This window comes from Equus caballus, chromosome 27 (assembly GCF_041296265.1).
Source record: "Equus caballus isolate H_3958 breed thoroughbred chromosome 27, TB-T2T, whole genome shotgun sequence".
NCBI lineage: Eukaryota > Metazoa > Chordata > Mammalia > Perissodactyla > Equidae > Equus > Equus caballus.
Genome location: NC_091710.1, coordinates 38,639,301 through 38,927,658, shown reverse-complemented (window position 1 = coordinate 38,927,658; position 288,358 = coordinate 38,639,301). Strand labels below are relative to the sequence as shown.

Genomic DNA, 288,358 nt, shown 5'->3' with positions numbered 1-288,358 from the left:
TTTGCATCTATGTTCATCAGTGATATCGGCCTGTAGTTCTCCTTCTTTGTGTTGTCCTTGTCAGGTTTGGGGATCAGAGTGATGTTGGCTTCATAGAATGTGTTAGGGAGTTCTCCATCTTTCTCAATTTTCTGGAACAGTTTGAGGAGAATAGGTATTAAGTCTTCTTTGAATGTTTGGTAGAATTCTCCAGAGAAGCCGTCTGGTCCTGGACTCTTATTTTTGGGGAGGTTTTTGATTACCGTTTCTATTTCCTTACTTGTGATTGGTCTATTCAGATTCTCCATTTCTTCCTGATTCAGTTTGGGGAGATTGTAGGAGTCTAGGAATTTGTCCATTTCTTCCAGGTTGTTCAATTTGTTGGCATATAGTTTTTCATAGTATTCTCTTATGATCTCTTGTATTTCATTGGTATCTGTTGTGATTTCTCCTCTGTCATTCCTGATTTTATTAATTTGCGATTTCTCTCTTCTTTTCTTGGTGAGTCTGGCTAGGGGTTTGTCAATTTTGTTAATTCTTTCGAAGAACCAACTCTTTGTTTCATTGATCCTTTCTATTGTCTTTTTTGTTTCAATATCGTTTATTTCTGCTCTTATTTTTATTATTTCCCTCCTTCTACTGACTCTGGGCCTTGTTTGTTCTTCTTTTTCTAGTTCTGTTAGGTGTCGTTTGAGGTTGCTTACGTGAGCTTTTTCTTGTTTAGTGAGGTGAGCCTGTATTGCGATGAATTTCCCTCTTAGGACTGCTTTTGCTGCATCCCAAATGATTTGGTATGTCGTGTTCTCATTTTCATTTGTCTCCAGATAATATTTGATTTCTTCTTTAATTTCTTCAATGATCCATTGTTTGTTGAGAAGCGTGTTGTTTAGTCTCCACATTTTTGCACCTTTCTCTGCTTTTTTCTTGTAGTTGATTTCTAGTTTAATAGCGTTATGATCAGAAAAGATGCTTGATATTATTTCAACTCTCTTGTATTTATTGATGTTTGCTTTGGTTCCCAAAATATGGTCAATCCTTGAGAATGTTCCATGTGCACTTGAGAAGAATGTGTAACCTGCTGTTTTTGGATGAAGTGTTCTATATATATCTATTAAGTCCATCTGGTCTAATTTTTCATTTAATTCTATTATTTCCTTGTTGATTTTCTGTCTGGATGTTCTGTCCATTGGTGTTAATGGTGTGTTGAGGTCCCCTACTATTATTGTATTGTTGTTGATGTCTTCTTTTAGTTCTATTAAGAGTTGCTTTACAAATTTTGGTGCTCCTGTGTTGGGTGCGTATATATTTATAAGTGTTATGTCTTCTTGGTGGAGAGTCCCTTTTATCATTATATACTGTCCCTCTTTGTCTTTCTTTATCTGTTTTGCTTTGAAATCTACCTTGTCTGATATTAGTATAGCGACACCTGCTTTCTTTTGTTCATTATTAGCTTGGAGTATTGTTCTCCATCCCTTCACTCTGAGTCTGTGTTTGTCTTTGGGGCTGAGGTGTGTTTCCTGGAGGCAGCATATTGTTGGATCTTGTTCTTTGATCCATCCTGCCACTCTGTGTCTTTTGATTGGGGAGTTCAATCCATTTACATTTAGAGTGATTATTGAGACGTGGGGGCCTACCACTACCATTTTGTGTCTTGTTTTCCGGTTTTCTTCAGTTTCCTTTGTTTCTCGTCCCATGGTTTAATCTGTTCTGATGTAGAGCTGCTACTCTCTGTTGTTGTCCTTCTACTTATCTCCTCTGCTCTTGGTTTTGTAGCCCCTTTCCTTTTTTGGATTTTTCAGGAATGAGGGTTTTCCTGAGGATTTCCTGAAGAGGAGGTTTTGTGGCAATGAACTCCCTTAATTTTTGTTTATCTGGGAAAGTTTTTATTTCTCCATCGTATTTGAAGGATATTTTCGCTGGGTAGAGAATTCTCGGCTGTAGGTTTTTGTCCTTCAGATTTTTGAATATATCATTCCACTCTCTTCTAGCCTGTAAAGTTTCTGCTGAGAAATCTGCTGATAGCCTGATGGGGGTTCCTTTGTAGGTTAGTTTCTTTTGCCTGGCTGTCCTTAATATTTTCTCCTTGTCGTTGACTTTTGCTAGCTTCACTACTATATGCCGTGGAGTTGGTCTTCTTGCATTGATAAAGTTTGGATATCTATTGGCTTCTGTCACCTGAAGATCCATCTCCCTCACCAGATTTGGGAAGTTCTCAGCCATTATTTCTTTGAATAGGTTTTCTGCCCCTTTCTCCTTCTCTTCTCCCTCTGGTATACCTATAATCCTTACGTTGCATCTCCTAATTGTGTCTGATAATTCTCGGAGAGTTTCTTCATTTCTTTTAAGTCTTGCTTCTCTCTCCTCCTCTGCCTGCAACAATTCTATATTGCCATCTTCCAAATTGCTAATTCTTTCCTCCATATTATCGGCCCTACTGTTCAGAGCATCTAGATTTTTCTTAATCTCCTCTATTGTGTTCTTCATTTCCAATATTTCTGTTTGGTTCTTCTTTATCGTATCAAACTCTTTTGTGACATAGCTCCTGAACTCGTTGAGTTGTCGGTCAGAATTCTCTCTTAACTCAGTGAGTATTTTAATGATGGCTGTTTTGAAGTCATCATCATTTAGGTTATATATCTCATTTTCTTTGGGATTGTTTTCTGTGTATTTGTTACTTTCTTTCTGTTCTGGAGATTTAATGTATTTTTTCATATTGCTTGATGATGTTGATTTGTGCCTCCGCATGGAGATAGAGTTTAGTTGCTCCTTTCACTTGTTTCAGCTGCTGCGGTGGGGGGAGCAGCTGTTTATACTTCACCAACCAGGAACCCTGTCCGTAGTTGCTAACTGGGCCTGGGCCCCTCTTCGTAGCCACAGTGGCCCTTTGGATTCCCTCCTCTGCCGTGGGGGCCGTCACGGGGGGCTTCAGGCTGCAGGGGCCTACTGTTGTTGCCCACCTAGATGCGCTCTCTCCTTGGGGTCTGCAACGGTGTTATGGGCTTTTCCAGCGGCCAGGGGTGGGATCACTTATATTTGTCGCTCCGTTGCTGTCGGCACCCACCAAATCTCACTTGTCCTCTATGGGTCGCAGGAGAGCTATTGGCATCTTCTACAGTCTGTGGTTAGTACACCTAGCTATGCTGCTTTTGCCCTGGGGTCTTCCAGCCTTGTGGCTGGCGGCTGGGTGCCTTCTACTGGTGCTGTGCAGAGGCTTTCCCTAAGGCTTCTGTGAGCCTGTAGGGTTTCCCCCTAGGCTACTAAGCTGGGTCTCTGGAACTCTCTCCAGCCCCAGTCCTCTCCGAGATCTCCGGCAATCCCTAGCCTCACCGGGTGGGCAACGGCAGCTGGGGGTCGCCCCGTCCTCTGGGCTTCTCTCCGGGCCTCTGCCGGGAGCTCTGAATGCTCAGCGTGGCCCCTCTGCTACCGGCAGACAGAGAGTTTTGTCTGCTGCCTGGCGGAGCTCCGGCGCTTCCCCTCCGGGTCACCGGACCCGCCTTTGAAAGTTCCCCCGCCCCGGTCCTCTCCGAGATCTCCGGCAATCCCTAGTCCCACGGGGCGGGCAACAGCAGCTGGGGGACGCCCCGCCCTCTGGGCTTCTGTCCGAGCCTCTGCCGGGAGCCCTGAATGCTGGGCGTGGCCCCTCTGCTAATGGCAGACAGAGAGTTTTGTCTGCTGCCTGGGGGAGCTCCGGCGCTTCCCCTCCGGGTCGCCGGACCCGCCTTTGAAAGTTCCCCCGCCCCGGTCCTCTCCGAGATCTCCGGCAATCCCTAGTCCCCCGGGGCGGGCGTCTCTCTGGGACCCTCCGGGCGCCCCGAGCACCAGGCTGGGTCTCCCCGCCAATGGCGGGGAGAGACTCTCCCCGCGGGCTCAGGTGTGCAACTCCAAAGTTTCCCTCTGCGTTTAGGAGTAATTGCAGGGGGTTTAAGTAGGGTTCTGGTCACCTGTTTCCACCGTCGCTCCTCTGTTGTGTTCTCGCTCCTGCCCTAGATGTGTGTGGATCCTCTGGGGGCGTCCGTTGGAAGAAAGCCGCTTGCGGGTACTAGGCTGCCCGTCGGGGTCGGAGAGTTTTCACCTATTTCCACATCCTCCCGGAGGAAAGTCCGTCCGCCTTCCGATGTATAGTCGCGTGGGTGTCTCAGACGTCCTGAGATGCTGTCTGGATATCCTTTGTCAAGCGATAAGTGTCCAAATAATTGTAGACTCGAAGGGCGAGAGACAAAGAGGACTACTCACGGCGCCATCTTGGAATCCTCGCTCTTTATGCTTTTCTTTATTTTCCCAATTTTCTAGAGTGTTAAAAGTTGTTATTAAAATTGTACCAAACTTTTCAAAGTGTATACACTTAATAATGTGAAACATTTGTAATTATGTGGCACATTCCAGAAAGATAAAGGCCTCAGTTGACACCATGTTTCTAGTCTATAAATCAGAACCACTCACTGGATGCCCAGCACACAGCAAATGCTCTGAGACCTCCTCAGGCAGCAGTTAAGTAATTTAGAGGTTTAATTCACTAATTACATAGAAAAACTGAATTATAGACTAAGTGATATGCCCTTGGTCACTCCTGGGAAAAGACCATCCTTGGCTCCCAGCATTTTGACCACTGCACATTTTGCTCCCAGACTTTCTGCATTACCCTTAGAGAGGGCACGGTATGGAATGGCCAGAAAAAGACTTAACTTCCCCACTGGTTTTCCTTTCTTTTTCTTCTTAATAAATTGAAGTTTCCCTTCAACATAATTGTGCAACCACTTTAAATACTTTTTTAAAACTATGTTACAAAAACAGTCACCGCCTTTCTTCCTCAGGACACCAAATAATGAGTCTGACTAATATTTTCATTGAATTGACAGTTGGCTTGACTTGTTTCCAGATTGCCTTTTTTTGTTCTTTGGCGTTACACAGAAACAATCTTAATCTAAAAGTCGTTAACAACTAAACGTAAGATTATTGATTTAGCTGCACAGGAAACCCTAAACTTGACACCCTGATGGAAAAGCTTCATACATTTTTATAAGAATAGGTAACATTTAGTGAGTATTTACTGTGTGTCAAGTCGTATTCTAAGTAATTTACATGTATTAACTCACTTAATCCCTGTAACACCCCTAGAAGTAGGCAATGTTACTATCCTCATTTTAAAGAGAAAGAAACTGAGACGCAGAGCAATTAAATGCTAGCTAATAAGGAAAGAAGCAAAGAATTGACCTGAGGCAGTCTTGGTCTGGGATCTGCACTCTTAACCCCTGAGCTAGAACTGTGTCATCGCTCTGCAAATGGTGGTCTGGCTTATCAATGTTGTTGGGCTACCTAATGTAGTGAGCAAGAACATGGGCTTTGGTGTCACACAGACACAGCTGTTCATGCCCAGTGCGCCACTCACTAGCTGAGTATCCTTAGGCAACTTACTTTATTAAGTAAATCTCTTTGCCTGAGTTTTCTTAATCAAGTACCTAATTTACATGATTGTCATAATGGTTAAATAGATAATGTTTGCAAAGTGTTTCACCAGTGCAACCACATATTATCTCCACATATTAAGGTGTAGCCACTTATTACTGGTACTTATTAGGATAATATCTACTTTCTAAGATAAATTTTGTCCTCAAAAATAGTAGAATGCATTTAGAATGTTTACAGTCAAGTGAGAAATTGACAGAGGAAGGCAGACTCCCTTGTTTCAGCGCTGAAGAAGAGTCAAAAGCCCAGATCTAGCTGTAGTTGGAAAGTTTTGCAGATCTCAAGTGAGTAGCACTTTCATCTAGTTGTTCTTTTATTTCAGAGCATAGAAAATACCCTTAATGGGGGGTTTTTGAACTCTTTTTTGCTGCCAAACGGCAGAAAAACAATGCACTGCTTGTAATCCTTGCTTTAAGAGATCTGTGAACAAAATGAAGAAACAAAGAGCTGGCAGGAACGACTGTGCTGGACCAGTTCAATGCTACACTGCTTTTTGGAGTGGGGGAAAAAAAGAGTAATTTCTTCCATGAGAATAGCCAATGCACATTATTCTAGTGAAAGGGCTTAAACACACAGAATAGAGACAGAACATAAAAAACAGCAAATTGCTTTAAGAAAAGAATGAAGTCCTATGGGAAAAAGATGCTCTCGTTTCCTTTTATACCAGGAGAGCAGAGATTAATGCTGAGAGGGATTGTCTAGCACGGGGTCTGGCGTGTAATGGGTAAGGAGATCAATGAACATTTACTGGAGGAGCAATAGAAAAACACCTAAAAAATTTTCTACACAGCAACCGAAAACTTCTTTCAGGAAAGACAACTATTTGTCTTGATTCTCTCATGAATGTATGTATCATCCAACTATGATAACAAAGAGAGGAAGTTTGAATATAGAAAACTATTGCTAACATTTTTAACTATTTGCTATATCAATATATATTTAAAAGCTTAAGAGGGATGGCCCTGTGGCTGTGTGGTTAAAGTTCCTAGCTCTCCACTTTGGCGGCCCAGGTTTATGGGTTGAGATCCTGGGCGCAGACCTGCTCCACTCATCAGTCATGCTGTGGAGGCATCCCACATATAAAATAGAGGAAGAATGGCACAGATGTTAACTCAGGGCTAATCTTCCTCAAGCGAAAAAAAAAAGGAAGATTGGCAATGGATGTTAGCTCAGGGCAAATCTTCCTCTCCAAAAAAGAGGGAAAAACGCTTAAAATTTCATGGAGAAAAAAATAATTTTGGCTTTTGGAATGAGTAAACTTTGCTGTTCTTTGCTGGATAATCTTAAGACTGCTGAGTCTGTGGAGCTGAGAGGCCAGCAGGCACAATGGTTCCAAAGTAAATCAGGTAGTTTTTGCTCCCTAAAAAACCATCCTAAACCTGGTGGTTGTGATGTTAATTTACTGTGTTAACTTGGCTAAGCCATGGACCTAGATATTAGGTCAAACACCAGTCTAAAGCTGTGAAGATAATTTTTAGATGAGATTAGCATTAACATTAATTAAATCAGTAGCCATTGAGTAAAGCAGATTACCCTCCATAAAGTGGGTATGCATAACCCAATCAGTTGTAAGCCTTCAGAGAAAAAAAACTGAAGTCTGAGGAAGAAGGAATTCTGCCTCCAGACTACCTTCAGACTCGAGCTGCAATGTCATCTCTTTCCTGGGTCTCCTGCCTGCCAACCTGCTCTACAGTTTTCAGACTTGCAGCCCCATAATCAATAAGCGAGTTCCTTAAAATAAATCTCTCTCTCTCATATATATAAGTCTTATATATGTCTTATATACACATCCATACACACATATTATGTATATATATATGTAAATACACACATATTTATAAATATAAATATGCACATTCTATTGCTTCTGTTTCTTTGAAGAACCCAAACTATTACAGTGGCTTATTCAACAACCTTTATCTAGCTCACAGTTTGTGGGTTGACATTTTGATCTGCCTTTGTCAGGATTGCTCTGATAATCTGGGCCAGACATAGCTGATCTGGGCTGACCACTCATATATCCGCAGTCTGCTCCTTGGTTGGCTGGGGCTGGCTGGTTTAAAATGGCCTAACTGGGATGACTCACCCCAGTTCCACGTGGCCTCGAGTCCTCCAGAAGTCTGGACAGGGCTTATTCCCATGGGGACTGGGCAGGTTTCCGAGACAATGAGCAGAAGCATGCAAGGCCTCTGAAGGCCCAGGCTCAGAATTGGCACTAGATCACTTTTGCTGCATTCTGTTGCCCAGAACAAGTACAAGGTCAAACCAGATCAGAGGGGAAGCAAAATATTCGCTACCTCCTGATGACAGGGATTGGGAAGAGACTGTGGCAATTTGCAATCTACCACATAGCTGAATCGAAGCTCACAGAGTGTTAGCAGGTGAGAGCCTATGGCTGCAGTAGTTGTGGCTATATATTATAAACAGTGAGTAAGATATTATGCTTGACCTGAAAGAGCTTATAGTAAGTGTGGCTGAGGGAGGGATAAGGATAGCAGTAATTACAGCAAACATTGATACATGCAATAATTGAAACTGTGAAAGCCCTAAAATGGGAAATTTAAATCAGGTCAAGTAGACAACAAGACTTCCCGGAAGAGGTACGACTTGAATGATTATAGTTAGAAAAGTCCACAATAAGCTAAAATGTATGCCTGGAAGAATACCAAATTTGCATTTAGGTAATTAAGACAGAGAACATATTATTAGTAATTTTAGGTGGTGATTAGTAGTATGGGTCTTTGAGTTAAAAAAACTGAACTGGACACTCAGCTTCACTACTTAACAGGTATCTGAACTTTGGGCAGATCATTTAACCCCGTTACTACTTAAATCCCTTATTAGAGGATGGAAACAAAATAGTGCCTACCGATCAAGGTTGCCCTATTAAGTGAAGCGTACATAAAGCTTGACAACAGTGTCTGAAGCATAGTAAGCACTCAATAAATTATGCTATTATTGCTACACTTTTTCTTTTAATAATATTCATTTTTGCATATTTTGGTTTTTAAACTCCAACAGAGACCATTTTCAAAAATTCTTTTTAGTATTAGAGTCACAAAAGTTAAATCAAATAGTCGAATCCTTGTTTCTCTTAAGCTTCAGAAAAGCCCTTTCTTGGGAGGGATGGACAATCTATGGCTGCTCTCCAAGACAGCAGAGCTCAGTGTGGGGTCCACTGCCCCGTGGAGGTCCCCAAAACCCTTTCAAGGGTAAGCAAGTTCACAACTATTTTCATAATAGTGCTAAGACATATTTGCCTTTTCCGCTGTGTTGCTGTTTACACTGATGATGCAATAACGATGGCAGGTAAACTGCTGGGTATCAGCACACATCAAGGCAGAGGCAGAAACTCTGCTAGCAGTCTTTGTGTTCTTCACCTCCAGTCACTCACAATAGGGAAACATGTCCATTAGCCTTAGGGATCGCCTTAAAGAAGCAACGTACATTACCTATGAGAGTCAACCCTTGGATACAGGCGATTTTAATATTCTATGTGATGAAATGAGAAGTAGACAAAAAGCACTTCTGCTACCTGTTGAATTAAGATTGTTGCCTTGAAGGAAATCACTTGTGTGATTATTCGAGTTGTGAGCTGAACTAGCCAGTTTTTCCAAGCAAACATCATTCTTTAGCTGAAAGAATGACGGATAAACTATGGTTGTTCAGACTTGGGTGTTTGGCAGACATTTTCACAAAAATTGAATGGACTGAGTCTGTCACTTCAAGGAAAGTGTTTATTGCCAATGATAAATTTTCAGCTTGCAAGCTTCTGATACCTCAAGGCATTTCTAATGAGATTGGTGATGATAGAAATGAATGTGATTTTGGAGTATTATATTTAAAAATGGGCCCATATTTGGAAGATCTGCATAAGTCATGAACCAATATTTTCAAAATGACCAGTGCACAATTTTACAAAATCATGCATGTATAGCAGACCCACTCAAAGTTTAATATAGAACAGTGGATTTTAGAGGCCGGCCCGGTGGCGCAGCGGTTAAGTGCGCACGTTCCGGCCCGGGGTTCACCAGTTCAGATCCCGGGTGCGGACATGGTACTGCTTGGCAAGCCACACTGTGGCAGGTGTCCCATATATAAAGCAGAGGAAGATGGGCATGGATGTTAGCTCAGGGTCAGTCTTCCTCAGCAAAAAGAGGAGGATTGGCAGCAGATTGGCAGCTCAGGGCTAATCTTCCTCAAAAAGAAAAAAAAGAAAAGAATGGTGCCATCATACAATAAAATATCATGCAGCCATTAGAAAGAATGTCATTAAGAATATTTAAGGCCATGAGAAAACATTCACCAAATATTAAAAAGTCACGGAAGAATTAGAAAGTGTACAGACAGTAACATATTAACTTTATTGAGAAATAATAATAATGCCAAAATGCTAACAATGATTACCTCTGCCTACTGAGCTTATAGTTATTTTTGTTTTCTTCTCTATGCTTTCTGTGTTTTCTACAAGCATGTAAATAAAATTTTGAACCATCCACATACACCACAATCTTCTGAGTATATTTTGTCCCATGGTGTGGTGTAATAATAATGTTTATAATAATAACACAAGGTCATTTTATAAATATTAAATTGTGCTCAATATCCTCTATTTATAAAGAAAGGAAATATGTGTGATGGAAACATGGATTTGATTAGTCTTTATACTTTTCTGTGCTTTTATTTCTAATTCTAAATTTCAGGAGGTGGGCAATGTACTTTTTAATGCTTTCCATCCAAACAAGTTAAAATTTTAAAAAGTTAAAGTTCTTTAAGAGGTAACCTTCAATTACCTGAAAAAGTAATTTATGTGAAGTACCTTGTTCCCTTATTGCTGGTTAAATGAAACATTATTGCACATATTACAGAGGAAAAGGTATTTATTTGACTTTTGGTAGGTTCAAACCCAGTGCAATTTAATACTATATTTTCCATACTGCTCAAGTTGATCTTATAATTTAAATGGCAGAATTATGAAAATCTATCCTATATTAGTATCAATGTATTATATCAATTAGAATCAACATATTATACACAATACCCAAAGGTTTAGGAATATTTTTAATAGTCTTACAATGTTTCCAAAATACAGTATCAGAGAAATAGAGGCACAGGGAGTTTGCAAGGCTGGTTCAGGTTTACATAAGAGAACATGCCAACGTTGACACATCCAACAGGAGAATTACAGAGATGGGAATTGAGTCAATGCTTCCTCCAAAACCATTATGGCAGGCTCAGAGCAATTTGTCTACATGCCGAATTATGTTTTTCCTCATCAATACACTCCATTAACTAGACTTTTTTTTAACTTAGTGAAAAGTAATCAAATTTAATCCTACCACTTATAGGAATAGAAACAATTTCTTCCCATTGATCTTTAGTTGTCATTAAGGAAAGTGAACTTCAGGACCCCCATCTTGATTTCAGCATGGCTCTCATCATACAGATCTACCTGTGGGGGTTTTCTTGAGCTGCAGAGCCCAACTATGTGCTCAGAATTCAGCCAGAAGCTGATCTTATAAATGGCACTAAATCCCAATGCATATTATTGGTTTGATATGACTGTTATATTCAGATTTTGACCATCTGGCTCTCTTATTTCACCCATCCGTGTGTGCTTGGGTTATTATTCTATAAGAAAGTCCTTAAATTGAAGAAATACCAGGCTCACAATAAATAATCCCAATGAAGTTTGTCTTGATGCTTACAGTTGGCTGTGTCTGCTGAGCCTTGATTAAAAGCCCTTTGGCCCTGTTGATTCATCATCTTAGCCCATTTATTTAAATGTATTCCCCCCTCCTCCTCTCACCTCCAGGAGTCATCTTCTTCACTATCTCCATATGCATGCTTTTATTCTTTCTAACGGGGTAATTACAGAGAACTAGTCCTAACTCCTATTTCTGCATGGGTGATTATAGCTATGCTAGATAGGCACACAGGAAACAAGGGGAAATAGTAGATACCATATTTTTAAATCTTTTAAAAAATGCATTGATGAGCTGGCAAGAAAGTAAGAAATACTAAGAATTATAAGTCTAAGTCAAACCAGAAACCTGGAATAGTAAGCAGAGCACTAAAACCAAGTTGTGACCATTGGGCATTTTCCAAACTCAATGAACTCTAGCTACAACTTTTATGGCCTGGTGGGTGGGTGGGAAGAGAGAGAGAGAGGGACAAAGGCCAAGGCCAGCCCAAAAGCTCACCCAGCTCTTCAAAGAGTGGGAATCTTGAAGTTCAGAGAAAACATTTAATTAAAATAAAATAAAGTAAAAAACAGTTCCCCACATTTTCTATTTGGAACACTTCCCATTATAGAAGCCGAAGAGAGAGCAGACATCTGACCTAGAAGCTAACGCAGTGGCACACGACCTCAGCTTGTCCAATCAGAGCTTTTACTCAAGTCTGGGATCTTGAGAAAATAATGCAAAGCTCTGAGGATGGTAGAGATTCTATAAAGCCGTTGCAACAGTGGAGTCAAGAGCACAGCAGCATCAGGGCAGAAGCTTCCATTGGTAGCAGTGCGAATGGCCATTCTCAGCTGCCTGGTTTCATGTGGTTCCTGCATATTTCCCGAGTATCGTTCTCCAGACTTGTGATTGATTCTTTTAAATATACTTCTAATGAATATTACGTCTAATAAATTTCTATTTAAATTAGCCAGAACTTATTTCCGATGTTTGCAACTGAGCACTTCGTTGATATAATCTTCCGCCAAACTCAGAAATCTTCAATGCCCAAGCCAGAGAATTCTTTCTTGGGGGATCGTCACCCAGGAAAGCCTAAATCTAAGTAAAAGATGCTAATCTGGAAGAAAGTTTTCTCGCAGTTACAGTTGCTTTAGCTCAGGGATCTATCCAGGGTCCTGACCCCCACTGTTACTCTCTGAGCTCAAAAGCCTTGGTTGTGCTCCTAATCTTCCTGCTTTATGTCTTCCTAAACTCTCATCCACAGGACTATGACTCATGACCATTCCAATAACCTGTCTTGAATCTTCATGGTCCAATCACACTTTGACTAATTCACATCAAGAAGAATTATGATGCTCATTTTCCAAATCATAAAACTGAAATTAGTTTAGTAGCTTGATGGAGTTATCAGTGAGGAGCAAAAAGCCTGTATCCTAGTCTTTCACAACTAATGTTGGCTTGTGGTACTGATAATTTGTTTCACTTTGTTTTCAGAGAGATGTTCTCATTCATTTTTTAATAAATACATACTGAACCCCTGCAATGATCCCAGCCCTTTGCTAGGTGTTCTAATCGATATAAGGAAATTGTCTTCCATCAGGTGGGCCTGTAGTAAGAATATCTCAATTTGAATGCTGGTTTATCCAGTTACACTGCATGAACTCACATAAATTTCTTAACTTTTAGCCTCAGTTTCCTTATCTAGTGAAGGTGATACTCATCTGCCCTCTATCTGTCTAAGAGAATTGTTGTGAAGGTCAAATAATAATTGTTGCCAGTAAAATAATAAAATGTTCTTCCAGGCACTTGGAAACAAAAAATTAAAGTCACTCTCCAAGAGCATCATATCACTTACATGTGAACTCTAACAAAGTCAAACTCATAAAAACATAGGTTGCCAGGGGCTGGAACGTGGCGAAATTGGGGAGATGTTGTTTAACAAACCAGCAACCAGTAGATAAATAAGTACTGGAGATCTAATGCACAGCATAGTGATTATAGACAACAATACTGTATTATAAATTTCAGAGTTGCTAAGAGACTAGATCTTCATTGTTCTCAACACAAAAAAGAGATGATAATTATGTGATGCAACAGAGGTGTTAGCTGACGCTACAGTGATAATCAAATTGCAATGCATAAATGTATCAAACCAACACATTGTACACCTTAAACTTACACAATACTGTATTCCAATTTTACCTCAATAAAAACAAATTTAATTAAATTCAGAATTAAATTATGAAATCAAGACAACAAAGAATCAGAACCAAGCTAGTTGACATCACCTTAAGGAGACAGAATGAATTGCAGGTCAGAAAATGTGAACAATAATCTGATGAATCACATTAAAAGACTTAACCATTGAATGAAACAATAGTAAAATGGACTGTCGAAAACATCAAAAGAAAAGTCAGAGATGCAAACATTGGGAACACACCAGAGAACCTTAGCTGAAGAACTTTAGTATAATGGTTGCATTAACAAAACATCTACATGGCAGAGATGGAAACACCAGATAAAAAGTTAGCTTTCTTAGCTTCATCTTTGCCAAGTGATCTTCTAGAAATGTTTAGATTTATATGGTAGGTCTGTCTACAGGGTGATGTTCAAATGAGCATTCTTGTCAATGTCACCATTGTAGTTCCACTTTGGGAAAATTTGCAATTTTTTTTAAAGATTTTATTTTTCCTTTTTCTCCCCAAAGCCCCCCAGTACATAGTTGTATATTGTTAGTTGTGGGTCCTTCTAGTTGTGGCAAAAATTTACAATTTTAAAATTAGTCTTGTGACCTTGGCTTCTGTGAGCCCACGTCTGAGGATGACTTGTTGACAAAATCTTATTTCTGAGCCTACAAGCCTGAGAACCAAACCCTAAATTCACCATTGATGCTATCTTGGGAAAGCTCAGGAAAGGCAGCCAACACTCTGAGTCAGAAATCTCAGGGTCTACTGATTCCTTATGGGACACCTCTTTCCATAACTTCACCTGAACTTGACATTTAAAGAGTAGTTAATATTTGGGTAAGAGGAGAACCATGACAAGAACAAAGGTATATCATGGGCAAATAAATGGAGATGAGAATGAGCTCACTAAGTTCAAGATTCAGAGGTTAGATGAGCTTGGCTTTTGCATAGGAGTCAAAGAGATGGAACTAGAAAGGCAAGATGAGACCAAATTCTAGAGGATCTTAAATGCCAAGAGAAAGTGCTTGGAGTTTATTTTGTAGGTAATAAAGGTAACTGAGAGTCAGACAAAGAGTCTTATGACTTAATGGATTTGGACAGATTATTAATCTGGTGATGATGGGAACAACTAAACAGCAAAAGATCAGTGAATCTAGTTGCAAATTTATTCAGGACTTGACTAAGTTTGTTTGTTTTTTCTGCCCAGTGCCTCTCTTTTCTTCTGGGAAGAATGCATCCCTTCATGTGGAGAATTATTTCTCCTTCTTCCTAATCTGTACCTCTAGCAGAAGTTTATTTAAGAGTATTCTATCCCTGGCTTCTGAACATTGGTCAAGCATTGGGCATATGAACCCAAACAAGGCAATCAAAGTGTTTCAGCTGTACTTTTCAATCAATTCCTACCCAAAAATGAAGCCAATCATCTTCTAGTCATATTTGAATTGAGCAGCTTAATCATATGGGAAATTTTTCTCAATAGTATTGCTAATTTCTAATCATCCATTGTTTGTGCTGGTTTTGCTCCATTTGTTGCACATACAACTCCAATGCAAGGAATCCCAATTATTTCCAATTTTCAACTAGCAGGTCAAAACCTGCTCATCCATGCTCATTTGAGACACTATAGTTCAAAATATTCTTTTTCAATTTTAATTATCTGATGCAAATTAATACTTCATTCTAAAATCTTTTCAGCAGCTAAATATTCTAGTTATTACACCAAAGGAAACGGATGAATAAGCCTGTTTTTGACACCCTCAAATTCCTCCCTTTTAATTCTCATATTTCTTGTTTACTCCCTACTACATCTCCAGCCACAAACATCTTTCTTAATATTTGCTCTACTCAATGAGAGAAAGCTAATTTTTTTGCCCCAACCACATTTGGAGAAGTACATGCATAGAGATATTCCCAGGGCTTCAGTATTCCAAGTGCCAGCATTCCAGACAGGAAATTTTCGAACATATGACAAACTATATTGAGGAAGAGTCAATTCATCACCTTGAACAGAGGCTCCCAGACATTTTGGCCTCAGAACTCCACTACACTCAAAAATTATGAAGTACCTCAAAGAGCTTTTGCTTATTTGATTTATACTTATTGATATTTACTATATTAAAATTAAAACTAATAATTTAAAAATATTTATTAATTCAGTTTATAACAATAAATCCATTACATATTAACATAAATAACAGATTTTATGAAAAACATCTATTTTCCAAAACAAAAAGAATGTAGTGAAAGAAGTCCGTTATTTTCACATTTTTCACATTCCTTAATATAGTAGGAAACATCTGGATCCTTCTAGGTGCCTCCCTGTCCAGTCTGCTACAGTATCACTCCACTGTATACTTGGAAAAGAATGAGGGTGAAAAAGGCAAATGAAGTTTAGATATTACTGTGAAAATAGTTTTGACTTCTTGGATCGACAGAAAGGGTCTCAGGAACTTCCAACACTTCCCAGGTCCTCTCCAGACCACACTTTGGGAACAGCTAACCTATAATATGTGTGGACAATTCATACCCAAACCCTAAAATAGATAAGGTTTGCCTTCAGCTTACTTCTAAGTCCTAACCATTGGTACTTCAAATACTTGGTACCCAGGGTCCTCATGCTGTCTTCTGGTTGCCCAGAAATCCTTATCCCACTGTCACACTGTTCTTTCTGTTATACCATATGTTCTCAATTAGCCAATTTCTTTAAATCAAAATATATTTATTCTCGGATTATTCTCTGAGGGTCCAAATAGCTAATATGCTAGTTTAATGAACTAAGCTGTTAATTGGTGATAATCATTCGATGGCTTAGCCATCCTTCATACAGTATCACATTTAAATTCAAGTCTTCAATGCCTTCACCCAAATAAACTACTTATATGTGAGCTCATCCAATGGGAGGGCTTTCATGTCGCTTTCCTCCGATTACATCACCTCTTCTCTCTTTGCCTAGTACTGACCTTGTGCACAAGTGTGCAGTGAATATTGTCAGGTATATATATGAGATATTTGAATAAATGCTTAGATTATTTTGCATTCCTTAGTAAGTGCCACTTTCAATCATAAAAAATAGACAAATGCTAGACAAAAAGCAAAACCTACCAGCAGAAAAAGCAGAACTACAACAAAAATACAAACTCAGATGTAGGAAGAAATGCTGCACCTCTGACAGAGACAAAAACCATAGCATCAGTTCCTTAAACACTTAGCAATTTTCAACTTAACTGTTTTTCAAGAATAAAAATCAATAGCACTTTAAAAATTATTTACAATAGGAGAGCTCTTAACATTATAAGCAAGATACAAGTGTTGGTTGTCAGAATGTATAATTTTGACGCTCGCCCATTCAAAAAGAGGAGAAAATGGATCTGGGCTAGTTTCACTGAGTCATTTGAAATCTACAAAAAGATAAAATTGAGCTATTGAGTTATGGTGTTAACGAGCATCAATTCACACATTGCCTCAAGATAACGAGGCCACATTCTCATGGCGTTAGATGAGTAATTAATGCTTCCAATTATCCTGAATTTTCAGAGGAAACAACGGTTAGGAACTGCCACAAGCTATGCTTTACAGATTGGAGCAGCCAAGAGAGAAAACCTCTCAGGAAAAGAGAAAATGTTATGTCACTTTCTGTGCTGGAAGACACAAACCAAGCTATTTAGAAAAATATTTTTATTACATGGGAAACAAAAACATTTTTTCTAGGGTACCAAACTTACAGCATCCACTCAAATGTAACAAAAGGTTTCACAAACTCTCTAGTCTCACGCGGTGGGTCTGTTCTCCAGTGACTTGATCCACTTGTAACTCCAGGCTCTTTCCATGGATTGGCTTCTAATTTCGTAAAATCCAAACGTATAACCATAGGAAAATTCAGAACAGGCCCACAAGTTTTGCACTTTGGTTACTGAAATGGATGTTGCCTTGTTAATCTCAAAGGATTGGCAGAGCAATTTTATCACATTTTCTGAAAAAAAATCTATACAGATTTAAGGTCGCGTTCTGGATTTAATTGAAGTAACCTTTTGCACAATCTAGCTTTAATGAAGTGCAATGAAGTTAAACTCCGTGGGGGCCATTAATCTGAAACACTCCCTTTAAAAACTACAAGGGGAGTTTTTAATAAACAGTGTGAACTAATGCCCATGTGGAAAGGTAATCGAGAGGGAACTGGTGGTGTCTGGGCCGGATTGTTATTAAACCCTTATCACAGGTAAAGCTGAAACCCCCAATGGCAAGCTGCTCTGTGATTTATATTGCCCTTCTCATCCTAACTTTAAAGGAAAGGCTACGTTTAATAATGAAAAAATCCTGTGACTAAGCTATAAAATAACTGAGCAATTACTTAGAATAATTTATACAGTGCAATACACTGACCTTGCTTTAAGCATAAAATCTACAAAATAACTTTGGCAATAAAACTGTGAACTACTAAAAGGACTAAAGGTTTTAACCATTTTTATTGTGTGGCGCCTGGGGGGACCATAAATACGTATTACACTCTAATCACAGGGTTTAAGAAAATTCATAATTTTTTTCCTCTGAAAATGGCTTTTCAGAGAAAAGTTTGCTCAATGTGGCCAATTGAAAATCAAGAATTCCAATGCCCTTGCTGTAAAAGGATTACATGTGATTTCTAGAATGGATTTTTTCTCTACCTTTGAGTTCTGCCTGACTCTCTCTTTTAATTCCCAGCTATGGCCTACGGAGGAAAACGGGCAATAACTTTTCTTATTACCTATTTAAATATTTACTCTTTCAAAATTAAAAAAAGAAGGCAACAGGGCTCTATTGCAACAGTAAGGATTGATGCTATTTCCCCAACCCACTGGGGCAAGGATGCTTCTATTTCTGGATCAGTAAATAATACGCTGCCACTCAGCAATCCCCAATCAATGTTTCCACTTTCCACGGAGGCTTTCAACAACAAAGTTCAGCTTTTACTCCGAACTGACATCGGGGCAGCACATAACCAAGCGTGACATATCACTCTAGCTGCCTTCCATTTCTCCATCGCCGTAGCTGAGCAAACACTTTTTCTCTGAATGCTTTGAATTCAAGAAATGATTCCAACAGATTGTCTTTCAATTGACTTCAAATTCCATGAAATCCAGTCGATTTCTGCAAGATTGGAATATCGGTACATTGAAACCCTGGGGAAACAAATTTTCAAGACAACAGCTTCTCTTTTGGCCATAAAAACTCTGTACTCCTAAGGTTTACCTTGATGCATCCCCAATAAAGTTAGCTACTTGAGCTCCCAAATGAGAACAAAGTCACAAAGATATTGCCCCTGGGGTGGCTTTATATAAACAGACTCTAGGGGAAAACCTCTCAGTCAAAAATACTGCCTGAATATTCCACCTTCTTCACTCCTTGAGCTGCAGGTAGAAGAGAGTTACTGCTTGAAAGCAAAAACGTTTTAAGGTATAAAGCGTTAAGCTATTATTAGTCTCAGCAAAGTAGCTAACCCATCATCTGGAGGGGCAGTAAAGGAATGGAAAATATCACAGGAGCATAGGAAAAGTTCAGGGACATCTAGCCACGGAGAGGGCCTTCAGAAAATGAGCTCTGGCCCCCTCAGGGAGACGTGCAGTGAACTCGGGCCATCTGAGATAAGGGAACGACTGGGGTTGCATGTGGTCACAGAAATGGAGGGTGGAACATTGAAAAAAGAGAAGACAGTGCCAAGGTTCAGGGCAAGGGGGCCCTGTTGTTGAGTCCTTTGTCTTGTCTCCAGAAGGTAGACTGAGTCTCAGAGAGCAATACCGCCATGAATAAAAGCCCAATTCTTCACTGGCCCACAGGCTGCCAAATCCCCAGATGAACCCCACATCCTCCAGGAGAGAAAGCAGCCTTTCTGAGCGGGGGAGGAAGAAGCCGCCTCCTCTAAGGACCGAGACACTGCCTTAGGAGGGAGACCAAGCATTCCACACATCTAATTTCACTCCCTCATTAAATTCCACTAACGTATCAGGAAAGGAACTTTTTAGGGCCTAGACCTACAAGGATGGGGAGAATGGAAGAAGAAACCAGAGCTGGAAAGCAGAAAATCATGTAGCAATTGACTAGTGAACCAAAGAAAGACAACTCCTCAGCCAGTAGCAAGGAAAGCCAATAATCAATTTGACTGAAACCACAAGATCCCCAAAGGTTCAGAGAACCATATGCCTCTGAGTGTGGGGCAAAGGTGGAGGAACATTTAGAAGCCAATTTAAAAGCAGATAGATGTCCAGATCCCCAATCAAGCAGGAAAATGAAGAAGAGCAAATGCAGATTTTCAGGATGCCATCTGGAGGGTAGTGTAAGGGAAGAAAAATAATTTTCTCTCTACCATTCTGAGTTTTTGGCTGAGACACCTGTAATAAAAAACAGATTAAGAAAAGAAAAACAAATAGAAGTTTATTAACACGTATACCGCATGTATACATGAAAGATACCCAGGGGAAAATGAGTACTCCCTGAGGTGGTTTAGAATTTAGGCCTAAATACCATCTTAATATAAAAAGGAGAGAGGAGATAGAGGTCTCTTAAGGAAGAGTAAATGACTTTTAGGAAAGATGAACGGGCCCTTAGCAGAATTGATGAGAGGTGTGATCGTTTGTGACAAAGTGTGTCAGGGGTGATGTGGACTTCTAGTCTCTTCTCCTGTGTCAAGAGTTAATCTTCCCTGGTTGGTGACACTCCTCGGGAGGGGATCAATGACAAGTGAGTTCCTTTTGGAGGATCTGTCTTTAGGCACAAAAGGGGAGGACAGAGAAATCCACTCCCTGCATTTGCTGTTTTTCAACTGCCTTCAGCTCAAAATAATCAGTGTATCAAAGCAGCATATTTGGAGCATCATGTCCTGAACTCCTTCAGTGTCTAAAAGATACAGTATAAAGAAGAGAAGGTTATCCAGTCCAGATGACCATTGTTTTCCTAATAGGAGCTGCATTAAGAGGAAAAAGAGACAATCTCTCCAGGGTCAATGTGGGCTGACTGCATCCCACAGATGTCTTTCCTGTCTCCAGGTCCCAGTGGCTGCTTCCTCCCCTGCCCCTGCAGACCTACCTGGGGAAAAGGGGCCTTGCTCTTACTGCCCCAGGCTCCTGCAGCCGCCCACTCCTTTGTAAACAATCCCTTTATGAAACACTCCTTGAAGTTTCCAATTTCAGTTTGCCTTCTGAATCCTGACTGAAACATCTCTGAGCATCCTTTATCCCTAAGCTCCTGGAGGACTGGAGTGAAATAAGAGGAAGACTGAGATACAAGAAACAGAGAAACGAAGTGGCACAGGGAATCCCCACAATGATAGTAAGCAGAGATCTCAGGATAATACAGCTGAGCCTGGTGTGTAAAAGCAGAGCCTGGATTGGATCAGGTCTGAAGCTTCTGGATATGATTTCTCCAGAAGATGGAAGTCTCAGAGTACCTAACGGATGGGAACTTTTGAGAGGAGATTTGGACAACTGGCAGGGAGTCTCGGGTTGAATTAGTGATAAAAACATGGAGAAGTAAACAAATGAAAAAACAGTTATTAATCTAGAAAAGACAAAAAGTCATGTAGGAAAATAAAAGCAATTATAATTTGCCACGCATTCAGCAGTGAATGGCAGTTACACGGTCACAATCATGAAACAATAAATATTGATCTAACAAAAAATATAGTCAAATGGGAAGGATGCTTGTGAGGGGGTAGGGAGGGGAGGAGGGAAGAAAGAAAAATCCTTAACCCTCATAAATAATGCCTAAAATTGAAAATTTGAGAAGTTGTGTAACCACAGGATGGGTTCAAACTGGTCCTATACTATGAATAAAAAATGGCTAAGTTATCTTGCAGGGGCAATGAGCCAAAACTGCAAGTCATGTCGCTGAACACGTGCAGAGGAGGAAATTTTGACCTGAAGTAACACCAGAACCAAAGATTCTCCCCCACCCGCAGAACCAAAGAACTGGGACACAACCGGAACCCCAAGGCTGGAACTTTTTCAGAAGTGAGGATTCGGTTGGCCAGGAAGTCCAGTATTAAAGACCTTTTTCATCCTTTACCATAAATGGCCTTGTTTAAAGACCTTTCAATCAAAATCTGTCCTGCTAGCATTTCTGCAGACAGCCTGCCCTCCCTAATCCCTTAAATTTTATCCCAAACCATGGATTGGAGAGACAGAGTTGAGCCCTGCATCCTGTCTCCTTGCTGCTCTGACCTGCAATAAAGCCTTTTCTTTTCTCAAAAGCCAATGTCACAGTATTGGCTTCTATTTCTGTTGGGCAGCAAGCCCTTGCTCAGTAATAGTCACAAGAAAAGCATGCTATTTTTCAATATGGTGGCAGATCCAAAAACAAAAAAGCGGCAGTAAAAGTTGGAAGCAGTTGCCTTTGGGAAAGAGGCAATAGGAGAAGGGGCAGATCAGATTATTTTTCCTACCAGACTGTACGGAATTATTTGATTCTTCAAGCTACATGTAATTTTAACAAATAAATAAACAAAAAATAAAAACTAGAGGAAGGCAGGAAGAGAGGGAGTAAGGAAGAGAAGAAAGGGAGAGAAGGAAAGAAAAAGGAAAGGAGGGAGATTTGGTTAAAAAAAAGAAATCAAATTGGCTCAAATGGAAAAGGCAGAGCACAGAGCAGAAATCTGGGTCGGAGCTACCTCAGCCCCTGGCGTACAGAGCCTGCCTTCACTGCTTGCCCTGACCGTTCCTTCTGCTGGCGGGCCTCACCCTGCCGAAACCCTCCTGCTAACTGAATAAGCCTATAGCCACAGTTTTTCAAAAATATGTCCAGCCCTCTGTCTGTCCAAATCCCACAGCTAAACTAGGTCCAGGCAACTCCCCACTCAGCCCCAGTGTGTGTGACTAAAATTCTTGGGCACCTAATCCTCCCCCTCACTTGTAAATCCTCATTCACCCTCCAACAAGGAGACCCCCCAGCACCTTTGATTTGTGGAGATGCACCTGGAATTTCACACCACAGTTCTCTACCTTCAACCCCTCCCTCCTCTGGAATGAGCAGTTAGCTTTTAACATTTTGGGAGGCCTAATTTCTTGCAAGCACTTCTGCTGAGCCTAGATTTTGAGGATTCAAGGATATGTACTGATTGCCTAAGTGGTACACTTGAACTACTCCAAGCTACCACTGACATACACTGTGGAGAAAGGACCCTCCTCAGAGGCAGCAAGGATCGTCTCACCCAAGCCCACACAGCTGAGCCCACCTTGTTCCATTACCCCACAGCTGGAGTTGCCTTCCAAATTTCATCTAGTCTTTTCATCCTCAGCCAGATTTTCAACTGTGGGCATCAATTCATTTAACCCTTCTGGTAGAACCTTTTCCCCACCTCTCAAGATCTAAAAGTTGACATCTCATCAAAATAGGAAGACAAAAATATGGGCCTGACCTAAATACTCCCTCCTTTACTGAACTATGAATTCATTCAATTCACTGTATGTGGCAACTCCAAAATATTAGACAGCACGCAAGGCGTGGTATCAGAAGAACAACTGGACCTTAATCTTCTCATTATTGAAGTGACTTATTACATAACACTGAGGTCCTATCGCATAATTACTTATCAATACCATTATTGATAGTCAGATCTCCATCTTGTTGTCAACTTGAGAAAAATATCTTGGGTGAGATGCTGGAAAATCCTTAAACATACCTTACAAGGGCTAATAAAGTCCTCAAAGCCCAAGCTGATAAATGAAGAATTTTATGAAAGTACTTGTAGGTATAGAACCAAATGAGACTATACAATTAATAGCTGTGCTCTTCCAGCCTTGGAAAACCAGACAAGATTGCCTCTTCCTTTAGCCTTCTCTAGACTTAAAATGATCATCTGTGAAACTGTAAAGTCGAGGCTCAGCTGTAGAAAGCACAAACCACAACCAATCAGCAGAAATGGGTATGGTATAGGAAATTGGGTGCTAACAACATTGGAAGGAGGAGTGAGCTCTGGGCTGATTCTCCAGGGAGGACTCCCAGAACACCTGCAGAGTTGGCCATCCAATGAGAGTGGCCCAATCAGGAAGGTGGGGAATGAGGAAGCAACTGCCATTTGATATCCATCATAGCTAATGACCAGACTCCCAAACACTGCTAACGAAAATGCTCCCTCTCCATCACTGGGCTTTCCAGCAGAGTGACAACCTCCTTCTCATTTCTGCCTTCCAAACCTTATATGAAAGAATCTAATTGGGGAGGCCAATTTGCATCTCAAACCCCAGGCATAAAGATGTCTGAGAAATATAGTTTTGGGCTTTGCAGTACAAGAGATGCAGTAGAAATCTATATACCCAATATATTTTGCTCAACCTTAATTTGCCACAGATTAGGTCATTAATCTAATCTACCTAATTTACCACACAGACCTAAAAGCATTACTCCCCCAACACCCTCTCAGCGTAGTCTTACTCCGCACAGACTTCCTCCTCTGTGCCAACCTGCACACAGAACTACACTCGCAGCTATAGACACAACAAATATAGCAGCCAATACTAAAAATACTGTTATTATCCCCATTTTAAAGTTGAGGAAACTAAGAAGAGAGGTAAAATAACATGTCCAAGGTCACACAGTCAGGAGGCGGTGGAGCAATCTGACTCCCTAATCTGTGATCTTAATCTCCATACTATATAAATAGCAACCACAGAAAAACTTGCAGTCTAGACTGTCCAGACTGGAAGGTGTACGAGGCCGACCTAGGATGTTTACCCACAACCCTGTGTCATCTAAGTTAGATGTGCCCATAACTCACTAAGCCCAGTATCTTATCTTCTGCCAAGAGGGAACCTAGAGAAGGGAGTGAAGAGCTTCCTGCCGCTTCGTCTCTCTTGGTTCCCAGAAAGTGTTGGACCATAGAAGAAAATGGATTGCTAAAAGAGAACATCAAGACCTGGATGATCAGGATGGATGGATTGCTAAAAGAGAACGTGAGGACCAGGAGCACCAGTTTCCTAAGAGGTATGGCTATCTACCACAGACAATATGTGATCCACTGTAAATAAGGACTCCAACACTTTCACTGGTGTTCAAGTCCTGCCTTTACAAGCCTGGCCCTGCAGGAGGCTCCACCTTGGAGAATGAGAGGTGGAGGAAGACATGAGATGCCCATGTTAATGGGGCAGCAAGAGCTCCTGTATGCCAGCAGAGAAAGAAGCCTCACCCTCAGCTGACCTAGGACCTCAGCACCAGAGCCTGCCTCACAGCTACACCAGCCTTGATCTCTGCTCATTGGTCACAAAGGTTCCACATCCTTGGGCCATGCTTTAAGCTTCCCTCAATCCAACAATCTCTCCTTTCCAGATTCTTCTCAACTAAGTCCTGCCTTTGCCAGACCCCACCTTGACTACAGTCTACTTAATGTAATCTGTGCTCAAACTCTTTCGCTCCCAAACCTGCCACTGCCCGTCAAGGACAGGATACACATACTATAGAGTTTTCTCTTGTTTTGCCATTTTCAGAGGATTCATTTAATGCAGCTTCCATAACTGCAAAGATAGGCATGCACACCTTTTTGCCAGCAAAGAAATTCCCCCCCCCCCTCCCAAAATTTGGTCTGCAAGTGTTTGAGTTAGTTTTACTCAAAAAATGTTACATTACCATTTCAGAAAAAACTTTAAGACTTTTCAAAGGCTCATTGGACATCAAATAGTCCTTATAAAACTGGCTGTAGTGTAAATTAATCAAAATTACATATCTTTAATGTCCCTTAAAAATCTAGAATTTTATATTTTTTATGGGCCCATTGAACCTTCAGGGCTATCAGAATCAGGAGAAGGAGAAATAAGAAGGCAAAAGATGAAGGGGATAACGATTTGCGAAGGAGTGAAGAGGGCATTAGAAAAAGGGCAATTTATTAGGAAGGAAGAACACAGGCAGAGAATGGAAGAATTGAACAGGAAAGATAAGAGGGAAATGGCAGACGAGAGTGTGAAGAGAGTACAGATGGTGGCAGAGGGCATTAAGGAGGGAATAAGCAACAAAAGGCACTTGCTCACCTCCAGAACACACACACATGCTCACACTCATACAATCTCACATTTCTCCTTTCCAAACTCATTTATGCATTTCAGCCAGTGAGTCCCCATTGGGCAAACCAATATGGTAGAAAAGACTTGAGCAGCAATTCAGAAAACCCAAATTCTAGTCCCTGTTCTGTGAATGACCAGTTGTATGTGACTTTCAGCAAGTTCCCTAATCTTTACTTAATTTTTATATAATAAGGGTGGTAAACTTAAAGACTTCCAGGCATGAGAGTACTAAGTTTCTATGGATAAAGAGGGTAAGAAGACACCAACAGAGAAAAAATGAGAACCAAAGTACAAGCAATGAAGAATGAAGTTCATCTAATTCATTCAAAACCCTGGCCTTGCGAGCACCTCACAGGGAGCCCAATGGCTAGGCCACTAGAGATGGAGTTAACATTTCTGTTTCCATTGGGAACAGTCAGGCTGATGCCCCAGGGAGAGCAGTCTGAGAAGACCACTTGCTACTGTCCTCCAAAAGCAACTTAGAAAAAAAATATATATATATATATATATATATGTGATATGACTGAGGAGAGTCCTGGACGCCCTTCTTTTCCCTAAAGTCTTCTGAATAGCTTTCCCCAATGCCCCTGCAGACTTTTCTTCTGGCCTTCCATCGGGGTTCTAGCTGTTGCTAGCAATTCCCTGCTATTGTAGAGGTGGTATTAGTGATGACTAATGATTATAATTATGATGGTGATGGTGACAATAACAATGATGGCAATTTTAACCAATAACTATAATAAGTAGGAGAGAAAAAGAAAAAGAAGGAATGAGAAGAAAAGGAAGAGGAGGAAAATAAGGACGATCGAGAAAGGGAGAAGAGCTGCTGTGTTCCAGCACTGTGCTAATGGCGTTCTTCCTTTGAAAGATGTTGTTTATTTCTTTCAATAAATATCCATGGCATACCTACCATCTACTACCTTGTTTACAGTGCTATCAAGGCAAACATGATTCCTCTCCTTCAGAGAGTTTACAGGATAGGGAGAATTATAAACAAACACATGTCCTAATATAGGGTGATAAGAAAACACAAGGTTAGACAGATGCACACAGCCCCAATATGGATGGTCTCGAAGTCTTCACATTTGTGCATTATAAATATGAATTTATTAGAGGCAGACATGATTATGGAGGCAAGATAACCATTAACAGATTATTATGGAGAACAAGGCAAGAAATGTTGACTGTATGGGCTGGGGTCATGGAAGTGGATAAGGAGAGAAGTGGATGGATTGACAAGGCTTAGTGGTCGATTAGGTATGGAGGGCAAAGAGGAGGAAGAAATCAAGAACAAATTCCAAGTCCATCGATTGGCCTACTGAGTGGATGGTGATTACATTTACTGAGATAGGGGACACAAGAAGCAGAATATGTTTAGGACAATGAGTTCAATTTTAGACACACGAGTTTTACATGCATATATGTCACCTAACTGTAAATAACCAGTAGGTAAGTGAATATATATGTAAGACTGTTGTAGTGAATGGAAAAGAGATGCTACTAAGGAAACAAAGGATTTCAGGGCAACACCGAGGGCTCAGATACACTTGAAGATCATAATAGTGGCCCAATCTTGGCAGCGGCACACGTTCTCTCTTCTAATCCTTTTCCAACCCTGTGTGGTATGTATCATTATCCTCATTTTTCAGAGGAGAAAAACAAGGCTCAGAATTGTTAAGTACTTTGCCTAAGTTCTCAGCTCTTATCCAGACGAACATTCAAACATAAATCTGTCTGAGCCCAAAGCTTACACTCCAGCCACCACACCATGCTGTCCTCAATAAGTGTTACCTCCTACCCTTCCGAGGATAATTGTTCTGAAGATACAAAAGTAATGACAATGAAATATAGATCTCCCTCTCAAGAAAGTCAGAGTCTAGTCAGAGGAGAGAGACATATATATAGCCATTAAAATGTGCTGCAAATACAATGTGATCAGTATAAACAAGATTGGTATAAAATCTACAATAACACAGAGGAGGGGCAGTCAAAGGAGAAGAGAGAAAACTACAGCTGGGATGGAATATCTGAATAAACAGCCCACAGATGTGCTTTGGATGACAATTTTCTCCCATATTTACAAATGAGGTGAAAAGGCTAAACCAATAAACCCTTGCCAACCAAACACATGTCTTTCCACTAAAGTCCCCAACTGTTGACTGCAGGTACAGCCCAGCTGGAGGCGTGTTTCACCCCCGACCCCATAGTCGTGGCTGCTTTGCTCATTTTGAGCAAGAGCATGTGCACATGTCGCAAGTCAAACATTAATTTGCTGTGTCATTGTCTGACACTTCCTGTTTACAACACATCCCTCTGTAAAAACACTGTTCTCCAGGCAGTAGGAGCTGTGCCTAGTAAGACCATTTTTATGTCAAAGGGACTTTTCTCCTGAACTTTCAACATCACCCAGTTAGAATGACCATCTCTTGTTCCAAACTGAAGTTCTCCTATAATCCACATAGGTCTATTCATTACTTGTTAATGGCTGTCATTTGTTACTCCCTCATTTATTACTGAATTTGGCAATAGCAAAGTAGTAAGAATCTATTTGTAACATGCTAAAGAAATAAGTTCCACATTGTTTCAAGATACCGCTTCTGGTTTTATTGTGTTTCTTAGGGATAATTTTTTCTTCCCTTTTATAGAAAAAGAAGTCACGGGGCTGGTCCGGTGGCACAGCGGTTAAGTTCGCACGTTCCACTTCTCGGCGGCCCAGGGTTCGCCTGTTCAGATCCCGGGTGTGGACACAGCACCAGTTGGCAAAAGCCATGCTGTGGTAGGCGTCCCATATATAAAGTAGAGGAATATGGACATGGATGTTAGCTCAGGGCCAGTCTTCCTCAGCAAAAGGAGGAGGATTGGCAGTAGTTAGCTCAGGGCTAATCTCCCTCAAAAAGAAAAAGAACGAAAAAGAGAAGAAAAAGAATTCATCTCTGTGAAACTATAGTGACCCATAACTTATTCATGTGTGGGCATCATTTCAGGTTAGAGAAAAAGAATGGCTGATTTAGAAGCCTTTGTATTGTCAAGTTCTATTCCTTCACAGTTTTGCTGATAGTCTGTGCGTCACAGCCAGATTACTTTCCTATGACGCTAATTTTACATCACTTTCCTGCTTCTGTGGTTCCCTATTGCGACCACATCTCGTTGAAATTGCTCCTTGATTACTTTGATAATAATATGCATCAACTGCCTCAAACTTGTTTATACTACTCTCAACACAAACTCTCTGCTCCAACCAGTGGTATTTCCTTCCTGACCCCATCTTCTTCTCTTCACTCTATGCCTACACACATAGGCCATGCTCATTTCCAGCTCTCAGCCTCCACTCCTTTATTCAACCAATATTTGTTAACTTTCTACTATAGGCCAGGCAAAGAGGAGGACTCTCAGATATTTGAGACAGAGTCCCTGCCCCTCAGTAGCTTCCACCTCTAATAAGGAAGATGGGACGTCCGGGTAAATAATTGCCAGAGGATGACGGGTGCTCTATCAAGGGTGTAGGCAAACCCCATTTCAGGCTCCAAGGAGAGTTAGCATCTTGAATGCCCTTGGCCTTCTCTGCCCTATGGCATTCCATTTTCAATATCTGACTCAAGTCCCACCTCATCCAGGAAGTTCCCCTAAACCACATCTGTCTCCAGCGGTCTTTCTCTTGTCCTAATGTTTGTTATATTCATAATTTGCAATAAAGAAATCTAACTCTGAATGATAGACTATCTTAGACGATTCTTTATACTTTCATGTGTGTTGGTCTCATCTCCCCAAATATAGTGTACACTTCAAGGGCAAGGATATCTCTTCCAGTTTCTTTGCTTACCCCACTATACCTAGCATAGAGGGTAATTGTCACAGACATTTATGTTTTTTCTAAGCTTATGGTATAATGTACTCATGTCATAAAGATTAGGTTTCAATCATTTCTAAAAGAGTAATGCAAACATTTAATAAAAGGACTAAATAAAATTTTTAATAGGAAAAATTTTTAGTTTGTAATGGAAAAATATAAATCACATATGTCTAGTAAAAAGAATCTTCAATGATTAGGCCCTGATTTTTTTTTTTTCAATAATAATCCACTTCATTCATTCATCCAACAGTTGTATGCTAAAGACCTACTATAAGCTAAGTGCTGGTATTTCTTTCATGAGATGAGCCTGCTTTGAAGAGCTTCTGTTCTGGGAACTCTCCAAGAGGGACAAAATCCTGGGCCTTTCCTGATGTCACAGAAACACAGGATCACTGAGTTGGAGCCATAATCTACAACAGGTCATTTTAAGACTTTCTAAGCTAAAAATATATATTTTGTCCTTTGCAGTTGTTTCTCCTTTTGTTTACTGGGTCTTTGATATGATATGTGATGTGACTACCCACTGGTCAGCTCCAGTATGGACCACAAACAGTAGGGTGGTTGCAGAGAGCACAAATAAAAACGTAGTTTATCATGCTCTGTTATTATTGCCCAACATTTTTCATGATTTTCTCCAAAGAATCATAGGAATTAGTGGTTCTTAGCTACTTATGCCCATAGCATTTTGTTCCAATTTGACCATTTAGATAGCTCACTGTGGTCCTGCACTAGGCAGCAGCATCTTTGCTAAGTAACATATAGCATTTCCACCCACCTTGATCCAGGAGCGTCCACCGAAACACCAAGGGAACTCACCAAAGACTCCGACCATGGTTCTCTATTTTCCGTTCTGCCCTTTGAAGATTCATTTCTCTCAGAAAAAAGAAAATGATCTCTTTTCCACTTAAGCCAAACTGTCAGGCAACTCCCAAGAAAAATATGGAGGGAAGAAGGGTATTGGAGGGCTGGAGAGGAAGAACATAAGCATCCTTCTATCTTATAGAATCCAAACACTGCTGCTCAAGAGAGTGTGGAAGCTCAAATGCAACTGGACAAAAGATGAAAATGACATAGTTCACTTAGGGGCAGCCAGGTAAAGTCACACTCAAATATAGCCACAGAGAATGCTGTTGTTACTTAAACACAATAAAGCAAAAATGTTTGTCCAGTGAAATTTCAGTGTATGCCTGAGTGCTGGGCATATCTTCCAGGTCTGCACTGTCATGTTAAGGGGTCAGATCTGCAGAGAAGTCTTGACAAAGAATTTCATTGACCTCACAATACATTTTATGTTTCTCCTCAGAAATGTTTAATGTCTGCAATTACGTGTCAGCCACCCTAGAGCTTCAGAACGCTAAAGAACTGCAGTCTTCTGAGAGGAAACCAGTCAGAACAGAAAACTGGGATGTTACTGTCCTCTGCTGGATTCCCAGGCTAAGGACTATTTCTGCTTTCTCTTTAGAGGATTTTTGAGAAGGACCATGTGGCTGGGGGCATTCTACTTAAAACGAGCAATCTTGAGTACAGAATGCTTAATCCATGCCATGTATACATGACCCTTGTGACACACTAAATAGTACAGTGCACATTCAGCTACGTCTTTTTCTTTTTTTTTCCTGCTTTTTCTCCCCAAATTCCCCCAGTACATAGTTGTATATTTTAGTTGTGGGTCCTTCTAGTTGTGGTATGTGGGACGCTGCCTCAACACTGCCTAATGAGCGGTGCCATGTCCACGCCCAGGATCCGAATCACGGAAACCCTGGGCCACCGAAGCAGAGTGCGCAAACTTAACCACTCAGCCACGGGGCTGGCCCCATCAGCTACATCTAACTGAATTATTATTAAAATCCAGGAGCGATTTTTTAAATATTTTAATTGCTCCTTTTAAGTAATTCATATATATTTAAGAGAAAATTTTTCTTAATGTGAAAGATGCGTATTAAAATTTACAGTCATGCATTGCTAAACGTCCGGGATATATTCTGAGAAAGGGGTCATTAGGAGATTTCGTCATTGTGCGAACATCACAGAATGTATTTAATGTATTTAAGGTACAGCCTACTACACACCTAGGCTACATGGTAGTTATCTTACAGGGCCACCGTCGTATATGCAGTCTGACATTGGCCAAAACGTCATTGTGCAGTTCATGACTGAGTTTATAATACTACATAATTACCATTACCATATGTCAAAAAAGATGGAGACACCAGCATCGACATGAGAAGAGCTAACACTTCTATTTCACAGGTCAGTAGCATTATATATGATTAAGGACACTTATATATGTTTGTTGTTGACAGATTTTGGTATTGGTTTTGTTTTTGAAATTAATACTTTCTTCAAATGTTGTCTCTATGCATAAATTTCAATGGGATTGAATTATTTTGACAATCATTTTATATCTGTGATCATGCCTGTACAATGGCAGCAGCCTGGACACCCAAAATGCAGTTGTGTGAAGGCTTTCTGTATTCAAAAAACCTGAAAAAATCACTGTATCCAATGTCTGGTCACAATAATGTCACTATAAAGACAAGCCCCTGATGTCTTCTTTCACCTAAACCCAGTACATCTGGAGATGAAGGAAACCACATTTACTGAGCCCCTTCTCTGCCCCCAGCATTATCCCGTGTAACCTCACAATGACACTGTGAGGTGCACATTGTCATGTACATCCTACAGCTGAAAGAACAATCTCAAAACACACATACAGAGGGGCTGCTAGCATTCACCCCGCACAGCCCAGGCTCCAGAGACACGATCTCCCCTCTGCCTTAGACTCTCTCCCAAGACAGCTCTTCTACACCAGATGAAGAAAGGAAAGTGGAGGAGAAAACATCTAGAGCTCTACCACGTTGCTGCCACTGACATACCCATGATCTGGGATAAATCATAACTTTTCTAAGCCTCAGTGTCAGCGTCTGTACAAGGGGAAGACCTTCCTCCCTTCATAGGCATTCAAATGAATGGTTTTTACCAGCAGATTCTTGGTACTGAGAAAACCTTATTTGAATTAGTCTCTTTTTTAAAGGGGCTGTTTAAGAGCAAAGAGCTCTGACTCCAGAAGTGGACAGAGCTGTGTGCAAACCCCAGCTCTGCCTCCTGCCGGCTAAACAACCCTACACAACTCTGAGCTCAAACTCCCCAGCTGCCAAATAGAACAGTAACAACCCTCTTCCAGTGTTGTTCTGAGGATCACATTAGCCTTTCCCATGGTAAATGCTCAACAAACGTTCTTTCATTTCTATCTCCCTAGTTACCATCAAACGTGCTCCGTTCTTCATCTATCTGAAGAATTGCAGTCCAAGTGGGAAAAGGGACTATATTCTTCTCAGGGTCCCTCCCAGTCCTGTACAGTAGTCCCTCTTTATCCAAGCTTTCACCTTCCATGATTTTGGTCAACTGTGGTCCAAAAATAATAAATGGAAAATTCCAGAAATAAACAATTCATAAGTTTTAAATTCCATGCCGTTCCGAGTAGCATGATGAAACCTCCCACACCCACTCCATCTCTCCTGGTATGTGAATCATCCCTTTGTCCAGCAGATCTACGCTGTACACGCTACCTACCCATAGTCACTTAGTAGCCATCTGGGTTATCAGATCGACTGTTATGGTATCTCAGTGCTTATGTCCGAGTAACCCTTATTTTAGTTCATAATGGCCCCAAAGCACAGTGATGCTGGCTATTCAGATAGGCTAAAGAGAAGCCGTAAAGTGCTTTCCGTAGGTGAAAAAGGGAAAGGTCTCCACTTACTAAGGAAAGAAAAAGAATCGTATACTGAGGTTGCTAAGATCTATGGTAACTTTTATTACAGTATATTATTATAAATTTTCTATTTCATTATTAGTTATTGTCGTTTATCTCTTTCTGTGCCTAATTTATAAATTAAACATAGTATATATATGGTTTGATACTATCCATGGTTTCAGGCATCCACTGGGGGTCTTGGAATATATCCCCAGAGGATAAAGGGGGACTACTGTACTTTTTAAACCATTATTATGCAAACTTTTTTATGTGCTTAGGAAATAGCGGGAAATAAGCAAGAGGCCACTTCTATGATCCCAGCATGATTATAGGAGCCGGAAGAAGCCTAAATAACACCTAGTTGCGTTCCCTTACTTTAGATATTCACAAACCTTGACCCTAACAAAGAGTCGACTCGCCCTAACAAAGAGCCAAGACGAGAACTCCAGCCCACTGGGCTCCAAAAGACATAGTGATGCTGCTTTGACCCAAATCTAGCTGGAAGCTTCCTAAAGCACACACTGCTGGACAAGCTGAGTTATAACGTGGGGTCGGTAGGTTCAGCCACACCTCAAATCCCAAAAGGCAGGTTGAAAATCAGAGGCACCAGCTGTGAGGGAACTCCTGCAAACAAGTTTCATCAGAGGGGTTCTTTTTCTGGGCAGAAATAAGCCTACAGTCTTAAGTACATTTTTAAAAATCTGCAGGATTTATGTTTTGTGTTGAGAACGTGAATACATTACCCAAAGCTGCTGCTAAGCACATTAGTGTAAACTAACTAAATAAATTAAACCGCAAGGTCTGAAGGAGGGAGAAGAATTGCCTTTGGCACGACTGTGAAAGAAGTGAAGTTTAACCACAGAAATGCCCCATCTCTTGGCATCTCCCTGGCTCTGCATCCCCCGTCTTTGGAAGGTTGAAGTATTGTTCATTCAGTCACATCGTAAGTTGCCTTCTACCTCATTTTATTCTTTCGTGAATTCATTATGGTATTAAAAAGCTCTGCCTAAGATCTATAATGTAATATAACCATAATTTAGTCTCTGCCAACATGCAGCATCTTCAGCATCCTGTCTCCCAGAATATATTACAAAGATATTTCACTATAAACTTCGTTGTCGTTCAGAAATGAATACAAATAGCACCTTGTTTGATCCAATTAGGCTGGAATGGAGCTTTGATCTGTCTCTCAGGTTTAGTAATGCGTGACCTACCATGTGTCAATTCGGCTTCCTTCTCTGCTTCCCAGCAAGCACACCCCACATCCCCAAAACGTCACAGGTTTCCTCATGATTCTTTGTGGTGTGTTGTTCTCTTGGGTGATTAGTTCAGAAGAATCCCTGCCTGGAGAATGACTTTGGGTTTGCTAGTGCTGATTTATTTACTTGCCAATGCCACTGCAACAGCACTAGGCATTTGCATTAGAAAACAGAAATTATTAACAGTACGTCTTTGGTGTCATCCATGCACACACATATAATTATGAATGAAGATAAATTGCTTTTCAAACACTGACAATATTTTTTGTAGCATCTTGTGTCCATGTGCTTTCTGAGCAAATGGTAGTATAATGTATGACTTTTTTTAGGAGTATCGACTGATCAGTATAGCGCTGTACAAACCCAGCATTTTCAAATACTAAGCAAACATATGTTAAAAAAGCAATATTCCACCATAGAGCATAACACATAAACACAAATCTAAACTTTCCTTTTATCTACCTGAGTTAACATATATATTGGGCATATCTCTCCGTAAATTGTAAAACCAGAAGTCAGTCCTGCCGGAGAAGGTCATAAACAGCCGGGCAACACTCCCACATGGCTTATCACTTAATGGCACCCACATTCGTATATTTGCCTGCATTAGACAAAGACTTGTTTTCAAGCTGCTGTTAATCCCTAGAAATAGGAAAGTATAGGTGTGCCTAACCAGAATTTTTATAAAAAGAGATTCACAGTGCCGCGCTGTCCTCGAAATTCATTCAAAGGACCACCTCAGAGAGGAGGCCCTTTTAATAAAATAGTCACTCAGCTCCTTGGAATAGATCCCAGGGAAGATCTTTCAAACATCAAATTTCACTGTGCAGCAAATTTGCAACACTGGCATACACTTGTTTCTTGTCTCCTCTCGGCAAAATAGAAAGGCAGGGAAATGAACTGTTGACTACCCTTGGGTAGGAAAGAAAGCCATCCTTTTTCCCTTCACTTATTTTTAAACCCACTAAACTTTCATTTGTAATAGAAATATGGAAACAGTCTGGGAAATAAATTCTAAGGAGCAGAACTGCCTGAATGATGTTGAAATATTTTTCTGAAATTGTGAATTTTCCCTCCCAAAAATTAGGTTGAATAACGAGACACGCTCTGTGGGCTGGTAAGACTCTCCTCTGCGTGTCCCTACAATTCAGAGGGCTAGCACCAAGTGGGTCATTGTGCCTTGGGTTATACAGCGAAAGCGCCCAGATCTTCACCTCATGGGGGAGAGAGAGAAAAATCTCAGAGATGAGCCGAAGCGTGAGAACCAGACATTTCCCTGAGGTTTTTCTATAAAAAACAAATTCTTTGTTTGAAATAGCAGGATATATCATAGTGATGAGCTGCTCACTGCTTAGAACTTTACATTATAATAAGCTATAATATGAAAGATTTTTGTAAATTTAGTTTGAGATAGATATGTATAGTTATTGGTCTCTACTTTTTGTAAAACCTAGCTTTGTCTATCAGACGTTTCATAGAAATCTTTGGTATACTTAGTCATAACAAGCTATGTTTTCCCATGATAGCAAATTAACCCCCCAAATCTCAGGGGCTTAGTTAAAGAAAATGCATTTCTCACTCACATTCAGCATAGGTCAGTGGGGGCTCTGCTCTGCCTACTTACTCAAGAACCCAAGCAATGGACACTGTCACCTCTCCGCATGAGGCCCCATTGCCAAGGCAGGGAAGAGCAAACCTGGAGAATGCAGATGATGCTTCAGCGAAGAACTCACACAAATGGCTTGTACATGCAACCTCAGCCAGTACAAGTGACATGGCTCCAAACCAACCAGAAGGGAAGCTGGGATGTGGGAGGGAGCCCATGGATATTCAAAGGCACCCCTGGAATCCATTTTCTGAAGGTCAGAAACTCGCACATGATGCTCACTCAAAACCAGGCTTGGTGTCCTCCAGCTTTAGAGAGACACCTACCGTGAAAACTTTTTCTCCTTCTACCTGCTTCCTAGCTTTAGAATTGAAAGCCATTAATCAGATTGATTCCTGTTTTTCAAATAAAAATAGAAAGTAGCATTTGATTTCTCATTAAAGAGGCACTGATGAGAACAGAAAGAGCTCTTGCCTAGAATAAACAAAATGATCTGAACCTAGCTGGAGCCTTTGTTACCTAAGACATTTAACTACTCTGTGCTTCAGACACTTCAGCTTGACATGGCGATTGTCCTAACTAAATTATAAGTTCCTTGAAAGGAGGGTCCATGTCCTAACCCATCTGTACACCTCCCACAGCACCTAGCCCAGCACCTGGCCCAGGAGTTCAGCAGATTTACAGCCACATCAGGACTCCTTTTTCATGCTAGGTATATCAGGTGTTCATTCTCCCCAGGGAGAAGAGACAGCATCTGCCTAGCACTGACTTCCATATAAAACTGCAAGTTGTAACCATATTTTTGACATTTTGAGTTTCAGCATTTCTGAGTCTGTCAAGTGAGCTTCTGGCTCAGGCAAACTCTCACTTAGATTAAGGCATGAGGCTTTGATTAACATGTTGATCTGAAAGCTCTCCCACATGAGGATAACTCTGACTGGTGTATTTGATCTTCTTCTTAAAAAGGAGATCAAATCTTCCATTCATTGCACTTCGCACATCATCTCTAAAAACCTAAACCAATCTTTATTTTCTTACCTTTTCACGTCTACCTTTCTGTACTTGGCTTTTAGACCTTAATTAATCTGACCTTTCTCAATTTCTCCAGCCTCATGTGGACCAAGGCTTGCAAAGACTCGTATTAAGGGATAACGCGTTTTGGACTCAATATGCCTGTCCTCCCAAAGAAATAAGTTCAGGAAGTTGTGAAAGTTTTAAAACATTGCCCACATTGCTCTGCTCCCTGCCCAACCTTGAGTCTGGACAGGCTTACGACTGCTTAAATATGCTGAGCCACCGTATAAGAAGGAGAACCATCCTGGCCAACCCCGTGGCTGAGCGGTTAAGTTCGTGCACTCTACTTCGGTGGCCCGGGGTTCACCCATTTGGATCCTGGGCGCAGACCTACACACCACTCATCAAGCCATGCTGTGGCAGCATCCCACATAGAAGAACTAGAATGACTTACAACTGGGATATACAACTATGTACTAAGGCTTTGGGGAGAAAAAAATTAAAAAGAGGATGATTGGCAACAGATGTTTGCTCAGGACCGATCTTCCTCACCAAAAAAAGCATACTTTAAAAAAAAAAGAAGACCAACTATCCTAAAGCCATCAAAGGATACCAAACCACATGGAAAGGTCACCTGTAGGTGCTCCAGTCAGTAGCTTGAGTCTTTGCACTGTCCCAGACCAGGCACCGGACATGTAAATGAATGAATCTTCAGATGATTCCACCCACCTGTCTTTTTAGTCTTTCCAGCTGAAGACTTAGATATCATGGAGTACAGACAAGCTATACTCACTGTCCAGTCTGAATGCTTGACCTAAAGAATCAATGAACATAAGAAAATTGTTATTTTAAAACCTCAAAGTTTTGGGGTAATTTGTTATACAATGATAGTAACTGAGAGACGTCTATGCCTATAGGCCCTATATTAGTTTTCTAGGACTGACGTAACAAAGTACCACCAACTGGGTGTTTTAACAACAGAAACGTATTGCCTCACAGTTCTGGAGGCTTAGAAATCCAAGATCAAGGTGGCAGCAGGGTTGGTTCCCTCTGAGTGTTGTGAAGGAAGGCTCTTCCAGGCCTCTCACTTTGGTTTATAGATGGCTCTCTTTTCCTGTGGCTTCGCATTATTTTCCCTCTGTACCTGTCTGTGCCCAAATTTTCCCTTTACATAAGGACACTAGCCATAACGGATCAGGGCACACCCTAATGACCACATTTTAACTTGATTGCCTCAGAATGTGAGATACTGAAGGTTAAGACTTTAACATATAAATTATTAGGGGACACAATTCAACCAGTGACAGGTCCCAAGGCAATTTACAAATAGGAAGAAAGGCCTGGCCACCAACTTCCAAAAAATTAGCCATGAAAACCATGTGAATAGCAGCAGAGCATGGATCAAACAAGATGCTATTTGTATTCATTTCTGAATGACAACTAAGCTTATAGTGAAATATCTCTGTAATATATTCTGGGAGACAGGATGCTGAGGATGATGCATGTTGGCAAGGACTAAATTGTGGTAATATTACATTATAGATCTTAGGTAGGGCTTTCCAACACTATAATGAATTCAGGAAAGAATAAAATGAGGTAGAAGACAACTTATGATGTGACTGGATGAACAGTACTTCAACATTCCAAAGACAGGGGATGCAGAGCCAAGGAGATGCCAAGAGATGGGGCATTTCTTTGGTTAAATGTCATCTCTTTCACAATTGTGCCAAAGGCAATCCTTCTTTCCCCTTTAGACCCCATGCAGGATTCTGCTCTACTGTAGACAGGGTCACTAGGAGTCAGAATCAACTTGATGGCACTAACAACAGTTGTATATAAATGCATTTACATATGGTATCTCTGGGATAGTGAAAGAAATTGTTTAAAATGATTGTGGGGTCAAGTCTCAACTTTTGAGTGTATACAAATATGTACATGCATATATGACATATGTGTTATATACATGTGTGTGTGTTGCAAAACCTGGATGGACCTTGAGGACATTTTCCTAAGTGAAGTAAGTCAGACAGAGAAAGACAAAAACCGTATAACACCACTTATATGTGGAATCTAGAAAAATCAAACTCATAGAAATAGAGAATAGAATGGTGGTTACCAGGGACTGAAGGATGGAGGATATGGGGAGATGTTGGTCAAAGGGCACCAACTTCCAGTTATAAGATAAATAAGTTCTGGGGATCTAATGCACAGCATGGTGACTATAGTTAACAATAGTGTATTATACACTTCAAAGTTGCTAAGAGAGTCAATCTTAAATGTTCTGTCTACACCCACACACACACAAAGGTAATTATGAGGGATAATGGAGGTGTTAACTAACTCTACTGTGGTAATTATTTCACAATATATACATGTGCCAAATCATCACATTGTACACCTTAAACATACACGATGTTTTAGATCAATTAGATCTCAGTAAAGCTGGTGGGGGGGAGTAATCAAGCTCAAATCCTAGAAATGAAAAACACAGTAATAAAGATGAAGAATATGTTCTACAGCCTCATCAATAGACTCAACAAAACCTAGGAAAGAATCCGTAATCTTCAAGACAGGTCAGTAGAAATCACCTAGGCCAAAACACAAAGAAAAAAAGAATGAAGGGGGAAAAGAACAGAGCATCTAGGAACTGTGAGAGAATGTCAAATGGTCTAATATACATATAATTGGAATCCCAGAAGGAGAAGAGAAGAGAAAAAAGGACAGAAAAATTATTTGAAGAAATAATAGCCAAGTGTGTTACAAAATCAATGACAGACCCCAAAACCTCAGATCCAAGTAGCTCAGAGAACACTAAGCAGTAATAAATAACAAAACACACACACGCATGTGCATGAACACGTGCACACCTAGGCACCTCAGGTTCAAACTGCTGAAAATAAAACACAAATAGGAAATTCTGAAGACAGCCAGAAAAAAAAAAAAAGAGAGACACATTTCTGTTGGGGGACAACTTTCCATGGTTCTCTCATATTGTTCTCTCATATTCCTGAACATCTAGCAAAGTGAGGCACTGATTGTCCATTATCGCAGACTCTCTCTATAAGGATGTTTGTATAAAACAGCCTTACAAGATAGAAATAGTGTCTCTTTCCAGAGCAGAGAGTAGGTTTGCTTACAGTCTTAGAAGATAACAGTGTTTCTCTCCAGAACAAAGGGCAGACATGCTTACTGATCCTTATAAAAGATTTGGTTCTCCTCAACTCAGGGTTTCTCGCCTATAACGCAATCCACCAGGGACCATTAGCTTCGCCCTTGTAGGACTTGGGGCCTCATGCTGCTTTCTGTGCCATGGCTAATAAAGTTCTTTCTTCTCTCAGGAGACTCTTGTCTTCCATCAGCTTCTATGAACCTGCAGCAGGCTAAAATTTTAGCTTGCAAGCAGAGTAAAATCCCGGACTCTTTACAGTTTTTTGCAGTAAGATTACAGTAGACTTCTTATCAAAAAACACGCAACACAGAATATAAAGGGGTGATATCTTGAAATACTGAAAGAAAAAACTGTCAACCCAGGACTCTATTCCTTGTAGAGCTATCTTTCAAAAAATGAAGGAGAAATACTTTCTCAGACAAACAAAAACTGCGAGGATTCATTGCCAGCAGATCTACACTATAAGAAATATTAGAAGGAGTTCTCTGGAAAGAAGGAATATGATACCGGACAAAAGCTTTGATTTACACAAAGCCATGAAGAGTGTTAGAAATGGAATAAAGGAATATTGGATCAATGGGTAGTAATACCTGCTCCAATCATCCCTAAAGGTGTCATTTCCTTTTGGACATTAAGTAGCCGGTCACCCTAAGGAGTGTAGGGAGAAAGGATTCGTCCTACAACCAGATTGGGGAACACAGAAAATGTGCGCTAATGGTATTGAAGCCAATCGCATTATACACCACCAAATGCCTTTACAATAGCGCATGGAAGCTTCGGAGTTGAAGGCTATACTTCCCAGACCCCAGCAGTTACACGGGGTCACATGAAAACTTCTTGTCAATGAAATGGGAGCAGAAGTGATATGTGTCACTTTCAGGCTGAAGCCATGGAAAGCCTCTACACAACCCTTTAGATTTTCTTTCTTTTCTTCCGAGATCATGGAGGTCTGGTATGGAGTTGGTAGAGAAACAAGAGTAAAGCAATATGAATTGCTGAGTCATCACATGGACAACAGCTGTGCTGGAAAGTTGCCCGCTCCCACAGAAGATTCGTATAAATTTTTTGTGAGTCAAGTCACTGGAAAAAAAAAACCAACCCAGGAAATTAACAACTTTCTAAAGTTTTCTTTTAGCTAAAACTCCCTCTATATCTTCAGAACAGCTTCTTAGATACAAAGGGAAAAAAATTAGGAGGCAAGGATCCAAAATAAAACCTTAAGAGGGGAAATATTTTTAAGTTCTTGTTCGGTTTTTGACTTCAAATATGTCAGCAAGCATGAGGCATCTTTGGTTCTGATACAACCAGCATTGATCATCTTCATGAATACCAGGGCCAACCTGTGTATTCTCACTTGTTTTCCTGTGTCAGAAGAACACAATCCTGAAAAGCAAAGTCCCTAATGTGATGAAAATCTCTCCAATTCACAATCAGTTGAAAATGTTGTGGGCCCACTGCCAGATAGCGTTCTGATGCTGGATCTTTTTCTCAGCACCCTAAATTAACCAGCTGGAATTCCCTTTTAAGTGCCACCCTGTTCAGCCTTTCAAAATGCACAGTTTTTCTTTTAGTAAGAGATCTGCCTCTCATCACAGAGCTGGAACAATGGATTCTTGACTTCTCCCGAAAAGCAGACTTTTTTGATACAATAAACTCAGAGAAAGATAAAGACAGATCCCAGAGCACTTGTTTGAGGCAAGATATATGGACGCTGTACATAGATCAAGTCAGACTCCTGGAGCATTGACTGTCACCTGATGAAACCCTCAGCAGTAATAGCTATGCCTGCTGCATAAGTAACTCTTCAGGGCGAAATAAGTCAAAATAGAAAGAGCTGTTGTAAATGAATAATTGGGCTAATTAAGTCTATTGATAAAGAAGAGCTCCATGGTCCAGGAGCAAAAGATTTGGCACAATGTTTCAAAAATGAAGAAATGCATATTCTTCTGGTATATCTCAAATTCTTGTTTGGGAAAATATAATGCACTACTCAAAGATCATCTTAATTCTGAACACCCAAAATTAAAAAGCAAGACAGAAGTATAATACTATAAAACACTCATTTCAAAAAGACTAAGTGATGTGAGAGAGGTTTTCATTTATTTCTTCAAAAAACATTTATTGTACCTATTATACGCCAGGCTTTTGATTGACCTACTTTATGGGGTGGATAGTAGTTTGAGATATCAAGATTTTGTCTTCCCTCTGTTTTTCCCTTTCCCCAGTATAGCAGAGTGGGTATTTTATTGGACCTGGGCTCTGGAGTCAGACTGCCGTGGTTCATTCCACAGCTGCACCTTCACCAGCTCTGTGAATTTAACAAGTTACTTAAGCTCTTTGTGCTTGAATTTACTCATCAGTAAAATGAGTGATGATGAAATAGTTCATACATGTAAAATATTTAGAACAACGTCTGTAAGACAGTAGGGGCTCTGTTCTACCCATTAAGATTGGCTGTTATTATTCCTTTACCCCAAATTCAAAGTGGTGGCTGTTCCTTGTCTCAGAAATACATGGCAGAGAAGAAAGCCAAAGTGTTCACAAACTTCACTCTGGGGCCCCAAGGGGATCAGCATCTCAGCACCCCAGTGGGGAGGCTCCAGAGCTTAGTTTGCGGGGGGATCGAACCCCTCCCAGGAGCAGCTTCCTCCCATGGCTCTATCCTCAACCAGTACAGCCGCTCTGCATACCTCTAGGGCAACACTGCCTGCTCCAGATTTTTGTCAACCTCCTCTCAGGGAACCCACCCTCAAGGGCATAGCTTGTCATTCATGCCATCTCATCTCTAGGCAACCAGAACAAAGACTCTGTCCTACTCCTCCCTGGATCAGGTCCCCCTGTGCCCTCAGTTGCTTGATGGCCTCAGCCACTTCTGGTACAGAGTAGGTCTTTGATTTGTTCATTAAAAAACCACAGTTTTGACCCATTTCCTGTAATACCATGGCAATGGACTAAATGTTTGTGTCCCCTCAAAATTCATATGTTGCAAACCTAAACCCCGACGTGATGGCATTAGGAGGTGGGACGTTTGGGAGATGATTAGTGCATGAGGGTGGAGCCCTGATGAATGGGATTAATGTCCTTATAGAGATCCCAAAGAGATCCCTCACCCCTTCTGCCCTGTGAGGACGCAGGAAGATGACAGCCCTCTATGAACCAGGAAGCAGGCCCTCACCAGACCCTGGATCTGCTGGCGCCTTGATCTTGGACTTCCCAGCCTCCATGACTGTGAGAAAGAAATGTTGTTTAAGCCACTCGGTCCATAGTATTTTGTTATAGCAGCCCAAACAGAATAAGACACTCACTCTAGCTTCTTTCCCTTAGAGGAAGCCTCTTACCTTCCGGCAGTGTCCTGGAGCTGGCTTGCACCACCTGGGGAGAGCAGACTGTGCTAATCTTTTCCAAACTCTGTTCAGTAAGGCGTTGTTAGTAGCTTGAAAGTGGCCATAGCGGGTGTATTTATTGACACCTCAGAAACGCAGCAAATCAGAACTTTTTATTTTTCTGGAGAGCTAGTTTACCAGCATACCACTGTCTTTGTCTCAGACCTAAAGGCACAGAATTCCCCCATCTTTCCTGTCTCTGGAAAGACCTTAGTATAGACCATACCTGAGCTTCTAACTTAGTTTGGAAGATAGATTAGACAATGTCCTCTTAATTGGTCTCTCACGTAATTTCAGTTTCTTTTCCACACTGCTGCTACAGTCACCATTCTGAAACACAAATCTCATCTAATATGCAAAGTTTAAACTTTAACATGACATTCAAAATCCTTCTACTCTGGCCCCAATTTTCCTTTTGCCTGCCTTTATCTTAATATATATTCATGGTCTTATTTCCTTCCATGTTCTTCCCACATATCTTAGACCACTTATTATTCCCAAATATTTCATGCACTTTCAGGCTCCCATGCCTCTATCTATACAGTTCTCTTAGTCTAGAATGTTCTCAACTACCTTGAATGTGACCTCTTCCCTGAAGCTTTCCTCATGACTGTGGGCAGAAAGACCCTGTCATGTCTCTTCTCTATTCCTCTATTAGAACACCAACACCATTAATTTCAGATGGTTGTACCACATTTTAGCTTCCCTGCTAGATTTTGTGCTCCCAAAGCAGATAACTGTATGACTCATCTTTGCGTCTACTAGACTAAGATAGTACCCAGCCAAATACTGTTGCTTAAAAAAACCTTTTGAATGAATTAATGAAAATCTGGAAGAAGGATTGGAGGACAACTTTGAGAAGAAAATTTCATCTTCCTCTCCCCTTCCTGAACAATTCAGTCCAAAAGTCATTAGATGGAGCTGGGCAAGAAAGAAGTCTATGCCACTGACAAAGAGGATGAGGATGGAGCTGAAGTGGCCCAGAGCAGGGTACCCAAGCCTGAGCAAGCAAAGGAGGGTATCCAAGAGGTGGGGCAGAAGGAAAACCTGATGCAGGTGTCAGATCCCATGTTGGGTGAGAAGGGCATCCACGCAGAGATGTGTTAAAAGACAAAAAGCCAACTTAAAGGATTTCCCTCTAGCAAAAGCTATAAAAAATGGAACACCAAATAAATGATAGCAACAAATTATAATTGATTGAATAAAATAGAAAACCATAAATCCATACTGATATAAATACGTAAATTAATTAAAGTTTGATTAGGAATGTGATCTTTTCCTAGTCTCAAAATACCTTCCCACAAAGTACTTCTTAATTACAAAGGAAAACTGAGTAACTTAGGGGGAGAAGATTGGAAGATACTATCTTAATCAAGTGATCAAATTAAACGTTACAACAATGGGACAAATTGAAATTGTACATCACCCAATATGATGCAATGAGAAGAACAGTGTCACTTGTGTGATATTTCATCCAAAGATGCATATCTTGAATATAATCATAGGGAAATATCGGGCAAATCCAAACTGATGGACATTCTACAAGATAACTGGCCTGTAATCTTCGAAAGTGTTAAGATGATGAAGGTCAAGGAAAGAATTAGAAACTTTCCAGATTGAAAGAAACAGAAAAGATATGACAACTAAATACAACGCAAGATCCTGAACTGGGTCCTTTTGCTATAAAAAACAATACTATTGAGACAATTAGCAAACTTGAACGGTGTCTGCAAATTATAGTACTAATGTATCAATGTTAATTTTCTGATTCTGATGGTTATATTGAGGACATATAAAAAAAACCCTTGTTTATAGGAAATATGCCATGGAATATTCAAATGTGACAGGGCATCATATCAGTAATTTGCTCTCAAAAGGATTAGGAAAAAGGATCTTTGCATTGTGCTTGTAACTTTTCTGTAAGTTTTAGAATAAAAACAGCAAGAATTGTGTTTATATATAAATTCTTCCTTGATGCTGACAATGAATCATTACTAGAGAACCAGCCAGCCACATTTGGTTCTATGTGCATGCTATTTGTACTAAGTATTAGAAATAAGACCTTTTTATTTTCTGTCTTTTTCTTTTGGTATATTTGAAGTATATCATTGGCTGCAAAAAAAATAAAATATACTTTTTTTCCTAAAGATTTTATTTTTCCTTTTTCTCCCAAAGCCCCCTGGTACATAGTTGTGTATTTTTAGTTGTGGGTTCTTCTAGTTGTGGCATGTGGGATACCGCTTCAGCGTGGCTTGATGAGCAGTGGCATGTCTGCACCCAGGATTGCACCTGGCGAAACCCTGGGCCGCCAAAGCGGAGTGCATGAACTTAACCACACGGCCACAGGGCCAGCCCCCTAAAATATACTTTTAATTTAATAAACACTGTAGTTTTTTTAAACTTCTGAGCGTGAGTGTTGAATTTTTCTACTACGAAAAAGAATTGTGTTTTGGTTTTGTTTCAGTGTTGTTTTTTTTTAAAAAAATATTGATGGTAGCAGAAAATAATAATTTCTTTAAAAACCTGACTCTCTTCCTAGATCCACATTTGGGTCTGTGTTCTTGTGAACAACTGACAAAATTAATTTAGTCGCTCTTAGCTTGTGGTGTTTTGAAATTGAAATGAAATATATCGAAGCCATCAATGACAAACATATACACCCACATCCTCAGAGGGACCAAATGTAGCTCAAAGGTTATCAGACATCATGCAGGACAGTCTCGGCTTCCCTGCTCCTTTGCCCAGCCAGTCATCTTCCGGGGAAGCAACAGGGCCACCTCTGCACCTCTGTTTTAATTGCTTTATTTCCTTCATTGTAAGATCATATTTTTCATATTTTAACATTTCTGAAATAAAGATTGATTTTTCAATCTATGTCAAAAGAAATTTGCCATCTGCAGGTTATTGTTTTAACTAGTGTTACAATTTGTTATTGCCTATACACTTGTGAATCTATAAATGTAGCCAAATCTCTTGGAATAGATGACAGAATTTTTAGAGCCAGGAAAGTTTATTGTGAATCCATGAAGGATCAACTCTCAGGTTCCAAACATCTGCCTATCAGAAGCATCATATTGTTTACAACTCAGAGATTCATGAATCAAATAAAGAAAAGATGAAACAGCAAATTAAGACATAGTATTCTTCAGTGTGTCTCAAAGGTGTAGTAGCCAGTAACTCTCCTAGGGCAAAGGAAGTCCAGATCAGGAATGTGGGTTACAGGAAGCTGTGTGTCGTCATGATATTATGCATGTGTCATCATGATATTATGCATGACTGTAGATAGGACTCTAAATGTGACACAGGTTTAGAATGAAACTTCAGGATACAAATTAAGTTTGCATAAATAAACATGCTGTTGTCTGTTTTAAGAACTATCTACATTTAATGCATTTTTTAATCTATAAAAGCTATATGTCTTATAAATGTTGGTGTCACAGAATTTTAAAAAATAGAAACACTAGTTCCATAGACAATTTCCACTGACACAATGACTACAACTCTTAATAGTTCTTTGCTTTCAAAAGCTAAGAGTAACATAGGCAAGGACTGAGAAATATAGGATCCAAATCTCTAATTTCTTTATAATTCTTGAATTAGGGATTTACGTCTCCCTGACTAAAACCTAGCTGAAAAATATTCTGGAAGGCAGTGGGCCTGAGAATGTGGTACTGTGCAAAGAGCTTAATGCAATCATCTGATGCATTTCTGTTTTAGTTCACAATTACTCCTTCACTTGCTAACTATTCTTTTCCACTTGTTGCAATAAAAAACTAGGTAAGGTACAAGACCTAATAATGTTCTTGACACATAGTCGGCACTCAATAAATATTGACTGATTATATGAATAAACAAATTAATTGAGTTCAATCAGTTCCTCCACATAGAAAAGAATGTATATTAGTGCCTAGGAAAGTTAATATTAACTCTGCCCCACACTGCTTCTAACTTGAAAGATTTCCCAAGCCCTATTTTCATTCTATTTCTGTGACCTTTAAGTGCCTTTCTATGGAACTGCTTGAAGCTCTGCTTAAAAATGACAGCTTACAGATCATATTCAACTACCAAAGAAGCTTGTCAGTTAGAGAATTTTATTCTTAAAATAACAAAGCACCTGTCTGTTTTGAAAGCTAACCTATGAACCTATTCCTTTTTAGATTATATTTCATTATGCTGTTTTGATTAGAACTCTGTTTTACTGCACCCTAGGGTGCCAGCATGAAGAGTTAGGTTGAAATAAAATTCTGATTCATGGACTAATGAAAGTCTTGAAACTCCACTTCCAACATGACCTTTATCTTCACACTGATGCTCTCATTCAAGGAGTTAAAGAACCTACCTGGCCCAGGCAGTCTATATTCTCTATTCCACTCTCTAGATGCCACTGTTTATAAAGGGACAGCAGATGGATATAAATAAATACGAATTAGACACAAAAGGGGTCATTTTTGGCCTCTCCAACTTGGCCCACTCTCTTCCACAACAGCAAGGGTGTCCAATAGCAGCACACACTCGCCACTTGCCAGTCACAGGCTTCTCTGGTTCTAGTCACCCTCCCTGATAAGTGTGACAGGCAACCGAACCCAATAAGAGAGGTTTTGACCTTTATTCTCTCCTGCTGATAAAATTTGTACGAACCCAAAAAAATATGGTTTTGGTCATGTGGACATGGTACACAAATGCGGACTTCTTTTCTGAGAAAATAAGACTCTATCTGACCCAAGCCCACAGGGCAGTTTGAATGCAATCCTTGGATTAAAGAAATCTAAGACCTACATAGGACTCTGAGGTTTTTACTTCATAGTAAAATCAATAAGCATTAAGAAACAATGGACCATCTAAATACTATATTAAATTAAGAGGTGAATGGAGCGCATGATTTAGAATCAGCAGTTCTGTTCTTGAATTTCGGTACTGATTATTTGGCAAATATTTGGGAATTCCAAGAAGATAATGTTTGTGCAGTAATTTGTAAATGAAAAGTACTCTATCAATGTTACTCCTATCACGGTGACACAAAATAATAAACAAGAAGTCATTATGTTTGCCAACCCCACAAATATACTCTTTCTTCCAAGAATTCCATATATCAGGAAACTTTCCACGATACAATCCCCAGCGTCCATATTGCAGGATTATATTGCAGGGAATGCATATGGTCCAAGAAGACATTCTTCTTAATAGAAAATTCATCATTCCAGGAGGTAAAGGCACAGCTAGAGTCCAACACAGTCATGTGTAACGCCATAATTAGGTAACTTGAAACTGACCTACATCTAATGCCATTATTTTGCTGAGTTCTTTTAGGATTGTCTCTAGTTCCTTGTAAATTTTAAAATATGGGATGGGGATAATATGCACCACACACAGCTTATGGGAAATGTAAACCAACAATATGGTACATTGGCTACGAAGTCTGTTTGGATCAACTCCTAGGACCCAAAGGTGGACACGCACACACAAACCTGATCTACATAAATGAAGACTAAGTTTGAGGATGATCTGGTGAAATTGTGAACTCCTAGTCCCTGGAAGTGTTCAGGCAGAAACTCAATAACCCTCTGGAAGAAATAATACAGGAAAGGCCCCATTTTCATAGAAGATTGGCCTACATAATCTAAGGCATCTTTAAGTCAGTCTCTGTGACTCAGTGACTTAGCTGGTTTGATCAGTTTGTATAACTATACATTGCAACTACCAAAGGGAATAACACTCATGTAAATTTGACTGAAAAATATTTCAAGACTCATTCTTTTAGACCATGTCTACTGACATTTCCATAATATGAACACAATTCAGTTTCTGCTTAAATACTCCCAAAAAACAGTAATTTTAAAATTTGATATCCAACAATTAAAAATATACAAGATGCAATTATTCTCACCCATTGCTAATTGAAATATAGTGGAGGGAAATTAGGAGCCTTAAAAAATAATCACCCCTTTCAGCTCAGTAACTCCAGTAATTCTTCTAGGAATTTATCCTAGAAATGATCAAAGACGTACACAGAGGTTTATATATAAAGATACTTAATCAGAAGCTATTTACACTAGTTAAAATTTTTAAACAAACTTAATGTACAATTTATGCATAGTCATATGATACAATATTCTGCGGTCCACTAAAAATCATATTTTATAAAACTTCATTAACCAAGGGCAATGTTTGTGATACATGAAATTTTAAGAACAAGTTTAAAATCAGTATAGACAGTGTGATCTCAACTTTGTTTTATATAAATATATATAACAATATTCTTTTTTGCTTTGTATATTGCACACTCACATACAAAGGCCAAAAGAAATATGTCAAAATATTAATGGTGTTAGCTATCTCTGGATAACAGAATTATGCATGATTTTTATTTTCTTCCTCACGTGTCCTAGAATTTTAAAATTATTCTACAACAAATGAATAATACTCTGTAATCAGGAAAATCATAAATGATATTTTTCTTTTAAAGCTCTCCAAAGAAGCCCTTCCCACGGCCACCATTCAATTCAATAAACATGTTTTGAAGGTTAAGTTGGGCTAGAGTTTGAAAGTGTTCTTTTACTGTCTTAATCATTACCATCAAAATAAGGTATGACTGATGGAGATTTAAAACAAACTTTTATTATATAGTTTAATGAGCTACTTAATTAAATGTAATTAGTGCTAATGACTGAGTTGCTCTGTTTAATTTATGTACACTATTTAAAGATTTATAATACATGACACGAAATAAGACACTTGATGTCTTGTTTCCCACTGTATTTTATGTCTCGCACATAGCAGATACTCAATATTGAGGAAAGAATGAAGAATGAGAAGGAGGAAGAAAGGATTAAATGTGTTGTTTCTTATTAAAATGGGCATAAATCCCTCTTTCACTATTTCTATGAAAAACTTAGATTTGACTTCTAAGCATTTCAGCTTACGTCATGTTTTTCCAGAATATAACCCATAGGACCAGATAGAAGCAGAAACTGAAGTGGCTTCCCAAAGTCTCAGAGTGAAGCAGTGAGAAACGGAATTCATAGATATTATCTCAAACACACCTTGGCTCCCCTTGGCCTCCATGACGAATTCTCTGTTAGATTTGGAAACAGAGGCTGTTTGTGACATCCTGACTTTTCTCAGAACGACCTTGAGAAAAGGCAAGAACATCAGCAAGGAGGTGGTTGAGCTGTTAGTTCTGAGGTCTCGTGTCAGGGTGGCCCAATTCCATCCGACAGCCCGGCTTCCTGCCCTTCTCCCTTGGCGTCCCTTGTCTCCTTGTGCCAGCTGGCTTACAGCTGCTGCTTATTGGTTACACAAGACTGGCAGTGTGTTCTGAAGAAACAACATACCAAATTACACAGATTTAGCAAATATGTGCAGGAAACAAAAAAAAGTAGGGCAGAGTATGGTTTAAGAGGCCCTTTGTTAAATAAACAGTTAAATTTGTTTCAGAAAATCATGTACAAAGTTGGCAGGTGTGGGGAAGTGAATTTGTCTTTTAAAAGTCTCAGTATGTTTGTAAACTTTGCTGAAAAAAATTAACAAATTAGGTGGGGTTTTTTTAAATAATGATAGAATGTCCGTAAAAGCTCCATGACATTTCTGAAGAAATGCTCTGTATCGAGTCTCACTGTTGGGGCCCAAATTAAAAGCCATCAGCCAACTTCAATGGAGATAAAAGACTGGTTTGAGTGACGTTTGGGGGGAAAGTACACACCAGCGGCCAACATATTCTGTCTCAGTATGGTTTGCCTAAGTGATCTGAATACCTTCTTTAGGCGGCAAGATGCAACTTAGTATGTGGTTCATTTTTTTAAGAAGGGATGGTTTTTCTCAGAGCTGATAGTAGCTAACGGGATGAAGATAGCACAGAAAATAGGAAAGCTGTCCTTCTGAATGGACCATTAAAAGTGGAAAGCCCCAGTGCTATATACAATCGGTTTTGAAATCCTCGTGACTGGCAGTCAGACATGTTAGAAGTTAATATACCATTCAGGGATAAAGTGCTGATGTTCAGAGAGGATGCTCTGAAGGTGAAACCAAACCCTATAAACAAACAAAAAAGCTACATCAGCTCTATTAGAAATCTTATCCACATAAATTCTTCGTTGCTTAAAATGACAGACTGAAGCAAAGCCACATGTTGCTCGCTTCATTGCCCGTTGTGGCAGCTTTTAAATCCCTGCTTGCCTAGGAAGTGACCTCATCAGAAAATCTTATAACACTGTCATGTGGGGAAATCCTCATAACATTCGGGTTAATGTGCTTACACTGTAGGAAAAGTCTCCAGGAACATTTAATAATCAGAAAGTCCTAAGGGGACTTGATGTTAGCTGGGTCACGGAAGGATTTCTCTCAGCACACATCTGGGACGTTTTGTGGCATATTCTGTAGCAGGCCACGTGGCTTAATAGTTAAAATATAGGGCTGAAAGTTACCAGAGTTTAGGGATCGGATAGCAAGTGAGCTATTGACCGATGAGCTGACCCAAGACAAGTCATGACCTTGTGGTACTTCAGTCAGTTTAGCTGTAAAATTGGGCACAAAGGCCAGACTTTACCAAAACCAGATGTTGTTCTCCAGCTCTGTTCTTCAACTAATATCCTTTTTTGACATGCCTGTCAAGTCTCAATTTTCTTCATATATGGAAAGGCAGTGGCATACTACTGCCTACTCTCCCAGTGATACTTGGGCAAGACAAGTAAGGTCCAAAAATGGTAGCCTGACCCAGTCCACACCCTCGTGCTCTCCTATCTGGCCAAGCTTATGTCTGTCAGAGAAGTTGCAGCAGCTGGTGCACACTCAGGGCCTGCAGTTGTGAGTAAGTGATAACTAGAATCATTTGTCTGTATCCCTAAGAAAGATCCTTGATGGGGCATAAGTCACAGAAGGACCACAGGTCACAGCATATAGATTCACACTGCCCGTCCTTAGTTGGCACTTTTCTAAATTGTGGGTCCATCACAGAGATAGGTGATAGATACCAGCTTCCTCCTCTTAAATACAACAGAACGTGTTTTAATTGACTGTCCTTTAACCCAGCTCCCTTGACTAACCAATGCTCTCCATTTCCTCTGCACAACGTACTGAGCAATGCCACGTCTGGCCACAGGACACTCCAGTAGGCCTGCTCCCTTCTCCTCCCGTCCCAGGTGCTGCTTGGTTACCAGGAGTCAGTTGAGTTTATACCCAAACCCTCTATGCTAGTTGCAACTATAACAGCCTAAATTAAGAAACTGTTACTGAAATTGAAAAATAAGTGCAAAAAGAGAATTATTGTTTCTCTTAAAAACAGAGGTGATTGTTTTGGAATAGCTCAACAGGGATGAGCCACCTTTTTAAAATAGTTACCAAATTAGGTAAAACTCCATTAGGATCTGCCTTCAGGTTGCTCTGCAAGTATTGGTAAGTTCTCATTCCATTTTAAAGAAATGGAAAATGCACTATAGAAGTGCTTTCTGGAAGAAAGACAATCAGGATTCCAATCAGCCAGACAACCACTAAAGAAAAGGCCTTAGACCTACATCAAATGACTAGCAAACAAATATATGTGTATTTTCTTAAGTTCAAATAAGATGTGTGCATAACACGTACTTATATGCATAAATATATGTATATAGATAACAGATATACACACACACACAACCACATATATTTTACATATCAGATGACTTTGTCTTGATTAATCAACAAATGACCAATCCTAACTTTGTCAGATGAGATAACTTCTGAAACATTTTATTATTCTCCTAATTAGCATTTTCCAAAGTGGTGGAGGAGCAGATCTGCGTTTTCTGACTTCCCTTCCATTTAAGCATCACAAACTGTCAATGGCCCACACAGATCTCATCTGGGCTGCGGACTGAGGGTTTCAGCAGCAGAAGCACTCCCCTCTTCAGCCCTCACTGGAGGCAGATGGCAGGAGACTGTCCGTGGAGCCCTGAGCCAGGCAGGAGGCGGTCTTGCCATGGTGCGAAGCTTCGTTTAATACAATAGCTCCCCTCTGCTCAATACTCACACTGCCCTGGCAAGTGAAAGCCGAGGCCCACACATGCCAGACTCCTGCTGCAGGGAAGGAAGCCACAGCCCATTCCAACTGGACCAAACCCCCATCATCTCCCCTTCATTGACTCAAAGCAATCAAGGGCAGACTGTGACACTCAAAACTGGGTGGTTGACTCTCCCATTCCTGGCAAATAAAACCACATATTTCATTAGAAAATACAGTTGACTCCAAAATCCAAGAATTATCCATCTGTCCTCTCAACCAGAAATATAAATAAACAAAGGAATCACACGTTTTACTAATCTCTTTGAGAACGGTTGATTCTTTGCTGCTGGTGGGTAAATGTTCATTTTTGTCAATAGTGGCAAAAAAATGATGAACAATATTTTTGTGCTGCAAACCACAGCCTGAACCATTGTTAGAAAGAAAAGGATTACCTCCCAATTCTGGTGATTCTGTTGAAACTTCGAGGGCAGAAGTCAACATCCACTCCTCGTAGATGACTCAAGAGGAAGGAATATTCTGGACAGCCACAAAAAAGGAGGCACTTATGGGGCAAAACTACACTGTTCACAGGCTTTGGCCACTGCTTTTTGAAGAAGCCCTATAGAAATACAGAACAATAACCGCAGGAGAGCTCCCATCAGACACCATTATGCCAGCTCCCAGGTGGCATTAACGCACAGCACAAAATTTGGAACTAAAGCGAAAAACGTTTATTTGAAAAACACTGACATTTACAGGTAGTTACATTTTTAGCAGCTCTTTGAACGTCTGATCATAAGGCAGCTGCCTCAAGCAGTTGGCTGCTCCATGGGAAAATCTAGACTGAGAGAGCCCCAGATATTGTGACATAAGCCACGATGACATTATCACTGAGAGGAGCAGCAACATGGGGTGGTAGGAATAATCGTGCCTGGAAAACTCAAAATCCTCTTGAAAACGTCTCATTTATTTTTCTTTAGACATGGTCTTTGACTCACTCTTTCTGGCTTGTCTCAGGGTACGTCTTGAGCCCAGGTATTTCTTGTGACGTCAGATCGTTTGACCAGAACCTGGAGCATTCGCCCAGCAGACGCTGTCTCCCAGTATGAAGCAATAAAATGGACTTCAGTGGTGTTCTTTACAAGGAAGAATTGGATTTGATAAATTTTGTTCTGCTCTGTATGAAACCAAGTACCCCTTTTAAACTGTCTGGGAGTTTGATCTATTACCAATACGAGCGGGTTAAACTCTTTTGGCTCACAGTTTAAAAAACTAAAGCTCTCCAGGCCTGGGATCTAAATGGTGGAAATGTAAGGACACTGCATAAATTCTATAGAAAGTCTGAGACCTCTGTGTATCAAGTCTCAACAAAAATAGTTGCCCTGTTCACTGTCTGCCAGGCTGAGATTCTGAGTGCTCTGAAGTGGCTCATTCTAACACGAATTGCCAATATGGTAGGTTAGTCAATATACCTTAACAATTCACCTTATCCAATTCTATGTGGATCTCATTTGTACATGTGAAAACCTCAGGGTTTGCTGGATAATAATGTGTCGTTATATGCTGCATCTACCAGCTGTGTGTAGTTGGGACATTTGATAAACTTCTCAACCTTGGTTTTCTCTCTATAACCAAAGAGCTTTGGACTGTCGGAGAGTCTCGAACTTTAGAATGAATAAGAATCACCTGGAGAGTTTGATATGCATGCAGATACAGTTGGTCTAGAAGGAAACCGAGTTCTCCTGTGTTTCACAAATCCTCCAGGCAATTCTGATGCTGATGGGCTGTAAACCACACCTGTTGAAATAGAGATGCAGGTTCCTGGGAACACCTGGGTTCTAAGCGTCCAACATACTAGTCTCTAGCAGATGGAGCAACTAGCCATTAAGCTCAGGAAATATCTCCTTGCAGCAGAGTAAACCAAATCAAGGTGACAAATTTCCTGGAAAATCCTTATTATCAGTGGTATCAATATGATTACGATATTTATAGAGCAGCCTAGGCATATTCGCAGATGCAGACTATGAAGGTCACATGGCACTAAATCCAGGGAAATGTAAGATATTTGCAGTCATTTATTTTAGAGTCAAATTTTGTGAAAACAATTTATGGTACCTGCGTCACCCTGTATGTTTTATAAAATCCTCTCTATAGAAAAGATTAGTATGGACCAACCTACCACAGCATTGCCTATTGCCAGTTTCTGCATTCTGCGCTATGTTAAGCTGCCCTGGTTGGAGTTCTGTTGACTGCCTGGTGCTATATCCAGTAACAAATTATATGTAGATTATAGGACGTTCAGATGGAGGTGAGCCCAGAAGACACCTGGATGAAGCTTTTCAAAAGAACAGTAATAAGTTTTACTAGATGTGACAAACCTTATAAAAGTTAAATAATGTCACACTTTATAAGCATTTCATTTAATACAATGGAACACATGGAGGGCATTGAGGATGATATTTAATTTTTTCCATATGTGGATTTAATACCATACAAAAGTTTCAGTCCCAGATTGCTAATTTTCCACCATGTGGTAGTCATTTAGTTGAATTTTTTAAAACACTTACCAAATTACAGAGTCGAGTTTCAGAGGCAGCGGCTATGAGTAGGTTTAGGGCGCATGGTGTCCCTCTGGCTTAGTCCTGTGTCTCATGAAGCAGCAGTAAATCTTGATAGCATTTTTATGACAGCACTCACTGGTTTTTATAGGAATGAAATGCAAGTTTGCAAAACCACATGCTAATGTACTTCTAAAAATAGATTTGATTACTGTGACTCCTTCTAATTCTGACCACTTTTAGCCACCTATAGAAACACAGGCCGGCATCTAAGATTCAGCCCTTTTAGAACATCCGTGGATTACAAGTCTTTCAAAGAAATCCTTACCAACAATTCGAAATAGTGATCTGAACCCAGAGTCTTAATCACTTGTTCTTGAAAAGTGACCTCAGATATGTCATTTAACCCCTTTTATCCTTGTATATATTTATATCTTTAATCAGGACAATAATATTTGCTTTTATTTTCATGTCACAGAAAAGAACAGAGTTAGATGGTCAAATTAGAGGAACAATGCCTCCCAATACCGCCTAAAGCTTATCTTCTATAACCACAAATAGGGAACCCGGATCTTCCAGAGCAGGAAGGGCCAAGTGTCTCTATTCGTTTTGGCCATATTTTAAAACAGCTTTGAGCAACTGAATCAACTTTATGAAGAAATTCTTAGAAAGAGACAAAACCCCATGGCAGGGTGTAAGGGTCAGTAAGTGAAGACACAAATCACTCACTACCAGTGGCCCCACCTAATGTGATAAATGCGCGCGAAGGTACTGTGAAAACTTTCAAGCTCCAGCCAAATGTTAGTAATTATTATTAACCCGGTGAGACTGACCAGAAACCTGGAACCACTAGCCAGAGCCTACATCTGGATTCTACGGTCAGAAACAAAGATACCGCACTGTACACCTATTTGATGATTCATGTCTATGGCTCAGAAGAAAAACTACCCTTTCAAAATCATCAACTCCTAGGGAAACATATTTTATCTCCCAGAACCAAGTACAATTAATTCTCCTGAGTTCAAATGGTTTGGGACCAAATCTATTTCACACATAACTGACTACTCTGGACAACTTACCCAGGAAAACTCAAAATATATACATGGGGCTCTCTACGGAGCCTCATAACACAGCGTGAGCAACAGGCATAGCAGTCCAATTTTCAGGCTTGTGAAATTAGTGGGAGCAGTCATAAGAGCAGGGCAGAGGGGGGTTGTCCAGTGAGAAAGACTACCTGCCAGGATTCTGGAATGATCTCTGCTGTCCCTCTGCCAAAGTGTATATAATGGAATCAAAAGTCATATGCACGTCTACTCAAGCAAAGAAAATGTAGCATCCTCATTTTCTATGACTAATTGAATCTTTCTCTCAAACCTCCATCATACTAGGTTACCAAGGGGGAGTTGGAGAGAAACTCTTTCAACCTGCCATTTAATGGCGTCTCAATCTCTTACAGTTCAAATAGCAACTCTTAGCAACTGATTGTCTTTTTGAGGTAAACGTTCAGTCTTTCAAGTATCCACAGTGGTGGCCTGTGGAGAGGGGCACATGCAGTGTAAGAAAGGGGCTTTGAGTCTGCACGGGTCCTTTGGGTCTTTGCTGACTTCTGCTAAGAGCCACCAGTCTGCCATGTTCCCTGGTCCCTTGACATGATTTCTGCTAAGGTAAGCCTGGAGAGGTTGTGATGTATTCTATTTTCTTGGTTAGTGCCTGGCGGGGCTGCTGACTCTTCCTCTACTCCCTCAGCCTCATTCATGGCCACCATCTGTCTCCTGAAGGACCGTTTGCTCCATGGCCTTTGCAGTACGACCACCCACACTTACCATGGTGACCCCTGAAAGCAAGGCTCTGGCTATCACAGAGCTACTGATCATCTACTTTCCCCATACAGCAAACAGGGACCCAGAGTGCTCCCTCTGCCAATCATGCCTCTCTGACTCTGTGATCGCAGCCTCACGTTATTAAGGGGTTGCCCTACACTTCAGTGTCCCCACCAAAGTTCAAAACAGTAAGCAAGGGAGAAGTCCTTCTGCCTTTGGCTTTCCCCTCAACCTAGCTAATGACTCTCCTGGGAGATTTCGTCCCAAGAGTTGGGAAGCCATGAGGCTCATGCCTCATCCCCTGTTTACCCTGCCTCCCTCTCCCTTCACCTGCTGGGATTCCCAGGCCATGAGGTACAGGCTCTCCACATTTTCTAGAACAGGGACTTCTCTGACATCGTATTCTGATTCTCTCCGGCCCATGGCTTACGAGAAAACTTTGTGATCAAATCAGATCACAGGTACATTAATGGAAACTGAAGAAATTTAGAAAACTCATTTCTATCTCTTCAAACCCCTGGTTTTTTAGCTTGTGGTAGACTCAGAAATCCTATTCTGGATATCAAAAACAGAACATTGCTTCTAAAACAATCTTAATGTTTGCTGAGGCAAATGAATTCCTCCGAATGAAAAAGAAAAGTTTAGTGATAGATTTCAAAATATTATCCCCATTACAGGTAGGAAGTCAAAGATTCCAAAAGAAAACATGGCAATTGACTCATCCCCACACACAAACACAGCGAACCCTGGCAAAGTCCTGCCCTCTATTACAACAATCCCACATACACAGATACACACCTACACACGCTCGCACACACACACACACTCACCCAGCTGCTCTCAGCCACTTTGTGTAGCTGCTGTTCAGGAAAGGGAGAATGTGTTATGTATTCCATCCAACATCACTGTATCACTGATGGCTAAGTTGTGGCATGGTGTCCCTAATGACCGATTTCATGACACATCCCCGAGGCATAGGCGCAATCCTGACTCAATTCTAATTCTAAATTCTTACGGTCCTAAATTTTTTGCGTTCTAACGCTGAACTGTTACATTGCCATTAGTGTTGGAACTCAAGGTTTTCTTCTCTTTCTTTTTTCACAATATACCAAATGCTCTGATTCTCAGAATTTTCTGAACAAACAGCATGAGCACAAGCAAATAATTTTGACATGAAGTAAAATTGCAGGAGTTTATAGCCAAACCCCTCAGTATTCCTAAAATGCTAAGAAAGAATACCATCAAAATCTTACCTATACTCAGTAATATAATTTGTATTCTTAGGATATAGCAAATTTGTTAATTATATTACATTTTTCACTACAAATATTAATAACAAAAGACTGTAAAAAAATTGAAATTTTATCCTCAAGAGCAGATTTGGGGGTTAATTATCTAGATGATATCCCCAAATATGTACCACATTCTGATACAGACACGTAAATTTATGAATAATCTTGGTGTAAAGCAGTTGTTTGTAAAAGTAGGTAGACATCATTTTGGCTGTAGCTCTTAAATAAAATTTGAGTAAAAGGCATTCTAAATCCAGTTTAACCTCACCAAAAATTATTCTCCTAGCATATTTAGTGTCCAGACTTTTGTGTCTAATTCCATGCCCCCTGAAAAGGGCTCCTTAAAGAAATGGCTGATTTCAGGACTGGGGTAGAGTGGATGCAAGATGAGCCTGGAACATCTTGTTATGCCAGAAAGTAAGAAACTCTTAAAAAAAAATGATGGGGCATCACAAGGACACAGAAAGCACCTGGAAAATGCTTCCATGGGTCTAATCTGGGATCATTTAAACACTAAAACAATTAAGGACAGTAATGAATTATAGACCATTGGAAACATAGAGTTAATGAGTCCTAAGAAATAATAGATCAATAAACAAATCAGTGGGGAGGAAAAGAGGGCTCTTGCTTAGGGTAGAATGCTGAGTGTTAATTGGTAAATGTGAGAGGAGTGGTGAATGTAGAAAATAATCATTTTGCAGCCATCATATCAAACTTTCGTTCAGGCATGAGTCCCCAATAGATGCCAAATCTCGGAGGAATTCTCATGACCAGCAGACTATTTGCATGGTCTTCCCAGATAAGGGGGTAGTGGGAGGCAGTATAGAAATAAATTAAAGAACACCTTGACCAGGTGATCAAAACTAATATGAATAGTGAGGGGCAGATGGACTCTGGTTCCTCTAGAGAAGGACCCACATCACTTGTGGCCTGGAATGAGTAACCTGAATGGAACCATGAGGAGCCACTGGACAAACCCAAAATGAGAAACATTCCTTTTTAAAAAGGCAACTGTATTCTTCAAAACGTCAATGTCATAAAAGGCAAAAAATAGGCTGTGGAAATGTTCCAGGTTAAAGGAAACTAAAGAGATATGACAATCTGTTCCTAAACAGGATCATGTCCTGCAGGGGAAAACAGGGCTACGAAGGACATTATCAGGTCAACAGGCAAAATTGAAATATGGATGGGAGATTAGATAAGATTATTGTAGCAATATTAAGTATAGCAAGGTTGATAACTGTACTTTATATAAGAGAATATCCTTATTCTTTTGAAATGTCCTTTGAACATATTGGGGCCATGATGAATGCAGGTTACTCTCAAATAGTATAAGACAAAAAAAGGAAAAAACGATTTAAAATACATACACACACACACACACACATAGAGAAGGGGAAAAAGAGAGAGAAAACCAATGATAAAGTAAATGGAACAAAATGTTAACAATAGGTTACTCCGGATGAAGGATGTACAGATGTTGTATGCACTATTCTTATTCTTGTAACGTTTCTGTAAGTTTGAAACTATTCTCAAATCATTCCTAAAACTTCTTTTCTTCCCTTACATGTATTGTACATTTTGGTGGCTTTATCGTGACCTACACTTTCTGAAAAAAGTCAGACTGCTCCATAAATGAATAAGATAAATTTTGCGATGCTTTTAAATCATCTTTAACAAGAAACCAAAAAAAACATTGAAGTTAAGGGGGAAATTAAACATTTGAAAAACAAACCACAGATTCATATATAAAAGCATGAGCTTTGATTTGATCAGGAAAAAAAAGCTAAAACATAACGTAAACATGTAAAACAGAAAACTAATAAAAAGCGTAAATGTGTACATAGCTCTTGGCCAAAGCTTGCGTCTCTCTGCCATATGGATTAGAACATGAAAGCAATATATCCCTGCTTAAATGATCAAGGTTCCTTTAGAAGTCTGTGACAGAATCTCATGAGACTTTCTCAAATAAAAGTCAGCGTTCACCCATTGTCACTTTCACAACCAAAGTCAAACTCCGAGAACCGTGGAAGTGCCTGTCTCCAAGCGATGACTTTCTAACCTTGCAACCTCACTCTCAAGAGCCTTCCTGGCACTGTATCTCCCATGGATTGTCATCAGCCCAGCACAATCCAATCATCCATTTAAAACGCAAAAATCTACTTTACTACATGTGAAGACTATGGAGGCAGAAGCCCTCTGTAGGCAGATAAATTGCTGAAATACGGAATCCTCATCTGGTGCCACAGCTTCTAACTTGATCCTCTCTGACTCTTAAGGCTATGCCCAACCTATAAGGGCCTTTCTGGGAACAGAAGAAGGTGCCCTTTGGAGTAGAAGCAATCCTGCAGCCCCTTTTATAAGTCTGTAGCTTGTGGGTTCAGCTGGGTAGTTTTTCCGTTCTGTCTGATAGCAGCTGGGACCACAATCATCTGGGACTCAGGGCTGGAATACCCAAAACAGATCACGCATATGGGTGGCACCGGTGATGGCTGTGAGCTCATCTGGGGCATCTGCCAGAGCATTTCGATTCTCTTCCACATGGCCTCTCCATGTGGCTTGGGCTTCTCACAACATGGTGACTGGTTTCTAAGAGTGAGAGTTTCAAGAGCAAGCATTCTAAGAGGAAGAAAGTGGAAGCCTCCTAAGGCCTGGGCTTAGAAGTCCCAGAATGCCGTTTTTACCAAATTCTATAGGTCAAAGCTGTCGCGAGGCCAGCTTTGATTCAAGCGGAGGGGATCTATGTTCTGCCTTTTGATGTGAAAAGCAGCAGGCACATGCAAAGAAATGAGGAATGTTGTGGACCATCTTAGGAGATTAGCCATCACATTGTACAACCAATACCTGGCAGCCCTGCTAATACCCATTTCTTGGGATATTCTGTCCATTCTTGCTGGGTGCACAAGGGAAGCAGGTTTGGTCCAAACTCGCCCAAATCACCTGATGCTTCACCTCCCTTTTCTGTCAGTTCTGGCATTTTGCATCCATAAGCCCTAAAGAAGTGTCATAGTCTACTTACTCACGTTTAAATACGTGTTGTAAAAATAGTCCTTTCCTGAAAACCGATCTTTGAATCGATTACCCTTATACCAGTCTTATCTTTCCCCTAAGGTCCTCTCATCTGCCAGTCACTATAAATTAGCATGTCAAAAACTCACATTTATATGGCACAACATCACATCCACGACATAATGCGAGCCTTCAGTGAAAGAGTTACACTACGAAGGCAGACATCATTAGTAAATGGTGGAATTCCATTACATGGCTAAAAGTAGTTTTTGCCAGTAAAAACAAAACATTCACTAGTAATACTTCAGAGCTGATCTTAACTTTTTATAAAATACAAAAGATAAGGTGGAAAAGATGTTTCTAATCTGTGTTAAATCTATGCCCACTGTGAGTGAATCACTTTTCTTTAGATTTGCAAGAGTTTTCTTATAAATGCCTTGCACTGCCTTTGAGTAATTGCTGCCTAATAAACAGCTCTAACTTTCTCCATTTTTTATTAGTGAGGGAAAAACCCTCAGCAAATAGACTCATTTGTAGATTACAGTTGTTCTCAGCATGAGTCTATGAGGACATGGCTTGGTGCAAGGTCAGAACTGAAATAGTGTGGCAGGGACTTTGCAGGCCAGCCCTAGTCTAGCTCCAGAGGATGCTCCAAGGAAAAATGAAACCCTCTTATGAAGTAACCTTCTCTTCCAGTGAAGGGGATTATCCCCCAGTATGGTCACACTGGTCACCTAGAGTGCTCATGTACTTGGAGAAATATTTGAGTCACCTTCAACTTTAAGCAATGTCTGTTTGTGACCACCAGACACAATAAGCTGTAAAAGGTCAAAATTCTAGAGTTAAGAGAGCGATAGCAACTATAGGAAGGATTTTCCTATATAGAGACTAAGTGTAAAAAGAGCTACAGAGGAGAAAAAAAAAAAAAAAAAAAAATATATATATATATATATATATATGTAACTTAGAAGTTATATATGCTTGAAGTTAGAAGACATCAGTAAGAGTATGATTAATGTAGTCTTATAATTTTCAACAATATGACAGACATTATGTATGGTGCCAATACTCTGTCTTGTTTAATCCTTGTATGTCTCACTCTCTTTAAAATAAGTCTGATTTGTGTACTAATTTTATTTTTAAATCATCGTAGGAGAGCAGAATTTGCCACCCCAAAATGTGACTCTTCGGTTTGATTATTTTTAAGAACAAAAGACTCAGGAAGAAACTGTGGCCTTCTCCCTAACTGCCTAAAAGAATTTAAGATAGAAAGCCTGTTGCAGGAAGCAGGTATCACCATAGATAACTACAGTTTAATATGAACTAGGTGTGGTAGACAGGGAGGAACCTAGCAAGATCCATTTGATCAAAGTCCTCTCCATGTCCCACTGTCTTCGCAAGGCATGGTCAACATTTGTTTACCAAACATTTACTTTTCCATCTCCATGTGAATTGCCTTCCTCCCCTTTGAAGTCCCAAAACGACTACCTGCGACAATTTCCTTTGTCTTTAGATGGTATTTAAGGTGGTGGCTTCAGTCATTTTGGTGAGTTACTCAATTTTCTTGGGTTTCTCCCATGTCCACATGTTATTAAACTTGTTTGATTTTCTTGTGTTATTCTGTCTCATGTTAGTTTAATTCTTAAAGAACCTAGAGGATTAGAGGAATATTTCTTCCTTCCATACAACATTTTTACATTTTTCTCATTCAGCCCTAAGAAGATAACAGGGCAGGGATTATTATTTTCTTAGAATAAGGCCTCTAAAATGAGTTTCTGTTGGAAGACACCCTTAAAGGTCCATGTCTAAGCAATTTCAGCAAGAAAGTGAATTTACACACACTGAATTTTCTCTTTCACTATGTTTTATTATACTCTTAAAACAGAGCACAAAAAGACATCTTGGAACAAATTAAAATATATGTGCCTCATGTGAACATTGGAATTAGACCTCCTCCCATGTTGAAAGAAAATTTTTTCATTTATGAAGAAAATAGTGTCTTTTAAAATGAATATAATAATCATTGAAAAGTACCAGTTGTCATCATTACCATTAAAATCCTTTTGTGAGATAAAATGTCCTAACAGGCATCAAGAAAGAATTCATTGCCCACTTCTCAGTGAACAAGCCAACAATTGCATTTGGTGATAAGATTAAGTGAGGTAACTTAATCACTCATTTTATTAAAAATGCTGGCATCACAATCTGGGTAATGTATTTCTAGAGGTGGAGAATGCAATTCTAATTTCTAAATTAATCTTTACAAAGAACTCAGAGCTCCCTGTGGTGTGAAACTTGGGTTCGTGCTAATGATCTAAAGGAAAGCTACCGCCCAACTGTGGGGGGTCAGAATTGGCCACCCCAAACTGTGTCTCTTTGCCTTGGTTTGATTATTTTTAACAACAAAAGACTCTGAAAGAAACTTTGGCTTTCCCCCTAACTGCCTAAAAGAATTTAAGATAAAAGTCCTGTTGCCAGGACAGGCCATCACCATAGATACATCTGGGTATCTGTAGACTGTGAGGGTCCTTGCTAAGCCCATTCTTATCAAAGTTCTGTCTACCAAACATTTGCTTTTCCATCTCCATGTGAATTGCCCTCCTCCCCTTGAAGCCTCAAACCATTACTCCCAACGCCCTCCTTTGTCTTTAGCTGAAGATGATGTTTAAGCTGACAGTTTGGCCATTTTGTTGAGTTGCTCAGTTTTTCTGAGTTTCTCCCATGTATACATGTTATAAAGCATTGTTTGATTTTCTCCTGTTATTCTGTCTCATGTCAATTTAATTCGTAGCCCAGACAGAAGGACCCAGAGGGTAGAGGAAATGTTCTTTCTCCCCTAAACAGCCAAATGAATGCAGCACACAGAAGGAAAGGAGTCCCTGGTATGATGCATCCACACGGTGCCAAAATTGATTGATTTTGCTTGACTCGAAGCAATCTGAATATACCAGCAGGATCCAAAACTGCTTTAAAATATGATCTCGCTGAAATGATCTAGTTTTGCCAGCAAGGTGGAAATGAATTCATCAAGTTTGTGTTGCTGCCACCACGGCGTGAAAACAGAGCCAACACTTCTCGTCTTAACCTACATCATTTCATGGACTTAACTTTTGTGATTTCAAGGCCAACTTCTATATCCTCTATATAGGCATTTTACATTTTACTTGTCACTCCCTATTCTCAAAAAGCAGGGAAGCAACTTTGCGAGAAGTAGTAAAATTATGAGAAAAAACTGGAAGAAATGTTTTGGATAAAATGCTGGTAACATTTAAAGCAAATTGCTCTGGTATAAATTCAGCCCTGTACTAGCACCATCTCATAGATCACAGAGTAGATGGTCGGTGAAGTTGATGGGATATTGATTCCAGCAGGAAAATAAGAGGCTATAAAACAAAAGATGATTAACATGAAATCGTTGAGTGAGGCAAAGTCTTAATAGACTGGGAGTTGTTAAATAAAACAGACAGTGGGTAAAAGAACTGAGCTCTCAGATCACTTACAATGGAATTTCTTTTCACTATACATTAAAATTCTCCTGTGTGTTTTTACTTTCCTGTACATTATCAATCCATATTCACCCAGTGAAAAACATCTGAAATTAACATGTGGGGAAAAGTAACCAAATCTAGGACACATCATCAATCAGAGAGAAGGCAACAGAAAGCAATGGCAATCAGGGTCTTAAAAACCTATAAATACTGTCAGAAAATAAAGCTTTTTTTTTACTTCTTTCATTTCACAAAGTCCTGCTAATGTTTCAATACTATAACATGCAACTTTTTTTTTTATAAACGTCACTGCAATGCAGTTTTACAGGTTGATTTGTTGCTTAAAATATGCAGTACTCAACGAACAGATATATTTCTACAATATTCTTCAAGTAAATTTCCAGAGCCTAGTAGTTTTTTTGGTCAAAGTCACTCTACAAAGGAAATACCTTCCCCATTTCCTCCACCCCTCCAGACACACACACATGCACACGCCACCACCACCATGATTCTTGCTAAGATATTGTCACCAAAGAAGCTTCCTTTGCCCAGAAAACCAGGCATCCCTGAAGCGTTGATGGTTTCATTCCATAAAAAAAAGAGGAAGCTTTTCAGAATCAGAGTCAAAGCGATTAGGGCGTTAACTGAAGAGGGTACTGTGTCTGGTCAACCACCAGGACAACCTCAGCTCTCTGTGTACCAGCTTTCAGAAGCAGAAATGCTGATCTCACTTGAACGGGTTCATGTTCCTGCTGACGGAAGGACTTTTTTTTTTTCCAGAAGACCTCACGGCCCTCCAGAAATTCAGACAAAAAGTAAAAACATGAAAATATTAAAACAAGGTTTGCCTTGAGGATCTTGCCTCGGTAGAGCGTCAACTGAACTATTGATAAAGGTAACAGAACTCTTGTAAAGCTTCTAGCCATTTTGATACTACAAACAATATCCATGATTGAAAACATTGTTTGATATGAGCAAGATGTGATGAAAAGACTAATTATAGGAGGCGAGTAGATGTAAGCACTCAGTCTAAGTTGCCCCGAGGTTTCTCTTTCACCCATTTCATTTGAGTTTTCCCTGGCTGCTGAGGAAGTGGTGTGAAACCGCAAACTCAAGGCTCATTTTTGGAAACGAGCCTCTCTGATTTAATTTATGGCTTCCAGATAAAGCAAATAAAAATACAGAATGCCTAGGGGCCAGTCTGGTGGTGCAGCAGTTAAGTTCTCACGTTCCGCTTTGGCCACCTGGGGTTCCCCGGTTCCCATCCTGGGTGCAGACATATACACTGCTTGTCAAGCCATGCTATGGCAGGTGTCCCACATATAAAATAGAGGAAGATAGGCACAGGTGTTAGCTCGAGCCCAATCTTCCTCAGCAAAAAGAGGAGGATTTGTGGCAGATGTTAGCTCAGGGTTAATCTTCCTTAAAAACGAAAAAAAAAGAAAATACAGGATGCCTAGATAAATCTGAATTTCAAAACACAAGGAATAATATTTTAGTATAAGTATACCCCATACAATATTTGGTACATACTTATAATTTTAAAAGTTATTTGTTATTTATTTGAAATTTAAATTTAGCTGAGTGCCCTGTATTTTATCTGGCAACCTTACTCTGCTTATACTCCCTGACAATTATACTCCCTGCATTGCATTTTAGAACTTACTCCATTATTAAAGAAAATAGGAAAGTTGTCATGGATAGAAAAGCTGGAAAAGTCCCAATGTGTGAATGAGAAAATGTCCATGAAAGCCCTTTATAACCTTATAAAGTGAAATACCGGTAGTTCTCAATGGGTCATGGCAAGGAAGAGGGAAGGAAGAATTAGAACCACTGAGGAAGGTTTCCCCTCAGATTGAAACCACTCCACTGTACGAATATTATGTAGTACTTTCCCATTTTTATTTTTATCTTAAAGGCTGTGATCATAAGTACAAGCTCTGGATTAGACTGACCTTAATTTGAACCATGGCTCTGCCACTTGCTAGCTGGTTGATCCCAGACCAGATACTTAACGTCCCTAATCCTCCCCTTTTTCATATTTAAAATGGAAGTGGTGATACCCACCTCATATGGCAAGAGTAAGCACTAAAAGAGGTATGTCCTGTTTTTAAAGCACTTAGAACGTTCCTGACGCACAGTCAGCCCTTGCTGATTGAGTGTTATTATTCTTATCACATTGTGCAAATTGTTTTTACCATACCCATTGCCCAATGTTAAAGCTCCCTGGCAATAATAGTCACAAAAGATCTTCCACCCTGGGTTATATCTCTGAACCCAGTTTGCCTGGGTGCAAGAGAGAAGAGCCAGCAGTCACACGTAGTCTCCAGAATATCCGGTTCTGCATGAGCACTGAATCTGAAAAAGTCCGGAGGCCAGGGAAAGTCAAGTTCCTCTCAGAGCCATTTCTCCTTCCTTATACTGACTCTTTTCAGAAGCTCTCTGGGCTCAGTCCTTTCCCCACTCCAATGGACAGAGCAATGAGTCCATCCAGCTTCCAGGTATAGAGCTCCTTCTATAATTCCATTCTAGAATTTGCTGTGTGTTGTCAGAAATGAGTATTTCAGGATGACATTCCTGCAGATTCTAAAATGGTTCCCTGCAGTCTGGTCCTGCTCTTGGAAGGCAACATTCCCCACACTCCTGAGCATAAATATAAGAACAGCATTGGCCAAAGCCCCCTCTCTGCCACAGTGAAGGAGCTGGGTGATTGGGGGGTGGGGGGTTGTTGCATTGCTCCAAGGCATTCAGTCGTGGTGAGCAAGCCTCTCTAATCATACACCCTGAAGGCTTACATTGCATTTTCAGGCTTATTACCTTATTAGAGGAAGTAGGACAGCTGCTTCCCTAAGAAATGACGGGAAAGCCCAATTTGTGAAATGTGTTTCATTTCAAAGTCTGTGGCTTACAGGCAACAAGGAGTTAGCAGAAGCAACTTACAATGCAATTTCAAATACCCTAAATCTGGAGTTTCTTTCTACCTTTCTAGCTTGCTTGAGAAAGTGAAGGACTCCTTGTAAAAGCCTTTGCCGCCTACAGAGACGGCAGATGCCGACACTGTTAGAATAGATACAGGCTGTGATGCTTTGCTCTCTGGTGCCCTGACAACCCCTGGATATTTTGCACCTGATTACTTTTAAACCTTTAATAGACACCTAGAATTATACCTTGACTAGCAGGTAGATAAGTGTACAGCCTCTCAAGTTTTCTTGCAGAAAGAGAAAATGATTTCCCAGGTCTCAGGATCCTGTTTTTTCAAAAGCGCTCCCATCTGCCAAACCAATTAGCAGAGAATACCCCCATGTGGACCAGATACACATCCTTTGTTTGTGTTACATTCCTAAGATGTTCTTTCAGACAACACATTTTCCCCTGATGCTTAGGTAGAGAAGGAGATAAATAACTAGATGGTAGATAAGTTACATGGGCAACTAATTGATACGTGTCCTGTCATCCTACACATTCCCCTTGAAAATGCCCTCCCTCTCCCTAGGCCTTCCACTAGCCCCATATTCAACAGAGAAAAGGGAACAAAATCTACATAGGCTAAAACTAAGGCTTCACCCTAGTATATAAAGCTGTTGTACATCCATTTTTTCCCTTTAAGATGCCTTATGGCTATAGTGATATTAATATACCTCTCAGTTAAGCAATGTTTAAGTTTGAAAAAAAAATTGTATAAGATTAATACAGAAATTTCATCATGTCTGATTAATTGCCCTATGAAAATAAGGGGTGTTTAAAGACCCAGTATGACTATATAATGAGAAATCTAGGGTAAGGCTGATCAACCTGAAATTTTAGGAATAGAAATTTAGGTAGGATTTTGAAAGTAAAATGTCACTTGGTTTCAAGTTGGTGACAGTGTTTGAACCACCATAAAAAAAAATTTCAATGGTAATAGCAATTCTTATCTTCTCAGTTCTATCCTCTTGCCTTTCCTCAATGCATCCAGCAGCCCTGCTCTTAATGTCTTGGGAAACAATCCATCACTTTTTCAAGTACACACAGTGGGGAAGTGGATAATAATAAACATATCAGTTTTTTCATTACCAATTTTTAATTTTTATCTTCAAAAATCTAGATCAAAGTTTTTTAATACAAAAATGATTTCAGAATGCTGAGAAGTCAGTCAACAAATGCTGAGTTCCTAGTATTTGCCAGGCACGATGCTAGGCAGTAGGTGCGAGCTGTAAGTACATGGTCAGAGTCCCTGCTCACATGGAGCATATAGTCTAAATGTCTGAATTCCAAGACTGTCCAGATGTGTAAACAAATTAAACCAATACAGGTTCTTTGATTTTTATGTAATTGAGATTCAAAAATGACTAATATTTGAGAACATTTTCTTGTTACTTCCTTATATTTAGTGTATCGTGCATTTTAGATGAATACCTGAAATTTAGAAAACTTTAACCAGAGATGAGTGGTGAGGCATCCTAAATACTCTACCATTTATATATTATTTCACTAAATATTCTAGGGATAGACAATCACTGAAATCAGCTTGAAAATAAGCAGAGGTGACATGAGCAACAGTCCTTAACCTCTCTGATCAGAAATACAGGTCTGGTAAAAAGAAGTGAAAGATGGTAAAATCTCCAGAAAGAAGGCATGCTTCTAGGACTGCCCTGTTGAAATACAGACTTAAGAGCGCTGTGATGGACTTGCTGAGGCCAGCCTCATGAGAGAAATTTTAGGCATGGCACAGGCATCTCACATGGCTAACTACAACCTCATGGCTGCCAGTTCTTTGGGTTCTACATTTGACGGTAAGAAAGAAAACAAAAAGTGCTCTTCCAAGGAGGATATTGTCTAGAAGGTAGATCCTTCAGACCCTCCTCCTAGCGGACTCCGCTTCAAAGCAAATTGGTCCATGCAGTTTCCCAGCCTTTAGCTCTGATAGCCAACTCAAAGCAAGGAGCCTTCATTTGAGACTATCAGTAATGAGCACCCGGCACCAGGATGTCAAACTGCAGGGAGCCTGGTCACCATATTTAGCCAAGAAGGGAAAATGTGGAAGCTGGGACCTAAAAGACTGACTGACTTTTATCCCACATTAACAACATTCAATCATTTATACAGAAAATGTTTAAGCCCCAAGCATGTGCCAGGCACCGTGCTGGGCACTGAGAATGAAACACCCAACACAAACCAAGTGCTCAAGGTCACTGACCCGCTCTGTGCACTGGCAGTTATGGTAAGGGCTGGGACAGAGAAGTATGACAAACTGTCACTGGATAGACACAGTCCATCAGTCAGAAAAACAGCTGTTCAATATTGAGGCTGCCTTCAGCCAGCACAGTGGCAGCTGCTGGCTCCATCCAGTCATTGCCCGCACATTCCTGAGTGCCTTCTAGGGGCCACGTCCTAGGTGGTACAAGCTGAGGGGCAGCAAGAACGCCTCCCCAGGAAGCCTGAAACCAGTTAGCTTGCAAATCCCATGCCCAACCCCAGCTGCACGAAAATGTCTCACTGTATTTCCCAACATTTGGCCTCCATTAGCTACCTCCAGCCACACACCCGCCAGCACTCATATACCCAGCCACCTGCAAATCAGAAAAATCTTGTTCTCACTCAGTCCCCCTAAACCAATTTAAAACCTTATGCACTGGTTTCCAGCATCGGCCACAATCAAATTGCTAAATAGGCCACGTGGATTACACTTCCTTATGTTTTCCTTTGTCCGCCAGCCTGGCCAGGTCCTGCCCCACTTTGCTCCTCCCAAGCTGGCTGCCAGGGCCTGCGTGTCTGCAGCCCAGACTCTCACTTTTTTTTTTAAAGAACCTCTCTCCCTCACTCATTTCCTTTCTTCCTTTCATTCCCTCAGAAACCTGCCCAAGGTAAAGCTAGTTAATTTAGATGAGATTAAGGAATTATGCTTGACTTCTTCAGCTCACGTATTTGTATTCTCAGCGAGCAAACCTTATACAGTGTTCCATAGGTGGCGCCCATTTTAGCGCTCCACAGGCCGTGAGAATTTCATATGAGGACTAGAGGAGAACGTAAGGGGAGCGGAGGTGGTGGGGTTAGCGGGTAGGAGCACCAGCTTTAGAAGCAGGCGATCTGGGCTGGAATCTCTGCTCCACCGTTTACTAGTTTTGCCTGTTTAACCTCTCTGTGCTCAGTCCCTCCCCTGTGAAGTGGTACCGTAACACCTAATTCAGAGGGTTGTTAGAAATATTACATGAGCTGACTTACATCAGAAATTGAAAACAATGCCTGGTGCATAGTAAGAATGCAATAACTGTCAGCGATTATGTTACTATCAGCAAGACCGGCTACATGATTCATGGGATCCAGCGCAAAATGAAAATGCAGGACACCTTGTTCAAAACTTATTAGGAATTTCAAGACCTCAACAGCACACCTTTAAATTGAGGGCAGGGCCCTTCTAAGCGTAGGGTCCTGTGCAAGTGTGCAAGTCACATGCCCCCTAAGTTGGCCCTGACTGTCATATCTAGGGCAAAACCACATTCCTGACCCTTCGCTCTAGGAATGTTTTTGGGTGATCACCGAGAAAAAGCTCTGGAAACCCATCTTTTGTTTGCCTCTGGGAGAGAGGACTCTGGCAAGAAAAATAGCTAGCACTTATCAAAAATACAAATAAAATATATTAATACGAAAAACATTCCCAAGTAGGTTTTGCAAGTGGCAATCAGTTGAACAACTTTGCGATGGTAGATCTGGGGCAAAAATAACATCTTCCAATATTTCAGTAATGCTGTTCTTCAGTGGCAAAAATCTTACAACAAATCCATGTTGGTCATTCACTATAAACTCCCACAAACAAAAGTTTTGCTAAATAAAAGGAACACTGGAACAACAAAGAATGTTATAAGTTTGGGTTTCTTCTGAGATTTTAAAAAAAATTGTGGCTCTTTAAATTCACTTATTTTTAAAGCCATAACCTTTACTGTTCAATTTTGTGGTTTAAATTGCCTGTCAAACCATAAGAAAATAGAGCACGGATCCAGTGCTGAATAAACCAGTTTCACTTTCTCATGCAATTACAGTTTTTTAATCTGTTTTCACTAGTTCATTTTCAACATCTTTTTATTTTATCCCATGTAATCAATTCTCGGCAATTTACTATATAAATGTTATCAAATGCCTCCCATTTATTTTAAAGATCTAAATTCTGATGAAATAAGACCATGCAATCAATGCAAATAGCATCCTTTATCCACTCCCTGATCTCCGGCTGTAAATCAGGATGTGACGGTATCTACCTGGAGAACGAACCACCATTGCTAGTCCACCTTGTTTAGTACCAGATCACAAAATCTTCATAAATCATATTCCCTTTCCCTTTTTCTTCCACTTCACATCTCAGTGAAAACACATTCATTTTCCAAACTCATCGTTTCCAGCAGTGTTCATTTTCAACCTTAATTTCCTGGCCAATCTATTCATTCTGATGCCTTTTTGGGGGGGTGGTAGTTGTCTGAATATACTGCATTAGAGACAGAAATATTTTTAGAGCTCTTCTCATCTGCTATATAACCTCTGAGAAAAGGTTAATATAGCCTTGTATATTCTTAAGTTCCAAATCTCTTCTTATTCCACGAGCTTAAAATCAGATCAAGGTAATTTCAGATCACTTGAACTGTAGCTCCATGTCATGTCCCTTAGCTCTCTCCTATTTTGGTTGAGAATGATAGTGTTATATTAATTTTGGGGCCCCAGAACTAAATGTGGCATACTTCAAATTTTTTTAATATATCTTTTACTGTTTCCAAAAACTACTCTTTAAAAAACTTACTTCTGGGAGAAAATTGCTTAAAATTTTGATTTTGAAACAAACTTTGAGTACAATTAGTTCAGAAATTTAATGCCCCAGGGTCTCAGAACATCCTCTTAGCAAGATATTTTATTAATAGACTATTTTGACTAATCATAGGAGCAACACACGCATATTTAACTTCTTGGACACTATTCTCTTGAATGGTAGGAGATGGTTTTTAAATCTTACCGGGTACACTGCAATTTTCTTGATATTTCTACCTAACTTTGATTGGTGGTGACAGAGACAGGACTCTGGGGTCCATTCGGAGAACTGAGATCTGCCCTGTATTCATACATAACTCCTAGACACACCTCTTTCATGCACCGGCATCACAAGGGTTGCGAGAGGATTTATATCTTTGAATTCCAGGCCACAACCAACAACAAAGTGAACGGTGGCCCATGGCTATGCTGTAGGGAAGACATGACTTGGAGAAATGGTGGCCAAGTAAGTAACTGAGGAAGGGTGCCCCACAAATCTCCTCATTTTCCCAAACTCACAACGGGGACCCTTAAGAAGAAGAGCAAAGAGGGGTCAGCCCCATGGCCTAGTGGTTAAGTTCAGTGTGCTCTGCTTTGGCAGCCCAGGTTCACAGGTTTGGATCCCAGGCACTGACCTACACCACCCATCAGCCATGCTGTAGCAGCATCCCACATATAAAATAGAGGAAGATTGGCACAGTTGTTAGCTCAGGGCTAATCTGCCTCAGCAAAAAAAAAAAAAAAAAAGAAGAAGAAGAGAAAACATAGTTTAGGGATTCGAGTTGTTGTGTGCACATCCCTCACCACACTCTAGACTCACTGAGAACAAGGGCCACGTCTTACTCACCCTTAGCTCCTCCCAGTGCTGGGTGCACAGCTGCATCCCATAACTTAAGGCATAGTTCATCAACCCATCTTGTTGAAATGGGAGCCAGCTGAGAGCAATGCCAGGTGAAATAAAGTCTTGAAGAGGAAGGTTTTGTTGGCAGGGAAAGATGTAGAAGAAGGCCTCGGTGGAATGACAGCGGGAGATTGCTGCTATCTGAGAGATTGGTACTGATGACATGGGGAAAAGAGTAAATAAGCAAGTACTGATGACATGGGAAAAAGAGTAAATAAGCAAGGTTATTGGAAAGTCAACAAAGACTGATTCCTCCTACTTTTCAGTTTTTACCAGCTTTTACTGCTCTCCCTAGGCAGACCCAAAGTACCCAAGTTGGAAAAAGAGTCCTGGTTGCTTCCAGCATTACCAGTGGCCATGAAATGGTGGGAACATTAAAAGTTCAGACAGTGGCAGCTATGGGAGCATTCAATCATCGTATATGGGAAGTGCTGGAACATTTTCTGGTGTGGAATCCTTTTTGAGTTCAGAATTGCCTGTGACCTCTGAACTTCTCACTCCAATCGACAACCAATAGAGCTGCAGCATTCTTGGTCAGAGACCGTTTAGCGAGGAGAACAAGCAGAGAGCCTTGCTCAAGGTATTTTCCAGATAAAATGGTCAACCGGTATTTGGTGTGATACAGTCAATGAAATCACCCTACTTAGAAAATATTTGATAAAATATGCTATATTTTATGCTGAGCAAAAGAAGCCAGACACAAATGAATCCATATTGTATGATTCCATTTATATAAAGTTCAAGAACAAGCAAAGCTAATCTACATTAATAGAAAGCAAATCAGTGGTTGCCTGGGCTAGGAGATGCGGGAGGGAAGGTTAACTGGCAAGGGGCAAGAGAGAACTTTCTGGAGTGAAATAAATGTTATACATCTTGGTTATGGGGCAAGAGAGAACTTTCTGGAGTGACACAAATGTTGTACATCTTGGTTATGTTGCATGCATTTATCAAGAAACATCAAATTCCACCTCTAAAACGTGTGCCTTTTATTCTATATAAATTATATCTCCATTAAGTTGATAAAAGAAGCTGTCTTTATTTGAATATAAACTTTCAGAGCTTTCAGAAAACCGTAAAATCTCTACAATTGGTATTCAATGCTGGGATACACGTAAGCAACCAATCCTATATAGCTCAACACAGGACAGACAGAAGGTCATCCTGTAAAACTTCATCTGGATGACAGACTCTCTTTGCCTGTTCTGGCTCTTAATTTCATGAATTCCAAAGAAAGAGGGATTCAAAGTTAATAGCACATCCATAATGTAAAGTATGTTTAGTTGGTTTATTATGAATTTATGTTTATGTTTCCTGTATGAAAAAATGTGAATGTTGTTCTCTTTATATATTTTAGTTTCATTCATTCTGTCTCAACTAATCTTTCTACTGCTTTTTAAAATCTGGAAGAAGAACTCATATTAATGGACGTCTAGACGAGATGAACTCAATTGACAGTGGCAGTAATGCTCTGGCAGGCAGGCCGGGTATATCTGACCAGCAGTGCCCCTTAAAGACTGACTTCTCAAGAGGTCTTGATCCTGTTGGAGGTTGATGTGCTTGACTTCCAGGACAAGCCCAAAGTACTAACAGGACCCACCTGTCTCTAGGTAGAAAAAAGCTTTTGTTTGTGTTTGTGTTTTTCCTTTAAATGGGTCAATTTTTTCCAAGCTACGGGCCGTTCTTCACTGAGCATGGGGTACAAGGCATCTTTCAGATGTAGCTTACTTCAGTGCAAAAGCATTGAGCTGACTGGTCATCAGGAGACTGATCATCATAGGTTCTAATGCTGACTCACCCATAACTAGAGGCATTGCTTCAGACAAATCAAGAAGCTTCTTTAGACCTCATCTACTAGGTGAGGGGAAAGCGATGGACAAAATATAAGGAAAGATCCCTTCTAGCTCTAAAAGCCTATGATTCTGTATGTGGAAGTCACCCGAGGATCCCAGACATCATCTGGCCTCCTAAAGTTCCTATAGATGCAGAAGGGATCCAGGCCTGTTCAGGTCACATATGGACTTACAACAATGGAGTCCATCTTCCTGGATCTCGATTGACCCCTGCATCAAGCAGGACATTGCTAAAGAAAAAGACACAACTCAAATCACACCTACCTATCAGGAAGGAGTTCTTCTGAATGGGTACTTCCTGCTACCATATACACGGAGACCACCTCCATTAGTAACCTTTTGACATAAACCAGCTAAAGGTAGATCTACACCTCTACGGTCTTTCAATAACACATTTTCTTGGTACAACCCAAACCACTATCATAATTTCTATATTAAAAGCAGTTATCAATTTTGCTCAATGCAAGGTTAGGCCTTAATAACATTTCCAGAATTTGGACCACATGTAACGCAGTTAGACCTATATGGCCCCAGGTTTAGGGGCCATCCACAGTATTCCTTAAGGAATGGATCAAAGGATCATTTAGCAAAGTGGCATTTTCGTATGTGGTGCTTCTACGTGTTTGCTTACTTTCTTCAACACTGTCACAAGGTTTACTAGGGTGGGTTGTTCTTTAATAGAGTGCCAGGGACTAAACATTGTGGTTGTTCCTTCAGTTGTATTCTTTCAGAATTCCTTGGGCCCAAGGTCCTTATTTGTGACCATTTTGATTTATAGAATTGTGCCCGCCATAATTTAATGGTCTCAGGGCATAAGCACAGAGAAAACACTCAGGAAACATAGATCATTTAAAAGGTGAGATCACAGCCTGCTCTTAGGGTCAGTAAGCTGGCCTTCTGCCAATCCAAGGCAGGTGGAGAATTCCCTGATGTGGGCCTCACAGGAGCCACATTCTAGAAAGAATTTGAGAATTGTTATTTAGAAAATCCTAGACATCTTAAATATTACCTGTAATTAAACAAAAAATGACAAGTTTCTATTAATGTTTTAAAGAAAGTACGTGTTTTATAATATCTTCAGTGAGTGTTTCTGCTATCTTGGTATAAACAGAGGACTGAGTTTGAGCATTGAACCAACTTGTTTTAAATATCTAAATAGTACCTATCATAAGCAACTGGTGAAAAATACTAGTTGTTCCAATATATGGCATTTCAAATATATTTCAAAACGTAACTCTGAGTGAATCAAGAGTAGTTGCTCTTTTAATATGATGACATTTATAATTAATCTGTCAGAACAGCTACATACGTAAAAATGATTGAAACAATTCACCTAATACCACGGCCCTAACAAAAACAGTTTGAAAAATTGATATTTTTCTCTTTGTGTCCATCCATCTAATTACAAGCCTTAAAATGTGCTTTCATTCACTTAAAAATATTTATTGCACACCCATCACTGTGCTGGTAGCTAGGGAAATAGAGAAGAGTAAAACAGACATTGTCACTGCCCAACAGAGCGTGCAGTCTAGTGGGTAAGACAGACATTAAAAAAATAATCATACAAATAACATACATATTCTAGTCACAATCCATAATAAATGCTAGGAAGAGGTAAAAAGAGCATGAGAAAGTATAACAAAGGGATCTAACTCAGATGGCTGATAAGGGTGAAATGTTATGGAAAGGGTCTTCGAGGAGCGACATTTTACCAGACATGAAGGATGAGTAGCAGTTATCCAAGCAAAACACGGGCAAAAGAGTTTCCCAGGTAGAGAGATGATCGTATACAAAAGCTGTGAGTCAAACACAAGCTCAGCTTGTTCAAGGAACCATAACATGGCCAGTGAAAGCAACAGAAGCAACGTGAAGCTAGAAACGTAAAGTGGGAGAGATCAAAAAGGCCTAACAGCCTGTACTAAGGATCTTTTATTTTATACCAATTATAAGAGGAAGAGTGTTCATTCTGCAGTGTCAATCGGCTTGTTTCCAGGCCCAGCCTCTGAAAACACTTGTTTTCAGTTTTCTCTGGTCTGCTGTACTAGTTTTCACTGGTCCATCTGTTTCCCAGTGTACTCATGTCCTAGGGTGACCATGACAAATGCTTGAACTTGGTGGCTTAAAGCAACAGAAATTCCTTCTCTCCCGGTTGGGAAAGCCAGAAGTCTGAAATCAAGTTGATAGCCTGGTTGGTTCCTGCTGCACAGCTCAGAGGCAGGAAGTAGCCCTTCAGATTACGAAGGCACCAACCCATCGTTAGGGCCCACCCCAATCCAGTATGGTCTCATTTTACCTTAATTACCTCTGCAAAGACCCTATTTCCAAACAAGGTCACAATCATAGATACGAGGAAGGATACAATTCAACACACAACTGGGAAGCTATTGAAGGATTTTTACCAGGGAAGTGACATGATCACATTTGCATTTATCATCATATTGCCTATTGGGAGGAGAGTGGATTGGAAAGAGACTAAAGTGAAAGGGGAGACCAATTAAGAGGGTATTGTGTGTTCCAATTTTTATAAATAGTAGAATAAGTCTTCTGAAAAATTCTTGTCATATAAAATGTATAGAAATACTAAAGAAATAGAAATAAATATTTGAAATATATAACTGAGCTAGAAATGATAATATAGTTAGCTTTAAAAGGCGTAGGATGGGCCAGCCCCATGGTTGAGGGGTTGGGTTCACACGCTCCGCTTCAGAGGCCCGGGGTTTCACCAGTTCAGATCCTGGGTACGGACCTGGCACCACTCATTGAGCCGTGCTGAGGCGGCATCCCACATAGCAGAACCAGAAGGACCTATAACTAGAATATACAGCTATATACTGGGAGGCTGTCGGGGGAAGAAGAAGAAGAAGAAAGAAAAGAATATTGGCAACAGACGTTAGCTCAGGACCAATCTTTAAAAAAATAAAAGGCAGGGTAGCAATTTTCAGGGGCCAAAAAATGGAATGAGTACTTAAATCCAGAGTGGTAAGCTATCCCTGCAGCAGTGTGATCAGGCATTTGTGCCACACCGTGGGCCTGAAGGCTTGAGGTTTATGTGCTGTACAGTGGACAGTAGTAGGCAAGGCATGACGTCAACCTGAGGAAGGAGTTAAAATTAAGATCACAAATAGAGCCAGGGTCTACAAAGTTAATTTAAAAAACTGTCTATCTACTGACAAAAAGAGACGACAAAGAAAAATGTCATTCTTGGCCTGGACTCAGGGCAAAAAAAATAAATACAAGTTTTTCATGACACTAACACAGGGTTTATATACTCCAAAGTTTGAGTTTAAAATGATACAACCTGGTAGGTCCAAGAAAACTCAAACAAGAAACTATTTTAAGTAACCCTGGGTTGGTTATACCTTGGAATGCCCAAGAAACACAAATACAAATTCTCTGCAGAAGGATGCATCTTCAACAAAAACTTTGCAAGATTCTTACACATAAAGCCCAGGTATTTACACATGAGCTGAATCCAAAATATAAAAAAATTATATTTAAGAGTTAGCAGAAACAGTCAACAGCAGAATTAAACCACCCAAGAACTTCAGATATTAGAAACACGACATATAAAATAAGTATTTTTAATTATTAAAAAAATTGAAATCAAGAACTAGGAACAAAGTGTTATTTGTTAAAATCAAGATAATTTGAAAAAGAACCAAATAAAACCTCTCAAATAAAAAGAGTAATCACTAAAGTTAAAAATTCAGTAGATCAGATAAATAAACAATTATATAGAGCTGAGGAAATGATGACTTATAAAGAAATTATCCAGAATGAAACTCAGAGACATAGTGAAATGCAAAATATGAGAGAGAGGTTAAGTCACACAGAGAGCAACGTGCTAAAGTTTAACGAATGTCTGCTGTAGGATCCAGAAGGGGAGAATGGAGAAAATTAGGGCAGCCAAACATTGCCAAGCACAATAGATTTTTTTAAAAAACGAAAATCCACATAGAGGCATATAGTGAAATTGCAGAACACCGAAGAAAAAGAAAGATCTTAAAAATAGCCACAGAAAAAAGTTTACCTACAATGGAATGCTAGTTATACGGAAAACAGATTTTTTTCAAGAGCAACCATGGATCCAGAACACAATGGAACATTATCCTCAAATTGCAGAACAAAAATAACGTCTATCTCAAGTTGTTTACTAAGCCAAACCATCATTTACTAGTCAGGGTAAAATAAATGCATTTTGGGCAAACAAAAATCTGTTTAATATAATCAGACCCTCACTGAAGGAATTGCTAAAGGAAATACGTCAGTAAGAAGTAAAATAATTCCAGAGAAAAGGTCTGGGAAGAAAGAAGGGATGGTAAACAAAGAAACTGGTAAATATAAACAAACACTGAGTATAGAAAATAATAATGATGTAAATATATGAGAAAAAAGATGGAATCTAAATAACATGCAAAAACATGTAAGATCCATCAGAATTAGAATACTGCATCTCTAGGGAGGAGAACAAAGATTAATTTTGGATTTTATGATTAACAGCAACAATGCAAGGAACAGAAAAAGAGTTTATAACTTCCAAACCAATATAGGGGGAAAGAGGAATTGTTTTAATCAAACTTTAGTCAAAAAGAAAGAAAGAAGAGGGAAAAAAGGAAAACATAGTAAAAGTAGGAAAACTACAAAGCACAAAAATCAGAAGATGAAAATACAACTATAAAAGAAATCATACAAAATATAAATGGATTAAAATCACCAATTTAAAAACAAAATTTTAAGTCTGATTTTTAATTCAGCTATAAATTATTTCCAAGACATGTTTGAAACATACAATTCCCCTCCCCCTATAAAACGCTAAATTAGATGATAAAAGGTAGGAAAGGGCATAAGCCTTTGTCAAGTACCTACTGTAATACAGATTCTCAAGTAAATTATGTCAAGGGAGATTTTATTATTTCCATATTACAGAGTGGGGAACTAGGGTGCAATGAGATGAAGTGAGACTCCGAGTCGCATTTGATATAACTTCCAGCAAAAGAACTTTCAAACCCTTTTGCTCTATTAGCAAAGACTCTGCTCTAGCTAACATCAGCACACTGCCATAATGCGTTTCTGGCTTTCAAGTAAGGGAGGTGGTACTGGGCAAGTCCCACCAATTCAAGTAACAAGTTAAAAGAAAAGAGAGCAGACATCTACCGATTGTCTCATTAACTGGTTCATAACATACCTGGTTCGTTTTATGTGGGACTATAAACCCACAGGCCAATGAATCCAGAAATCTTTAAACTGCAAATTCCTGTTTTCTCTCCACTTATTTTGTTTGGTCCTTATAATTTGAAGAGTCTCTGATTTTATTCTTTTTTTGTCCAATTTTTTTTTTTTCCAGAAAGATTTTCCTAAGGAGTTCAATGTGTTTGGTAAGAAACGGTCTAGCCCACTGGCTGGAGACTGAATATGCAAATTGTCCGGGAAAATTGAAAAGAAAGTAGCTGACGTGTTTCTCTGTAGAACTCATCACCAAGATGGAAAGGACACTTTCCATGACCTCCTCCCCAATAAGCCATATTGTCTGCAAAGCCTGAGTACGTTAGCTGTGTTTCTTCTCAAAGTCATACACATGATGGGTGGTAGGGACTAAGGGGAGTGAGAAGAACTGGAACTTAGCTTGACGCCGCATGGCTCCAAATCCACAATGAAAAAGCTACTGTTATGTGATGTTTCTGTTTCAGTAGTCGACACCTTGCATTTTTAACTAGGCTTAATCTGAGGAATACAAATTATTAAAGTGATATAAATTTTAATACTTTATTTTTTAAAAAGTATAGTTTAATCTTGAATTTATAAAATTTTATTTTTTGCCTAACTGGTTGGCTAGCTGTCCTATGTCTTCTGTGTGTGTGAGTGTGTGTGTGTGAGTATGTATGCGGAGAGAGAGAAACTTGGCACAATGTTGATCTAATTTGATGATGATTATTTCGACGCAGTAGGATTTTAGGTGATATTTGTTCTCATCTTAACCTTTCTGTATTGCTTCCAATTTTTAAAATGAAAATGAACCTTAATAAAATCTTTTAAAAGTAATTCAGGCTTATTGTAGAACATTTGGAAAATATTAAAAAATATAAAAGAGAAAAATAAGTAGCACTTCTAATTCTATCACTGTTAACATTTTGGTGTATTTCCATCATGATTGATTTGAATATTCAATTTGGACTTCTGCTTTTTTGCATAAAGTGTTTCCCTGTGTCATTAACTATTCTGGGGCGCTGGGGAAAGGATTCTATTTCAACAGTTCGGATAATAAAGAGATGACGGTGATCTGGACTGGGCTGATAGGAGTTGGAATGAAAATAGATGAAATATTAGACTTATTTAGATATAAAATTGACAAAAACAAAGTGATGGATTTGATGCGCACTTTGAAATAACTTTCAGGTTACATGTTTTATTTCCACAAAGGTAAAAGTCTCACATAATTTTATGATAAATCAAAGAAGGAACACAAGTATAATAATGCCTTCATGGGAGGTATATGAAAATTTCATACAAAGTCATAATTTGAAATTTTGAGCTCATGTGCCAGCGTATTTACCTAAAGAGTCAAAAGAGTAGGTTTATGGGGATTATATTTTCTAATAATTTTACCCAACAGTATGGATGCATATGTTCCATTCTGAGCATCAGATAGAAACAATAGGATCTAAAATAATACGAGAGGAAAAGTCTTGGCTGTTAACCAGAGGCTTCGATGGCATATTTCTGTCCTCACTACGTAACAGCAAAGTCTCTTAAAAATCTAAAACTGAAGCAAACCCAGTTCCTCATGCTGCTTTAATAATTGTGTTTTGAGGCCCTTCACTACATGCTTGAAATGTACTATATTTTCAAAGCTAACTGACTGATTTATGAAGAAACCCACATGTGTTTTTTGCTTCACAAAAGCAACCAAAAGCACATTTGGATATTATTAAACTGAAAAGATAAAATATTGCAGGGGTCTGAAGAATTAATTTTAAAATGTTTCTTTCAGATAAACAGTGTATCAACTATATCTTAAATGTCATCACTTTGAATGACCAACTAAGCAGATTTACAGACAACTGCATGGCTAAAAACGAATTATTTTGGTCTATCTGTCAAAAGCTATTATGTCTGAAGACGTGGGCATCATCTCCATCCACCCAGTAAGCAATGGAACCCCCACTGATAACAAGGGAGATATACTCCATATCATGCATAATTCTTCGAAGTATTTTCTCATCTTAAGGTTGGCTCAAAAATGACCTGATATAGGGGGAAATAAAATCCTAGCAATCACAGGTAAGAGAGAAGGAACTGTCAGCATTTTATTCTTCAGACTGTAATTCAGAGTTCTTAAACAAGACACATGCTGGTCTTATCAGAAATCTGCTTTCTTAGCTTTTCTTTACACATTCCAACCTATCTTCACATACTTTGAGTTTTTTGTGATGAAACAAGAACTCTAAAATATATTCATTGGTTGCTGTTTTATACTTTATTAATCAGGTCTATGGCATTCAAAAATTAAATTATGTAGGCATGCATTTGAGAAGTAACCCACACCCGGCCAGCACCCAGCCCAGTCAGACATGTGGCCCTGGGAATGGCCCCTCTGCTGATTGATATTGCTCCGTAGGGTTAATGTAGCCACTCCAAGGCCTTCCAAATTCTCAACTATTGCCCCTTGAAGAATTGCAGGGTTTGGCAACCTGGGCCACAGAGTTCTGCTCCCTCAGGTACTGTGCCTGGAAGAAGGTGAGGCAAGCTCTTAGGATAAAGGAATAGAAGGGTATCAGTGAAACTCACAGATAACTTTTTCTCCCCGTGTGCAGGTCATTGAAGATCAAGCTCCAATAAACCCACATCCTACAGTTTTTCTTGAGGACTCGTCCACTCATTCCACAAATATTGACTGAGAGTCTGCTGTGTACCAAGCACTAGTCTAGGTGTAAGGATAGAACAGCAAACAAAAGAGGCAAAAATCTCTTTCCCCACTGAGGCTGCATTTCACATTTTGTAAGGCCTCTACTGCCAAAAGGAATTCATTCCTTCTTCTGCAGCATCCGAAGAGATACTGTTGCACCCTTTACAATAGGTAGACCCAGGAGAGAAACTTCTAGCTCCTGGTTTTAAATAATCACTAATAACAAAGGCGAGAGCAGCTGAAATGTTACATTCCTTCTGCGAAGCTGAGTTTCTTTAGTCTTGTTAAACATATAGCAGTAATTTGCTTAGAAAAACAAAAAGTATATCAGAGATGAAGAATTTGAACCGCCTAGAGCTGAGCATAAACAATCTGGTACTTATCTTATGCTTAACTATTCTGTTTCTTAAGAGGAGTTACCTGTGTTCATTACCTTGGAGGAAAAAGAAAACTTTGTCACAGATGTTGGGAAAGTAAGTATTGTATTAGTAATAGAAAACCACAGTAATGTAAGGAATCATTCTCAGAAAGACTTTAAATCCTCTCTCACCTTCCAGCACATGGGAGGCCTAGGAATCTTTAAAACTATCTGGGAGAAGGATGGATAATATCTCTTAGCACCTTGACTCTCCCAGGAACTCAAGATGAAAGCCTGATGCTGGGGCTCCATCTTTCAACAGTTTCCACTCATTTGTAAGAAAACAATGCTTTCTTTATTACGTAAAGAATAAGCCCTGTATCCACTATCTCTGAATTAATCTTGACATCTGATGAGGGATGGAGGCTACAGAGGCAAATTTGAAAGAAAGAATATTTTATTTTATTAGGTTTATTTGAATATAAGCCTTATATTCATGCTGACTGAATCCAAGGATAAGGTTATTCAACCAAAACATAGCAAGGGAGGACCAGTTTTGAGTTTTCTCCTAATTACAAGGCCCACCTGGAGAATAACTATGGGGAAAATTTTGTCATGAAACTGGATCCCACAAAACCTGGAGATAAAGAAACACGAAAACTAAGATTTATAATTTTTTTCCAATTATCCTTTTTTCTGATTCCTCTTTATTTTTTAATGCATCTAACTGTCTATATAGTACTCTCTTTCTCTAAAAGTGAGCCTTCCTTATGTGATAACTGTAGCCCAAATATTTCTGTTAGCAAATGTTTTTTTGACACACGCAATGTTTTGTGTTGATGTAATGTTTATTTTTGTAGTCTGTGGACCCCAATAGGTCATTCAATTAAATTTTTAGATCACTCACTTGAGATAGCAAAGAAGTCATTCTTCAACACATAGGCAAGAAGATTAAAATCACTTTGCAACCTTGATCAAAGATATCAACATTCAGAAACAAGGCGGATTGGAGAAGCAACACGGATGTTCAGTAACTTGATCATGACCCATAATTTGCAGGCCCAGAGTGGAGCCTTTGAGTAATTCACAAGCCCCTACATAACTAAGGTCTAATTCCTGCTTACCCAGAGGATGCTACAAGTTCATTCTCAAGTACAATACATAACACCTTGGAGAATTCCCTGATTCTTGACCTTGGCATAGAACTGCAACTGAGCTATGAGGAAGCCCAGTATTTGCTTGGGTGCCCTCAGAGGAGAAATAGGAGAGTGTAACCTTCCTATGGCAAAGGACTCAAGAAGCACTTCTCAACCTTTCCTGTAAACAAGGAAATCTCTCCAGACTGCCCAGAGCAGAAGTTCTCCCAAAATCTTTATCAGCTCATCTTACGAGTTCTCTGGATGCCTTCTGCTCAGTGTCATCAGGGCTTCCTCACACTCAGCAGCTCTGGCCCACAAGGATCCAGCTCCACAGACACACTGCTGGGCACTCATTCTGGATGCAGAGTCCAGGATGCAGCAATCACCAATCCCTCAATAAAATGGGTCAAAAGTAGCAGGTCTGTCCATCACTAATTAAGTACAGTGAGTAAATAAAACAGACAGAATGTAACTGTCTCATCGGGTTGACAGGTCCAGTACTCCTTTTTTATTCCTTCATCATTTGGCATATAGCAGGTATTCAACAAGTATGTCTTGATTGATTCATTGATACCCAGGGTATCAAATCACATTATGCATAAGATTTGCCCACAGAGTCATAAAACTGGCTTTATGACAAACATAACCAAGTAGATGAGCGTCACGTATGCTTACCCCTTTGAGCTCTAAACATTTCTTACTTTTCTCAGAACCAATCAATAAGAAAAGTACATGTATTGCTTTGCAGTAACCCCTTGCTCTTGACGCAATAGAATATGATTCAGTCTCATGTACCATTTTATTTACCAGACTTAACTTGATAGATTTTGACCATTTCACCCTCCTTAAAAAACAAACACTCCCTTCCCATGATGATACCCAAACTAATGTGTTATAGAGTCCAAAGGCATTTTCAGAAGGAAAATGCTTTGAACTAATGAACCATATTTGGAATAAGTATGTGGCCTCCCAATGTCACACACACACATGCACACACGCACATTCATGGCAAACAATGGCCTAGAATGGTAAGTTTGGTGTTTTTATTACTTGACTTGTTACCCGATTTTATGTGTTTAGGTTACATTTTCGATATGTAGGGAAAGAACTCATCTTTTATACATTTTAAAACATAATGAATACAGATCCTGCTCTGTAAATAATCATGTAATTATATGATAGTGCCTACTATTTAACAGTTTTCATTTAACGTCTCACATATGAAAATGCATGTCACATCATTTAGAAATTTCCTGAAAGTGCATCTTTATGCATTATTTCCAAATTGCTTATATTACTCTGACCCTTTTAAACTAAACCTCCTTCCAAGAAACTGTTAGATTAAGATATCATTCTCCTCGATAAGCAAATTAGTTAGCTTAAATTTCCACAGATAATTTCCTTTGCAACTAGATTCTTATATCCTAATTTTTAAAGTAATTTGCTCTAATTTATTTTTTTCAGAAGCAAGAGTCATCATGACATAATACTGATACCAGAGATTTCACTGCAAGTCTTTTTTTAATTGAAATTTTATTGACATAATTATAGATTCGCATGCAGTTATAAGAAATAGTACAGAGAGATCCTTGGTATACTTTTCCCTGTTTGTTCCAATGCTAACATTTTGCAAAACTACAATACAATATCACAACCAGGAAACTGACATTATACAATTCAGTAATCTTATTCAGATTTCCCCAGTTATACTTGTACTCAATTGTGTATGTGTGTGTGTTTATTAAATTTGATACAATTTTATCACCAGAGTAGGTTTATGTATCCACCACCACAGTCAAGATACTGAATAGTTCCATCACCATAAGAATCCCCCATAATTTATTATTTTCCATTTGGCAGGCAGCTACACTGTAGTAGTTGGAAGACACCAAAGTGTTACCTGGTTTTCATGTATCGAGTTATCACCCAAATGCGATTTTTCACAATAGGTCTCTATTTTTCAATTCCATTTTTCATATCTGCCATCTCGGAAGGATTCCGATTACAACTGCAATTTTTTAAATCAAGTCTTATTTTCAGCAGACCATACACGCTGCACATGATTGTCAGAACAGAGAGAACAGGCACATTTTTAAGATGGCAAAAACCATCAAAGTCCCAAGGCAGACAGACCTTAGAGTCTCCAGCAAAGCGGATAAGCACAGTCCATATATTCCTTTGCTTTTGGCTCTGCTGCTCCCTCCCTCTCTCTACTTCTATAATCTGTGTTATTCTATCCTTATCGTTATCCTTCCTTATTTTTTAGGGAGATATTGACAAGTAAAAGAAGTCAAAATTTTCTATTTTGAACTCCTAATATCAGAATAAATGGAAGCGAAGATCAGCAACTGATTGAGGATAGAAGATACTTCAAAAAGAACGGAAGAAAAGGAGCAAGGTGAGAGGGGAACGTTATCAATGACCATCCAAGGAATTCCACCATCACAAAGCAAGGAAGATTCTGGCACAGCAGCAACTTTTAAAATAGAGAACATGGGGGAAACAAGTCAGAATTGAACATGTATGTAAAACACAACTTAAGAACGTAGACAAAGATGTGCATGTGCTGGAGTTGAGCAATGAGTCTCCATCTAAGACTCTCAAGCTAACACATCGCAGATGTCTCCAATGTCGTGGGCAAAGCTGGGTTGAGAGAGGGGGCTGCACTGCCTCTGCACCAAGGGCATTTCTACAAATTTCAAGGCCAGGTCAGGACAGTTGCACCACCCAGTTTATCTCAGTCGATGCCTTTCCTAGGAGGCAAAGCAGTCTTTGAGTATTTCAGAATTGCATAATAGACCGTATTCCTGAGATTTATCAAAAACACAAACCTAAACGGTACTTCTTGAAGTTCGCGGGAGAGACATACCTATTTCCCTGTACCAGAAGGGAATAGATGGTCCTGCCACTGATTCTCTGACTCAGACCTCCCACCGGATGCAATCCTGAGATAGCTCCCCTCTCCCAGTCATTAGAAATAACCTAAATGAAGTTTGCCCAAATGTATTGCATAATTGCAATTTCAACTAATTATATGCCTCTGCATCTCCTTGAGTCTATTCACCAATTAGATGAATGCCTACTACATACCACAATTGTGCTGTGAAAGGTAATCAGTGAATAATAGTCAATAGTATTCTTTCTACAGCTTCATGTTGCATTGCATTTGTACATGTTCTTATCACATTTTTATGAGAATTATATAGCGTACCAGATGTGTTTTCAACAGCAATGCTAAAGATTTCCCTTGTCTCTTCCTCCTTTCCCTTACAAAATTGTTTGATGCTAACTAATACAACTAAATTATTAGTCTATGCTAACTAACCATAGTCTTATTTGCTCAACTTCTTTAGTCCACACCAGTTCTGTTGGAACTGTTAACAGTTCCAAGCACAAGATGTGTCCATTATCAGTTAGTTCCAAAGATGGTAGGTGCTCACCCAGTGGGCTCCTACAGCATCTTGAACTTCCTGGGTACAGCGTTCATCATCCTGCACTGAAATTGTCTTTGCACTTGTCAGCTAACCCCAGTGTTCCATGTCTGCAGAGCAGAGAATGCGTCTATCTTATTCATCATTGCCATCCCAGCACCTGGGGAGGTAGTCAATTGTTAAATGAATGACCGTAGGCCCTGTTTGCTCTTTCTGCGTGTCGTCTGGCTCAGACTGCTGACACCAGTATAACCTGAACAGAAAATCATTCCCCACCAATCTGCTGCAAAGGAGCTCAACCATGTCTTAACACACTTTGACCCTTTTCAATATCCTTTTCCAGCTGCTGTTTTCTACTCCTTGAAAGCATAACAACTCAAAGGACTTCTCTTTTTCAGTAAATTCTGAAAAATAATCCCCTTACAAATCATGCCAGGTGAATCTCATTAAGCTTTTTCGATGCAGTTCATACTAATTCATAAAAGAAAATGTCCTAAATCCTGACTTTAACAATGATGAAAGATCAGGGACTCATCTAATTCAACTCACAAAATTGGGCTACATTTTTCTTGCCATGAGCATAGTGAAAGGGATTCAACTGAATGAAGGAAAACACAAGGAAAGGTTAAGTGATGGGATATTAAATTTGTTTGGGGGTGGGGGAGAATTTCTAATGCTATAACACAGAGATTACTTTTGAACTGGATTTCCCATCTTTATTAATGACTTTGGGGAGGAGAAGCAAATAGCATCTTAATAACCTCTGCAGGCAAATCACAACATCCATCTGGGCAGCATGGTTAACATTCAGAGCTGAGAAATGAAACCAAGTAATACAGTCAGATTAGAAGTGGAGGCAAGCAATAAAAATAAGATCCAGCCTAGTAAGCTAATATCTCTGTGGGGAATGTTATAAAACACCTCTCTGTGATGGAAGGAAGGTCCTTGTAAAGTATAATAGTGGAAGAGACACAGAACTGTTAGAAGAAACTAAAACGGGATTTACTAGGAGTGATGACAGGCAAAAAAAAAAAAAAAACAGTGACTGAGGTGTGGGTGGTATAAACACAGGCATCTAGTTCCACTTAGAAGTGATATGGCCATCTCAAAAAGGACCTAGTAAATCAGTGTCACAGTGTTATGCTTATTTCTCAGGACTCTTGGGGAGAAAAAAATGCAGAAAAATAAAGTGAATTCAGGAGGCAGAAAATGATAAGAATTAAAGAACTTGAGGAATAATTCACATGGAAAGATTTGAAAGATCAGATCTGTGTGGTTTGCCTAAATAATGATTTTGGAGAGACAGGACTATCTACAGCTGTCAATAGAGTACATATACTTTTAAAAACAAAAAAATTACTTAGAATTCTACAGAAAATATATGAAAATAGAGAGAGAGAAAGAAATTGAGGGAAAAAAATTATAATGTTTTTATTTGGATTTGATAATAGTCTTTCAACAGACATCAAGCAAACTCCACCATGGACTAAATCTAAAGTCTTGGCGTTGTGTGTGAGTTTGGGGTATTTTATGGTACAAAAGAAAATTATGGATTCTTCCTTTTTCATAAATAACTAAAGGCATATTTCTCCACCCTTTCTTCTTGTACTAAACACCTGTGTTACCCAACCTGTGTTGAAAATGTGTGGAAAATATTTACACTTCCATTCACACTCTTAAAATGGAATATTCAACACTGCCGCCCAAATATTTGTCAGTTGGGACCTATTCGAGTGTTGATACCAAGGTTGGCATTGATGTTATTGAATTCAATTTCCAACAAGTCAGGGAGTAACTCAGTCAGATACAGAATTTCCGTATAGAACAAAGAAAACTCAGACTAGAGAAGTGATGGGTATAGGTACTCTTTTCTAGATTTCTTCTTTAAATTCTGTTTTACCCTAAATTTTTGACCCAAAGTCACGCAATGTGCAATGTAGCCCTAATCTTTAATCACTTTTATGCACTGGAGATATAACTAAAATAGATTGTAATGAACCAGGTTTAATTTGTATGTTAAAATATCATTTTTGTACTTACCACAAGTATAAGACCCAGTCCCTGCTCTCAAGAAATTTGGGGCCTTCTTAGAAAGAGTAGACATGTTCATAAAAAATAGCAAATATAAGATACAACACAGTCATCAAATAATGGGACAGAAACACAGTGAGTCACTAAGAGTCAAGAAACCAAGAGACTTGGGGTTACAAGCTAGCCCAAAGATTGAGGGAAAGCTTTCAGAAAGGATTTAGGCTCCCTATTGTTTGTTTGTTTTTCTTTTTTAGAAATGAATCTTCAGCACCTAGCCTACTGAAACAACCTTTAAAATAACTTCACTGTACCTCTTGAATCTACCCATTCATCATGCAATACTTACCTGCATGCCTACTATATGACAAGCACTATTTTTAAAACTGGAGATACAGCAATAAACAAAATTAAGCCCCTGATCTCATGGAGCTTACATACAGGAGAGGGAAAGCAACAAGGAAAGAAATTTTTAAATGTGTGTATAAAATATGCCAGGTAGTAAGAGGTGCTATGAAGAAAAACAAAGTAAAATAAGGGGATAGAGAATGACGGGGATGCCATTTTGAATGAAATGATCAGAAAAGACTCCCCTAATGATAGGGTAATAAAAGCAGACATTTGGACAAAGAGAGGAAGTGAGACATGGTGCTATCTGGTGGAAGAGCATTGCAGGCAAAGGGAACCACAAGTACAAAGACCCTGAGGCAGAAGCATATCTGTCTGACATCTTTGAGGACTGCAGTGGGAGAAGGTAGCATGACTGGACTTGAGATCAGGGAGGTGTCAAGGTATGAGATGAGTTAAGGCCTTGTTAGCTGTGGCAAGATATTACTTTGGTCTGGAAAACCATTGGAAGGTTTTAAGCAGATGAAAAACATTATTTCTCTTATGCTTAAAAAGGTTACTCTGGTTGCTCAGTGAAGAATAAAATGCAGGGGGCAAGAGTGAATGAATGAGAAATGAGTTAGGAGACAATTTCAATAATCCAGGAAAATAATGATGTGAAGTGAAGCAGAGTGAACTCAATGGATGCAGTGAGAAGAGGTAAGATTCTGAATATAGTTCAACAGCGTTTGTTGACTGCAGTGTAAGAAACAAGGAGAAGTCAGGGTTAGTTTTCTGACCTAGCAACTGGTACACCTGAGCCACCATTTACTGAGATGGGTAAGATTGAGGGCAGAGCAGGTGTAGGGCTTGGGGTTGGGAGTAGGGGATCAAGAATTCTCTTGTGGACGTGCGATGTACGAGTTGTCTAACAGACTTCCACGTGGTAATAATTAGCGGGCAGTTGTAGATATGAGTCTGGAAAGGGAACAGTCAGAGCTGGAGATATATATCTGTGAACCATCAGTATATAGATGACATTTAATGCCATCGGGCTTCCTCAGCAATGGGGGTGGATAGTAAGAGGCCTGAGGCCTGAGACCTGCAGTACTCCCATTAAAAGATGAAAGAGTTTTGAATCTATAGAAATGATGACATGATAGTCAAACACTGAAACTCTGCTCATTCATAGTAAAACAAAGTTCCTATTTTATCAGCTCACTGAATGACATTTAAACTCCAGAATTTTAGCAGGGACCACAAATATCCCAAGAAAGGTTGAAGCCTAAGCTCAGATTGGTGGCCAAGACTCTGCCTTCCCTCCCATTAGAAAATAACAATAACAATAAAAATAATAAAGAAAAGGGGCTGGCCCCGTGGCAGAGTGGTTAAGTTCGCACGCTCCACTGCAGGCGGCCCAGTGTTTCGTTGGTTCGAATCCTGGGCGCGGACATGGCACTGCTCATCAAACCACGCTGAGGCAGCGTCCCGCATGCCACAACTAGAAGGACCCACAACGAAGAATATACAACTATGTACCGGGGGGCTTTGGGGAGAAAAAGGAAAAAAATAAAATCTTTAAAAAATAATAATAATAAAGAAAATATTTATGGATCTCTAAGTAATGTTGCAATATGCTCAAAAGTGGATCCATTTTGTCTACTGTACCGTTGTCATGGACCTATTGCAATAAAATAGTTTGATTAGAAATACACTGTCACTCTCGAGCCAACAGCAGTTTATAGATACAGGGCAAGGAGCCTGGTCTTGGGAGGCTTAAAAACAATAGAGAGAACAAGTAGATATGGAATTTACAAGTAACACCGTCACCCAGAATCAGGCAGATAAGCTAGAGGCACAAGTGGCAGATCAAGCCAGAAGACAGACAAAAACCAGGAGTGTATGAATACCAGAAATCATGAAAGGTGGGAGGTCCACAGCTCAATGAAACAGTCAGACCCCAGTCAATTTCAAAGGTTAAACAAGGGGGAGGAAAAAGCATGGAAGTCTCCAACAGGAGACAGGAGGGGGCAAGATATTTGATTAGTTTGGAGAGCGAGGTGCTTTTCTGAGACTGAGAAAAAAATTGGGAGCCAGACCATGGAGGACCCTCTAGATTATATTAAAGAGTTAGCACTTGATTTTGTAAGTCTTGGGGACCCATGCAAGGTTTCTTAGCAAGGGACTGATGACATCACATCACATTTTAGAAAGAATATAAACTGGGGAGGAGCGGGCAGACAGACCAGGAGGAATCTCTTACAATAAATGATAAGGGTCTAAACTACGCAGTGGCCATGAAAATGAAAATAAAGTAGACTTAAGAGATTTTTAGAGGGCAGAATAAACAGAAACTAGACGGGGGAACATGGCAGGGGGTTGGGGAGGGTGGGAGACTCACCGTTTTCTGAGCTGAACATCAAGGTAGAAATAATAGGGACTGCAGGAATAAAAGAAACAAGGGTAGGAGGATGAACTGGGTTCCATTTTGGACAGGAGGAGGAGAAAATTCAGATAATTAATTTTGATTGTTTAAGCAAAAAGAAAATTGAAACTGAAGATCATAGAAGTGCCAAGAATGTTTTATCAGGTCGAGGTATAAAAAGCAAAACATTTGTTTCTCTTCTGGTTCAAAAAGAAGAGGGATTTTTCTGTTAAAGTTTGTGATAACCTATTGTTTCAATTAATCAAAGGTAGGCAGGATGAATTTGGATTTAAAAGCACAAAAAAATTACTTGCCTCTTTGGAAAAGGTGAGTCAGTACTTCCTAAGGTTTTAAATCATCCTCCAAAATGATGAACTATGAGACAAATGCAATCCTATTTATTTATCCAGCCTCTTCCTTGATAGATTAAAAATTTATACAAAATCTTACTACATCGCAAAGACTATAATACACTCAACTGCTAATTGCTAATATACTAAGAGTATAAATCAAGAGAATTTAAAAACCAGCCATGGAGTTCTAAAGGGAAAGGTTATTAAAAAATTCTTCTGCATGCTTTAGAATAATTGTACAATTAAAATCCCTGTACTTTCTGAAATCATCATCCAATACTTAATAAAATATATCTATAATAATGACAATACTTGAATTTCACAGCGTATAAAACATTTTCATTGCCTAACCACATTTAAGAGAAATCTACAACTGGCTCAGTACATTCATGCATGTTAGAAAACAATGGTTTTGGAAGACTGCCTTTGTTGGTGCAAATCACAAAGTTTAAAACTATTTCTGACCCCTGTTACAGGTTTAAGCCTGAGAATTGTTATTCCTTATTATCTGGTCTGTAAATAAATCACAGAAGGCAGGTCATCGCCCCTGGAGCTTTGGGATAGCATAGGGCTCCAACGCTGGAGGTGAAAGGTTGTAATTTGGTTCAATGACCATGCATTTGTTATAAGAACTCTGACAAGCTTCAGCTCTACAAGTAAGCTTGGCAACACCAAGAAATTCTGTGAAAAATACTGCAGAGAAAGAATCACTCCTCCCTTCTTATCCTGAGATAGAAAATGTGAGTTTCCCAAGAACTGATCTCTGAAGAGCGAATGAAATAGAAATTCCCAACAAATGCTTATGAAGGACATGTAACTAACAAAATGCCCCTCATATCTGCCTTACAAAATCCTACCCATTCTTCAGGACTAATTTAAATAGCGCCTCCTCCATGACATCTTCCCTAGTCCTCCCACCAGATGCACTTGCTGACCACATCCTCTCTCCTAGAACACGTGGTACTTTCCGCAAGATATTGACACTTAGACAGTAACTGAGTGCCTATTGTCAGGGACTTTCCAGTTTATTTTGTGACTCCCACTATAGTTGTCCTCCGCCAGGCACACAGCAGACACTAATAAACGTCGGTTGAACAGTTTGAAACCTGAGAATGCTACATAATCTTTCCAACATGGCTAATCATTCTTTAATGCATTTTGGAAGTTTTTTTGGAACGGATTTTTTTAGATTTTTTTAATATTTCCAGAGATAGTAGGTCTTGCCCTTTCAGGTTTGATCTTATTTTATTTCACAAACTGTCAAACGTCATAAAAATCAAGTCTGTATCTCTATACATTCCCTCTTCTTTCCCCCTTGGTGCTGAAGAATAGTTTCTCCTTCCCAGGGCAGCCACTCCACAAATAAATGTGTTGAATGAATGAACAAGTGAAGAAGTGAAGTAAATAGAAATCAAACTGTATAAGGATATATTTTTTCAAAAATAAGAGTTACGATCTTCAAACTGCTATGAGCAGGCTCTGTCCTGACTTAGGCAACATACAGCTTTGACAATGAAGAGGAAAGAGGACCGAGTCCCTATCTGCCCCAGGTGCACTAAGACTTTCCCATTTGCCAGAAGAAGATGCCCTTGAAGATGAGACGGGATGGTGCAGAGACCTGGTCAGAAATGTAGGAAGAACTTTAACTGCCCATGAATTTGACAGGGATAGAAGGGAGTAAACTGAGCTTAACAGGAAACAGAAGTTGCTGGACTCTTGACAGGGCAATAACTGCCATCCATCTCTTATGTCTGCCACTGCCTCAGGCTCCAAATAACTCAGCACTAACAATGCCATGACCAGGACCCCAGTGACGGCCTAAGTGCCCTTCAAGAGCATCACTTGCTACTCTCCTGACCTGCCTCACTTTCCTCCCAGGCCTTACAGGGGCCTCCAGCATCATGGATACCCCCCGCCCCCCACCCAGTTCCCTAATACCAAGTCTAGCTCCTCAACTTCCAGCAAGCATCATGCTTGATTGTGTGTCTAACCTCTTAGAAGTCATACCTCAGAGTAAGCTCTGATAGGGAATCAGCAACAGGGGAGAGAGAAGGAGGGAAAGAAGACATTGTACTGGATTTATACCCATGACTGCATTTAATCCACACAATAACCCTACACAGTATGTCTTGTATCCAGAAAACTGAGGCTTACAGAGCTTAAATAACTTGTCTGAAATCTCACATCTCTATTGACAGCAGATCCTGGATTCCAAACAGTCATGGGACTCTGAAGTCCATGTTCTACTATATGTGACCCTAAAATGCAGCTTAAACCAGTAGGACCAACATCATCAAGGGGTTGTCTCCAGCTCTGAAGACCAATACAACAGAAGAATCTTCAAAATACTTTATGAGCAATGGTAGTGTCATGCGAATAAGTTGATAGATTTCCAGGGTTACAACTTGAGACTCATTTGAGTTTCTTTTTTGGACATGGAGTCAGAGTAAGGAAAAAGGATCTGAAGAGGATAGGAGGGGAGGCACAAAGAGGCCCAAGCTTTACACGTGTGAACCAGAACAGATAATGTTGGGATTTTCCTTCCTTTTTTCCAGACAAATTCAATGAAGATGTCTGTATCTGTTATTTAAAACCAATTTAAAAGGTTTGGCCCCTCCCACCTTAAGTGTCTTTGTATAGAGCACATAATTCAACTTCAGTTCTTATAGCAAAGTTATTTCTTTCAACGTTTTTAGAATATCATCCAAAGCAAGTTTTTTATTTTATCCTTGGCAAACATAAGCAGAATGTCAACAATGCTCAACATATTAGCTATATTAGAGAGAAAACGCCATGAAACTCTAAAGACCTTGATTATTGGGGCAATGAAAAATTCATGTCCTGCTCTGGTGGAGCAAAGCTTTGGCAGGGTTAGCGAGACGCCTTTAAAGTATACTAATGAAGTTTCCAACCTGCTGTTTCAGATAAATGGTTTTCATTTCACTGTTTGGTTGTGCTTGATAAGGTTACTGGATGGATTCAAGTTGTTCACAATGCCTTGAAGGCAAAGGATATTATAGCATCCAGTGTCTTCAAAGCTCACTCTTGCTTTTCTAAGGAAAGTTCTTCTTGTAATATCCAAGATAGCAACAGAATATTCTACTTCATATCATATATTAGTTTTGCTCTGGAATAAGTAAATACAACTTCCAGAAAGGCCCGACGAGGATTTCATGTTGATGTTTATGTGTGTTCTCTAACCTGTAGGTAGACTACAGGAAGACCTCTTTTAATCCATGATCCCAAGTCTCAAGCCACAGCAGGACAAGTATCAAAATATCTGTTCTCAACTTGGAGCTGAGAATCCTAGTAAGAATTCTATTTCTCCATAATCATAAAACAGTATTTTTATGGTCTGAATGTTTGCGTCCTCCCAAAATTCATATGTTCAAAACTGAATCCCTAATGTGATGGTACCTTGAGGCAGGGCTTTTGGGAGGTGATTAGGTCATGAAGATGGAGCCCTCATGAATGGAATCAGTGCCCTTATAAAGAGACCCCAGACAGATCTCTCATTGCTTCTACCATGTGGGGTTACAGTGACAAGATGGCCATCTCTGAAGCAGCAGGCCCACACCAGACACTAAATCTGCTGGCACCATGATGTCGGACCTCTTAGCCTCCAGAACTGTGAGAAGTAAGTGTTTGTTGTTTATAAGCCACCCGGTTTATGGTATTTTTGTTATAGCAGCTCAAATGGATTAAGTAAGTATCAAGAATAATCTCTTGACATCTTAAAATACAAATCATTGGAAAATAGATCCTTCTACCCTTCACCTAAACAAATTGAAATCTTTGAGGTAAAATTTATCTCTTGTGCCATCACCTTACCTTTATCTAGAGTTAACAGAAAAGTTGTAGCAGTGCATGAAGCTTTACAGCTTTGAGGAGTTTAGATATAGATATCTTAATCTGTTGTTTCACACTAATCAGAGAACCAGCCATAGCAGTCTCACATGCAAAGACCATTTCTGAGGGTATCTGGTCTTCCTCTAGATTGCAAATTCCGACTTTCTTATCCCTGTGCCCAAACTAGGAAAGCTACACCTCCCTCACAAAGAAGTTTTCTTCTAAGAGTAAAGGCCTCACTGTTCCCCTCCCAGAAACAAAAAACCCACAGAAGATTGAGAGCAGTGGTCCCTTTCTCTCTTTGGACTGACTTCTAAGAAATGAAAGGTAAGAAATCAGAAGGGTAAATACTTGGCACCTACATGTTCAATATCTACCACTATGCGAACAGCGTGGAAGAGTCACAGAATTAGGAGGGGGGAAATGGATTCTTTGCTTCAGGGGTTTATAATCTAGAGTCAGAAACTAACATAAAAATTTCAAGTATATTCCAAAGAAAGAGCACAAACACACATGAGAGAAAAGATGAGAAACCCGAACTTGGACAAATATTTCAATGTGGACAAAATAGTTCTGCCTTGGGAGATCTCTGGAGCTTTCCAGCTTCCTCTAGAAGCTCTACCACATGGCCTTTTCCCATCACTGGAGAACCCTCCATATCATGTCACTTTCTTCTCCCAAACTCTTCCACCTAATTCATTCAAATAATTATATATGCATATATATTTAATGCTTACTATGAGCTAGGCATTGTTATAAGCAATGAAAATGCAGCAATGATATAAAATAAAAATACTTACCCTCGTTCAGATTACATTCTAGTTGGTGAAGACAGACTATCAACAAAATAAATATGTAAAATATATAATATTCTAGAAGGTAATGAAGGGTACAGAGAAAAATTAAGCAGGGAAGAGGGCTAAGGAATGCTGAGAGTGAGTAGGTACAAAGTCAAATAGGATGGTCAGGGAAGGTGTAGCAGGTAGAATAATGGCCCCTCAAACATGTCTGTGTCCTTAAATGACAAAAGGGGCTTTGCAGATGTGATTAAGTGAAGGATCACGAGATAGAGAGATGATTGTGAATTATCCAGGTGGGCCAAATGTAAGCACAAGTGTCCTTACAAGGAAAAGAGGCAAGAAGGAGAGTAAGAGGCAGGAGGTGTGAGGACAGAGGTTGGAGGGGTATGTTTCTGGTTGGAAAGAGGCCACGGAATGTGAGCATCCTCTAGAAGATGGAAAAGGTAAGGAAAAGGATTCTTGCTGAGAGAGAATGTGTGTTCTTTTAAGCCACTGAATTTGTGCTAATTGGTTACAGCAGTAATAAGAAACTAATATAGATGATCTCACTAAGCAGATGACATTTGAGCAAAGACTTGAAGCAGTTGAGGGAACCAGCACTACAGATGTGTGGGGGAAGGGTGCTCCTTTTTAAGGCAAACAGCCCAGCGGACGCCCTCAGCAGAAGCTTGCTAGTCATGTGCGTGAAGCAGAGAGAAACTGGGAGTGGGGCCAATGGGAGGCGTCAGGTCACACAGTGGGGTGGGTCAGCTCATTTAGGGCCTTATGGCCATTGTAAGCACTTTGGCTTATTCTGAGTGAGATTGAGTATAGGAGAAGCTATGAATATTTATGGGAATTCTGAACATTTACAAGAAGAATAAAAGTGGTATGCTGACAACCAACCAATTGTTGGGGGTTGAGGGGGCTGTATTTGTAGCATTTGCTGATTTCCATGCTGTCAATACCCCCACCATGGTTGATTTCAAACTACCAAGAGTTTACCAACCAACTCACAAAATTCCTCAATATTTAATTATCAGTCCCAGCAGGGCATTGCACATATGATCCCTATTTGCCAATTCCACACTGTATTCCATTCAGGCCAAGCAGTTTAGAAGCCAACTAGTGGCAAAATATATAAGAAAGGCCTCAATAAAAATCAATGAGAAGATACCTGATTTTGACAGATGCAAGATTATGGAAACTAATTTCTCTTTACCTGCTCTGCCTGGTGATTAAATGACGATTTAAAAAGAGGCACTTTGACTGCCTTGGGAGAGTGTTCCAACCAAATAAATATAGAAGACATACTTTAACAATATTCCATCTTGTCTATTTTTCATCGTTCTCAACAGAAACATTATCAGAAACCAGCTTCATGAAAGGAGATAGTGGGTAAAAAAAAACCTAAATATATATTGGGTCAATCAGAGGGAAAAAAGTAGATGGATAGGAAAGAAGGCCGGCTTAGCGAAGCCAATGAAATAAGCTAGACTTAGAAGGCACCAGGAGAAAAAGGAACTCTGTCCTAGAAGTATACAATCTCAGAGTTCAAGAGAGCTGAGAGATTGTTTAGTCCAACACTACATTTTACACAAAAGGAAGGTGAAATGTATGTTCAGATACAGTGATGGCTTGAGTAGACGTCATATATAGATTATGTCCTAGGAAAACACAATCAAGACAGCACATAGTGACATTTCTGTTACGGTGGAAGGCATCCACATTCTTTCTCTGGCATGGGAAGCCAGATGGAACTAATCATGTTTCCTGAATTAATGTAGCCTAATGCAGCTCAGCACCCTCACTTAAACTATGCTCTTTCATTCAAGGGGTTGGAAAGTAGATGATTAGAACTGAGGATGACTCAGGACCCAGGACCTCCTGCAGGGGAAGCTGCAGGGGGCAAAGGAGAAAAACAGAGTAGTAGAGATGGAGAAAGAATGTGAAGCCATCAATTTCCCTCTCTGCTCCTGGCCCCTGGAGTTGTGAGCCAAGAGGTCTTCTATCAGGTGTCTGAGTAGCTTCTGGCTCTGTTCATTTCTCTTTCCCCATCCCTCGCTTTATCACAGATAAAGAAACTTTTAACATACAAATACCTGCCTGGGTGGTAGGACTTTAGGGATCCTTCAGTTCCACTCTCTAGGGAGTTAAAGGGTTAATAACCAGTAATCTTTGAGATTCTTTGTAAATTTTAGTCATCTTGATTTTCTCCTAACATCCAGCTGAGGTTGAGGGTAGAGAGTTGAAGTGAGAAGAGGAAGAAGCAGGGCTGGCTTGCTGCATGGAGCTCTTTAGAAGCAATCAGGCCAAAGCTGGAAATCAAGAGAGATTTTGCAACAGCTCTGAAAAGGACAGTGTTAAAGGAGAGGGTGCCTGAGGGACACTGAGGCCCAGGCCCTAGCCCCAACCAATCATGTCAACATGTCTGATAGTGGAGCCCAAGCAACATATCTTATTTTATTGTGGTAAAGACACATAGCATAAAATTTACCATTTTAAGCATTTGTAAGTGCACAATTCAGCGGCATTAAGTACATTCACAATGTTGTGCAACCATCACCACCATCCATCTCCAGAACGTTTTCATCATTACGAACAGATACTCTGTACTCATTAAACAATTAACTCCCCTTTCCCACCTCCCCCAAGTCCTCAGAAATCTTTATTTTACTTTCTGTCTCTGAATTTGCCTATTCTAGGCACTTCACATAAGTGGACTCAAATAATATTTGTCTTTTTTGTGTCTGTCTTACTTAGCGTAGTGTTTTCAAGGTTCATCCACATTGTAGCAAGTATCATAATTTCATTCCTTATTATGGCTGAATAATATTCTATTGTAGGTATGTCCCATCTTTTGTTTATTAATTTATCTGTCAATGGACTTTCGTGTTATTTCCACCTTTTGGCTATTGTGAATAATGCTGCTTTGAACATTGGCATAGAAGTATCTGTTTGAGTCCCTGCTTTCACTTTTTGGAATGTAGACCTATGAGTGGGATCGCTGGATTGCATGGTAATTCTATGTATTTTTTGAGGAACTGCCCCTGTTTTCCCCACTGGCTGCACCATTTATATTCGCACTAGCCACACATGAGGATTCCAATTTCTCCACATCCTTGCCAACACATTGTTTTCCATTTTTTTAACAATAGCCATCCTAATGAATGTACAGTGTGTTTTTTTAATGGCACTCCTGTGATTCTAATGTGTAATCAGGAAAAAAAACATGAGTCTGAGGCTCAATCTCTCATCTGGGTAAAATGGAACAAATAAAACCTATCTTGAAGGGTCAGTATGATGATTAAATGAGTGGCCCAGAGAGGGACATCAATGAATGTTGGTCCCTCTCTCATTCCCTTAAATTTCTACTGAACTTCCCCCTTCAACGTCCAGAAAAATCCAGTGAAGTTTTAAACCATGTAGATTCGACATAGGGCTGATTTTAACTTCCATTTTGCTTTACCTATAGCTCTTGCAACAGCTGTCCAACGTGTCCTCCATTGTGTGTAAATAGCACTACACCTGCACCCAACTTTCCTCTCGAACTAAGTCCTCATCAGCTCTATTATGAAACAAACAAGAAGCAGCTATAATGCTCAAGAAACCAGGGGGATTATACTTGAAAATTACGGCTCTGCCAACACTTTTAGTCTGTTGAATAACTCAAACAAGTTGACCAGTTAAATGAATGGAATACTTTGGTACCATAAAATCCTGAAATACTTGGCAATAGAGGCAACAAAATATTTCGCAAGTAAAGCATACATGCATGACATCTTAGAAATGTTTCTAGAGTTCAGTAACGAAGGTGTTTATTTTTCACTAGTGTATTTTATTTCATCTCACGGTCACAAATCACGGTTTAGTTCATTGGTTGGACACTCATTGCATGTCCTTTGTAAAATGCTGGAGATCTGCAATAATGTTATTATCGGGCTTCGGGCAGAATCCACAGAAGGCCCCAGGAACCACAAACCAATCAGTCAACTTTGCAGTGTCTAAAGTGTTTGCAATAAAACACTGAACAATTGACTTGCAACAAAGCTGGAATCAAACTACGTTAAAGAATAGGTATTTTAGCTAGACTTTCTACGATGCGCTCTACAACCACGGATCAATGAAATATTGGAAAACCCAAACCGATTGTGGCTCACTGCTGTGCATTTACCCTGAGGTGTCATAATGTGGCAAATCAAAACAAAACTATATTAAGTGGTTTTCAGAGTGAACTCAGAAATTTGTTAAAGCAAACTTCTTGCAATTTTCAATTTGTTCAAATCAAACTATTCACAGATTTCGTGCTCCTCTATGTAATCCAAAACTTTTGAAAGTGTCAGCCTTGGGTAAAATTCTAAAGTCAATAGCTGCTACTTGGCAGGCTTCAGCTCTCTGCCTTCCTCCTTTGTGTTTTACTTCCTGTCCTTTCTTTGTGTCACAGATACTGTGAGTGAATCCATCAAGTGACCTAATGTGCCAGTTGGGGAACGTCTGTCTAAAGAATTAAGACCGGGGCTGAGGTCTAGAGCAGAGCATCTCAAACTTTAATGTGCACATGAATTACCTGGGGACTTCGTTAAAGCGCAGATTCTGATTCATTAGGTCTAGGGTGGGGCCTGAATCCTAAGAAGGATGCCCATCCCCAGGAAGCCCATGATGCTGGCCTGGGACACCACTGAGAGTGGCACGGATAGGTGAATGCTGGCCAACAAAGGGAGAGTGAGTGCATCATGGCCCAGGCAGCCCAGACTAGGCCAGCTCATGGATCTGAGAAAAGAGAAATATGACTGAGACAGATAAGTACTGGCGTGAGAGGTGAGGCTGAAAAGGTAGACAAGACCTAGGTCAATGTTAAGTGTCTACTGGGTACAAGGCACTGGGACAGGCTCTGGATAAACAGAAATAAATAAGGCAAACCTAGTGCCTCCATCCTTAGAGCTTATAGTTCTGCAGAATTACCTTGTGGGTGGGAACCCACTAAAGATTTTTTAAACAGAGAAGAGACACGATCTAAATGAAATCTTTAAAGAAATCTGTGAATACTCTGTCGAGAATGTAGAATGTAGAGATTTCTCTGTAGAGAATTGGAGGGGCACAAAGTTGGAAAGAGGAGTTTATGTTTGCAGACCAGGTGGGAGATGTCAATGGGGATGGCAGGAGACATTATTTTAGGACATGTTTTTGGGGTGGAATAACAGGACTTGATTGTTAGAGGGCTGGAGAGAAGAAAGAAGCATCAAGGATTACTCCTCCTTTCTGACAGAACCAAGTAGGTAAATGGAGGTGATTTCCGTGAAGAATGAGAAAGTTAGAAAAGAAATGAACTACCAGGAAAGAAAAGATGTAGGAAGAGACATAAATTTGGGACAGAACTCAAGAGTTCTAAGTTCTGGTTTTAGGGATGCCTGTGAAAATCCAAAGAGAAATTTCGAGAAAGCCATTAGGCATAAAAAAAGAGAGTTTCAAGCTAGAAGAAGACGTTCTACTCTACTGAATGTGCCTGAGATCCCATTTACCTTAAAAATAGTCTACCGGTGACTATTACGAGCTCAGTGGGGTTCCCCAAGATTCGTATGTTGAAGTCCTAACCCTAGTATCTCAGAACGTGACTGTATTTGGAGACAGGACCTTTAAAGAGACCACTGAGGTTAAAAGAGGTCATGTAGGTAGACCCTAATCTATATGACTGCTATCCTTATAATAAGAGGAGGTTAGGACACTGACAGAGGGATGACCCTGTGAGGACACAGTGAGAAGGTGTCCATGTGTGCCAAGGACAGAGGCCTCAGGAGAAACCAAGCCTGCAGACACCTTGATCTCGGACTTCCAGCCTCTAGAACTGTTAGGAAATAAATTTCTGTTTTTAGGCCACCCAGTCTATGGTATTTTGTTATGGCAGCCCCAGCAAACTAATACAGTGACCTCAGCAAAAGTAGTTTAATGGACCTGCTAGACTTAGAAGGCACCAGGAGCCAGAAAGCCAAGGTGGCCTGGATGAAGAATGAAAGGAAAATGAGGAAGAGGAGATAGTAAATGTGGAATATTCTAGAGGAAAATTTGGCCATGAAGGGAGAGCATAGATGGCTTGCTAGCTAGAAAGACATGCAGAGTCAAGGGAAAGGTCTCTCCAAGATGGAAGATAATATTTTTTAAATGAAAGATTTATATTTTTTTATTTTTTTAATTGCAGTAACATTGTATTATAACAATACATAGCTTTCAGATGTACATCGTAATATATTTCAAATTCTGTGTAGATTACATCATATTCACCACCCAAAAATTAATTATAGTCCATCCACTCACACGTGAGCCCAATCACCCCTTTTGCCCTCCCCCCCCCCATGGTAACAACCAATCCAATCTCCAACGCTATGTGTTTGTTTGTCATTGTTTTTATCTTCTACTTATGAGTGAGATCATACAGTATTTCACATTCTCCCTCTGACTTATTTCACTCAGCATAATACTCTCAAGGACTATCCATGTTGTCACAAATGGCCGAATTTCATCATTTCTTATGGCTGAGTAGTATTCCACTGTGTATCGAAAGATTTATATTTAAATGCTGACAGGAAACATCAAGAAGGAGACGGATTGAAGATGCAGAGAAGAAATGGAAAAGTGATGAAACAGAATCCCTGAAAAGCCAGGAAAAGGAGGGATCCAGCGATCCTATAGACATCCTGCAAAGGGATCTTTTGCCAGACGCAGGATACTTCCATGGCCTCAGGATTGCAAAAGCTTATAAAAGACAGGAAATCTTGTACCTAACTGCAGAGCTTATGCTTTTCAATAAGATAGATTGTACATGATCTAATACAGTCACCCTGCAAATTAAGTGAGGCAGACAAGGCTATCTACATTTTACATATGAAGAAAGAAGGGGCAGAGAGACCAAGCGTTTGCTTGAGGTCACACAGAGGGTTAGTCACACTCTCAGCATTAGATCACAGAGTTCCTGACATTATTTCACACCAGAAATGCAGTGTGAATTAGACACACTGTCAGTTATTATACTTTTAAATCTGGAAAATTAGAAAATTCTTAGTAAGATTTGTATTCCTTAACAAAGTACAGATCAGGGGGTCAGCACCTCAAAATTTGTTGTTACACAAATCACCAGACACAAGGAGAGGTTCCCTTTTCTGCTTATTTGCAAGAGTTAAATAACCCTGGGTCAAATATAGAAAACTCAAATACTAGAGGAAGGTCATCTTGAAGCAATGGAATGAAAGCTAGGACAACAAGTGAATGAAGTTCTAATTAAGTGAAAGAGGATGAAGTTCAAAGTGAAAGGACGCCACTTTTAGGAATCTGACATTTGATGGGGGGAGATGGGAAACACAAATGACACAAAATCAAAAGCCCTGGGCAGGGTGGGGAACATATGAGAAACAACAATTAGAAATCTCTTTGAATTCAAATGGACTATTAAAACTATGGAGTCTCTGGGACTAAACTCCAATTGGGAAAAACTCTGAAGGAAATGATCTCCCACTCTCGTGAGACAGCAATCATGATTTAGGTAAAAAGCTTTCACTTTTATGGCTGGGGAGGTGCCAATAAAGAAAATGAGCTTCCTGCCAGTGATTCTCTTTAAAGCCTAGCCAACTCCTGTGTCTGGGGAAACTATAATGTCCAGCCTCGTGTTAAAAGAACTGCTGCGGATCTCCAGCTTACCTGTGTTCGCGCATCGGAACATCCGTAAGCCTGTTCCTAGCCCAGCCTGGAACTGCGAGGGCCAGGAGACCCTTCGCTGTTCTCAGCTTCAGCTGCACTATCTATGTGTCCGCATAACCAGGGCCATGGGCAGCAGGTGCTAGAGAGATACGGACTGCTCAAGAAAACAGCTGATGGAAAGCAGAATCCTTTCTCTTTGGCTGCAATAACCATACCAGGAAGCGCATCTCTTGGAGCTGTCCAAACCACTTCAAAAGCAAGTTTTCTGGTGTGGATCAAGAAAGCTGGGCAAATTGCCCCCAAGCGCATAGCCACCAGCCAAGATATTGATGAGGGAAGGCAGCCCGGGACCCAAGCTTCGGCTGCCGGGCCGGCCTACCCAGAGTTCCGTTTAACTCTAGCAGGTGTGGGCAACATTTGAAGAAAGGAAAGCTAATTATTGTGATCTTCAACCTAACCAAAGGTGGCCGGTTCCCTAGACTCCAGGCACCACCCTCCCCCAGCCCCTGCCCCCTTCATGGTGGCCTGCGCAGGCTCACTGTCCCCAGACTTGTCTTTTGTCCCTGTCGAAACCAAGCAGTCCTGTCTCTGTTTCCTTTGGGCTATGCAAATTAACTAATTCGGTAAATCTGTTAAGTGAACTTCCACTCATAGTTTAGTAAACATTGCCCACTGATGGATTTGCTAAAGATTACCAAACTCGATTCTGCCCTCCTCAAATGGAACCAAGACCTGTTTAGGTTGAGCAAAACTCTGAGACTGACGAATGAGATCTGAGTTGGTTTTTATACCTCTCTCAGTCCTTTTTTGTTTAAACTTTTCATAGAAATTTTCCTTAATTTAACCCAAAAGAGAGATTCACATGACATTTGAACCAACATGGAAAAGCCAGTTAGAGAATTTGGGGACAGTCTTTCAGAATCCCATGAGGGGATGGCCCTGTGGCCGAGTGGTTTAGTTCGCGTGCTCCGCTGCAGGCGCCCCAGTGTTTCGTTGGTTGGAATCCTGGGCGGGGACATGGCACTGCTCATCGAGCCACGCTGAGGCAGCGTCCCACATGCCACAACTAGAAGGGCCCACTATGAAGAATGTACAACTGTGTACCGGGGTCTTTGGGGAGAAAAAAGGAAAAAAATAAAATCTTTAAAAAAAGAATCCCACGAATTACATAAAGTTTATCAACAAAACCCTCCTCGGGCCTCTCTCCAAGCCCCAAATCTCCATTTTCAGCCCCAAAGCTTCAAGTGGCAGCACCTCCCAGTGAAACCTACAGTCGAAGATTGATTCCTGAAGACTAATGACTTTGAAGACTCAAAGAAAGAACTCCCTAGTGAGGAGACGGCATAAGTGTAGCAGTCCAGAGTTCAACAGAACTGCTGCAAATCCCAGCATCATCTCTTCCTAGCTGTGCGATTCTTAGTCTCTCTGACCCTCAGTTTTACCATCTCTAAAATGGGACTAATAACATGTATATCAGAGTATCTTTGTGAGGGCTGAATGTGAAGATATTGGGAATTATTTAATATGTTCAGTACTTAACATACTACTGAACACAAAGCAGGTACTCAACAAATATTAACAGCTTTCCCAGCTCACATCTCCAAATACGAGGATTTCTGAGATGAGAGATGGTTCCCAGGAGTCCTATAGGTGGTGGTCTGATTTACTGCTAAGCAATCAGGAAGTTTGCCTCAGACCAAAACGCCACTTTTATGCAAGGCTAGAACTTGGTGAAGAACAAGAGGGAAAAGAATCAATGTCCCTAAGAAGATGCTAAAGGATTTACCTCATAAAGTCATTCTCTCACTATGCTTGTTTCCTGAGTCTCCATTTGGAATTCAATTCCACCAGGGAAATAAAATTTGTTATAATGGAAGTGACTAGGGTGGTATTTGGCCAGGAAACAAACGTCCCCACGGTGTCCCTAAGAAAGATATATACATACAGAACACAAAGCATGGTAAAATAATCCTTTATTATTACCTGGAGAGTCTCCCCAAACACAGAGAGAGGTCTACTGAGCTGAGCCTAAAGCTGGAAGGACTCTGTTACTAACTGGGTCTCATGCCAAAGCAAGCCAGAGATCCCACCTACTTCTCCCCAAGTTCAAACTGAAGTCGTAGATCTGGCCACTCCAGGACGAGAAAGGGCCGGAACACCCGTCGGAGAGGAGGACACGGAAGGCAGCCAGAGAGCGGCGTCAGTGAGCTTGCCTAGGCTTTGGCTTTTCTTCCTTCCTTGTTTTTGGTTGTATGTTTTGTGGAAGGACTGGATATCCTCTGCTGCCAAAGGACAGAATGCAAACGTGTCTGACCCAGCATATGGGGGACAAAGGGGATTTCAAAAAAGAGAAGTGATTAGACTTTCTCCCAAAAGGAGTAGTGCCAGGCTGCCTTAACTCTCCAGCTTGCCCATAAATCTTCACCTTGACTTAAGAAATTTCCACCTCTAGCTGTGGCTCATAAAAGATCCTTAAGTTTGACCCGCCATAGCAGTCATCTCCTTGGAGATGAAGTGAAAAGAGAGACATAGATGGAAGCTGTGGGCTTTCTGTCCTCTACAGGCCAACGGATACGTCTCCTACTTATAGAGCTGGTGCACAGAGAGCCTTCAAATGATGCTTACCCGCTGGCAATGCCACAGAGCTGTTCCTCATCTCACCAGGAGCATTAAAGATTTCAAAGTGTTTCTTGTCTGCATTATGGTGCCCCAGTACAGACTAATAAAGCTGCTACCTAGAAAGAAGTGAGGTTTCAAACAAGAGGATGTTAGCATTCTCAGGGACTTAAAAAGTGTTGTAGGTGGATCATAAATAGGTCCCGGAATCTGATAGACTCGGGTTCCACTCCCAGCTATGTCACTTATTAACTGTGCGACCTTGGGCAAGTCTCTCACATTTAGTTCCTCTGCAAAACTGGAATAGTAAGAGTAGCCAACGATAGGGTTTCATGTGGTTTAAATTAAATCATGTGTATCAAGCGCTTAGCATTAACACTTGTTCATAAATTCTACTGTATGATTTCAAAGCACTTGCTTTTACCTACAATGTTATAAAGCCTCCTATAATAGATTAAGCTGTGAGAAGCCTTGTGTATGGAATTCTGTAAAAATTCTGTAAATACAATAGAGTAAGAATAAACAGATCTTTAGAGGAAATAGTCAAGTATGCTTTGCTTTCAACAAATTTGAACAGTTTGGGCAAGAATCAAGTATCTTAAGTCTTTTTACAGGGGCTAGATTTTTATTCAAGGGACAACCGGTTGTCATTAGATAAGGTGCTATGTACTGCATGTTTGTAGCCTCCCAAAATCCTTATGTTGAAGTGCTAACCTACAATGGGATGGTGGTAGGGGGGCAGGTTTTTTGGTAATTAGGTTTGGATGAGGTCATGCGAGTGGGGAGCTCATAATGGGATTAGTGATCCCATAAGAAGAGAGAGAGACCAAAGCTCTCCCAGCCGTGTGAGGCTAAGAGAAGACAGCCGTCTGCAAACCAGGAAGTGAGTCCTTACCAGTCACTGGATCTGCCTTGATCTTGGACTTCCCAGCCTCCAGAACTATGAGAAATAAACATTTATTGCTTAAGCCGCCCAGTCTGTGGTTATGTGTTATAGCAGCTGAAGCAGACTAAGACATAAGAATTCTCGTTTTTTAGAAATCCAGTTATCTGCAGTCACCTCGCATTCTGAGATGCTACATCCTCCCTCTCCCTTAGGTATCAGCTCTGGGGCTAGTGCTCCATCCAGCCAAACCTCTAGCCCACATCTGAAGAGTTTGTCTGCTCCTGTGGGGGGCTTCTGTCTAACTCAGACAATCAAAGAATATGCGCTAAATGGAATTAAATGTCTCCATGCCGTCTGCCAGCAACATCTGCAGAGCACCCCTCTGTGGATTCTGTTGGACACTGAGACTCCTCAGTCCTGCCCATCAGACCGAGGTCTCAAATTCAGCCAGAAAGCCCAGATTCTGGTGTCAGCTTTGCCCTCAGGATGCGCATTAAAGCCTTGCTTAGCATTGAGCACTAAACACTGAACATTTGGCCATCACTTCTGGCCAAAGACCTCTCTCCCTGTTCCAGTGCCAGTCAGCCTTGGCCTTCACTGAGTGCCAGGCCTGCTGTGGCCACCAATGACTCAGTCGAAGTCACAACACAATCTGCCAGCTCCCAATCCAGGATTTCCCCTTAACTCCATGACTCTATATATTAAACAACTAGGCTTGCTTTATCTTCATTTTCTCTTTTTGCCTCTTAGAATTCTCCATGTTGAGAATGCTGACCTCTCAACATTCCATAACCCTCTTGAAAGTGACACAGCAAATATGCTGCATGCACAGTGCAAACAGAAGCTGATTTCATTTTTCCATCATCTAAAAGGCACATACGGTAATTTCTAAGCCAGCAGTAAAATCTATTTATAAAGAATGCTGATTTGTTTTCTGCACTTTCCAGCACAGAGGTTCAATTTATTTCTTTACCATAAAAAGAACCATTACTTTTTTTAAACAATCATAGTTAGTGCGTTTTAGAAATGTTTTAATTTCAAAAAAAAAAAAAAACTTGCAAATTAGAGTGTAAATAGCTTTCTTAAAATGGCCCCATTTTAGATCCAGTTTGCTGATTGACGATCTCGCTGTGCTGCAAGGCAGATGATTTCACAGTCATTGGGTGGATAATATAACGATGTTTTTATAAAGCCGTTAGTATCACTAAAACCATGATTATTATAAATGAAAGTATAAGGGGAAAAGGGAAATCTTCACTCTGACAATGCCAAATTTTGAGCCAACTCATTGCTAAAAATTGTGTTTCTGCAAGAAAAATCCTACACATTCCTTCTCTGGCCAAACCTAATAGCACTCTGAAAACATAATAATAATGGAACAGGAATTACGATGATTTTTTCGAGTACCCTGTGTTCTTGGGAATCGCTGCCTTTGTTATTAGAAGGGAAACAGCAGCACCTTGTGGACAAATAAGAAAGCAAATGGACACGTTTTGCTCAAGGAGAATCCAGTTGTTTTAAAAGTACCTTTTTTCAGGTTTGTGTAGCCCTTTCTACAACAGAAGTAGTGTCACATTTGCATTTAAAGGACAGCATAGCACTGCTTATAGAGATTTATAAGGGATCCCAACATGTATTCATGGAGGCGCATCATAGGAACATAGCTAGATGGACACTTCCTAAATGCCAAATTTGGGGAGGGGGGAAAATGAGACTGAAGACTTCTTTGAATGTACCAAAACTTAGAAGACAGACCAAAAAAATCTCTTTTTTTTTGACTGCAAGGTCAAAACTCTTTTTGCAATAATCCTTAGGTGTTATTGACCTTTTCCACTCCCATTCTCTCAGGAGCATATGCTGGAGCTTCCCAGAAGCTACCTGGCATGTGCTATCACAAGAAGCCGAATGTTGAAGCAGACAGGAGAACCAAGCTCTCTTCTAGTATGCCAGACATTAAAGATAGATGCAAAAATATAAAACAATGCCACTCCTCTCATCAATTTTGCTGTTTTCAAAAATAATTTTCTTTTCTTTTGGTGAGGAAGATTGGCCCTGAGCTAACATCTGTTGCCAATCTTCCTCTTTCTGCTTGAGGAAGATTGTCGCTGAGCTAACATCTGCGCCAATCTTCTTCTGTTTTATGTGGGATGCCACCGCAGCATGGCTTGACTAGCTGAGCTAGCTCTGCGCCCAGGATCTGAGCCTGCAAATCTCGGGCCACCAAAGAGGAGTGCATGAACTTAACTACTACACCACCAGGTCAGCCCTGAAAATAACTATTTTTAAAAATATTTTATTTATGTTAACACATAGTAGGTCTAATTTCTAACATATATTTTTAATTTCTCAGTTTTACTTTTTTTTTTTTTTTGAGGAAGATTAGCCCTGAGCTAACATCCACCTCCAATTCTCCTCTTTTTGCTGAGGTAGATTGGCCCTGAGCTAACATCTGTGCCCATCTTCCTCTATTTTACACATGGGATGCCTGCCACAGCATGGCTTGACAAGTGGTGCATAGGTCCGTGCCCAGGATCCAAACTGGCAAACCTCAGGCTGCTGAAGTGGAGCTCGTAAACTTAACCACTGCACCATGAGGCCAGACCCTCAGTTTTACTGTTTAAATGATAAATATAGATAGATGTAATCCACATAAACAAAAGCTCTTTGGGCTCTTCAATAATTTTTAAGAGTATAAAGTAGTCCTGAAACCAAAAAGTTTGAGAGTTAATGCTCTGAGGCACATACTCTCTGAGGTAGCTTCCACCCACTCCATTTCTTAAAGGCAATATTTGATCAACCATCTCCCGTTCCCCTCACCCAACCCTTTTTGCAAAATCCAGAAACAATTTCCCTCCTTCTGGCCTCCTTCATACGGAGAAATTCTCATACTGTGGGCATTATTTAATGACATCTTTTATAAAGAGCTTCCTTAATATCATTAGCCAATTTGGAACGACTTTCTACCCTCCCTCTTTCTCTAAGACATACTTCGTAAATGCTCTTTCTCAGGGCACAATAGGGCCATGCTTAGAAATGCGTGAATGGAAAAAAAGGAAGCAGAAGACCCTTTGAGCCTTCTGATAAGTGAGAAAATAACGATAGACTGTGGTACAATGTCATCTATCTCAACTCAAGTCCTGTCATCTTGCTCCTCTATGTGATATATCTTCTGTGTACATTAGTCAGTGTTAGATATTGAAGTAGTAAATCCATAAAGAGTACAGTCTGGAATGTCCCCACTTGTGTCCTTAGAAGATGTGCTCGTTATGGCCTTCTTAACAATCCTGAAACTTAGGTATTTCTATTGAAAATGATTGCAAATGGTTTCTGAGATAAAAGCTACACAAGCTAGTCTTCTTTTCTGTTGGTTTCGCCTGCACACCGCCCACGGTCCCCTCCTTCTGGTATTAGCCATTATCTGAGTTACCAGATGAAGTCACTCTACGTCCTTGAGGTTTGGAGGACAAGGCTGACCCCACCCCCAGCTTCAGGAGTAAGCAGGGGGCATCAACAAAGGAACCTAGCTGAGGGGACAAGTGAGGGCTGAAATCCAGCCTACAACTCTGCTCTCCAGGCCACGTGGCCCAATACAGAGCTGCATCTACCTAGAGGAAGGGCAGCCATTTGTTAATTCTTACAAAGGCACTGTGTGAGGAGCAGAAACCCTGGATGGGCACATGACATGGGCCTGGCCAATGAATATACTCTAACCACAGGTCAGATCAGAGATGGACATGAAATCCCAGCCAGATGTCCCAGAGTCAATCTTCTGTCTCTTATTGAAACTATTAGGAAAAGCTTTCCTTGTGGGATTGTGGAGCTTAAGCCTGGAGATGAGTGAGGGTGGCCACATTGGACCACAAAGGGGAAACCTACCTGAGAATAAAGTTAACACAGGAGAAAACAAAGCTGAGGAGCTGACTGAGCCCCTACATGCAGCCATCCTGAAGCTACACCCTGGCTTTTTCTGTTATATGAACCATAATTTCACCATTTTTTGAAATAAGCCAGTTTGAGTTTGAATTCTTTTACTTATAACCAAAGGAGTCCTACGATATTATTCTAACTGAATTTCCAAAAACAAGGTATAGGTAGATCAGTAAATGTTCTAAATGTTTTAAGTCTGATCCAAACAGTGAGGGGAAAAAAAAAGAAAAGAAGGAAAGAAAATGGTGGATTAGCATCTACAGTAGTCAAGGAGGGGTCTCGATGCTACGGAGCATCAAGCAAAAAGCAGCAGAAGTTAGCTTTGTATTCAAACACACAAATTCTGCCTTGAAGCCCTCAGCCTTGTGGTTATGGAGGAAGCTATATTTCTTGGAACTGCTAAAAAGATAGAAAAGGAATCACCACTTAACCCTGGGGACCCCATCAGGGGAGCAGACTACATGGGAACGTGTCGAGTTGGTTTGAGGTATATACGTCTAGTTTCAAAGCTACAGTAATTCCAGAAACAAGAACGAAAATAATTATTTCACCTTAATGATACAATGCCTAGCCATGTTAAAAGCAAAGAGAACTTGAATAAATAGCTTTCATGGTGATGAAAGCAGACTGTTTACAAGAGAAGGGACTAGAGATACTGTTTTTCTGAAAGCATTATCTTAAGGGGAAAAATTACCTGAAAATATAAAACTATTCTATCCAATCCCATGGTAAATTAAAATGACATACAAAGTCACTTAATAAATTTATGGAGATAATTGATTGGAAACACTTTTCACAAGAGGATTTTTTTTCAGGACACTACAAGGAAAGAAAACTACAAGCCAATATGCCTGATGAATACAGATGCAAAAATTCTCAACAAAATATTATCAAACTGAATTCAACTACACATTGAAAGGATCATATAACATGATATAGTGGGATTAATCCCTGGGATGCAAGGATGCTTCAACATACTCAAATCAATAAATGTGATACACTACATTAATAGAAGGAAAGAGAAAAATTAGATAATTGTCTCAATAGAAGCAGAAAAATAATTTTACTAAATATAACATCTTTCATGATAAAATATCTCAACAAACTGGATATAGAAGGAATATACCTCACCATAATAAAGGACATATATGACAAGCCCACAGCTAATATCATATTCAATGGTCAAAGGTTGAAAACTTTTCCTCTAAGATCAGGAACAAGACAAGGGTGCCCACTCTTACCACTCCTATTAAACACAGTACTAGAAGTCCTAGCCAGAGCAATTAGGCAAGAAAAAGAAATAAAAAGCATCCAAATCAGAAAAGAAGAAGCAAAATTGTCTTTGTCTGTAGATGACATGATCTTATTCATAGGAAATCATAAAGACTCCACCAAAAACTGTTAGAACTAGTCAATTAATTCAGTAAAGCTGCAACATACTGAAATCAGTTGTACTTCTATACACTAACAACAAAATATACAAAAAAGAAAGAAAACAATACCATTCACTACAGCATCAAAAACAATAAAATACTTAGAAATAAATTTAACCAAGCAGGTGAAAGATCTATACATTGAAAACTATAAGACTTTGATCAAAGAAACTGAAGGCACAAACAAATGGAAAGATACGTTGTGTTCATGGATCAAAAGAATTAATATTGCAAAAATGGCCACACTATCCCAAAGCCATCGATAGATTCAATGCAATCTCTACCAAAATTCAAATCGCATTTTTCACAGAAATAGAACAAACAATCCCAAAATTTGTATGGAACCACAAAAGACCCCAAATAGCCAAAGAAATCCTGAGAAAGAAGAACAAAGCTAGAGACATCACACTTCCTGATTTCAAACTACATTACAAAGCTACGGTAATCAAAATAGTGTTGTACTGGCATAAACACAGACACTTAGATCAATGGTACAGAATCGAGAGCCTAGAAATAAACCCTCATATATTTGAGTTGAAAATGAAATTAATGAAGGGGTAAAGCAGCTGTTTAACTTCAAAACTGAGGAAGGCAATAGAAGGAAGAGTCATGAACTTATCTTGATTCCAGTACAATGCACTGTCTTGGGTTCTACAAACTGGTCTGATTTTTATTTTTTGTAACTTTTTGTTGTAACTCTGTGTATACATAGTGGCTGCGCAAGAAGAAACGAAATCCAGAAACATGGAATGTACCATCCCTTATCTACATTGCTATGCAAGCAAACCGTCAATAACAAACTGCTCTTGCTTTTTCTCCAACTACTCCCTACGTCAAGCCGACCTCCTCTCTGCTGCTCTACTAAAAAAGCTTCCTCAAAGGTAACCCAATTGTTCACTCAATGGCCTTCCTTCCATCCTGTTTTTCTGCATCTTCAGTATTAAATAACTTCATTCTTCCTGGAGTTTCCCTTTAGTCTTGATTTCTATAAATTTACTCTAACCTTGTTCTTTCATTCTTTCTCATCCTCCTCTCTTCACTTTTTCTTTCTACCCCTTTGCTATAGACATGTTGAAGGGTTTTGTTCTTGGTCTACTGGTCTCTCTACGCTCATTCTCTCAGAACATGCATCCATTCCCTTGCTTTCAGCATCCTGTCTGTGGAGTGATGACCACCTAATAATGAGGAGGCTGGTGATAATCACAACTAACATCTACTGAGCACTGACCCTGTGGATCATAACCCCTCTACATGAAGTACACCACTAAATCCTCACAATCCTAACAGCTACTATTGTTAACCTCATTCTAAGAGATGAGGAAATGGAGGTTTTCCAAATGTCCCTAAAAAAGCCAACGTGAGCCAATGTTACGCTATAGGAAAAAGGGCAGTATTGCAAAAATATTGGAAAAGATGTTATCATAGTAGGCAAGAATACTAATCTACCAAATTATTTGTGTTGATTTTCTTTCCTGAGTCAGGTTTGAGATGGGCTCATCCTAATTCTATGGTGCCACCAGGGATCATGAGTTTAATAATATTTCCTAAGGCTCTTAAAGCCAAACTGGTCTGCATGTTTTCTACGTTACGTAAAGAGCCATGGCTCGAGTGGGTGGGTCCAGGTATCACTTGCACAATCCTCATCCCCACTGCTACACAATCATCATCCTGGAGTACCACTGTGTTCATCTCACCTCCTGCTATGAAATCCCTCTGAGCTGCTTACTGATTTCATGCAAATGCTTCAGCTACAAAATGACCCCACCTTGCCTTTCCAGTCCTAGTTCTCACCACTCTACATGCCCTGTGCTCCAACCAACAGGGCCATTCATTGCTCCTTACACAAGCCCTGTACTCTTCTGTCTCCATGCTTTTTTCCATACTGTGGCCACCACCAGACATGCCTCTCCTCCCCCATATCCATCTGTCAAAATCCTGCCCACTGTTCAATACCCTTCTCAGATGCCACTTTGACTATTAAGCTGCTCCTGATCCCTAGAACAAGACAGGAGCATCTAATTCCTGCAACATGTCACCATCATATCCTGCTCCAACATTTTGTTTGCACCTTTCTCAGGGCACTTTAATATCTACTAATAATAGCTAACATTTATGATGCACTTACTATTAGGAACTTTAGAAAGTGTTTTCCTATATTAACTTTCTTAATCTTCATCATAACCCGAGGAGGTATCATCCTATTTTATAGCTGAAGAAGCATAGACATATAGAGGTTAAATAATTTGCCCAAAGTCACCTAGCTTATAAAGAGAGTAAGGTTTGTCCACCCAGCAGTCTGTCCCCAGAAGCCACACTCTTAACTACATGCTATACTGCCTCTCACTGCACATTGTTTACTTAGATGGAGACCCTTAAGGTCAGGCCCTGAGTCAAAGCATATTTGTACCCTCCTATCACCAAGCACGGTGTCTTTGCAGAGACGGCTGATAAATAAATAAGGCACTGACTTCCAATGGCCTCCATGTTATTCCTTACCCATCCGATTTTTCTCCTCCTTTTTTTTTTACCACAACCCCCTCCTATAAAGTCACGCTCTAACCACTCACCCTCTTCATTATCCCACAGCTTAACTTCAGGCCTTAGAATCTTAACACTTTAACAGACACTCACTCAGGGTCTATTCTGAAGCAGGCATCGGGCAGGGTATAGGTGAGACAAGGATGAATAAGCCACAGTTTCTGCCCTAAAAAAGGACACAATTAAGCTATAGAATGAGAAATGCAGGATATTCAGGGCAATACAGGAAGTCATTCAAAGATGGGCTTTTGGAGGAAATGATGCCTGAATTTGTCTTAAAGGGAAAAAAAGGGGCCAAGTGAAGAGGGAAAGAGGGAGGAGAAGCATTCCAGGCAGCAGCAGCAAGCACAGAGCACTCGAACATTTCCAGTAATTTCGTGTGACTGGAACTAAGGGGACATGGGTGCCCTGGTGGGAGAAGAGGCCAGAGCATCAACAGCGTATTAAGTGATGCTACGATTTTCCCTCCAGAAAGCAATAGGCTTCCTTTAACAGATTTTAGGTAGGAGAACAACGATCAGCTCTTTCTTTAGAAAGATCCCTCAGGTAGCACCATAGAAGATGGTTTGGAATGGGGAGAAAATGGAATCAGGGAGGTGAATTATAAAACTGTCGAAGACACTGGAGCAGGCACGAGAAACATTCAAGTGACTGGGGCTGTGAAAACCTCTCCCAAGACCCACCCTAGCCAGAAAGACTGCGATCACGTGCGTTTTCAGTGTCAACCTCCACCCGAATTCCTACAGCACTTGTGAAACCTGCGGCCCAAATTTTGGCATTTAATTATCCTTCATTTTATTCCCTAATTGTTTCCGGTACATGACTGTAGTCTCCCTAGTTAAAACAGGACTATAAACTTTTATGGCATTGAAATGGCTTGTAAAGTCGTCCGAGGCCCGATAAGAACGCTCCTGGCTTCCCAGCCGCCGCCGGCCCAGACTCGGCCGCGCCGGGAGGTCCTGCCCGGTCTGCTGCTTGCAGCACGGCACCGGCAGGGCTGATGGCGTCACTTCATCCTCTGGCTGATCAAACGGTCGCCCCCTCCCGAGACCCGGCAGAAAGCTCTCTCAAGAGCGGCTCGAGACGCCAACCGCGGCTGTAAGCCCCGCCGCGTCCACCAGAGGGCGCGTCACCCCGCCTTTCCTCCGTGAGGGACGCCCTCACAGTCAAGACCGCGCAAACGATTGCTGATGTATTTCGGCCCTCTGCGGTGGCCGTAGTCCCGCACAGTAAACAGGAAGTAGGCTTCTTTATTTGGGCCTCCGCATTCGGGTGAAGAAGACCAGGGATTCCGTGGCGTGGGCTTTCAGGGAGTCCGGATTCGATCTCCCTTTTTGTGACTTCCTCGCCTTCCCTGCTCCCGTCGAGGTATTTGGTCCTGCGCCAGCTCCCGCCTCTTGCACAGAAGTGTCCCCGGAACCATGGCCGAGTACTCGTATGTGAAGTCCACTAAGCTCGTGCTCAAGGGAACCAAGGCTAAGAGGTGAGGCCGGGAGCCCGTGCGCAGACCCTTCCCTCCTTCCTGATAGGCCGCCGCCTCCCGGGAGCCGTGCGGAGCCGGCGCTGCGGCTCCCACCCTGGGCCCGGCCTCTGCCCCGGCCCCCGGCGCCTCTGCAGAGCTGGGCAGCCAGGCCGCAGGGGCGTGTCCGAGCTGTCGCGCCCTGGAAAGGGAGGAGACAGGAGAGCGAGCCCGGGAGCGCAAGTTTGGGTGCCCCGATGAGGCCTCCCTCCAGACCTCCATGGTGGGTCTGCTTTAGTTTGATGACCCGGATCATAACAATAACTTCCTTTATTGGGGATAAGTATTTTCACCATTGTCTCCCCCCCAAAAAATTCTTAATTTTTTAATGCCATATGCAGATGTGCATTTTGATAGGGATATAAACTCGAAATCCGGACTCCACCAGTTAGTAATTTGTGGCATGTTCGTTAATACCTTTGAGCTCATATTGTCTCATTTATTAGGAGGAAGTAGTGCTACTCTGAAAGGATTGTTATGAGGATTAAGTGAGATAACTTGCACGGTCAATAAGTAGAGCCAAGTGCAAGGAGGAGGTCTTGGTGATTTATGATCATTAGATTTTTAGGACAAGGTGTCTGTCCATTCATATCTCCACCCTTTTTTAACTGGTAGATTTGCTCGGAGTTGATTTTTCATACAAAGGTAGAGCATTTCCTCCCGGTCTCAGTGGTAAACAGAGTTTGGAGGACTTTGAGGTGAATTGGAAAGAGTGAAGGAGCAAAATGAAGTCACTGCTCTTAAGAGCGGGGTAGGGCCCTGGCGTCATGAGGAATTTATCCTGAATAAATCTGAACCTTTGACTGTCTGAACTTACTGGGGGGAGAGGAAGAGTTAGCTTCTGAAAACATACTTTATGAAGAAAATGCAAACAAGTGTCTTCTTATAACTATCGTAACTGTGGATCATAATTAACACACATATAGCTCTTTCTATGTACCAAGAACTGTTCGAAGCACTTGACATATTAACTTTTTTTAATCACCTTTGGAGTTTTTTTAATTACTGAGATATAATTCATATACCATAAAATTCACCCTTTTAAAGTACAATTCAGTGGTTTTTAGTAGATTCGCAAGGTTTACCACTATCTAGTTGCTGAACATTTTCCTCACCTCAAAAGGAAACCCCTTCCCCATTAAGCAGCCACTCTCCATTCCCCCCTGCCCCAGTCCCTGGCAACCACTAATCTACTTTGTGTCTATGAATTTGCCTATTCCGAGTATTTCCTGTAAATGGAACAGGCAGTCTTTTGTATCTGGCTGCTTTTACTTAGCATGACATTCTCAAGGTTCAGCCGTGTTGTAGCATGTATCAGTTCTCATTCCTTTTATGGCTGAATAATATTCCATTGTATGGATATAACACATTTTGTTTATCCCTTCATTACTTGATGGACATTGGGGTTTCCACCTTTTCACTATCATACATAATGCTGCTATGTATATTAATTTGCAAGTTTTTGTATAGACGTATGTTTTCAGTTCTCTTGAGTATATACCTAGGAGTAGAATTGTTAGGTCATAGGGTAACTTTGTTTTAACTTTTTGAGGAACCCCAACTATTTTCCAAAGCAGCTGCACCATTTTACATTCTCACCAGCAATGCATGAAGGTCCATGTTAACTCTTAATCCTCACGATAACCTTAAGAGTTGAGTGTCAGTTATGATCCTTACTTTGTAGGTAGGGAAGCTGACTCAGAGAGAGAAGTAACTTTTCCAAAAATCACAGAGCGAAGAAGTGACAGAATCAGGCTTTAAAATCAGACAGTCTGGCTCCAGTGTCTATGCTTTTAACTATAACACAGGACATACAGGATTAGAAGCAACTTCTCGATATTAGAAGTAAGAGGTACATCAATGAAGTCATTGTAAATCAATAATTTATCAATGAACGTACAGCTTAAAAGATTCCTTGTGAGACTCCATCTTGTGATATTTAACATGCAAATCAATATATCTAAACTCATCTATACAAATTACCTCCTGTAGCAAGAAGAAAAAGAACAAAGAGAAGAGAAAAAGAGAAGATGATGAAGAAACTGAACTTGATATTGTTGGTGGGTCAGTTTTCTATACTTTATTCTGAGAAAAGTTAACCTTTAAAAATATTTTCCTAGTTAGAGATAAGTGGTAAAAAGACAGTAGAAGGAGTTTATGACCTATTTGTATTTGTCTTAAAATGCTCAAGTATTGGTGACAATAGTAGATTGCTTTTATTCTCTAGCACGGTAGATGTCACTGATGCCTTTTCTTCCTTGTCAGAACAAAGCACAGGAGAGGGTAAACAGAGCTCCATGCCTTAATAGGCACCGTTAGAATACTTAATAGCCCAGAGATGCTGATGCATGATTTTAAAGGCCTGATGTAAATAAATATTATGTAACCAAATATATTTTACAAATTATTTTCTTTGAACATTTTAATTGTAGAAGCCAGTGATTTGTATATCCCTAAAAGAAATATATGCAAAAATATATTTTTGAATATATTCACAGTACAGAATAATTTTGTGTACTGTGAAATGAGTGAAAATCTTAACTAAACAGAACAGTACAACCAGAGGCACTCGCAACTAGAATATACAGCTATGTACTGGGGGGGCTTTGGGGAGAAGAAGAAGAGGAAAAAAAAGAGGATTGGCAACAGATGTTAGCTCAGGTGCCAGTCTTTAGGGAAATAAATAAATAAACACAAGAGAATGTCAAGGTAGCCTGTAAGTGGTACTAGAAATAAACTTACCCAAACACCCTTACCCAGCCTGTTTTCCATTTAGTCCTTCTGTCCTTTCCACACCTGTACTTTAAAGCAATTTAGTTCTCTTTTAAAACTTGGTAGGTTGCATTTTGAAACCATAAATTATGGCTCCTTTACATTTTATGTGAAATGGTATAAAGCTAATATTCTAGATGATCTCGCATTTTTTTGAACTAGCAAATCAACAATTCTAAAATTAGGGTAAATATCTTGGGGCGATATCTCGGTGTGGAATTGCTGTGTCAGAGGATAGGTGAATATTTAACTATATTAAAAAAACTGCCAGAAATTTTCTAAAATATTTGCATCATTTTACACGCCCACCAAGAAAGTATTAAAAGTCTGTAATCAGTCTTTTCTCTCAGTCTGTGGTTTGACTTTTCATTTTCTTAATGGTGTTTTTTTGATAAGCAGATGTTTTTAATTTTTATAAAGCCCAATTAACTTTTTTTTCTGTTATGGCTATCACCTTATTTCTCCAATCTAAGAAATCTTTGCTTACCCCAAGGTCGCAAAGATATTCTTCTACATTTTCTTTTAGAGGCTTCGTAGTTTTGTGGGTTGTTTTTTTTTTTTTTTTCCTTGAGGCAGATTAGCCCTGAGCCAACTGCTGACAGTCCTCCTCTTTTTGCTGAGGAAGCCTGGCCCTGAGCTAACATCCGTGCCCATCTTCCTCTACTTTATATGTGGGACAGCTGCTACAGCATGGCTTGCCAAGCGGTGCCATGTCTACACCCAGGATCCAAACCGGTTTTTACACTACTGTAAATAGAATTTTAAAATTTTATTTTCCAGTTGTTTGTTGTTAGTAGATAGACGGTTGATTTCTGTATATTGACCTTGTAGCCTGTGGCATTATTAAATTCATGGGTTGTAATCTTGGTGTCCTGGTTTTGATATTGTACTGTCAGTATCAAAGTTATGCAAGATGTTACCTTTGGGAGAAAGTGAGTAAACGCTATATGAGACCTCTCTGTATTACTTCTTACAACTGCAAAATAAAAAGTTTTTAGTAAGTTACAACAACAACAACACATAAAGACCGTGTGTCAAATCTAAAATATGAATTACTGATTTTATTTTTTAGGAATCTGGTGGACAGTAACAAACTTTGGTGAAATTTCAGGAACCATAGCAATTGAAATGGATAAAGGAACTTACATACATGCACTTGACAATGGACTTTTTACACTGGGAGCTCCACATAAAGAAGGTTTGTGTCTGGTAGAAGCAAAAGAAGGGAAAAGGCCACTGACAGTATACATTTTGTATACTTGTTCACTTCGGCCAGGTTCTAACTAATCACAAGTGTATTCCAAAAGAATGAATCCATTGCATTTGACTCTTCCACTTTTTCCCTTCCACAATATTTACCACTTATTGGCAGCTCCCTCTTTCCAGTACAGCGTTTGAAAACATTCTGTATAGTTCTAGAAGAGTATTATTGGAAATCAAAAATAACATGAATAATTGAAATAATAAGTGGAAAGGAAAAACCTGGTTGAGTCCAAGGTTTGAATTCCTTTATTCTTCAGACCATTTGCCAAAACTAACCTGGAGCATCGTTAACTGTGTGAAGTTTTCTCATTCCCTTTTAGCCCATCAGAGGAAGCACTAATGGGATGAAGTAATTAGAAGATAAAAAGTAGTATCTTGTGACCTGAAGGCCTTCCCTTGAATAAATTACGGCATATTTAGTTTTTTAAATATTAAGTGTTTATCTGTCTATGTACTACATTTTAAAACACAGAGAAAATATCTTGGAAGTGACTAAATAAGCATTAAGCTGACCTTTGTTATTAAGTATGGAAAACAAACGCTCTAGTTATAGGAAGATACAGTAGATCTTGATACTTTGAATGCTGTCTTACAATCATATCATAATATCGTAATGTTCTTACATTTAATTTTAAAAGAAGCTACTTTTTTAAAGCTAAGGAATATCTTTACGTGTCTATTTTTAACAGATGTCAAATTTATTTCAAAATGTTTTTTCTCCTGTAGTTGATGAGGGCCCTAGTCCTCCAGAGCAATTTACAGCTGTCAAATTGTCTGATTCCAGGTAAGCTTGAGTTGACCTACAATTAGTAATCTTTTGTTTTTTTAATTTAATTTCATTCATTAAAAAATTCTAATATCTAGCTAACTTCAGCCAACAGAATAATTTTGATTTAAAAACCAAAGCAATTTTTGAGAAGGAGATTTTTTGACATTTTTAAAATATACCATTATTTATATAACCAGCAGATATTTAGGTATTATTCAGTTACATTTGCAATAACTGTCTTTAAAAGAGAATTAAAGCTCCAGATAGAAGCATACATTATGATTTCTCGCGATATATAATACAATGCTGGAAAAAATGAAGATTAATAATGTCACAGACCAAACAAGATGTAGATTAGAAAGATTACATGAAAAACAAACATAAGATAAAACCTGGTCTGATGTTGCCATGATATATAAACACTCTGATCAGAAGTCAAGAGACCAATAGGAGGATAGAAGAAAGGAATATTGTTGAAACCAGCAGAGAATGTTAATAGTCATAAAGACCAAAAGAGTATTTTACTTATTATTTTTACAATCATTTTATAAGCTGACTGTTTTTATTCTCACAATGCAGAAGTACAGAATGATACTTTGGGTAATAGACATGGAACTTGAATTTCAGTATTATAGTAATTAGCTCCATCAATATGATAATGGTTTGTATTATATTGTCATTAACCAATAAATGAGTATAAAGTTAGTCCCCTGGCATCATGGGGATTGATAAGCTAAAATATTAGAAATCATATTTTTTTAATCACATTAAGATGATTATTTCTATACTTTCTTTGAACAGCCAATAAGTATGATGAAAGACTTTCAAAGAATAAAAGGAGAAGAAAAATCAATAAACACAAACTTCTTTACAATTGAAAATTTAAAACCTTATGAGCAAAATAAGTAGGCAAATGAGGAAAATATTTGCAAGAGCCTTAATAGGCACTGAGTTTTTACTCTTCACGTGTATGTGCAGGATTCATAACACTAAGAAAAACAGTAAAACCCTAATAGAAAAACAGACAAAGAGATAATTTAAAAACTAAAAAGGAAAAGTACAAATATCATTCTCAATAATAAAGTGCAAATTAAATAGGATGCTACTTTTCCCGTATCAGATTTTCTAATTTTTTTCATAAAAAAGGCATAATGTTAACAGATTTGTGGTAAAAAGAGATTCTCCTAATTTGAGGTGACAATGTAAGTTGATATAAATGTTTTCTGGAAAGTGGTTTGACAGTATGTAATAGGAGCTTTAAAGTTGATACCCTCTGGTCCAATAATTTCCTTTCTAGGAACATCGTCTAAGGATAGATCAGCAATTTTATGACAGAAAAGATAATAGCAGCACTATTTATAATAGCAGAAAAAATAAATTCTAATACGTCTGTAATAGAATATTGTATATCCATTAAAAGTGGTGTATTTGAAGAATAAGTAATTTGGAAAATGTTTGCTACATATAATATATAATGCTTGTATTAAAAAGCAGAATGTAAATTGTATATATAAAACTATACTGTCCAATATCATAGCCACTAGTCACACATGGCTTTTGAACCTTTGGACTATGACTAGTTTGAATTTTTACATATACACACATACACATTATTTTTATGTTCCATATTTAATTTTCTTTCAGTTTTTAACATTTATCTATTTTATTAATCTGAAGAATTGCCCTGAAATCTGGCTATGGAAAATACCTTGGTATAAATTCAGATGGACTTGTTGTTGGGCGTTCAGATGCAATTGGACCAAGAGAACAATGGGAACCAGTCTTTCAAGATGTAAGTGCTGTTACTGTTTATAAAAGCTTCCTGTCAATGTAAGAGAAAGTCTTTAACAGTCAATGAGAGTATATATTCTAAAAAAAACAAAGTATAAAGTGTAACAGTATAATGCATTAAATTGGGAAAAAACAATATGGACCCATCACCTTAAAAAGATCTCAAAAAACAGTCCAACAGAAACAGCAGTAGTGCTTCTGCTGCCCTTGGTGCTTAGATTTAGGTCTCTCTTATTTTCCATTAAAGAACCAGGACTCCTCCAAGGGTAACAAATTTTATTTCTTGGGGCAGGAAAACAGTTCAGGATTATCTTTTTCTTAGCAGAAATTATGGATGCTTTCAAAAACATTAAAGACGATGGTAAGAGGACAATGGAGCAAGCTTAAGGGGCTGGCCACTGGCCAGGTTGTGACAATTTGTACATAAAGTAATAAGTAATGATAATAATGGTTCATTGAAATCAATTTAGTCTATAAATGTCTTTGTGTTCATAATGAAACTCAAAGAGAACAGCAAATAGTGTACAAAAAGAGTTTTATTACAAAAGAAGGAGGAAGATAATATATTGATTTTTATTAATTTTAGTAAGTAGGCAATTTGCAGTATATGGGCATTTCTTTTGTTAGGTCTATGTCTGTTTATTCAGAATACATAAGTCCTTTTTCTATTTGTGTAAGCAATAAGATTGAACAAAAATATACGAGAGCTAAACAATCTCCTGAAAGTTGATGCTATTATCAAAGAAGGACCATAGGCACCAGTGGAAGCGGAGTCCAGTAGTTGCATAGCATCACGTCAGTGGTCATATACAATAACGAATTCAAAATAGGATCCAACAGTGTTTTCCAAGATGATAAATTAGCCAAGCATCGCCCCAAAAAGAGGAATTACTTACACTCATTCCTTCATCCCCTAGGATAAAAATCTCTGGGTCAATAACTTTCAAACTTTTTTGACCCCAGTCCAGTGAGAATGACATTTTTACATTGCAGCCCAGTACACACATATGTGTAACCAAAGCAAGAGCTGTACTTAACAATACTGATCTGTGTGTTGTGCACTCTGGTATTTTCTATTCTATTTTACCTCTTTTCTGTCTTTTTTTCCCAGTACTGGTGAGTACCCACTAATTGATTTTATGAACCTCTAATGGGTTGTAATCCCTTCTAGATGACCCTACCAATATGATGAGATAGTTAGAATAAAAATTCTATCAACAGAAAAAGCCAGTATATCATAAGACCAGGATGATGAGTCAGATACCACTACTCACACAACTTCAGGAAGTTCATTTCACTTTATTTTGGGGGGAAAAACACTACGTTTTAAAAATTTAAATTTAGGGCCAGCCCAGTGGCACAGCAGTTAAGTTCACATGTTCCACTTTGGTGGCCCAGGGTTCGCTGGTTCAGATCCCTAGTGCAGACCCACGCACTGCTTGTCAAGCCATGCTGTGGCATGTGTACCACATAAAATAGAGGAAGATGGGCACGACGTTACCTCAGGGCCAGTCTTCCTCAGCAAAAAGAGGAGGATCGGTGGCAGATGTTAGCTCAGGGCTAATCTTCCTCAAAAAAAAAAAAAAGAAAAAAATTTAAATTTAAATGAAAGAGAGGCTTAAAAGCCCCTGATGTAACAAGTAAAACTTTATTGCAAAAAGGGACTCAGCCGTGGATCAGCAGCACAGGTTAAATCACCCTGGACTGTACACCGTATCCGGCTCACCGAGAGCTGTCCAGGTGACAGAAAACCCAGCCCGTGTCACCTCGAAGTAGAAATTCAATCAAATCCATGTGATTAGCACCTTTGTAACTGGATATGATAGAAGGTTGTGAATACGTCTTGTAATGATTGTGAATATTTTGTCTGATGTTTAAGGTATTCAGAATTTTCCAGAAGAATCAACCATGTACAAGTTATAATTAAACCTTATATTTGTTAAGAGAATTTAATCAAGTCTATAATCTTTATTTAGATACACAAGAAAATTAGTTTTCAAAGGTTTATTAGAATCAGTATAATACACTGAGCATTAAACAACTAAAAAGAGTATGACTGTTTCTTTCCACATACAGAAGTCCCTCAGACATTGATTCTTAGAGTTCTGAGCAGTAAATTCAAAAGTACCTAAAGCTAACTTATATCTGATATATTTTTAAATTTTCTAATTATGGAGAAAAATTTTACTTAAAACACTACTGGGTAATTATTTCACATTGTAATTTTTTATTGTCTTTAAAGCTAATTATTTTTCACACTGAACTAAATCATTTATATCTTCAATAGAACTTTAAGGCCAAAGGAAACAATTCTATTTCATCTAGTTAGAATTTAGTCCTACTAAATAGAATATACTAAAAATATTTATTGGGATTACCTTTGAGTAGTAAGATTATAGGTGATTTTGGTTTTCTTTTCTATAGTTTTTTTATTTTTCAGGTTTTCTCCAGATTCTTTTTCCTGATGACTTAGACGCAGGAGGAAAATTAATTTAGTCTGAAGACTTAAGAATTCTTTTGCAGCCAGTCTCATAACTGTTTTTGTTGCTATTATTTTATTTAGGGGAAAATGGCTTTATTGGCCTCAAATAGCTGCTTTATTAGATGCAATGAAGCCGGTGATATAGAAGCAAAAAGTAAAACGGCAGGAGAAGAAGAAATGATAAAGGTAATCATGGCATTTTTTCTATAGACTAATACATGACACACATATGATGTGCCTACATCTCGTTAAAATGTTGAATTTTACTATCACTTTAAAGATTTAGTTCAAAACTTTTCATACTATGCTTCAAGTAAGCTTTATTTTTAATTATAAATCCCATAACTGAGGGCTTGTTTGCACCATGTGGTAGAGAAATTACTGCATTTAAGAGCTACTTTGCTATTATCTCCATGTATTAGTATCTTTTTCTGAGTAGTTTTATATGCTTTTTAAGCTGAAGTTTTCTTTTTTTCTTGCCTGCATTTTAAAATTTAATTTTTTAAATAGATGATATGTTCACATGGTTCAGAATTTTTAAAAAATAAGCATATAAATGTAAGAATGTCTCCCGTCTTTCTATTGCCTTCTAGAGTTTCTTTATGCAAATGTGAATGTTTGTAATTTTCTAGCCCTTTACACTAAGGTTAACCTCCTGTACACTCTCCTTTAGACCTCAGTTATTTTCCTTACATTGCATCTTGAAGATTTTCCCTTATCGTTGTGTAAAAAGGTTTCTCTCTCTTTTTTTTAACAGCTACATAATATTGCATTTTAGAGATGTGCCACAATTTATTTAATCAGTTCCTTATAATGGAAGTTTAGGTTATTTCCAGTCTTTTGCTTTCACATACAGTGCTGCAGCACAGAACTTTCAATCTGCGTCGTTTTGTAGGTATGCAAGCACACCTGAGGGTAAATCCCCAGAAGGAGAATTACAGGGTCAAAGGGTGTGCGCGTTTTTCATGCCCTGAGATACTGCCGGATTGCCCTCCGCAGGGGTTGTGCTCACTTACACTCCCACCAGCGTGTGTGAGAAAGTTACTAGGTTGTTTTGAGTTTGTTTAATATTTGAGCATCTGTGTCACTAGTCACTATATAAAGTATATAAAAGTAATAGCAGAACTTTCAGAGCTTTAGCCCTCAAATTCTGGATCTTTTGATGAATAAGTAAAAGTCTTCTTTACGTGAGGAAAAACATGAAGCACATAAAACAAATGTTTTTTAATTTGATATCAGTCATTAAGCTGGAAATAAAAATTCCTTATTCCAAGGTAAATTCCCTATTCTTATTCTTTGTTTCACTTTGTTGTGAAAGTTGTAGAGACATCTCTATATCAAGGTGAAATTCTAATTAAAATTTCCAAGTAGATAAATCAGGTAGTATCTTAACTGGAATTTGATGAGGCCTTAAGGCTTAATTTTTTAGGCTTGCAGAAGTCACTTGATCTTTAATGAAAACATACGCTAAGATGAGTCTACAGAATAACTGCCATCTTCTTGATGCATAATTTTTCTTTTTCTTGGCATCCATCCCAGTACGGACCATTCTACTAACCTCACCTAATTTCTCTGTTGGAGAGTCAGAGGTGCTGGCTGGTCTGATCCAGATTCGCTGTGTGTAATGCATTAGGGAGGGCTAGAGTGGAGGGCTCAAAGAAATGGGGGAGAAATGCCTTTTCTAAAGGGGCCTTAATCCTTAAAAATAAAGCATAAAAATCTGTTACATTTTTCTCTGCTACCAGCATAATTTAACAGCATCTATCAAGTATCTGTACATGCCTTGTGTTAAATTCCATGCCATGTGTTTGATTTTATTTTTAAAATGTTCTCAATTTTCATAATACTCAGTTTTTACACTCTTAGTATTCTTTTTTACCTTGAAAAATATTGCTGGTCTTTTTAAATGATATACCAGTAACTCTTTATTTCGTCATTTGGAAATAGCAAATGACTGATGGAGAAAGAAATAGTACTGTAGACAACACAGGAATTAGAAATTTCAATATGTCTTCCATAGATTTCTCAAAAGGCCAGGCTCAAATAATTTCAGTCTAAAACTTAGATATTCTTTTGTTTCATTTTGAAAAGCATTAGTCATAATAGTTTTCAATTATGTAAACTAAAGCAAGTTGCTGCAGGCGCTGTACTGAACGCAGCACATGCATCATCATCTTTTTTCTTTTCCTTCTTTTTTTTTTGCTGAGGAGGATTCACCCTAAGCAAACATCTGTGCCAGTCTTCCTCTATTTTGTATGCCCGGGAACCGAACCCGGGCCACCAAAGTAGAGCATGCCAAACTTAACCACTAGGCCACGGGGCCAGCCCCCACATCGCTGTCTTTATTCTTCATGATGTTGCTGTCAGAAAGCTGTTGTTAGCTTAACTTTACAGACAGGAAACAGCCTTCACCCTCCTCACATCCTCACTGTTTTGATCAGTCACTTCTTGAAAGTCACACAGCTAGATATGGTAGAGACAGGATGTGTCCCCAGGCTGACGTGACTCTGGAAACTACTCTTGCATTCCACTCCACGCTGCTTCTCAGGAAACAGATCATGAGAAAAATGCTGATGGATTTCTGACTTGCCTATTTTAAATTGTATTTATTTATATTTAATTTTATTGTATCATGTTTTAATTATTTCTCATCTGGATTACATTACAAAAGCATGATTATTGAAGACAAACCATGCAAATGCAGTACTTTGCACTTCTACAGAAAAAAAGCCACTGTGCTTATTTATCATTAATTACAACCATTTTTATGTGCAGTAACTGGCACGTTTCCCTCGGTCTGTTGTGTTAGTCAGGCACCTGGAAGTTCTGAGCAGTGATGGTCCGGCACTCTTTCCACTTAGCCTCTTGCATCTCAGGCTCTGCCAGTCCATGTCAGGCATCCGCCATTCTGGCCTGGCTTCATCTACTAGAACACCTTCCCTCCTGCCACAAATAGTATTGTGTACTGTCACAGGCCCTGGCCAGGAATTTCCCCAGGTCTTCTAGAACTCCTCTAACCAGAATGGTTGCACACATATCACTTGGCGCTCTGGTTGTTGGTCACCACTTTCTAAGCTCTTGGAGCTACAGAGACCACTTTGGAGACATGGGTCCTTTGGGTTGCAGGTTGCCAGTTCCACGGGCCTGAATTTTTTCCCCCTTCTTTGCCCCACTCACCTGATCCTAATTGCTGTATCTCTCTCAATTAATTTATGGCGTGTGATAGTAAATATCTGTCAAAACTTAAAGAGGATATAAGGAGTATTTGAAAGGGGTGGATTCCAATTAGGTAAAAACAAATTCTGTTATGTTAAAAGTTTGAATGTATTTGGTAGTAGCCCATGCAGAGTAAAATAGCGGCTATCTTAAACTTTCAATGTTATAAAATAAACACTGCCAGGGGTAATTTGATCCCACTGTATTTACTCTGAGGACAAAGTTAAATTATTGCCTAATTGCTCAGCAGGATCTGATCTGTAAAATGTTTTTCAAATAATTTTCTCTTTAGTGTTTCTGATGCACCGGCTCTAGAGAAACATATAATGGCAGTTATTTACATAAATTATATGTATATAAATGAAAACATATCTAGAACCTGTCTTTTTCTGAATCCCATTGCTATGTTAATTGTTTTCCTCTTTTGCATAAGAAATCAGCTAGAATGTTCTTGTGTACTAAGTGGGAAAGGGGGAAGATAAACGTGTAACCTGTTGGATTCACATCTCCACTGCCCAGATTAGATCCTGTGCTGAAAGAGAAACTAAGAAAAAAGATGATATTCCAGAAGAAGACAAAGGAAATGTTAAACAGTGTGAAATCAATTACGTGTACGTATTCTTTTCCTTATAGATCTGCAGATTTGTCAGTGAAGCGCTCCTCAAGGCACCTAAAATAAAAAACCTGAGCGACAAGGAGAGGCAACATAATGGAGACTCTAGGGCAGAGCGCTGAGCTGAATGCTGTTCTTTTTTAGGGCTTCAGTTTTCCAATTTTCCTGCTAGCTTTCAAAGCTGAAGTCACTCGGGTTAGTTCTCCCTCTTCACTAATAGAATGGCTGTAACCTGTCAGTACATTGATGCCAACCAAATGCTGTTCCATAGCCAGGACACGGGCTCCAGCCAGCGTTCCGGGGAGAAGTGGGGCTCAAAGAAATACAATTAGATTTTTTTTAAGTAAATGAAAACCTTTTAAAATATTTGTAAGTTCATCAGTAAACATGTATAACCAAAGCTTGAGATATTTTTTAAGAAAGACATTTTCTTAACAGAAAGAAATTTCAGAGCTTCCAAGACCACAAACTTAAAATAAGTAAAGAAGACAGTAAAATTCTTAAAAAGGCCCGGAAAGATGGATTTCTGCACGAAACGCTTCTGGACAGGTAGGGATATTTTTACTTATTTCTAACTATTTTCAGTAGCCAATAGAAATGGCATAGATAAAACCAGTGTTCTTTTTAAATTACTATAGTTTTCTCAAATTTTTCTCTTTCTTTCTAATTTGTGAACATAGTAGTAATATTACCTGAAAAAGACATCGTAAGTCTGGGAAAAGATCACCAGAAAGGAATGTCTAAAAATTGCCAGATTCTAAGTACTTATATATTTTGTTGTAAGAAATTCAGGTTTGACTGAACCTACTTCATAACTTTACTTACCATCATCTTTTTGTAACTATTAGAACGAGGGCTGGAAAGTAGTAGTTTGACTAATTTCAAAATTCTGTGGATTCCATTGTAGTAGTACAGGTTCCTAAAAATGAGATTAAAAATAGACCAGTTTAAAAAAACTGAAATATAAAAGTTAAATGAAATTGAAGCACTTGTATTAAGCTAGATTCAGAAGTGTGCAAGATATTTAACATAGCACATTATTAATATTTATTTATTACTATTCCTATTTAGGTAAGTAATTTCCTAGATTTACAACAGAAAAAAATGGTTAGAGAGGTTTAGCTATGAGTTTACAGCTGTACATCAAATAAGTGCCAGATTGAAAGAGAATTTGGTGAACTCTTGTCACTCATTCAAGTCCTGTGTTGCAAAATTAATCTTAAAACCTGTCTTCACATTGCTTGAGAAAGACAATGCTTAATCATTTATTTCTTGTTAATTAGGATTTTCCCGTTGATCAAGTTGTTACCTAAAGTCAGTAAATGATGTAAGAATTTTTTATAGCTGAGCAAATTAGCGTGTATCTAGCGCTAAGAAATAAAGAATGCTATATAAAAAATAATCAGGATATAGACTCAAAAGAAATAGAATAAAGTCTATGCCCTGTAACTTTTATCACCTACAAAAATATATCGCCGCTCGATTAAATAGAAGTTTAGGGCATGCTTAAATTCAGAGGTAATTAAAATTGCTATTGTGAATTGAAAAAGCCCTTAGGCAACATTTGTTAAAGATTAGGAAAAGATTTTCATAAGAATAGAACTCATTTACTGTGAAACATAGAATTAAACAGTAAAATTTTAATTATTTTAATATAAGTGGTGTGGTAATATAATAACCAAAATTGAGAACACAATTTTTAAGCATGAGTTTATATTTAGTAGCAGTTGACTATATGGCGTGTTTTCATAGATTAATTTTTATTATTTGTCTTTGTTTAAACAGGAGAGCCAAATTGAAAGCTGATAGATACTGCAAATGACCAGGCCTTCTGTTTCTGTCTTCCTCTTGTTTTTTTCTGAATAAAATAATCAGTGGCAGTGTTTTTCCAGAGTTCTTGGGCTGTTATGGAATTATTGCTGAACTAGTAGCTGGTTTAACCAAAATTAATCAAGTTGAACCAAGATTCTCCATGGATGTACTTTTTAGTTAATGAAACTTAGAGTGCACACTCAAAGTTTCACAGCATTTTGTTTCTTTTCTGGATTTCCTGTCGTAAAGCATGAGGTGCTCCTCTACGAAACTGGTGTTGGTTGTGCACCTTGTGGAGTCCATCCTGTTGCTTTACAGCCTTACTTTGCATTATGAATACAGCAGATGCTACTCAGTCCCTTTAAAAGGAACTTCGAAACTCCCAATGAGGTCAGTCACCAAGGCTTTGACTCTCTTAAATATTGCCTGAGTCACACAAGCCAAACAGAGAAGAGAACAAGGGGGCTGGGCAGAGAGAAAACTATCAGGTGTTAGGCAGTGGAATGGGAACAGGAAACATTACAAAAGAGCAAACAGGCTCAGAACAGAGGAGACAGTCCTTAGGACAGTTTAGCAACAATGGATGTGTGGAATGCTTTCATCCTCACTTGTGGGATGGGATGGGGCCTGTTAAAGAGGGTCAGATGCCAGGCGATGCGGAGGCAGTTTTACTCCTAGCCCGTCTCTCTCTGAGATCCTGAACACAGTATTCCAGATGTCATCGAACCCCATGAGTGTTCCAGATCCAAGTTGTGTATCAGATGCCTGGACTTCACCAAACTTCAGAAGGACTGAGATTGGCTGAGGCATCTGGATGTTTTTACAGTTCCACATTGATTCTGATGCACACCCTGGATTGAGACCTGGCCTAAGCTGCCAGGGCTTGTTAGATCTTAGCCTTTATTCCATCTGTCACCACTCTAGAGTTATATGGCCCCTCTGTAGCAAGGCAGCTAAGCTGCCAATATCAACCTTATAAAGGAGCTCCTGGGGGCCGGCCCAGTGGCGTAGCGGTTAGGTTCACGTAATCCACTTCGGTGGCCCAGATTTTGCAGGTTTGGATCCCAACTGTGGACCTACACACTGCTCATCAAGCCACGCTGTGGCAGCATCCCACATACAAGGTGGAGGAAGATTGGCATGGATGTTAGCTCAGGGACAATCTTCCTCAAGCAAAAAGAGGAAGATTGGCAACAGATGTTAGCTCAGGGCCAAGCTTCCTCACCAAAAAAAATAAAGGAGCTCCTGCTGTAGATCTTGCCCTGACTTAGCACCCCAGTTCCAATAGCTGGGCATTCCCCCATCTCCTGTTCTCCTTCTTCTGATCCTTCGATTAGGAGCACACTTCCTACTGTGAGCCTCCAAAGCTGTGGTTCTCAACCAGGGGCTATTTTGCCTCCCAGGGGACATTTTGCAATGTCAAGACACTTTTGGTTGTCACATCTGGGAGGGGGGTGCTACTGGCATCTAGAAGGTTAGAGACTAGGGATGCTGCTAGACACCCTACAATGCACAGGACAGCAGCCCCCCCACAACAAAGAATTATCCAGCCCCGAATGCCAATAGTGCCAAGGTTGGGAAACCTGCTCTGTGACTTCGTCTGTTCCTTCTACCAGCTCCCCAAGCCTTAAAAATAAACAGTAGTTCAAATTTATATACATAAGAATCACCTAGGATACCTGTAGGTTTCCAAGACCAGTCCTCAGAGGTGCAGGCTTAGCAAGTCTAGAATTGGACCCCCGAACTGACATTTTAACAAGCACTCCAGGTAATTCTGACACAAGTGACCTGAACCATGTTGAGAAACACTACCCTCAAGAGATTGATCTCTTGCCTCCAACACTGCTTGGTACCTGAGACCATCTGCCAGATAACTGATTGCCGTGGAGCAAACATTCTGCCTGCCTGAATTTCTGAACATGGAGTGTTCCTGCATTTCCTGTCACCATGCTCACCCTCCTGTTCCCCCAGTTCGTGCCCCCATTCCAAAGAGCAGAACTAATCACAGGTCCTGGCAATTAGGAACCTACAGACTAAAAATATGCGTTGCCTGCCCTCATAGAGTGTATATGCTAGTCAAGGAGGACAACGATTCCCCTGATTTTCCGAGTCTAGTAATCTTAGCAAAAAGGTTATATACAGTAAAAGCACTAACCAAAGAAAAAGCTCCCCCACACAACTCATTTTTCAGATTAGATAATTTCCATTTTTCTATCTTCAAGTTCACTGACTCTTTTACCATCTCTGACCAGCTGCTAAACTCATCTGGTGATTTTTTAATTTCAGACACTTTCACTTCCAGAATCCATTTGATCCTATTATTGTTGTCATAGCTTCTTTTTCTCTGCTGAAATTTCCTATCCATTCATTACAAGGTTTTTGGGGGGGGGGGGGGGGGCAGGCGTTGTTTTTGTTTTGGGGCAGAGTTATAACAGCTACTTTGAGAATCCTTGTCTACTAACTCCAATCTCTGGGTCACCTTGGGGTTGCTCTCCACTGATTGCCTTTGCTTTGGAGTATGTTTCTTCATATGTCTGATACTAGATTGTATCCTAACCATTGTGAATAACACATTATAGAAACTGGATTTTATTTTGGTCCTCTGAAGAATTTTTAATTTTTTGTTTAGCAGGCAGTTAACTTGGTTGATCTCAAGCTCCAAATTCTGGATCCCTGGCACTGGGCCCCCACAGCTGAAATCTGTTTTAGCTGGCTGCTTGAAGTCTGCCTAAGGGGCTGCCATTCAGAGATCAGTGAGAGATGTGGGCCCTGCGGCTGCCCTCTGTGGCTCTCTCCTTTCAGGATTTCCCCCTCGCTTTCTAGATTCTTTGGTCACTCTGAACTCTGCTTCCTCAATTAGTGAGACTTAAGGATTTTTTATGAATTTTAATTACTCTTAGTGGCGCTGCCTGGGCCTGCCCTAAATCAAGAAGATGTTAGAAATACAATTCCCTTCTTTCTGGAGTTAACTCCCTTCTGGTGTCTGTGCTTTTGGTCACACTCCATTGCCTTTAGATAGCTCTTAATATTTTGTTCAAAGTTTAGTTTTCAGTGTGTGAGAGGATTAATCTAGTACACCTACTCCACCATGACCTGTTCAAACTCTGATTGGTCCCTTGCCCTTTCCCCCTCAAATTAAGAACCTGCCTAGGCTTTCTTAGATACAGACACAAAACTGCACATCCTACGGGAAGAAGTTAATAAAGAAATCGTTAAAATAAGTACATTCATACATCTCAAAATAGGACTGAATTCCTAAAATGGGCTCATCGAATCAGATGACCTAGCACCCTCCTGAATACTATGGAGTTCCTGGGTCAGCCCTAGTGTGGACGCTGATCCGTCCATGGCGTCAACTCACTATTGCAGGGATTATATTTACTCAGTTATTCTAAACTCTTAGGACACAGAAGAACATATTATAATATGCTGGCTAAATAGCATATTTTATTAACCAAGTTATTATGATGATAGCTTTCATGAGTGGAACGGGAAAACATGGAAAATGTCCTCTTCATCATACTGTTCTTTTACAGTATTATCATGATAATATTAGCCTGAGGGCCTTACTGCAGGTAAGCTCCTTAGTATTTTCAGGCTCACACATGTTGAAATCCATTTCATTTCATGAAAAGAGTAGAAACAAAATGAGAAAAAGAATAATTTCATACCTTTATTTCCCCTTTCCTCACTGACCTATTTACCAATTTTTTAATAAGTGCACGTTTCATTAAGGGAACTTGATGGTGTTAAGGCAGGTTTTGCTTTTGGACATTTCTTGTGTATTATACCCCAGGAAAATCCCTGGCACTATTTGGTGTTTTCTGGTTAATTTTATGCCACTAGGAGACTCCTCTTAATATGATTGAAGCTTATTTTCTATGATGGAGAAACAACATGCGTTCTTTCCATTTAGCCTTGTGTTTCAACACTGCCTTTGTATTTCATAAAGAATAGATTTCCTTTTCAGGGTGCATAGCGAGGACTTTTAAATTAAAATCTGTGGGTGTTTATTTTTCTTAGTGTTTTGCAGATCTAATGAGGTTTGGCAATCCTGTTCCGAGTGCTGCTAGTAGAGAAAAAAGGGTGTAGCACTACTCCTGAGTACTTATTTTTTCATCAAGCAGTTTCCTAATTCCGGTCCTTAGATACAAAGTGGAATTGCAAGGAAGAGAGCCAAGAAAACAAAGCACCTATTCCTTTAGAAAGGTGGAAACTTAAATATAAGTAAACTCTAAGGTAAGAATCAAGTCATGACTTCCAAGCTTGGTTCCCTGACTGCCACCTGACAGACACGTAGAACATGGATGGCTGCAGTCATCCACACAGAAAGAATGAAAAGAGACAACACTTTCAGTGTCGAATGTCTCATTCATTCTTTTTATTATCTCTTAAGTTTGTATTACTAAGCAGTGTTCCCTATTTTCTTATTCTCCCGCTAAATATATTCCCCCAAGGCATTTTTTTTTTCCTGATACCAGGAAAAACTCAGGAATATATCCAGGTTCAGGAAAACTTAAAGTTAAGATACTAGTTTAGCCAACCACCAGCACTCCTTCAGTCTGATGCCACCTGCGTATGCAAAAGGCTTTCTAAAGTGTGGTGACTTGTTTGGAAATGACCAGTGGCCCGTAGATCCTAGCTGACATCAGCTTAAAGCACAGTAGCCCCAATTGTTTGAATGTATCCCTTCCTATTGTTTAGGCAAATAATTTCCCCAATTGCCTACAGAAACAACTCTCTTGCATGTTCCCTTGTTCTTCATTTTTAGCCCAAAAGTCCTCCCTAGAAGGCTTTCTATGTATCCCATCACTGCCTCTTCAGTCTCTTCCACCTCTCCACCCATCATCACCAACTTTTCTTTATCCATGTCCCTTTTACTTCCATAGCCTCCTTCCACACCCGTGTGCTCCCTCCACAATGCAGAAACACAGGCAAAGACTTAAGCATTTAGCAGAATGCTAAAAATTTCCTCTCAACTCTCCCATGAAAATGCACCTTCTGTTTTTTTCAAGCTGAATTCAGCTCTCGTTCCATGCACTCAGAGTTAGAGAATCCTATACCATGGCCCCAAGAACCAGTTTTGAAACTCCCCATTCTCCCCACCCATCCACTCAGTCAGGCCTTGAAGTACATACCATCCACACCCGTTGCCATTGCAGTTCTGCATTGCTCTCCACTGCAGTGTCCTTGACCCGCCCAAAACCTGGCTCATCCGTCTTTCTCTTCACTGAGTCTGCCGTCCTTGGTTTCACTGACTTCAGCATCCACACTATTGTGGTCTTACATTCAAATGCCTTAAAAATTCTGTCACCTCAGCTCAGCTCATCGTTCAGTCCAGTTTAAATAAACTGCAGACCAGCTAGCTTAGACATTTTGCCTTTGCTCCACCTTCTTCCTAGCTTGGAAACCCTCATCTCGAACTCCGAAAGACCCCCTTGGAGCATGACTTCCTCCCTTTACCTGGTGTGCTTTCCTTTTAAAAAGCTTTGAAACGTACTTCCTCGGTTCCGAGCCCTCTCAATTACTATTACATTTCATTTTCTTGCAGTTAGTGTGTTATTTCTAAGCCTAATAAATTATTTTATTTTTAATACATTATATTATGTTATAGTTATCGAGTTCATAGAATACAGTGTCATTTTTTAATCCAATACTAATATTTTCTTATATCACAAATATATTACCTCTAAGAAATTCCACATCTTGCCCTGTTCCAACTGTAATCAGGATCCTCAGTTTTCTCTTTAATATTACAAAACTACTGATCAATTTGCCATATGGTGTAAATAAGAAAAGAGGGATGAAAAGTCATCTTACACATCTGAGAAGACATTTCCTATTCTTCCTTCTGCTCCCCCCCCCCCTTTCTTGCAACTCACATGCAGGACTTGGCGGTGTTGATAAACCTACCATTTAACTACAGAGAGTCACAAACTAGTAAGTACTAAATGCACGGACTTCTGTCTTTCTTCTTTCCCGGGATTTCTCATCTCACTCATATCAAACCCAGGAGAAGTGGGGCAGTTTTACCTTGATTGTACAAACCCAGGGCTTCCAGGTATGGCAGATTAGATACCATGAATGGCATGCCTTATTAAAACAATTAATACACTGGATCAAATATGGTTAAATAACTTTAAATACCACTCATCTACACACAAAAGAAAGGAACCTATAGATACCAAACAAAGGGAAAGCAGGACTCCTCAGGGGCAAATGAGTAGCAAAGCTGGCTGAAAGTTTCTGCTGAATCCTGCAGACTTTGAGCTTTTGTTTTGACAAGTTCCCAGTGTGGGAGGGAAGAGCCTGGACTCAGCCAGGGGGGAAACTATGACCACAAAGGGCTATACCTTCATGGGAACAGTGAAGGAGAAATAAATCTTATTGCACAGAAGGGGATAACGAAGAAATGTTTTGTCTTCTTCTTGGCACTGAGTGGAGGGGAAGGGAAAAAAGTCTTCCCTGGGATGTAACCACAAGCTACCTTCAAGTGGGTTTGTGACCCAAAATCACATTACCTCTGATTTAAAAAGATAAAAAAAAACTCAAGGAGAGAATTCAATTTAAAATTGTCTCAATTGGTTCTGCTTTTCTGACCTTAAAATAAATCCTACCAAAAAAATTTTAAAGGTAATAAGCAGCTCATAATCAAAACTAAAAATACACACAGAAACAAGGCACCACTAGTGAGAACCAGGAGAAATAAAAAATAAAACATGTTAAATGTGGAATATTAAAATTACTTCATATGTTTAAAGAAATAAAACTTAAGCTGGGATATAGACAGGAAATATGAGATTATAAAAAGACTAGGCAGATTTTAATGAAAAAATAAGAACTTCAAAAAATAACAATTAAAAATTCAATGGATGGATTAAACATAAGATTAAACACAGCCAAAGAAAGAATTAATGACCTAGAAGATATCTGAATTAATGATCCCAAACACAGCTCACAGAGACAAGGAGATGGAATATACGATGAAATAAAGGTCAAGAGACACAGAGAACATGATGAGAATGTCTAATATATGCCCAACTGAAGTAGAAAAAGGAGATAATAAAACAGTGGGAAAGAGGTAATAATGGTAACAACCGAGAGTTATTCAGACATCAGATCTTGGAATCCCAGCGAATCCCAAGTATGATAAGCAAAAATATACACAAACACCTTATGGTGAAACTGCAGAGCTACATAGAAAAAGTTTCATCTTAAAAGCATCCAGAAAGAGTGATTACACGCAAAAATACAGCAATTCAGCTGATTGCTGGCTTCTCACCAGCAGCTATGAAGCCAAAAGAGTATCTTCCATGAGCTGAGAGAAAACAATTGTCAACCTAGAATGCTACATAGTCATGTGCTGCGTAATGACATTTCAGTCAACAACAGACCACCTATATGATGGTGGTCCCATAAAATTAGTACCATATAGCCTAGGTGTGTAGTAGGCTATACCATCCAAGTGTGTTAAGTATACTCTATGATGTTTGCACAATTACAAAATTGCCTGATGACGCATTTCTCATAATGTATCCCCACTGTTAAGTGACTCATGACTGCACTCTGTGGAACTATCTTTCAAGAGTAAGACAAAAGGGGGCCAGCCCAGTGGCGTAGTGCTTAAGTTCACACACTCCACTTCAGTGGCCCGGGGTTTGCAGGTTCAGATCCTGGGCGTGGACCTGCACACCACTCATCAAGCCATGCTGTGGCAGCACCCCACGTATAAAATAGAGGAAGATTGCTACAGATGTTAGCCCAGTGACAATCTTCCTCAAGCAAAAAGAGGAAGATTGGCAACAGATGTTAGCCCAGGGCCAATCTTCCTCACCAAAAAAAAAAAGACAGAAAGCACTAAGGCAAAATAAACACCTAACCCTAACCCTAACCCTAACCCTAACCCTAACCCTAACCCTAACCCTAACCTAACAGATAAAACTTGAGAGAGTTTATCACCAATAGATCATCATTAAAAGAAATTATAAAAGATAAAGTCTCAGCAGAGGAAAAATGATCCCAGAGAGAAGGTCAGAGATGCAAGAAGAAATGTTAAGCAAAGATATTGAAAATAATAGGCAAAGCTAGGCAAAACTGACTGTATACAAAAGAATAATAATAATGCTTAATTTGTACAAGGGATGTTAAAACAAAAATAACATAATTGGTAGATGTTGAGGGGGGGGTGGGTGTTGAACTTAAACCATTACAAGGTCTTCAATTTGTTCAAGGAGAGAAAAAAATGTTGGTTAACTTTAGACTCTGTTAAGTAGGCAAATTAAAATATTTAGGGTACCCACTTAAAGAAGAGACAAAGAGCATACATCATCCAACGAGCAGAGGGAAAAATATTAACCCAAAGACAGCAAAACAGAAGAAAAAATAGGGGGGAATCACATAATATAATGACAGAAAGAAATGTAAAATATTAGTCATCATAATGAATGTAAATAAGCCAAGTGCCCCCAAATTTTTTAATTGGATTTTTAAGTATTGAGCAAAAAGTGTTTAAAGAGACATAAGAATTAAGAAAATCAATGAATGGAAAAAAGATATTTTTTTAAAAAGTGTTATAGCTACGTTAGTTACAAGTTCAAAACAAAAGGAATTATTGGAAATAAATCGAGTTACCATATAATGATAAAAGAGTCATTTCACTATGAAGATAAAACAATTCTAAACTTCTATGCATCTAATAACCACCTCAAAATATATAAGCAAAAATTGAGAACAACAAGGAGAAACTGGCAAATCTACCATCATGGGATATTTGTAACATACCTCTATCAACAATTAATAAATCAGACAAAACTCAGAGAACTGAATAGCATAATCATAAAGTGTGACCTCAAGGATATGTAAAGAACATTTCACATAAGAGGATTCACATTCTTTTCAGGCACATGGAACATATACAAAACTTGGCTCTATGCTTAGTGATAAAGTTAGCCTCCAAAAATAAAAAAGGAACAACAAAGACCATATATTCTGCAAAATGCAATGAGTTATTTACAAACCATGACAAAAGATAACTTAAAAAGTTAACTGATACTTTGTGAGTAATGCCTCTTATCCACATAGAGTTGCCTCCTTTGAAGTTTATGAAAGAGATCTAATTTCCTTACCATTCTCTGATATACTTACCATAGAAGAACTATAAAGCATGTAGCGAAAATCATCAAAAATGCAAAAACTTGGAATTTATATTAGAGAAATTAATACAGAGCGAAGGAAGATAGAAAGTTCAAGCATACATGAAGTGTTTTTAAGAGAAAAATTTTAAGTTCTACACATTTGGAAAATTGTTTAAACATACATTTTTAAAAGTATAAGTCAAAGAAAAAATAAAATGAAATCTATAATACAAATTATTGTAATGAAAATTCTACATATAAAACATTAGGGAAGTAGCAAAAACAGTAGTTATAAATTTAATTGACTTAGTTACGTTCACATGCTCTGCTTAACTTAGTTAAGCTAATTAAGTGCAGAGCCCTTATGCTTAGAGTAGAAAAAAAAATCTTCCAAATTAATGAGCTAAACATCCAACTTACAAAGTTGGGGAAAAATCGAAATAAATCCAAAGGAAGTAAAAGAAGAAAAAAAATAGTAGAAAATATTTAAATAAGAAACAAATTTTTTACAGGATAAACAAAGCCAAAATTTGGTTCTTTGAGGAGACCTGTAAAGTAGACAAATCTCTGGGGAGAACAATCAAGAAATAAAGAGAGGGCATAAACAATTTTGGGGGATGAAAAGTTGGCCATAACTGCAAATGCCGTGGAGATTAATAACAAGGAATTTCCTGAAAAACGATGTGATCTTCGAAAACGGAGATGAAACTATAATTTCTAAAAAAAAAAAATACATTTTATCAAAACTCAATCAAGAAGAAATTAAAATCCTGGATGGTCTTGTAACCATTCCAGTAAATTAAACCAATAAATTAAACATTTCCAGAAAAAAACCACAAGAGAAGCGAGTTCTACCAGTATTCAAGGAATAGATAAACCCAAACTTACACAAACTCTTTCGAAGAACAGAACAAAAAAGAAACACTCCTCAATTCATTGTATGTTGGCATAACCCTGAAACCAAAGTAAGAGATAAAATATAAAATGTCTAGACAGGAGAATCACAGGCCAGTCTCACTCATGAACATAAACACAAAATTCCTAAACAGGGGCCCGCCCCGTGGCCGAGTGGTTAAGCTCATGTGTTCCGCTTCGGCGGCCCAGGGTTTTGCCAGTTCAGATCCTGGGCTCAGACATGGCACCCCTCATCAGGCCATGCTGAGGCGGCATCCCACATGCCACAACTAGAAGGACCCACAACTAAAATATACAACTACGTACTGGGGGCATTTGGGAGAAAAAGCAGAAAAGAAAAAGAAAGATTGGGAACAGTTGTCAGCTCAGGTGCCAATCTTTAATAAAAAAAAAAAATTCCTAAACAAAATATTAGCAAACCAAATCCCACAAAGTATAAAAAATATAATAAGCCCTGACCTATTCAGGTTACACCAACAGTACAAGTTTCATTTATATTATTTTAATATTAATTGATTTATATCATCATATTAACACTTTAAAAGAACCAAACCATATGATCACCTCCATAGAAAAGGAAAAATTCCTTAATTAAATTCAACATCCACTAACGATTTTTTTTCTTTTAAGATTTTATTTTTCCTTTTTCTCCCCAAAGCCCCCCAGGAACACAGTTGTGTATTTTTAGTTGTGGGTCCTTCTAGTTGTGGCATGTGGGATGCCGCCTCAGCATGGCTGATGAGCCGTCCGTGCCCAGGATCTGAACAGGCCAAACCCTGGGCTGCCGAAGCAGAGTGTGCGAACTTAAGCACCTTGCCACAGGGCCTGCCCCTCCACTAATGATTTTTTTAAAAAACAAAACAAAACCTAGAACTAACAGTGTAATTAATTATGAGAAACTGAAAGTCCTTTTAACAGCAAGAACAAAACATGGATGCCCTAACATCCTTCTATTCATCATTTTACTGCGATTCTGAAAAATACAAAAAGGTAATATGAAATATAAAGTATAAGATTTGAAAAGGAAGAAGCAAAGATATTGTTTACAGATAATATGACTGTCTATGTAGAAACCATGAAAGAATCTACAGATAATTTTTTAAAAATTAATCAGAAAATTTACCAAGGCTACTAGATACAAAATAAATATACAAACATTAACTGCATTGCTATATATACCAGCAAAATTTTAACATTTTTAAAAATATTTTTTTTAACATTTTTATGTTTCAAAAGATATAATTTACAATAGCATCAAAAATATGAAGGATTTCAAAATAAATATTTGGTAGCAAAGATATGCAAACTCTTTATGTAGAAAATTATAAAACTTTTTTGAAAGACTTTATAGAAGACCTTAATAACTGGAGAGATACACTGTGTTCTTAGATGGGAAGACTCAACATTGTTAAAGATATCAATTCTTAGATCTATAAGCATTACCTAAATTTATATGGAAGAGCAAATACCCAAGAGTAACCTATACATTCCTGATGAAGAACAAGGGAGGTTCTTTCTTCTCTACTAGATATTATGACATAATAAGCCAGAGTAATTAAGATAATGTGGTATTGACACAGAAATAGACCAGTGCAACAGAAAAAACATCCAGAAATAGACCCGCCTATACATAGGAACTTGATTTTTTTTTTTTTTCAAGGAAGATCAGCCCTGAGCTAACATCTGCTGCCAATCCTCCTCTTTTTGCTGAGGAAGACTGGCCCTGAGCTAACATCCATGCCATCTTCCTCTACTTTATATGTGGGACACCTGCCACAGCATGGCTTGCCGACTGATGCCATGTCCCCACCCAGGATCTGAACTGGTGAACCCCAGGCTGCGGAAGCAGAATGTGCAAACTTAACCGCTGTGCCACCCAGCCGGCCTGGAATTTGATTTTTGGTGGAGCACACACTGCAGATCAGAGGAGGGGGTGAGGGAGAGAGGAAGGATTATTAAAAAACGGTACTGGAGCAACTGACTATTTTCACAGAAAAAACATTAATTCTGAGCAGATCAAAAACTTAAAGACAAAACTACAACAATTTTAGTAGTCAAAATAGAAAAAAAATATTACTTGGATTAATTTAAGAAGACAAAATAAGTGATAAATTCACCTGTATTAAAATGAAGAATATCTAGTCATCAAAACACACAATGAGAGAATTAAAACATAAGCTGCATTCTGGAAGAAGATATTTGTTTAACTAATCCTGATTAAGGGTTAGTATTTATGATATATAAAGAACAACTGTGAATGAATTAAAAAGAAAAAAAGCCCAATTTTTAAAAAATAGGCAAAAGACACAAACAGGTGATAAAAGAAAGAGAAAAGAACCAGGCCAGAGTCGATGTGACAGTTACAATGACTACCTGAAGGCTGAGCTACGGACAGAAGTAAATTACATTTTAACCTTGACTGTCACCAGATGGCCAGAGAACAATGCAGTAGTTTTTCCCGGTAGTTAGGACATCTAGAAAGCCCAGGAGCGGGGCTCATCTATCAACTAGCAGGTTGAGGTGTACTTCCGCAGTTTGCCAACCTGTTTATAAAGCCTCGCTTTTCTCTCTCTTTTTTTTTTTTAAGATTGGCACCTGAGCTACAACTGTTGCCAATCTTTTTTTTTCTTCCTGCTTTTTCTCCCCAAATCCCCCCAGTACATAGTTGTATATTTTAGTTGTGGGTCCTTCTAGTTGTGGCGTGCGGGATGCCTCCTCAGCATGGCCTGATGAGTGGCGCTAGGTCCGTGCCCAGGATCCAAACCAGGGAAACCCTGGGCCCCGAAGCAGAGTGCGCGAACTTAACCACTCGGCCACGGGGCGGCCCCCTCTCTTTTTTTTTCTTTTTCTTCTTTTCTTCTTTTTTTCATCCTCCATTTTCCTTAAAACTTTATTTTTGCCTTGTAAAGCTGCTCATGTCAGTTAACACAAGTATGACATAGCCTGAATGTTCGTGTCCCCCCAAAATTCATACATCAAAACCTAATTCCCAGTATTAGGAGGTGAGGCTTTGGGGAGGCGCTTAGGTCATGAGGGCTCCACTATGAGGATTAGCATCTGGGTAAGGGGGACCCCAGAGAGAACCCTCACCCTTTCCACCATGTGAGATTACAGCGAAAAGACAGTGGTCTATGAACCAGGAAGCAGGCTCGGAGCAGATGGCAGATGTGCGGGCACTTTGAGCTTAGACTTCCCAGCCTCGAGAACTGTGGGAAATACATTTCTGTCTATGGGAGTTTGTTACATTAGCCCAAGCCAACTAAGATAAGGAAACACAAAAGCTCCTAAATACATGAGAAAATAGCCGTATCAGCAGTGGGATACTGGTAATCTTTGATAACGGGCTCTCCAGCAGGGAAAGCCCAGATGTGTAGTGTTTTCTGATTTCCATGGGGCAAACATCACACGGTGATTCAAACTACCAATGTGATGTCACTGAACGCAGTCACAGTGTGATGTCACTGGCTTGTGGGCACCAACTCTAGCACACCACTGCATTAGCAATCAGGGAGCTGCAAGATAAATCTACCGTGAGACAGCGTTCTCAGCCGCCAGACTGGTAAACATGTCAGTCAGGTAATACCAGAGTTGTCAAGAATACAAAACAGTAGGAATTCTCATGTACTGCTGGTGGCAGTAAATCAGAATAATCACCTTGGCTGAAATTATGCAAATCCTACAACTCACAGATTCCACTCCTTCAGACCTTTGTATTTAAGACACAGACTCAATACTAGTGGCCGAGAGTAGATTTGGTCTTTTTCTACATAATCCTGATAAAATAAAGTATAAGATTGTGGTTGGGGGTTGGCCCGGTGGTGCAGCGGTTAAGTTTGCATGCTCCGTTTCGGCAGCCCCGGGTTTGCCAGTTTGGATCCTGGGTGCGGACATGGCACTGCTTGGCAAGCCATGCTGTGGTAGGCGTCCCACATATAAAGTAGAGGAAGATGGGCATGGATGTTAGCTCAGGGCCAGTCTTCCTCAGCAAAAAGAGGAGGCTTGGCAGCAGATGTTAGCTCAGGGCTGATCTTCATCAAAAGAAAAAAAAAAAGATTGTGGTTGGTTTGATTGTGCTTCCTGTATCTTTGCTAGAACCAAAAAAAAAACCCCTAAAACTTCAGAGTCTGGAGAATCTCTATTCTTATCTGAGAGATACTCAGATAAAAGCCTGACCCCAAGATGTCTCACCCTAGGTCCTTGACCCAGTCCTCCTTCAAGTTCACACTCCTTCCAACACCAGTCACAAATTGGAGACTTTCTACAGAAGGCTGGAGACTGTGGATAATATTTCTGTGTGTATGAAGGGAGCAAGAGAGAGAGAAAATGAAAGAAGTGTGGTTGAGAAAAGAGGAGAAAAGAAGGATGGGTTTGTAGAACCCCTGCTAGAACTCGATGCATTTTCCCTCAGAGCACTGTTACTTAGGTTAGGATCCTGGACTCTACAGGTAATCAATCAACTAATCATATACTTATTACAGACCAACACTATGTTAGGCATCGTGCTAGATATTGCAGATAATAGTGATAAACAATATAGACCCCTGTCTTGATAAAGTTTGCAAATTATTAAGGAAGGCAGACTTTAAACAAATAATAAGTAATTAATCAAATAATTTTTTTTTAAAGATTTTATTTTTTTCCTTTTTCTCCCCAAAGCCCCCCAGTACATAGTTGTATATTCTTCGTTGTGGGTCCTTCTAGTTGTGGCATGTGGGACGCTGCCTCAGCGTGGTTTGATGAGCAGTGCCATGTCCGCGCCCAGGATTCGAACCAACGAAACACTGGGCCTCCTGCAGCGGAGCGGGCGAACTTAACCACTCGGCCACGGGGCCAGCCCCTTAATCAAATAATTTTAAGTGCAAAGTACTGATAAGGAAAAGTCTAGGATATGTGAGAACTGATTAATAGGGTGACCAAACTCTGTTTGGAAGGACGTAGGTCACGGAGGGCTTCTCTAAGGAGGACATAAGTTAAGCTGACCTCTGAAGGATGAGTAAGAGTTTTATGTGTGAAAGCGTGCCTGGAAGAGAATATTTCATGCACAGGAACCCAGTGAGCAGAAACATTGAGGCAGGAGAGAGGATGGAAGAATTGCTTTGGCTGAAAGGGGATGACTGAGGGAGAGTGATGAGCAACAAAGCCAGAGAGGCAGTTAGTAGCAATCCAGCCTCAGAGCAGAGCATTCTGAGCCATGTTAAGAATTCTGGACTTGACTGTGAGGGTGATGGGAAGTCATTGAAAGATATTAAGCAGGGAAGTGAGATTATTAAATTTGCATTTTTTTTGAGATTTGAGAATTGTTTAAAACATAATTAACTATCTTAATTAAGAGTACGTGCAGGAGATAGGGAAAAAGAGGAGTCAAGAGCAACTCCTAAGTTTTCGGCTTGAGCGCGAGTGTGGGTGGGGAAGCCAATTACTGAGATGGGGGGGAAAGGGCAGATTTGGAGGAAGAACTAACGAGCTCCAGTTCTGACTTGTCATGAGGTGTTGATGAAACACCATGGGGAGATATCAGATATCGGATGGGAGGGAATGAGATCACCTTGGGAGATGGTGTAGAGTAAGACAAGTAGACAGAATAGACCTAGGATTTCCAACACAAGAGTAGGTTAGTACAGAAGGAGCCGACAAAAGACAGGAGAGGAAATCAAGGAAGGATTCGGAAAGCCAGTAGAATGTAGTATAACGGAAGCCGTAAAACGGGAACTTTTTAAGGAAGAGGGAGTGGTCAGTGTTATCTAATATACTGAAAGATGTAGTGAAATGAAATTGTCTTTTGCATTCCAGAGTTCATTGAGCACCTCAGTAAGAGCATTCTTGGTAGACTGGTTGGGTCGATATCCAGACTAGGAAGTGTTGGTGGGTGAGTGAGCAGTGAGGAGATAGATATAACAAACTGGGTTCCACACTTTTTAATTTAAAGGAACTGATAAATGCAAAAGATTTTTATATTATGTAGACAGCATCAGCAAGTTTTTGTTTTGCCAAACAAAAATACTTTTAAAATTCTACCAACTAGTACCATAATTTTATAAAAGAGCATTAAATTTCCAAAAAAAGTAGGAAGGATATAATATCAAAATAAAGTACAGTCCTCAGGAGAAGACCCTTGGCACCCTCCATCTGACGTATACATCTCTAACTTGCTAAACGGGCAGACACGGCCAACATTAACTGTTTCTTCTTTTACCACAGATGCATCAAAATCTCCTGATGATCGGAAACTGGTCCGTGGATGAGTGCTGGGGAACTTCAAGAGCAGAACTCTTTTGAGGACTTTGGCTCCCAACAGAGGAGAGGGAAGTTAGCAAGAGGAACCAAGGGAGACTTTTTTTTCTTTACATGGAAGAGACTTGAGTATGCTTAAATGCTAATGTCAAGAAGAAGCCAATAGAGAAGAAGAGGTTGAAGATGCAGCAGAGAGAAGGCATAATTTATGGCATAGTATTCCTGAAAGGGAGTAGAGGCGAGAGCCCAGAAGACACATGGAAAGACTGGATTTAAACAGGAGGGACAACATCACCATTGTAACAGGAGAGGAGTAGAATGGATGGGGATAGGTGTAGATCCGTATGTAGATTTGGTGGCAGAGAACTGAGGCAATTCCCTTCTGAAATTTATAGTTTCTCCATGAAGATGTAGACAAGATAATCTAAGAGTAATTGAAGAAATAGTAAATGATCAAAGTTTCGAGAAGAGGATTTGAAAGAATTGTTAAGGGAGAGAGAAAAAGCATGAGAATCACAGATTTGCTACATAGTATTGAGGGCCCAGCAGATTTTTTGGTTGTGAATTTATAATAATATCTAATCTACTGAGCAGAACTCAGCAGCCCAGGTGCAAGTATGTAGAAGATATAGGTAGTTGTATTCATCCAGGGTTGGAGTTTTACAGGATGAGTAATGAAATGACAAAAATCGAGAATGTTCACATATTGGCAAGTGAATGGTTGAAATGATGGTCCATGGAGTCTAGATGGAGAGAAGAGGATAGCAAGAAAACAGGGAGGCTGATGGAGAGGTAGAAGGCAGATACGCTCATGCAAGCAGAAAGACCCAACAAGGAACAGGTGTAATTGAGCGAACAATCTAGAAAGCTAGGAGGTCTATCTAGACTAGAAAAGCTGTTTGTGTATAAGATAGGTATCTTCCATTGTAGGCCTCGCTTTTAATAGAATACTTTACATCAGAATTATATGACTTACATAAGGTCTTGTGATCTGGCCTGGGAATTTAGCATGGTGATTAAGGACATGCCTTGGAATCAGAAAACCTAAGCATAGTTACATCATCTAAGTCTCATATTTCTCACCCAAAAGACAGGGACAACAATAGCACTTACTTCATATTTGTATGGAAAATGCATGTTGATTTCCAAACATCCAACTTAAAAACTTCTTGAAAACAATCCATTTGTAACTTGGTGATTCTTTATATTATTTTAGACACTATTTGGTATATGATGGTAATACAGTTCCTTTATTTAATTTATTCAATAAATATTTGTTATTGAGCACTATTACATACCAGACACTGATCTAGGTGTTGAGAATAAGCAGTAAACAAAACAAAATCCCTGTCCTTATGGAGCTTGCATTCTGATCAGGAGACAGATGTTAAAAAAGAAAATACATATTATGTCAGGTGGTGATGATGTTCCGAATCAGGTCAAGTGGGGAAAGGCAGATAAGGAGTACCTGTGGAGTCCTACATTATATACAATGCTGTAGGAAAGCCTCTCTAATAAGGAGCTATTTGAGCATTTGAGTGAGCCACAGAGATATCTGAGAAAGAAGATTCCAGACAGAGGAAGCAGTAAGTACGAAGTTCCTCAGGTAGGGCATCCTTGGCATGTTTGAAGTCCATAAAGAAGACCAATGTGGCCGAAGCATCCTGAGAAAAGGCGAAGCTGGTAGCATATGAGATCAGAGAAGTAGCAGGAGGCCAGCCAGATCATGAGTGGCCTTGTAGGCCATGATAAGAACGTTGGTTTCATTCTGAGTGAGGTGGGAAGTCACTGGAGGGTTTGGGGAGAGGAGTGAGACGTGATTCAATTTATGTGGAGATTAGACAGGTGATGGGAAAACGCAAGGATAAGAATTACAAGGCTATTGCAATAATCCAGATGAGAGGAAGCTGTACGTGGTAAGCAGAAGTGGTAAGAAGTAATTAGATTCTGCATATATTTTGAAGACAGAGCCAATAGGATTTGCTGGTACACTGAGTGTATGGTAAGAAAGAGAAAAGTCAAAGGTAACTATAAGATCTTTGGCCTAAATAAACTAGAAAATGGAATTGCCATTTTCTGAGATGGGTAAGATTGAGGAAGGGACAGTGTATATTGGGACAGACAAAATAAAGAGTTCATTTTTCGACATGATAAGTTTAAGACGCCTATTAGATCTCCAAAGTAGAGGATGTTGAGAAGACAGTTATAAATGTCTGAGTTTGGGGGACAGGTCTGAGCTAGTGACATAAATTTGAGTCATCTATAGAGAAGGCATTAATGTCATGAGATTGGGTGAGATCACATAAGGGCCGAGATACAGATAGAAGAAAAAGACATCTGAAGACTGAGCTCTGGGTCACCCCTACATATAGAGGTCAGTTGGTGAGGAGAAACCAACAGAGGATATTCAAGACGTGGGCAGCAAGGAAGAGAAGAATCAAAAGAGAGTGGCATCCACAGGCAAAATGAAGGAAATGTTTCAATGTCTAAGATATGACCCTGGAATTGGGTATTTGCTGTAAAATAGAGGCCAAGAGCATTGCAAGAGGTCAAGAAACCAGAATATTGGAAGGATTTGTCTTCGCGGCTATTGCAATCACCAAGAATGTTGACAGGAATCATATTAGGAAGAGTGACAGTGAGCCAGATATGAAAAATCTTCAAGGAGGAGGGGAAGCAGGAGCCACCAGGGGTCTAAAGACACCTACAGTGTGATGGCACCAGTTTCCAAGTCAAATAACTGTGAATGTTTTGGGTGTTGGTAACATTAGTTTGGCTCTATGAAAGTGTTGATATTCAACTGCTTTTTTCACCTACAAAAATGAAAATTTCATATGGTTGTACCTATTATAACTGAACATATATAAAACATGTTTCACTTGTAGCTGGCTTCATAAGTTGATATATATTTATGTTAGTGCTGTTTTTTTTTTCAGTTGTAAAGTCCCAGAGATCAGCAATTCGTATTTTACTGTGTGTGCCCTTCATAGCACCTAGTGATCTGCTTGGAAGTACCAACTAATTGGTCATTTAGTGCTTTTTAGACATATATTACTATAATTGCTGTCGCTGACTTCTGTCATCATTTCAGGGCGATAATCGTTCTCACCTTTCTGAGTTGGGAAACAATTGAGAAATACATACAGGCATCAGCTGGAGATCAGTATCAGCTTTATTGCTGAATAAGCTGCAACAGAGAAGACAGCTTGGACCTGAGGCCAAGGTGGGATCCCAACACCTCCTCTGGAAAGAATTGATGCACTCAGTCACCTCACAAATGCACACTGCTTCCCTGGTACACAGCCAGTCTCTAAGGTGAGGGGGAGTAAACTGAGGGCAGGGTGAGGCTGGGCTGGGGGGCAGCCGACGCAAGTATTTACAAAAGGCTCCATTCCTTGTTTACCTTCTCTCCCCATCTCCCAGAGCCAGCCTTTCAAGATGCTTTCTTCAAGTCTTCCCAGCCACCAGGTTAACATAGTGTTTGAAAGATTTGTTGGAGAGGTGCCAACTCTGGAAGATGTGGTCGAAGGCAGCAACTACGACCCCTTCCACGCTTGTTGTCCAGGGCTTGCTGTAGTGAGCTTACCACCGCAGGCAGGCAGGTCTGAATGAGAGCGCCAGAGAGGCCAGGCCACACATGCGCAATGACCCTTCCAGCCATTTACCAATTAGGTAAGGCACTCCTCCCCTAGGGAGACATGAATTGAGGGGATCGGAGAGAAAGCTGGACGTTTTCTCCCAAAAACGTCTGATGGTAGATCCAGTTTTTGTGAGGCCTGAAGCTTCTACAGTTTGGATGGTCCTCTTTAATGAAAAGAATACAAAATTACAAGTATAAAATTAGGTAGAAGGCTTGGAAGAGGCCTGAGCAAGCGAAGGTCCTGAGACTTAAGCGTTCCAGCTTTACAATACAACCTCCTCCACTCTTGAGAAGGCAGAAATACCTATCTTAATGGGTACATCAGTTAGGATACTCTCAGATGCAATAATTCACTTTGCAGGCAAACCAACCTGAATTGGCTTAAATAATAAAGAAGAGCAGCGGCTCACATTAATGAAGAGTCCAGTTCTTGGACAGGCTCCATGGTTAGTTCACCTAGCTTAACAAGGCCCTAACAACCTGGTTTCCTTTAATCTCTCCTCTGTGCTGTCCACTGTATCTATTCATCCTCAGGCAGCACTCTTCAAGGTTAAAGCATGAATGCCAGCAGCAACGGGAACTACTAACTTATTCTTCCCTGTTAGAAGAGAAAGGACCATTGCCTTGAGCTTCAAACCATGGCCCGGTGGACTCAAGAGTCTGAGTGACTAAGGCTTTCAGGAGCCAAGCACTGTGGCATGAGGAGTAGGGTAACCTTGAATGTCAGGTCGACCAAGGCCCACCTCCAGAGATAAGGCTAAGGACAAGGATATGGCTCATCCAGATCACGTGGCGGGTCCATAATGGAGGAGTGGAATTGAGGTTGGTGAATCACCCACAACATTAAACCAGAGGTCGTTAGAGAATAAAATAATGAGCCGGATATAGTGAAAGTTTTCAAGATGTTCATTCAATTTACATTTTCCCCTCCATCTTCATTTTTCTCTACCATAGGCTGAAAGCCCCAGGTGGGCAGGTATCATGTGTTCACTAGTTGCCCAGCACCTAGAGGAAGTGCTCAAAACTGACTGAGAGGGGCCGGCCAAGTGGCGCAGCAATTGAGTGCTCACGTTCTGCTTCTGCGGCCCGGGGTTCACCTGTTCAAGTCCCGGGTGCGGACACAGCACCGTTTGGCAAGCCATGCTGTGGGAGGTGTCCCACATATAAAGTAGAGGAAGATGGGCACGGATGTTAGCTCAGGGCCAGTCTTCCTCAGCAAAAAGAGGATTGGCAGCAGATGTGAGCTCAGGGCTAATCTTCCTCAAAAAAAAAAAAAAAAAAAAACAGAATGCATGAATTTACTAGAAACCTATGAGAAACAGCTGGTTGGAGCATTAAATAGGTAACTGCAATGGCTGATGTAAAATGGAACTATGCAGGAATATGAAGTCAGAACAACAAAAAGACTTCGACTGGGCTGGCCCCATGGCCAAGTGGTTAAGTTCGCGCGCTCTGCTTCAGCAGCCCAGGGTTTCGCTGGTTCGGATCCTGGGTGCGGACATGGCACCGCTGGTCAGGCCATATTGAGGTGGCGTCCCACATGCCACAACTAGATGGACCTGCAACTAAAATGTACAACTACGTACTGGGGAGATGTGGGGAGAAAAAGCAGACAAAAAAAAAAAGACAGAGATTACTGGATTCGAGCTGAACTGACAATTTTCAGGTCAGACCATGTCTTACCAAAGAAAGTGGGAACAGGACAAAATGGTTTTCCTTTTAAGTAGCTCTTCAAACTCTAACATGGCTGAGGTGTCACAGATTCAATAAGACATAAAAACTGCTTCACAAAGAAACAGTAAGATACATGAAAAGCGAAGGATAATTAAGATAACTATTTTATTTTGCCATTATATGGGGGGGCAATTAGGTTAAATGAGAGCACTAAACTTATTGTTGCCTAATGGAATACGTTGAGCCAAAGGTAAGGATTTAACATATTTTTCTATGTAAAAGTAAAATAGAAAGCAAGTCATCATTCTTAGTGTGATAAAGCTACTGGAGAAAAAGAATCACATAATTTTGCATGACTTCTGATTTTCCATTTGTTTCAACTTTTATTTTCTACATTCCTTCCTGAAAAGAAAGACAAAAATCTAAATTTTGAAACTCAGATCACATTTTAAATATACTTAAACTTTTTTTTAATTAAACAACTCATTGGTAAATCCTTCTAGTAAAATGTTTATTTTTCAAACAGACATTATCTCCATGTTTCTTGATCTTCTAATACAAATTTTTGAATATCTAGCTTTATTAAATCAAATCACACTTGTTCACACCTGTGATGTGGTGTGATGTGCGGTAGATTACATTTAGGGTGGGGTGGTTAGGTTGCAATGATTTTAAATCATGGGCTCCATCTCAGGAATCCAGCAATGTTAGGTAAGAGATTAGAAAAGGTCCATAGCTTGCCAAGAACTTCAGCTATTCTGATAAACAATTTGATTACCGATGCTGACTCTTGCACACTGTACTAAACAGGTTACCCAGGTCTTAAACTTGATGCTGGCTGTGAAGATAGTATGTGCACCACCCTTCCCACAGACAGTAATTCATTTGTACATTTCAATACCATTTTCTGTGTGTAAGGAAAAAACAGGCATAAAATGGTACAACTTTAGGGAAGTCGATTTAAATTTCTAATTTGTCTGAAAATAGAATCAATAATATATATATATAATAGATATTTGAAAGTTAAACACAAAATTACATGAAAATTGTGCCTAAGAATATTATGCCAATTGACGGAAGTTTTATGCTTAAAGGATCTGATTTGGCCAGACCACCTAGCCACCAATGAATATCCCCTCACAGGGAAAAAATGTGTTTGGTGATATGCTTAAAGTGCCCTCAATAGTATTTAAGGTGAATGATCTTCAAACCAAATAGCTATTTATATACTAAAAGATAGGAATCCTCTACTTCTGACAGACTCATTCTGAGGGGCAAGTGAATTCAGCATATTTACAGATTACTCAGTTGCCCAGAGTGAAGCCGAGGCGTTTACAACGGCTGGTAAAGCTCCAGAAGATCTGCCCTACCCCCCACCTCTCGGAATCCATCTATTTTTACTCCCTCTTCCTACTGCTCTACCCACAATGACTTTTTCACTGTAGGCAAACAGGACAGGCACATTCTCACCTTTAAGTCTTTGTGCCAGCTGCTCCCTCTGCCTAGAAAACTCTTCCCCAGGCATCCACAGAGCTAACTCCCTCACTTCCTTCAAATCGCCACTCAAACTTCACTTTCTCAATAACGCCTATCCTGCCATCTTATTTAACACCGTGACTCTCCCTACTCTTGATCCCCGTCACTCTGCTTTTTCTCTATATTTTTCACCTTCTAACCGCCTATATAAATTTTCCTATGTGTGATGTCTATTGTCCATTTCTCATCTAGAATGTAAACCTCACGAGGGAGGAACTTCCTGTCATTTTTGTTCCCCGCCTATCCCCAGTGTCTGGAGAAATGCTTGGCACTTTGAGGGTCGACAGTAAATATTTTTTGAATTATTATTATTTTTTTTAATTCAATTTATTGATGAGAAATATATTCAACCAAATGTTTTATTTTTATTTATTTATTTTTTTGAGGAAGATTAGCCCTGAGCTAACTACTGCCAATCTTCCTCTTTTTGCTGAGGAAGACTGGCCCTGAGCTAACATCCACGCCCATCTTCCTCTACTTTATATGTGGGATGCCTACCACAGCATGGCTTTTGCCAAGCAGTGCCATGTCCGCACCCAGCATCCAGGCCAGCGAACCCCTGGCCACTGAGAAGCAGAACGGGCGTACTTAATCCCTGCGCCACCAGGCCGGCCCCAGAATTACTGAACATTTCTATGACCTGCTTGCTCACTGTTGAATCAGCAATCAATTTAATCATGTGATATGTTTCAAAAGTCAAACTTCCTCCTCAAAGAGAGGAACATGGTCCTCTACCAAAAAAAAAAAAAAAAAAAAAGAAACTAGAAAATCCCCAAAACATCAAATTCTTATTTCCCAACCTCCAACAAAAAGAATGCTCGATTTTGCTAAGAAGTATACATGGGTAAAATTGCAATTGCACAGACACACACACAAGAAAAAAGAAATGTATGAAGATTTTAGTGATAGCATTCTGAATTTTACTGCAGCATTAAAAAAATGCTCGTTGGGATGTCAAAGAGACTCAACCAGAAAGCGGAACCCAGAGGGTAGGATTTCCTGCTGGACTTTTAAGTAACTCATCCTTCCGGGGCGCCTGCGTCCACTGAAGACACGAATGCCAAGGGAAAGACATCTGTAAATCTATTTTTCAGGTGCAGGCTAAGTAGACACGGAATACTACCCTCCTCCCAGGTTTCGCTCAGCTCTGTAACCTAAAGCCTTTCACGAGTTAGGGGAAAACACACAGCCGCTGGACGGCTGACCCATCAGTGAGGGCAGGTTCGCAGTTCTACCTGGTCCTTCCACCTGTGTCTCAGTGCAGGTGACTGAAACCTAAGTTCTGGGACTTGTCAGCTCTGCGGCCAGAGGCTAAGTGGGTAATTCCCAGCCTGGGGTATCCAGGGGGTCAGATCATCCTCCCTCCCGGGCCCTGACACCTGGGCTTGCCCAGCGTCCCCACGGTCAGGATAAGAACCTCACTCACTTCGGGCCTGCTCTCCTCAGGGGGCAAAGATGGGTCGGGGTCGAATGTCACGCCGCGTTATCAGAATCTCGAGAGTCGGGTCCGTTTCATGGGCACTTGGCATCAGGTGGCCCGAGTGCCGACCTCGCCCTGGGCGGTTTGGGGACGGTGCACAGGTGCCACCAGGCCCTGAGGGGAAGCAGGACGTCCAGCCTCCACGCCGCCCGCGGCCGTGACCGGAAGGCCCCCTCCCCGCCCTTCCCCCGGCGTGGAGGTGGGCGCAGACCTCGGTGGGCCAGGCCAGGGAAAGGACTCCTCAGCCCCACCCTCCGGGGCGGGGCTCTGGCTCGGCCCAACCACTGCCCTCAGAGAGGGGGTCCGACCCACGCCACGGTCCTAAGGCGAGGGCTGACTCCCAGCCCCCGGGTCCCTCCTCCATCTGGGAAGGCTCCTTCTTCCTGCCGCCCTCTCCACGACACCGAAAAGCCCCGGCCCCTCCTTCTTGCCCCGCGTCCTCCGCGCTCCCCCCCTCCTCGAGTGGTACGATCCCGGGCCCGGGCACGCAGCGGCAGGGGCGCGGCCTGCTCTAAGCCCAGGTGGATCCTCTGCAGCGACCTCTGGTTTCCCTTTGAGTGGCGCTGGTGGCTGGAAAGATGCTGGGCCGGAGTCGCCTTCCCTTCGTCGTCCTGGCCGTGGCCGTCACCTGCGCCGTGGCGCAGCACGCGCCGCCGGTGGGTTGAACTTGATTGCGGGCGCGGAGAAGGCCGTGCAGGTGCAGGTGTGGCAGGGAGGGGCGCGAGGAACACCTGGTCCTGGGCAGCATCTGCACCCGGGTCTGTGGTTTCTTGCGCAGCAGTGTGGTGCAGAGCCGGCTGGGGAACCTCTCCCCGGATTGATTCGGTACAAGCTGGAACGAGAAAACCTTCTAGTGAAATCTGCTCTCTGCAGAATGGTGGTTGTGGTTTGCATAACCCCAATTTGAGTGATTGCACTTGTTCTGCCAGTTCCAGCCTCGCGCGTCCTGACCTACTAAGAGAAAAAGTTCCGGTCGACTTATGTCTCTAACTCGGTTAAGCGACAGACTGCTGATAACCGGCATTCTCTGCCAGGTGACGAGGTGCTGGAAGAAAAGTTGGAGCTGAGGATCCTGAGGGCCTTGGCAAAGGCCGAGGCGTTCCCCCTGAGAGCGATGGGAGCAGCCTGGGCGGGCCCCGGTGTGGCTGCTGTGGCCTTTACCCCCCGGTCATGTGAACCTCTGTCCCGTGGCTCTTTCCTCGCAAGGAAGTCACAGGGTCACAGACTTGATAACTGCAACAGACAGTAAGGGACGATCCTGACTCTCTTAATTTACCGCGGAGGAAGTAGACTCGGACTGAGAAAATGTCTAGCCAGAGGTCACACTGATGTTTAGCGTGTCTACACTCAAGTCTCTTACCGCCCGATCGGGTGCTCTTTCGTAATTCTCTTTAAAAGCGATGAGACTGCATTTTTCTTGCCAATAGATGAGATAAATAGGAACTTGGGTGCATCTGACCTGAGGCTAGATGAGGATGATCTTGAATAGCTTGGGTAGGATTTTGACAATGGGAGCAAGATGTGCATTCTCCTTTCTTATTCTTTTATTTCTCTAACGACAAATGCTTTAAGAAGGAAATCATGGTGCGGTACTATTCAGGCATTAAAAGTCGATATAATGTTAAGCAAATAAAAGCAGAATACAAAATGGTATGTACAGTAGTTTCAGTAATAGAAAAATACACAGTATATACATGTGGACAAGAATTGGAAGGGCATAAGGAAAAATAAAAGTTTGCTGTAATGTGGGTAGGGAATTAATTCACTTTAAAGTGGTTGGGATTATGGGAATTTTTAAAGAATTTAATATTTTGATACTGTCAATGCCCTTCAGCCAAAGACCACCAGGAAACACACCTGTAGTTAAACAAATTGGGTTTATTACTCCCTGCAGTGAGGGAGAATGCATACCATGGGCAACTGTGGGGCACTCAGTAAAAGGGCATTAGAAAAACCTATTTCATAATGTGGACTTTGAGGGGTAGGTCTAAGAAATCAGGGGTGGCTCTAGATTGAATGCTTTTAGAAAGTGGGGCAATTCTATGATTGGGTAAAGAAAAAAGTCATTCATTTGGTAAGAGAAGGGGCGGTTTGGTATTTTGTGGGTTGCACAGTCCACTTGTTTTTGTTTGTGCTTAGACAGAATCATGAAATGGCCTTGCTTTATCATGTCTCAGGGTAACCTTAATTGAGGTAGGTATTCTGTGAGATTGCTTATGTCCAACAGGAGAACAGAAATGGCCTGGTGTGAGTGTCAGAGCAGCTTAGGATAATACTACAAAGTCTAGTTGAGAACCTCAGAGCAGTTTGGGATGTCAAGGGCTCCTTTTTAATTTTCTTTCTCAATACTTTATTTTTTCAAGCGAAAGTATTTTAAAAGCTATTTTTAAAACAAGAAGAGTCAATGGCCCCTCCATGAATTTAATAGTTCTTGCCTAGAACATTGGTTGTCAAAATCTGGTTCAGCCACTGGTGTCAGTTTGGGAAGCTGCTTTCAGGAGTCTTTAATGAAATGAGAAAAATGAGGGCATAAAACTAAAATTATTAATTTAGAATGTTAGCTTTTATTCTGATTTTATGGGCTTCCAATTTTTGTTGTTCTTTAAAATACTCTTTTCTTGATGTGTGTGGGTGTTGTTTTGTTTGTTTTAACATCTCCACTTGAGGAGAGTAAAAATTTGGACTCCCCTGTGCTGGGCCCCTGTTAATTTTTTTACTGATCTGGAAAATTCTGGGAGCCACAGTGTCTGAAAGGTCCTTTGGAACTTCACAGAAGTCTAGTGACTTGATTCTCTGACAAGAAAAAGCAGCTTTTCACTCTGAATCATTATGTGATAAACTGTTTGTAGCCACATAGTAACAAAAGATATTTTGAAGCTACTTTTGATAAATATGAATAGTGAAGACTGGCTTTAAATTACACAAAAATCATTTGATTTGGATTGTGTGTGGGTTTTGTTTTGTTTTTGAGGCTTTTCAGAATATGGCGTATTTTAAGGTCTTGAGTCATTCTTTTTTTTTTTAGGAAGATTGGCCCTGAGCTAACGTCTATTACCAATCTTCCTCTTTTTTTTTTTTTCCTCCCCAAAGCCCCAGTACATAGGTATATCCTAGTTATGAGTCCTTTTAGTTCTTCTGTGTAGGACGCTGCCACAGAATGGCCTAATGAGTGGTGTGTAAGTCCGTGCCCAGGATCTGAACTGGCAAACCCTGGGCCACAGAAGCAGAGCACGCAAACTTAACCACTGGGCCATGGGGCTGGCCCCAAGAGTCATTCTTTATTATTGATTCTATTGAGAGGTCTATTCAGAGATGCTGGTGACAGGAGTGGTCCAAGAAAAGTCCAGAGAGAGAGATGGAGATCTCGTTAAGGACGTTGAAATTTATGCTAAAAACAATGGGAAGCCACTAGATAGTTTTCAACATGATATGACAAGATCAATGTTTCACTTTAAAAGATGATTTTGGATTGGAAGGGAGCATGGGTGGATGTGAGGAGAAAACAGGGTGACTTACAGGAGGGTGGTGCCTGCGGAGCAGGAAAGAGGTGGATGGTTCTAGAGAAAGTTTGGAGGTAGAATGAGCAGAATGGAAGATTGGATGAGGACCAGGGACAGGCACTTTCTGAAGTTCCCAGCTGGGTAAATGGTGGCATCACTACAAAAGAACACAGCGAGGGAAAAGTTTGGGTGTGGAAGAATGAACCATTTTCATTCTGGTTATGGTGAATTTCAGGTGGCGCTGAGATACCCGGCGGGCCTTTGGGACTGGAGCTCAGAAGAGAGAGACTGGGAGTCGTAGGTATATTATTTGAAGCCATGGGAGCAGGTGAACATGGAGCAGATAGAAGATATAGAAAGAGAAGAAAACAAGAGGCCCAGGCAAAGGCCGAGGGCCCCACACGTGTGTGTGTCAGGTAGAGAAGACCTGGCAAAGTTCAAGCAGCAGCCAGAACGAGTGTTCTGGAGAGTGAGTGTTAAGGAAGCTCCGAGGAGAGGGTGCGACAGGTTACCTCTGTTGGATGCCATTGAGATGTCAAGTGTCCATTGTGCTTGGCAACAGGAGGTCATTGGTCACTTTTGCCAGAGCCGTGTGGGGATCAGAAAACAGATTGCAGTAGGCTGAGGAGTGATCGGAAGGAAAGGAATCGGAGGGGGAGAGAAGAGTGTTCTCAGTAATAAATCTGAGCGGATCCCTAAAATGTGTGAAAATGAAACCTTGTGGCTCAGGAATTAATTGCTGAGTCCAACTGCTTTTTATGCGTCAGTTTCTCAGCTGAGTAATAACATTGTTGATATTAGCTACTGAACCAGCTTTTAGGAAGGATTTTCACAGAGTTTCCAAAAATAAATCCCGTCTGGCCTCACCACTTTTATTATCCTGTATCTGCTTTTCCCCAGTGCTCCATAGGAAGGAGCACACAGTATAATCTGTTTACTTAGTCAACAAATACTGCATGCCTACTGTGTGCCAGACTCTGTTCCAGAAGCTGGGACGGGCTCGGTGAACAAGATGGAAAGATCCCCCTTATGGAGGGTTTATTCACGTTTCTTTTACCTAAATATCCCTAGTTTAATAGGGTGCCATCCCACCGAAGTTCAGAAAACAAATGAAAAGCTTTGCATGCCCGTTTGACTTGTTATATATGCAAGAAACATGGGTTACTGATCTTATTCAATAGGTGTGTGCCTGCTCTGTTGTACATGGAGAACATTTTCAGAAATGTATCTTATTTAGAAAATAGTTGTTGGTGAATTAAGGAATCGAATTAAAATTGTCTTCCTAGAATGGTATGAACGTTGGTGTAAGTTCTATAATTTCTTTAAGTTCCCTTTCCTTGCCTTATTCTGAGTAGGTGAATGGCAGATGAGGACTCGCTGAACTTTTCTGTGGTCTTAGAAGCACGCATCTCATTGAGGGTCTCACTATTTCTATGGGACTCAAATATTCTAAGGAGCCGGATGGGTCACATCACTTCCTTCAGGCATGGAGCATTCGAGTCACTCAGTGAAGAATTCTCACTTTGTATGTTACTTTCCTGAAAACAGTCTGTCCAGTAGCTCTGTAATTAGTTTTTCTTAATGAGTGGGAAGTACATAAGACTAATTAATTTCAAAGAGGTTCAAGTTCCTATCAAATAATCAGAATAATTAGAGAATTTGCAGACCCAGAAAGGGTTTACAAAACATTTTACAGATTTCCACCACTTCCTCTGGCCTTAGGAAGCAACGATGAGAGAGAGAGTATGTTCGAGAGAGATGGATTGAGATTCTAAGTCGGTTGTATTTTTCCCCCTGTGATGGAGTAGCACAGGATACCAAGCAGAGTGCATAATCTCTCTCCCTATCATCTATTTAAATTTTTACCTCCCTTGATAAGGTTGTCTATAATTAAAACCATGTATACTTAAATTTGGAGATAGTAAGAAACCTAAATAACACATGAGCTCGTTGTAATTCTATTTCAAGTCTATACATCAATTTTGAAGCGCTCTTTCCTTGAAGTCTCCCTCGAAAGGGAGGATGTACTGTCTCCACTCTCCCCCTAAATCTGACCTTTTTGTTTAAAATGTCTTTGGTGTTAATGCCTTCTGAGGGCCTGAAATACCCTGTTCTTATAGCTGCTGCCTTTAAAAATTTCTGACATATATACCCTTTACTCTTGCAGCCAGCTTCTCTGCAGATTTCATGGCTCTGATTTCATGTTTGTTTCTTTACTGCAGCTGGGGTTATCATGGTAGATGTCTCATCGACCTCAGACTCCTACATGTATGATGGCAAGGTTGCTCTCTTGCCTCTGGGGCGGGTTCAGTTCTCTCCTAAGACTTGCCGGAGCACTTTTAACTTCTCTCACAGCTGTCTCTAGAGACATATGCCTGTAGTTTGATTTTTATATTGTCTTTGGAACCCAGGTCATGCAGATAGAATTGGTAGGGACGGAGAAGCGTCATTACACTTCACTTACTAGCTGAGTTGATTCTAGTGATCGTCAAAAGCTCCGAAGGGAATACAGAGTGTCCCCTATTAAGAATTAAATTGAGGGGGCCTGGCCCGGTGGTGCAGCGGTTAAGTGTGCACGTTCCGCTTCTCGGCGGCCCAGGGTTCAATGGTTCAGATCCCGGGTGTGGACATGGCACCGCTTGGCATGCCATGCTGTGGTAGGCGTCCCACATAGAAAGTAGAGGAAGATGGGCACGGATGTTAGCTCAGGGCCAGTCTTCCTCAGCAAAAAGAGGAGGATTGGCAGCAGATGTTAGCTCACGGCTAATCTTCCTCAAAAAAAAAAAGAATTGAAGCATTGATTTTGTTGCTATCTCTGTGGGAAGCTATGGGAGAGAGCGGGCGAGCCAGGACTGGCGCCGTGGAGGCTGGGTCTGGCACCAGCTGTGAGACCCTCTGATCGCTGATGGAGCAGGGCCTTGCATCCAAAGCATGGCCCTGAAGCACCTGATAATTTGAAATTCAGTAACACGGCATAAATTGGAGTATTGTGAATCAAATCACATTTTAAACTAACCAAAAGGTCTGCCATTTAGAAGAACCTTATAGTGAATAAGTTAGAATGAAGTAAGAGTCGCCTTTCTAAAGTTAATAATTGCCCTTCCTATTAAATGCTGTGTTTGGAAAATTCATGATTGTAAATTAAGACTTTAAGTGGAGTGCTACTTTTTGGTGTCCATTTCCAACTTTTCTAAACAAGGACTAGTGACTTTACAGTACCATGCCCTCCATGGCAGTTAGATGTTATTTTTAAATAATTTTAGATGATGACAGTTAAAAACACTTAAAAATAATGTGAGAAAAACACTCTCTGAAAATCCACCACACAATGTAAATGAAATCATGCAGTTTTTAAATTTGCTATTTTAAAATTTGTATCAAAGTGTTACATAGTTATAGAAAATCCAGCAATAGAGACAGGCTTGTGATGAAAAGCAACAGACTCCTGCCTCCTTCCTTCTCCGCCGTCTGCCTCCTCTAGAAGCAGACAGGTTTAACCGTATTCCGGCGATAGTCAGCCAGAACCCACCTCTGCTGTCATACTAGTTGTTTCAGCTCAGTCTGTTTTGATTAATTGGTGCCTAGGCCATAATGTGCGCTAAAAGTTTTCAAAATCTCTGCTGGTTATCTTTATGAATATTGCTGTTGTTAATATGTTTATGCTGAGTTTGTCTGAATCAACTTTAAGCATTGTCTGCTCTTGCACTGTGATGGATAAAAGCTTACTTTTAACAGTCTTTCCTACATCTTTCTTTTTTCTTTTTTAACAGTTTTGTTAAGATATAATTCACATACCATACAATTCTCCCACTAAAAGTACACAAATTAATGGCTTCAGTATATTTACAGAGTTGTGAACCATCACTGGAGTCAATTTTAGAACATTTTCATCATCTAGAAAAGAAACCCCTCAGCCCTTACCCTGGAACCTACCCTTCAGCCGGAGCAACCACTAATATAGATTTGCCTGCTCTGGACGTTTTATATAAAGGGGATCATACAATACATGGTCCTTTGTGACTGGCTTCTTTCACTTAGCGTAATGATTTTAAGGTTCATGTACACCGTAGCATACACTAGTACCTTATTCCTTTTTATGACTGAATAATATTCCATCGTGTGGATACACTACATTTTGTTCAGCCATTCATCAGTTAATTAATTAATTAATTTGGGTTGTTTCCACTTTTGGTTATTGTGAGTAATGCTGCTGTGAACCTTTGCCTATGATTTTTTGTGGGGACACATGTTTTCATCTCTCTTAGATTTATACCTGGGCATAGATTGCTGGGTCGCAGGGTAACTCTATGTTTAACTGTTGGAGGAACCACCAGGCTGTTTTCCAAAGCAGCGGCACTATCTTACGTTCCCACCAGCAGTGTAGGAGGGTTCCAGTTTCTCCACATCCACGCGAACGCTTGTTTTTTATTATTATTTATTATTGCTGCCATCCTAATGGGTGTGAAGTGGTATCTCATTGTGTTTTTAGTTTGCATTTCCCTGTTGGCAAATGATGTTGAGCATCTTTTCATGTGCTTATTTACTTACATCTTCTTTGGAGAAATGTCTATTCAGACCCTTTGCCTATTTTTAATTGAGTTGTCTTTTTATTACCGAGTTTCAAGATTTTTATATATTCTAGATACAGATTTCTTATCAGATATATGATTTGCAGTTGGCATAAATGTGAGGGTTTGTTTCTGGACTCTCAGTTCTATTCTGTTGATTTCTGTCTGTCTTTATGCTGGTACTGAGCTGTCTTGATTACTGTAGCTTTGATAGTAAGTTTTAAAATCAGAAAGTGTCAGTCCTCCAACCTTTTCTTTTTCAAGATTGTTTTGGCAGTTTTAGGTCCCTTGAATTTCCATATGAATTTTGGGATCACTTATCTATTTCTGCAAAGATAGCCAGCTCGGATTTATTTTCATTTTTTCTTCTTCTCCCCAAAGCCCCCCAGTACATAGTTGTATATTCTAGTTGTAGGTCCTTCTGCTTGTGCTGTGTGGGACACCACCTCAGCATGGCTTGATGAGTGGTGCTGGGTCCGCGCCCAGGATCCAAACTGGCGAACACAGTCTCTATCAAGGATGTTTTCAGAGAAGCTGAGAATTTCGTAATTGAGTAAGATGTGTAACAACTGACAGTGATAAAATTGTGTGTGGAAAGAAAAAGGCTGAGTTGGACACATGTACAAAACTTGTGAAAATGCAAAGTGTTTAAAGCTGTGCTTATTATATTATTGATTGGCAGGCACTTTGTGGGAAATAATGGAATCTATTCCTGTGTTGTTAAACCAGTAACGTCAACCATGAACTTCTTTTGCTCTTCTGGTCTTAACTGTCATCGTTTCTGTGAATTTTCGCAAGAAACAGATGCTGAATCTCCTGACTTGCCCTACCACACGGCAGTTAGATAGGTTAGCAGCAATAAAGTTTTACTGTTTTTGTTTCTTTTTTTTTTTTTTGAGGAAGATTAGCCCTGAGCTAACATCTGCCACCAATCCTCCTCTTTTTGCTGAGGAAGACTGGCCCTGAGCTAACATCCATGCCCATCTTTCTCAACTTTATATGTGGGACATCTACCACAGCATGGCGTGCCAAGCGGTGCCATGTCCGCACCCGGGATCTGAACCGGGGGAACCTCAGGCCACCGAAGCAGAATGTGCAAACTTAACCGCTGTGCCACTGGGCCAGCCCCTACTGTGATCTTTGAGCTCAGGGCTGAGGCTGAAATTTTTCTGAACAACAAGAGTCCCCCTCAACCACTGTTATTGAACACTGAATGGCTTTGGAAATGGGCTTTTGCTGATTTGATAATGGAATTATCAAATTGATATTATTTAATACCTAATATTTTATATTCTAATTTAGAAAGAGAATTTGAATTCTGACGATTGAATTAGCTTTTGATAATTTGCTGCTTGATGCTGTTTTTAATGAATTCAACCTAAAATTACAAGGCAAAACAGCATTTATCTGAGAAACTGATACTGTAGTAGAGTTATTTTGACAACAGTGTTTGAATTGTAGGTAATGTCAAGGTAATTTATATACTTCCCATACTATCAAAAGTTTAAAAAAGATGTGAGATCTCCGTTCCCACCCAAATTTGCTTCAGATATATTTTCTGAGCTCAAACTACAGTTCTGGTTCTACTCACCACTTACTATGGTGGAGTATGAATCCACTTATTGTGGATCTTTACTTCTTTTTTTTTTGAGGAAGATTGGCCCTGAGCTAACATCTGCTGCCAATCCTCTTCTTTTTGCTGAGGAAGATTGGCCCTGAGCTAACATCTGTGCCACCTTCCCCTACTTTATATGTAGGACACCTGCTACAGCATGGCTTGCCAAGCAGTGCATAGGTCTGTTCCTGGGATCCAAGGCGCTGAACCCCGGGCCGCCAAAGCAGAGCACATGAACCCCACTGCTACGCCACTGGCCCAGCCTCTATTTATACTTCTTTTTAAAAATTATTCTCCTTTTACAGTACAGGGGCTCCAGAGGAAAGGAGATAAACATCCTTGTTGTCTTGAACTTGTAATAAAAGAATCATAAGTCCATGTGGACTTTTCTTCTTTTTATGTGAAGAGCTAATTCTGTTCTGCTGCTGAGCTCGAACACCTCTCCCTAAAACCATCTCATTCATTGATTGCCTCTGCCGTGGCCTCCGTGTTAGGGGCCATCCTCACCTCAAGGAGCTCAGAGTCTAGTGGTGAAGAGAGAGACAAGCAGATAATTATAATGCAATGTCATAAATATGGAATGGAGATGTGTACAAATGCAGTGGGAGTGTAGAAGAGGGGATGACTATTTTCATACGGGAAGTCGATGGAGACTTCACAACAAAGACAGTATTTGAAGTAGATCTTAGAAATTAAAGCCAGGAGTTCACAGGGTAGAGGACGGGCATTCTAAACAGAAGGAACAGCACATGCACAGGCATGGAAGGCGAGGTCACAGGACATGGTTGCCTGTGGCTATACATACAGGGGGAGTGGCCGGAGAAGAGGCTGGGATGGTAAGTTATGGCCAGATCATGAAGGGCACTGTGCAGTGCGCCCTGAAAATCTGGTTCCAGATGCAAATCACTATTGCTACAGAGTTGGCTCATAAATTCAAGTCGTATCACATCCTATCAAGTAATTTACTTCTACTGACAAATCAGCCTCTCCAACATAAACATTTTCCATCTACTTTCTTACATTTCTTCTTTTCTCAATATATTTGCAGTATGTTTGCAATAAAAGCCAAATTCCAACACTTAGCAGTAGTTCAAACTGAATTAGGACTGGAAATGCACTTGAGTTTGAGATTTTAGAAGTTTCTCTGGGAGGAAAAGCCTTTGAAGAGGCATGGAAATGGTCTAAAAGGGCAAATCGTAGTTGGTTTTACCTTTACAAGATTTAACTGTTTCTGCAAATGCCCTATTCAATTTGTTTCCTGAAACTTTTAATTTTGTTTGTTTTTTAGTGGACAGAAGACTGCAGAAAATCCACCTATCCTCCTTCTGGACCGACGTGAGTAAACGTAGATGATCAAAACTCGCTTTGACCTTTGTGGAGGTTTTCCCTATGTAATAATCTCATAAAATAACAATAGTGAATAAAAACTTAAGTCACATCTTCTATCCGGAGACAAAATTTCTTTTTCTCAGGTTCGTATATTGTGCATTTGGCTAAGATCTTGGACAAATATGAAAATACCCCATGACAAACATGCCCATTCCTAGTCTATCAAATAAAGGATTTCCATTCTCCACTAAATTCTTCTATCTACCGCGAAGCATTTTTCTCACCCGCTAAGCAGAGCTGATCTGTGATTTTCTGTGATGCCTGAGTATAAACTACCAGATTAAAGTGTAGGGCCTCCTACGTGAAACAATCAAGAAATAAATCCTGGCATGATAATCTAAGCTATTGAGGACAAAACAGGGTTGGAAAACGTAAGGGAAGGGCCAGTAGCATGTTTTAGTGTGTTTAACGTTAATATGTTCAGTGCAGGGTTTTGGCCTTTTCAGATCCTTTGTGGATACATGGGTCTGTGAGAATGACATAAGAAATAGCCCACCGGCCTATGCAGAGGGTGGAAAAGAGGGAAAAGGTTTAGGGAAAGTGATCTTTTTTGCCCTGCTCTTCCCTCTCACTGAAAGTAGCCTGCTGGGGCTGGGGAAGCCTGAGGACAAGTTTAACCCTAACATCAAGATGACATTTTTCAGTTTTCCTAGCACTAATTAAATTAATTAATATATATTAATGTATAATTAATATATATTGTACTGCGCTTGTCTAAATTATGTTTTCTAAATAGCCTCTGTTTCAGACACAGTGAGATTATAAGAAACTAAATTCTTTTGATTTACTCGCCTTTCTGTAAAAAGAGGCAAATATTTGGCCGAAAGGTAACCAGTTTCTATTATTCTAAAGCCAGGGCTCATTCCAGCCACGTCTCTGATGACTTGCTCTCTTGAGGTCTTCCTTTCTATCCCCACTGGCACCATATTGGTCTTCAGTGTCTTATTGACTGCATGTGTGTCTTGGCTATTCTCGCTGTCCCAATTCATTGAACATTTAATGAGTACCGTCCACGTTTAAGGCTTTTTTCCTACTCCCTTTTATTTGCACCAGATGTGTGTCTATGAATTGATTGCCTTGCAGACCTTTCCTGCTTAGGCATTTAACTGGTTCCACGTTGTTGTGTGTGTGTGTACACATGTATACACCCACACACGTAAACACGTTTTTCTCATATTTATACATCTACCTAATTTTTGCCCTGGTATTTCTGCTGGATTCCTTCTTGCATTGCTAGCCTGTTCCCTACGTAAAAATCCTCAGCTCTCCTCTGATCCTTTTCCTCTCTGAACTATAAATGATCTTGAGATCTGGGAGAGTAGTGTGGTGTTCATGTACCTTTGAATGACAACACATCCTCCTGTATCTTTAAGGTCATGCTTTTCAGTCAAGTGCATAGATTCTGGAGGTATGCATGGGCAACTGTGAGGGAGGAAAGAAACACCTGTTTATCAAGCCTGACCAGTCAAATCAAAATGCTGGAGATAAGGGACTGATAGCCAGTTCACCCCTCTCTCCATCTGAATCCATTAGCATTTCTTTTCTACTGCTCACTGGTGCTTAGCATCTGCTGTCTTATTTGTGTCTGTGTGTCGTGTCTCTTGGACTAGTTTCTGAGCCACCTGGATAGCCAGGTGGATTCAACTGATGCTTAATACTGATTATGATGACCTGGGCACAGCAAATGCTGAGTCTCAAAGACAATTTAATGATGTTTATTGTTTGTAGTAAAGTAGGAAAGTATTCTATAGTAATTACTATTGTTGAATACCAATTTTGCTAAGTCTTTTTTGCATATTTCAGGTAATCCTCACTGCCCTCATAAGGTAGTTAATTTCTCTAGGAAATTGAGGTGCACATGTTAAATACTGAGATATTTTATAAAAATTTTAAATGAGAAGTGAAATGTAGGATTATGGCTAAGCTTTCATTATTAAAATAATTTTATTAATCAGATTAACCGTTCTCTCAAAGAATTCTGATTAGTGGACATTTTATTGTACAGAGGTTTCTGGGATCTCCTTATCCCCACTTAATTATAATCCTCTGCTGTAATGAGCTCCATTTCCTCTCCATTTCTTCTTTGGAATCCAGGACTGAAAAAGAATCAGGAGTGTAGGGTAGATAGAGGGGCATGGTTTGGGTTTTATCGGATGTTATGAGGGGAGGAGCAGCTGATTGGTGTTCATAGGTGGAACAAGTATGTTATGACCGTGCCACCGATGTGCACAGCTCCAGGCGCCACTGATTTATTGTTGCTGCTATACACGGAAATCTGAATGCACGCTGGCGGGGAAGGGAGGAGGTTATTAGCGCCTGCCCATAATAGGAGGAACAAGACATACCTTATTGAATTGTGGAACAGAATTTTACATGTGAAATTATGACCAGTCAGAAACTGAATTAATTTGTGTTTTTTTAGATGGGCACCTGAGCTAACATCTGTTGCCAATCTTCCTTTTTTATTTTTATTTTTTTCCTTCTTCTTCTTCTCCCCAAAGCCCCCCCAGTACATAGTTGTATATTCTAGTTGTAGGTCCTTCTGACTCTGCTATGTGGGATGCCGCCTCAGCATGGCCTGATGAGTGCTAGGTCCACACCCAGCATCTGAACTGGTGAAACCCTGGGCCGCTGAAGTTGAGCGTGTGAACCCAACCACTCGGCCATGGGGCTGGCCCCCTGAATTAATTTGTTTTTATGTGAAGCTTTTTTTCCAGGATTTAAGTATTATAGTATTTAATACAGATATCAGCTACCAAGGAAATGGAGGTTTGAAAGTGCTTTGAGAAGAACAAAATTTATTCATTGTGATTTTGTTTAAATATGCTTCCAAAATTGTGTGTGTTTTCCTTTTCTAGTTGAATCACGACAGGAGTGGCTGCTGGTTGACAGTTTCATGAAACCTTCTACATACACCCAGGCCCCAAGCTCAGTAGCATTATTTAGAGAATCAAATAATTATTCATGACAACAGAAATATAAATAGGACCGCAATTTATGACTTTGAGGAACTAACCCATCTCTGCTGTAGACGTCCCTCTGCATAACATTTTAATTTAAGAGCGTGGTCACATTGTCGCACACACCGGAGTGGACCTTGTGCTTCTCTGGAGCAGAGCAATAATGGAGCAAATGCTGGCTACCTTTCGGCGTAGTTTTAAGCTGATAAATCACTGAATGAAACACACTAAGAGGCTATTTTAGTTTAGTAACAAGTGCCAGAAGATAAAGTTTCCGTAGCGACCGAGAATAGTTGTAGAGTTCATCCACCAGAAATAGGGCCCAGCTCCGTCGATAAGGGAGGGGACGGTGCTGTATCCTCATAGTAGGAATTGCTGTGTATAAATTGAGGAGGAGGAAGTTGGGGAATGGGCATGATAGAACAGTGCTTGGGGCTTGGACTTACAGAGGAATGAGAAGAGAGGAACTATGGTGGGAAGGGTAGGATGGCTGAGTGACTAGTGCAGGTTCCTGAGGCCAATCATGGGAAGCTAACACATGTTGCCCACTCTTGTGGGAGCTTCAAAGGTGATGTTACTGAAGCCAACATTGGAGACATTGATTTGGCAGTAGCATTAGATTGAGAGGAAATTCTGAGACTGGGAAACCAAAGAGAAGTGCCCAGACCCTAGACTAAATCCTTGCAGAGATTTAGGAGGAAAAAAAAAAAAGATAATTTTTAGCAGTGATATTCAGGTTTTTTCTATAAAGCTCTTGAGCCAAAATTGGTTCTTCACATTTCACTGATTCATGTTAACCTAATGTATAATTCTATTCCAAGATTTCTGAAACTATTTATAATTGTATATACAGGGTAGAACAAAAACCCTGGGTGGAAAATGGGCTCTTTTGCTATTTTTGGTTTGAATACCAACTTTCGTATTGCTATGAAGAATGTGTCTTTAACATAGCCATGTAGATGTAACTGTCTAATTCCCATCCAAAAACTGCTTTCAGCATTTCAAGATGATAGACACTCCTCTCATTACAGCTATAGGGGTCCGGTTCCGTGGTACACCATAAATCTTGATTTACCACCCTACAAAAGATGGCATGAATTGATGACTGACAAGGCACCAGCGGTATGCTAGGATTCTTCAATTTTTCTACTTCTGACTTTACTGAATATAATTGTATTTTTAAAGGAACATTTCATGAAATTATGTACCAAGTATTTTAAGAATGGGCTTTTGATACTTTTCTGCCCTTTACGATAAATGATAGTAGAGGAAAAGGTGTCCTTCCTCCATAGCTTCTTGACTTTTTTGGTTGTCTTTCCCTTTGTTTGTATCATCTACCTCCATGTAAATAGCTGAGAATCAAGTGTGCTGTTAAAGATAAAATTAGTCTGTACTGTGTTTATAATACTAATTGAAAATGTTTTCAAATTGTACTATTTGATTGAGCTACATATGGATAAGTCAAAAGGTCTATATCCATTTTCATTATACCAATATTAATCTTAAATATCAGCACTTCTTTATGTCTCTTATTGTTTTATTACTTATTTTTCAGCTAAAGCTTATAATGAATTCACTGAAGAATATGGTAAATGCATTTGTGCCCAGTGGAAAAGTTATGCAGATAGTGGATCAAAAGTTGGTAAGAAATATTTTCCACAGTAAGTTTTAAGCACATATACATATACACAGAGTTCAGAAAAGGCTCTGATATTTATTGAAAGGCATAATTTGACAGCCTTTTCTGAGGAGCTTGAACAAATTTATATTTATTCTAAACCACTGTCAAAACTTCAGAGGGACTGGAAATTCTGGGCCTTGGTAATATTAGAGTAATAAGATGCAAAATAGCAAATTTTGCCAATTAACTACTCTTTCAATGTTTTTTAAAAGTGTGGACTTTTTTACAGAGCAATGGACAAATGTGCATATTTCATCTGGGAGTAAGGCATTTCCTGCCCCTTATGTGTCCTTAGGTTTGCAAGTTCACTGTTGAAAATTTGGGTTTTTTTCTTAAGTATTTTGCCTGAGTATCTCAGGACACCCAGAGAGTTTTCTAGATATGACCACATGACACACTCAGCCCAGGCCTCTATTTTGGGGAGTCCTTCAGCAGCTGTGACTGTTGAAACTCACTTGGGTTGCGTATTTCTTATTGCTGTGCATTCACCAAACCAGTTCATTTTCCTCCTGGTCGTTCAGGAAGACTCCGTGTCTCAACCGTTTTTTTTTAATTTAGTTGGAACCAGTGGAAAGTCTAGGGCCCGGCTCCTCGAACCCCCTGAGAAATCCTCATCACCCTCTTTCAGTCTTTGCTCCAGGGCCCTCACTGGCCTGCAGGCTGCAAAGAATTGGGGCAGACACCAAGGCCCTAGGGCAGATTATTCAACCTTGGCACTAATGACATTTGGGATTGGATAATATTTTGTTGTAGGGGACTGTCCATGCATTGTAGGGTGTTTAGCAGAGTCCCTGGCCTCTATCCGTTGGATGCCAGTAGCACCCTTTCAGTTGTGACAACCAGTAATGTCTCTTGATACTGTCACATCTCCTCTGGGGGACAATACTCCCCTGGATGAGAACATTTCCCCAAAGGCTGGCTGCTCTGGACGTAGCATGCTGATGGCACTTGTATCTGCCAACCTCGAAAACTGTTAGCCCTCGTGTTTATGCTCTCAGAGCCTTTGATTAAGGCCATCCTTTATGTTTATACTAACCAGACTTCCTCCGAGTAAAAATGCTGATGGGAGCCGCTGCAGAGGAGGCCCCCACGCCCACGCAACCGTGGCAGCAGGGAGAGCAGTGTGGAAAGGGTTCAGGTGCCCAGGCTTTGCAATCAGACAGCACTGGGGTTTTCGTTTGTTCTTTAAACATTAGATTTAAGGCTGGATCAGGCAGATCCTAGCTGTGTGTCCTTCGACAAGTTTCTTAAGCTCTGAAACTTCAGTTTTCTCATCAGGGAGAATTTACCAATGCTACATGTTTCCTATGGTGGTTGTGAGGATCAAATGACATACTATATGTAAAGCACAGTGCCTGGATGTAGTAAATGGTTAATAAATGTTCACTGAGTCACTTCTGTTTGTTAAATTGGCAGGAATATTCCCCTTTGCAATGCCTTGAATACCTAGGGGAGAAAATAATATGCATAATTAGGTCATATTACATATAAATACCAACTTGGTGAAAAATTGTGAATTTTAAGCACATCATCTTAGCAAGAGGCTGTGAGCTTAAATAGTGATCTCATCGTTGGTGAACAGTTGCAGTTGAGAATAAAAGCATGATGTCCACCATTGAGGTTGCTCATGTGTCCACTGTTTGCCAACAGGATGCAGTGAATGCCTCTTAGCCCAAGATCAGCCATTAACCATGATGGAAGGTTTTTGTGAAGAACTAGAGTACAGATTTGTTGCGATGAGTGTGGGAAGGAGATAGTAATGGGGGTGTAAGGCCCTTGGCTAGCGGGTGAGTTTGGAGAGAAAAGGGCTACTTGTTGTGATGTTGCTGTGTTGTGGGTCATGTTAGGTCATCCACTTGGAATTTTCCCAGTTCCCCCTCTCTCTGGATAATAAAGTGAAATTTACGGCAGGAAAAAACAATCATAGGTCTCTGCATAATACCTGAGAACAGATGAGCTTAAGGGAACCAAAGCTAAAGGTAAAGAATTTGGGGCTCAGTATTGAGGAGTACATAGAATATTTTAGAAATACCTGATGTTAAAGTGCTTTAAAAAATACCTTTTATCACCTATTGGGCAGCAGTATCTAGAACAAATTTTATGTAACAGAACCAAACCTCAAAGCAGCCCTTTAGGTCCAGTGAGGGTTAATTCATTTGTTTTTCAGCCTGGTCTCCTCGGCAACTTTCCTGGTCCTTTTGAGGAGGAAATGAAGGGGATTGCAGCTGTTACTGACACACCTTTAGGTAAAGTTCACTTTGTAGCTGTTAAAAAATTTAATAAAGCACTTGAAAATTTTTCTCTTGAGGTATGGTCTACCTGCAGTAAACCGCGCAGATCTTAAGTATACTGCTCAATAGTTTTAAAAATGCATACATGCTTGTAATCACAACTCTGAGCAAGGTACAGAAAATCCCTGCCATCCAAAATGCTCCATCATGGCCCTTCACAGACAATACTGTGTCCCCAGGTAACCGCTGTTCTGACTTCACCACAGATTAGTTTTACCTCTTCTTGAGTTTCTTATGAACAGAACCGAACAGCATGAACTGTTGTGTCTGGCTTCTTGTACGTACTGTGATAGGTGGAATGCTTTTGGATGAAGAGAACATATTTGGGTTGTTTCCAGATTTTGGATATTAAGAATAAAGTGGTTATGAACATTCTCCTACATGTCTTTGGATGGGCACAGCACTCGTTCTCTTGGATATGTGCTGGGTTATAGGGTGGCTGTATGTTTTGCCTTGTACATTCCGCCAGCCAGTTTTCCAAAGTGATTGTATCCGTTGACAGTCAACATAGTACAAGAGTTTTAGTTTTCTCCACTTGATAGTGTCGGTCTTTTTTAAGTTGAGCCATTTTGTTGAGTGTGTGATAGGATCCCATTATTATTTAATTTGCGTTTCCCTGATGACTGATGAGATCGAACGGTTTATTGACCTTTTCCTTCCTTCCTTGTCGTTGTGAAAGTCTTAGGCCCATTTTTTGCTGGTTTGAAGGAATTCTGATATATTCTGGATACAAGTCCATTGTCAGATATATTATTCTAAATATCTTCTCCCAGTCTGTGGCTTACATTTTTATTCTCTTATTGGTGTCTTTTGATGAAGATAAATTCTTAGTTTTAATGAAGTCTAATTTCTTAGTCTTTTTTTTATGGTTAGTGCTTTTTGTGTCCATTTAAGAAATCTTTGTCTACCCTAAGGTCATGAAAATATTCTTTTATGTTTTCTTCTAGATATTTTATGTTTACTTTTTACATTTAGGCCTATGATCTATTTTGAATTAATTTTTGTTTGTGGTACGAGTTAGGGGTCACTGTTCAGTTTTTTTTTCATACGGAATATCCAATTGATTAAACACCATTTATTATAAAGACCAGGCATCCCTCAGTAAATTGCAGTGGTGCCTTTGATATAAATCAGATGATTGTATAAATCTGGTTCTGTTTGGGGACTTTCTGTTAAGTTTCGTTTATCTATTTTGTCTTTCCTTATGTCAATACTATTGCTACCGCAATTACTAAAGCTTTACATTAATTAAAGCCTGAAATTAGGGTAGTGTTAAGTTTTCCAACTTTGCAGCTTCCAAAATCCTCTTAGCTATTCTAGACCCTTTGCATTTCCATATAAATTTTAGAATCAGCCTGTCAACTTTGACAAAAGAGCGTGCTGATATTTTGAATAGAATTGTAATACTGAGTTTTTCAATTCATGACCATGGTATATGCCATTTCAACATTTATTTAGGTCATTGCTTTCTCTGAGCAGGATTTTTTTATTTTCAGGGAGGAGGTCTTGCATATCTTTCATTCGTCATTTCTGGCATTGAGACGGTTCTGACTCCTAGCGCCCCGTGCACAGCAGAGCGGAACCCTGCCCAGTCTTTTTGCTCCATCCTGTCCCCTTCCGGTGCTGTATTAGACGATGCTCTGCTGCTGTTCATAGGGTTTTCATGGCCAATTTTTCAGAAATTGGTGGCCTTCTTGCTAGTCTGCCTTAGTGTGGAAGCTCCATTGAAAGCTGTACACCATGGGAGCCCCTGCTGGTATATGAAATTCGGTGACATAGCTTACAGCATCACAGTAACATGCAGCCACCACAGTATGACAACTGACAGACGGGTGGGGTGGTTCCCTGACTGGGAAATGAACCCAAGCATGAAAACGCCAAATCTTAACCACTAGACCACCAGGGCTGACTTCACTCATCACATCCTTTATCATATTTGTCATATCCAGTTTGTCATATCCTTAGGAACTGATATTTTTGGGAGCTATTTTTAAAATTTCAGTTTCTAATTTATAGCACTTACTTTAATGAAAAAGACTTTTTCCGCCATCCTGAAAGTTTTATTTTTAAGCTACCAAAGCAATAGAGTCATTATTTTAAGTAGCCAGTAATACCTTTGTTTTTTTAAGAGCGATGATTGAGAATTTCTGAAAATCAATAATATTTATCAAGGAAAGTAGCTAGATTTTTTTGTCTTTGCTTCTTTAAAAAAATGATTTAAAAAGGTAGTCAACATACTGGAAATATACACTTGTAGGCTATATGATAAATAAATCTTTGATTATTATGTAAAGAACTCTAGCAAATGAATGCCACATATAAATATCTCAAGAGAAAGGTGGATTAAGAGGATTAACAGATGATTCGTAATAAAAGAAAATAAGAGTGGAATTTCACCAAAATAGAAATCAAATGGAAATAAAATAAACATTAGATTAGGATGAAAAAAACATGTTAAGCTTAACATGTTAACATAAAATGAGACAGAAAAAGTATGTTGTATACCTTCAAATTAAGGGCTAAGTGGTACCACTATACAGTTTTGGAAAAATATTCAAAAATTAAAATGTTTCATAACGAGTTTTCTTCTGTAAGCTCTGCACTGATTTTATTAATAATTCCGGTATCTCTTTTCTCACCTTAGAAGTATTAGTCACATTCTAAAAGTCGGGCAAAATACATTTTCAGCATTCAATCAAGAACCAGATGTATTAAATCATCATTATTTGAGCCCCCAAAGAAAACTAAAATGGGGCATATTGATGAAAAATTTGGACAGTATGTTGTAGTACAATTCCAGCGTGTCCAGTTGTTGAACTTGCCCCATAGCTGCCCTTTTGAGGACCTATTTTATCTTGAGTCTGCAGAGTACAGGCTGAGCCACCACCACCGGCCAGCTATTCAGGCACACTCAGGTTGGTCTGCAGACACTTAGGTATGACAAAAAAAAACTTCACACAGCGATGGCAGTTAAACCTTTTCTTAAAAAAGAATTTTCTAACAATGTCGTGATTCTGTATATTGATCAAAAAATTTCCTATCTTTTCTCATAGGAGAGATCATTTCATTCAATGTTTTCTATGAGTTTTTTACCATCTGTACTTCAGTAATAACAGAAGACAGACAAGGTAAATGTGTGCTGAGCAGGGGCGGGCAGAGCCAAGTATGAAGTAGAAGAAAATCTTCTAAGTAAATGGAATGAGAACTTGTACAATCCAGGCTTGCCATGCTAATTCTGTGTACATTGCATGAAGTTTTATAGATCTTGGTAAATTCTTATAGGTGAATTAAATACTATCCTTATTTTAAGACCACTGTAATACCTATTAAAGTTTAATTCAGGCATGCAAAAAACTTGGAAGAAGTGTGTCAGGACTATAAACATTCGTACCCTTCCTCAGTCTACTTGTGCCCATCCTCATGATTGGATGTAAGCACCCACAGGGGTAATTCCTTATCTTCATATATGTAATGACCCAGCCTTTCCTCTAAGCCCAGGACAAACATTTGCCCATCACTTCCCAGCCAAGGGACCCTCTGGAGACCAGCCTCACTTTCCCATGTTTTTCCTGGCAGTCCCCAGAGTACAAGGCACAGGATGATTTTCCCTGATTCCCTCTTATTTTTGACCTATATCCTGGGTATAAAGCCAGCCTGTGCAGAACCCTTGAGACGCCCAGCTCTAGGTGCCCATCCCTGAAGGGAAGCGTGTTGGTAAGTCACATTAGGTGAGGCTGAAAGAGCTCTGTCTACGTAGAACAGTGTCATAATGGACAGAGAATGACCTTTGATCCTTTTCCCATATTCAGAACTTACCAGGAACCCTGTGCTCTCAGGTATCATGAGGGGATCTGGCCGATGTGACAGGGACAACAATTTCATCTTAAGGCTTATGCTATCAGAATGCTGCTTAATTCTTACTGTTGGCTTGAACAGTTGTGAATATCAGCCAACCAAAATTAAGTGTTCAGCTTTGATTCAGAATCGGTTGTACTATCATAACTGCTACTACAGGTCTCTTTTGCCTACTTTGAATTAGGTCATGTACTACATGGGCGAAACATGGATTTTGGAATATTTCTTGGGTAAGTAAAGAACATGGTGTGTATCAGTCCTTAAGAAAAGTAGATTGTATTACACTGATGAACAGTAAGTCTCAAGTCTTGCCCAAAATATGACCGGAAGTGACGACACTGGAGTCCTGAGTTTTGAGACAAGATGGGCACACCCTCACTCACTTATTTGAGAGTTTGTAACTGGGTTGCACCTAGTGAACAAAATCTGGAGCATGCCTCAAGGCCCTAGATGCATGTCTAGTTTGTTGCTTAGAGGGGAGAATGGCATTCTATGTGTCGTCCTGACCTTTCTTTGTCTACAACAGGGCTTTGTAATGAAAGACTTACATTTGAATCTGGGGTTTGGTGTTTACAGGCTTCACAGTGGCGGAGTTAACTTCTCTGAGCCTCACTTTTATCTTGTGGAAGATGGAGGATGAACCACCCATATTGCAAAGTTCTTGTTAGGGTTGATCATTAGAGATCAGGTAGATAAAGCGCCTAGTGTAAGGCTTGGCCATCAGCGTCATATTCAGCATTATCATCATCCTTGTCCTTAAATAGCACTGAAATCTGTTTTTTGTAGGTGGAATATAAATAATCATTCCTGGGTCATCACTGAGCAGCTGAAACCTTTAACGGTGAATCTGGACTTCCAGAGGAACAACAAAACTGTCTTCAAGGCGACAAGCTTTGCTGGCTATGTGGGCATGTTAACAGGATTCAAACCAGTAAGGCGTCTCCCGTTACATAATTTTACAGATGGTTGTGTGTCCTGCTGTTACTCCCTGTGAAGGGTGGAGTCTAAGGAAATGAGGACTTAAAAAGAATACGAAGCCCCAGATTATCCCTTTGTCCTTCTTGTCACCTTCAGAGGTCTGAGCTCACAGAGTAGAGAAGACTAGAAAGGAAGTGAAGGTTTCTGAGCCTCTTCTGAGGAAAAAGCATGCGGCTGGGTGTGTAGGGCTGGGAACATAAATCTGGAATCTGGTCCTGGGTCTGCCACTGCAGCAAGTTAGGCGTTAATGCTGTGCACTTCACTTCCTTGTCAGAAAAGTGTGGCCGGTAACATCCCACCTACTTACCTCACACGTTAGATGTGAAAAGGCTCTGAACTTTAAAGCTCTGTGCACAGAAGGTGATGTTACCATGGTTTTGATTGATCTTTTGGTTCCCCATCACCCAATCCAGGCCTTGATGTACAATATCAAGCACAGTGAGAGGGCCTCACAGGATGATGGAGGTCTCTGATTCCACTGCTTTGTCTTTTTCTCAGGGACTGTTTAGTCTTACGCTAAATGAACGTTTCAGTACAAATGGCGGTTATATGGGTGAGTAGAGGGTTCTTAAATGAAAGGGGAGTTTCATAGATGTTTTAAGAGGAGGTCTGGATGATGCCTTCTGGTTCATATCTAACCTCTTCCAGGTCCTCTGACACTGTGTTTGATCTCTTCCAGGTGTCCTAGAATGGATCTTGGGAAAGAAAGATGCCATGTGGATAGGGTTTATCCTTAGATCAGTTCTGGAAAATAGCACAAGGTAATCTGTTCGGTTGCTTCATTGTCAAATTTAATTATTTTATTTTTTAAATTATTTTTACTTTTTTTACTGCGATATAATTGACATGTTAGTTTAAGGTACACAACAAAACGCTTTGATATTTGTATACATTCTGAGATGATCACCACAATAAGTCTAGTCAACATGGGTCACCATACAGAGTTACAAGATTTCTTTTCCTTGTGATGAGAACTTTTAAGATCTGTTCTCTTAGCAACTTTCAAATATACAATACAGTATTATTACCTATAGTCACCATGCTGCATATTACTTCCCCAGAACTTATTTGTTTTATAACTGGAAGTTTGTCCCCTTTGACCTCTTTCACCCATTTTGTCCAACCCCTACCCTCTGCCTCTGGCAACACCAGTCTGTTTTCTGTACAGATCTTCCTGGACTTACAGTGGGGTTACATCCCCAAAAACGGGTTTAAATGGGTTTATTGGGATGTAACCTCATCATAAGCTGAAAATATTGTAAGTCTAAAATGCATTTAATAGACTAACCTACCGAACATCATAGCTTAGCCTACCCTACTTTAAACGTGATCAGAGCATTTACATTAGCCTACAGTTGGGCAACATCCTGTAACACAAAGCCTATTTTATAATAAAGTGTTGAATATCTCAGGTAATTTGCTGAATACTGAAAGCGAAAAACAGAAGGATTGTAAGTGTATCACTTGTTTACCCTCGTGATCGCGGGGCTGACTGGGGGCTGTGGTTTGCTGCCAATGCCCAGCATTGCAAGAGAATATGGGACTGCGTATGGCTAGCCTGGGAAAAGATCAAAACTCAGAATTCAAAGTATAGTTTCTGCTGAATGTCTGTTGCTTTTGCACCATTGTAAAGTTGAAAAATTGTAAATCAAACCATTGCAGTTCAGGACCATCTCTATCTATGATTTTTTTTTTTTTCAGATTTTACATATAAGTGAGATCATATGGTATTTCTCTTTCTCTGACTTATTTCACTGAGCATAATGCCCTCAAGGTGGATGTTGTCACAAATGGCAAGATTTCCGTTTTTATGGCCAAGTAATATTCTATTGTACATATAGCACATTTTCTTTGTCCATTCATCCTTCAGTGGACACTTAGGTTTCTTCCATGTCTTGGCTGTTGTAAATGATGCTGCTATGGGAGTGCAGATATCTTTTCAATTTAGTGTTTTGCATGGCCTCTGACAGAGGAGTGGTGTAGGTCTGTGCCTGGAAACCAAACCCAGGCCCCTGAAGCGGAGTGTGCCGAACTTAACCACTAGGCTGCTGGGGCTGGCCCTCGAGTTAGTGTTTTTGCTTCCTTCAGATAAATACCCAGAAGTGGAATTACTGGATCGTATGGTAGTTCTATTTTTAATTTTTGAGGAAATCTCCATACTGTTTTCCATAGTGGCTGCACCAATTCACCTTCCCCCCAGCAGTGCACAGGGTGCCCTTTTCTTCACATCCTCGCCGACGCTTATTGTCTCGTTTCTTTTTGATTAACAGTCATTCTAACAGGTGTGACGTCTTCTCTCTTTTGGGGGTTTTGGTTTGCATTTGCCCAATGATTAGTGATTTTGAGCACCTTTTCATGTACCTGTTTTCCATGTGTATGTCTTCTTTGGAAAAATGTCCAGTTAGATCCTCTGCCCTTTTTAAAATAAGATTTTTTTGCTATTGAGTTGTATGAGTTCTTTATATATTTTGGCTATTAACCCCTTATCAGTTTTATGATTTGCAAATAGTTTCTCCCATTCAGTAGGTTGTCTTTTCATTTTGTTGATGATTTTCTTTGCTGTGCAGAAGCTTTTTAGTTTGATGTAGTTCCATTTGTTTATTTTTGTTTTTGTTGCCTTTGCTTTTGGTGTCAAATCCACAAAATCATCACCAAGACCAGTGTTAAGGAGTTTATCACCTATGTTTTATTCTAGGGAGGTTTATGGTTTTGGCTCTTACATTCCAGTCTTAATCCACTTTGATTTTTGTATATGGTGTAAGATAGTGGTCCAGTTTCATTCTTTTGCATGTGACTGTCCGGTTTTCCCAGCACGATTTATTGAAGAGACTCGCCTTTCCCCATTGTGTATTCTTGGCTCCTTTGTCATAAATTAATTGACCATATATGTGTGGGTTTGTTTCTGAGCTCTCTATTCTGTTCCATTGATCTATGTGTCTGTTTTTATGCCAGTACCATGCTGTTTTGATTTCTATAGCTTTGTAATATAGTTGTAAATCAGGAAGTGTGACAACTCTAGCTTTGTTCTTCTTTCTCAAGATTGCTTTGGCTGTTTGGGGTCTTTTGTGGTTCCATACAAATCTTAGGATTTTTTGTTCTATTTCTGTGAAAAATGCCATTGAAATTTTGATAGAGATTGCATTGAATCTGTAGATTGCTTTGGGTAGTAGGGATATTTTAACGATATTAGTTCTTCCAATCCATGAACATAGAGTATCTTTCCATTTATTTGTGTCTTCTCCCATTTCTTTCATCAGTGTCTTAGTTTTCAGTGTATAGGTTTTTCACCTCCTTGGTTAAATTTACTCCTAGGTATTTTATTGTTTTTGTTGCATTGTAAATAGGATTGTTTTCCTGCTTTCTCTGATAGTTCATTATTAGTGCATAGAAATGCAACAGATTTTTGTATATTGATTTTGTATCCTGCAACTTTACTGAATTTATTACTTCTGACAGTTTTTTGGTGGAGTCCTTAGGGTTTTCCATATATATCATGTCATCTGCAAAGAGTGACAGTTTTACTTCTTCCTTTCTGATTTGGATCCCTTTTCTTTCTTTTTCTTGCCTACACTGCTCTGGCGAGTGCTGCCAAATACTATATTGAATAAAAATCAGACAGCAGGCATCCTTGTCTTGTTCCTAATCTTAGAGGAAAAGCTTTCACCTTTTCACCACTGAGTATGATTTTAACTGTGGGCTTGTCCTGTATGGCCTTCATTGTGCTGAGGTACATTCTGTCTATACCCACCTTGTTGAGAGTTTTTATCATAAATGGATGTTGACTTTTGTCAAATGCTTTTTCTGCATCTGTTGAGATGATCGTATGATTTTGACCCTTCATTTTGTCAATATGGTGTATCACATTGACTGATTTGTGGATGTTGAACCATCCTTGCATCCCTGGAATAAATCCCACTTGATCATGGTGTATGATCCTTTTAATGTATTGTAGTTTATTTTAAATTACTCATAGTTAAATATAAAAATATTTCCCAGCTTATCTTCCATTGAGGAAGTATTTTAGAATTTCTTAGGTGAACCTTTAACACTCATATGGAATTCTTCCTATTTTCTCTGTGTGTTTATAGCAAGGAAATGAACTGACTTATTTAAAAAGTGGTAAGGATAGTGCCACTATGAAAAGCACCTATGAATTTTTCTTGGTGTACCAAAAAAATCACCCATACACAAAAAAATGGTACAATAAATTCTTTATTTAAATCCTAATACCTGTTAACCTAGAAGTTATATTCTGCACTGGTGCAAAAATCTTATAATAGCAAAACTGCCCTTAGCCAGCACTACATCCAAATAACCTGGAATAAATGGGCATCAGTCTTATTTTTAATGCTTTCCAGGGAATAAGATTTGGTAGTCTTCTTTGAAAATCTACTTCAATTTTTTATAGCCCTAATTTTCAGGAAGGTTTACTTTTTAGTCCTTAAACCCTGTATACAGTAATTAATATTTCCCTCTGTTTTATTGTTGAGTGAAAGGCATAAACAATAAGGGTGGAAGATAATTACTTGAGGCCGTTTTGTCTGTCTTTCAGATTAGAGGGAACATTTCAGATCTCACTGTTTCACTACACAGGAGTCAGGGACTCTTCCTGCCTGAGCCATGCTTACCATCCTTTTAAAACACGTGTTCCTCAGATACTTGTCTTCCTTAGTTTCCACAGCTACAAAATTTTCATTCCAAGTCAACTAAAAATGTTTCCTTTTTTTTTAATGTTTTTATGTAGTTATGAAGAAGCCAAGAATATATTGACCAAAACCAAGGTATTGGCCCCAGCGTACTTTATCCTGGGAGGCAACAAGACTGGGGAGGGTTGCGTGATTACACGAGACAGAAAACGATCTTTGGATGTATATGAGTAAGTACATTTGTTAAAGCAAAATAAGTAGGAACTGAAGTATAGACTGATACGTGTACAGGTTTAAGGTATGAGGCCTAAGAGGAATCTCTCTTTTTACATCTAGACTTGACCCCAAGCAGGGTAGATGGTATGTGGTACAAACAAATTATGACCGTTGGAAAAATCCCTTCTTCCTTGATGATCGCAGGACGCCCACTAAGATGTGTCTAAACCGGACAACCCAAGAGGTACAGTGACAATATCATACATAACAAGGAATGGTGACCACTAAAGAGTAGCTTAGTTCTGGCATTTTTCTTTGGCCTTTGAAGAATTTATAAACCTCCTATTATTCAGTATCTCTGGACAATCCCCCCTGAGTTTTTGTTTTTAACTTAAGGAATAAAATTTTGCTGTACTTTCTCTTTCTTATTCTAATGCCAGACATCACTCTGTGAAGTTCAATGACAGACAGGCCAGAATTAAAGAAAGGAGGAAGAGAGAGAGAAAAAGCAATACAGTAGAACCATTACCTCTGTTTCTAACAGTGACGTCCAGGGAAATTCTTTTAGGGGGGATGGAGGAGGCTGAAGAATGTCGGTTTCTAAGGACCCATCTGTGTGGGTAAGGCTGCTGACATCTGTATTTAACTTACTGAACAAAATTATTTTTGTGTTTTAGAATATCTCACTTGCAACCATATATGATGTGCTGTCAACAAAACCTGTCCTCAACAAGGTATTTTTAAAATATATATATATATATTTGCTTTTAGGGAGAGAATTTGGTCCTGTGTTGTGTCTTTCCCTGTTATCTTGGATCAGTTGGAGCTGGAATCCCAGGTCATGTTCAGCTTAAGGCTGATTTTTTAAAATCTTTTTGTGTGACTAAAACCATAACTCTTGAGCTGTCACAAAGAAGCTGGTCACTATGGTTTGATGTCCAAATTGGTCAGAGTATTGTTTCCAGTTTTACTTACATGGCAAATAAGTCTAGCGTTTGACTCTTGACTTCTCCCTGTCTGGAAATCGCATGCTGTACCCTACAGTGAACACCTACACTCCGGAGAACAAAGTCTGAGGTCCATTTTCAGACAGAGCTTTGTGTCTTCATAGATTAGAGTTTCTTTTAAACTTTATTGCATCCTTTCAGCTTTTCCCCACACTAGAGCTAAAAAATGCAAAAAGCTTCCTCATCATTCAATTTGCTAATAGTTCCCTCTTGTATATTCTGGAAATACTCACCAGCTTTCCCATTTGTTTCTTCTCTTCTTTTCCTTGGTCCTTTTCCCTAATCCTCCCTAAAATCATTGTGCCTCCACTCCCTCGACCAGAAGGAATTCTTCCTGCCCGTTAGCATTTGGATGGGAACGTGGCTCCTGCAGGAAGCCTTCCTACAGCCCACTGCCCCGCGAGGCTTCTCACTTTGCCCACTCCCTCTGTGTGATCTCCTGCACGGCCCCCCCACGGTACTAGTGATGCTTTAGGATGAGGATAGCCAGAGCTCAACTGTCCATGCTCCACAGCACACTGTTGGGCTTTGCATGACTGCAAGTTATCCATTGAGGAGGGTTAAATGAGTCTTAATGCATTGGTGGTGAAGCAGTGTCCTGCTCAGGAAAAAGACCTTGTAAGGAACTGAAGAGATTCTCTCCTGAGCCTATTTCTATTCATGACCTAGAATAATGGTTTTATTGAAGTCAGTTGTTTTAATTATTATTAACTTATTATTTAATTATTAATTATTTGGATCTTTATATTATGAACTATTTTTATATCTTTATATGTAATATTATATACTAACTATTTAATATTAAGTAAACTCAGAAAGCAATTCCACGAGTACAGAAGTGCTGATATGAGTCAGGACATCTTAGAATTGAAAACATCCCTAAAGTGAAAATAACCTCTGTTTCAGCTGACGGTATACACGACCTTGATGGATGTCACCAAAGGTCGATTTGAAAGTTACCTGCGGGACTGCCCAGACCCTTGCATAGGTTGGTGAGCACACCTGGCCTACAGAAGGCGCTGTGACCTGGAGATGGGACTCGCACGCGGCCGAGTAGTGCTGCCTGGTGACTTCCTTCCGAACCCTGAGACTCGGGGCGGGTTCTCTTTGGCGGCTGTTTTGTCCTTCTGGGTAGGTTTGCAGTTCACAGGCTGTTTTTGGCGTGACGGTTGGTTGATCTTATTTACAGAAGACTTCTTTAAGTGAAGTACACCAATCGTCTGAAATTTGCCGAGTTTCATTTCTCTTTGACATTTCGGGATGGGGACGGGTGATTCAACTATTGTGGGACCCACCTCCGCGGGCAAAGCAGGATTCTCTGTGGGCATTGAATCTGGTATGTCTGTGTGAGTAATAGTTAAAATAGTCCACAGTGTTCAGTTTTTCACTTTTTTCTACATATTTGTATGTTTTTTCTGTATAGCAGTCTTTTGCTCTTAGTTCTAACTGCTTAATAGTAGTTTTAATAAACTGATACACCATTGTCTTTGTTGTTTGGGACAGCAATGAAATTTCACTAATTTTGATTGGAGGGGGATGTGAGACAGACATTCCACTGTATATTTCTTTTAATGGGCAATCCATGGGGCTTTGACTCTGAATTGAAATACTTTTTGGGGTTCATGAAGTAATCAGTATGCCAGGTGGTCTTTTATACATAGAATTGAAGTGTTCTCCTTTTCATAACTACCCTACCTCCCAGTAATCCCAGGACGTAGTTAGCTTCAAAAACAGTCCCAGATTCTGTGAATTAATAGAAAATAAACAGGTCAAAGACTTGTGGAAAATGAGAGGTGAACCTGTTACTTTAAACTCTTAATAAATTTCTTGATTTGTCCTTCTGATCAATGTGTATTTTTTTAAAACTAAGTATAGTTACTAAAAGATTTTTTCAGATATCTGTTTATGAGAAGTGCTAATAGAACTTGTTAACCTTTCAGACTTTCAGTTAACTGTGAAGTGGATGCCAGTTGGGCAAGACCGTATCCACTTCCTTTGTGTATTATGTTGGTTGTATTCCTGACATTCAATAAACAGTCACTGGCAGTAGTGTCAGAGTCATGGATGCTGACTGAATATATAACTATGTATTGGTTTGAGGGTAGGGGTTATTATGGAAAGATGCAAGCTGAATATAACATCTGAATTAAAATGCAAGCGATATGTAAGTGGGTTATTCAACTTATGACTAAATGGTCACAATCTTACATGACTAATCCTTACCACCTCTTAACCCAGTGGCATCAACCCAGTGCATAGGCGTCCAAAGGCTCCTCTTCCCGCCCCCAGACAGGAGGTGCTTCCACAAAACGATAGTGATGCCAGTATTAGCTTAGTGGAGCAAGAGGAATTACAAGATGATTTATGTTAAAATACAATTTGATTAATTAAAAAAATCTTTACTTCAGATTTTGTCCATCTTATAAAAATGAAGTGAGGTAAACTTGTATTTTTTTCTAAAGTAGTAGCCTTTGATATACATGATAATAAAGAGGTAAGATGCTAATTGTTTCAGACTGATTCCTCAGTTTGGACTAAACCAAAGAATTTCAAAGAAATAACTGGTGTTGAAATTTTAGGTAGTATTATTTAGTGGTGAAAAAGCAGTTTATAAAATCGGATATACAGTATAAGCGTATTTATGTAATACTCTATACATATGCATAACTAGATGTACATCTGGAGCATAGAAAGATGAGTAGGAGGATGTTCACCAAAATGTTGACAATGGTTATCCCTGGTGTTAAGTGCTGTTTTAATTTGAAGAGGACATTAATGAGACTATATTCTTAGAAATATTGGATAAAATTGAGGGACAGGTTAGATCCAAAACGTCGGCTATAGTTTCGGCACCTAGTTTTAGGGAGTCTGATTTCATGCGGAGGGCTGAGTCAGACCTGTATTTCTACATGTGCAGCTCTACGGTAACAGCGTAGTAATAGCTACTACTCATACAGAACTTGCTATGTACCAGGGCTTTGATGCGTGTTTACATTATCATCTTACTTCATCTTCTCAACAAACCCAGTTATACTGGTGATCCTGCTTTCCGACAGTGAAAGTAAGGTTAAGCAACTTGCTCCAAGTCATTTTAACAGAAGGCATTTGAGCCAGGATTTGAACCAAGTCTGTCCAAATCTTGTGCTTTTAACCAGGACACTCTAATTCTTAACATTACAGATAGGACTGGAAACGGTTTTGTCCTAGGAGAACTTCACTTGAGCTGGAGTGTCCCCAGCCATCATGCTGTGCCTGGACTTCGACACTGCCTTCTACTAGTTCCCTGCAAATCATTTATGTCACCCTAGGGATTGGGAACCCTTTGGAGTTAGCAACTTGATGACAACATATTCATCTAACAGGTCACCTGTTTCTCATAGCCTGAGTCTAAGCTCAGCTTGTGGGGAGTCAAAGAACTTCAGTCTACTGGTGGCTGTGACCCTGCACTACATGAGAACTATAAGCAGATCTGAAATGAAAAGGCTTGAGCGTTGTTACTTAAGTTGGTGCCACAGACTATGAGGGACAGTTTTTGTTAATTGATGCAAATTTACACAATATTCACCAGCCTAGCGTTGTGTATGACAAATGTGGCCGAGCAGCCCCAGACTACACTGCTGTGCCCTGGCCCCATGAAGCCTGGGGAGGGGTGGTTGGGCTCCTGAGCCATGCACAGACTGGTGGTGGCAGCTTGTGGAGGACTGTCAGCTCCCATGGGAGCAGCCCTTTCTTTCTCTCCAGGGGACTCCTTCCCTCTCCCATCAGTGTTTCCCAACCAGGTGCCACAGAGAAACTGGTATGTGTTGGGCAATCTCCATGGCATCTGGTGACAGCTTTTGTTCCAGACTGTCTTTCCAAGGATGCTTGTCTAGCAAACAGCCTTGGAAGATACAGGGTCTCCCTCTGGGACAGAAGACAGATTTGTTTCCCGACTACGATAATAAAGACCACTGTCTCCCTGCAGGGCAAAGGCTGGACTGGCTGCCTAGCAGAGCAGCCCCCTGACTTTAGCGGGGTCTCCTAAGCTTAGCTTTCTCAGCTGTGATTCAGAGGCATTGTGTGTGCACTACCTGCTTGGGCCGTTCTGCGTTACCACCGTGGGACTCGGGGTGCAGGGGGAATCAGTGTAAACCTGAAGTTTGTGCTGCCTGGTGTGCCAGGAGTAATAAAGCCCTTTGCCTGTGACCCAGGCATCGGCTAGTATCCACACACCTGTGGCAGGCTAACTCATTAGCTTGCAGGGTATAATCTCAGGCCCTCCCCGGTTGTTGACAGTGTGCTGCACCTGGCTTACAGGTGTGCCTGGAGGTGCTGATCCCTCAGCCCGTGGGGCAGCTGCCTCTCACAGCACCAGCCTCCTCTGGGGCTCCATGCAGGGCAGGCTTGAGCAAAGTGACCTTGACTGCATTGTTCCCTGGACTCACCAGGCTCAGGATGGAGGTGGGTGTGCAAAGCCCAGGGCAAGTTGGCAAAGATCACTGGCGCTGCAGACCAGAACGGGGCCTGGGCCAATTAGGTTTTGCCTATAAAATCTAAAATGCATGTAAAGATATACAGCCATTCAGCCCTCACTGGGGCGCCCTCCCACTTTTTTCCCCCAGGACCCAAACCTGTGTTATTGGCACTGGTCCACGCTGACAGCAAAAACATTTGGAACTTGTTGCTCCCCTAGCTAGGTTGGAGCAAGACCAATCTGGTGCCGTAGCACCTGGCCTGGTGCTGATGTCACCGGTGCCCAGACCAACAAGAGGCCTGCAGTGCAGCTGGAGTAGTTTATGTTCCAGGTACCACGGAGCCCAGCACACAGCCTCACTGCAGAGGTGGGTGGGAGGCCAAGAGGCAGGGAGTGTCCCTGGTGGTTCAGCTCCAGGCAGCAGCCAGAACCTGCACTTCACATACATCTGATTCCTCTGTCCATTTGCAGGTGACAGGTCAGTGTGGAGGCATCCAGCCAAGTTAGCTGCCCATGACTGCGTTAACAATGCCTGTGCTTTCTGCAAAGTAGGGCATCATCATTTTGAAAGACTTGATAAGAAAATTTTGATTGGATTCAAAATCCATTTCTCAAGATATTTTAGTATTAATCAGTGAGAGAAAAACAGCAATTCACCTTTAAATGTAATTTCAACTGCTTTAAATTCTTGAATGGTTGTAAAATGTTGCTTTAAATTTATCACCCAGTTATACATACAGTGCATCCTCAATAATTTTCAAAAATTTGATAGATCTTGATCAAGAATTGTGTGTAGCAATCTCAAATATAAAATGTTTGGAGTAGTTTGTAGTTTTAAATACTCTAATATCTTCCCTGATTTTTTGTTCATAATTTACAAATTTTATAATTATTTAATAGAAGAAAATGTCATGACTTTTTCACGAAGTCTGCATGTTCCCTCCAGCTTACCTCAGCACGTCTTTTTTTTTCTTTCTTTCTGCTCTTTTCTCCCCAAATCCCCCCAGTACATAGTTGTATATTCTAGTTTTGTTTTTTTTTAACCTCAGCATGTCTTAAACGCCGCCATTTTCTACGTGTGCCATGGCATGAATCAGGTTTGGACAGCACTGTCACAGGGCCCTGGGTAGAATGTGAACCGGGAGACGAGGTTCTAGTTCTGAGTCCTTCACCACCTCGCTGGGTGGCCGGAGACAAGTCACTTAGCCTCCTGGCACCTTCATATCTGCTCTTGGAAAATGAGAGTTTAACCCTAATCTTCCCTAAGGTCTCTAGTTTTATGAATCTAGATTTAAACTGTAGCTCAGGGTACCAGGTAATTCAGTAGCAGCCAACACCCGGGTGCAGCTGGACGTGTCAGATCCGCTGTTTTGCCTTTGGCTTAACAGTGATATAGAAGCGTTTCTTAATTTCAAAATGCAAGGGGCTTTATCGGTTTTGTTATTAAGTTTTACTTTATCTGCAGAGAGCTAGGGAAGGTGATCTGTACGGTACCAATCCTTTGAAATTGGTTGAGATTTTTCTGGTCCAATGAAAATGTTTCCTGCTACAGCAGTTGGATTTAGTAATCTATATGTCTTTGTCCATTTCATAAATTTGTTAATTGTACTGCTCAAATATTCTGTATCTTTAGTGATTTTTAGATAAAGCTTTCACCCTGAATGTGACTGTCTTCTTGTTGTACTGTCAATTTTTGCTTTATGTTCTTTTTTAGGTTTTATTTTAGGTACATATAATTGTTACATCATCATAGTGAAGTGAATATCTATTCATTATGATTTATTTAAATATATGTTTATATTATTAACTGTCCAGCTTTTGGAAGTAGGATGGGAGTTAGTATTCCCTGGTGTGCCTTTCACATCCTTTTAGTATTAACATTACAGAATCCTTAAAATTTAGATGTCTCTTAAAAGTGCACATAGCAGTATTTTTAAAATATCAAGTCAAACAACCTATGCCTTTTTACTAGAGCACTTATTTACATTTACAGGATTACTGATATGTCAGCACCTATTTCTACTATCTTAGATCTGTTTCTACTGCCTTCTAATTATCCTGCCATTTTGTGAATTCTCATTTTCTTTTAAACATATATTTTAAATTCTGTTTGTTTCCCTCCATAAGTTTGGAAAACACACTGTCTATTTTTATATTTACAGTGGTTATCCTATAAATTGCAAGATGGCTATTTACCTTATCAAAGCACAAAGTTAATTAATATCTCTATTATTTCATAAGACAAAGGCCTTAGAATACTTCAACTCAATTTACTTACCTCCCAACTTATTGTCATATTGTATGCTATTTGTATTTTGTTTTCTCTTAACTGCAAAAGACATTACTAATATTGTTTCACATAGTGAATGTTCATTTAGACTTATATTTACTACATTATTAGCTCATTATTCCTTTTCACAACTCAATCTTGCACCTGGGATCATTTTCCTTCTGCCAAATGAAAATTTTTGGACAGTCCATTGATGAAAACAATTTTCAGACTCTTTTTGACCATGGCTTTTCTCTGAAGGAAACTTTTGCTGGGCACGTGTTTCTGGACTAAACCTATTATCTTTGAATGTCACCTTGAGAAGTAAGCTGTTGGTCCCATTATGATTCATTGAAGGTAGTGTCTTTTCATTCTGGCTGCTTTTAGGATCTTTGGCTTTTCTTTGTAGTTCTAAAGTTTCCATATGTTTCTGGATTTTTTTTCTATTTTTCTTATTTAGAATTTGTTGGCTGTGTAGAGCTTTGAATGGTTAATTTTCATTATTCTGGGAATTCTCAGCCATTCCCTTCAAATATTGCCTCTACCCAATCTCTTTTCCTTTCCTTCTGGAACTCTAATTAGATGCCTGTTAAACCACCTTCTTCTAAGTCATAACCTATCTTTCATACTTTACGTATCTGTGTCTTTCATTCTGTCTAATTTCTTTAGCTCTACCTCCCAGTTCAGTAACTTTAATTCTGCTGTGGCAAATCTGCTGTTAAAGCCTTTCAGTTTCTAATTTCAATTATTACAGTTTTAATATATTGAGTATTTGACTCTTTTACAAATCTTGGTACTTTGTTTATAGACTTTTGGTTTTAGTCACATTTTAAATCTTTTTTTCTTTTACCTTATTAAGCATATTTATATTCTGGGTTTGATCAGTGAGGTGTCTGGAACCTTTGCAGGTCTGATTCTGCTGTGTTACTGCTAGTTCATGTTTGTGATGCCTTGTTTCATGTTTCTTTCTCATTTGCGACAGTGAGCATATATGTCATGGGACCTTATCTGCGGAAATCCTTTGAGGACTGGGTTGAAGGTGGGTTCTTTCAGAGAGGGTTTGATTTACTTCTGCCAGGGCCTGAGGGGACTGCCACTCTAAATTAAATTCTTGTCTTGAGGGTTTTGTAGATCCAAGATACCATGTTTTCAGAGCCAGGCTGTGGTTATGAATTCTTAGAGAAGATCCTCATAGCAACAAAGGATCAAGAGAGGCAGGTTTTCTTGTGAGTAGACTGGGTGAACAATGGGGAAAATGAGAAATGAGAGAAAGGTAGGGAACTGTACCCTGGAGGGCCTTGTAAAGACTTTTTTGCTTTTACCTGGAGTAAAATAGAAAAGCTAATGACGTCACCTGAACAGAATCACTCTGGCTGTTGTGATACGATGAGAAAGCCAAGGAAGGAAGAGGTTAGGGCCATTAGGAGGCTACCATAATAATCCAGGAAAGAGATAAGGGCAGCTTGAATAAAGATGGCAGAAGAGGTAGTGAGAATTGGTTAGATTCTAGTTATATTTTAAAGGTAGAGCTGACTGGTTGGATGAAAGAGGTAAGCTACAGATAATTACAAGGTTTTTGTCTTGAGAAAGTAAGATGGAAGTAGCATTTATTAAATTTTTAGAAGACTGTAGAAAAATCAGATTTGGGACAATCCAAATCTCAGTTTTGGACACATTAAGTTCGAGAAACCTACTAGACATGCAAAAGGAGAAGCTGGAGTTTGAGGGGTATGGGAGGTTGTCTTGACATATAAACTTGGAATTAGGCAGACTACAGATGACAGTTCAAGTTATGAGGTTAGATGAGATCACCAAGGTGACAGAAGTACTTCATTGAGAGATCTAAAGATTAAGTCCTGGGGAATGCCAACGTTTAACTATTATCAGAATCTCAACATACCTCCATATGAATTTCTTAAATCTTACCATATAGAAATCCTAGAATGTCAAGGTTAGAAGACTAATTTAAAACATTATTTAGCTGTTTACATTTAAAATTGGGAAGGGGCTATATAATGTTTGACTTTGGTTCTACAAAGCCTAGAAGGTGTAGGAAGAAAAATTGTTACTCTATAGTAGCACCCTTCTCCTGAGCTGTGGAGCATGGTTTCGGAAACATGCCACAGGAAGACAGACCTCTGTTGAGTAACAATAAGAAAGTCCGTATTTTTTTCAGGTTGTGCCACTATGCCAAGGGATGAGCCAGAGCCTCCCAAATTATGAAATGATTGACAAAAGTTGGGGTCACATGGATCCTTGTAATTTAATTCCAATTTTGTTATGAAATTAAGAGATACTATAGGTTCTCAACACTTTCTTGTTCAGTGTGACTTTAATAAAAATGGATAATTATTTGTACAATTGCTTATCCATTGACTTTCATTTTTAATTCTTTTCATAAATCTTCCTTTGAACGATGTGAACAGTTACCATTTGATAAAACATCAATACTAAAAGCATCCTTTGATCCAAGACAATTCTTTCATTTTGCAGATAGGAAAATGAGGAACAGAAGGGGTTAAATACATCAGTATGTTTCTGTGCATCATATTTCCAAATGTCATAGTAATAATATCCATTGTTTTATAATAATACTGTCCAAATATTATCTGTGAAACAATTTTAAGCTAAAGAACAAAAGGGCTCTAATGTGTTAAAATGACTGCTAATATTGATAGAAGAAAAGCTGAACGATACAATGTTATATAAACTGAGCTTTTGAATCTTGATAATCCCTTGGAGGGTACAGAAATTTTCTACATGAAAATCTAAAACTAACCACTGAGACTACCAGAGAATAAGTTTCAGAACCCCCATTAAGTAAGAAATGGAAAATGTATATATTTCTTGGGTTAGAAAATATTTACATCTTGAAATATGCCTTATTTTTCTAGCTATTCCAGAAATTACACTCAAATACAATAGAATTTAATAATTAACAGAAAAAAAGGGTTAGTAGAAATTAATCTATTGAATATTTGTATAATCTAAATCTGACAATTGTTGGAATATTAAAAAAGATAGGGAAATGAAAAAGGGGCAATCATATGTGATATAATCAAAGATAAAACAGAAGAATTATAATCCAAAAAGCTATCTGAATACTCATTTTGTAGCTTAAAATCCATTACTCTACCCATGTCTTAAAAATTTTGGGTGGGGTGTGGGGATAGTAAGAATGAGGGAATGGAAAGAAGAGAGAGGAATGAAATAGAAGGAAGATATCTAGAATGGTCAGAGTGACACTGGGAAAACTCCACCTCTAACCTCCATTATAGTGAAGCCTCTTTAGACTTGGCATCCTTACCTAAAGGGGGAAAATTAGAGAAAGAGTATATACCCAGGACACATTAGAAAAGAACGTTAGGCAAAGAAACCATGGAAGTGATTGTGGGTTCTGGTAGACAGTCAGTGTTTAAAAGAAACAGATTTAGAGATATGTTGGCTGGAGCATTGAAAAGTAAGCAAAAACCTCCCTACTGAGTCATGGAAGTTTGAGAACCTTACCTTAGTCCTTCTTTACTCCAACATGGATACATACATGATACCTTACACTTGGATAGCACTTGTCATCAAAGCATTTCCGTGAACGCTGCTTCATCTGACAGAGTACCCAAATGCCTATTGTTCTTCTGGGAAGATACTGAGTATCAGCTGTTAGGCAACAGGTGAAGGAGTGAGGGGGATCAAAGAGAAACCTAAATGTAAGTGTCCACAGTCTCACTAAAACCAAGGTTTAACACACATGTTGAATATTACTACTGAGAATTGGTATAGCACTTTATATTTTTCAAAGCCTTTTCGTGACATCATTTGGAATGGTCTTAAGCAAGCAACTAAACTCTGGGAGATATAGTTCATTAGAGGTGAGGATTTCTAGTAAAATAACCTAACATTTACAACTATATTATTTGTCTTAAATTAATCACGTGATTTGCTAGACCTACGTACTGGGGACAACTACAGGTAGGAAAAGTCTTAATGCAAGAAATATATCCAAGAGAGAACAGAACTCTGTTGCACTCAAACTTTATGCTGTGATTAGTTTTCAAAATAACCAAATCAATAACTTTCTGTAAATTGCTAGCCCAAAGGTGGTTCTGTTGTGGATATTTCTGAGTTTGGGCAGATGAAATAGACCAATAAGATAATTAAAACTCTTTTTATATATGAATCAAAGCCTTCATAGGCATAGGATTTCCTTCTCTTCCTTAATGGAAAATGAGCCAGCCAGAAACACCAGTGGATCTGAGAAAGAAATCCAGCATGTAAAGACAGTGAACACTGGGGCCAACCCCACGGCCGAGTGGTTAAGTTCGCACGCTGCACTTCGGCGGCCCAGGGCTTCGCTGGTTCGGATCCTGGGCACAGACATGGCACCATTCATCAAGCCGTGCTGAGGTGGCATCCCACATAGCACAACCAGAGGCACTCACAACTAGAATATACAACTATATACTGGGGGGCTTTGGGGAGAAGAAGAAGAAGAAAAAACAACAACAAAAAAATTGGCAATAGATGTTAGCTCAGGTGCCAATCTTTAAAAAAAAAAAAAAAGACAGTGAACATTAAGGTAACAACTAGAGCTGTGTGGCAAGAACACAATATGCTGACTCATCCAGGCAAGGCCACTGGGCAACCGTATTTGTACAGTGAAATAAGTAAAATCCAGAGCGAATTATTTCTTTGACAGATGCAGACTGAGCTGTTTATGTTAAAGAAAGTTGGGCAATAAACAACAAACATGCCAGTCTAATGTTGAGTGAATGTGAGAATGTTCTCCACATAGTATGTAAAATAGATATAACTAAGAAAAAGTATAGCTGCACTGCAAAAAAAAAAAAAAAAGGTCTCAAGTTTAATAAATCTTCTCTCTGGCTAGCCAACATGTCATTATTTTTTATGTCTTGATTTTTTCTTTTTACATTTAAAATGGTCAAATAGGCCATAATTCTGGAATAAATTCTAAAGCTTTAATGAGCATGTCAACTTAAATGAAAATGCAATTCAGGGTTGAATATAGGATATACATTTATTAACAGTGAAAAAGCATTTACCCAAAGTGAATGTTACAAAACACAGAGTACCTGCACAGTCTGGCGAGCTCACTATTTTAGGCATTATTTCAACCTATGTAGGGTTCTCTCTCACTCATTTTGACCTTTCCTCCCTCTTTTATTTCTAACCAGATTTTTAACTTAAAAATTAAGACAAACAGGAATATTTAATTCCCTTTAGCAACAGTTAAGGAAAAATATATTAAAGTTATCTGCTCTCAAGCTTTAGGTATTTTAAAACTAAATTATCTACTCAAATAGAAAACAACAGACTAGATTACAGCAGCTATAACACAAGTCAAATAAGCAAGTTGATAAGGTTCATAGACTACAGTGATAACTAAGACGTAAGTACAATTCTTCCACTGTATAGATCTTTAATAAGCATGCGGAGGGGGGAGAGAGAGAGAGACAGTTGTAATATGTAAGGCTTGGCTTGAATACCAAAATGAAGTTTTCCCCTCTTCCTGTTCAGAGTCTAGAAAACAAATACAGAGCTTGAGTATACATATAATGTAACTTATTATTTCAGTTTCTCTGAAGTCAGGCCAACTGGATAAGAATTCCTGATTCTGGAATGACAGTTTTCTGAATAGGTTTTATTGAAGTTGGAGATATATGTTTCGCATAATTTAAATTAAGTAGCAATACAGTAAATGTCCTCATAGGGAAATCTTCATTTAATAATTATTAATGTTCTGATTGGCCATTATAGTTTTACACTGAAGTATCAGGCAAGAAAGGATTTTAAAGGAATACCAACCAAATTCTTTTCTTAAGGGGTATTTCAGCCAATTGTTAACAAACTTGAAAAACTACTTGAAACTAATTCTTCATATTTTATTCAAGGAAAAAATCTGTAAGGTTGTCTTAATTGTTAACTAGCTCTGTGAAGCCTTCCTGGGTATATGAGAAGTTTGGGGTCTAAAGGTAAATCACCTTTAAGAGCTGATTTACTTAGTGATGAAGAAATTGCATACATTTTCTTTAATACCCTCTCTCACTACACACAGAAGCAACTGCTATGTTTTGGTCTTAAACTATCAGCTCAAAAGGCAAGTTTATCCAGAGACATACAGAACCTTAACGTTCTGGTACATAAAATTTAGTTCTATTAATCCCTACTTGAAAGAGTTTGGTTTTTCATTTAAAATTAGTCACAATGTTACTTGTCTGTGCAGGGATACTCCCTAATTATATAAAACTTACTATTTTATTTTTGGACTGCAGCAACATAGACAGGAATTGACTTCTGGAAAATATTTATCTAATAGATAATTATGTAAGTTCTAGGTACTAAGGACATGTGTTCTAAACTTATCCAATTTGAATAGAATATTAATATATATTCTATAATAACTTCACAGATATCCTGGATACCTTTATAACCTGCCCTATTCTTGCACAGGAGTAAGATATGCAGGTATCTAAAAGACTTTAGACCCAATAGCAGCAACACTGGCATTATTTGGAAGCCTGGCCTAATGGCTGGACGTTATAATAAATAGCATATTTCTCTCTTGACCATTCAAGACTTGACTCTTCTCAATAGCCTAATTATACAGAACAGTGACTTGCTGTATAGAATTCAACATAATTTCCAAAAGAGATACTTTACAGATAAGTCCAAACTTTATTTAAAACTACATTTTAAATTTAACGTTACCAAACATCACAATGGGGGAAAAAATTAAGACCAAAAAACAAAAGAAAGAAAAGAAAAAACCTCACAGTGTATCAAGGCTTGAATCTGTCCAGAATTCAGTTTCTGATGTTTTTAAACTGCCATGGGCAGAAATTAGCACACCTATCAAAAATGCAGTGTCAAACTAATTTACATTTTATACAGATCAAAACAGATGTTTATTTAGTGCCATTTTCATATATGCATTGACTACGTAAAGAGAGAGTCAGATGAGCCTCTGAAAGACATCTCATACACTTTGGGCTCCCACTGTTTCTGAAAAACAGAATAATAATTAATGCCTTATAAAGTACTTAATTATTGAATTAAGACATTACTTACTAGAATTTACTTTAATATTGTTCTCTTCCATTAAAAGTTTTACTTTTAATATAAAGTTAATACAATGGAAATACTAATTCAGTTTGCTACAGTAATTCCCTGATAACACACAGTAAGAGTTTACAAAGAATAGGTGAGGGTTTCAATTTAAGACGGCAGACTAAACAGATATTTCTTGTCTCTCACAAAACCCCACTAGAACTAAATGATAAGAACTACAAAAATGAATAAATCCAGAACAACAAAAGAAAAGTGGTTGTAAGAGAACAGAGCATAAGAGAGATCAACAAATTCCCAGACTGCTCAAAGCAGATGGAGGCATAGTGAAAGAGTGGAGGAAGATGCAGCCTACACACACTACGAAAGGCAGCAGTGGAGATGGGTATCAGCTGAGTTTCTAACAAGCAGAACTGGGATGAAGACTGGGAAATTAATTGAAGGTTTGATACTTGGTCTGCCCTTCTCTTCACCCCATTTCTAGGAAAAAATAAATAAACAAAAAATTTTAAATGATTTTAATCAATTGATGAATTGATAGAGAACAAAAAGAAAATCCTATGACCTTGACACAAGAAATGTTTTCCTCTGAGTGGCCCAGGGGTGCTATTAGACCCATAAAGAAAGAAATCTGGGACTATCACTTGGCTCTGCGATGAATCATATTTATACAGGATCATCTTCAGAAAAAGTATAGAAGATTAATTATTATAGTTACAAAAACAAAATGTGTGTTTACTTTAAAAACCTTAATGTAAGAATATGAGTAAAACTGCACAGAGGCAGATGGAAAAGGGGAGTGTGGTAGTTAGCTGGGTAATGACCAAAGTTGATGGAACTAGAAAATATATATATTTAAAATAAGGTAATAAACAGAAAAAACAAAAATAATATGAATGCTAAAAGGAGAGGTAGGTCTAAATGCTCACTTTTCATAGGGGAGATAAGAGATATTATCTGAATTTTTAAAATTAAGGAAAATTATAAGAACATTATTTAGAGATAGAGAAGGTCTCCTCCAAAAGAACTAAAAACCAATGATTAAAAGAAACGGGTTCTTGCTAATTATCATTAACTCTTTTGTACCTTTCTCACCTTTTGTAAACTTTCTTAAACCATGTACATATAGTACTTCGCTAAAACTGAAGATTTTAAAAATGGAAAAAAAAAATCTGATAATACCATTTTATAAATTAGGCGACTAAAATTTGTACAGAATTGCTTCCTTCCCAATGTCTGGCTTAAATCTTCCAAGTACTAGTAGTGCATTTAAAAAACAAAATGGTAGTATCAAGATTCAGCAATTTTTCAGTATGATATGATTAAAATTGATAACTCTTACCAGGTTCTTTTAGTGTCTGAGAATTCCCAGCTAACTCTTCAGTCTGCATTTCACATATTTCACCAGATAAATGGTTTCTCTGTTCTTCTTCCACCATTTTCTTCCTTAGATCTGCCTTTGGAATGAAAATAAACAATACAAAATCAGTCTTCATCTTAATATTTGTTATATAAAGACAAGCTTAATTAAGGAGAACCAAATACCTCCGAATATATTGTCAGTTTAAGTGGTAAATCTTCAACTTTCACAAAGTCTTCTTCATCAGATTTCTGACTTATGTTACCAGATTCTGCTTCCTGTAAGATAAACAAATTATATTTAATGAAAGCAATCCACTCTATCTTTAGATTGCCTAAACCAAACCAATTGCCCAAATCAAACCCCTGGACTAATTTAAACCAAAGGCATCCACACTAAGAGAGAAAGTGGTTTCTTACATATAAGTATACAACAGTAGTTCTACCAAATTTGGTTTTCTTCTATATTCAGCTCTATGAATAAAACAGAAATCTAGAGTTCACAGGAAGGGCTACATACTTGCAGCTGTGGGCATACTGTTGAGCTTTTCTGCTCCCATTTTATAAAACAAAGAGCCAGTTTATACAGATTAAAGGAAGAAATAGTAATTATACTGAGGGCTAAAATAATTAGAACTCATTTCTTGATATGTTTACAGAATGCATCAAGCTGTATCCAGCACAATATAAGTAAACATTTACAGACTTTCAACATCAACTTTGTGGATGTTCTCGCAACATTTCCCACTCATCTCTCTCTCATTCAGCTCAAATTGTGTATTTATGTGATAATGGAGCTTCCTAACATAGCTTCCTTGAGAACATATCTTATATAGTCATCAGATTCATCTTCAAAAACCATGACTTTGACCATTCCACTTTCTTGGGCAAAAACCTTCAGTATCGTCCCCTGCCTAAAATTAAAATTCAAGACCCTCTATAACCTAACTTCAAGTTAATTTCAATTGAATGCCTCCATAACAACTCTAAGCACTCACCAAATGATAATAAGAATAAATCTAACAGGTAACTTTCAGAGTTTTAAATGCATAATTTTATAGATAGTGAAGTAAACAAAACAATTAAAAAAGTTACTCTTTATACTGTTTTTGAAACATTATAAGCCCCCTTTCTGAGAAATTATGAAATCACAATTGTAAATATATCTTTAGGAAGAAAATTGATGTTAATTAAAAAAATATGTGAAACATATTCCTTAGGCCTAAGTACATTGTTACAAGTAAAGTATATAAAACATACACAACCCAAGGATCCAAAAAATAACCTACTCGCTATAAAATTAAATTGAAAAAAAGGTCCAGAGTAAAACTAAACTTACCTTCTTACATAAGCTCAGATATGCTAGCATATGTTTCGATCATTCACTGTATAGATAAGGACACTACTGCTGTCAAATTATTTTATTTCCCATCCCAAGTATAAACCTTCAGGTTTATTAAAGATTTACGCAATGCTCTAAGTAGCTGAGTGTGGAGCATGGGTAGTGTGAGAGATTAATGATGATTCACGTATCATTATCCCTTCAGATCTGAAACTGAAATCAACTCTCTCAAGGTTGCCACCTAAAACTCATCACCTTGGTTGTCAAAATTATAAAATGTAGAACAGCTTTTAGGCTTTGAGAGGGTAGTCTTAATTCACTATCATCTTTCTGTTCAAGTTTGAATAAGAAATAAAAATGTTCCAACAGTTTCTAAAGATAAACACAAAGCAGAGTTGTGTTTATGTGCTGAAAATGTTAATCTGAAAATGAAGAAATATGCACAGAGATGAAATGCAAAAATATTTAGTAATGTAAATGATACATACATAGTCATTGACTAACACTGGAGATTCAGTATCAGGACTTCCAGCCAGAGAGCTTTCAGGAGTTTCCTGAGCAGATTTAACTTCTTTGACTCTAGGCACCAGGGTTTCAATTTCAGTTAAAGGTAATGGCAAAGGATTGGGCTGTTTAGATGAGTCAGTGGTATTAAGCAAGTCCTTTTGGACAGTGCTATTTGGAGGTTGCTCATTTTCCAAGATATTGAGGTAACAGGGTTTCACAGGAGTGCTGTCTTGGTCATCTGTCATCAAAAAAGAAAGTTTCAACAGTAGTGTAATGCAACAGTTGTTAAATTTTACTATTACGCCAAATGAAGACAACGTGTATAAATAAGTAATCAAGACATTTAAGACTCAAAGGAAAAGGCAACTACAATGGTTCCCAAATTTGGTTGATCAGATTCATCTGGGGATGTTTTAAAAATGACATTTCTAAAATCCACCATTTTCAGGATAAGGCCCAGGAATGGAAATTTTTTTTTAAAAAAAGCCACATTTATAAAGATGTCTTCCTTGTGGAATTTTTCTGTTTAAATATTTGTCAACTTTTCTTTAATGTCTGTTTGCAGAAACAACGCCCTCTTGTTTTCTACAGTTTTCAGGGGGAGAATAAAGAGATACACTAGGTCCAAAATACCTTCAAACTTACATTAGTTAAGAATTCAGACTTTTTAAGTTTTTAAGCACATACAAAGCACTTTAGATAATCTTCAAGTTGAACACTTATTATATTTCTTACCTTTACTAGTAGAGGGTTCTTGTTCTGATGGGACATTTTTGCTTTCTGCTGATTTTTCAAAGTCATGTTGTAGAACCTAGAAGAAAAAAGAGATGTCTTAACAGCAGGGCCTAAAATATATGGTCACTATATAGGAGATGGTTGCTAGGTGTGTGGCTGTTGTCCAACCTGAGATCTTCATACAAGCGAATTTAAAAATATCTTGTAAAAGTATTTCAAGAAGGACACTGTGTGTGCAATTTCAAGATGGCTAAGTAAAAAGGTTTCCTTTTTTTCTTTTCTTTCTTTTCTTGTTTTTTTTTGCTGAGGAAGATTCACTCTGAGCTAACATCCACTCCCAATCTTCCTCTTTTTGTATGGAGCCACCATCACAGCATGGCCACTGACAGACAAGTTGTGCAGATCTGTGTCCAGGAACAGGACCTGGGCTGCCAAAGCAGAGTGCATGGAACTTAACCACTAAGCTGTGGCGGCTGGCCCTTCCTTTTCTTCTTAAATAACCTCAAACTAATATGGAGAATTGGAATATTATGCATTCCACTCTTTTTTATTATTTCTTTCAGATCAGACTCTATCGTAAATGAAACTTACATCTGTTTATATGTAGACACTAAGCGAATGGAAGAGGAACTGACCAGGAAGGGAGAAAGATAAACAAAGCTAAGTGCCTTCAGCAGAAGAAAAGAACAAAAACTGAGATTCACTCAGAATTATGAAGTGCTAGATTCTAGGATGGAAGGAGTACGGTGGTGGGGTGGGAGCTGGTGATGAAAAAGAGGGTGGTGGTGGTGGTGGTGGTGGCTGAAGCTGTTTAAATATAATGTGGACACCTACATTCCCTCCCCCAACGTCAACAAAAAATGGGAGATTATATTTTGGAGAAAGTGAATTAGTAAGTCTCAGGTTTAGGGGCCACTAGGGGTAGGGGTGTGGTGTGGAAAGCACAAAAGAGAACAGGGTAAGGTGTCATAGTGAAAACAGAAGGATTTAGTGCAAGACTGTAATAATGATGGGACCCTCAGCCCCATCCCTACATTTAATTCCAGAATACTAGCAACCAATGAAGCATACTCTCAGGTAGGAGGAGACTCAAGGACCCTTCTTTGGAGAAACTAAAACACTCCAGAGAAAAGACTTAATAGGTACTGATTTTTGGGGATTTCTATCAAAAAGCTAACTGTCTACCCAATTGCCCTACAGTGAAGCCCAAAAGAACCCTGACCCGTTTTTTGGTATATGGTTCAATATAAACATTGAAGGTAGAGCAAACATTTGAAGAAAGCCTTCAGATGGATAAAAGAAAATGATAATGCTTCCATGAAGTATAGGGTACTGTAAAAAAGTAATGATCAGGAAAACAAAGTCTTTAGAAATTAAAAATATGACAGCTGAAATAAAAATAATTTCATATAAGTGTTAAGGTCAAAGAAATCTCCCAGAAAGTAAAACAAAAAGAGCAATGGGACAATAAGAGAAACAGAGGAGAAAATTAGAAGATCAACCCAGGAAGGTTAATAATGTCTGATAATATTAATTCTAGAAGGAAAGGAAAGAGAAAATGGTGGGAAAGAAATAAAGAAAATAAAAGAAAATTTACCAAACAGAAGGACATGATATAGATTGAAAAGACCTCAAGTACCCTGGACAGTCAGGAGTCGCTTCACGATGAAGTTAGTTCTGAGAAATGGATCGTTAGGCAATTTCGTCATTGTGTAAACATCACAGAGTGTACTTACATAAACCTAGATGGTATAGCCTACTACATACCTAGGCTATATGGTACTAATCTTATGAGACCACTGTCATATCTGCTGGTCTGCCATTGACCAAAACATAGTTATATGGTGCATGACTGTACGTGTGAATGAAAAAAGACTCGCAACAATGTGTATCATTGTAAAATCTCAGAACTCCAAGGGGAAAGGTTCTGGAGTGGGAAAGAAAAAAGATATATACAAAGGATCAGAACTAAGAAAGGCATTGAGCTTCTCAACAGCAACGTTGAAAACTACAAGACAAAGAAACAGTGCTTTCAAAGATCTGAGGGAAAATGATTTTCAACATGGAAGAATTAAGATTTTCTTAGACATATAAAGTCTCAAAATCTTAAAGTTACTGGAAGATGTACTCCACAAAAATGAGGTAATAAGCCAAGAAGACAAAGATTGGATTCCAGACACAGAGATCTAATTAAGAATGACAAAGAGGATTCCCAGGCTCGGTCCAAAGAGCCAAACCTAGAATGGAGCAGGAGAGGGGAGTGCTTCAGGAAGGACAACAATGAAAAAAACCAGTTGATGTACAAAATTTTACTGGGAGGTTTCTACAGCTCTTGGAGGGCACAGCAAAGACCTGGGTATATGTTCAAAGAAAATTAAGTAAATAAAAAATTGAGATGACTATTAAATTCAGATGAAAAAATGTATAAGACTAAGCAATCAACAATATTTGCTTAGCTCAGCAGTCAGTAATATTTATTAAATATAGATTTAACCAAAACATATAATTAAATGAGAAGGAGTTCTAAGTGACCTAAAAATCTTCAGCCTACTGTAATAGGAAGTCCACAGATAACGTCTAATACATAAGTGAGTAAATAAGTACACACTTACATATTATTTAGAAATATGGCAGTAAATAGCATAAGAAATCATACAAAGTGTTGCCTCTGGGATAGGATGAGATGGAGGTAGGAAAGGGAATTATTTTATTTTGTTACATACTATTTCCATACATGACTAGGAAAAATATAAAGATAAATTAAATTTAAAGATCTTCTGAAGTAATCGCATAATTTTTAGGACTTGGTAGGAAAAAAAAAAGATTACAGTGCTTTAAATTTAAGCACTGATCAACACAAAAATAAACTATTGTTTCACATTTCAATAAGGATATTAAAAAGGTTTGTATTCATGAAAATGAGAATGGGGAAGCTGTAAATTTGGACATCTTTAAAAAGGATCCACTTTTAGTAGTTAAAATAAGACTGGTGGAAGATGTGTTAGTCCACACCGGAATACCTGATCATCATGTTCATTTTCTTCTGTAGTTTCAGTGTTAGCCTGAAGCGAAGTCTGGACATCTACAGGTCCCTCTTCAAATTCTTCTATTTCTTCATCTTCATTCTCATCTTCTCCACTTCCATAATTAGTCAAAGCCTGAGTTTCAGCTTTGGACAAATCTAAGTTGATTAATATACAATTTTTAGTAAATTTTCAGCACTTAATAGTTGCCATTTGTTGCATTCCTGCATTGTGCAAGTGCTTTACATACAATATCTGAAATCTTCAAAACAGTAAGTACTAGAAAACCGTGGTGCAGAAAAGACAGGTAATTTAGTCAGGGTCATACTGGAATGTAAATTCAGAGTTGTGTGACACCTAATTCTATATGCATTACACTCCACCAACCTGTTTCAATAAGTGATATATAAAGATCTAATGTATAAACCTAGCAGAGAGCCTTTAAACTTACTAATAGACACTGGACATTCTTCACTTTCTTCATCTTCCTCTTGATCAGAAACATCAGATCTCACATTTTTGGGACCATCACCATCATATACCTCAGAAGTCTGAGTCTGCTTAACTGTCTCAGTCTCATCCTTGTCCTAGCCACAAATAAATTTGAGTAATTAATTCCTTGGAGTACATTTTTAAAAGGTATATAGTAAGTCTATCATAGAAATTAATAATAGTCATCACCTAATAAAAAATACAAAGAAGCATTTTTGACAGTTTAGTTTTTTGGGGATTTTTTTGGCGAGGAGGATTGGCCCTGAACTAGTATCTGTTGCCCATCTTCCTCTTTTTGCTTGAGGAAGATTGTCACTGAGCTAACATCTGTACCCATCTTCCTCCATTTTCTATGTGAGATGCCGCCACACAGGGCCAGCCCCATAGTTTTGCTTTTAAAAGAAAATAAAGGTTTGTCAGAAGGACATTTGATGATATAGTTTGCTCTCAAAGATTAAAGCTGTTAAAATTATTTAACCTTTTGTTTCAAAAGCATTATTTGTAGGCACAAATTAATTAGCACATACTTTGTCTTCATCATCAATTTCTCCAGCAGGTGAGCCATGATCTCCTTCAAGAATCCTTTTGGCCTATAAGCAAATCAATTAACCAGAATTTAGGGGTAACCTCTCAGCATTACATTTAGGCATTCAGTTAACTTTGACAAATGCTACATTTTTTGACCATTATCCAAAGAGTTAAATGCTTTCTTAGAAATGTAAATTCAACTCTTTTATTTAAATCTTTTAAATTAACAAAACAAAAAGCCACACTGCCTACCTGTTATCTTCTTGGATATATATGAGGGATCTCAAACTTACTAAATTCAAAACAAAATTCTTGATTCCCTTCCTTCCAAAACCCGTCTTCCTTCAGTCTTCTCAATCTCAGTAAACAGTCCTTTGTATTCACCCAAATGCACAAGTCAGAAAACTAGGAACCAACCTGTGCTTTGCTTTTATTATCCACATCTAAACCATTAGAATGCCTTACTGACTCAGTCATCAAAATGTACCTGTGGTTGCACACTCAAAGCTAAGACACATCATTTCCTACCTGGACTCTTGCAATAGCCTTACAACTGGGCTCTCTGTTTTCTCTCTCTACTCTCCTACAACTCCTGTTCAGTAGACAAATCTTTTAAAGTGTGCGTGAGAGCATGTCGCTCCTCTATTTCAAACTTTCCCATGGGTTTCCATCACGCTTAGAACAAAAGAAAATATAAGGTCCTTATCACAGTTTCTAAGGTCCCACAATTTGGCCTTATCTACCTCTGTGACCATATCTCCTACACTCTCACTTAGTTCATGTAATGGGTTCCTGCCTCCCTGGCCCTCTCTATTCTCCAAACTGCTCAGTCCGGCCTTAGAGTCTTTACATTAACCATTCTGCCTGGAATGCTGTTCCCTTTCATCTTCACTGTAAACAACTTCTTGTCTTTCAGTCTTTAGCTTGTATTTCACCCCCTCAAACAGCCTCGTGAGACTGCTCTAAAGTAGCCCTTCCGATCATTTATTATGGTATTCTATTTTCTTTAAGCTCTTAGCAATGGCTGGAATGATATGAAACTTATTTATGTCTAGAATAAAAACATTGTGAAAAGTGTGAAATAGATGCCTTGACATTATCTACTTTAGATTTCAGGAAGAAGGGTTATCTTTTTCTGTTTTGGATCTTGACCTGCCTTCCTTCTCATGATTAGAGAATGTCTAGGAAAAAGCCTCCTGGTGTGCCCCAATTTGGGGGGCAAACACCCTACCCAATTTCATATGCGATCAAGACTAATTTAACAGGATATAAGAAGCTACATGGATGTGCAATCAAAGTCCTAACTAATATATAAGCATGTGTGTTGGCTGGGGTGATAAATATTCCTGGAGAATCTACTGAGGTTGGCAATAGCCACGGCAGGCAGCTCAAGGATTGGATTCCAGTCCTCCTCTGTTAAAGGAGACCTGAGTAAGTGACAATAATGTGAATTGGATATCTGACAATTCCTGTCTGCGTTCCTGATTTTTAGCCACTGCTATTACTCCTGAGATTCAGTATGTGGCTAATACACACACTGATTTATAAACTGATTAACTGATATTACTAAAAAGAAATACTTTGGCTGAGGTCAAGTATGATTTTAGTTATTAATAATGATCAAGGAACTATATTTATATGCTAATTATTACTCCTAAAATCAAAATGAATGTTATTTACCTCTTTGGCATAAGACTGTATCACTCCAGCTGCTTCTATTTTCCTTTTGCATCTCTGTTTAACAGTTATACTATTATTATCCAAATCTTGCATGAGCTTAAAGAAGGCCAATTCATTAAACAACACTTCAGATATTTCTACAAGAAGATCTTCTCCACAGTCTTTCAGTTTTCTGCCAGCAAATTTTGCCAGTGAATCCTATTCAAAGATAAACCAAATAACTTCAAGATTATATTAAACTTCAGTTGTGAGTAGAAGAATACAGACGATTAACAGGTTTAAATTATAATATTCACCTAAGGAAAAACCTTTTTTTTTTTACTTTTTAGTAGTGAAAAACTTAAAACTACTGGCTAAGATTCTTAATAATGTTAATATTACTCAAGAATACTACTAACTAGGAATCTTGCTAGTCCTGCTTAAAGAGTAAACAGAAGGAGAAGAAAAGAACATGCGGCCGTCCATAGATTTAGTCCCTACTTAACATAACTTCTGGGCACAAATGAATAAGACAGGGGAGTCCTAATCCCAAAAGAGTTCCCACACAGTACTGAGGATACATATATACTAGAAGTCGAAGTGCCCTGAGAGAGGAAAATACAATCTTCCATGTCTAAGTGATACCATTAGAGCATTTGTCAAGTTTCCCCCACTATATAAGCCGGCCAGTCCTTCTAATTTAAACTTTTTCTTCAGAATCAGTCTAAAACTAAACTCTAGTTCTATTCAAGTTGACATACAGCATCATCAAGTGAACAAGTCTGCTATATTCTACACATTTTTTATAAAAACTGCTTTTATTTTTCTTTCTTCCTAAAAACATGGACTATGCTATTTAGAAAACAGGCCAACAACCATGACGTTTGATGTTCCTCTCTCCCAAAAAACTACCTTATCTAGCACGACCATGGAAAGAAGTATGAATGCTGGTGTCTTGTGAAAAAATTTCATTTCATAAAGTTTCATAAGAAAAAAAGTAGAAGACAGTAATTTAAGCTCTACCTCATGAAAATCTTCAATACTGTGAGCAAGATTTAATGTAAACTAAGTTTTATTTTTCCTGTAGGTGCCCCCTTGGGAAAAAAGCAGTCAGATTTTCTTAGACTTAGGGAAAAAAATATTATTTCCAAGTTAATATTTTGGAATCTGCCCACAATTATATAACAGGCAAAACTGAGGAAGACCTGGACTGCATGATCTTGATAAACAAAATGATTTAAATTATAAACAATTTCTCTTTCAGCCTGATTCTAAAATGCAGTTCTTTCTTTCTGTAGGAATAAGCTAGCCAATTAAATGTATAAAAACACATTTATCTAAAAGTTAACATTTTTAAATAATGCATAACAACACACGTCTTATATTCCTTACAACTTATGTGTTAAGAATTAGATTAAATACAGCCAGGACAATTTAGAACCCATTACTGAATTTATACTTTAGCCTAGGGTTTTAAAAACATGAAGAGACAAAGTGATAGTTCTGTCTCTAAAACCAATTTAAACACAGGAATAGGAAGAAAGGAAAAGTTCTATAGGAAAATTTTCTAATTAAGATGAAAAGAAAAATATATTCTCTAGTTTGGAATGTCTCCTGGGAGGCAAAATCATCCCTTAACATAATTTAAAGTTACTGTTACAGCCTAAAAAGTCTCTAAAATCAAAAGCTGGTTTCTGGCTTGTAAAATTTCCCAGATTGGTAAAAAATTATTTTAGAAAATATCATAGAATACTTTCTAAATATTTCAAACTTAAAATGTTCTTACTGGGTAGGAGAAAAATAAAAACAAAATTTTACCAGAGTTGGGACAGACTCTGGAGATGATCAAGTTAAATGAAGACACAGGCCCTAATACAATGTTCTTTTTAACTAAGTAAAGAAATAACCTAAAAAGTATTAAAATTTCATCTCAAATGGATGTTAGAATGAATATCTACTTGAATAAGTTGTGTGATACCAGAAAATTGAAAAAAAAAGATCCTAACCAGCTGGTACACATTGATAAGTCAACCAAGTACACTCTTACCTGTAAAATACTTCCAAGCTGTTTATGAAAGAACTTTACAAACTCTTTGCTCTCATCATTTTGCTGGGTAAGGGTCAAAACCATGCGTCTTACTGAAGTTAGAAGTTGAGAAGAGCATACTTCATCCATGTGCTCCTGAGAAAAACCCTAGTTGGTTAGGATATAAACTTATCTATTGCTTAAAAAATATTACTCCACATAATATGAGATTTGATTTTTCTTCCTTCTCAACTTTCAGATGTATGTTTGGAAATATTCGTTCAAAAGAATAACTGCTAAACTCCCACTCAACACACGTTAAGAGGTTTGCAAATTTCGACTCACCATAGCAGCTAATAGCCAGTGGAGGAAACTGGCTGATTAAATACTTTTCATCACTTCCTTTCTGTACCTTCAGGAGATCTACTCATGCCATAGTCTCTGTATTGCCTAACTTCTGATTTGCAGTTCAGTTCATTTTAACTACTCTTAAACCATATTCACCTTCTACAATTTCCTCTCTATAATCTTCTGACTCAGGCTTTCTCTCTCAGCACTCTTGACACCCTGTGCATTGCAGGTTGGTTAGCAGCACTCTGGCCTCTACTCACCAGATGCCAGTAGCACCCTCCCCACTCCCAAGTCCTGACAACTAAAAACATATCTAGACATTAAAAAATGTTTTTAGGGTGAAAATCACCCCCAGTGAGAACCGGTGTCCTAATGTTCTTAACAAGCAAGGATGTAGAAACTACACAATAATCCAATTCATGGTCAACTTTCTGAGATGAGCCCATAAAACATCCCTATCAAGTAACCTCAAGGTTCTAAGCCCTTCTCCTGCCACTAAATTCATTTGGGCAGATCCTCTAACCTTTACTCAGGGTAAGTTTGCATTTTGCATTTTTTTTCCTCTATACAAATGTGTAAAATGAGATGGCCAAACTAGATGATGTCTAAGTTCCCTTAAATCCAAGGATTTAAGCTCATTTTTTATAAAGTCAGGTGTCAAGGCAGGCACTTAAAAAAAAAAAAAAGACACTAGTCCCCTGTCTTCAAGGGATCTCAATCCAGTAGAGGAGTCAGATACAGAAATAGTCAGTCACTACAAGCTATGCACCAGCCAGCAGATGATGCTTTTTAACTACAGGGACTGCTTCTTATTCATCACCTAGCACAGTGGCTAGCTCACAGGAGACGTTCATTACTTCCTGAATAAATAAATATCATTAAAGCAGCACACACTTGGTGCTACATAAGAAGCTGTGGTAGCATATTAGAGGCAACACCACGTATCTCTGAAGAAAGGATATTCAGCCAGGCAGAAAAGAGTGAAGGTATTTTATATTTTCGATACTGACAACTTGTACAAAGGGCTGATATGTGAAAAAGTAATGGCAGGTACGGGAAATGCTGAGTATCTGAAGTGAGTGTACCTGGATGGAGAGTGGTGAGAAATGAAGTTGGAAAGTACACCAGATCCAGTGGTGGAGTCTCTTGAAGGCTAAGGAGTTGGCTTAATAAACATTCACTTCCTGCCTATTGTGACAGGAAGTCTAGGCAAAAGATAAGGACACGAAGTAAGGTTATGCTATTGGAGAGAAGGGAGCAAAACTGACTGCTCTTAGAGGAAAAATTCATTTTGACTCACTGGTGACAGAGAGTAAGACAGGGTCAAGAAGTCTGGCTTAGATGACTGTGTATAATGCCAACATGAACAAAGAAGTTCTATAATCCTACCAAAAGTCAAGATTTAAGTGAAATGAGACATAATAAAATAGTTAAAATCAGATCATTAATTCTCATTTTGTTGGCTCCAGAAACTTTTTGAAATGCTAAATTTAGTAAGGGAATCCTTATGAAAGAATATCACTTAAATCAGACACAAAATGGTAAATGCAACAAAATTTCCGAATTGCTTTCCCTAAGCAGAAAGCTAAATCATTTAGATTTTTCAAACTTTAAAAAATAACTTACATATCAAATAGATATTACTACCAATATACCTAATTTAACCAAAAAAGACATGTTTAAAAGTAATTACTGCATTACTCATGATAAAAAAAACGCAAAGGAAAAAAGCTAAATTTTGTAATTATCTATGCCTAAGATGGAAGCAAGCAATAACTTATATAGCTTAAATCAACTCCCTTGAGGGAATGGTTTCAAACTCTTAAATAAATATCTACCTATCTATAAGAATACATACATAGGGGCCAGCCCCATGGCCAAGTGGTTGGGTTTGCATGCTCTGCTTTGGCGGCCCAGGGTTTCGCCGGTTCAAATCCTGGGCGTGAACATGGCACTGCTCATCAGGCCATGGTGACGCAGCATCCACATGCCACAACTGGTAGGACCCACAACTAAAAATACACAACTATGGTACCAGGGGGCTTTGGGCAGAAAAAGGAAAAATAAAATCTTAAAAAAAAAAGAATATATACATATTCTTATAATTTATAGGAATATAAGTATTTTTTTTTGGGAGGCAAATAGATATTTCACAAATAACAGGAGATAAATTCATTGAATAACTGGTGAAACTGAAGTATTTGTCTTATCTCCTCAAATTCCCTTTATCTGAAGTCCTGCTTGGGTGAAACTACTAAGAGATTTAAAAACATATTATTCTAAGTAAGGAGGCACATGCCAATAATGATGACACTTTTTCATAAGTGTTATAATAAAGGCATGTACCAAGTATCCCAGGAGCAGTGGAGAGAAGGAGGAATTCTGCCTGTTGAGACATGCAAAAATATTTGGGCTGGGTCCTGAAGGATAAGACTGACACAGAAAGGGTGGAAGGGCATTCTAGGCAAAGGAAATAACATGGGCAATCTATCTTTTTGATCAACTTTAAGAAAGAAAAAAGGTATGTGGGAAAGAATAGTCAAGAGGCTGGGACCAGGCTGTAAAACGTTTTATGAGCGATGTTGAATGTGATCTGGATCCTATGGGCCAGTTGTTTTCAAACTATACTTCTTAGAGGCCAAAAAATTTAATTAGTTTGAAAAACCACAGCTGAGGTTTGAAGGATCCATACATTTATTAATTCAATCAATACATGTCTACTGAGGGCCTACTATATGTAGGTACTATAAGACAGTGACCACACAGATTCACATCTCTGACTTCATGGAGCTTACATTTTAACTGGGAGACAGATAAAACAAATAGGCAAATATTAACTGAATTAGAAGGTGACAAGCACTATAGAGATAAAGAAAAGCAGGTAAGGAGTAGGAGATCTGCTCACAAAAAAGGTAACATTTGAATAAAGACCTTAAACGTTCAAGGGAACCTTATTAAACACGCAGGTATGTGAGGGAAGAGCATTCCAGGCAGAAGTATCTGCAAGTGCCAAGGCCTTAAAAGTACTAGCAAGGCTAGCAAGAGAGTTGAAAGATTAGAAAAGGAAGCAAACAGAGACAGAAAGACCAGTTAGGAGCTGTTCAAGTTGCACAGGAAAAGGCTAAGTTTTTCAGTTTTTACATGGAATAATTTGGGCATAGACAGGTGAACCTCTCTCTCCTCTTGGATATGAAGCCTCTTCATAGAAAGCGTTTCTATAGTTACATTCTCAAAGATCTCTCTTCTCTCAAAATATTCCAAAGACAGCAATTACTTCCACTGAGGGAAGAAATACAAGTGTATGGAAACAACTTTGTGTTGTCAATGTCTTTCACATTGACAAGTTCAAGTAGGTTTTAAGAAATGAGCCCAATGATAACATATTCTGTAGTTCCCCATATCTGAATGAAAACAGTCATTTCTAATTTTTAGAATTTCCACTTTAAATTAGAATGTGAAACAGTGCCATCTCAGAAAAAGGTTCTGTCTTTATATTCTATTTGCGTGCATACTTCTTTCTCTGCCCTGTTCAAGTACTGCTTATTAGTCTCATACTCTTACTATTGGTAGGAATATAAATGATTAACTTTCCTGAGGGACAATTTAGCATGTCTCAAAAGCCTTAAAAATACTCATATCCTTAGAGCTAGAAATTCTATGTCTAAGAATTATTTCTAAGGAAATAAAAACGGGATACATATTTAAATTTAGCTAAATCATATAAGTATGTCTATAATAGTGAAAAAGAAATCAGAATAAATACAAATGTTTAACAATAGGAACTGACAAAATAACTAATAGAAAATTCTATTCTATGGATACTCAACCTTCACAGTAACAATCAACATAGCTGACTACTAGCAGTCTACTTGGTCAACTCTGGCTCTTCCTCTTTCACACAGCCTCTAAATGTTGGATCACCTGGTCCTGGGAACGAGTCCTAGGCCCCTTTCTTTTACCTAGTGCCATGCTCGAGGTGACCCTATCTACCGTTAATAGAACCTCTTGATTTCCAAAATATATTCCAGTTGTCTACTTTTCCACACCTTTGTCTAAACCACTGTCATTTCTCATCTGATCTCATTGCACTACTGACCCATTGCACTACTGAATAAATTCTCCACAAACAAGACTTTGCATAAAACCTTCTAGGAGTTTCCCTTTGAACTTCAAACAGTCCTAACTCCTAATCATGGCCTATAATGTTCTACATAACTAGCCCCTGCTTCCCTCTCCAACTTCATCTCACACAAATTTCCTACAAGCACACAGGTCCTTCCTCCAGTTCCGTCAACATGCCAAGCTAGTTCCCACATGAAGACCTTTCACTCTGTCTGGAATGATCTTGGTTTAAGCTGGTCCCTTATTCACATCTGTGTTTAAATGTTCCCTCTTCAGAAGCCTTCCCTGACCATCTAGTCTAAAACAGATACCATCATATTAGCATATCTTAACTCTCCACATGGCACACATCACTACCTGATAACACATTTACTTATATGTTTTATATTTATTTTGGGGCTCATATTCTCATTCCAGCATGTAAGCTCCACGAGAGCAAAGGCCCTGATGTGTTCACTGCTATGTCCACAAAACTTGGCATAAAGTAGGCATTCTACAAATATTTCTGAATGAATAATGAATGAATATTGTGTAAACATTTAAACATATGCAGTAGAAAAATAGTGATGGCGAAAGATGTTTATGACATAATATATGAAAAAAGCAGAATGCGCATATACATGTATAGAATATTACAGAAAGTCTCACAAAATGTTGACGGGGCTATTTCTAGGTAACAAAATTATGGTGCTTTTTTCTTTGGTTTACCTGTATTTTCTGAATTTAATAAAATTGAGTCTTTTGTACAAATTAAAAAAACAAAACACATAAAGCTTATTTATTTTTAAACATTTCTGCCTACCTTCAAAAAAGGAATGACTTCTTTCATAATTGCTTTAATTTGCCGGTCAAGCTGCTGAGTGTCAATTCTAGGACATGGGACAGTAGAAGCTTCACTGAGAGGTTGTTGTGAACTATGATTTTCAATAACAGGAGTTTCTGTTTTAAAAAGAAAATGATACATTGGCAAAATGAAGTCTATGACATTATGCAAATGCATTTATGCAAAATTCTAAAGAATATTAAATTCTGATGATTTTATGCTAAAATAATATAAAGAAATTGTCTGTAGTTTTAGCACCCCTAATAATGAAAAGAAAGTGAGTAAAAAACCACTCTTATACCTTAGGTGGGGCTTTTTTTATATACGGAAATATGATTTTTACTTTTAATCAATTCAAGAACACACCTTCTAAATTATTAGTCGTAGTTGTGGCAGCAGCACCATCTTCATCTTCAATAATCCAGGTGCATCTTACATTCGTGTTACTCTCAGCCTCAGTCTTCATACGCTCATATTCCCTCATTCTGGCTAATGCTTGATCTAGGTGAATCACAGTGTTACCTGCATATGGAACAGAAATATTTCTAGAAGTTACAAAAGCAAATTGTTTCATGTATTCCTCCAAAGTTATCAACAAAAAAATACTATCTGAATGTAGGGAAGAAAAACTAGCTTTAACAAGTTCCAGATACCGTACTAGCTGGGTACTTGGCATACATTATCACAGTGATTTATTTAATCCTTAAAATAACCCCATACAGTAGATGAAAGTACCCTCATTTTCAGGAAACTTAAGTAACCTGCCCAAGGTTTCACAGCCAGTTAAATGTAGGAGCAGGGATTTGAACTCAGGTCTCTTAGACTCTGAAGTCCGTATTTATTTCACTACATCATGTTGCTTCACTTAAACAGGACAACAAAAATAAATTCCAAATCTGCAAATGCTGATGCAAATAATCCAACCTAACAGAAGCACTTAAGGTAAGGAAAAGGCCTAAGAATGAGCTTTCCCAATTATCCTTTGTCCACTTCAGACAAAGCTAGTGGTGAAGGATTGTGAGAAAAAAATCAGTAAATTAAACAAAACAGGTAGGACTCAAAGTCACTTGGTAACTCAGAAAGGGAGAGAACTGAGGGGAAAATGGGGGCCACAGAGTGATTTTTCTATATAATGGGATGAGCTCAGTACAGACTTGGTAGGTATTTACCCAGAAGGGAGCTAGGGCTTAGAGGCCTTGATAATCAGGATAAGGCAAAAGGAAAACTTATTGCTTTGGTAAAAGGTGATACCTAAGGACAGGACAAACCTTGGCCCTTTTCTTTGTACTGGAAAAAATGTCTTTGAAATCATCTAAATCTTGTTCTCATCCTATGAACACGAGAATACGGAGACATTAGATTACTCTATCAACCAAGTGCCCCGGAGGTCTGAATGACTGAATACTCGGGTGTATTTTGATAGGTTACAGCCTGGAAAATGAAATCAGCTACCTACACTTTTTTCTTTTCCCTAATCTCCTTTCCAAATTTAGGACTCGGGTTTTTTTTTCTTTTTGAGTTATGCAACCCTGTAAAGCTTCTTTTGTTTTACTACTGATGAAAAAAATGCAGTGTGCTATGCCTGAGAGAGTTACCTGGGTTTCTCACTAAAGATTATTTATGCTAAGAAATTTTAGCTCTTCCCTCAAATTATGAAGTTAACATTGCTAATTGAAAATACGATTGGATGAGGCATGGTTACCTCTGAATTCTTCCCATTGAGTTACTGAAAGACATTAAAGGATGACTCTTCCCTTAAGGGAAAGGAAATTACCATTTTTTGAACTTCTATTATACATGCTAGAAGTTCCGTATATTTTTCACACGAACATAGCAAAGTAACTAAGATCCCCATTTCCATAGTATATGCAGAGTCAGAAAGGTCAGATAATTTGCCCAAGGTCAAAGAGTGAAACAGCATATTCTTGAATTTAGACTGATGGATAGACTTTTAAGCCCATGTTTTTTCAACCACGTTGATTTTCTAGACTTTTGTTTCCTCATCAATGCAATTCAAAGACTGTATTAAAGTCATGTTCTAAGATTATAAAAAATTCTGCTTACCTAGATCATCTGTTGCAAAAGGCTCAAAATTTGAAGATACAGACATGACGCTAGCATTATCAGCATCATTTTGCTCACTTATTTTATGTGCCTCTCTCTCAAAGTTCTTCTCAAAAGTTTCCTAAGTTACAGTTTTAAAAAAACAAATAAAAAATCACTAATATTTCTTTTAAAAATTTCATGATTAATATTAAAAATATAACATAGAAACTCAGTATCTGCATAAAACTATACACTTAAAATTGCAATATACCTTAAGTTATAAAAGGTTGAATACAGAGTCACAGAAAACATTAAAATATTAAGTAACTTTGCAGAACACTTATTATATAGATGAAAATACACAAAGCCAGCTATGGATTAAATTCTAACTAGGTAAAGTTAACATTTTAAATTATTTCTACACCCTCAGGGAAACTCTCCTATCTCCAAACCCTAACAGCATCTAGTACCTTACTAAGATATCTGGTTGTTTCAAATCAGAAGAAAAACATGACAGCATCATCCATATTTTTTTAAATCTATTTTATTGAAATACAATTTACATACAACAATTCACCCATTAAGTGTACAGTTTGATGAGTTTCCAAAACTATCTCCACCCACATAACCACCTTCCCTAAAGACAAAGACTATTTCCATCAGCACAGAAAGGTCCTCCGTACCCCTGTGCAGCCAATCTTCACTACAGCCCACTCATATGATTTTTATCACTGCAGACTGATTTTGCTGGCTCCAGAACTTCATATAAATGGAACCATTCAGTATATATTCTTTGGTGTCTGGCTTCTTTCACTCAGTATCTTTGTGAAATTAATCCATGTTGTTGTATTTCAGAAGTTCATTATTTTTTAATGGCTGAATAGTATTCCATTGTACGGAAATAGCACAGTTTGTTTATCCATTTATCTGTTGATGTTCCAGTTTGAGGCTATCATGACAAAAGATGCTATGAACATTAGTGTACAAGTATTTTTGTGGACATATGTTTTCATCTCTCTTGGATGAATACCTAAAAGAAAAATTGCTGGGTCACGTGCCAAGTTTGTTTATAAGAAACTGCCAAACTGCTTTCCAAAGTGGTTGTACAATTTTACAATCCCACAAGCAGTGTGAGAGTTCCAATTGCTCCATGTTCACACGAACGCTTCCTACTGTCAATCTTTTTAATTTCAGCCTTTCTAATGGGTGTGAGGTAGTATCTTATGTGGTTTTAATTTACACACTGGCCATTATATAGTTATCTTCTTTCATGAAGCACATGGTTCAAATCTCCTGCCCATTTTTTACTGAGTTGTTAGTCTTACCATGGAGTTGTAAAAGGTCTTAAAATAGTCTAGATTTGTCTTTTATATAGTCATTTGTCAGATATACGTACCGAGATTATTTTCTCCTAATGTATCTTTTGAAAAGCAAGATGATTTTATTTTTATGAAGTCTTATCAATTTTTTCTTTTATAGTTAGTGCTTTCCATGTCCTAAGAAATCTTTGCTTATGTCAAAATCATGAAGATTTTCTTGTTTTCTTTTAGAAGTTTTGTAGTTTTAGCTTTTTCAGGACCTCACGGTAGTTTCAAATTAATTTTTGTGTTGTATAGTGTGACGGGGGAGGAGTCTCACTTATATTTTGACTGAAACTCATTTTCACAATAGTGTTCTTTCTCCTAGCTATTGATCTTTTAAAGTTTTCTCTTAGATTATGAAATGAAAGGTTTGTCCCTGATTAAAGGAGATTCAGGCATTAAGGAACACGTTTTAGGAAATGAAACCATTTTGTTGCTCCTTCAAGTAAGACTTGAAGATAGATGTGCTTTTGCCATTTTATAACACCTGGAGAAGACGACAAAAAGTGTTTCTTCCTCTCCCTAAACCTCAATTCCTCATCGTCCTTGACTTATAATTTCCAGAGGCCTACTTTTACGACTCTCTTTCCTGGGCATAAGGACTCTTTTACACTCTGAAATGTGTGTGTAAAATATCCATAAAAGGAGCTCAAAGGTCCTTGACCTAGAAGCATGGAGAATGAGACTCTATCTGCCCAATATAGTAACCAGCAGCCATGTGGCTATTTAAACTAAATAAAATTTAAAATTTAGTTCCTTAATCCCACTAGCCACATTTCAAGTGCTCCACAGCCACACGTGGCTAATGGCTACTGTAATAGACAATGCAGACATAAAACACTTCCATCACTGTAGAAAGTTCTACTGGACAGCATTGCTCTAGATCCATGGGTATGAACACTGGACATTGTGCTCTTCTTGCTGATTAAATGGCACTAATAAAGGGAAGATGGTGACATTAATGCTGAATTTATGTTTTGGATGAAAAATTAAAGATCTGATTTAGTTATTTAAAAGTAATACTAAGTACAGTTATTGATGTCAAGTCCCTATAGTTATGGACTGAATGTTTGTGTTCCCCCCCAATTCCTATCTTGAAGCCTTAATTCCTAATGTGATAATAGGAGGTTGGGGCCTTTGGGAAGTTTAGATGAGGTCATGAGAGTGGAGCCCCCATGATAGCATTAGTGTCTTTTTAGAAGAGGAAGAGATACCAGAGCCTCCTCTGACTGCAATGTGAGGATACAGGAAGAAAGCTGCTGTCTGCAAGCCAGGAAGAGGGCCCTCACCAAGAACTGAATCTGCTGGCACCATGATCTTGGACTTCCCAGCCTTCAGAACTGTGAGAAATAAACGGCTGTTGTTTAAGCCATCCATCTACAGTATTTTGTTCTATCAGCTTGAGCTGACTAAGACACTTACTTATTAAGTAGTATATTTTAAATTTTATTTAACTTGAAAACCTTGTCAGGTTAACTTTATCATAAATTGTAGCTAAATTTTCAAAATTTGCTATTGATGGTGCAAACCAATGTGCTCAAATCTTTTAAAATAATTGGAAGTAATGCTGCCTTATATGAAATTTTGATAAAAAGGGAATCACTGGGATTAAGGATACAAAATTAGGTAAAAAAGATTTCTAAGAACAGACATGCTTCATGCTCTCTCAGTAAGTTATTTCAATGCCTAATAAACTTTAATATAACCTAATACCTCCTATTTTTCACGTATACAGCTGGACTACTTTTCATTTCGCACAGAAAGGAGTACACAATTTTCAATTAGTTCTAACAATCTCAAGCAGCAATTACTCAATTGATATTTGACATTGTAAAGTCAGTTAAGACCATGTAGTTTTTAGACACAGGTTTCTATTCACAGTACTATAAGAGTTGAAGCCTGGTGGAGAAAGGTTTTAAGGGTAAAAGACGACTTGCAGAAGTACTGTTTTAAACATGAGTGTAAGTTAAAAAGCAAAAATTCAGAAAAAGTCCTAAATAGTTTTAAGGAAATTACTAGTCATGTATCACTTAACATCGGGGATATGTTCTAAGAAACGTGTCATTAGTCAATTCCGTCAGTGAGTGAACATCATAGAGCATACTTAACACAAACCTAGAATGTATAGCCTACTACACACTAGGCTATATGGTATTAATCTTATGGGACCACCATTGTATACGCGGTCCATTGCTGACCCAAACATTGTTATGTGGTGCACGACTATATATGTGAAGCAGAGACAAAATAATCTTTGAGAAAATACTATCTTTTCAGAAAAATTATAATGTTCAACATATCAACAATGGGCAAAAACAGTAATATGCTTCCAACTCTCTACCTACAGCAGATATTTGCTAATCCATTATGGCACTCTTATCCATGAACATCCAGGTGCTCGAGTTGGCATAAAGAAGAATGCATTAGTTATCCCAGGACCACATATAATTTTCTACAACAGAATCAGGGTCTGGACCTTTAAATAGGTGATTTCCAAACACCTAGCACTCCTCAGTATCCCAGGAATTTGCCGTTCAGTCACTCAATCACCTATGTGCTAGGGAGGTGCTATCTGGAGGACACAGTTTACTGAAAACATAACATTTTCTTCACCACTCTTTGCTATTTCCAAGTCTTTTTTACTTTATTCAAAATTTTCTTCATCCATTTGAATACATTAAATTATATTTTTTTCCTGGATGACTTTCTTTTGTCTAGGCTTCTCTTCTAACCCAAAGACCTGATTCTGTCTTGTACTTATTTATTTAAGGGTTCTTACTGTGATCTGATTGCTGTCTGGTTTACCGAATGTCTTGAATGAACACAACAAATTTTACTGAATGTCTGTTATTAGTCAACTCCTATGCTGGGCAATGGAGATATAAATACAGCTATTTTAGATCTTATAATCTACCATTTATACATAATTTTTGGTGTTTGACTGCTGCCATATTTTGAGTGAGTTTTATACCTCATCTGAAAATAAAGCAATGCATTACACCCAGCTTTTTAAAAAAGCTAAAACCCAAACATATTAGGTATACTCACAATTTATAACAACCTATTTAACTTTTGTTTACTGCATACTGAAATTATGTCTACATTTCACTAAAAATTATCAGCTTACATCATCAGTAGTAGCAAGGCTTTCACTGGGAGTAAGTTCTGAGTTTGATGCGATCCAAGTACCAGAGTTCACTGACTTTACATTTTCCCCTTCTTTTTCATGGTTCTCAGAAATATGTCTGGATACTATGTCCTAAACAAGGAAATAAGATAATTATTTATGTAAAACATATACATTTAATCACAAATTTAAAAGCAGAAGCAGACAGAAGAACAAATACAATATTCCTCATCTCAGGTTAAATGCGAGGAAAAAATAACAAAGATAAAACACTGAAATTTTCTCAGAAAAAGACTATCTAAAAGCTACTTAAGCTATACAAGAAGTTTTAAATAAAATGGCAAGAAAGCACATAGAAAACAGATCAAAATACATACGTAACAAGAACATACTTCAGTCTGAGAAAGCAACCAGATATAATTGCGAACAGCTAGGGCAGGAAAAAGAATGTTAGGTACCAGATACCTGCAACGCATATAAAGCTCTCTGTCTCAAGTAGTCTGTGTTAAGTAGCTGAAGCTCATGGAAGAGTTCAATAAGAAAATGTGGACGAGATTCGTTTTGAGAAATTAATGTAGCTACTTCAGAATAAATTGTATCCCGCAAAGCTTCGAACATGGAAAAATCACTCCCAGTTTCTGGAAGATATAAAAGATCAGGAAGTTAATGCTGATGAACTATGTTCCTGATAATTTCTGATTAACCTGTATTATTATACTCTCACCTTTAAATTACTTAAAAATCAGAACATACTTAATTCTATTTTAGGGCTTTTAAGGTAGAAAAAGAATTTTAAAATTACCAAGATAAAAATAATCTTGAAAATATCAAGATACATATTGTACATTAGAGAAATATTTAAATGCATGAACAGCATTACTTAGCATTACTTACAGCATACTTATTTCTCAACAAAAAACTGTATACGTTTCACGAGAATAATCAGTGGAATTTTTTCAGCACTTGAATGAAATAAGCTAAGTGTAAATAATTTTTTTTTGCTAATATGAACTTTGTTACAGAAAACAAAATTTATTTTCTTAACGTTGAGAATAAAATGAATGCAGCCAATGAAAGCTACTAGTTTTAGGTCTATCCAGTTAGGACTACTAATTCTCAAATATCAGCTATCATGCTTTATTGATGAAAAACTGAATTTGTAACTATGATACAATAGGACAATTTTACTATAGTTTCTTACTGATGAACTCAAGGTAAGTTGGTGCAGGCAGTGACTCAGCTGAAGTTTTGCGTTTTATAGAATCTAGACACCACTACTATTTACCAACAACTCTGCTATATGTATTTGTTGATAACACGGAATTATCAACCTTAATGGTATATAGTCATATTCTTATTTTTAAGAGTAGGAATTAGGAAGTATTCCCATTTTGAGTTCTCTAGGAAACAAAATCTCCAAGTGGCTCTTCTAACTATCAAATTCTGTAAACTTTCTGCAGCAATAGTAGAACCACAAGAAGTTGAATATTCCAGTTCCGTGAAAATTGGTGATAACTTTCTAAGAAAGGGAATTCAAAATGTTGAGTGTTTTAATATATTGTGCTTTCAAATAAATATGCCAAGATCATAAAGATTTAATTCACTTTTTGCAAGAGAGGGATAAGAAAATGCAAAACCAATGGGGTCTAGTGAAAAACTTTCCACGAATTTGCTAATAAGTAAGTTAACATCTTCAGGTCTCAATTTCCACAAACATAAAATAATAAGAATAATAACTATGCGACTTTCCTATCTTGCCTCAGACATGTATGAGTATAAAATAAAGTGATAGACTAAAGTTCTCTTAGTAGTTTTAAAACATTCAAATGTGATATATATTACCACAAAAATGATATTTATTATAAGCAGGAGCCAAAATTATCTCTGTAGGAAATCTCTAACTATAGGAAAAATCCCGATACGATATGATTTGATACGCAAACTTTCAATTTATACACTATATAGTAGTTTGAACATCGCTGTTTAATTTAGAAAATGTTTATTACTTCAAAGATATAAGAACAAAGTAAATTCAATGACATCTTTCATACTTCTGTATGTGACAGAATTCTCTCTCTAAATTATATCCCATTAAAGATTAAATTATTCCCAAATAATGAATTATGCCAAACACATGTTTCAACCCTCCTGCCTGCAATAAAGGTGGAAAGTTTTTGCCAGTTTCTCCTCCTGGACTAAAACGCATTAGTTTAGGGTAGAAAAATCCTGCTCTCATTTGGTTTCTCTGATTCTATCTTGTTTTCATCCTGTCATTTTCAGAGTTCTTTTCTTTAGGAAGTACCACTGATATATTCAACTTTGTGCTAGGTCCTTGTTTTTCTTCTTTAGATTCTCCTACTGGTTCAAAACAGGCTTTTATTTTTCACTTCTGTATAGTGCAGGAGGCATTAAAGAATATTTACAATTCTAAATCACACAGAACCATATTTAATGAAAATGCATAGTTTAAAGACAAAAATAGCATCTTGGAATCTTTGTAATTCTCCTTGATCTTTATTTATCAAGGTCTTTGCATGTCATAGTTGTTTTTGTTTAATGGTGTGTTTGGTTTTTTTAAAATAGATGTTGACCAGTAATGAAAAATAAGCAACTACAATAGAAGCCATGTACAACACTTAACACTATAAATCAGAGCTAGGAATAAAAATAACTATATTTTTGTTTCCAAAAAAATATTAGCGCTCTTAAGCATTTAAGAAATACAAAATAAATAACTTCAAACAAAACACTAAACTATAAAAAGGTTTTCTATTACCCATATGAATGTGTTGGTTATGTTATATACACTAACAGAAAATGAAAACCGGAAAAGCAGCCAATTTTACCAATCAAGTAAAGAATTATCTTATGAGTATGAATTTTATCAGTATGAATTCTTTCACTTATACAAGCCAAATAACATATATACACTAAGCTAAATCTAAAAAAATAATAAGAGCAATAAAACTAAGGATTTTTAGGACCAATGGGAAAAATTAACAAAAAGTGGACACCAAAACTAAGCAGATTGTTACCTGGCGCTTCATTGCATGCATTTCTGTTAGACTGCTGTAGTATTCTCCTAGCATGTGCTGTAGGAAAGGGCAGACATAAGGATGAACATAAAATGTGTATGAATAGTAAAGACAGGGTCCATAATATGAATCAGTGAATGAAAAAAAGAAATAAGCAAATTTCCTTAAAATTGTTTGCCTCAACTAAAATGTCACCACAAGGTATGGCTTATGCTCTATTTAAAAATATTCTCATTAGGGAAAATATCAAGATTTGCTATAAACTTATATTAATGGGATGACAACTACCATAATAAACTTCTGCCATTCACTCCTAGAAGCATACATATCAAGGTGAACCTCCCACAATTCCTGAGGGAGAAGACTGTATAATCCACTAGCAGTCAGATACGCCACACTCCATCATATGACAAAAACTACTATTACATGCTATGAAGAATTTCAGAGTAATGGTTCAAACTAAAAATAAGTCTTTTGAAAAAGTGACTATGTAAATACACACAAAGGTATATTTATACTATTCAAACATTCTTTAATTCACTGAAATTCAATCATTGTATTTTTCTAAGTGATGGTAGTAAGGTCTGAAGTACTATGACCAACTATCACTTATTTATTAAGTCTTTCAATTTAGTGCCCTTCCCCAAGCTCCATCCAAGTGTGGACTCTTTGAAGATATCACTATTTGATAAAGTTAGTGAAAGAAGATGAAAATTATAAAATTTTGGTAAAACGCTGGGGTCGAAACAATAGAATTGATATTTTTGCCAAAAGGATCCTTGACTTAACAGGAGACCAGGATTAAAACTTCAGCTGTACCATTTCCTTGAAATATGACCTTGAGAAAGTCAAGGTCAAAATACAAATAAATGTGATGTTTCTTTTCTGATCACAAAAGTAATAAATACTCATGAAAGTTTAGAAAATATAGAAGAGTTTAGAGATGATAAAACCACTATTAATATTTTGATGCATTTTGTTTCAGTTTTTTCATTCAGATTTTTGTTTAAACATAGTTGGAGACATACTGTTTAGACAACACTAAACCCAATATTTTTTTTTCACTTGAGTTTCCTTAGGATAGATGCCTACAAGTACAATCACTGGGTTAAGGGCGTGACTTTTTAAGCTTTCCAGAAAAATTGTACCAGTTATATTTCTGGCCCTTTAAAAGTGTTGGGAAAAAACAGGTACCCCCTGCGACCATGTTTGCTCATCTGCAAAACAGAAATAAAACCAATTCACAGGATTATGAGGGTCAAATGAGATGAGTAATTTAATTTGTTTATTTTGTAAACAATAAAGTATAATACAAATAGTAGCTGCTAGTATCACTTTCACCAAGGGACTTAGTGATAACTGAAAATTGAGAGCACATATGTACTGTCTCCTTCTCCATATTTCTTCGAGATGTACTTATAAATTAGGAAAGTACTAGTACTTAGTTAAACTAAAATGGTGGCAAATACATAGGACTCCATTCATTCAATAAACTCTTTTTTTTTTTTTTTTTTTAAAGATTTTATTTTTTCCTTTTTCTCCCCAAAGCCCCCCGGTACATAGTTGTATGTTCTTCGTTGTGGGTCCTTCTAGTTGTGGCATGTGGGACGCTGCCTCAGCGTGGTCTGATGAGCAGTGCCATGTCCGCGCCCAGGATTCGAACTGACGAAACACTGGGCCGCCTGCAGCGGAGTGCGCGAACTTAACCACTCGGCCACGGGGCCAGCCCCTCATTCAATAAACTCTTACTGAGTACCTACCATGTGTCAGGTATCATGCTAACATTTAAGATACTAATATGCAAAGGTATTATCTGCTGCCAAGGGACTCAAAAAGGCGATACAGACACTTAAACAGGTAAATACTATATAATGTGATATGGCAACAAAAGAGGTTTACACAGGCTACAACAGAAGCAAAAAGGAGAAAGGGAAACCTATCTCAGCTTGGATCTGGATGCAATTTCAGAGTTGCAGAATTACGATTTTATTTAAGAGTCCAACAGAGAAATGGGCTTACAAAGAGCAAAAAGGACTTGAGGCAGAAAAGACAACTGCTGAGGAAAGAAACGGTGTGACAGCTATGGGAAAACTTCAGTTCAGTGCCACTGAAAGAGTAAAGTTCAAGGCAGAGGATGGTGAGAAATGAGTCTGGAGAGGCTGGAAGGAACCAAATCTCTCCTGGCCAGATACAGGCATTTGGACTTTGTCCCGTCGGCAGGGTGAAGGCCAAAGTTTTAAGCAGGGGAACGATAGGATTTTACATTGAATTCTTATTCAGATAAAACTTTCAGAATTTCAAATTAGGAGTTCCACATTAAAGTCAGCTATACTTTTTTGTTTGTTTAGAATTTTATCAAAATGTGTCACAATAAAAAATATTTCATTTACATTTCTTGATATCAAGCAGTGTGTACTGTAATCTCTACCATAAAACCTTGGACACAACAGAAAAGTGTGATAGACCAATTTTAATACTTCTTTTAACACAGCTTTTCAAATCTAAAATGAAGAAGTCCTTAAATTAAAGCAAACCAAAAAAGAACATACCTGAAGATATTTCTGTAGACCTACTATATTTTATTATTTTATCCAGCTGCTCATGATTCTTTCTGCTGAATACTTTTGCTTGAACAGGCTCTTCAGTCTGGGCTGAATGTCTGTTCCTACTTTTGCAAGGTTCACATGTGCTAGACATACTGGCACTTTCATACCCTTGAGTAAAAAAAGTGACAACTGTTATCAGTTGCAACTAACTTAAACTGAAAGGGAAATTGATTTCCATAGTGAAATAGTACAGGTAACTCAATTTAGAATGCTGTGCAGGCTAGGTATAAATAGAATACAAATCAGGATGTAATATGTCTTGGAGATATCTTTGCAATAACTTCTGGAAGCATGAGGTAACAGTAACAAATTCGAACACTTAATTGTCCTTTTGATATTCATCTTAATGAGTACATCCCAACTCAAACTATATGGCAGACCTTATATGACCCAAATTCACCACTAGACTCTAAGTTAACAATTTTTCAATATTAGGAAATACTAGAACGAATTACATCCTATCTATATAAAATGTCCATAATAGAGAGAAGAGTAATGGGTATTCAATAATCAAATACATCTGCCTTCTTGTTATACCTATTGTGTAATATAATGTGGTTTAAAAGGTCTTACCTACCCACAGGTTATACACATAGTCTACTAAATTTTCCTTCTAAGTTCCGTTATTTATTTATTTTTTACATTTATGTTGGTATACGGCACAAGGTAGGAATTCAACTTTATTTTGTTCCACAAGAGTTGGCTATACCTACTTTTTTCCCATTGAATTAAAAATGCAACTTTGGTCAATATATTAAATCTCCATATTTTAGAGGTTTTATTTCTGGGCATTCTATTTGTTTATCTTATCTATTCCAATGCCATTTTCATTCTTTTAGCCACAGAAGTTTTACAATATGTTTAAACATTTGGTAAGGCAAGTCCTACCTAGCTTCTTTTCTTGGCTGCTCTTGGACATCTGTCCTTCCAAATATGCTTGGAGAATTTTTTCCCCAATTTTGAAAATAATCCATGAGGATTCAAAATGGAATCACATTAAAAGTATTTATTAATTTGAGGAGAACTGATATTTAATAATTTTGTGCATTCTCATCTAAGACCAACACGGTTATGTTTTCATATTTATTCAATCTTGTTTCATGTTCTTCAAAAATATTCTGCAGTTTTTTACAGATCTAGTACTTTCCTTGTTAAATTTATTCCTAAAGACTTTTTTTCCCCAATAGCTTTGGATACCTTTATCAGAAGAGATTTCCCCCCACTTCCATTTCTACTGGGTATTATTGCTATGATAAAGAAAAATATGTGCACACTTATTTCATAACCAGCTACTTTACCAGTTTACTTTGTTCACTTTAGTACCTATTCTTCAGTGTCTCTGTGGGTTCTCTTAGAAAAAAATATAAAATTTGTTTCCCTCCTTTTCTAATATTTATTCAAATTAATTAATTTCTTGTCATAATTCTTTCCAAACAATGATGATGGTACAGAGGGGAATCCCTGTTTAATTCCTAATTTTGATGGAGATATCTTTGGAGTATTTTTATCTACACTGGTGTTTGAGATTGGCATTAGGTAACAACCTTCACTTTAAATCACTGCCTTCTTAGGTGTATTTTACTTAATTTTCATTAGGAATGACTTCAAACTTTATCTACTGCTGTTGATTATATGACTTCAGTCCTTTCAGGACAGATTATACGTCCTTCTGTCCTTGTTGATATAATAAGTTATGTTGACAGACTTCCTGATAATGAATCATGATTATATTTCTGTAACAAACCCTACTGACGACTGTCTAATAACTATTTTTTTGGTGAGGAAGATTAGCCCTGAGCTAACCTCAGTGCCAGTCTTCCTCTGTTTTGTACGTGGGACGCCTCCACAGTGTGGCTGATGAGTAGAGCAGGTCTGTGCCCGGGATCCCAATCTGGGCCCCAGGAGCAGAGCGCAGAGAACTTTAACCACTCAGCCACGGGGCCAGCCCCCTAATAACTTTTATATCGGTGGATTAAATTTGCTTACTTTTGAATTTCTATTAATATCTGAGAATGATCTACTGTTTTCACTGAACTATCACCTCTCCTTTCACAGTCCCCCATAAAGGTCTCTATTCTGATTCTTGTTGTTTCTGTAGTTCTCCTCAGACAGGATACACCAATATCTTGTTTTCCCCCTGACAGGTGAAGGGTCTCTTGCGTGAGTGTAGGATTCTTGAGTTGCAGTCCTTTTTTGTCCATGTATAGGATGTTATTTCACTTTCATCTACTTCTTGTGTTGTAAGTAGGATTGTCTAACGTTAGTCTGGCTCTTTCTCATTGTACATAACTTGTTCCTTCAGGCTGGAAGCTTAGATTTTTACTTTTTCCTTTGAATTCAGCAATGTTATCAGAATATACATAGGGGTGGGTGTGTGTGCACTTTCCCCTCCTGACTAGACAAGAGTTAGCTGTTTTGATCTACAGTCTCAAGTCTTTCTTCATTAAAGATTCTCCTTTATTATGTATTTAATTACTGCCTCTCCACCATGTTTTTGTTTCTCCTTTAGAACTCCTTTATATCAGATGTCCAAGATTTGTCCTTAAGCCTCTAATCATTTTCCTGTTGATTTTATATCTTAGTACTTTTTGCTGTGTTAATGACATAATTCTTCCCCTCAATTTTCTAGGCCAATAATTCGAGACTTAACAGCATTCATCCTCTTTTTCAAATAATCTAACTATTAAATGTGAAAGTCATTTTTTCTAGTTTTAAAGAATTTATAATTCATTTTGCTGAAGTGCTCTCATTATTTTGTTGTAGCGTGTATTTTTGTCAATACATCCGTTTTTACTAGATTTCACATGTTCTAATGCTCTGCTTCTATGTCCTCTCTCTGGCTGCTGGATCCCTTTTACATGCACTGTTCAATTCATTGGCCTAGTCACAATTCTCACTCACCCTTACAGCTGGACCCAACTGCTAGGTAGCTTTAATGGCAGCATGCTGACAGTATTTGGAAGTCTCACTCCAAGAGGGAAGCACTGTTCTGGCTAGAAGGTTGTCAGTCTCACATTGATACTATAAGAAGAAACCTCTCTATTCCTCAGTTTCCTCAGCTGCAAAGGCAAACGCTCTCCCAGGTTCAGGGTAGGGAGGATGCCACCTATCTGTTCAATGACACCCCTGCCTATCAATATCTTGAAGGGGCAAAAGTCTGCTATTCTTGGAAGGGAGGGAGGTACCAATAATAGGAGGGGTTGCATGGAGCCCCTCCAACCAAGTTTTCTCCAAGAACTGCAGAGCTCTGATCTTTACCCCAGGCAATCTCTGAAAGAGCCAGAACCTAAAACCTTGTTGCTCATATCCTTCACATCACAGCAGCTGCTCTGCTAATAACAAATCAGTTCCCAATATCCTGTCAATTTATTCTCTGTGATATTCTATCTGGATTCAACCTTCCCTTCCTATTTCTAAGGCCACCATTCAAGCTAGGACTTCATCCTCTCATATGTAGGTTCCAGGTTTCTTCATTGATCTCTCAGACTAAAGTCTGGCCACTCGCATCCACTCTGCACAAAACTTACTGGAAAAAGATCCCTCTTGGTTACTTCTGATCTTCACATAAAACAGGTTCAGCAATATAGGATATGATTGCCAAAAGTAATATGTAAAATGATATGACTGCTAGTACTGTTGCTCATTTAATTAACAGCAAACAAACCCTTAATGAAAATAATTTAAGTATGTTATTTTAACAAAAACACATATAAATGAAATTAAGATTTTGACTACTGTTACTGAATCATGTGAAAAGTGCTGAATGAATGCTAATCAAAATTAAAATATACATTATGTGGCATACACAAAACTCTCTTTGGGGAGCCCCAGTAGGCACTTCAAAAAGACATAGTCACCCTCCAAAACAGCTGAAACTGTGAAGAGAACCTATAACTATTAAGATGCTATAAAAAGAGAAAAAACTATAGTTTTATATGAATCCAAATTTAAAACATCAAGGGCTAGATTTCCAAAGTTAAGGTATAATTGTGTGATTGAACTGTCTCTCTCCTGGGCACTTTAATATTAATTCTCCAGGGAGAGTAGGAGAATTAACGAAGGTAATAACACTTTGGAATAACAATGCTAGGCCAGCTAGTATAACAAGAATAACAATACATAATGTTCATTATTTTGAGGGGTTTATCGCCTACATCCCACTTCACCACTCCTTCCCTTACCCCCATTCTGTTTTTCTCAGCATGGGTGACTGACGTATCTAGAAGAAACAGTACTTCTAGTTGTCTCTACATTGTAGAGAAACAGGTTAGCCATGGCACCCTGGAGACCTTGGACATATCCACATAGGCCACATAGGTACAGACTGAACCACAGCTGAATCTAAGTCTTGGCAAAGGGCCTTGTGATCCTCCTGGAACCCAGAACATGAGAACACGGGAGGCTTGTGAGAAGCTGCTATGTGGCCACTCTTCACTCGCCTCCCTCTCTGCCCTAGAAGGCTGTCACGTCTCTTCCCGGTTCTGATGAAACATGAGACCTTTCTGCCTCACTCTCTGAGGGCACACCTCCATTCTATAAAGTAGCTTAGCTGCAGCATAGCACTGGTGCCTCAGCAACAGGTGTCCCACCACTCATGTTACAATTGTCATCTGTCCTTTTTTGTTTCAGGCTCACCCTTGTGGAATATGGAACAAGGGACATGGGGAGCTGGCACCTTCGGAAATTTTTCTTTTCTCTGCCTATGTAAATAACAAACTCTCTGATGCTCTCTGAATCTTTACTGGCCACATATGTCAGGTCTTCTTGCCTTGCTTAATGCTTGACATCCACTTAATCTCAATCTTCATTAGTGAGCCAACAGGAAGTAGGGAGGGAAGAAATGAAAAGATTCGGGGAGGGATAGAACCCCAGAAGTCAGTACATTAACAGTTCTACACAATTTTCCAAGTAAAGAATGAGGAAGACCTAGACTATATTCTCCTACTCCCCTCTAATAACATCAAGAGAGAGAATAGGCCCAGTAGAGTGTAGCCAAATTCCATAATTTGGATAACTGAAACATGCAGCAAGGCAAGAGATCATGCTCAACTCATCAAATCTCAATTTGAACTAAAGTTTAAAAGATTATCACTTAATTTGTAAAATCTTACCTCACATGCAATAATATGTGTCTTTACATAAAAAGACTTTCTGAAGATTAAATACATTACCATCATGGGAAACAAAGTTAAATGAAGATTTAGCATAGCACTTCTGAAAGACTATCAACATGTACGAAAAACAGATATAAACAGTTCAGTCTAGTAACTTGGGGACGGTATAACTGGCTGTACTGTATCCCTCAAGACAGCAACCACCATGCTGTAGATTTGAAAACCACTAGGATTTGTCATATCCTATTTCCTTCCCTAGTTCCTCTCGTTTTTTCTACCTGCTTCATCCTGATTCTGTATTTTTTCTTACTGTAACTATAATTTGGAATGCCTTCCAATCTCTCCATTCACCTTCATTACCACTTCCTTTAAGACAGAGCAAACATGCTTTTTTTGGCCTCTTTCCCCTCCCCAAAGCCCCAGTGCACGGTTGTATATCCTAGTGATATGGTGTCCTAGTTCTATGGGAGCTGCCGCCACAGCATGGCAGCTGACAGACGGGCAGCGTGGTTCCACAACCAAGAAGTGCACCCACACTGCCAAAGTGGTGAGCACCAAACTTTACCCACTAGGCCATCAGGGCTGGCTCAGCATTCTTTTTTCAAAGTAATCTTGGCTACCCCTATCCCATAAAGAGAATAAAAGCAACATAAATTAGTGGTCTAACTCAGTGCTTCTCAGATTTTAATGTGCATATATTCATATTAAAACATCTGAAATCTTGCTAAAATGCATACTGAAGAACAATGCATACTCATTCAGTTGATATAAGGTGGGGCCCAAAAGTGTACATTTCTAAAAAGCACCCAGATGATGCCAATGCTGATTGTCCATGGTTCACATTTTGAACTGCAAAGATTTAGCAGACTAATCTGACTTTGCAGTACACTAGTTTGACTCTGCATATATTCGATTCTGCTATCAAGTCTTTTATTTTTGTGTGTGTGCCTTAAAGTGGGGCTCTCACTGATAGATGGTCTTGAATGCCTATTGATCAAATGTGAAAGCACGTTTTTGGCAGGTAGCTTTATATTTAAATATGAGAGAAGAGAGCACATAAAACAGAATGTCAATGTTTGCCCTGAAGTAAAAAAGCTGAATTGCCTATATGGAAGCATAACTCCTCAGAATAAAGGGGGTTTCAAAAATATGAATACACTGATATTTTTAGGCTTAGGTAGACACAGCCATAAGTTGGCTAAGGGTCCTCTAAAAGCCTGCTACTCAGAGAGTAGTCCACAGACCAATAATGGTAATACACAGGAGGCTGTCAGAAACACAGACTCTCAGGTCCCTCTCCAGACCGACTGAATCACAATCTGCCCTTGAACAAAATTCTAAAGATTTGTATGAAATATTCAAGTTTAAGAAGTATTGCCCTAGTACACTCAAACTAACTAGCTGAATGAGAATGCTGGTATAATAAATGTTAGTTTTTCTACAGTTGTTCGTTTGACAAAAAGCATTTTTGTGTGGGCAAGATACCAGGGAATAAAAAGTTCAATGAGTTACTCAAAGGGCTTCTCTCAAAATGCCATTGAACGTTTTCTAGTGGCACCAAAAGTAATCTTGCAGAAAGCATAGCAGCTGTATTTTCATTCATTTGAATGGTTTCAGATCACTAACTAATTTATTACATAAATCAGCTCCTCCCAAACTATATAACTGGAAAACTATTTCAAGGATAATAGATATGCTGAGAAAAATGTTATCCCTGTTCAAATTTGCTTATTTACCCATCAACTCAGATTCTTCACATAGGGATACGGATAGGAGCCAAGGACTTGAAGCATACATGAAGTAATGAAATGAAAAAAAAGGTGCATGTATTCTTTTTTAAATCCATAGTTTTCAGTAGATTTTTCAAGAATTCCATTACCCAAAAACGGTTAAGATTTTTGCTGCCAAAGTTTACAAGTAGATTTTTTTACTAGGATTTTTCCAGAACCTTTACTATACTTATATGTATTGTGAGCTTCCAAGAGAGGGAGTTAGCAGTGTGTAGTGATTTTTCAAACTTTTCTGATTATAAGCCTAGAATACTTTGTTCTTAAGCACCAAATACTATCTCCATAAGCCCAGAAACACCCAAAGCCGTAGCCAAAAAGTATCCCTTGCAAACCTGAAGGAGTGTCTTTTAGCTAACATTCCAAATTATAGCTAGTAAAACTATTTTTAACCTAGTGCCAGCCATCAGTAACTTCTTCAAAATTCATAGAAAATCTATTTTTTAAAAAAGTGGCTTGTCCTTAACACTATAAAGAGATCTTTGATATGATACTCAATGGCAGATTCAATAAAATATGGGTTAATGTTTTACCTCATTAAGATTCAGTTCCTGAAAGGCTAAGAGCAAACTTGTTTTAAAAGTAGTTTCATCTATATGATAATCAAAAATTGAAATGTAAAGGCCCACATTGCTTTAAATGAATCAATCAAGGATCTAACTTTGACTGAAGTGTTAGATATAGGACACTTTAGTCACGACTAAAGTGCTGGATGTGGTACAAGATGTAATATTAAAAGAGAGTGAATAATAAAACTGGGCATTTTGGCAATTTTAAAGTAACCTATAAGATTTGGAAAACTTCTGAGCTCATAGTAAGCACATATATAGGAAATATAAGAAGCTTTAAGAATGACAAAAAAAGAATAAATGCCATGTTTTAAAATATCTACATTAAACAATGTATTTGTTTAATGTATTTGACAAGTTTTGCAAAAAAATTACAAAGGTAGCTAAAAGTGACTTTGTTCAAGTAGGTCTAGAACAATGCCTACCCATCTAGCCATACTGAAATTAAATATGCAACATGCCACAGTAAGGTTACCAACATTCACAATGACTGATATTCAACAAATTTCTGTACTTACCAATATTTTTAACTCTGCTTTTCAGCTGAGTAGAATGTCTTTTCTTACTCTTTGACTTGGGAGTTTTATCTTTAGATGCCAGGCTGGCCTGTGCAGATGCTTTTCTTGTCTTGAATGTTTTAGTTACTGTTGCCGGATCTACTGGATCAGGCATACTGCTAAAGCTTTCTAATGACTCTTCATCAAACTGGCGTCTTCTCCTGCTGGTATCTAATTGATTTTTGCGATTACTATTTGTAGTTTTCTCTACAGACACTGCAAATCCAGTCTTGATAAACGGTTTTTCTACTTCACCTTCTTGGTCATGCAACCATGGTGTCCTACTGTTTTCCACTTCTTCTTCGGGCTGTTTTTGATTCCTTACCAATGAAAATAAGTTTTCATAGATTACATTGATAGATTTCTATGTTTACTGAAAACTCCAGATAAACTTAATTTATACTAGTAGATTTAAGAAAATAAAATTGTCAACAGGCTATAAAAATATTTTCACAAAAATATGCATTAAATATGAAAATATTACATAGGCAAATGTACTAAATTACTTTAAACTTTGATCTTGGAGCCTTTCACTAAACCATTTTCACTGGCAAAAGTTCCAAAGATCTAGCATTCATGATGGAAAAGAGAGGGAAAGAAAAATAAAAGGAGGATGAGACAGATATAAAAAAAAACCCCCCAAAACTTGGAAGAACAGTTGAGAAAGAACTGTAGTAGAGGGTTTGGGAATATTCACGGATCTGTGTCACCTAAAGCAGTTCAAAGAGAACCCGAATTTGCTGAAAACAACTGGCCATAGTTGTTTCTTTCTCCACACATTAAGTCTAGTTTAATTCCGTTGGTCTAATGTCATTTTCCAAATGTTATCTGCTAAACACTGGCATCCCTTAATATGTTAATAGGTATTCACTGGTCATCTAAGTTTGGGAAAAAATAGGCAAAACAAAGTTAAACAGATCTCTGGGATTTCTCAGAACTTTTAATATGCCAGCGTGCTTTACAAATGTCTTAGAAGGGAACACAGTGAGGAAGACGTCCAAAGCTTTTTATCACAGAACCTGACAGGGACAACAGTGTTCCTAAGAATGTAATTTGGGAGACACTGATCAACAGGATTTACCCTAAGACAAAGGATAGCAAACCTACAGTTGGCAGGCCAAATTCAGCCTGCTGACTGTTTCTGTATGGCCTGAGAGCTAAAATTATTTTTATATTCTTACATGGTTGGGAAAAAAAAAAATCAAAGGAAGAAAAATAGTTTGTGACATAAATTATATAAAATTCAAATTTCAGTGCCCATAAATAAAGTGTTATTGGAATGCACTCATTTGTTTATATACTGTTTATGGCTGCTTTCATGCAAGAATGGCAGAGATAAATGGTTATGACAGATACTGTATGGCTTGCAATACTTAACTATCTAGCCCTTTATAGGAAAGACCCTGACTCAAGACCACAATGTTTCATCTGACCTCTTATTATCTCCAGCCATTTAATTAAGGACATCTATAATAGCTGAGACTTTTGGGAGGAGATGAGGTCTAATCTGAAGTAGGTCAAATATCTCAAATAACATTAGGTATCCAGATCCATGTTTTTGCTATCAGTTATATAAAATATAGATAAAAATGAAGTAGGGACGTTCCTGTAGGAAGGTTATTCATTAACACTTTGAATAAATGTTTACTGCTTGTGATGGAGATTCATTCAACCATCATTTCTGGATGGCAGCTGTGCACTAACACTGTTAGGCTCTGACCACAGAATACTTTTATAGAGCAACATGAGATTTAACAGGAAAATATGGTTCGTCCAGCTAAGAAAAACAAAGTCAGGAAGGTCAATCACCGCCTTCCTAGAGGCAAATACAAAGTTGAATTCTAAGAGTTTTTGGTTAATCATGTAAAAAAAAAAAATCATGATTTAACAATTAAACAGTGTCAAAATGCTAATTTAAGAGCCCAAGACATGCCCAATCACATAACTGAAGGGAAAAGCAACGTGAATTATATATTTGTAAATGGCTAGGAAAGACAAAAATCATAGAGATACTTTTGACAGAACAAATATTAGGCTCAACTGACTTCTAATTTTTAATCCTTCTAAAAAGTTTTTTCTGAAGTAAATAACAATAACAATAAAAAGGCTCTAATATTTTCACCAGCTGGCCATCAAATCATTTTCTGGATTAACACAATCATTACAAACATTATTTATCTACCTATAAAAATGCTTACACAATGATTAACCTGACTGAATCCAACTAGTCCTCCAAACAATTTGAGTCAAAAAGTTTATTTGGGAAGATTATCATATTAAAAAATAATAAATGTTGAGAAACAGAAAAAAATCCTGACTATGACTGGCGCTGTTTCGCTAAAACTTCTTGGCTAAACTTGTTTTCATAATCTAACAGTATTCAAAATTACATTTGGAGAGGCCTTAGGGACTTATTCTAATGAGGAGCTATGAATCAAATAAAGGAGCCATCACTTTACAACAACTATCCTCTAGTAGTTAATATTAGTTTCTAGTCCTAAATTAGTGATCTTAAAGACAGATATCAAATCAAGGGCAAAAGACATTCTATGGGTTGGGTCTTATCCCTCCAAAAGGAATCTCACAGGACACCCTGATCAAACCCTTAACGGCTCCCGTACCAGGGTTAGCAGCAGGTGTATGCCTGAGACGGCTGCTAAGACGTGAGAGTTTCATATTCTCAGCACCATCGAGCCAAACAATCACAAATGTGCTCCCTAACAGCATTTTCAAATTACATATAATTAGATGTAATCACAAAAGTGATATTTAAGCAAATGATGGGTTATGTTCATAACCAAATACCTTTGTTTTTCTGCTCCAATAGAAGAACTGCTTTCAAAAGGTTTTGGAAAAGCCATATATTCTGTTTTCCCTGAAGAATTCTGGGCTAATGGTTGCTGCTGTTCAGTGGGTGCAGAAATATTCTGAGAAAAATCTCCAAAATTAGAAGGAAATAAAGGGCTGAAATTCATACCTAATAAATAAAAGATATGGGTAAGACAACAATAAAGAAGTGCCTTTAACTGTAATATAAATTACAAGACAGTTTTAATAAAATCAGCAATTCAAATCCACCAAAACACAAAATTATTAAAATAAACTAACACTCATTTAATTAATCACGGTTTATAGCTCAGCCCACTGTTTCCAGCATTGGTAATACAAAGACAAACAATGATCCCTATCTCCTTATGGGCATAAAGTTAGGAACCATAATAGTACCTGACATTTATCAAATTATTACTGGCTGCTAGACTCTACTGTAGGCACTTTACATGTTATCTCATTTAATGCTCAAAACAGGGCTATGACATAGGCATTGTATTCATTTTACCAGTGAGAAAATAGGCTCAGAGATCAAACGTCTAGTAAATGGAAGAGCAGGTTAGATCTTGGGTCTGCATGACTCCAAAGCTTATTTATGTTCTTTCCACTCCAATCAGGAAGCAGAATACAATTAAATACTTACCATATAGTGCTGTAACAGAGGAATCTGCAAGGGGCTACCAACAACTTGGGAAAGAAAGGTATCAGAGAAGGCTCCACAAAATTTACCTCATTTGTGAAAAATGAAGAGTTTGAACAGGGTTGGCACTGATATGAAGCATATCACAGTGACAAGGAACTGCACGTACAATTTCTTATATTATTTGTTACTTAAAACCCTACTCGATGGGCTGCCCAATGGTGTAGTAGTTAAGTTCGTGTGTTCCACTTCTGTGGCCCAGGGTTCTCCAGTTGGAATCCTGGGCACAGACCTACACACCACTCATCAAGCCATGCTGTGGCAGCATCTCACATAGAAAACAGAGGAAAATTGGCAAAAGATGTTAGCTCAGGGCCAATCTTCCTCAGCAAAAACAAAAAGCCTGCTCAAAAAACGTTTGCTGCCAATATTAATTGACAACCAAGAACTAACAAGCTTGTTAAATTTTTTAATTCCATCGTTTTTATAATCCTGTTAAGGAAATACAGTGTGATATTTTAATTTATTTATATTTATATTCACAAAGCCCTCCCAACCCTTTTTCTCCTCCTATATTCCCTGGCAAACATCTTCAACTCCTCCTCCTTCATGATTCATCTCACCTAACTGGTCACTTAACTTCTACCTCCAGAATGTCTTTTGAATTCCACCTTCTTCTTCACCCCTGCCTCCGATGCCTTAGGTCAAGCTATCATTCTGTCCCTGAGAGTATGCAACAGCCTTCTATTTTCTACTCAGCAGCTATACTCTTAGCTCCTTCTCTCCAATCTCTCCTCAACACTATCACCAGTATATCCTCTCTAAAATATAAATCTCATGCTATCCCCTGCTCAAAATTCTTCAACGGCCCCTCTAGTCTGCAATGGAAATTCTAAGCTTCTGTGCACAGCACAAAGAGCCTCCACTGCTCTCCAGCCACATCAGTTACTCTTCCCCAGCCATGGCCCTACATCCTAGCCACACTTAATGACCTCCCAATTCCCTAAGTGATACACTGTTTCATTGCTTTGTAAATCTAGATAGTTCCATTGATTAGAAAGCCCTTTCCCTCCTAACCCCCCTGGAAATAAATTCTATTTGTTCTTTAGCTTAAATAACACTTTTTCTGGAAAAAACATATTTGCGGACAATCTTTTGCCCCAAGGAAGAGTCAGTCACTCACCTCATTTGCATCACTGCTATGGCACTCATGGTGCTGCACTAAGGATTTACTGACATTCTTGGCTTCCTCACTAGACTCTGAATTCCTTAAAGCATTAGTCTTACTCATCTGACTCCCAGTCATTTAAATAGTGTCTGGCATGTAATGCGTGCAGAAAAAAAGGCTAAATAAAAGGCTAAGCTAAGTAAAATTAAAGATAAGCCTAAACTAAGCACTCACCTTTAGTGTAGTAGTATATCTCCCTACCAAGACATGAAGCTACTCTATTATCTTGTCTTACTCATCCTCACTCTCCTAATGTTTCGCACAGTGCCTGGCATACAGCAGTCACTGGATAGGTTAATTCCTTTTCTCCTTACTAAATAGTTGTTGCATAATTCAAAGGTATAAGACTAAGTAATCATTCATAAATACACAGTTCACTTAATTTCATTAGCAACCATATTATGATTAAACATTTCCTATCATTCCAAAAGAGAATGATAAAAATCCATGCAGCAGACTAATGATATTCTCAAACACTCTGCATTTACTTGTCTTCCCTTTACATTTTTAATCACTTACCTGGTGCAAATGATGAAAAATTCGTAAACCCAGGTAGGTTAAACAAATTTACAGGCTGTGTTGGAAAGCTGAAAGGACAAAATAAACTGGGAGGAGGAGGGTGTGATGCACTGCTGCCTCTCTCCTTGCTTCCAGGTTTTTCCGGATGCTGATTTTGTTGGCGCATAAGTTCATTTAGCATTTGTTTCAACCTATAAAATTTTACTAAGTCAGTAATTTAAAAATCAATTCTATTAGCATCTATTTAAAGTACATTGAGAAAGAATATATATACGAAATGATTCAACAGTATGCAGAACACACTGACTGCTCTGATATTTACTACAACAGATATCTGCTTGTCCTGTACACTCAGCCTTTGGAACAAGAACTAACTGCCCTTAGCACTTCTATCAGACAGTAAGCATAACCACAAGAAGCTCATTTTTGTTGTTGTTTACAGCTTTACTGAGGTGTAATATACACACCATATAATTTACCAAAGGTAAGTGTAAAGCTGAATACTATAAAATTTTAAGAACAAAAGTCAAGTCCACAGTATTAAAAGTGAACACTGGGCAAACCACTGTTTATAAAATTCTTGAGTGACACAGAATATCTGAATAGGCAATTTGGCTCCTGCCCTTTTCTCCCAGAGGTAACTGTGAAACCCCTGCTCAGTGTGAGCTCTGACTACACAGTCACACTGCTTCTAAGACACAGATTACCTCTGCACGTTATTCTGTTGCCACGTTAGCTGAGTATAGCACTGGTTCAACTGGTGCATGATAAGGTGGACTTGAGGAGACGCAACATTGCTGGGCATAACACTGTAAGGACCCGTGAGAAGAGTTTGTAGCAGACAAGACAGAGTCTATGGAAAGAAAAATTTTGTTATAGTTACTGATGACTTGAGAAAAATGTGTATTGCTTCAAAAACAAGATAAAAAAATTTTACTGTCATAGTAAACTCTACCTGCTGGTCTTGCATCAAAGTCTGACAAATATTGACACTGAAATCAAGCTGTTTCTTTAGCTGATTGATTTGTTCTTGCCATTGTTCTTTCTCTTCTACATAAGAGAGTTCTGACACCCAACGAAGGTTTTCCTGCCGTTGCATGCTGATATTCTGTTGTCTTGTTTTGGCTAAAGGACGATAATTTCCATCTGCTGAAAAAGGGCGATTGTTCTTCCACCTAACACAAGATTTAAAGCATTAGGTCATCATATGTAATTATTTGATTTTTAAAATCCAGCAATAAACCCTGATACCCTGGCCCACAGGCCAGTATTCTTTTTTTTTAATGCTTTTTGGTGAGGAAGATTGGCCCTGAGCTAACATCTGCTGCCGATCTTCCTTTTTTTGGCCTCTCTAAAGTCCCCATACATAGTTGTATATCCTAGTTGTAAGTCATTCTAGTTCTTCTATGTGGGATGCCATCACAGCATGGCTTGATGAACGGTGTGCAGGTCCATGCCCAGAATTTGAACCAGCGAACCCTGGGCCGCCAAAGCAGAGTGCACAAACTTAACCACTTGGCCATGGGGTCAGTCCCTCTCTTTTTAAGTTCAAAGGACTTTAAAAGCATGGAAAATGGGGCCAGCCCCATGGCTGAGTGGTTAAAGTTCCATGCGTTCTGCTTCAGCAGCCTGGGTTTGTGGGTTCAGATCCTGGGTGTGGACCTACTCCACTCATCAGCCATGCTGAAGAGGTATCCCAAACACAAAATAGAGGAAGACTGGCATGGACCTTAGCTCAGGGCTAATCTGCCTCAAAACAAAAAGAGGCAGATTGGCAATGGATGTTAGTTCGGGGCACATCTTCCTCACTAAAAAAAAAAAGTATGGAAATAGAGATGGGAAATGTTCCAGATTTCTAGCCTTGTATCATTTTTTATTCTCTTCCAGTCTTTTTTCCTTTATGTTTTACACAGAAGTGTCCACATAATTTTGTATCCTATGATTTTTAATTTCTGCTTAATTCCCCAAAACAGGGGAGAAGATCAAAGCTTACGAATCTTGATCCAGTCTAGGTGGAATGTATCTTGGCAACACTCTTGTGGTATAATAAAAAATATATTTGGTCTTTGTTCTAGGTTCCTGGCACAGAGCTCCTAAAACTCTATCTCCTAAGTACAGGAGTGTCTTTGTTATTTATAATGAGCCCCTTTCAACCATACCTGAGTTTATGCTAACAACTCTTGGCAAGATCTAGATAGTTTCATGATGGGGGCTGGTTGCCAGAAAAACCAAGCAGGTGTTTAGAGGGTGGGAACTTTTAGCCCCATGTCCTAACCTCCAGGGAGGGGAGGGGCCAGAGATTGAGTTTAATCACCAGTGGCCAGTAAATTTAATCAATTGTGCCTATGAAATGAAACCTCCATAAAAACCCCTAAACAAGGCAGTTAGGAGAACTTCTGGGTTGGTGACCAACTGAAGTTCTGGGAAGGTGGTCAGCCGCCAGAGAGCGCATGGAAGAAGCTCTGTGCCACTCCTCAACTCATACCTTGGCCTATGCACCTCCTCAATTTGGCTGTTGCTGAGTTGTATCCTTTATAAGAAACCAGTAAACACAAGTGTTTTCCTAAGTTCTGTGAATTGTTTTAGCAAATTATGGAACCTGAAGAGGGGTTGTGGAATCCCAAAATTTGTAGCCAAGTCAGACATAAGTGTGGGTACCCTGGGGACTTGGGACTTGCAACTGGCATCTGAAGTGGGGGCAGGCTTATGTGACTGAGTCCCTTAACTTGTGGGGTCTGCCCTAGCTCCAAGTAGTTAGTGTCAGAACTGAATTAAATTGTAAGATATTCAGTTGGTCCAGAGAATCAGAGAATTGCTTGGTGTCAGAAAGACCCAAGACTCTTCAAATCAAGCAAAAAATTGAAACAGTGAAACTAACCTATTTTTAGTTTCCTTTACATTATAAGAGTTATGATTCACACTGTTAGGAGGATACATGGAAGAGTTATCATTGGAACTAGCATCTTGCTCTTCTTCTTCCTCATCTTCATCTGTCCGAACAATTCCTTCAGAAAGGTAACCATCTTCATCTCCTTCTTCATCTAGTGCACACTGGGTAGAACCTCCCCAAGTTGCCATTGTTCTAGAGATTAAGAGACAAAAACCAAGAGATCATTCTGGAGATGAGCTAAATACTTTACCACCTACTATGTACCAGACATTGTACCAAATATATACATGTACGCATGTATGTATATGCACATATGTGTATATATAAAATTTCATTTAATCACAGTAACTACAAGATGGGTGGTACTCTCCCCACTGCTGTTATATAAATATATTTACTCTGCCTTTCAGAAAACAATTCTTCAAATAACTTAAAATAGTAATCACATCCCCTGGAACCCTTTTCCTAAACTAAATCCCCCTCAACTTTCAACTTTTCCTTGAGTGACAGTTTTCTAGATCAGAGCTGTCCAATAGATAACTTTCTGCAATGGTAGTAACAATCTATATCTGTGCTGTCCATACAGTGACCACTAGGTACACATGACTAATAAGCACTTAAAATATGCCTGGTGTGACAGAGAAAATGAATTTTTAATTCTATTTAATTTTAATTTAAATAGCCACCTATATCTAGTGGCTGCCATACTGGAAAGCAGAATTCTAGATCTATGGTTCTAAAACCTAGATGCTTATCAAAACTTTTTAAAAACTTTTTAAAAGTACAGATAGATATGTGGTACTCAAAATAGAATAAAATATTATAGATATAGTGTGATCAATAAAAAGCATACTGAGACTCCCAGAACAGAAAAAGTTCTTCTAAGAGGAAGAAAGAGAAGGGGCTTGGTGCAATGTTCCAGAAATGCCATCTGAGGATATTAAAAGGTGAGGTCACAACAAATTTGGGTTTCAAAATTTTAGATGTGAATACTACTATATAGATAAGTAATTAACTGATCTTACAGATAACCAACTCTTTTAGAAATATTCTTTTTTTTTTTAAGATATGCTTTTTTTTTGGTGAGGAAAATTGGCCCTGAACTAACATCTGTTGCCAATCTTCCTCTTTTTTTTTTCCCTCCTCAAAGCCCCAGTACATAGTTATATATCCTACTTATAAGTCATTCTAGTTGTTCTATGTGGGATGCTGCCACAGCATGGCTTGATGAGTGGTGTGTAGGTCCATGTCCAGGATCCAAACCAGCAAACCCCAGGCCACTAAAGCAGAGTGCACAAACTTAACCACTCAGCCACAGGGCCAGCCCCCAGAAATACTCTAAATGCAGAAATCTCAAACTTAAATCCTAAAAACGAAATGTTTTACATAATGTTTTAAGATCCTTAGGAAACTTAACAAACAGCAGATGCTCAATTTAAATTAAAAAGTGCTTATTTCTGCCTGATAGAAAAGCACTACAAAGTATCAAGCATTTTCTTTTTATAAGGTGAAAACTAAGAAAATAAGGTTTATATACTCAGGAAAATCTGTATCACCATTTAATCAAGTGTGTTAGTAATTAAAAAAAAGACAGAAGGTTGATGCTATGAGAAGTTAGAATAGAAAGCACCTGGATTTAGTTAAACTGACTCATAAAGGTCATGCTTAAACTAGCCTCACTGAAACAGATTTGTGCTGTGAAGTAGAGGGGAAATGACGCTACCTATCCCACAGGCCTTAGGTAGGTGATGTTAAAAAAAAAAAGACTCAAACAATTCTCTTACTTTTCTGTTCTACTTTGCTGAGGAGTACACAGGTTCTCAGATGCATCACTTCTCAGAGAAACAGCCACTGGAGATGCAGTTGCAGCTAGACCTTGCCTCCTCTGATGTTCAGCCATCAGAGCTTCAAGTTGCTTTCTTCTCTGTCGCAGCTCTTCCCTTAACATTTCATGTCTTCGCATTTCTGACCATAGCTATTATTTTAAAAATCAAAGTCAAGTTACTGTAAATATCTGGATTTGTTTCAGCCTTAAAGAATAACAGGTTAATCCTACTGTCAATACCAACAAACATTTCTATTCTCACTCTATCCTTTTTACATGAAGGTTAAAATATCCATAAATAAGAAAAAAATCAGGCAATCATTAATTCTCAATGAAAACAAAAATATTTCATCAACTATCTAGAAAAAGAAGAATAATGTTTTCTACAGATCACATGTAAACAAAATGCTAAAAGATAATTCTTTCTAATTGAGATGATTACTATTTGCTGCAGCTATCCTTTACCTATAATTCTGCCAAATATTTGCTAATAAAGAGCAAGACTATTCTGAAAAGATCCCAATTTAATTACTTTTTGGAAAAAGTTATTTCTTCTCCCAACTAAAAGACATAAAACAGGCTACATTTAAAAACACATTTTGCAGACAATCAATACTCCTTGTTAAGATATGACTTGACTCAGGAACAACAGGGTACAATGTACAATACCTCATTATCTACTACTGAAGAATCTTCAGGCTCAAAAACAGATTTGCTTGTACTGGTTTCATTTTCATTAACAGTTGGGGTTGAAGTAACAGCTGGAATATATTTTTTTGTGGGACAATTACCGGCACTAGTGGCTGACAGCTAAAAAAGGGTTGGTAAAAACTATTATGAATTAAAGCAGTTATGTTAATTTCATAAAAGCAGTTATTTTACTACTTCTCTAGGGCTCTAGTACCATACCTAATTTGTCATTACCAGACCTTAACTGCCATCATGATCCAAAGAAAACCTGACACATGAAAACACAGGCTAAAGTCAACGAGTAGTAACCAACCCTCAGCAACAACAGAGACAAAAGGGATAAAATGTTATTGCGGAAAATTTCATATACTCAACCCACTCTGGCATATATTCCTCTGGATGTCATTTAAATTGGAGACAAGGGAAAAGGATTAAACTGAAAAAGGTTAAGAGTCTAGAAAATAAACTTATATTAGAAACATCATTTGATGTGTTTCCCTTTCTTTGAAAACAAAACCTAACTGAAGAATAAAGCTAACCAATAAATTTTAAGAAAAATCTCAAAAAGAAGTGATATTCCCTTCCCATGTTAACCCTACTCCTGGTTACCTGACATGGTCAAGGATTGCTCATTCTCTGTTCAATCTCAAAGACCCATACACAGGGGGCTATTTAATAAGCAAAGGTATATACATTTAATATTCAAACTACAAATAAAATATCTTAATTCCCTTAGGTAACTCACAATGGCTTAAGAGCTTTATTATGTAATTTTGGGCCAGTAAAAGATGGAAATGATAGTCCATTAATTGCAAAGTTCAAACGAGAATATTTTAATATAATAAATAGCTATAAATATTCATATTCTGAACCTATAACTAGCTAGCCCAATGAGTGAAAAAATGGAAACAGAGTCAATTCCTAAGTGCTATCTTTCATAGTATAAATGTACAACCCTAACCCATTTTATTAGTTCATCCATTTCATTAATCATAAAATTAATAAATATAAATGTCACATCAGTACTAGAAAAAGACAAAGAGTACTGTCAATTGACATTAGGTTTTAAACATCTTTTTTCAGACAAAATGGAAAGAAAAACATTTCCTAATTACCTGTAGGTCAGGACATGCCTTTTGCAATGCTTGAATTTTCTCTTGAATCTCAATCAGTTTCTTTCTTTCCTCCTGCAATTGTTTGAGCTCTCTCTGTTGCTGCTGTAGTTTAGCCTCATAAAATTTCTCTCTATAATTAAATTGACATATTTGTGGACCCCAGTAAATCTGATGATAGCATTAAGCACGAATAATACAGCACACCTACCTGAGTACCTTCTCTGTAACAGGCGCTAAATTTTCATTAAACGAAAGCCATAAGCTTAACATACCTTGCCTTTTCATTTACTCCAGCATCTTTCTGTGTTTTATTGGCATTTCCTCTAGTGTTATTTGCATTTTGTTTGGTGTCGTCTTCTGCTGGGTAGAAATCATCCAAATTTGAAGTATGGGCAGACATAACTCCTTGGTCTGCTGCATCATCATCCTAAAACACCATCATTATATTAAAATTATCTTCATATCTAAAGGATTATCCAATTCATATAATTAGTAAATACCACCAGTCTATAAAATTCACATAACATAAAAATTAAAGCAGTAGATTTTTAGAGAACAATGAAGTTCATCCTTTATCAATGGCAGGAAATGAAGTGCTAAAACTGAAAACAGTATATTTAAAATTTAAGCTGCCAATTACCCAGTCATGAGAAATATTAAGTTGCTTTTTCTTATCTTGACCAGAGACCAAGCTACCAAACAATAACTATCTAGTGGATATGAAGAAGATAAAAAATATACCATTGGAGCTGGGACTCTTGATATTAGTTAATTTTTCTTAAGGTATAATTTTAAATTAACAACTTCAAATGATTAATATCCAGTGTCACTTGCTCTGATTAAAATTTTCCATTTCCTTACTTTGGCCTTTAGTTTGCCAAACAAGTACCAATGTTCACAATACAAAAAATAGTGAGAACATAGTATCTCAAATCTGTCATGACTACTGGAAAAACAACTAAAGTTCATATCTTCCTAACAGCAGATCTATATCTTCTGTTGAAATCAATGTATTTATTAAAATGGGGGGTTGTGGGTGAACTACTGCCTTTTCTTAAAAACATTTAACTCTACATATTTTATATTTACCCTTGGTTCTCTGAAGATCTCAACTGAAACTTCAGACATATCACTCTAATAAAACTGTAATTATAAAATTGTCTAATCAATTTTAAGTTTGTAGAAATGGTAGTATTTGGTCTTTGCATCAATGTGAAAAATAATCTAATTCATCACTAGAATGAATAGGAAGATCAGAAAGAAACTGACTCAAGTTGGAAATGAAGAATATAAAAGCTAAATCATGGGCATTTTCACATAATAAAAAGTAGAAAAATTAACGTATGAGAAAAAAATGCAAAACAAAACTGCCTCAAGTTTCAGATGGTAGTATGGAAGAGACTGAACAACTGATATGATGCAAACTCCAACACTAAAAGAAAGTTAAGAAAGTAACTGACTAAACAATTATTGTTTTAACACACACTGCATCAGAGACTAAGGAACTAAGAGAGAGACATCTGGAGACTTATAAGATACAGAGGTTTCATAAGGGCCATAAAAGTCGTCCAGAGGGGCCAGCCCTGTGGCCAAGTGGTTAAGTTTGCACGCTCTACTTCCCGAGGCCTAGGGTTTCACTGGTTCGGATCCTGGGCACGGACACGGCACCACTCACCAGGCCATGTTGAGGCGGTGTCCCACGTGCCACAAACTAAAAATACACAACTATGTGCTGGGGGGATTTGGGGAGGAAAAAAAAAGATTGGCAACAGTTGTTAGCTCAGGTGCCAATCTTTAAAAAAAAAAAAAAAGTCATCCAGAATAATCTAATTAGGAAGAGTAGTAATAGTTTTATATAATCATGGTAACTGTCTAACTGTTTAGACCTTCTCCCAGGTCTCTTGCGAAATAGGATACAAGTAAAAGTTAAAATAAGAAAAAAGACAACTACCCTTAGTAAAATAAATAAAACTCATCGACCTTAAACTGATATAAAAAACTTGGGGATTTGGGTCCTTCTTTTAACAGTTCTCTTTCAGTAGGAGGCCCCTTAATCCCTCTGCATTACAGTTTTATCATTTCTCATATAAATATTTCAGATCTCAGAACAGTCCTTGAAGCAAAAGAGCTTCACTATAGTCCTGAACATAAGCTGAGTCATGTGTAAGCCACCAAGTCAGTCATCATTTCTGATCTATTATTCCCACTTTTGGCAATACATCTGAAGAAAGGAATCAAAGAAAAAGTGGGAAAGTAATAAACAAGTACAATGATGTTTGAGATGGCACAACCTACTACTATTTGCTTTGGAAGCTGTTTTAATTTTTTCAAATGGTAGTATAGTCACATGATCAAAGTTCAAAAAGTAAAAAAGACATGTAAAAAGTCTCCTTTTCATCCCTGTCCCCCAACTGATTCCTCTCTCCACAGGTAACAAATGTTACCAGTTTATGTAGCCTTCTACAGATATACTTTGAATATATAAGCAAAAATGTACGTGTGTATAAAGAAGTGTTAAGTTACATAATATCATGTTCATATGTGCAAATGGCTTTTTAAAATTTATGACTAATAGTTCGAACTTTACTTACCTGGCCTTGCTGAATAAAACATCATACGGTTTTCCTTTCACATCAAGTGATTTAAGATCTCAGGCTCTGGTATAAGAGAGTCTCAATTCTGGCTCTGACAACAGTATAACCTGGGTCAACTAACATCTCTTTAACATGCTTAATTCTGCCTCACTGAGATATCACGAGTTCTACATGATATAAGACTGGGGTGTCCAGCAAAACAGCAAACAAATGTGTTTTTGTAACAAAGTTATATTAGAACGTAGCAATGCTCACATATTTATGTATCGTCTATTTGGCTGCTTTTGCATTGAGTAGTTGTGACAGAGAATATACGGCCCACAGAGCCTAAAATATTTACTAACTCACCCTTAATAGAGAAAGTCTGCTGATCTCTGATACATGGCATGTAAAGTGCTAAGATTTAAACCTGGCACTCAGTAAGAACTCAATAAATGTGTATTAGTATGGTTATACCAACAGAATTATCAAACACATACATAAATCTTACCTTCTAAAATAAGACTGGACTATTTGACAAAATGTTTTTTAAAAATCTAGCAGTATTTACCTGTACCATAGCAACAAGATCTTGTAACTGTCTAAGTTTCTGTTTCGCAGCCATAAGTCTACTGATCTTCTGTTCAAATTCGGCATCTTCTGGAGCCTCATCAACCAGACTGCTCCTCTGACTAGATAATGAAGCTCCACTGACTTCCTCATCTTCCGCTTCTTCCTCCTCTTCCTCATCATCTTCACCTTGTGCAACATGAATCCCCTGTTCTCCTTCTCTATTATATCGACAATCTGCTGAAAACATATATTATTGAAATCAATAATTTATTAAACTTAAGTTTATTAAATTATTAATTTAATAAACTTAAGAAAAGTACTAATGAAAATCTACTTCCCAAGTAAAATACAGCAAAATTATCTGTGAATAGTCAATCATACCTAAAGAAGGAGGCATGTTTAGAGCCCTTATGTTGGCAGCAGATCTGTTGTTAATTTCACAATTAGAATTAACTGATCTCCCATCTCTATTATTAGAAACACACTGTGCATTAGAATTACTATTTACTTCGTTCCAGGTGGCAGCTACTTGTGGATTTCTAAAAGAAAGAAAAGAGCCTGAAGTTATTTAAGGTAAAAAAAAAATAAATTTACATCAAAAGTCTTAGGATTGCTGATAAAATAATTCCAAACTATGAACATCACTGGCTATTTCCCCACTTAGAGCCCAACTCGGAATAACTGGCTCTTGCTTTTCGTTAACCTCTGCTATTTGGAAATTTAAGAATAAAAACATATGAAAAGTCAAAATTACACCTAAAAGAGGTAGGAAAATGTTAAGTTAGATACTTCTTATGATTTACTTGCATTTGATCTAACAAACAGCCAATTTACTAAACTACTGTATTCAATACCTCTCTATATGCATTTCTGTAGAGGGCGAGTAAGATTATACCAACAAAAATATTGTACTTACAGAAGCAAAGTTAAATAAAAGGCAAACAGCACTCTAATGAGGTTCTTTTTTGTTCCATATTAAAACTATTAAGTTAAGACGAATACGTTAGAAAAACAAACTTAGAAATAAGTTTTTACCGAATGTTAGTAACAGGTTCAGAATTTTCATGCTCAGAATCATATTCTGACTCTTCAGTCTCTTCATCTTTTGTGTTTTCATTTACAGCATCTGTCATCATATCTGATGTCTGTTCATAATAATGAACTAACTCTCTTAGTTCATTCAATCTCTTTCGAACTTCATTTAACTTCCTGATAAACAACAAAAAGTACATATATATAACATTCATACTAATTTTGGCAAAACAAAGCACGTATTATTTTCATATAATAGCAGCCAGCAGTAACAAAATTTAGATCTAATCAAATATCCAGGGGATATGACTGTAAAGTAATGAATTTAATTGCAAGTACAGCTTACTCAAAATCTCATTCCTTTATTTTCTTATGTTATGCTAGGAACAAAAGCTTAAGCAAACCAGTTTCAAGTATTAAAATTAAGGTATAAATGTTAATAGCTTAAAACTCAATGTTGAAAATATTCCTAGGTTTCTCAAAAATGTGCAGTACTAAATATTCAATTTAAACACTACCTCTCAGACAAATCAGGTATGCAGGCTTTACTGAGCATTTACAGAAGGTTCCCAATTTGTCTACAACATATAGAGATCTATAAAGTATATAATATATTTACGAAAAATAATAATTGTTCAGTTTTTACTAAATGTCAAGAACTATGCCAATGTTTTTTACTTCTATAAAACATGTTAGTGAACAGGTATATTATCATCCCTATTTTGCAAATGAAGAAAATGAGGTCAGTAAGGGTAAGGTGTTTGACCATGGTCACACAGCCTCGTGAGATACAACTGCAGGGCTGTCTGACTCTAGAGTCTGGGCTCTAAACCATTTGAATATAGATATCTTTTAACTGTAGCCCCAGCTACTGCTAATCCTTTATCTGGAAAACAGGAAAACATCAGCTCACAGAAATTACCTGTATTATGCCACATTTCTCCCGGACAACTCAAAGAATGCACATATTACACAGACACACTTCTTCTACCACTGTTATCACTTAAGAATATGAAATAAATTCAACTTTTCCAGAAATTCAAGAATCAAAGTAAAAAACCCAGGATTTATGCCCATTACTCGATTCTAATCTATGTAAACAACGTTTGTAAAAATGTTTTACTGGAGTTTTTCAGTTGGATTTAGATGGCCTTCATTTTCACTCTCATTCTGAGAAACTAGAGAAGCAGCCGGATAAGGAACAGATGATGTGAGACTATTGGATTCTCCGTTGACAACTGGTGCTAAGCCTACAGGAGCAGACGGAGCTGAAGATGTAATTCTCTGATCCACACTCCTTTGTGGAGAGACTGAAGAAGGCACAACTACAAAACAAAAAAAAAGACCAGTTACCATAAACAAATAAATATGGCATCAAACAACACTTATCCAAAGTTTGCTTGGATATAGAAAAATAAAAAGTAAAAACCATTAACATCTTAAATTCTGCAGATTTAAATTTTAGAAACTTAAGGATATAACATCCAGGCCACTTGTTTATTAACATGTCCTTCAACCAAACAGAGTTAAAACAGACAGGAAAGAATAAGGAAAGACAAGACGGAAATTGACAAGAACTCTATCTTGAAAAAGTAACTAGAGCACTCCTCTGATAAACTTGGTTCTAGGTTAGGTTCAGCAGGGCCACTATGTATGATGTTCAGTATACCATCTACAAACCTTCACAGGGCAGCCATAGCAGGTTAAGCTCCCTAAGAGTGTTCCAAATCCACAGCTCAAAGGAATGATATCTGGTCTCCAAGATGGAACTTTTCTTGTTCCAAAGGTTAAAGCAAAATTGCTAAAGTGACTGTGGTACATCCATCCAAGAAATACTACTCAGCAATAAAATTTTCTAATTAGATGACGGCTAATTCTATACAGTCCTTGAATTATATTTTAATCACTTTTCTGTCCACACAGATCAGACAAAGATATGCTATGCCTTCAAGGGCAATGAATGAAGATTAAGAAACTTTCTTTGCACTTCTCTTTCTCCCACCACTTTAAAACTATTGTCTTTTATCTCTTTCTCACGACCACCATTATTCGTTGCTCACATTATCAGTTGCTATAGCTGATTGCCAGTAGTCCTTCTATCCTATTCCTTGACTGTTCTACCTTCTGCTGCTGCTTTCACACTGTTTCCTAACTGGAAAAAAAATCATTTTTTAGAGTCATCAGTAGGCAGAGTGCTACTGTCTTTATGTGTATAAAATTGACCACAAAGCCTTGAGTGCAAATTTTAAGTTTTTCTTAGTTGAGTTTACCTGTTCAGGAAGGATAAGAATTGGGGTTAGTTTATGCTCTAGAGGAGGAAGAGACCAGCAGGGATCAGGGAAAAGAAAGGACTATCTTTCAGGGGAGAAACAGTAAGGTTCTTTTGGGTTGACAGAGAAATAGGAGATGGGTGAAGAACAAAGAACAGGGACTCCAGAGATGATGTTTGTATCCTTTGGCGTTTCTTTAATAAGAGAGGAGCTGGAATGCTGAAGAAGAATGACCAGTTGCAGTTGACCCCACGGACTCCAGTTTCCAATGCCAGAGCTCCTATTACTGTTTGTGTAAGAGGCAGGGACCAGGCTTGAGAAGGTATGAGGATAGCAAATGAGGACTAGTAAGTAAATCTGAATTAGACAGAAACAAGCAAAACATCTGTAGAAAAGACAGTTCCTATAGTATAACTAGGATGATTATTGCCTTTCCTATATAACTAGTATAAGTAGGATGACTATGCCTTTCTTATTCCCACCTTAGATAACTATTTACATATTTTCAAAAAGGATGTAGGTTATGGACATTTCATACTAAACCATAGGTACTATGTTTTTCATACCTTGCGTTTTTTATACAATTACTTTCTAAATCTGTTTCATAGTTTGTAAATCAAAGTACTAATGTGGATTAGTTTTTTTTTTAAAAGGCATATTTTGAATATGGTAAAAAATGCAGTATTATGTCCAAGTACCAAAGTTACCTTCTCTTCCACTTTTCCCTTAATTACAATCCTACCAGTTTTTCAAGGCCCAAGTTTATTCTTTCCAATTTCTGAATTACAGAACAGATCTATCATCTACTTGGCTTTTATCACACATTGCCTTGTGACTTAAAAACTTTTCCCATGCAAATCCTACCTCCCCACAAAACGTATAATTTTCATTGGGAACTATGTGTTCATTCATTCACCAAATATTTATTAAGTAACTAATATGCACCATCATATATACCTATGTGTCCTGTACCTAATACTACTGAGCCAGATTTACTTACATGATGAATTGTTCAGATGCTGATCTCGAAGTGTATGAAGTTCTCCAAGCAGTTTGTCCATTTTTTGTTTCTTTTCCTGTAATACTCGCATTTTGCTAAAAAGTTGGACTTTCTCATCAGGCAAATGTTCTGAAACTGATGGATTCCTGCTCTGGGAAACCTCCCTACTTAATGAAAGACTTTCTGCCTGTCTTCTATTATCTGGAACAGCTGGAGGCTTATAAAAAAAAGACGAAGAAAAACAAAGACTGAGGCAATTAAAGGTTGTATTCTCGTATTAAGAATGCATAACTATTCTTTATAAAAAGAGATAAATATTGGCCTAGGTTGTGCTGGTGGGTAAGCACGTGCCTTTCCTATTCCCAAATTGCATACTGTTTCCTGATGTGCCATTGTAACATATATATATATAGTTTTACAGATACATATAACTACAGTGGTCTTGGATTCACTGAACATTATGACCTAGATCTAAATTAAGTGCTAGAAATGCTACATTTTATATAGAATAAATCTTTAAAAATCTCATTTTCTCTCTTGCCATCTTTTGAGCACCATCACCATAAATTTTAACTTTTTTTTTTTTTTTTGGTGAGGAAGATTGGCCCTGAGCTAACATCTATTGCCAATCTTCCTCTTTTTGCTTGAGGAAGATTGTCACTGAGCTAACATCTGTGCCAATCTTCCTCTGTTTTGTATGTGGGACACCGCCACAGAATGGTTTGATGAGCCATGTACAGGTCCACACCTGGGATCCAAACCTGCAAATCCAAGGCTTACGGAGCAGAACATGCAAACTTAACCACTATGCCACTGGGCTGGCCCCAAATTTTAACTTCTTAATCTATCAGTTTTTACTACCACTTCTTTCCTATGTTCCTCTGATTAAAAAGAAAAAGAACTATGAAACATTTCAAAAACCTTAAGGCTTAGGGAATCATAATGAATAACCATCACTGAGCTTAGTCAAATTTCAACATTTTGCCACATTTTCATGAATTATTTTCTTTTTTAAGGGAAACACAACATTACAGATACAGCTAAAGCTCTATACATATCAATCCCCAATCCCATTACCCTCTCCAGAGATAACCACAGTCTAGAATTAGATATCCACCATTCTTATATACGTTTTTATTTTGTAATAGTTATGTACATGTCAATTAAAAATACGCATTCTTTACACATTTTTAAACATAAGCTAAGTGGCATCCTTCTTAAACTCTCATTTTCCATTCATTAGTTCTGGTTCATTTACTGTAACTGATCACAGAATTTCACTCTATGTATATATCATAATTTATTAATCTGTTTTCCTATTCATGGACATTTAGGTTGTTTCTCATTTTTTGCTATTAACACAATGCTGCCATGAATGTTCTTGTACATATCTCCTTGTGAACATGTGAGCATTTCTCTAAGGTGGGATACTGCAGAGTCGTCAGAAAAAATGTACAAGATATTGCTAAATAACTCTCCAAAGTGGTTGGACCATATTCTTTTATTTTCACTTCGTCAGTAGGCAGGAGACACTGCATCTTCAATCATACTCATTTCCAGAGGAGAGGTATTAATTCTTACTTAATTTTTAATATTTTTACTTAATTTTAATCTTTCTTACTTAAGGCCTAGGAATTGAAATTTTGCATTTATATCATTACTTACAAAGGTCATCAAATTATAACAATTAACTCTAAATTCAACTTAAGAACTTTCTTAAAATTATTAGTAAAATATTGCAAGGACACAGACTCAAACATAAGTTTAAAGGTTGTGATCATTAACAATGTTTTAGAGAAAAAAATAATGTCATCTAGTAGCATACAAAGGGAAAATTTCACCAATCACTTCATTCAAAGTAGATTGTCGTCTAATAGTTTCCCAAATTATAGTCCCCAAACTTCCAGAACTGGACTCACACTGGGGAGAAGCCCACCCCAAATGTGTGATTTATAATTTTGGAGGTGGAGGAATCCCACTGACCAGGAATCCACACTTTTTAAACAACCATGCCAGGTGACATTTGTGCTCAAGAAAGTTTGAGAACACTATTTTTACTGATGTGATTCTAAACTCAACTATACTAAAAAAATTAAGTTACCTGAGAATCACGAAGCTGATTATGAAAACGCTGAATTAAATCATTCAATTCTTCATTTAGTTCAGACGTGATACTGACGCCAGACAGGCTACCTGTAGTTTCTGCTACAACTGGAAAGAAAATTAACAACTATTCATTAAAGCAAATAAATAAGTACAATACCTTTTCAATTTCTGAGAAACTAAAAATCAATTTTGGGGGGAAAAAAAATCTCAACATCATTTGAAACTAGTTAACCTCTTAGATTTATCTGTCAACCAATCATTTTATTAGAAGTTTCCATCTGAACTGAAAATAAAGGGACACTCACAAAACTCTAGTATAGTGGTTCATCTTTTTCTGTCCCAGCCTCAAAGGAGAGATATGTTACATCCCAATTACGACTAGTGACTTGATGGAGTGAGGGTGCGGCAGGTCTATCAGGTTGGGATGGGGGGGGCAGGGAAAGTGGTTAGCCCCAAAAAGCACTGATGATTCTGACAGGTCTCAATTCCCATCACCCCCAACAGAATCAATGCTCTAGTATAGGGGCTGGCAAACTTTTCTTAGATTCAAGTAGTAAATATGCTAGGCTTTGTGGAAACACAGCTTTTGTCTTAACTACCTAACTCTGCCATTGTAGGGTGAAAGCAATACATAAACAAACGGGCATGGCTGTGTTCCATAAAACTTTATTTCAGGCAGTGGGCCAAATCCAGCTGGCCAGTTTGCTGACCCCTGCAGTAAAACAGATAATTTATTGAAGGAGTTGCTTGTGATACAAGTCATACCAAAAGACCGCAGCTTTTCTCTTTCTAAGGTAGTATTCTGATGATAATTTTGATAACAGTTACTACTACCCAACCACTCCATGTTTATCCTTTCCAACTCTAAAAGAGACACTGAATATAAATCGCTCTGTTTTAAAGGAAAATACTAGCTTTTTCCACTGAGAAATTAGAACTTCAGGGCTGGTTGGAATCTGAAATATCTAGTCCAATCTGTTTTGAAAAGAAAGAAATTACAGTCTAGAAAACTAACACACAACTTGCTAGTTATATGAGGTAAGGAGCATTCTTTCCTATGACAATTATGTAGTCTCTCTCATATACCAGAATATTAAATATGTGAATTCTGGTTTTCCATCAGTATGCCTCTGCAAAATCTCATAAATAAAAGAGGCAATCTGTTTTAAAATTACTAACCTAAAATTGTTTTTGAAATAGTATATAAAATAAATTCAAATTTAAACTCATGTTCACTCTACTCTTGGTCCCTGCCTCACTGACAGTACACTTTAAAAAAAAAAAAAAGAGATCATCTACTTACTTAAAAATAGAAGTTCATATTCAGAAATAGGAGATCCCTGACCTGGAACCCAAGAGATCTGATTCTACTAAAACTCCATAAGCCTAGGCAACTCACAAACTCTGTGTTTATTTTCTATAAAATGAGAATAAGAAAAAAAGTTCTGATGACTAACCTACAATTTTGTGATGTTCAAATAAGCTGATGTAAATCTAACTGTTTAAAATAACACAACTATCACAAGAAAGTCTCTGATACTCCAATCTTGAAAAATATTTAAAAGGTCAGTCATTAATCAAACTAGTATTGGTCACTGTTAAAATATTTTGTTTGTACCTAAATTATCTATTTTTTAAATATAAATGTAAAAGCTATGATGCTTTGGATTTTACAAGGGAAAAATGGGGATGAAATCTATAATTATTACTATATACTATACATATTATAAAATTATTATAAAATTATTACAAAAGAGTAAGTTACTTGCAAATTATAAGGTTCCTTATGAAAACGCAAAATTAAATTACATATAACAGTGATAAAAGGGCTGAGCCAGTGGGCCAGGTGTAGACAGCAGGATAAACTGAGTAACTTCAATTATCCTCAGTGAGGACCTAAAATGGAGAGCCCACAGGAGATAAACTATTATTAGATTGGGACGACAGACTACTAGAAAATATACCTTAGTTTTACTGAGTTTTAGTAAGTAACAATTTGTTTTCAACTTAATGAGAAATTAAACACTTAGGTTTGAATGAGGCAAACTATAAAATCAGACTCAATACTAAAGAATTCTATACAATTTCCACCTAAATGATACATGGCTATGAGGGAAGGAGGAAGAAAGAAAAGAACATTTCTGAGTCTCGGGAAGACTGTACAGGATATAAATATAGTTCAAAGGAACGAGTATCTACAACTGGATACCTAACTGAAATAACAGAGCTGCCACTAACTTCAGAAGCTAAAGAAGCTCTATAAATTTGTTCACGGACTCAGTTCTAAACCTCCCTTGGTAGGCAAGCAAAGTCTGACAATCCTAGGTGAATAAAGTACAAAAGGTGGAAATGAAAGCATCAAGAGCCCTATCGGCTGGGGGTACAAAAACAAACTACAGCCTGTCCTTTTACCTCTTAAGGGTTCTCTCTGATGAAAAGGAGAGTGAGCTGGCTGTCTGCACGGTACAGTAGGATGGCCAGGAGCTGCCCCTGCAACCTTGTCTGCATAACCAGAGAAAAGCACAGGACAGGGTGAGCTTCACATGCAGGTTTCTCAACTAGTTGACAATCAAGATCTGATTATATAGTAACCAGCATCCACCCTGCAACACCATTACTTACTGAGCCCTGCTTACAAAAACAACATTCTAAGACTTTGGCATACCAGAATCATCCATCACAGCAATAGCTTGCTCTGCTTTATGTTGCAGAGCAAGAAGAGCAGCCTGTCGTCCCTGTAGAGCTCGCAGTTGCTCCTGCTGCTGTAACATCCTTTTCAATAAATCATGCTGTTTCTTCAAATTTTCGATCTCTTCCATAGGCTCCTGCTGAGGATCTCTGGCCTGGAAAATAAAATGAACAACACTTATATCTGACTATTAAAATCCATGTTCCTGTTTCAACTATCAATGGCAAAATACATACTAAATAATAAATTAGTATTAAATATACAACCCGAGATACAGTTTTAGTAGACTTAAAGAAAAAAAAGAATAACATGATGACACAGAGATAAGCCTGCTGTGATAAGAGTTAGGTAGTTAGGTAATTTCACAGTAAAAGACCATAAGCAATCGTTAGCATGAAGAGAAATTAACAAGTGGAAAGTAAAGAAAAAGGCATACAAAAAGGAAGATACGAAGGCCAAAAGAGCAAAAGGACATACATGTACACACACACACACACACACACAAAAATGAGGGATCCAGGCCAAAGGACCTACACATACATACATACACAAACACGCATACACTTGCACATACACACACACACCACACACAAACACAAATGAGGGATCTAGGCCTTACAGAAAAAGAGGACATTATACCAGGTTAACGCCCTAAAAGTATCCTTGAACAAGACCAGACTGAAAAAACGTTCTGCCCCACTCCTAGAAATGACGTTAAAAAAACAACCAAACCAAACAAAAACAAACCGACTATTTCCTAACCAGGGACAGAAATTTTAGAAATACATTTTTTATTTAATAATCTGACATGAAAGGCTTTAATTTACTTGCATCATATTATATAAGCATACAATAAAGCACAAAATTTTGCATCAAAGATATCATTACTATTTTTTCTTCTAAAATATACTCATTTAGCTGAGTCTAAGGACATAAAATAGAATACTCTGAAATTCCCCCCAAAAGCTAGTATTTTGTCTAAAAGTAGGGGAACAGATTAAATAGATGCCACTTACAAGAAATTATAAAATTTTAAATGTTAATCTTAAGACTATTCAAAAGTAATCCAGTAAGAAAAAATACAAGCCAATTAAGCAAAGAGACAAATTTAAATACTATTCAAAAACAAATTATAAGCCAAATTATGCATAAAATATACACCATAATGGTATTCTTCATCCATTTACCTTTTCAGAAATCTTATACTTCAAAAGTTTAATATTTGTATAAAATATGTCTATTAACTTAGAAATATTTAGTCAATTTTAAATTTGCTTTGCTATCAAATTTTTGTTGGGGTTATGCAGATTTTAAATGAATGATCTCCTCCCCAACCCACCAAAGTTACTAAGGAGAATAAAGAAGTTCAAGGATTTCTTTTGAAAGTAAAAATGAACTGATTTACTTTCCCTATGTACATTAGACTCCTAGAGAAATTATACAGATGGAGAATTTCCCTCCTGGGTGACACCCTTTACCAATACAATGCAAAAACCTCTTCTCTTTACCCACCCCTGCGTAGAACTCACCAGTACCGTGAATGAGAATGAATAACTGTGATGGCATTTTACACTCTGATTTGGCAGTCAATAAGATTAACAAGTAAACATTAACTACATGGCTCAAAATTAAGTACTCGAAGAAATTAAGATCAAATAGGAAGTAGAAGACTACGGTTAGAACCTGTGATGTGGATATCAGAGAAGCCCAGTCAGTGCTCTGTCTCTCCTGGACCACCTGACTAGACTTCATGAACATGGAAGAGAAATAATCTATCTTGGTCAAGCCACTATTTATTGGAGATTCTCTGTTGTCTTGAACTTTCAATAAACTAAAGCCCATTTTAAATTAATATTGTTAACTCAGTTCTCTCCCATCTTATACAAGTGGCATTACCTTGTAAACATTTACATTCATTCCTGTCAAAGTTCTTCTTAGTCCTGGCTTATTTCAAGACTGTTTACATCTTAGAAAAACAATTTGAAGGGGAAGGGATAACTATCAATAGCTAGCCGTCTCAGAATGACTCAAAATAATTTCATCAAAGTCATTGGTAAAATGTAAAACCAGACCCAAACAGGTAACAGATCTCACTGGAATGACTCAAAGAAATCTCTCCAGGTTGATATCAACCAAATACTCCAGCAAAGTATCAATAGTAAGTAATTAGGAGAAGAAACATTATGCAAATGAGGCAAAAAGTCATCCAGAAAAAAAGAAAACCTTTGAGAATGCTTATCTCCACCTAATTTATAATCCTCCCATCTCTCAAAAATAGTTTAGACCTCAAGGTAACCTTAAAGCTATCTAATTTTAAAGAGTTTACTAAACATTTTAATATTATGGATTTTTACCCTTTAAAAAGCAAACCTTTTAAAATCTTTTAGTCACGTTTGCAAAACTCTGATACTCTAATTATAAAGAATTCTGAACTAAACACAATTCCTTTCAGATTTTTCACTAATCCAAACAATTATTCCCAAGAATTTTCAAAATTAGTGGAGTTTTATCACTGATTAATACCTTCTGCATCCCTATAACTAACATTTCAGACTAATACTGAGAAACGCTAAGCTGAGGGAGGCGAGTGGGGACTACCATCAAAAATGAAGAAAGGGAAGATGAGAAAATGAAAATAAAAATATCTAGGGATAAAAACATGCCCAGAGGATGGTGCAGGGAATAGAAATCCAAAAAAGGAAGCCAGGACTATATCCACCCTTCAAACACATATATTTATTTAAGCTTTTTGAGTCACCTTCAACAAGTACATTTATAATCTACAGATTAAAAAAATAACTTAGGCACGAAATCCTGAGTTGCATACAGGTAACAGTCCAATTTCAGAAAACCCTAAGTCTTCCTTTCTTCTACTCAACTGAGGTTCCGCCAATACTTATTCACGGATCCAAATGTATTTTTATAGCTAAAAAATACTTCAGATAATATATACTCCAATTTTTTCACATGAAAGGTGAGGAACTATAACCCCAGAGAAGATAAAGCTGTGATTTACCCAATATCACAGTCAGATTCCTGGGTTCTAGTTTACCATTTTTCATGCCATACTGTCTGCCCCCAAATTATGTGCTTAGATAGTTCTAAAAGAAGTCTAAGACACAATCTCTGAAGACGCATAGTCTGGTTTGGGAGACAAAGCTGGTCCACATGAAGTAATCAGAAATGATGCAAATAACAGCAATAAAAAGGTAGATGGTATAAAAACACTTATAAATTCTCTAAGAGCTGAGATTAAGTGTGGGGGGAAAGATGAGTAGTGGAAAACAATGAAAGCACGGGTATTTGTGGAAGGCTTCTTTTAAAAATTATGTAAAATGGACTCCCGTCTATAAAATATTCCATAAAATGGACTCTGCCCTTATAGGCAGCTTGAGAATATCAATCATTTCATAACAATCTGCAACTCACAAGGTTGCTTTAAGCTCTGAATTTCAGTTAAGACCTCAACTTTTTTTTCTCTTCTAACAGAATGCTACATTCTGAAAGGATGTTAAGAAGGGAATGAAGGTGGGGTGGGGATAACAACAGATTCTGCATAGCGGAGAAAGAATAAAGCCAGGTGGTGGGAGTTCGGAATTTCTTCTAAGAAATTAAAATCATTTTATGAACAAAGTACTGATAGAACTACCCAAAGATGGCACTAAAAATCAAGACATTAAAGAGAATCAAATTGGAATAATGTCCAAAAAGCAAGTTCAAGAAAGAATAATATTCATTCATAAGGGCATTATCCAAAGAAATTTAAAAACAGAAAAGTGGTTTTTAAAAGTAAATATAATGCTTTAGGAAAAAAGTAAAAAAGGCAGACACTATGTGGTAGTAACTGTCAACTCAAGTTCTGTTTGTCACTCTTCAGAAGACTTAAAGAGAGCAGTAAGTCTGAAGGCTATCTACTGTGCTTTCTCTTCTCCAATGCTACCAGTTTTAAAAATAATCAGCTACTTTATTTACTCTTCTGTTGAATGGGGGCATCTTTTGCTTAACACTTTATAGTGAGATCACCACAGCTGATTTCAAACTGTATTCTCAAACTCTTGTGGGAGCCAGAAAAAAAAACTGCCAAAATACCTAGAGGTTAAATTCTGTCATTTTTAAACAGCCACAAAAACAAAACAAAAAACTCTACATAACAGAAAAGAAAGACTAATCCTAGGTAATAAGCTACTAATAACACATACAGAATTAGTCTTAACTATACTCAATTACTGAAACAGTACTTTACTCTTGCCAAATGGACATGAGACCTTTTATAAATGCTGTTTTAAGTGGAACTACACAAATAGTTGTCTTTAAACCTTTCCTGAATGCCTTTATGCAAATCATGAAAAATTACAACAAAGATTTAGAGCAAACATCGGGGAAAAAATACCAAAAACATTAGCAAACAAGTCAACTGGATAACTAAGTACTTTTCTAAAAGAAAAAAAAAAAGAATGGAAGAGATTTCCAACAGGAACAAAAATACAAACCAAAAAATACTGAAAATATTTCATTCTAAAAAGGCAAGACAGCTAACAACTTGCTCTGTTTTCTTTTTCTTTAATAAATAACTATAGGAAGTAAGACAAAACTTAAAAGTACCATCTTAATCCGTGAACACAGATATCAGAAACAAAAGGCAACTAATGGTCAAGGTTTAAGAATGTATTATATTTTGAGTTTTCATTAGCAAAAAAATGAAAATGGATTAAGTTTCAAATCCTTTGTTAATGCAAATTAAAAACAGCTGCCACATATAGTCCATGGAGAAGAGTATAAGAAAGTAGAAAAGAATAAAAAACTAAAGGACAGCATTTTACAAAAGCAAATTACAGTATAACAACCATGTTAATAACATATATTTAAAAGTAATAGCAACAACAGAAAAGCAAATAAGGAAGAGGAAATATGAACAAAAGAGGTGCTCATTTAGAGACTTCCCAAGTTAATATTGTGAAGTATACCTTTGAAGGAAATCCACGTTTTCGGCTATATTTCCTATTAGGCCTCAGTTCCCTGTCATTCTGAGGAGGTCTGTCACCTTTCCCTTTGGGACTTGTAGTAACGGCAATGTCTGAAACCTGTTCTTGTGAAGCTGAATTCCCTAGTTTGTCCTCAATGCACGGCCGAATTCTCAGACTAAAAGATGCCTCCTTTATTAAATAGTGTAGCATATTAATTTCTTAACACAAACTCCTGTTTAACATATAAGCCAGCCTTGTAAATAAATACAAAAAATTTACCCATCCATCTTTTTAAGTCAATCCACCCTCCCCCAAGTGGCAATAAACTTAAGACTTTAAATTTCTGTAGACTAGACTATTGTTTATTGTAACTGAGTATCATATCCTAGGTAATTCCCAAGCTATAAAACTGCTGAAGCATATTTTAACATTTATTCTGCTATGTTATTAATCAACTTTCATAATGTCATGATTTTAAAGTTATGAATAAAATGCCCATCATGGTGAACTCTATATATGCTAGCATATAAATTATAATAATCGACTATACTATCTTCCACCCCTCCTCAACAGAATTCCTTTACCCATATGCCCCAACCCTTCCAGTTCTGCTGGAATGAAATATGAGGAAGAAATTATTCCCAGCACCACTGTAAACAGAAAAACAATTTCCCCACAGTAGAATCCATTCTTCATAACTGTTTGGATCAAGCACTCTGAGTATCTCCTGGTGAAAATAATGTAGAGAAAAAAATTCAAATTTCCTCTTCAAATTAGGAAGGGCAGGGAAGAAAAGGAGGCAGACAAGAAACTATGCAGGGCAATATTAAAAGGAAACAAACCCTCAAATTCCTTATGCTGACTGGTATTTTGAAACATATCTCAGATACAAAAGATAGACATACATGGTTATCCTTTCACATGAAAAGCTTTACTGGTAACAGGTTTTCAAGTTTACTAATGCATGGTTATAGGTGCATCTGTTAAAATAAAAATGCTTTAAAAGCATACTGGTTTTGAAGCACAGTAACTTCTATGAACTAAGTTTATTTTATAAATCTTTTCTCAAAGTTTTGTAACTTCTTGATTATTTTTCCAAAAGATGGTATTTTGGTAAATTTCACTTTGCCCAGTCAGAAGTTATAGAATTTTTCTGACTGTGGCTAAATCACAATGTAAATGCTACCCTGTGTCATTTTCTAGTCTTCATCTCAATTTTTCAGTGATCTGGTTTTGCTATAGTTCTAGGCCAGCCTGAGAAATGAAAAATCCTAATAGCCTTAAAATAAGTCCTCAGTGGCAAATGAAGTTGAGTCTTTTCCAACAGACAATATGCTAAACAATCACTAATGATATCCTGTACCTATAGCCTCTATAACCACAATGAATTTTACCTTTCCCAATGATTCTTAAAATTACTAAAGCTGTGCTTAACAAAACAAACTAGAAAAACCATGTTTCTGCAGCTGAAGATCAGAAATTACTAGATCTTCAAATCAACCATTAAAACTATTTTCAATGTCAATAAATAAAACTTTTAAACTTTCGTGTTTAAGAAGAATATATACAGCATTAACAATTTGAGGGTTTCTTCCCTGAAACACATTTTTCATTAAGGAATGCCTATAAAAATATCATCTTGAAAAACGGAGGGAAATTTAAATCTTCATTTCCAGCACTTTAATTACCAAAAAGCCGCTTACCGTGGTATCTGAAGCCTCAGACTGCACATCTATGTTTAGCGATGTGCTCTCAGCTACAGAACCAGATCCCACAGCTGAATCTATAGTCCGAACATCCTCCTCCTCATTTTCTCTAGCCTGAAATATTTTAGTGGTATAAATCATACAACTATTAAAAATGGCAATAAAATGTTATAATGGATGGCACGATTTTTTGAAAATATATTAACTCCTCTGGGGTAGGATCAGAATGTCATCAGTATATGTACACCAACACACTACAAAAATAACTCAATACATTATTTAAAAGGTTCAAAACTTACCAGGATTTTTTGAAGAAATTTCATGTATGACTTTTCTTGTTCTTTAAGGTGATCTATTAGATGAGTAAGGCGCTCAACATTAGCAGATCTTTCATTTTTCTCTACAAGATCTTCCCGCATGGAACTAGCTTTAGTAATATAGTCACGAATCTGAACAAGTCTGCTTACAATCTACAGGAAAAATATTTTTTTAAAAAAGGAAAGCAAAGTAAATAGTATGTAAAACTGAGCATAATTCACTCAACAGCAACAATTTTACAGACTTTTTATTTCAAATACAATAACCAAAGATACTTCTAGGTTTACTGTGTGAATTCATACATGTAAAAGATCTGAATCAAATTTAGAACTTAATCAAAACATAATTGACAATATTCACAACTCTAATTACTGTTAACTTAAAAATTTCAAAACTAGTTTTAATTTACATTACCTGAAAAATTTTATTTATAGAACTGCTTATCAAACTATTATTTACATAAATTTTTTGTTTATATTTCTTTATAAATTACAAGTATTATGAATTTTTTTTCTTTTTAAAGATTGGCTCTGACCTAACATCTGTTGCCAATCTTCCTCTTTCTTTTCTTCTTCTCCCCAAATCCCCCCCCAGTACATAGTTGTATATTCTAGTTGTAGGTCCTCCTACTTCCGCTAGGTGGGACGCCACCTCAGCATGGCTTCATGAGCGGTACTAGGTCCGTTCCCAGGATTTGAACCAATGAAACCCTGGGCTGCCGAATTGGAGCACACAAACTTAACCACTCAGCCATGGGGCCGGCCCCTACTTTTGAAAGTACTTTTCAAAAGCATTATGTCACCATTTAAAAAAATTCTTACGACAATCTATTAGTCATATTGTTCCCAAAACGTCTTTACTGAAAATTGGCAATACGGCATTTGGCAGATAAGCAGAAGCCTTAATTTACCTGAATATGCCATTTCTACAATCATTTTGGGTAGAAAGAAACTTACACTATTTTGAATAAATCTGACAGATTAATGAGGAGAGTCACAGAAGTACTTTACTGCTACCTAACAAAAATTCCTATGTGCATAATGCAATATAATTTTTTTTTAATCTTAACGTTTCTACTTAGAAGCTTATGAAAGCAAAGAGCAAAAGAAACAAATTTTATCACCTGGCTGCTCTCCATAGCAGGCTCTCCTCTCCCATTTTCTTCAGAGACTTGACAGTTTTGCAAAAGGTCATTACTTAAAGCAGAAGCGAATAATTCTTTACATTGTGCTGATCCAATCATTTCTCTCTTTTGAGGACTTAGAGTAGCATCTTTGCTCCTGTTAGTATTAATCTGCATAGGCAAAAAGTTGAAGGGCTTTCGATTTTCACTAAGCTGACGTTTGTTGTTGGCAGCTGTTGCTCTACCTTGAGAATCACTTCCAATGCTTCTCTATATATGAAAAAGAAACCAAATCCCACAAACATTAATCTTTCCATTTAAAAAAAATTCCAATGTCAGTTTCACCATCAGATATTGATTCAGGAGGTATGTATAAACAGCTTTCTAAGTAAGATTCAAAACAGCTTCGGATCTATCTAATTGTTTTACTAAAATATCAAAATTTGATTAACACATCCTATTCCTCACTTTGTCAGACAATTCAACCAATGAATATGAGCAAAATTAGTCTAACTGAAGTACTAGGACTATAGACCATATTTATAACTCATATAACTAGTCATACTTATTAAGAGAATTTTGTATAGGCTTTGGACCCAATGAATCAATGTTAATTAATATGAACATTGTGTCCATATGAAGCACTACCTGAAAAAGTACTCAGCTCAGTGCCTGGCATACAGTGAGTGTTCAATAATTAGTAAAGAGATGACTAAATGATATATGATCATCACCATCATCACACCAGACTTGAATCTACCTTATGCATATCTGGAAACTTGTTTATCTCTGTAAAGTACAGATGTGAAAGTAAAATATCTGTTAGGCATTCATTATTTTTTCTACTTGCTTTTAGTTCTAAACTTTATTTCAATGATTACAAATACAAACCATGGTTTTATTCTAAACCTGAGGTAATCCAGCACATCCCACACTTAGCCAATGATAAATATTCTAAACTGCATCTTTTCTTTTGCTTAATAACAACCTTTTTCAGTCACTAACACGCAAAACAGCTGCATAATGAAATCATTTAAGTTAGCCATAGAGTATAGTAATAAAGTCCCAAAACACTTGTCCTTAGCAAGTGTAGAAATAGACTTTGCTGCCCTCCAAAGAATACAGACCATCACCACTGATTAAAATTCTTTCCATATGCACAGAAACTAAGAAAAAAGAAATAAACAGCTCAATTTTTAAGACAAATTATTTAATCTATTTCAAATATTTCCCATAGTCATAACGCGATTTTCAAAATAATTCACAAACCTGATCTAAATCACTGAAGTTTATCCTCTGTTTAAGTTTCTCTAATTCTGCCTGCTCTGGAACAGACATCTGAGTCATATATCTACTGTGTGGAAACGTATGTGGAGTCTTTGTTCTTCGCCTTCCAACTCCTGGTGATGACTCCGGAGAAATATCATTAGTTACCCTTTTATCACTTTCTACACCAAACTTTTTCTTATTCTTTTCTGATGATCTATTTGCCTTCTTCTGTTGGCCACCCCAATCCTTTAAAAAAGTAAAGGCAAAAGTTAATCTGGCCTCAATCAAACCAGGAAAATAATTTGGTATGCTTAAAAAATTTTGGTCAGTCTTAAAATTAAAAATGACAAAACATTTTCACATACACATATAGTTGTAGAGACAATTATTTACTTCTGCTCATCCATTTTCCCCCCATTACATCTAGTCTAAATTTCAAAGACTGTCCTTCAGAAAACAGATTACTTCCCTATCATAGATCATTAATAAATATAAGACCCCAAATTCCAACCCTATAGTCAAATCTGAGTATTTTCAAAGGCACTTTTAAACATGGTTCTCTATTATTTATAAGTTGAATAGTAAAATAAATTAAAGATACCTTTACTGGCCTCCTTTAAAGTCAGTATGTATGATAAGAAGAAGACAGATCTGGAATCAACCTGGGTTCTAAAGTAATTATTGTATTCTGAAGAAACGCTCCAGTGTGTGACCCTAGGGAATTTATTTAACTTCCCATAGTCTCAGTTTCCTAGTCTCTAAAATAGTGCCACCTTTAAAACATGATTAAAAATAACACACATAAAACATCTAGCATATAATAAGCATGTGTCTAGCATATAACAGTGCCTACTACATAATAAGCAATGAATACAACTATTATTTTTTATGGGCAACATGGTAAGATCTGATAGGACGTGATAAAAAATGCTTAATGTTTTACCTAGAAAAAATTTTTATTTACTTAGGTATACACACATAACCTAACTCATTCAACAAAAAGTTCTATAACTTCCCACCTTATCCATATTGGAAGAATCTTTTAGTTTCATTACAGTAAACTCTTTTGGGATATTTTCCTCACTTATAATGAAACTCTCTTCTCTACAAACTGTCCCTCCACCCCAATCCATGTGTGGGTGTTCCTGCCAACCTCTTGTACTACTTACCCCACCCCATCCTGGCCACAAGTGACTGGAAAAGAGATGTTTATCCAATTCAAATTGAGATAATCATACTTTAAAATTTCAAACTGCAACTAAGAGATAACTCATCAGTATATAATACCAGCCATACTGAAAACTCTAGAATAAAGGGGCAGCCATAGTACACCACATGGACCAGAGAAGAGAGAAAGCTGGTCTGTGAAGAGAAAGTTGTGTTATGCAGAGGCACTCAGAAGGAAAGAGTCAGGGTAGTGAAAAACCCATGGTAGAAGCAACATTCTAGTTCCTTTTTCTAGTCCCTTCCTAAAACTCGGCTATATTCCTTTAGCTTATTTTCCATAAAACATCTTTATATCCGTATAATAAATCTCCTTTTTGGCTTAAGCTAACTCAAGTTGATAAGTTACCCGCAAACAAAAATGTCTTCAACTAATGTAACAGCCCAGGGTCCTTTAATACCTTGGCCAGCAAGAAAAACTGTGTTTACAAAGTTTCAGTGAGTTCAATTTGGCTAAGTCAGGGGAAAGCTGCATTTTAATAGTAGTAGTCAACAACACACCATCAATAATAAAGTACCATACCATATTGTTGAGTCGGTCATCAACGCCTTCATTGCTCCAGTTTGGTAAATCCTGATCGTTCATGCCTTCTTCAAAAGGACCTCCTCCTGTGGCCATACCGGCTTTAACAATTAATTTTCTAGAAAGCAAGTGAAAACTAACTTTTTTAACACATAAAAACAAACTTTAATTTTTAAATCATTCCATGAAGCTTAGCAATATAAAGGAATCTTGGAAAAGTTGATTTCATGAAATAAAATGAGGCACTGTCAACCACACACAGACAAATTGATTTAGCTGCAGGAGGCATATTATGATTCACATGAGTTCAGTAGCTAGAGTGATGGGGAGAGGAAGGAAAACCTCAGAACATCCACAATGTGTACTGGCCTGCATGCTTTAGAGTTATTTTACTTAATTTATTCAAGAGTCCTAAAAGGCAGAAATAAGACAGGAAAAAGTTATTAATAGCTAGAACCAAAATGGCTCTCAGAGAAGAAAATAATACTCCCTGAGACCTGGGCATTTATTTTGTGCCAAAGAGTCAAAGAGAGTAGAACTGCTGTGCATGAAACATACAGAAAGTACGGTTTTAATAGGAAGGAAGGTTAATGGTAAGCAACATGAGGAGAAAGCAGGGAAAGAGAAGCAGGACTAGGTAGGTTAATGGCCAGTAAAAGCCAAGAATACAGTGGCTAACAACATTTTCAAAATATTGGTGCCTATGCCCTATTTTAAATTGTATTGCTGCTACCTCATGGTTTTTCCTAAATCTTGACACAGTCTACCAAAGTCACAAATTCTCCCCACTAAAAAAAAAGTGGGGGTTTTTTGAAAATCAAGGAAAGTAGTGAATTTCATACCTGGGTCAAAGAGATGAGAAACAGAAGGAGCAATGGTAGAAGCAAAGGTTCAGAAGCAGAGATGATGATGAGAAAATAAGAGTTCTCCCTCATCTTTGGAGGACTGTGGATGTCCACTGGGCATGGAACCGCGCAGGCTGGAGGGGGACTGAGTGAAGAGGTGATGGTGAGATAACACTATCTATAATTCAAGGGGCAGGGAAAGCCATTAGACATCAGGGTTATAATAGGTCTCTTATTTTACAAACAGTAACACTAACATTCAAAGGAGTTGAATTTTGCCAAGGTCATTCAGCTAAAAATGTCAAAAAAGAATATGAACTCAAATTGCTTTGATTCTAGGATCCTAACTTATCTCATTCACTAGAGCATAATATTAAAAGGATTACTGCCACAATTAGAAGGACCCACAACTAAAATACATACAACTTTGTACTGGGGGGATTTGGGGAGAAAAAGAAGGAAAAAAAAATAAAAGGATTATCATCCATGACAACGTAGGATTAATCCCACAGATGTTTTAATGCTAGGATATCTACTAGAATAATATATTATATTAACAGATTACATAGTAGGTTAAATTTTGTCATCTCAGAATAAAAAGTAACGTTATAAAATTCAACACAATTTCAAAATATCTTTAAAAGTAGAAATACACTGATACTTCTTCACAGTTATATGTATTTTTATACTGTTTCTGTTTTTTTCAATGAGTATATTTTACTTTAACAATTTTCTAAAGAGTTGAAAGATATATATTTTAAACCAATAGCCAACAATCTTAAAATAAGACATAAAAGACCTCCCTATTAAAATAAAAACCAAAACAAGAATGTCACATCAGTTATTTAGCACTGTTTTAAAAGTTTTACAAAACAGAAAAATATGAAACACGTATTAATATCGAAAAGAGAAAAGGTGGTATTCTTAAAAAATATGCATTAGAAAACCTAGAGAACTTCAAAATATCACCAAAAACCATTTAGGAAATATACTGGGGGGAAATGATGCCACTTATGAAAGTGACAAAAACAAATAAAATATCTAGGAATAATATAATTTTGCCCTATGTGAAAAAGCACTATTAAACTCAATAAATAAGAGAAAATTTTAATAAGCAGGAAACAAACTATCTTCCCCAATGGGAAGACAAATACTATAAATATGCTATTTTTCCTAAATGTATAGGCTTAATAAAATTCCAATAAAAATCCCACTGGGATTCTTCTTGGAATAGAACAAAACAAGTCAGAATAAACAAGTGAAAAAAAAAATCGAATATCTGAAAAATAAAAGCAAGAGTAGCAATAAAGTAGAAAATTAGTCCCAAGATACTCAAGCACATTGAGTGCCTATACAGTTAAATAAGTACTAGCCTCCAAAAAGAAAATCCACGAATACATCAAATTAGAAAAATATAATGAGAAAAATTAATTATAGTTAACATGTGTATCTTGGCACTTGTTTACTATATGTCAAGCACCATGCTAAATATTTTATGTGCCCTGTATCGTTTAATCTTCACAACAATTCTATAACGTAGGATTAGTCAACTGATGGGACAATTTGCTAGCAACTTTGAAAAAGATTTATTTAGAGTTTTAACAGGCTTTTTAAACTAGATTCTTCACCTCAAACACAGAAGACAGAAAATGATTTGAGTGACTATTTTCTCAGTTCTCCCAAGGCTGGTACATACCCAGAAGAGAAATTAATTTACAGTAAACAATGGATGTCTTACAGTAAGAGAGCTTAATTCTCTCCCAATTGAAAAAGACTGTCTTATACCATAACACCAAGAGACTAAGTAGATTAAAACAGATAGATAAGATTAAAAAATCAAACAACAGGGGCCAGCCACATGGTGTAGTGGTTAAGTTCACTAGTTCCACTTTGGCGGCCCAGGGTTCACAGGTTCGGACCCCAGGTGCAAATCTACACACTGCTCATCAAGCCATGCTGTGGTGGCATCCCACATACAAAAAACAGAGAAAGATTGGCACAGATGTTAGCTCAGGGACAATGTTCCTCAAGCAAAAAGAGGAAGATCTTAGCTTAGGGTTGATCTTCCTCACCAAAAAAAAAAAACAACAAAAAAAACAAGTAAGAGATAAACAAGAAAATAGAACAGACCTTAAAAATAGAAATCTTACTAATTTGGAATGCAGAAATAAAAAGGAAAAAGTTCAACAGATTGTATTCACATAAAAGTGAATCCTAAGTATGCTGAGAATAAAAAGTAAACAACAAAATGGGAAAAAAATCTGAAAGAAATATGACATATAGTTAACGTCTTTACTATATAAAGAATTTGTAAAAAAAAAAATAAAACACTAAAAAAATAAAAGTATGAACACGCAATTTACAAAGAAATCGGTAAACATAACATGATAAAAATATTAATAATAAAGTCCAGGTGCAAACTAAAATAAAAGACTATTAAACTTCCTAAATTATATATATGACCCAATCCTAACGACAGCAAAGAGAAACTGGAACTCTCAGTCACTATGGTGAGAACATTAATTGGTATAACCTTTCTGGAGACCATTTTGACAACACTGTATCAAGAACTAAAACTGAATTTTGACCCAGTAATCCTACCCCTCTATAGGTAACCTAAGAAAATAACCTCAAATATGGGGGGCAGAGACTATAATGAAGGAAGTTGTTTATTATGCTATAATTGTGAAAAAACTGAAAACAAACTAAACGTCAAACAATAGGCTGAATGCTATTAGGCAAGGGTATCCTTCAAAACATATAATTATGAAGACTGAACAATACTGCTTGTGTTTATAACATTACCATATAGTACAAAACAAGCAAAAGGCAATATGCAAAATTGGATATAGATTTTTGAAAAACTAAGAAAATATACTAAATTGCTTGAATGAAAACAACTGTTGGCTACAGGAGTGGGAATGTGATAATTATTCCTCTTCTCTCTGTCTTATATATTTTCAGAAATACTTTATTTTTCATACTACAAATATATTTAAGAATTTTACAAAATAATTGACACACATAAAGAGTATGTCCAGTGAACTGAAATGACTCACTTAAACAAAACATTTTGCAACTACTATTTTCTAGATGTACAAACATAATTTGTAATATTAAAGAATAGGAGCTCAGAAAAATACATATGCAGTAGACTCGATACCATATTTAAAAGCACTATAAGCAAAATGTCTTAATATGTAAATTAGAATGAAAAATTGTTGAAGTATTTAAGTAAAAACCCTGACAATTTTTTTTCTTAAAATAGAGTATGTAACACTTTCTATCAGTAGAACAGTAAAGTAAGTTTACTTTAAGATAAACTTATTAGACTATATTTGGAGAGATAATGTTTTATATTCTATTTTTATATTATGATAAATTCCCCCTAAATGAGAAGTTTCCTGTAAGGATCTATTTGTAGGCTAATTACTCTGAGCACTATCAAAATAAGTTTCTAAAACAATTTAAAAACTATGTATTAAAATTAGTTCGGGAAAACTAGATTAAATATTCTTCTAAATCTTTTTTAAAAGACCATTTACTACATAAAGTCTATTAAGTTTATAAAATAAACAACTTCATCTACTGTTATATTGTAATTGATATGTGATGAGATGGAATATTTAATAACTTAATAATTAGGATACCAAATGTATTAAAAGGCACATCCCTAGAGAAGTAAAAATATTAGTATAAAACTAAAAAATAACTGCATGTCAATTCTCAGTATGTTAAAATCCAGCTGATTTCTCTAAGACAATAAATATGCCAACCTCTCCTACCACCTCAAAGTTACCATTAAGAATACAGGATCTCTGCCTTCTAAATTTTATTCTGTAGACACATTACTATAAACTGTTATTTATACTGTTTTATTATTATAAACTATTATTTACATAGAAAAATTTACCATAATCAAAACACTAGGCATGTAAAGAAGAGGACCAAGACTTCTACAGCAAATCAACAGGGCTTGGGGACTATAATGATGGGGAGACAAGGCAGTGAGGGAGGGGTTAGAGCATGAACTGCAGGTTTCCAGCTGGAACAACTGGGTATATGATGTATTCAAAGTGATTTGAGTTTTTGTTGTTGAGAGACACTGACGAGTTCAGTTTTGGAAATGTTGGGTTTGAGATGCCTATTGTACACCCAATTAAATTTGTCTAGTGGACAAATACTGATCTCTCGGAAGTGAAATCTAGGCTAAAGAGAGAAGTGCAAGTCTGCCACTCATAAAAGTACCTGAAGTGGAAGGGAAGGTTCAGGAAGAAGATAAAGAGTAAGAGAAGAAGACTGGACATGGAACATTGATATTTAGGAGAAAGACAGAGGAAAAGAACACTGAGAAGGTACAGAAAGGCAGGAGGGAAATCAAGAATGTGCTAGAAAGAGGAATAAAGTGTGTAAAGGAGGAAGATATGATCAGAATGTGAGATGTTACTTAGTCATATAAAAGAGTACTAGGAAGTGTCCACTTGGATTTAGCAACAAGGAGGTTACCAATGACCTTGGTAAGAGCAATTTCAGCAGGGTGATGAGGGTCAATTCCACAATTAGAATGCATTTATTAACAGGAAGGGAAAAAAATAAAGGAAGTCATTAAGCAATTTTTTCAAGGAACCAGTCTGTGAAGTGAAGCAGGCAGAGAAGGTCATGAAGAAAGTTTTGTTAAAATGGAAGTATCTTGAGTACGTCTAAAATTTGTGGAGAAAGAGCTAGTAGAGGGAGATACCGAAGACACAGAAGAGAAAGGAGGTAAGCAAATAGCATGGGTTCTCTGGAAAAGTGGGAGCGACTGGGTTCCAGCACATAAGGAAAATGATTAGCTTTAGACAGGCAGAGGGAAACCTCTTTCACTGAAACAAAAGGAAACAAGTAAAGGATGAAACTGGATAGAGGCTGGTTAGCAGAGTTCGTGGTAGGAAGTTGAGGGAGTTCGTAAGTGATATGAAGTAGAAAGGACTGTTAAATTTGTCATGAGAGTGAGGTGAGTGAGAGATTTGAGAAGAGTAAGGGAGAATCACTGTGGGCAAAACTCACGACTCAGGTGAGAGCAGAGATCATTCACGGATATAACTAAGCCATCCAAAGCTGGCACTTTGCCAGGGAGGTTTAACAGAAGGACAATAAGATAGGAAAGTTAAGCCAGAGGAAAACAATTGGTGTAAGTGATGGAGGATAGTATAGGAAGCTAAATGGGGATAAAAGTAAAATTCTTCTACTTTAAACGAGCACTTCTATCCACCCTATAACCTACAAACTAAGTTGAAAATATTATATATTTATAAGTTTAATTTAGCTATTTTTGACAGCTTTATTTGGCTGCCTTATCTTGCAAAGACACGAAATGCAAAAATACTATGGTAATTTATAAGCTACTTTCAGTGACTGATCTTTTTGAAGAAAATCCTGTTGCAGGATTCCCTCTATAGAGCAGTATTATATATATATCTTAGCAGGATATCACAGTATTTACCATGGAAATACTAAGGTTTACCTTTGAAATAAGAATACAAAGTAAAGAAGAAATTAAGTAATCAAGTAAACAAAAAAGATTATTTTCCTAAAATCTTTAAAATTCAGATATTATTTCTCAAATGGCATTAAATTACTCAAAACCATTTCTGCAAATATCTTACTTCTTAACTGACAGCTATAGATCAAAGTTTTAGAACTACTCATCCAAATAAAACAACGTAGAAAGTACATTTTTTCCCCCTAAATATCTACTTAGAGTCACAAAATAACCAAAGCTGGTATTTTACATATCCGTGCAAGTTTTCTAAAGGTTGCATTATTTGGGGTATTTCTTTTACTAATTATAAAAAGGAAATACTCAGTACACTGTTTTGAAAGTCTTAATACAGTATATAACCGTACTAAGCATTTTTAAAGGTAACTGAGAAGAAAATTTGTATTTGGTAATGTGTGTTGTTTAGTCCGCTTCATTTGAGGAAGTTCTCAATTTCTTCTCTGTACTTAAGATGGTCAAGTACCAAAAAAACCACATAGGATCCTTTCCACAGCTCTTTCAGGCTCGCTCTTTGAGACTTTCTAAAAATTTCAGTAATTTTCTAGAACTTGAGGTATTTCTACAATTACCTTCTTCAAATTAAACAACTGAAAACTCTTAAGATATCGGGAGGAGGGAGATAAACAGACTGCAACAAAATTTAACATTCAATTTGAATCAACAAAAATTTGATTAGACCTAACTACATACCAAGTATTGCATAAGGTCTATCTTACCATTTTCACACCAACAAAATTTAACATATCCTTGCTTTCTACAAAAGCAGGAAGAACCCTGAGGTCAATTAAATTCTGCTTGCCAAGACCTCTCCCTCCCTGCAATTTATATTCAAATCTATCACTTCCTTGTCATTGATTACATATACCTTCTTAGACAAATCTGCAGGTCCTGCTACCACCATCCACCTGGAACCCCTATCATTAGCGCCACTTCATCCCATACTCAGCAACAACAGCTCTTCCTATCATCCCCTTCCACTGCACCATTCCAAACTCTCTATACATCCTCCACCTGTTCCCAAACATTCTTCCTCTATCTTTAGCTCCAATAAAATCCCAAATCCCTCTAAAAGCATTATTTCCTTGGAAATTCCTTCTAAATAAAGACGCTACTCTTCCTAGTCTCCCAGATTCATGGGGAAAGGATACTATTTGCAGACCATTCTTATTTAACTAATGCTTAACCTTCCTCTTTTGAACAAATTCGCCATCAAAAATGTCACTCTCCCTATTTTGGGCACCATTTGCTACTGTCCTTCCCAAAACAGTCTTGTACTTTTCTTGATAACAACTGGCTTGTGGTTTCATTCTCCACCTTCTTTCCTGCTTTCATGACTTGAACATTTGCCATGATTTTTCTAAGACTCTGGCCTCAATTCCAACATCCTCCTCATCTTCTCTATTCCAATACTGTTTTCACTCTGAACTGGTAATTTGTTCAAGATTCTGAACTTCTGAAATTCCTCTTTCTGATCATTAAGTCCTTGCATTCTACTCTCACTTGCTCTTTCCTGCTCTTGGCCCTGCTGAATACTTCCAATCCCTTGATCATTTCTGTCTCCAGGAATCCATTAATCCCTTGCTTCCTTACTTAACCTCAAACACAAACCCACAGCAGCCATTCCAAAAATGCCTTGACTTCCTCACCTATTTGCCTGTTCTATCAAATCAATTATGGATAAATCCCACTACTTGCTTTCTCTGTTTCTACTCTCAAACTGTCAAAGTGTGGGGAAATAGTTATAAAATGGCATTGACTGCATCCACTACTGAGGTATACTACACTATACGGTACACACACACACACAAACTTCTAAAGGGGAGGTTTACTCCATGAGGTAAGGCACTTTATCTGTTTTGCTCACTGCCATATCTCCAGTACTTTACAGTCATTAAGTAGCACATTATAGACACTCAATAAAATTTGTAAGATGAACGTATTGCTATGTACCTCCTGTTGACTTCTTACTGAATTCCCTGGTGTGATTATTCCAAACCTTTCTACTTTTCCTACATCTCAAATACACTTGCCTCCTTCACAAATGGCCAAATCTCTTATTGAGAAAACCAAGATCTTCTAATGGGAGTTAATTCAATTGCCCTACATTTTTATTCCATCTTATCCAACTTCCCTAATGTATTAAAAGGAAAATTATTTATTTTATAACTGATTTTATAATTCTTTGTATTTTACTAAGTGCCTCCTATACACTCTAACGTTAAGAACTCAAATGCACATATTCACATTTGACCTTTCCCTTGAGTTTCATTTTTCTTGTCCTATTCTGCTATAGTCTTCCAATTAAAAAAGAAAACACTACTGAGAATTATAATTAACATATAAATCAATGCCAATCTGTATTTTCTCATGAGTCAGCTTATTTCACAAAGGAGTGGAAGATGAGTCTGCTTTACTATAAAGCAAGGATATACTAAACAAATTTTGAAAATGAACTGTCTTAAAATTTCAACAATATAAATTCAGACTCATTGAGATTTTCTTAAAAGAGCAATTATTTCTAAAACACATGTAACAAAAATGTCTTCTAATCCTCATCTTTTAGTCATTTAATTTCTAAATTGTCCTTGGCAAACAATTACTTATCTTTCCCTTAATGAACTCACACTGACTTTTTTCTGCTGGTCAGAAACTATCTTTAAATCACCAGCATTTGATAATGCACTGTGCATAGAAACTAAAGTTTAAAGTAATTTCAGATAGCTGAAAGAAAAAAATGAAATAGTAATAGTATTGTATAACAGCCAATCAAAACAGCCAATGAACAGAGAAGTTGTAGAAGAAGATGACTTCAGATTAAATGGATTTGGAAAGAGAGGGTATCCAAATAGTTGTTCCAGAACAAATTCAGATTCAAACAGGCTGAAGAAACTCTGTGAAGACAAAGGCATTTCAAAGGGTAATGCATAAACTATTCCAGTATTTAATAATTAGGGATGACATAGCTCTTTTCTAACAAAAGCATGAAGGCAGACCAAAGTGATATGCCAAAGAGCAGGGCAGACAGGGCAGCAATACAAGACTATTTATTTACTACACAGAGAGGGCCCTCAACCGTGCTCTGGGATTGTGACAGCAGTCTCCATCAGAAAGTCGCCTTCAACTATAATAAGAAGGACAATAACATATATAATGATGTCAAATTACCTGTTTAGAAACTAGTTTTTGCAGCTTAGAAAAGGCTCCTTTCCTGCTTCACACTTCAAAGCGGTTGCCTGCTTGTGATTAAAAAAAAAAAATCACGTCAGTAAATTCCTTACGCTATCAAGCACAAATAACAAAATTCTATTTATAACCAAAAATGTTTAGAAAGTCAACAGGAGAGCAAAAATCCAATTTATCAATATTTTAAACTCAAGTTACTTTAATTCTTTTGAAAAAACAGTGTGATACAGATAAATGTTTCACATCCTCCAAACTTGTAGGATCCTACGGAACAGCAAAGTGATACCTTAACATCTACTCTGAAATATAATGAAAACGGTTAACCCTAATTATCAGGTAAAGATCCACGCCAAAGTTTACTCTTCAGGTTGATCAAGGCATTAACTTTCTGTCACCCAAACTACTCAAGAACATGGTATATCCGACGATGAAAAAAGGTTTCTTTATTTAAAAGGTAGCGCCTTCACAAGAAAATAACCTCGTCACCGCATAAACACAAGGTTTATTTACCCTCAGTTCGAAAACTCAGTATTAGGATGGTTCCCAGGGGCTCCCCCCAGGAAGGTGATAGGGAAAGAAAGGAGCAGGTGCACCAGGCTCCACCACCCACTCCAGTAACCAGAGAACAGCAGAAGGCGGAGTCTGGAAGGCAGTTATGGGGCGGGGGCGGTAGGGGCGCCCAGAAAGCCCGCTCCTTCCAGCGCCAAAACACGAGCCGTCACCCGTGGCGCACCCCGCACAGACCTCAAACCAGTCACACACACACACACAAAACTCAGGCCAGGCGAGCTGCCGAGGAGTGGGCCGCGGGATGAAAAGTTTGGCCGACCCGCCTCCCTCGCGAGGCCTACTGCCTAATCCCCAGACACCCGTTTCTGCAAAGCAAGCAACGTTTCCCGAATCCCACTTGGCATTTCGTTTTCCCCATCCCAGGCCCACTGGAACTGGACCTGCTGCGAGGGATGGAGGAGGGGAGCGACGGGATGGGATTCGGGGAGCACTGTGAAATTAACATCCCCCCCCGCAAGTCTAATCCACCTCTGAGCCCGAGTCAGGAACGCCTCCCGGCCCTTACGGCTCCCGGACGCCCAAGACGCAGACAGCGCGCCGCTCACAGCCCAAGCCCAGGGTCGCGTCGCTCCTCGCCGGCCCTTCTCAACGCAAAATTCCGGACCTCGAGAGCCTCGCAAAACGGAATTTAGGGGATGGGAGGGACGGAGGGGGCGCAGTGACGGAGACCATGGCCACAAGGCCCCTTGCTACGGAGAACCAGACCCTGTGACCCTGGCAACCAAACCACAGCGCCCGCTCCGCTCCCTCCAGGGGACATCCCTGGAGCACCCGGGACCAGAAAAAGAGGGGCGGGGAGGCAGGAAGGGGGTCTCCCGTCGCTGACGCGTCCGTCCCTAGATGCTCACCCGGAGGTCGCGTCGCTCGGCCCGGGGGAGGGAGCGGACCGACTGCCTGGGGGACGTGAAGCAGCAGCCAGAGGACCAGGGGCCACGGGGAGGCGCGGGCCGGAGGCCAGGCCCTACAGGTCCAGCGTCCCAGAGCCGTTGCTCTCCCGCCCTGCCCGCGCTGCCCTGTTGCCAAGGGCTGGGGACGCGCACAGACATTACCTGTAAACGAAGCAGCCGCTCCTGCCAAGGGCGGAGTAGCGGTCGGCCCCCACGACCCTCCACCCGCGGCGGGGAAAGTCCACAAGTCCCCTGGCTGCCTAGGGCGCAATGGCCGCCTTTTCTACCTCAGCTCCTCGGCGCCAACCGCCGCAGCCACCGCCATCTTAGGATCTCATTGTGGTGGGAGAAGCGGGGCGGGGGGACTGCAGAGGGGGCACCGCGCGGGGAGACATGCGCTGTCTCCTCGGCAACGGCCGCGCGGGGGCGAGAACTCGCTGGGGCGGGAGCCGCAGTGCGATCAACGCGCTAGACTGGAGTCATGTGACCCGCCGGAGTCTGTGGTGTCACTTCTGCCTCTTTAGCCGGGCGCCGATTACACAAACGAACTACCACAGACTACATATCCCAGAATGCCAAACTCGACCCCCGGTTATAAGTGCCTGTGTGTTCACCAAGGGGGGAATGACTACAAATCCCAGCAGGCTGTGCGCTTGCGGCGCTGCTTGTCGAAGGACCGGCTCGAGGCCTGCGCGGAAGTGGGTTGACCCCCACCTCAGCAGCCGGGGAAAGAGCGGAGGTGCTTTCTGGTGTTCCGTGGGGGTGTCAGCTCCGGACGCTGCCGGAAGGAGGAGGGAAGACCAGAGACCCGGATCACCCTTCTGGTCCCTGTCCACCCACATCCCGGTCACGCAGAGGTGGAAAGACAAGGGCCTTTACAATGTAGTCCTAGTTTTACACGTGAGGGGATAAATCCACGGGAGTTAATTGTCTAATCGTCGTATATCTGGTCAGTGGGAGAATCATAAATGTTAATAATTAACGCCACCTTGTATTAATGCCCTACTTTTGCCTTAAAAAAACCAGATTATTTTCATCAGAATGTAATACCAAGAAGGTTTCTCTAAAAGCGTAGTTTCTGAATTCCCTTTTGATTACACTCGTCTCAGTAGCAGCTCTTTTTAAGGTTAGTAAATTGATAGGTTGTCTCGTAAAACAAAACAAAAAAAATGCTGCAAAGTGACAATTAAGGCCTTCAGGGTACCTACTTTGAAAAGTTAAAACACAGGTCAATTTTACTTGAGTCCAAGGGCATTCTATTTTTAGACAGTTTATTTTGGGATAAGTTAGTTTGTTTTAAGCAAAATAAAGATGTGAGGAATGACGAATGGGCATCTGGGTTCCAACAACAAGTTACTCTCAACGACCAACAGAAATTGTTCACAAAACCAATTAATGGAACTGCATCTCAATACATAATTCGGATAAATAAAGCTCTTGCTGCTCCTGTAATTTGCAACTGTATCCAGGTTCAGTCTCAGGGCAACGATCTTTGACACTATTTATTCGTCATACATTTTTTAGGACTTTCTGTGTGTCTAGCATTGCTAATTACGAAAGTAGCAAAAACATGGTCCCTGCCGTCGAAGAGCTCATATTTTAGCCAATGATGGAGAAATAGGGTATGATGTAAATAAGGTCTGTTTTGTAAGAAAACAAAGGGCTGTGGAAACTCAGAGCAAAGAGCGACTCACCGATTAGGTGTCTATTGTGGTGCAGAGCGCCCGAGGCCCCATTCTGATTCTGCTGCTCACTGTCTCTAAGATCTTGGCCAACTTGCTTAACCTTTTTGAGCCTCAATTGCCCCATCTATAAACTTAGGGAGCGGGAATAATATTGCCTACCTTGGAGAGTTTTTTTTTTAAAGTAATGTTTGTTTTGTAGAAGGCACAGGGTTAAGCATTTCATCCATTGTGATTTTCCTAATTCTCACAACTATCCAGAAGAGAGTGATCCTGCATCCATTCTATCTTACAAATGAGAGGTTAAATAAATCACTAAGGTTCTGAGAGCTCCAAGTGTTAGAGCCCAAGTTTAAACTGAAGTCTGCTGATTTCTTGGAGGGATTTTTTGATTGAATTAGAAAATGCATGGGAAAAAGTGCTAGTATATGGTAAGGCCCCAAAATATTAGCATCATCATCATCATTTTGTTTTATACATATATGTTATTATTTTTAAATTTGTAGGACTATTGTCATTAAAACAATTCAAATGAATTCAAAGGCATTACTGAAATCAGTATGGTCATTATGGTTTTTGAATTTATAGACCCCCAAAAATGTCAGTTCTATTATGTCTGTTTGGTGGTGGGAGGAGTCTGAGAAATTTTTGCCTTAGAAGGAGGTCTTCAGTGGCTTAGTGGTTAAGTTCACGCCCTTGGCTTCAGCAGCCTGGGGTTTGAGGGTTTGGATCACCAGCACAGACCTACACACTACTCACCAAGCCATGCTGTGGCAGCATCCCACATACAAAATGGAGGAAGATTGGAACAGATGTTAGCTCAGGGATAATCTTCCTCAGCAAAAAAAAAAAAAAAAAAAAGAGGGGTGTCCTCAAACTCAAATATATGCATTACTGATCTTAGCAGAGGACAGCACAGAAAAAATATAAAATTATCCCAGACTTCCAAAAACTTAACATCTAGTTAGGAAAACAAACCTTATGCAAATGAATCAGTTTAGTACTAGTAGTGTATGAATATGGCAAATAAATGGTACAGACAGTGCTTTAGGAATTTGGTGAAAAAGTATCGATGTATTGCCTCAGAGATAATAACTCCAGGATTTCTTTGTAGGATGAACTTAGGGACCATAGTCTGGTGAGAATGTAGTTGGGGCACAGGAATGGCTTCTAAGAGATACACATTGAAACTACATCTCAGTTTTCCACATTAAAGAACAGCTTAGTGCATGTATTAAAGATGAGAGAGGAAGCCTAAATAAACGGAAGAATGATGTTCAGGGAAAAGGACCACACATCCAGAATAAGCAATGGACAAAACAGAAACCAGACTGGGTGAAGTATAGGATTCACATGGGGTTGAGGATGGAGAGGCAGGAGAAGAAAGCAATGGTGAAGAAAGTTGAGGCCAAACTACAAAATCTTAAATGTTGATCTGAAGAGTTTGGGCTTTGTTCTGTAGATGGTGTGAAACCGATTGAGGTTTGGGAAGAGGCAATGAAATAATGAGGTTGTTCTCTTAAGATTTAGTGGCAATGTTTAGAACAGACTAGGGAGAGTAGAGGAGAGGGAAAGAGAAGGAGAACAGGTGGTGACCGGCGGGAAGTAATTGAGGCCTGGCCTAAGGCAGGAGCAGAAAGAATCAAGTCAAGGAGTTGGATTCTGATGGTAAAGTAAATCAGTTGTCATGCTGTGTAAAATATTTATTTCTGTTATTTGATATTTAGTGTGACTGATTGGGGGCACTTAGAATATAACGTTTTGCACTATATTGTTTATCTCTTTAATGTGTTCTGTGTGTTCCTTATCCACAGATGGACTTTAAGCCTGGCTAGAGCAGAAACTCTGCTTTTTGTGCTTCTTTATATACTGAATGCCTTGTAGAGTTCTTTCATTTGGACGTTCATTAAATCGGTCTTTGAAAAAAAACAGTTTTTTGCAGTACCTACTTTTAACCTGCAGGTGGTGATAGACCCTAAAGGAAAAATCTTCAGTGTCCACTGTACTACTATTATAACTGAATTTTATCATTGTTTTTATGTGATTTTTGATACAACCAAGAGAATATATGTCATTTATGTAAATTATAAGTACAATAATAAAGGAAACATTCAAGAACCCACTACCTAACGTAAAACATAAAGTATAATCAATATATTTAAGGACCCCCCATGCTTTTCTTTAAACTCATTCCACTTCTTTGAAGACATAAACTCTATCCTGAATGATATCGATGTTATCATTTCTTCATTTCCATTATATAACTATAGATATTCATAAATAATGTATTGTTTAGTTTTGGTTGTTTACACACTT

General features: G+C 38.5%; 3 protein-coding genes and 1 long non-coding RNA gene across 55 annotated transcripts; 2 read left to right on the top strand and 2 right to left on the bottom strand.

The window, feature by feature from the left end:
• Positions 1–117,803: 117,803 nt before the first annotated feature.
• Positions 117,804–134,024, top strand: FRG1 (FSHD region gene 1). Its single transcript, XM_001489630.6, has 9 exons — positions 117,804–119,189; positions 121,218–121,285; positions 123,070–123,195; positions 123,987–124,044; positions 125,707–125,821; positions 128,384–128,488; positions 132,038–132,129; positions 132,570–132,680; positions 133,917–134,024. Exons 1-9 carry the CDS (start codon positions 119,128–119,130, stop codon positions 133,951–133,953), a joined length of 774 nt encoding a protein of 257 aa, XP_001489680.1. The 5' UTR covers positions 117,804–119,127; the 3' UTR covers positions 133,954–134,024.
• Positions 127,096–158,743, bottom strand: LOC111770932 (uncharacterized). 2 transcript variants are annotated; one of them, XR_002804423.2, is made up of 4 exons: positions 158,500–158,743; positions 143,966–144,031; positions 132,957–133,050; positions 127,096–127,389 (listed from the first exon to the last, which is right to left on the bottom strand). It is a non-coding gene; the product is annotated as an uncharacterized lncRNA (long non-coding RNA). The 2 variants fall into 2 exon arrangements; XR_011433209.1 differs by having other exon boundaries at positions 127,096–127,385.
• On the top strand, positions 158,711–189,103 carry ASAH1 (N-acylsphingosine amidohydrolase 1). Of its 2 annotated transcripts, XM_005606374.4 has the most exons (14): positions 158,711–159,209; positions 169,525–169,571; positions 173,617–173,707; positions 174,141–174,227; positions 176,434–176,512; positions 179,611–179,685; positions 180,597–180,642; positions 181,199–181,343; positions 181,889–181,943; positions 182,070–182,151; positions 186,135–186,266; positions 186,373–186,496; positions 186,930–186,986; positions 188,166–189,103. In XM_005606374.4, exons 1-14 carry the CDS (start codon positions 159,132–159,134, stop codon positions 188,253–188,255), a joined length of 1,188 nt encoding a protein of 395 aa, XP_005606431.1. In that variant the 5' UTR covers positions 158,711–159,131; the 3' UTR covers positions 188,256–189,103. The 2 variants fall into 2 exon arrangements, with proteins under 2 accessions (XP_005606431.1, XP_014592096.1); XM_014736610.3 differs by lacking the exon at positions 179,611–179,685 and having other exon boundaries at positions 158,815–159,209.
• A 9,891-nt stretch (positions 189,104–198,994) lies between these two features.
• PCM1 (pericentriolar material 1) lies at positions 198,995–284,937 on the bottom strand. 50 transcript variants are annotated; one of them, XM_070252889.1, is made up of 44 exons: positions 284,523–284,929; positions 282,886–282,956; positions 274,179–274,326; positions 273,337–273,454; positions 271,590–271,835; positions 270,321–270,590; positions 269,179–269,349; positions 268,877–268,993; positions 267,174–267,362; positions 262,186–262,363; positions 261,933–262,022; positions 259,516–259,625; positions 257,415–257,631; positions 255,268–255,469; positions 254,148–254,321; positions 253,494–253,651; positions 253,111–253,346; positions 250,239–250,393; positions 249,967–250,096; positions 248,831–248,971; positions 248,121–248,311; positions 246,325–246,528; positions 244,402–244,621; positions 244,154–244,299; positions 243,447–243,637; positions 241,036–241,207; positions 238,192–238,550; positions 230,147–230,311; positions 227,598–227,654; positions 225,028–225,200; positions 224,563–224,694; positions 220,093–220,213; positions 218,395–218,550; positions 218,008–218,144; positions 212,754–212,888; positions 210,728–210,925; positions 209,047–209,109; positions 208,479–208,614; positions 208,025–208,185; positions 205,005–205,080; positions 204,251–204,507; positions 202,607–202,699; positions 202,404–202,518; positions 198,995–200,998 (listed from the first exon to the last, which is right to left on the bottom strand). In XM_070252889.1, exons 4-44 carry the CDS (start codon positions 273,430–273,432, stop codon positions 200,973–200,975), a joined length of 6,564 nt encoding a protein of 2,187 aa, XP_070108990.1. In that variant the 5' UTR covers positions 273,433–273,454; positions 274,179–274,326; positions 282,886–282,956; positions 284,523–284,929; the 3' UTR covers positions 198,995–200,972. The 50 variants fall into 50 exon arrangements, with proteins under 50 accessions (XP_070108990.1, XP_070108988.1, XP_070108994.1 ...); XM_070252887.1 differs by having other exon boundaries at positions 282,886–282,953; XM_070252893.1 differs by lacking the exon at positions 267,174–267,362 and having other exon boundaries at positions 253,111–253,349.
• Between the last annotated feature and the right edge of the window lie 3,421 nt (positions 284,938–288,358).

Coding starts and splice junctions, on each gene's coding strand:
- PCM1 (XM_070252889.1), bottom strand. CDS start 273,432: ATGGCCACAGGAGGAGGTCCTTTTGAAGAAGGCATGAACGATCAGGAT. Junction 250,394..253,110: donor ATCTTGTTGCTATGGTACAG/GTAAATACTGCT, acceptor ATGGTGTTTTAG/GATGATGATGCAGCAGACCA. Junction 212,889..218,007: donor AAGTCATTCCTTTTTTGAAG/GTAGGCAGAAAT, acceptor GGTTTTTCTCAG/GAGCACATGGATGAAGTATG.
- FRG1 (XM_001489630.6), top strand. CDS start 119,128: ATGGCCGAGTACTCGTATGTGAAGTCCACTAAGCTCGTGCTCAAGGGA. Junction 132,130..132,569: donor CAGTGTGAAATCAATTACGT/GTACGTATTCTT, acceptor TTTTCTTAACAG/AAAGAAATTTCAGAGCTTCC. Junction 132,681..133,916: donor CACGAAACGCTTCTGGACAG/GTAGGGATATTT, acceptor TTGTTTAAACAG/GAGAGCCAAATTGAAAGCTG.
- ASAH1 (XM_005606374.4), top strand. CDS start 159,132: ATGCTGGGCCGGAGTCGCCTTCCCTTCGTCGTCCTGGCCGTGGCCGTC. Junction 159,210..169,524: donor TGGCGCAGCACGCGCCGCCG/GTGGGTTGAACT, acceptor TTTGTTTTTTAG/TGGACAGAAGACTGCAGAAA. Junction 179,686..180,596: donor AATAACAGAAGACAGACAAG/GTAAATGTGTGC, acceptor ACTTTGAATTAG/GTCATGTACTACATGGGCGA.